We start from the raw sequence: 283,482 nt of genomic DNA, 5'->3' as shown, positions 1-283,482 counted from the left end.
GATGATCAAACACGCCAAAAAGAAAAAAAAAAAAAAAAAAAAGCGTGGAGTTTTACCTTTGGGGTTGTGTTTCCTGCTAAGGCTGTTTTTAAGGTTACAGACTTTTTATATATAAAAGAGTAGCTCTTGCAGTCTGTGTGTCTCTGAATAACTCTCTGCTTCAATACACCAGGTTTTTCAAATACCTAATAGAGGTGTTACAAGCACAAACATGAAAGTGTATGTAACGGTCATTAAAAATTTATTAAAATATTAAGCTGTTTTCCTTACCGTTACCAACATGGTTCAATATAGTTTCACAGGGCACTTCAACACACACCCCTCTATATATGAATATACACATCTATAATGTGCAGTACATTGAAGACAAACTATCTAAATTATCAAAATTCCCTATCACAAATACAGGATTAAATTCTAGATCACTTAGTCAGTTTTATCACTATGAGTTTTGACTACAAACAGCAAAACTTATCCTTGAATTACCATTTCAAAATCATCTCTACGGGCTCCCTGAAATTCCCCCTTTTCTTCTCCTTCCTCACACGGCACTCCTCGACAGTAGCCAAACTGACACATCAGAAGGTGACTAACTCTTGCAAGTTTTCCTCTGTATAACCAACATTTGTATAATTTGGATAGTAGCCAAATTTGACTCTGTATTACAGTCTTTTAATAAAGTCAAAGCAAAGAAATCATAGGACATTAAGAATAAGCTAGTAAAATACTGACACATAAGGCTATCAAACAGATTTGCAACTAAAAATGAGAAAATAGCCATCCTGTCTCTTTACATGAAGAAGACAGACAACAATAAATTAACTAATACAAAGTTTCTTCCCACCCTGTCTTCTATCATCCCATGTCTGTAGTTTTTGCTTGTTTTTAAATGGCATTTAAACTATGGCACTGACTTCACATCATTAATTTAGTCATCCCGGCTCCCCTGGGTCATGCCTGCTGTACAGATCATTACTCTGCCAAAACCCACCAAAACATGATTGCCCCCCCAAATTCAGCTCTAAACCTTTGCTGTGTCCTCTTCCCAGGCATGCCCCAGAGCTATCAACACTGGACTCTCACATATGCCAACTTTTACAACTTGTAAGTTTAGCAGGGAATGAGAACGAAATGGTAAAAACAGTTCACTTATTCACTTGGAGAAGGGGGAGGGGGGAAAAAAATATCAGGCAAGTATTTCTTGTTAATATTCTGATGGCTATAAGGAGTTCATTAAACCCAGATCTGAGGAAAAAAAAAATAGCATTACTTGAGACTCAAGATAAAATTGGGTGCCAATAATACAAAGGTCTATTTTTGTGATAATAGCTACATCTTAGTTCTCCAGGTTCATAAAATGAAAGGCTTCTATAAAAGACAGGATATTTTGTTCTTCATGAAAAGAGTAAGCATGACTCAAAAGATCCTATCCTGGGACCTAGAAATGGCTGCCCAGAGAAATGAGGTTTAAAAATCACAAATTCAAGGCAGTGAGTCCAAGAATATTGAATGGACATGATAATTGTGCTACAATATACTATCACTATTTTTTTTAAACTACTGCACCATTTTCAGTTTTCTAAAGATGCAATTATCATGTTTAAATAAGACTGACAGGTTTATATTTTTATTATACTCAGACCATCAAAAATGGAGTATACTTACATAACTCACACCTCATTAAAATTTTAAAGCTTTACTTTTTTTCCTGTTATCAGGATGGTAACACTGCTCCATGCCACAGTTTTTTCTTGAATCCATGGTTTATCTATGTAATTTCATACACATACTAGAAATGCAGGAAATATCATGCTCCAACTGCCATTTCACCGTCTCAGACTGACTGAGAAACACTGACCCAACAAAGAAAAAAGATTAGACTAGGATTGGAGTGTGCCATTTGATGGTTTTTTTGTTTGGTTGGTTTTGGTTTTTTTTTTTTTTTAGAAAGCACATGTGGTACTTCAAACCACAATAAAATATTTTAGAAACTAAGTCAATGGCTTCAGGAATAGGACTGTAAGTAGCAAGAAAGGTGACTTAAGGTCAACGAAGATAAAGCCACATATATGTTGTTAAAAGACAAGAGCTTGCACAAACTTACCCAGCCATCAATAACCACAGATGTGAATAAACAGACATTAAAACTACTAAGAGGTTTAATTGCTACATACAGTCTGAGGAAGGAAATGAAATTACAGACACAGCATAAATAACAGCAACTCTGTATAGTATATATAACTCCAAAGAAGTGCCAAGACAGAATATATATATATAATTTTTTTTTTTTTTTACACATAGACGAGATAATTAAATACTGTTTTCCATGCATAGGAGTCCTGAACATTTACTGAGAAAAAATACCAGTAATTACCAGGGCGGGGGGGGGGGGGGGGGGGGTTACAACTGCAAAACCAAACAAACAAAAAACAGTGTTGTGGTGAATTTTTGGGACCGGTAAGAGAAAATATATGGAAAAGAAGATCTAGTTAGAAACTGTAAAAGGTCTTTAAAGCAGAACACTACGGTGAAATCCTAGTAGCTTTGACAGGGTATTAAAGCAGAACGGAACAAGACCAACCCATCTAAGCACCTCCTTAAAGCCTGTTCTTACAGCTTTTAATCCTGTGGGCAGGGAAGGAAAGATGAAGGGATAAAGAGCTTTTAGGTCTTGCCTTGTATTAAGTGACATACCCGCAACTGGAAAACAAAACGCTCTTTACATAAAGAGGTGAAAGCAAACTACCAGAGCAGACTCGGTAGCCTGGTCAGAAGTCATGTAGAAGCAGTATTTTTGCTGCTTTCAGAACAGGCTAACACTTCTTATTGCAGATGCTTTACTGTTAATGTTATACTATTTGCTCATCATCAAAAACCCTCTTGCAACATGTAACTGCCCCTGGGAAAACACCTTATTGTCCAATATCACAAACATACCCTAACTTTGTGTTTAGTCCTTGGACCTGTTAATAGTTAAAGGAGAGCACATCTTAAACTTTTTTGACACAAGCCCTTTGTGACCATCTTTAAACAGGGAAGAGAACATGTATACTAATCCGTTTTTCAGCTAAACTGCCATCATTCGGCAATGCACTTCTGTGGAAAAACCTTGAAGCCTTCCCCGTTAAAACTTTTAGTTCACCAAGTACAAGGTCTCTAGACAATAAATTACAAATTCACGTAAACTGGTCACACGTTACATTTCAGCTTATACCCAGAAACACCAGACTGCATAACAACATCTGGGGATGGTACAGAAGGACCGAGCAGCAGTTTCTTTTGTACACTTACTGATAAATTCAGGGCCCCACATGCATCGACAGGCTGTAATAGCTCTGACCAGCCTCCATCCATCTTCCTCTGTAATCCTCCTCTGCAAGCTCTCCCCAGCCCCCCAGAAGTTTAGCTGCAGCTCTGATACAGCACAGCTGTGTGGCCTTGGATCTGGTGGATGAGCCTGATGTGGTACAGCTGCAAGAAGCCACCCTGAGACCTCTGCAGCTGGCTCAAGGTCCCAGCCCTTGCCCCAGCTCCGCTATAGCAGTCAGGGAGTGAGCCAGAGTGGCTGCTCTGCAAAGGAAGGTCAGCCAGGAGCCAGGGGGACAGCAAGGCACCCCAGCAAGGCACAGCATTAAGGGGTGCAAGTCCTACAGTACCTGAGGAAGAAGAGCAGAGCAGGGCTGGTGACAGCAACCAGGGATGGCCCTGGCTGGTGATTGCCGGCCATCTGGAGCGATGAGGCAATCCAAGGTCAAGCGAGGGAGTTAAGCCACCAATGCAAGGTACGAGGCCAGGCACAAGTGTACCTACAACCAAACCCATCGTGTCTCTTCCCTCCTGCAGACTGTCCCTCTTCTACCTTTCCAAACAACTGGTCATCACCTTTATTGCTGCTACCTGTCTTACACACAGGCTTCCTTACTTGCCAAGGCCAAGGGATCCTATGCGTAAGTATTTTTCATATCCCTGGGTGGTCTGTTAGCCTCACATTCCCTCAGGATACTGGTCTAAAGTTAACACAATCTCCAAACAAATCGTTTGGTTTTGCCAAAGTTAAATAATGACTCTCTCATTATTCCATTATCTTGATTGCAGAAAGTATTTTAAAAAACATGGGTCACTCAGGTTACTTAAATTACCTTGGCTTCACAATTCCATGCTTCCTTTAGACAAGACTGATCTCATTCATTTTCAAAGGGCTGATCAGTTCCAGTTCCCATTCAAATCAGAAGGCTCTGCATTCACTTAACACTTCTGAAAGTCAGGCCGCTATTTCAATGTCTATGCTCAGATGGGAGACCTTAGATGCACAGGAAGAGGTTAAAAGTTGATGGAAACAAACAAAAAGAAAAACTTAGAATGGGAATGAGCATACAGATGGCAGTTATAAAGATGCACTTAAAAAGTGGTAGAAAGGAAAACAGAAGCAAATAAAACAAGAAACATGCAGAATATCAAAGGCCATAAGTCTGAACTGTTACTTTTGCATGCAAATTGTTTCAGAGATTAGTCCTAGAATGTCATTTATTATGATGTGAAAATCATTCCATGACTAACTCTTTATCAAGGGTACGACACTATGAAATGCAACTGAGTAAAGAGGCTTTACAGGAGACTTCAGGAGACTAGATCCACATTGATTCAAAGGAAAAAATGCCGTTTCAGGAATAAACTATATTACCCACCATAATCTGACTCACTAGAAGTTGCTCACAGCAATTATTCAAAAAAGGAACACAGCCTAACCAGTACTTATCCGTACTTCGTATAGCTATACGAGCTATACATATATTAACCTTCTCAGACAACTCAAAATCCCCAAGAGGTGTAAAAATGATTTATTAGAAGATCCTTGTATAAGGATCACTCTGTGATCATTCAAAGTAAAAGGAGAAACATATGGATCTTATCCTCTAAGCTTTTAGCCTTCCCCCAAATGTATTCCTTCCAGTTCATGAACATTTCCCAAGGGCCCTTTGGAGTTTTGAGAAGAGTCTGAATTTCCTGGTCACTTTTATTCCCCACCACCTCTATCTCCCACCTCCCCTCCCCTCATCTGCCTACAAGCATCATTTTACCACATTGGGATCTTTCTGCAGGGGATACTTTGCAAGATCGACAACACCATGTTTCAGTTGAATGCCAAGTAATCCTGCTTATGCATTATCACTTTACAGAAACAAGAGATCATTAGAACACAATAACAGAGCAAAGAGCTAACTGAAAAAAAAATACACATATAAAGATTGATCTATCAGAAATTTTCTCTTACTAACAGTAGATATTAGAAGTGATGCTTTACTTAATGAGATATATTTTCCTTTCTGCTGAAGTATTCTTGCTATATTGTATTCCAGAAGGACAGTATGGTGTAGCTTTGTTATTTTTTGTTACCTGTGTATGTAGATAAGCTTTACAATACGTTGAGGGTACTCACAAGATCTTCAAAAGATAGGCATGTCCAGGTACATACTAGGAGTAAAGTGAAATGACAGCAAACTTTCACAAGCATCATACTGTTCTTTTAGACCATCATGCATGATATAAAGTTAATTGTCCTTTCCTGCTATCAAATTTTCAGGCTCACTCCTTCGTATTACTGCCAACTTAAAATGACCATTTGATTTCACAGACATTTTGACTCTAGCAGAAATTAAGAACTAGAATCTTTGGTTCTAACAAATATTTACCTTTACCAAAAAGTTACCTTTACCAAAAGCAACCATTCTTCTGCCACCAATTTCCTAGAGCAATCATTCCAAACATGACATCTAATGTAAAAGAAGTGTTACTGATAAGTTATTTAAATTAAAACACACAGGAACCCTTTTATATGAATGAGGAGTTTAGATAATATGAGAGAGAGAGAACATTGACCTACTGCTTTATTTGGTTTTATATGTAGAGGTCCACAAAGGCGTTACACAAAAATATTAAAAATAGTCCCTCTTCCAAGAAGTATAAACAAAGGTGAAAACAATAGCTCCATAAATAAAGCATGAAGGTAAAAAAAAATTTCCCCAAGACTGTTAATCGCTAAAAAGCAAGCTCAGCTTCATCTTCTCATAAAAGGGGCAACTATCTTTAGATTTTGCATACGAGTTTTCCAGTTCCTCCATTTTTCTGCAGCACAGTGAAATGTTTGTCAGAACACAGGATTATAGCCTGTAAATGGTAGCCCTTTACATATAGTGAACACTGTCTCTTTAGGTGATAGGCCTCCCATTCCTCTGAAACAGGGAAAACATTCAACAATTACTGAAAAATGTTGGTGGGACAAGGTGAGAGCCATCACTGATGTGACACACATAGGAAAGAAGAATACTGGAAAACCCAGAGAACAGTTTGATTACAACCACAAGAAATCAGATATATAAACAGCACTTACAGTTTGGGGGGGGGGGGAATAGAGGGAAAGATAAGAGAAACTCAATGAATTTCAAACAAAAAAGATAATCAAATGCCCCTTAGAGACTTGAGCGCATACTTCTGGAAAAAAGGTTAAAAATTGGAAACTAAGCATGAAACAGGAGACAACTGTATATAAATGAAAAAGACTGGGAAAAACACCAAAGGATATATTTTAGGCCTACTAATTCACTGGCAGTTTTAAGTAAGAATAAAACTAGCTGTAGATGCAGGCATAAAGCTTAGATGCTGTTGCTGAAAATGGAACTCCAGCTTTAATTTTTCTTAGGCATCTGAAGCAGTGGAAATAATATGCAGTTCACCACAGCAACATGTCAAATAATTAGTTTATAGGCAATGAACCACACCAGGAGATAAGTTACTAGAAGAACAATAACCCAGCACTACTATGCCAAAAAATCCAATCTTCAGAAATACTGAAGTAATCGCCAAAGTAAACAACTGCTGTAAAAAATGCAAAATATTCTAAAACATATTAGCAGAAGGTATAGGAAAAAATGTATATGGCTTTTTAGGATCCCGTCTGATATGCTGAATATGTTGCAGGTAACATTTTTCAAAAGCACAATTGTTTGCCCCCCCCAACTTAGTTAACAAAGCTGATGCCAGATCTTAATATTCTCAACTATGGATCCTTGTGAAATGACACTGGAACAGATAATTCTCTTTGCAAAAGTAACTTCCAGGTCATTTACAATACTATCGCCATCAAGAACAGAATACAAAACGTACATTGCAGTATAGTGTTACACTCACCAATCTGGTATGAAAACAAAAGAGCTGTAATAAGGCTGGAAAGCAATAACACATAAAAGGTCTGGATTCATCTTCCCTTTTTAATCCAGTGCTGGTTACTATTCAAATTCTTACATTTGTTGTCAAGACATGGTGCCAATAAACAAGCATTATTCTCTTTTCATTTCATGTTGACGCAAAGGTTTAGCAAATTAATGAGAAAAGATTATGTGGAGGACAGAGAAACCACTGAAAGGTAAGAAGGGGGGGAGGAGAGGGCAACAAGAAGTTGTATTGTATATGCTTTTCTTCTGATTTCTAGTTACGTAAACCGAGATAGTATACAGCCTACTCTGGATCACAGCTAAAAAGAAGCCCTTTAACTTCAGCAGACTTTTGGTCCCCAACTTACTTCTGTTTTCATCATAGAGTGTTCAATGTTCAGTGTTTTAGAACACATTTAGAAAAAGAATCAATGCTAAAGACTTATGGAAAAAAAGACAAATATCTCTTTATTTTAGAAACTACACACAGCTTTCCCTGAATATACCATCAAGACATATGGCACACACATACAGTTGTGACACTCTTAACACAAACAAACAAATTATTTTCTTTTCTGGTGAAGTGACTCACAGACAGAACAGCTAAGGTTTCAGCTATTAAATCTTCATTTGATACTTCAGGAACTAAAAGGAGCTCCATGAAGCTAATACACAGGACTCACAGTTAAACAGTGCAAGTGCTTGACATGTTCATCTAGGCTGAGCCAAAAGGCTTTTAATGTTAAACAAGGGAGTAATTCTACTGACTTCTATAGAAGCAACAACTTTCTCTTAAGATGTGTAGCACTGAGTCATTGAAAAAAAAAATCTGAAGACTGTCAAAGATATTAGCTAAACATAATTTAGTGAAAAGACTAATGACAAAATCAAGTGTTCCATAAATACTGCAGTTCATGATTCTGAATTAATTTTGTTCAGCAAAACCTCCATCCATCAAAATACCTAATTCCACATTAAATGTTCAGCACTACTACTAAATTCAAGTACGTATTTAATTACTTGACTGATGTCTTAGCATGCATACTTCAACCACTTGAAAAAATAGCTCACAATCCATATCAAAATGTTCAACGCCTTCGGTTTCAGTATCAGCCCACCACACTGTGGAGCAAAAAGAACAAGACGACCCTCTCCCAACACACTTGTACATCTTTCTCCTCCCCCAGAGGAAAAACCCTTTGACAAAACCCTTGTATCAACCTTTAACATGCAGTCAAGTGAGATGTGCTGTGATGTTCTCTGGTATATCCAGAAAAAAACCCAGCATACTTCCCAGAAGAAAGGATTTGTATGAGTAACATGTTATTTTGAACACTAAATAAAATGTTATCTCATCATACACATTAGAAGAATCCTGTTTTCATTTATACTTCTGCAACCGTAGAAATACACTATCTTCTTAACAACACATGATAATCCAAATTCACAGAGTAAGAGAGGGCAAGTCTAAGGGGTCAGCTTTTGTTGCAATCCATTCCAAAAATATATAAAAGCATAAACTACTATAGTTTATAGTCTTTTGCATCACTCCTACATGTGCCTTTATGCAAACCTAACCCTCAGGTTGCACATTTGCAACAAACATTCACATAACACTGTTTTGATGCTAATTATGCTGTATAAATAATACGTAGTGGACCAGTACAGAGTGTCAATTGCATATTCATATCATACATATGTACAGTTACTAAAATAGAATTGCATATAAAGATGTTGCGCACTAGGAATACTCATTAGTATTTTACTCACCTATAAGCAGCATGCAAAATAAAGCTTAGGTCTTGCAAATAACGTAATTTCTAAATATTTGTGAATATTCATAAATATTTATAAATAACAGGCAAGTTCTTTTCCTCCTCAGAGCCCCAGTGGAAGAAAGCGAGTTCTATGACAGCACTCAGTGCAAAATGAAGTAAGTTTAGTAGTTTGATGATACAATGACCTTGCTTCTGTGAAGCATTCTCTTCTGACTACCTAGAACTACTGGAACAACCAGGGTTCAGCGTTCAGACAGTTTAAGAAGTATTTTCTGGTACAACCTACCTTTTTCCTCAGTTTTCTTTCGCGTTTGTTCATTCTTCATTCACGTAGCAGACAATCCTGGGAATGGTACACAGAAGCAACATCAGTCATCTGAGGCCAAAGTCACTAGTGTCAGCTGTGTAAGATGATCAATTTAACGACAGTTTGCATGACTGGGGTCTACACTGCATTGTCCCAAACATCATACTGCAGTCACGAAAATTCTAAAGTAAAAATTGCTTTATGAAGTTGATTGTACTTGCTACTACTGAACAACAAATAAAGTTTATAAGAGTTTATGCTCTAGAAAGTTCATATGCAAAGCTGCTGCATCACAGCATCCACAAAGACTGTATTTATACTTTGATACATGCCTTTTTCTTTTAAAAATGTGTTCTGTTTCAAAGATGAACTTTCATACTTGGCATATCTCCAGGATTACAAACTTATTTTTCCAAGCTGGGTGTTTATTTAGCACAAGAGGTTCACTTGAAACATTGTAGAACCATTTTGTGATACAATTTTTCCTCTTCCTACTAAAGCACAACATAATTATTTTATCAGGAGAGATATTTGCAACTCTGTCTTTCAGTGACTCGAGACTGATTTGCTGTTTAATGTAACTGAACAGACGTTTATCTTCTTTTACAGTTTTTCTTTCTTTGGATTTTTAAGAACCACTGGCGAGAATAACTGATACTACATAGCTGCTTCTGCTAATAAGGCTATACAAATGTTACCATCAATAATCTGGGGGCCAATAGTTCAAAATAATGATAAAACCAAGTTTGTCACAAATCATAATTTAATTTGCATTCTCATTGCTTCCTGACACTTTTTAGAGATCTATTAGTCATACTGATTGCAAACGAGGGGCAGCTGAATCTCACAGTGCAAAGTGTCTTCCCCAAGCAGATGAAAGATTCTTTCATGCAATTCCATTTCAATTAAAATATATTGCCCCCCCGAGAAGTCACCCAAATTACAAGCTAAAATCAGCAGTTTACTTCTCAATGAAAATTCTACATAGCCTTATAATGGAACGCAAAATATCCCTTGTTATTACTGGAATAAATTCAGTCCCCAGCAAGAAAACAATGAAAATAGACGGGCCTATGACTCTTACAGCATAAAAACTATCAAGAGTGATTCTGGCACCACAAGAAAAAATAATTAATAAAAACTAAGTGTGGTGACAGTAAAAAGTATCAACCTTACTACTCAAGAACCAGAATGCCTCTATTAACCCAACAATACAAGTCTTCCCACTCTGCCACAGCAGTATGCATCAGCCTGGAGGAATTGCACAAAGCCAAACTGATGACTGTTGTTATGCTACACTGATAGAACATTAGGCAGAAAATAAGATGAGATCAAAGTTCTGAGTCATACCCCTTACCATACCAGTAAGGGGGGTGGGGAAGAAACAGAAAAAAGCCAACATACATGGATTATTGTGAAGTAAAAAATCTGAAGGACGCCAAAAATGTGAAAGGAAAATCCATGGTTAAAATAGCTAAGAAAAACAGCTATGCAAAGGCAATGACCTTTTAAGATATACATCAGCACATAAATGGAATTCTAATACTGAAAAGATGAAGAGGGCAAAATTGCTAAAGTGAGGCAAGAAGCTGTAAGTGTTCAATAAATGTTGCCTATCTGTATTTGATAATGCAGATTACTTTACACTGCATGAGGATAATGAAATACTTCCAATATATTTATGACAAATAGGTAACATCAAGATAGTTATTTTTAGGATTTCGTAAGGAAAAACATAACCACAGGGTCTAGAAAAATGCCCAAGAGAACTGCCTTAGGATATCAGCGGGATCCCAATGTCTATTTCCGATGCATGTGGGAATAACTAGAAAGTTTCTCCAGAATAGGTGTCCCAATATAACAACTAAAAATTGCAGGAGAGTTAGAACACTTTTAATCATGGATTAAATGTAAAAAGGAGGTTAATTAATGAAGTATTAATTCACTTTGTAATAAGAAATAATTAAAAGGAGAACAATATCATTAATGCTAATCAACATGGTTTTATAGAAAAGCTATCCTGGTAAACAAACCCGGGGTTTGTCCTTTGCGTGAGTAATTGCAGTAACAGTAACTATTTCAGCTTTTATAAGGCACTTCACCTGAAATGTGGCATTCTAGACAAAATAAAAATAACACAGGGAAGAACACATTATGTGAATTAAAAATAAGTCAAGTGAAAGACCTCATATTTAGCAATTATGTCAGTACTAGATCTGAAGTAATTTTACGTTGTTCTCAGTGAAGTAAAAATCACAGTACCGTCAGTGCTGGTGGAATGACAAATAATGGTTGCAACAGTGTGATCCGGATCAGTTGGTTCATTGCACTTATTTCTTGAGAACCCATTCTCATGCACATATTAAAAAACAGAATGAGTGTTTGCAGAAAGCACGTATGTAAATACCAGATAAGAGAAAGTTATTTATGCTCAAACTTAAAAAGCTTCATCTTTTTAATCTTTTAAATAAAAAACAGACTTAATTTGATTGCAGTATAAAGTGCATACAAGAGGCCATACTAAAAGGCCTTTTATCTTGAGGATAAAGAAATAAGGACACCAACGTTTAGAAACTAAACTTAAAAAACATACCAAATTTCATATTTGAACTTACCTAAAACTAAAGGTAATAGAATCTGAAACAAATACAGACAATACCCTTATCTCTTGAAGTTTTCAGATTAAAACTATACCCCTCTGTTTTCTTAGGTGCAAATAATGAGACAAGGGTGTGATACATAGGAATTGTAGTACATAAGTGGTCAGGCTATATAAACTAATGGGATCTTCTGTCTCATTTGGATTTTACAACTCAGAAAGACAAATGCTATTCAACTGTCTTCTCAGCAAGGCAACGTTTTAGAGAAATGGGTAAATGTATGGGTTTTTTCCTCTATAAATGTTTCTTCCTTCAGCTTTACTTACCCAAGAGTTAACCCATCCTCACACAAACAGGCATGAGAACAAACAAATATACCCTTCCTCCATATATTTTTACTCCTTGAAGGAGGCTAGCATGCAGTAATTCTTTCTAAAGAATCCAAACCATTCTGTTCTAAATCATGACTCATCAGATGTGGTCAGTCTTGTGTGACACGTACGTAATTTTTAATATGTTAAGATTTTGGCTTGTTTGTTGCAATGGCAGAATGCAAAATTTACCACCCTTTAGGGAAAACACAAAGTTAATTTTATTTACCTCCTCCAAATAACAGCATCCCTGGCTTACTACCAAGAGCTCTATTCCATCAGAACAGCCTTTGTGCTGTTAGCAGGTCTTCAACATTTTTTTTAAAGCAATGGAATGTAGTTCTAGATGTCACAGATATTACAGTGTATTTACTTGCAGCTGAAGTATTTTATTTGCTTCAGTGCGTTTTCTTCAAGCTCCACAGTCTCCTCCACCTGCTTGTCTGCAGAATAACTTCAGCTCTATGCCTATGGCTTAGGTATATGAAATTGAACTTGAATTACACTAGCAAAAATGTCCCGTTCAATGATAAATATCAAACTTGCAGAGAATATAAGATACTTGAGATGTATTATATAACATATGAAATATCCCATTGAATGTGGTACGATTAATAAGTAAGAAGCAACAGAATTCACCATGGCTGGGATTAATCTAGGCTCTTCTCTACTCTTACACCGAGAGACACCAAGCAAGAAAAGAACATCTGAAAAACCTGCTGTACCCTACTTCATGTCAAACCACACCCAGTAGCTGGAAATCATACCCTGGGTCCCAAGTCATCTTTAATTCCACCTCAAATGTTTACTGCTATGTAAAAATCCACTGTTAAACTAAAAACTTCATACTACATCTTTTCAGATAGGCTGTTAATATAATGTGCAGCAAGGCCAATTATCTTTCAAATGAATTTAATCAAAGGCAGCATCTCACCCCTAGCAGATTTAAAGTTATTCTGTTCAATTACTGACAAATGTGTCAAATATGTCCCTTAGAGGTCCTAAGGAAATAAATATTCAGTGCAGGTAATTCTATCAGAGAAAAAAAAAAAAGCGTTACTATCTCCCCAAGAGAATAAAACAATGTCGCAAGAACGGATTTACAATATTGTATAATAAAAAGGCAATTTGCCACAAGACCTTTAACACCCATTTGTTAAAGTAACCCAGAAACTTATTTATTGGAGTGATAGACTAGAAACACACAATCAATTTTTGCAAAGCTTTAATTACTAAGAAAATTGCACTGTGCTTTTTATTCAGATTAAACAAATACTACTAGACAAGCCTGCCTCCAGGATAATAAGGCAAAGAGCAAAAAGTAAGCCACAGCTTTTTCTAATGCAAACAAAGAAAAAGACCTCTTTATGCGAGCTGGAGTTCTACCCTTTCCAGTTTGCCCAGACTTGCCCCTTCCTTCGCTGTATGTTCTACCATGTTATTGACACAGTGCAAGATTTTTTTTTTCCTGAGATACTAACATGAGACAAAGCTCTCTTTCATCAAGTATTCAACTGTGCTCGAACACAGGCTACCAAAAAACCAGCAATACTAGACACGATGCAGCCTTCTATAGTTGGATTACAAACCACTGCTTCTTAGAATAGGAATCACAGTATCTGTAAATTGAATCCTTTACTGGAATATCAATACTAAGAGTCTCCACATAAACCAGCAACGTGAAGTTTTGTTATTACATCAAATCCACTGTGTTTGATACTGTTACTAAACTTGTACCCAACTGGTACTCAAGACGCTGACAAAATGAGAAGGAACTCAACATAATGCCAGAAATAGCAGGTTTCTACCTTGCAGAAGAGTCAAGGTAGTAACGCAGTATTGATGATCAGTGTTTCACTCTAGCTTCCTAGATGGTTTTAAGTTGCAGTTTTAAACGCAAACTCCATTCCCCAATAAACTCAAGCATTTTTTGCAATCGGTCAAATATTAGAAGAGTACTTTTGCTTCCACTCAGCTTGAAATGGCACACACTGAAAAAAAAACCCACAGTTCTCCACAGACTATTCAGCTCTACTCAGACACAGAGCCAGCAAGCTTTACTGAAACGAAGCATTTTGTAGTGATCTGAAAAAAAGATGAACGTTCAGAGCTACACCTTTCTAACTGTGAAGCTATCTGTTATGATTAGAAATAGCTAGAGTAAGCCTTGAAAGCAATGTAAAAAGCCTGGAAGGGAGAGGAGAGGAAAAAAAAAAAAAAAAACAACCAACCACAAGTCAAAAGCAGTTTGAGCAAGTCTTTATTGTTCTACTCCAATAACTAGAAATAACAAGACAAACTAATTCCCCAATTCTTTTTGTCAAAATGTTGGGGCATGATGGAATCCAGCCCTCAAATAAATGCATGCTTTGAAAAAGGAAAAATAAGAGTTAATTTTGTGATTTGTGCCTCGCAGCCAAGCTTGAATGACCCTGAGAGAATTCCGTGCAGACAAATCACTGGGAAGATTTATGTGCAGCTTGTTAGATCTGTTTCCCACCCCCCTTAATGTTATTGCTCTGCAAATTGAGGAATGTTTTAGCAAGTGTTAATCTTGTTTAAAATCCATCATAAAGAGTGCTACAATATTGCTTTTTATTACAAATAGGCGAAACTTCTCTGAAAATATAAATGTGTAAAACAATCAGCTGACTGTACAGTGCATTTACAGTACACAATCCAGAAAGTAACATGCAGTGAAAAGAACCGTTTTATACATTAGCCCTTGGCCACAAAGAACTTGGCAGTACTACTACAACTTTAATGCCTACAGGGTGGAAAGAAAACAATTAAAAAACAAAAATCTCAGTTACATCTAAGTTTACCGTGAGACTGGGATACATACAACATTGTACAAGGAGGAGTAATTTTTAGCTAGAAACCGTCATCATGTTGTAATTCTTGGAAGGGCTGGATCTGCCAATTCTCCACTCCTCCTTACAGCTGGTCCTGCTCTCCACTGGCTTGGTCGCCTTCCCACCAGGCTGGGGACTTTCGTAAAGGACGCAGATAGACCCGTCTTCACCTATGCGATAGGACACTTCGAAAGGGTCGACCCAAAGAGTTAATTCGCTGGGTAAGAGCTGGAAGAGTCTCTCGTGGCTCAGTCCAATCATCCCCGCTGCCTTTCCTATCAAGGGGTCCATCTTATGGTTGATCCGAATGCACCGGTACCCGGAGCCCTTGGAGGGCATCAGGGGGAACCAGTGGTGCTTGTAGTGCTCTGCGGGAGGGAACAAAGAGGAGCTCGACCGCGGCCCCACAGCCCCGCCGGACCCCCCGCGGCCGGGCCGGGGAGCTGTCGTCGTCCCCCCCCTCGCCCGCCGCCCCCGCTCACCGCGCAGCGCCTCCTGCAGGCACTCCCGGAAGCACCGCAGCTGCTCCTCGCCGATACCGCCGGCGGCCCGCAGGAGGCGGGTGACGAACGCCGCCGCCGTGGAGATCTCGGTCCTCATGGCCGCCCCGGCCGGCGCGCACCTCCCCGCCGCTGCCGCCCCGGCCCGCTGCCAGCGCCGCCGCGCCCGCCCCGGCCCCGCCCCCCCCGCGCCTCCAGCCAATGGCGGCGCCGCGCAACAGCCGCATCACACGGCGGCGCCCCGCCCCGGCCCCCCGCAGAGGCGGGCGGGCCTCGGCCCCATTGGCGGCGACGGGCGCGGGGCGGGGCGGCCTCGGCGACCGCCCGCGGCCATTGGGCCGCCGCACGGGCCGGGCCGTGTTTGTTTTGTTGGCGGAGGGGCGGGGCCTGCCCGCCGAGGGGCGGGGCGAGGCACGCCCCGCCCTCCCCCTGCCGCGGGAGGAGGCGGCGAGGTGGGGCCGGGCCGGGCGTCAACGCTCCCGGGCCGCGTTCCTCTTCCCGCCTTGGCCCGGTTTCCTCCTCTTCGGCTCTTACTCACAGTCCAGCAGACCTAACAGGTTACATACGCTTTCCTGCCCGGAATTCCCCATGCTGACCGCGTTGTACTCGCATCCGCCCCATCGCTGACGGTATTCCAGGCAGACAGGACGGTTATCCTGCCTTGCACCCCTTCCACTCTCACTTCTCACGACCCCATTTCAGAAAAATCTGAAGATACCTCGGCATCTCTTCTCAGACCTACACCTCCAAGGCCAAGATGCTCTTACATGGCAAAATGGCAAAGAAGTTTTAACAACATCCCCTCCTTATTTAGCTAAGCACTAAAGCAGTTTTCAGTAAGAGCGATGCAAAAAACTGCAGGTTATCTTCAGGAAAAGAGGTGGTCCAGAAAGGGTCAGTTTTCTTTTGAAAGCCTGTTCACCTGCAAGGGGTTGGGAACACTTTAAGATACACACAAGAATCAAGTAAACTGAATTCAGCTTGGTGCACGAGCTACGTCATTAAATTTGCTGTCAGATGTTATTACAGCAAAAGGATCAGTCTTTGGCCTATATTTAGAGTCCTGGAAAGATTTTGTTGTTAGAAATAAACACAAGCCTAGTGCTTATTTGAGCATAAGAGCCGCCGTACATACATTGCACCACTTATCAAGCTCCCCCTTGGCAAGCCGGTTTGCCCAAGAGCTCCAAACCAGTAATCCTGTCCATAACTCACCAGGCTCACTTCCTCCACACAACTGCCAAGCGTCAGCCAAGTTTCACGACAGTTTCAGGGATGTGGATGCTGACTCAGCTGTGACCTTCCCACCTTCAGTGCAGCGACAATATTCTTCAGCTATTTTAAAGCTTTTAAAAAGTGGCTGTGTTAGGTATAGCCGAGACTCCCCGAGTTTACAAAAAAAGCTTTCTCTCTAGTTCAAAGACTAAAACACAAACTTCCCCCCCCCCCCCCCCAACCTTGAAGTTCTGTTCACAAGCGATTCCTCTAATCACTTTTTTTGTTTCCCCACACAAGAACAATGACTAAGGTCAGGACTTCATCACCAGGACAGCCTGCAGTCATAACTGAATATAATTCTCAAAAAGCACTCTTCTTTGAAAAGTCCATACAATGCCCCAAGCATTTTTTTTCCTCCTTGCCTTGTATTTAAATACATCCCCCCCCTTAAGACCCCTTTTGGGTCTTAAACCCACTTTGGAGAAAAAAAAAAAAAAGTAGTATGTTGATTTCTTTATGCTGTTGGTTAGGTTCTAAGACTTTATATTTTCCTTTGTTAAAACAAAGCTAACCGCTCCTTTATTCTTCTCCGAGGCCTGCCATATGCCAGAGAGCACTAGAGGACCCCTTCTTCAGAGGGATCTCACCTCCGAGGAAACCAAGTAGTATCTTGTTTTCCCAAATGCACATCTTAATCCTTTTCCCCTTTCTTGCCTGTCAGCTTTAAGAACCTCATATCACCTCTAGTTCAGCAGCTGCAAAAGCCACACCCAGGGAATTAAAAGGAGAAAAAAAGCCTTGTCTGCAGACCTTTAAAAACTAGATCCTGTTTTACTACTATTTAGAGATTACCAGACAATATTTATTCACCAATAGAAGAGTGAAGAAAAAACTCAGGCTAGTGCTTTGGTTGTTACTAGCAACCAGTTTAACACAGGCTGAGAATTTACAGGAACTTTCCCCAAACCTCTGTCCCTTTAATCCAAGGGTCAGAAATCATCAAAGCTGTAATAACAGGGGTACAGGAGAACAGCTTGTGACAGAGCCAAACTTCATCCCACACAGGAAGAGTTCCCAGGGGAATGTCCAGTTACCTGCAATAGCAGGACAGACAGTTTGTTCATTAAACCATGAGTGAATTACAGTTCACTCCCAAGAGTTTATTTTTGCTAGATTCTGCCATCTGGTATGTTGAAACAGTCAAATAAAAGCGTCATTCCATTTACAGTTAAAACTTCTTCAGACTCATTCTGTTTGTAGAAAACTACTTCAAGAAAGCAAGTTCTTATCCAATTTGGACAAAATTATTTGTAACAGTATGACAACATCAGAACTCAGGTAGTGCCTCCTTACTTGATGTTACTCAATTAAGATGATTAAGACTTCTTGCCCTCCTTTTCCTTTAATAGCAAGCAACAGGACCAAGACAGAAGGGCCAAGAACCTCAAATGACAAAACTGTAGACACCTGTCCAAAACTCAGATGCTACCACCTAGTTTGACAGTCCCACATCACAGATTAACTAGAGTATAATTCCGTATGCCATTTTGTAGCCTAACCAAAGAGATTTTTTATCAAACAAGGGGGGGAGATAAAAAATTATCTTATTTCACCTTCTTTTCAAGAAATGACAGCAGATTTCTGTGCTTCCTTTTCCTCTTGCTCACAGCTGTTAGCACTAGACTACCTCCTCTCCTCATCAAGTCTCCAGTCTGGATCAAGATGCTATTAGAACAAGTTTTCACTGAAGTCCAGTTTGCATTTCAGTACCCTACACTGTAGAAGTTAAGCTAAAAAAATTAATCTCTGCTGATACCTGGACATATCAGTCATCCAATTACTCCAGTCTTGTTTTATTCAGTATTTTAAGAACCAGAACACAAAACCCAACTCTCCAGCTTTGGAGATTTCACTAGTAAAGCTATCTAGGTACACATGGACTGTATCACCCTATGTTTGATCAGACACAATCGTCACTTGCTAGTTAAGTGAAGGCAAAAAAAAAGTAAGCGTGCATTATTTGTTACTTGGTCTAGACCGTTATTGCTGCACAACAAAATTTTATCATTGCCTTAAGACAAGCTCTGGGTTTATCCTGCATCTTCTGTCAGGTGCTTATCTCTTAACACCTCCCCACCTTATTCACTCCCCTTCCCTTTCATCTGTGAAACACACACTTCCCCTACCATATCTACACTGCATGACTTCAAAGCCTCGAACACCCTGATAGCACGACCACAAATGCAGTAAGACAGATTCATTAAAATAACGGACAAAGAAACAACACTTGCATTGAAGTTATTAAATTCTTACTAGTATTCAGAATAAACATAACATTACTGTCAACAGCACTAAGAACTGTACAAATCCAGACTTAATGCTTAATTATGCTAAAGAGCTTCCACCTTCCAGGCTGCACATGCCCATATGAACATACACACAAATCCCCAATTATATGCAGACTGATTTTACTCTAAGTCAGTCAGACAAGGTTCTGCTAAAGCCAAGACAGATACCAAGGGATCTGGTTTTAGCTCACTTGCAAGAAAACTTCAGTGAAGATCAGAGTAGAAAAGCTTTCTAAGCAAACAAATGAAAGGTAGTTAAAAATACTGCAAGAGTAAAAAGTTAATGTTATAACACTGCTGGCACAGATTAATGCTCAGTAGATTGAGGTCTGGCACCTGGATCCACCAGTCCCAAGTAGAACATTCAATTGAAATAAGATGATAAGAAGGTCTGGCTATAAAAATAAACAGATGCCACAGTTGTCAGGTAATGTTGAAGTCACACTTTGATTTCTTCTATTCTCCTTGTTGAGTTTCACATTTAAGGCTCAATGTAAGCAAACCACAGAAAGACAGACAAAAAAAATCCGTAGATAATAACTCTTTGACTTTCATCTCCCTGCCAGAAAACAGTACCACAGTAGTTTTTAAAACAAACTGGGAAGGGTTCATCAAGAAACTAGTTATTTGTCAATTATTAAGCTAACCATTTATATAAATAGGCTGTTTTAGGGAGTACTGAGGGTTCCAATAACACAGCGCTGGAGATGGTAATTAAACAACAATTTGGAAACACTGTACCAGCACAATTTAGCAGTAGCCACTGAAATATGTTATTTCTCATTAGAAACAAATTTTAAGTACTCATACACAGAAAAAAACTCAAGCTTCTAGGTTTGGTTGCTTTTTCCCCCCCCCCCCCTTTTGCTGGAAGATTTCTATGGCTTTGAGAGTTGAGAAGCCTCATCACACAGACAGCAGAAGCAGGTAAGTTACCACTGCTGTTTAGAATTGTTAGGATTAATAGCCTTGCTTAGCATTAGAAACTAAAGTAGTGGAAGCCTTAGGCTGCAAGAGCTGACCAAGAGTAAACTTTTTGGTAAAGCTAACGTTGCAAATACAAAACTAGCTGAAACCAGCAGATGCAAGCAGAATGAAGAAGGACCAATGAACAATTCCAAGGGAATGAGGTAATTTTAGAACAAGGCCAGCCCAGTGACCAAGAAAACCAATAAGAAATCAAGAGACCACCCACCAGAATTAAGTGATTGGATTTGGGGATTGGGTGATGAGTGGTACATTCTGGGAAATCTGTCTGTAAGGGTGTAATAGGGGTGCACAATCTGCAGTAGGGATCCCTCTTCAGAGGCACCCAGCTCAAGCTGCTTTGCATGTCAGCTAAATAAACCACTTATTTATTCAGCAGACTGGCGACTCGTCGTCTTCAAGCAGGAACCCAAGGCTGAGCCCTGCTGAGGGAGCATCCGCATAATCCACATAATTCCTAACACGGACTATGTGGCAGATACCTATTTCCTGCAACAACTACCATACCTATAACATTTTTTCACAAAGAATTTTTTAGCTCATCAACTCAGACTTACTTTGTTGTTATTCTGTTCATCTACAAGTCATTTCTCTCTACCAGGAACACCTAAAGTAGAGGAAAACAGAGTCAGTATCTTGGTTTATCTTGTTAAAAAGAAAGTATGTGCAAATATTCTACCATTCCATTTTTCCTCAACTTCAGCTAGAGGAAAAGGAGAATGTAAAACTGAAGCTATATAACTTATACAATATATTGTTATTTAAAAGTAGTAATAATAAAAAAATAGTAATGATAGCACAAGCCTATTCACTTATCAAAAAAAAGTTAGCATTAAGACTAAGTAAATTCTCAATCAAGTTCCTTTTAGATTACTTAAATTAAGCTCTCATACATGTCTCTACAAACAGACAGTTGAAACAGAGCACTAGAACCTGAAAGAGGAGGTTTTAAACAAAACAAGCAGTTTTGGTTTTACTCTATCTAGTAGAAGCATCTCTAAACATAATCAAACCAACCCGTTCTTAAAAGCAAGAGCCACCTTTTCTTTATCGCTAGACTACAGAGACAAACATTATGTTACCACTCCCACTACAAAAAATAAAAAAAAAAATATTTCTAAACACAAACAATGGTACCTTCAACAATTTAAGCATCAAATCCCTCCATAATTTCCCCAGTTTAGTACACCTATTAATAAAAGACAACTTCTTAGAGAAACAAGATCTTAAGCCAACACCCCAAAACTAAAGCAATAGAAGTATTATCCCCCTCTGAGACTGCCCCTTTTTTATGCACCTCTACTGACCAGATGCAGCTGCCCTGCCTGCTTAAGTTCAGAGGGATCACCTGCTGTCACTTTAGCAGAGAAGCTGGGATGAGACAGCACAGCTGAGAACACTAACCCTCAGGGCTTTCTTTTGGCCTTACTGGCTGATCACAGGCTACTGCTGCTTATGCTAGAGGGAAATGGAGAAGTGAACAGGAGGCATCAGAATTCTCTGACAGAATCAGAAATATGTCATACTAAGAGCGCAGTGTTTTTCACTTAAAGACCACCAAGTGATTTGTAAACCAATTTATAGCCCTGAAAATTGTTACTAACCCTGTTTTAAAAATGTGCTTCAAGACTACTGTCTAGTCTATGCTTATCAACATAGCTGTGACCTCACACCCACCTAAGTTATACAGAGCCTACATCAGCTGGAAAGTATATTTTTCAATCCACTTTATACAGCTTTTAAAAACAGACTAAGACATGATTACAAAAGCAAGTTAATGCCAGTAAATTAACAGCAAGCTTTTAGTACAGAATTTTTGCAAATATTGCACTTCCCTGACACTATTATCTCTTACTGGTCCCACTTCATTGGAAAAAAAACCCACAAAAATAACCTATTTAAGATCCTATTTTCTTTGCTAAAGCAACTAAGCATTTAACCAGTAAACAATACATTTGCCAATGATTTAGCAGAGCAAGTGAAAAATTACTCTGATTACTACCTTTGCAGCAATACTAATGAGGGCAAATATTACAGGGCAAAGGGTCTTTTTCTAATGGGTTGTTCTATAGACTTAAATATTAGATTAGCACTGCAATTAAAAAAAAATAAAAAGGACAAATTTTGAGGACATAAAACCCCTTTGAGTCTGCAACAGAAAATCAGAGTACGTGCTTTCTGGTCTTCACGAGCATTATGAGTTTGTCAAGTAAAAATAATTTCCTTTCCTTAACAGTCTTGTGTCTCATATTCCCATGGGGTACAAGCAACTGCGTGCCACTGCACATTCGCAGTCTCACGTTCTTCTGCAGCTACCACAGGATGTCCTCACAAAGAAAGGATCAAGAATACAAACGCCCTGCTAGGACAACAGCCGGGATCCGCATTTGTCCAAGTATCTGGATGGTCTCTCTGTGAGCCTGCACCAGCGAGGTAAGAGCACTGTCCCCAAATCTCCAAGAGAGGTGAAGGCAGCAGAGCTGGCCCCGTCCGACGGCTGGCAGTGCCACGACCGTGCACCGGCGCACGCCGGCAGCATGTGGCACTGCCACCCTCCAGCACCTCACCTGGCGCCATCCTGCCACCAAAAAGCCCAGGGCACCGGCGCGGCCACGCCACGGGACAGGCCGGCCGGCACACGGGCCGGCTGCCAGCAGCCCGCCAACCCTGCCCTGCAGGGGCTGTACGCCGTGACATCACCAGGTGCCGCTCATGACATCACATCACAGTGCTGGCACGGCGGCCCTGCGGCAGCCGGCATCTGTGACGCTACGTGAGGCCCGGCCGCCTCGCGTGACGACACCCGCCCAGGTGCCAGCGCCACCGCACCGCCGCCTGGCGCCCGGCCTTCCGTCAGTAGGCCAAGCCCTCACCACGGCGTGCTATGGCATCACCTGCTAACGGTCTGACGTCAGCAGCCCTTCCCCCCCCCCGCCTCCCCGGCCGCCGCCAACAGCCCCGCTCCCGCCTGCCCGCGCGCCGCCGGGCCAATCAGAGAGGCGCTTGCAGCGCGGGTCGCCGCGGCCAATCGCGGGGACGCTTACGGGCGGCCGCTGCGCGCCGGCGCTCGGCTCGATCCGCGGGGGCCGCCGTCGGTCCGGCGGCTGCCCCATTGGTCTGAGGGAAGCCCTGCCCGCCGGTGATTGGTGGGTGGCGCGGCGCGGCGCGCCGGGGGCGTGGCTGGGCCGCGGCCGGCGGCGCGTGGGCCCGGTGGGCGTTCGCCCGCGGGGCCCGCGGCGGTTCCGGTGCGACCCCGGAGGCCGCCAGCGGCCCCCGCCATGGCGGCACAGCCCCCGCTCGGGCCGCGGAAGCGGAGCGGCCCGGCGCCGTGCGCGGCGGGCTGGGCCGGGACCGGGACCGGGACCGGGACCGGGACCGCGACCGCCCCCCGGGCCGCGGCGGGCCGCAGCGGCGGCGCTCCGGAGAACGGCTTCCCGCCCCACAAGCGCCCCAAGAGCTCGGGGGCGGCCGGGCCCGAGGAGGGGCCGGCAGACCCTTTCGGGGACAACGACGACTTCACGGCGGACGACCTGGAGGAGATCGACATCCTGGCTTCGCAGGCGCTGTCGCAGGAGGCAGCCGCCGCCGCCGCCCTCCCGAGACACGCGTGGGCCGCCTTCGGAGCGAGCGGCGCCGAGCGGCGGGCGGCCGCGGGGCAGCCCCGGGGCATCGCCCCCGCCGCGGGGAGGAGGCCGAAAGGTTCGGGGCGGCGGGGCCGGGGAGGGCGGTTGGGCCTCCGGGGCGGCGGCCCGGCTGCTGCCGTCGGCGGGGGTTCGCTGCAGCCCGCGCAGCTCTCGGTCGTTACCCCGGCTGGGAATTGCGTGGGGCTTGTCCCTCCCGGCTCCGGGAACCTGGCGGTGGGATGGCGAGTGCACAGAGGGCTGGTCGAGGCCCGGAGCGCCGAGCTGACGGGAGCGGGAACCGCTCGTTCTCCGGCGGGGCGCCTAAGGTGGGCGACTGCCCCTTCGGCCTGCTCCGTAAAACAGGCTCCGAGTTTCGTCCACTTGCAGCATGCTTTACGTCTTGTTTATAGGATCGTGCATGCTGGCTACCGGATTTTTTTCCTTTTCCTAACCGTTAACTTTCGCCAGTAAATGCATCACACGTCTCATATTAGCGGTTGACTTTCAGGCGTACTTTGAGAAAGCATGCAGGACACGGGGCTTTGCTCGCAGTTAAGTACGGAGGGCTTAAATCCTCTCAGTACGCTTGAGCAATGCTAACATTTGTAATCTCTGCAGGTGAAAAAGTTTCCAGTTAACCCTTACTTGTGGCAGGGTGCAGTAGCTAAAATTATCTTGGAGGAAATGCTTGCGCTTACTGTTTCAAGATGTTAGAAATGCTGGGGGGGGAGGGTTTTCTTCTCCGTTTCAAGGATCGATGCAGGAGCTCTAAAAAAGTTACTGTGGTGATTAGGTGCGTGCAATTTACCTGTTTGTAGTGACAGTATAAATATTAAGATATTCAGACCTATGTAATGGTAAATAACAAAATCTTGATGTTAGGTCATCAGTGATATACATGCATCACCCGTGCTTCAGAACAGATCTTGGCTTTTTTCTGCAGCAGGAAGCAGTACAGAAGATAGTCTGATAAGAGATGCATTCCAGTTTGAAGTACTGCAAACACAGCATGAAGAAATTAAACAGAAGGTTAGCAATATCTTCCCCTCCCCCTTAAGTATCACATTTTTTCACAGGGCTAACTGAAAGGTGGGATAAGTTCGGTTCCAAGTATTTCATTCTAATCAAGTTGATTAGTAATCTTTGAAATCCATAGATCTGTGAAAAGCATCGTACTAGAAACAGCTCTAGTAATATTAAGAGTGAAAGCAATATTTAATTTCTTGGCCATTTCAGATTAGCAAATGCTAGTTTGTCAGTTTTACTTGTTTCCTATCAAATCGATTCTCCTCTGTCCTGTCAGCTAGTCACCAAGAGCCGTTTGGGGCAACTTAAAGATTTAAGAAAGTAAAGTGACATTTGTGCTATGTTACTTTACCTTCTGATGATCCCTTATGGAAAGATACTATGGGGAAGAAATAGGTGTGGGAAAAAAGGTACAAATGCCCATACCAACTCCATCCTTTTTTGGCAGACAGCTTAGGAAGAATATAAGACCTGAGCAAGTTTATGATGATATTTTACCAGAGTCATCTTTTAGCTTCTGGTAAAATTTCAGGTAGGTACTTCCTGATCCAGAAGTATTATACGTGTATTTAATATTCTATAGTGTATTTTTTTAAATGCTTGTGTATTTGGGTTTGGATACCTTTTTAGCATGAAAAAGGTCCGCAGCTTACCAACACAATTGTGTCGGGAAATTTCTTTGATTTTTATTTTGAACTTTGCACCTAGTGATTTTCAGCGGATGGGTCTTGGCTGTTAACGAGAGGCATTAAACAAGGAATAACTTGTGCATGGCACTCACGCCTCCATAGACTTTGGTTTCCTCACAGTTGTGCTTTCTCCCAGGTGGGAGGGTCCTACCCTATTTACTTTTCTCTCCTCACCCTTACCTCTGTTTTCTGAATCTTTTCCAGTTCTTTTATATCCTTCTTTATTGGGGAAGCTCCTACCTGTACACCGCATTCAACGTGAGGGTAAACCATAATTTTACATAGTGGTGTAGAGGTGTCTTTCTGCTTTTTTCCTCCATGCTTGTCTGAGTAACTCATTTATTATATCTCCAAAGTCTTGTCTCCGAGGGTAATGGCTGTTCAGAAAGTATTTGAGACTATATAGAGGTCATGAAGATACTGCCTGGGGGCGGTAGCTTGTCTTAGGACAGCGTGCTTGTTGGCTGCCATGCTAGATGAAATACAGTTAAATTATCATTGTTATCATCTGAACAGTGAATAAATCATTGATGTTTGTGACTCGAATACTTTTCAAAAAAGACCATAATCACAGAGAAGGGGAAAGAGGAGAATGGTCTCTGACAGATACCAGGATGGTATATGAAGACGTGCCTTTGCTGTCATTTTATAATTCTGTTAGAGAAAACCATATCTGAGCCTGATTTAATCAGAAAAAGATGAGAAGCAACGTTGCAGAATTTCTGAACTGGGTTACAGGAGCATTTTTCTCCCTAGAAAGTGTAAATATACCTAATTTTCAACCACATAATGATATAAATACATACTTTTGGTTATATACATCCTTTAATGGAATTCATCTGTTTGCAGCTGAAAGAAATGCAGGATGAAATTCTTAGTAAAAATGGAGAAATTAAAATTTTGCGTGACTCAATGCAGCAGATGGAGTATGCTATGGAGGAACAGAAAAGATCATACATGCTATTGGAACAGCAAAAAACTCAGACCTTAAGTGAAAAAGAAAAAGAGTTCTCCAAAAAGGTTTGTAAATATGTCAATTACCTGCACATCACAAGCAGCAGCTAATTGTATGACTTAATGATGTCACAGACCATCTAGTCAAAGGAAGAACATTTGTGTGAAATTTCCAAATGATGAATGCTTCTATTTTCTTATCTAGAAGAAAGCATTTATAAGAACTTACTGAGGGTTTTCTTCTGCAAAAATAAGAGTAAAATTCAAGTAGTAGAGTTTTTCATTTACTCGTTGCTTTTTTTAAGCAATCCCAAGAACATTGAAATTGGAATGTATTTTAAAGTGGAAAAAAGTGACAGGATATGCTTTATGACTCTGATCAGATTGCTATTCCTGTTGCAGTCATCTTTCTGAAAGCCCTGAAGAGGACAGTGGCTGCTTTTGTCCTGTCTACTCTGCAGTTAACGGCCTCACTGTAGTCATGCTCTGCGTGACACTTGGTCTGTCTTAACAAGTCATATGCTTCTTGCCTGAAGTTGTGGCACTTGGTTCTAAGATAGTATTAATTGGACTAACATACCTAAAAATGGAGATCTTGTGCAGAGTTCACAGTAAGTAGATGGTAATCTTGAAATCTTACGGTAATTCTAGTTGCTCTGCAGTTATAACACCTCTAAATTATTCAGTAACAGTAAAACTGTCTTTTTAATTCCTTTTTCAGTTACTGTCATTACAGTCAGAGTTGCAGTTCAAAGATGCAGAAATGAATGAATTAAGGACACGACTTCAGAACTGTGAAAGAAATAAACATGTTACTCAGACGGTTTTAATGCCAAGGTAGGAGTTTGGGAAAATGAATTTGTGCTCCTTTTTGCAATATGTGTGCTTAAACTATTAAAGAGGTTTTCTTTCTTCATGTAACTCTTAGCTCCGTTGTCTTTAAAAAATACAACCAAAAAAAGTCTGTTGACCTTTATGGAATTTGCTCAAAAAGAGCCTTCCTCGTATCTGTGACAGAAATGCAAAGAGTTTATAGTGAAGTACCTTTAAAACATCAATGTAAAAAGATCCTTGTTTATTGCTTAATAAAATAATTACAAAAGAAATACAGATTCATCTAAGTGTTTGATTTTTATTTTAGCCCTAAAAAGAATCTTGCAATACAAGTGAAATCAGAAGGATGTTCTCCGCAGCCTGGAAAAAGATCTTTTCCTACAAAGGAATCCTTCAGTGCTGAGATGTCCACTAGATCATCGTGTTCTTCAGGAAATTTGATTGCCCCAGCTACTTTGATCAAAGAAGGTAAACCCATATACAATTTGCAACATTTTTAGCTGCATATGAACATTCTGCCTTAGATAAGGATTTTTGTACTATGTGACTGAACAGTTTCAGTAAGTTCACTGTAGAGGAAAAACAAGTATTTGTTTGATTTTGGTTTTGCTTAAATTTCTTTCCATTTTATACCAATTGGCTTTAAATAGCTATGACTCAAATTTGCATCAAGATCGTTTTAATTCACACCTTGGTAATGCCTGTATACCAGATGCCAAGATGTCAATGATGAAGTGGCTATCGGCCGTAATGAAGAACTTTCATTTATTATGTGATGAACTAAAATATCCAAATTGTTAATCTGCCTTTCTCACTGAATAAAGAAGAACAGGAAATAATTTGCCTATTTCTTGAATCACTCTGCTAGTCAGTTAATGCATTTTTGGTATTCTTGTGGTTTTGGCTTTAAAGCTGACCTTTTGGGGGATTTTATTTTAAAGGGTACATATTTAGCCGTATTGAAAGAAGCAACTGAAACAGTATACTCATTTCCTCTTTTATGTGTAGGGCAGTAATTCTCACAACATTGTTATCTTGAAATTCCTTGAGTAAAGCTTAGGAAATGAATATATGCATGTATTTGAAGATTGCTATAATATGAAACAAAAAATGGGGTTTTTTTATAGCAGCTGACTGCCATGTTTCCAATAGGAAATAACAAATGGAAGAAATCTAGATATCATCAACTAATCCTTACAGGAAGAGTCGTGAAAAATCTGAGGTGTTACTGTCAGTTATGGTATTCAATCTGAAACCAAATGGGCAGTATGAACTCCATCAAAAAGAAAAATACAGTAGCCTTAAAGCAGTAGTATGGCTATTCTTTTAGCCTCCTGACTGTTTGTTATAGTAAAAACACTCAATATGCCTATTCATTTGAAAAACACACTTGGTTATTTGTCTTCTGAACCCTGCAAGGCTTTTGGCTTCAGTTTGGCTAGTAACTGTGACATACATAGATGATTGGAAGACTATGAAATGCTCAACTTCGGGGGGGGGGGGGGTGGTTGGTTGGTTTGTTTTAAGAATTTTATGTTGATTTTTAACTAATGTCATGTAAATCTCTGCTACTAGTGGGAATTCAACTTAAGGTATTGTTTTTTTCTAAAAGAAAAGTTGCGAGCAATAGCAGTGAACAACTTGTGGAACATCTGACAGTAAAGGTGAAATTTTATTCACTTTTCTAAATTATTTTGGGGAACAATTCTACTTGCATCACAGCTCTTAACTATTGTTTGACGTATCTGAGTTAGACCAGTAAAAAACATTTGTCTTGTATACAGTCTGTCTACTTAACTATATAACAGCTATGGCTAACTGAATGTGTGTAAAGGATAGGTACATATACATAAGCAATGTAGTTCTCACATTAGACTCATAATTACTGTTTCTTTTAGACAGTAAGATAACCCATCCTGAAGTTTTATCCATGAAGCATGAAGCAATGGGAAAAAACAGTTCCTACAGCTCTGTACCTAAACGAAACGCACGAGGTAACTTAATTCTGTTAATGCAGAAATAGTGAGCATTCCTGAGGAACAGCTTGGATGCCTTTACTAAGCAGTGTCATGCTGAGGAGCCTGCTACGTACAATGCCACTGCACAGAACAGTGGTGTTCAGCTCGTTGCTTTTTGCTTTGAATATTGTGATTTTTGCAGTAAAACATTTCAGATTATATTATTATTTTGTATCATAACAACATTCTTATGTTGTTACTCTATTTAAGAAAAAAGTTTGCCTGGGTTTTGCTTTATGGAGGGGTGTGGATCAAGAAGCATCTTATTACAAGGCTGGCTCTTTCAGTATTAATATATTATGCTTTTTATTGTAAACTGATACAAAAACAGGAAAAATGTACTTTTTTTTTTTTTTAAATTAAGGTAAAACCAATAAAGCAACATTTACCACAGTCAACACCAGGAAGTCTTCAGGGTACTATTTTATTTACAATTCAGAATAGAATTGCATCACGTAATTTTAATGTCTGGACTGGAACATGGAGGGCAAGTCATCAGGATAGTTGGGATATACTATCATTTGGCTTAAGCTGTTTTGCTAATAAGGGATTGTAATTAAAATATCTCTAAATATAATTTGGTTAATATTTAAATCATATCTTAAATCAATTTTTCTGAAAATCATTCTCTTGTAGAGAAAGAAGATTTGTAATGAAAAAATTATTTTGAGGTTGACAGCACTGTAAATAAGGCTAATCTTCTGAAATATTAATTTGTTGTTGATGTTGCAGTTGATGGTAAAGCTACTCCAAAGATAATTATGTATCCTTTTATTAGGTTCTATCTTACTAAATGCACTGATGAAGCAGCCCATTGTGCCTGGGTCATTACTAGGACTCTGCCATCTTCTTAGCAGTAACTCTGAGCCTCCACCTGGAGCTGTATTGCAGCCTAACTATTTGGATACGTAAGTTTTATATTTTTTTGTTAAACTGTATCTGACATGTTCTTAGTATAGTGGCATTCTCTGTACTAAGAAATGCTTATTTGTGTAGGATAGCTCATTCCTTGTGTTAAATGCTGTTTTGGTTAGGCCATTTAATGAAAAATTTGGAACATTCTGCATCTTTGATTATTAATCTTTGATTATCATAGATACTAGACAGCGGAACAACACTAAGAGATAAACTGGGCTAATTATGTATTAGGGGAAGGCACAGAAACAGGTTTTGTAAAACCTGGGAGTGACTGTTAGCAGCTGCTGTTGTTAACCACTTAAGGACATAAAACTTGTATTGCAATGAGGGAAGCATTTAAACATGATCATGAGTTAAGTGGGAAGAAAATCTTGAAAATGTCGTCAAGAGAGCAGTAGGCTTTATATCTTCAAAGTCTAAACTATGTTCAATTTGTAATGTACAGTTTATGTGTAATGTTCCAAGATATATTTATAATGACCGGTAAAGCATTTTAAATATGAATATTTGATATAAATTATAATCAATTTTCACTTTAAAGAATAAGCCTGTAGCTCCTGAAATACCTTTGCTTTCCTGATATGTTATTTTATTAGTAATTCTTGTCTTCTGTGGGTTCATAGCAAGGCTCGTGTCTCATTGCCGTTGCCACTTAGGCAAGTAGAGGTGGTGCGTTTGGCCTTTGTAGCTGTCGTTTGACTAGTTTAAGAGCTGAACTCTCTCATCTCTGGCCAAGAAAACAATTTTTTATTGCTGTTGTAGTCCTTTAAAGGCCCCTACATATTACAGATCAGTAACGTACAGATACCATTCTTCCCAGAAGCTACCAAATAACATCAGGGGAAGATAAGAATATATGATAGGTTATGAAAAGCATGAAATTGGAAAGCCAATGTTTGAAATGTAGTTTCAGACAATGGCTTATAATGAGCTGCTGAAGTTACTCAGCTGTAAGCTCTTGACTACTTTAACAAGGCCTAGGAATGCTTTGAAATTGCTCTTCCATGCAGGTATCAGGGAGTAGGATTTTTTTTTCCCCCCAATTTAGGTTTTATTTTGGGAACAGACATCTCTTATTACTCTAGCCTTTCTATTATTTGATTCAGAATATGGGTAACTCAAATTTCAACTATGTTCTCTTTTCTTCTGAAGTATTTCCCTTCTTTTAATTTTATTTGGATAGGAAGTCCACACAACTACCCAGCAGCAGGACAACTCAAGAAGAAACCGCACCTCTTGTATCCCTGCGAGAAGCTCAAGAACTTGCAATAACAGGACTGAACTTGATTGCTATGGACGAAGGATTATCTGAAGGAAGCCCAACAGAAAGCCGGACAGAGTTCTCACACCTCACACGCTGCAAGATCCGAGGCGCTGTGCATCTCTTGCCCTTGGTAGAACACCATATTGGTGCATACTGTCAAGCAGTACAATTGGCAGTCAAGTCAGTCAATGGTTCTTGTGGAAACCATTCAGCTGTTTCTTCCAGAACCAACACAAATATGGGGTCAAGTAAGGAGGACTTCAGGTTGTCTCTTGAGGAAACTACAGTTATATCACTGGGTATTCTTTATTATTTGGCGTTTTATAGCTGGGATGTTGTCCACACATTGCTATCTACTGAAGTGGAAAAAAGTTCTGCTGCTGGAGATGAACAGGTTTCCAAGATGGACAAAAATGTGCTGTGTGATAATCAGTGTGATAATAAAGAAGATACCAGGACACAAGGAGGGCTGCCTGTAGCTCCACAGGATGCTCCCAATAACAATCGAGCTCAACATTCTTTGTTTAAAAAGCTGCTTCAGGTTTTAGGTTTTTCTGCTGCAAGAGGCTCCCAAACTGATAGTATACTGAACCAAAGCCTAAAAGTTTTGGTGAAATTAGCTGAAAATTCAACAATGGACTTACTAATAAAGTAAGTCAGTAATAGCTTTAAAATTACTTCAGAGTCTGTTGTTTAGCAATTTTCATTCTCCATTGAAACTAATCTGTGCAGATGACAGTAGAAGTTTTGACATGTATGAGGGAATATCACATTTCTCAGATCACCTTTGAGAAGCAGTTGAGGGATCTTTCTACTGCCTCTGCTGCTAATGAATGTGATAATCGCCTCCGATCAGTATCAAGATTTGCTTATGATGTTTATATGAAGCGGATGCTGTTGTCTCATTCCATAGCTGTCACTTGAAAGTGAGAAAACTTCTTAAGGCCATATGCGGTTGATCAGAATATCTATACCATTCATTTTGGGGGTTTTTGTGACTGCTGGGAGATGCATAATTAATGAAAGCACAAGGTCTCATTCTGGTAGGTAAAACGCCACTCTCAGAAATGAGACATTTAGTCTGCTAATGGTCTAATATACACAACCGTAGTATGAATTGCAGACTGACTGCCAAATGTAACGGAATATGTTTTTCAGTATACTTCGTGTTTATGACAGGTAAGTTGAGATCAGATATGTTTTGAATGGCTAAAAAGGCACAAATTACAATGCTGTGTACAAGAAAGAGTGTATTTTCAACTTGTCAGTGCGTTTCCCATTTCTAACTCTGAGTTTTGTTTTGAAGTTTTCAGCACTTACTGAGTAGCCAGATACTGTTCCGTTGTCTGTGTCCAGAGACTCCTTTGCCTGCTGTCCTTTTGACCGTGAGACTGTTGTGTATTCTTGCTCAGCACCACGTGTTAGTTGCTCAACTTTGTTCTCATTCAGGTAAAAGACTGCATAACACAGAGACTGTTATTAGTTGAATGTTAGCATGACTAAAAGTAATGGAAACAGGCCTTGCTCCAAGGTGTTAAAACCCCAAAAGGCAAAAAGCCTACGTTACTTGAAAACTTTTTTAGTGCAGTGTTTCAGTTATTGTTTGAAGAGTATTTTGTCTTGTGGTGTCTGTCTACATACAGTGCTTTTGCTACCCATGTGGATTTTTAAAACTACTTGCCAGATTAATATTTATTTTATTAAAGACTGATGAGGAAAAAAAGGCTTTTGAAGAGATTTTAAGTTTAATTTATCTGTGCTCATGACACTGTTGAGCTTAGGGATTCCAGTACTCTGCATGACAAATAGCCTTTGTCCAGTTCCTTATGAATGAAATAGGACAGTATTACCACAAATGCATATATACAGTTTAGGGATACTAGCTTCTTCAGCACTGCGTAAGATGTCTGAAGTAAAGCAAGAAGTTGAGGCTGTATCATGTGTCCCAGGATAGCGCTCTCTGTATTTTCTGAAATGCTTTCTTGTGTGACAATATTAATTTTTGTCATAAACAATTGACTAGTTGGAAAAAGAACAAAGTCATCTCTGTTTCAGACACCTGCCTTCTTCTTGCACTGTACATGTATATTACATCAAGACCAGATAAATCAGCATCTGAAATGCTTTGGCTTCAGCTGGAACAAGAGGTAACCACAGTTGTTTCTTCATATGCTTTTTCCTGCTATTTCCAGCTGGGGGAGTGGGAGGAGCAGGGCAATGCATAAATTTTCCAAAAGCAAGTTCTTCCTCCAGCTGAAATAGAACACTGAAAGTATTGGCTTGCAGTAAGGGATTACGCTGATTTTAAGAGTAGCTGCTTGAAACTGAATCAGTAACTATTCTTAAAGAGAACATCAGTCATAATAGTCATAGTTAAGTCACTGAAAAAGCAAGAAAGATCCTAGGATGGCTGTAAATGTTCAACATCAAGCTTTATTTTGCTTTTAAATTGATAGAGGAGTAAAAGGAAGCAAGTTCTACGATTCATTTTGATCATATTAATTCTAAACTGTATCATATGAGTTATTACATATAAAAGGCAGTCTGTAGTGACTTAGAATTATATTCATTGTATTCAGTGGAAATGCTAGCTTGCTGTATAATAGTCATGATTATATATAGGAAGAACAGCTTTTGAACTTAATTTGTATTGTTTGTACTGACAGTGGTAACTTGTTTGAGGTTCTACTATTTGCTCCACCTCTGCTCTCATTTGAAAGAATTCTGAACCATTTTCATTATCCCCCTACCTACATTGTTATATTAAGTGTAAACATATTATTTGTATGCAAGGAATTAAGGCTCACTGCATCTTGTTAGCCTTTCTTATCAGAAAGTTTGAAAAGGTTTCTGTGCGAGGCAAATTCTAGGTCTGCAAAGTTTTACAGGGAAAAAACTTTAACAATTTTGGGGGGTCAAAAACATCAACTGTTAAAAAAACCCAGTGTTTGAAACTAGTAATGAAATATCATTTCTGCCTCCCTTTATTTGGAGCTTAATTGTTTGATAATTCTGCAGAACCCTAGCACTCATTATGCAATCTGTGTCGTTTTGTAATAGACAGTTAGACTCCTGACAAGGTGTATGCGGTGTTCCAATCCAGCGGTTTTATTACCTGGTACAGACTGCCAATGTAATCTTGAGGTACGTCACTACAATAGCTGAGTTTAATCTACTGAGAATTTAAAGGTATTCAATGCTGAAATAGCTTTTTGCCCCTTTTTTTAGCTACAATGAAACAGAAGTATACTGTACTTTAAGGGATGCCACCTTCTAGGAAGGCTGCTTTTCCTTGCTAGAAAATATTCTGAAGTTTGGAAGTTTGAAGACATTAATCAGTAAAGTTCATAATGAAATAAGTTTTCCACTACTTTACTTTGTTTGAGGTACTTTTTTTCCTCTTGCAGGTGGTTAAGGCACTAATTATAATGTTACATAGACAGTGGATGAAGATTAGAAGATCTGAGAACAGTTTGTCTGCATATAAGGAACAAATTATTCAGTTTTTACGGGATGCTGTTTTACTCTTACACAGCCTCTCTCAGAAAGATAAACTGTTTCATGAACACTGTTTGGAAGTTCTCCATCAATATGACCAAGCCATGCCGGGCGTAAGAGCCATTCTCAAAAAGACTCAAAAACTGAGTGCCTGTGAAGGTAAAACGAGTCAAATGATAATGTTGGCTTTTTTCCATGCTGTAGAAATAGAAATTCCACTTCTGTCCCTTTCCTCATTTAACAAGTACCATGTACCAAATACCATGGATGTTTGTTGCTCAGACCTCTGAAGGCAGTCCATAATCTAGTGCTTCTCAATCTTCCTTGTACTGAATCACTACTCTACTATTCTTCTTCAATAGTTTTATCTTTTTCTTCTCTCTGTAGAAATATGCCCCTACTATCTGGTGAAACAAAATCCTATATTCCAGCTCTCTTTAGTAGAACAATCTATCTGCACTATGTTACCTTATTTAAAAAAAAAAAAAAAAAAAATCATTATTCCAAGTCTCCAACTAGCATTACACCTTCGCTCTGCAATTGTTACACACTGACCACCCCACATCCCCCTGCATCCTTAACATCTCTCTTCTTCCTCTTCCCTCTTCTACCCCCAACCTTCTTCCATTAGCCCAAAAGCTCCTCTAGCCCATGTCCATCAGGACTTGCCCCTTGCTTTGCACACTTCTGGTGTCCCTTTCCTGGAGAGCACTAATCTCATGAAATTGCTTCTCCTCCTCGTACCTTGATGCCATTTCTTCATTTGCTCATGGCATTATTTACATGCATGTTGTAGAGCTGATGTGAAGATTGTGCTCTTATGTCAGTCTGTGGTTTGCTACAAGGTACCAGACAAGGCATCTGGTCTTATTCAGAGCTGGAGTGATAAATCCTTCATTGTTGGTGTACATATTGCATCAGTAAGGCAGGTCATGCAAGCATGGCACTATTAGTTACAGTGAGTTTTCTGGAGATGCTAAACAGCATGCCATGTATTTGTTCTACTCTGATTGCTTAGAGTGTCCCAAGGTTTTCTAGAACTTTGCCAACACCTTGCCTAGTTATGCTTGGGAATGGACCAAAACAGTGTAACAGCTTGTGATGTTGGGGATGGTGGTGCACACGTGTCCTTGCAAACCTATAGTTAGCTTTCAGGTTCTTCCTTTAAAACACAAAATACCATGCTCTTGTCCTAGTGACTTTTTAAAATTAGTTAACAAAAATGAGGTTTTAAATTTAGTGAGTAGTCAGAACTAGCTGCAAAATAACAAAGTGCCCTTTACTGTTTTTCCACTAATACATAAATTTAATTGACTGCTCAAGATAGTTCTCTCCTTTAATGCCTTTTTAGGCATTAAAAAAAAGATGGGGAGAAGTTTGTATGACAAAACGCATATCTAAAGACCTGTTTGCATGGAACCTTGAAAAAGGATATTTGCTGTAGCCTTCTACAGTCAGTATGTTTTAAAATGCAAACGGATACCAGCTATAATTGTACTCTGTATCAAGTAGAAAAATGATTTTCTGAAACATGATTTTTTGTTGTTGTTGCAGAGCTGATTTTGGATGAATTGTATCCTCCTGAGCCAGAAGCAGAAGACCAAGGAATGGATTCCAGCTAGCTAACATCTAGAATAGATCTCTGTCCTTCCTCATCTAAATCATAATAATCATTGCCAGTGTAAATCTGAAATTTAAATTGTCTATTTTAAGTGATTATATAAAGGTTGCACTCAAATGCAGCACAACTAAGACACATTTCTTTGTTGTGATTTTATTTAAGTGCCATCTAAACGTAGCTGAAAACCAATTTTGATCTAAGAATTATACTGCATGTACTGTTTTGCTGTGCAAAACCACTCAATGACTTATGACTGGTTCTGTTTATGAATTTCATCCTTTATGAAATTGCTGTGAATGGAATGGAAATTTCACTGTGTTCTCCATTTTACTGTGACTGCAGCTGAATTTATGACGCTGAATGTGCTTAGATGTTTGGGATCACTGTGTTCATATGAAAGTGTTTTGAACACATTTGTTTCTTTTGCAGCTGTAACACTTTCTTGCTTGACTTCCAAAATTTTCATGTTGATATTAGTAAACAGTTTACTGTGATTTAAAAACCTTTCTACAAATAACTTATAGTTGGCAGTTCAGTTCTGAGCAAGAAATTCAAAGCTCTGTAATGATCACCTGAGTTCACTCATTTTTCTCAATTTTGTGAATCTGCTGAAAGTTAACTATTGAGATGACAAAACAAAAAATACTAGAACTTACTTTTTAAAAAAGTTACCTTAGAGTAAGATGGTAATGTTGAGGAGAGGATTCTATCTCACTAGGCGAGAGAAGGATATTTAAATGTGTGCAGAATGACTGGGTCTTTTTGGCTGTAGTATCTGGATAGACAGTGCAGTAAAGTTGAATGAGCATCTCATTCCTAGGATACAGCACTGAAGATTGGAGGAAGAACTGTTGCTATACCCTTTCAACTGTGTATGATTATCAGCTGCAGGTATCAGCTGAGCCTTAGACACTAAAAAGGGAAGTGTGAGTGCTACTAAAATGAGCCTACAGGTTTGTAGTTTTAAATAATTTGGAAAGCTTTTTTCATTTTTTGACAGATACTCGATTCAGAACAAGCCTGGCTCCGGGGACCAGGAGGAGGAGGAGAGATAGTACTACAGTGGGAAAGAAGCCCTTGGAAAATTGGGAAACATCCACTTCTCTGGTCGTAACCCAGGGGCTGTGTCCTGCCTTGGTGCATGTGGGCAAAGAGTCCCACTCCAGTCTGCTGAACAAGCTCTTGACTTGGCTTTCACTTTTGAACTTTCCCAGAAACTGCTATGCAGGAATAACCAGTGTAATAATCCAGCATCTCCCTAGGGCCAAAGCTCTTAGGTACAAAGCTTCACTCCTTCCTCCTACAACACAGCCTAGGGCTAAGCCCCCTCCTCGTTGAGCAACAGCTAGCAGAGCTCCACCAGGCATGGCCTGTTCATTTCTATAAAACACAAGCTGCCAACTGCTCCTCTCAGTAACAGGTTTCAAGTCCCTTGTAGCATCTGGAGAACTGCCATTTTCCTGCTTAAATGCAGCAACGAGGGATACACAGGCACATAACACCAAAGCCTTCTGAGTCCATGTATGCTTGCATGGTAACTACCCAAGAACTGCCACCAGAGCACTGGGCAAGACATGCTACAGAAGTTTCAGCATGACACAAAACCATTTGACTTGTCCACTTTAGAAAAAAAAAAAACCCAACCAAACCCAAAACAGCACTTCCTGGCCTTTAGGATTAGAGAGAAGGGCTTGAGAGTGTCAGGTAAAAGCCCCTTCCTTACTCAAAACCAAAATAATCATTAAGGTAATTCTTTAAAAATAGCCCTATGAGCATAAGCAGTAGTAAAGCAGTATCTGGCAGTTAGCCTGCTATGAATGGCAAACTTAGAGCTGTCCTAACAAAGATACAATAGTAGCGGTATCCCAAAATACAATGACCTGCCATCACTTTTCAACTGGTCTAAATTTCTCTAAACATAATTTGAGTTTATAGCACTAAGATGCATTTAAACCCCTTCTTTGGGTGAACAGACCAAATAAATTGTTAAGAGGAATCTGGATGAAAACCAGTTAAGGAATCCCAAATTGTTGAAGCAATCCAGTTTAAAAAAATTTTTATAAAATTCCTGGCCTCATCTAAAGGATGTGTGTATGGCAACTTGGTAAAAGGGAGACGTGTATTACTGCTAAACTTTATATAAACGGAAGTGTTATCTGTGGAAAAAAATGCTGGGAAAATACCCCTAACTGTTCCCTTCTGGCACTGCATCCCCTCCCGTCCACCCACTCTAACAGACAACACCCTAATGTGAACATCTACACTCTTGATTGTTTTCTTCCCACTTTTGACTTTGAAGTGGCATAGCCCAGGCTATATACAAACAAACCAACCCAAAACCCGACACCTTCACTGGCAGAAATTACAGTAACATCATGGTATTATGAAATTAAACTGTAGCTTTTGAAAATAAAGGCATTTTCTGTAAGTTAAAAGTTCACACTCCTAAGGAAAAATGAGGCTGCATTCCTAAAGAGAAAAGGCAGACAGGTATACTTGCAGAACTGCCATAATTAATTTACAGCGACCAATCTTTTGTCAGGATTTTTGCAGATTGTACTGACCTTCAGTAATTCTTCCCTTTATACATTCTCTTGGGATTAAAGAGATCCAATCATGTATGCAACAGCTGATCATCCCCTGAAAAAACCTGAAGCATTTTTACAGATTATGGAGCTAGTTACTATCTTCATGACCTAAAAATAACAGAACTCAGACTGTTCTCATCAGACACTCCCTGAAGAATTCATAGCATAGCAGCTCTTTTTTTCCAAGGCCAGTTTGCATTTTCCCAACATGTTACAGATAAGCTGTGCCTCCATATTAACTGAGAAAAGGAATTTACTCTGGCATCAAGCACAGTCACAGGACTGAATAATGGATCTATTGAGCAACAACAAAAACCACTAGTCATGTTCTATACATGATTACCACATTCCTCAGTCAGCAGCAGCCACCCATCTGTTTTCTTGCCCATGGGGATGGCAGCTAGAGTCTTCCCTTTGCTGAAAGCTGAGGTAAGTATAGCTGGCTTTTTCCTCCTCAATGAACTGTACTGAGCAGACAGGACTAAAGCTAGGCAGGAGCTGGATGAAGAAAGCAATCACCTCTACTAGCTTAGCCATTACTCAGGCAACCTGATGCAAAGAGGAGGATGGTAGCCTTGCTGACTTGTATTTTAAGATCTACTGATGCTACCCCTTGAACAGTCACAGCACAGGAGGTGGCATCATCGCATTGCTAAACATCTTCCTGTGGTGATTCAAGGACCTGAGGTACTGCATGGATTCAAACACAGCAGTTTATTTCTGCTAAAGCTATGTACAGAGATAAATGATGCTTCATTGACTAAAATATTTAGGGAATTTGCACAGGTAACACCTTATTTTCTACAACTCGTAGAATCATTGGCTAGTTGAGGTTGGAAGGGACCTCTGTAGCTCTAGTCCTGCCTCCAATCAAAGCAAACTTCCACAGACAAGACAAACCACTGTTTTGTGTCATGTCAGGCCTCAAAACACATTTTTATAAACCAAGCTGTAAGAGGTGAAGATGGCAAATACAAAAGTACCTCATCATGTAACATGCAACATCTAACCTGAGTTGGTTTTATTCATATTAATCCCACTAGTGTGAACTACTGCTTAAGAAAGTTTAGCCTGTCCTAGACTATTAGAACAGTAAGTTATTTTAACCATTGAATAACATTTTTATGCTACAGTCAGTAGTATTAATTATTTATGGTTATATTAATTGTCAAATGCAGTTCTGATCTGCGTGTGTAAAGACTGTGTATTATCTGCTGTGAATGTAATAGCAAATGCAAACTTACATTTACAGTGTAAATTGTTAAAAATAAAACCTATACATCGTTTATAATTTAGCAGACTGCTAAGAAAAGGTGGTCTGTGAGCTTTTTAAAGACCTGCAAAGCCACTATGGCTCAAGTTTGTCAAAATGCTTCCAAGAGTGAGGGCCGACACGTTCAGTACGAAGTTTAACTGCAAACAGCTAGCAATGTGCTGAGCACCCTGTCCCCGCAGCAGGTACGTATAGTTCACTTTGGACTAATCTTAAAAGTTTTAGTCCTACAGCTTGTAAGTGAAATAGTGCTCTGAATAGCTGCTCAAATGGTGACCTGCTTTTGAAAATATCTAGAGGAAACAGCTAGTGTATTTTCGTATTGGTTATTCTATTCCAACCACGTAACTGCAGAGTCTCCTAACAGATAGCACAGAACAGTAATTTTTTTGTCTATGCATTAGTCATATTGTAGGTTGGTATTTTGAGAACATAGCTGCACAATTTGTTTTGCTAAAGGCCTCCTTTACAGCACAGCTCTGCTGTGACACCTGTCCAACAGTCTGTAAAGCAGATCCTACCTTATTCCAGGGCCAAAGTAACATCGGAGAGTGAACCACAAAAACCAACTGCAGGAGCAAGAAATGTTAGAATGAAAAGTCTCCAGGTAACTGATTTAAAAGTTATTTTGGCTGCAGTAAGGGAAATGGGATATCAGAGGTTAATTTATACATATCTTGAACTGTTCTTCACTCTAGTGAAACAAAAAGTGAAACAGCCACCCAACTTGTCAGTTTGCTGGAGAGGAGGGACAGCACTGAGATAGAAATGGCATCACTTCCAAACCCGCACAGCACGCTGCAGCCCCAGGGGAGCCAGAGAGGCCCCATGCCTCACAGCACCAGGCAGAGCCTCCTCGCTATCCAGTATGGACAAAAGTAGTTAGTTGTGTCTCAAACCTAAAGAAATCACTTTACAACAGAAGGACATCCTTTATAACATGGCTAACTCGCCCTTAGTGGAGACTGCCATAAAAAGGTGAAGCAGAGGAGACTACTCCATCAATACAGATGCCTGAGCTCTTGAAAGGATAAAATAACTCTTCTTCAGCTTTCTCTCACCTCTAACAGGTCTAACTCGGGTACATTTTTTCCTTCCTATATGGCTTAAAAGCTGTAAATCTGACCAGGTTCCTATGACACAGGCTATACTAAGAAGTAGATGAGGTCAAATAGTAACCAGCAGGAAAAAAAATAGGCCCCAAACCACTGGCTAAAGCAAACCTGGCAAGTTATTGTACATGCCTAGATATGATACTAAGTTTCCATACTTGGGGGGGGGGGGGAATTAGGAGAGAATTGCTTGTTTGGCAATAATTGCTAAATTTTTTCCCTGCTTTGTGTCCAGCTCCTCCATGCAACCCTGCCATGGGTTTTAAGATGCATGCCAAGTTTTGTTCTGGAAAAAGTCACACTACCATAAACAACTGCTGATTAAACATTACGAAAACATAACCAGCAGTATTCCTCACCTACCCCCAGGCTCTCAACTTTTTAGTTCAGTGGTTTGCTCTCATATATGACAGTTTGCTGCAATTTTAGAGGGTGAAGGTACCTTTGAAACCCTATGTGCTCGTTAAAGGAAATCTGAAGGTTTTAAACAAAACACTAGCTCGTGTTCCTCAGACCTGTGCACAGAGACAATGAAAGGCACACAGCTTTTCTCTGAACAGAAGCAGGCTTCTCTGCATGTCACTTCTTAAATTCAGCCATATTGCACAGATGCACCTGCTAAAGAGTCATGGGAAAAGAAAAACAGATGAACTAAAAAGTAGTGGCAACAAAAACATGAGAAATAACTCTGCAATTTCCTGGTGTAATTTCTAGCCCAAACAATTATATTTGTTTACTAGATTTACATTTTTAGGAGCATACATTTTGTCTGCTGTCCCCAGTTAAACTAACAGAAATTCCATTGAGAAAATGTGAAATAAAATTGGAAGTGAAATGATCTACATTTCACCTGCAACACATTATCAGCCTGCAGCTGAAACTCCAACAAATTCAAGAAGTAACATTACAAAGCTACCTGATTATTCCATGATAAACTACTCTTTCAGAACAAGTTGGGGTGGTGGTGGATTGTTTGTGGTGTGTTGTACCCCCCTTCACTTTTAAATCCTACATTGGAAACTTAGCTGGCAATTCAAGGTATAATGATTATATACCGAACACCCTCAACCAATTCAGTACTACTTGTGTCTTATGAAAAGCATTGACCTGTTCAAAGAAAATATTTTCAAGTGAAAGACTGAGTCAGGGGCATGAATACAACCTTTCAAAAGCATTTTTTTCACAACTATTGAAAATACAAAAAAATCAGCAAAAATGTTTTCACACAGAGTAGAAAACATCCCTTACCACACATTGAATTGGTCAAGTTGATAAATGAGGCATGATATTTAACACACAAGTCAAAATACATGTTAAGAAGATATTAAACTTTAATCAAATTATAGACTTCTTTGAAGTCTACCACCTTGTCTACACTAGACTTTCCAAATGTCTTGGGATTTGTTAGCTAATACATTCAAACTTCATGCATTTAATTTACTCCTTAGACTAGACAAGGCCTTAGAAGCAATCCTTTTAGATTAGCTTTGAAGCATACTGTCAGAATATCATTCAGGAGCTTATGTTGTCCTTGCTTTATGTTGTGACCTGTAATTTTAATTAGGCTTCAGTCTCCACTGCCAAAAGGGATATTCATGATATGAGGTGACTTAAAGTACACTTGGTAACACTAGCTGTCAAACACAATGAAGTAAAATGTAGCTTTGCAGACACACTCCTAAATAATACTCAAATTGAGGCTAAGAAAACGAAATTGATAGAATATACTTCAAACACTGCATTTATTACAAAGGTGCATAGAGTTTATGCCATTTCTTTTGAATACTTACATTTAAACTAACTTAACAACCAACATACAAAGCTAGGTTACAGTATGTAGTAAAATCAACGATTATCTAGTAAATTCAGTACAACAGAATATTCTACTGTATTTAATTTCACAAAACATTTCTGAAACAAAGGCACTTACAGAATTAAAAAAAAATTAACATATACTCTTTCAACATTTAAAATTTTAATTCCATTCCCCCTCCCCTACAGCACTGTGGATAACTAGTTTGACATGAAGGCAATAGCTACTTGGACTGACACATCAGCAGTGCTTAAACTAAAAGTTCATGGACCAACTTCTCCATCTTTTCTATAACTATCCCATTCTCTTTAACTATACAAAAACAAGTTTCAATGGGTTGCATGGCAACAAGTAAATAAAATTTGGTCCTACATCTTATTGTTAATGATGATTAATACACTAACAATAAGATCTGATTCAGTGCTCCGATTATGAAGTGGACCATTTTCTCTTCTTTCAATGAGTTTTGTAACTGAAGTAGTAATACTACTACTAAAGTAGTTCCTTGTAGACTAATGATTCATCTCTTCACTTGTATATAGTTATCATTAGCGTAAATTTTCAAGGTCCTTAACCCTATCCCTCATCTCCTTCCACCGCTCCACATACAGTGGTGTTCAGGGCAATTTATTTGGTCTGTACAACGTCTACACCAAAACTTCAGATTTGGGGACCTCTGTCATTGTTGCCACTTTACTTTCCTATCTTTTCCTTAGGGATGATGCCAGATAACTGAGCCAACTTCTCATGAAATTGCAGATTTTCCTTCCATAACCAAAACATAACCCTACTAACACTGCCACAAACTGTACGCTTTGTCACACCAGATGGAGGAAAGGAAGGGCGGTACAGAGTAACAACCTCATGAAGCCCAACACTAGAACACTGCACCTGTGCTCTGAGAGCCGTGCTCGCTGACTGCATCTCCCTGGCCAGACTCCATCCAGGCAGCTGGCTAACAAAGGTGCTGGAATAGTCTGCCCTCCTTCTATAAGAACAAACACACAGGAGGAGGATCTATAGCAAGAGAATTATTTCTGCAGTTACTCTGTGCCCTCCCACACGTAAAAATTCCAGATTTCTAGGGAAACATTTAATCCTCCATGCAGGAGAGACTGTCCATTTTTGGTTGTTCTCACATAACTCCTAACAGTGTAATGAAGCATTGCCCAATTTCTCAGCTTACAAGGCAGGAAAGAGGAGGAACACACAGATACGGGGCATGCATGCTCTGTGAGTGCCTCGTGGCACCATTTCATGCCATTAACTTCAACACTTTTAGAGAGGTGTAACAGAGGGGCCTAAGTTGTCATGAATCCCAGTGCTAAAAACTTTCTACAAGTTTCTTCTGAAATGCCCTGAAGACTTTCTTGAAAAAAAGAATAGGAATAACCCAGAAATAGACTCAAAAATCAGGAAGAGAAATAAGGCTGTCTTTGACAGCAGCAGTTTCCATCCATCATATGAGGTAAAACAATGCCACCATCAATGTTTTTCGAACAGTAATATACCCCAAATGTAGAAACACAGGACAAATGGCTTAATGGCCTCTCTAAAAAAGTACAATCAGTGTATGAGATATGTCAAAATTATTTCACTAATTATGTCACAGTGATACATACAACAGACTAGATAGCTCTACTCAGGAATAACAAATTGTATTTCAATGTTAGAAAAGAGAATTGTAGAGGACACTAAAAAAATCATGATTCCTTTGATCAATACAAGGTGTATAGAGTGAAAAGCCTTGCAAACACCAGTAACAGTCATGAGGATGTCTCAAGACATTTCATGACTGCAAGCACTACCATCTTAAAAATACATTACCTCGCTGTGACCAAATCCTACCACTCCTACTTTCCCTGACTTCTCATTCTCGGCTCAGCTTTATGGGAATGTTGAAGACAAAAGGGAGGCTGAATCTCTACTGTGTGTTGGGCTGGGATTTCTTAACGCCCCTGCATATTATTTTCAAGTGCAGACTGAGTTTATAAAGATCTATTATTTCTAGGTTCCTGCCATCTACAGTTTCCACCAGAGACAAGACAGCGACAAACCCTAAGCATTTAAAAACCCCAATCTACTTCTGACATCCCATCTCTCCTGTAAAATAAATTCCTTCCCTACGATGAGGCAGGACTGAACACTGGCAGGTACTTCTGCTTAACATATAATTAAGGTGGTAATTTTTCTTCCAAACTCATCAGCAACATATGACTTAAGTAAGCTTGTCCAATAATACTTGGACAACAAATATTTGTCCAATAATTTTTATGAAGAATTCTCAGGTTTTCAGCTTTTGATCTATTTGTTCTACTAAGTGGCAGAGAATTTGGTTTTGTTGTTAATTTCTAGCTATAAATTAAAATGGCCTGAGAAAACACCCAATGAAGGCTCAGTTTTTAAGCCTTAAAATTGGGAAAGAAAACAAGGAAATTATCAACTCATGCTATTTAGCACAGAAAAATGCAACTAGTCCAAAGACAATTAAACGTGGTTTGCTACCCTTACTGAAGGCAAATGTGTTTCAGAAAAGGAAAATTCCCTTTTGAATGGTAAATGAAATGTATTACATTGTAGCTTACCTAACAATAGTAGCTTCAAAACAGGCAGAACATACATAACATATATCAGGTAGTTTCTCAGAGATTAAGTTTTTATGTTTTCACTGAGCAAAAGATTGCTACAGCTTTGGGTGTTTGATAATGCTGATATTAGGCCATTCCTTTCAAAATTATTGCACAGCAAACGTTATTGTGGTTCTTATTTCTGAAGTACTCCTTCATGCTTTTCTCATTGTACATAGAACAAAATCTCGGTTTGTATTTGCTTGAGGTATAAATTAACAACTTCTGCAAGAAAAATACTCCTTCCTCGTACTCTAAGCATTTAAAAAAAAGATAGTGAATTAACTTTCACTTTACTTAGACAAAAGATTGCTGTCTTCCAGAAAAAATATACTACAGTTGCACGGTGTAAACGGCACAAATTATACTTTAAAAATTTTTGTATGCAGAAGCATAGTAGAAGATCTTTTCAATAGGTGGGCTTCTGAGGATCCACATAAGCAGGGTTGTAAGGGGGCTGGCTGATTGGGTAAGGTGCTCCAGCACCAGCTGCAAAAGCAAAACACAAGAAAAAACAGATTTGTAAAATTTACATTCTGAATTTTGCATCTATAATGGCAACTTCTGTTTTGAGCACACAGTTAGAGATTCAACTTATCTAGTATCTTAACTGGACTTGAGAACAGTTTGTGCTAAGTCATAAAGCATCCACATTTCAAAAGTGAGATCACAAAAACCTTTGTTCTTGTACACTTAAGCATCAAAAAAACCAAACCCACATGTGTATTATGGCAGCCACAAGCACATGGTTAGCCTTCAGGGGAGAACATAGTCTAAAAAAAAAGGAACAGATCAGGTCTAAAAAAACCAGCCAGTGGAAGTCAGAGATGCACAAACAACAGGATATACCTGATAGCATGCCGAGAAGTGAAAATAAACTACTGGGCAAAAGAAAAAGGACTAGAGAAAGCATCTTAGGATTCCTTCAGGGAAAATGCTTTCCTGGTAAGTGTCACAGAGTTAATTAAAATTAAAATAAAAGGGAAAAAAGTATCCCACCGCTACCGAGCACACTAAAGATTTTGACTTATATACTAGATGTATATCATTCGGAAGGTATCCTTATTTTCTGGTATTCTGAGACAAGCTGCTCTCAAGTGGCATCTTCATTTTCGTGTCTGTCAAACAGCACAAGTTAGTTCAAATAACGCAACACCTTATTAGATCCCTGGAACATATAAGTGTGGTTATCTTTTGCTGATCTTGTAAAGTGAGTGGGTTTGGCTCCTGTATGACAGAACAGGTATTCTTCTCCCTTGCATGTGACCTAATTAAGAGACTGCCCCTTGGTTAATAGACAAGAGAAATAAAGAAAAGAGCTCTCATTTTGAGGCATTCTCAGCTGGCAACATGGAAAGTGCCTTGAGATTTTTCCAGAAAAAAAAAATATTTTAAGAACTAACAAACCAGCAGCAGTTTGAGAAACTAGAGAGTAGGAGAAGCAAAATGACTACTTTATTGGCTCCCTCACATGATAAAGATGAAGCCAAAGCACTTTGGGGTAATCCCATAAAACCCACAGCTTCTTCAGAGTTTACAACAGAAAAATAAAGTCAACAGGCCTGCCAAGTCAGTGTTTTCAACAATATGCAAACCAGCCCTGGATGTAATGTGCAACTTCTAACTGGTTTACAAATGCTTCAGACCATGAACAGACATTTTGTATTTGAGTTGTCATGAAAAAGTTACTTTCTGTGGGCATTATCTACTACTCAGGACTATACTTTGCTTGTTACTTAGAAGTATGAACAGTGTGGTTTGTAAGAGGGCTTGAAAATCCTTGGACAGGTAACAGCCTAGTTTTGGCCTCTCTGAACAGCCAGGAGCCAATAGTTCAGAGAACAGCTATTACCAGCAGAAGTGAGAATTAGTAATAGCAACAACAAAGCTGCATGAAAACAATGCTGTGAAAGAAGGAAAGCAGAAGAAAAAAGATTCTGGTATTTCTAACTGCTAGTCCTCAGCAAACTTGTCTGAAATCTATCAGAGACTCAGTATCTATAAACATAGCGATGAACTACTAGAAAATGCCATCTGTGTATAAATTGAAACATCTAGCAAATATTAGATTAGAAAGGGTATGTGGAAACACCCAACTACTATACATTTGTTAATTGGACTTTGATTTTAATACGAAATTTCAACTGAATTAGTAAAACATTCTACTGGATCCACTGACAGTCCCACATATCATCAAACTTTGCCAATAGAGCTCCAGCCACATCTCCTCTCGCAATGCAATACAAATGTTGATAGGGAAATTTCAGCAAGGGTGAATTACAGCATCCACCATAACTTGACTTTTACATAATTTGTTTACATTTACATTTATATAGTCATAGAAAATAATAAATGTAAATAATACAAGATCGGCTCCAAAGCAACTGTCTCTTTAGCTATTTAAGAGATGAAAAAAAACACTCAGCGCTGCCTTACCTGCCACTGTTTCATGATAAGCTGGGGGTCCTGATGGCTGCATGGGGTAAGGGGGAGGATACTGTGCAGGGTATGGTGCTACCGGCATTCCTGGTTGTGGCTGGATAGCCACAGGCTGATATCCTTGATATGGGGCTACTGGGTAGTTGGGTGGCACTCCCTGTTGTTGGGGATAGGGAGCGTGAACCACTGTAGTGGAAGTAGTGGTGGCCACAACAGCTACAAGCAAGCAAAAGGAACATGGTTAGTGCTGGTGGCTCTAAAAGATCACCTGGTACAACCAACAACAGTAATGTAAAAAAAACATTCTTCAAGATCAATTAATTTCTCCCTTCAAAATCTGGGTAATTTAATTTTCAAAGTTCCATGAAAGATTTAGAAATGTATGCCTCTAAATATCCTTCCATTGATCTTGGTGGTAATGAGAGCCTTCACATACTGGGATAGCAGCCAACTTATCTCCTTGTTTCTCAACCACAAAGAACAAAGAATTTTTCTCCTGGACTCTTCAAAAACCAGGAACTCAACCCTGCAGCCAAGTTATCTATCATTTGGTATGAGTCTGGAAAAACTGCTCATTTTTAAATGTTATCTGCTTTTAAGGATTAAGGTGATAAAGATCTCCTTTATTAGGTAAGGAGCTTCCCTACCATGATTGCCCAAATGAGTTTCCTTTTGTATGTCGTCTACACACTAATACATCCATGTGTTAGTACGTCTTTCTCTAAGTAACAGTCAGAAGGGCAAATACACATTAAGTCATCAATTTTTGTAGGAGCTGATGTTGGATCATTGGTTTATATCTCTTACTGGAATAAGGGAGTATTAACTCTTTCTAATAAATTGCAATAATTTGTTTTTGAGATCTCCTTCCTCTTTATGGTACAATTACAGACTTTGCTCAAGATTGTACTGTTGCAGTCCTGGGCCTTTGTGTATTTTTCAGGTACATTTTTAAGAGACTGGGAAAATTATTAAATTTCATCCTATCCCCTGCTTACCTAAACAACAAAAAACAACACACCCCCCCCCCCCCCGCCAAAATCCACACATTGGGGCGGGGGGGGGGGGGGAGAACTTCTACCTGCTTAGAAAATATTCCAAAACATCTCTGCAACTTCACATTGTGAAGCGGCTGAAATGCTTATTTTTAATGTTTAGGTGTTGCAACTTCTGTAGCAGAAAGGTAAGGCAAGATTATTTTCACCTTTTATAGGAACATAACTTTCCGGGGGGGGAGGCTGGGGGGGGAGGGGAAGTCTTGTTCAAAGACATGAAAAAGAAAATAAATATACAGGTACTTACGCCGTGGTCTTCGACATGCTTTATACAAACAGCAACATGAACAGGTGAGGCACAGAATAATAGTAATTATAATCACCGCACAAACAGTAACTCCAATGGCAATAAGGGTTCCAAAACTGCAAAAAAGGTAGGGCCAGAAGCATTAAGTGTCTTTCACACAAACTTGTTATACTTTAACCTAACCTTCTGCAGCCAACACATTGCTCTTCCTCCAATTTGTTACTCTTACTACTTCATGCATTTGAATAACAAACAACTGTCAAATGCAGTGCTACATGAGAAGGCAGCTGCTAAATCAGTGGAGGCTGACCAACTGCTATCAAGGAGAGCGGTCCCCTGTACGTGGAAAGGGCCCAACATGAGTCTTTGGTCCCTACCATTTTAGTGTGACTGCGATTCTTGTTATTTTAGTGCAACTATGTGCCCCTTTATGTATTCCAAAAGGTTACAGCGCTAAGGTTTCAAAATCACTAGTTTGGTGACTTAATTTTCCAAACGTGACATGACTGCTCTGAACACACAGGTAGGCATGCCTGAAAGGAAGCACGCCAGACTTTGGGATGATGGCGAGTTCTTTGTACACTTGTAAGACCTCCCAGGCCCAGTCAGGACAATCTCGGTACTGAGCAGACCCCTCCATGCTGCAGATTCTTGGCAGGTTCCCTGACATTTGTAAATAGTTGTTTTAGAAGCCACATTTCACGTGGTTTGGAAGATTAGAAATTCTGCCACCTTTACTGCAACAGCAAGTATGTTATGCTACGTTATGGGAGGCAGAAACACCGCCTAAACCACCAAAACCTAGTGTGGAAAGACCAAAGATTACACCATCTTTAACCTCTGTGATGAGAACCAAATGACAGAAGCAGGCATAAGGCTTCCAGAGATGACTGTTTATAAATTCTGTTTACCACACAGGGAAGAAAAAGTAACACTGTAAAGCATTAAATGCCCAGTGACAGTTCCCTTTTAAGTGTTAATTCACATGATCTGTGTCCTACTGTCTGTAATCAATAAAGCCCTTCTTCCATAGAAGCCAAAGTCTCCATTATTTCTTAAAAAAAATGCACCATGCATCAGTTTTGGGAACAATTGCAGGAAGTTAGTTTTCATGAACAAGCTCTAAAATAATGAGCAGAGAGCTGGTTTTACATCCATCCTGTTTTTGCTGCTTTGTAGAGATTTTGGCTACAGAACTCCATTTTTTTTCCTGCTCAGTTTCCTGTCAAACAGCTTTAAACAAAATGACACATCTCCAGAACCTCCAGCAATTTTTGCTTGGCTACCAAACAGCCATCAAATGTAAAAACTGTTTTTGAGTATCAATGACACCACACGGTTAAATCACTGACCAAAAAAAAAAAAAAAAATTCAAAGCACTCTATCCCTAGCCCAAATTTGGAAGACCTCACCTCAGTCTTCTAGAGCAACTTAACCCTCAGTAAGCTGGACACTGAACAGAAACATTGACAAATAAAACGGGTTCAATTTAAAATACATTTTTTTCCCCTAAGAGAGGTTCCATCAATTTCACTCTGTTTCTGCAACAGCTAGAAGAAAAAGCTTGGGACAAATCTCTTTCAAGAATCTGAGCAACAATTTTATCTAACTGTAACTGCATCTAACTTGTGCACTGATTTTGTTAAGTACTAAATATAACACTATGGATTTACTCCTCAAATACTAAATCTAACACTGTGGATTGGCTATGGTCACTGCACCTAAGATTTACATGTAGAGCAGGAAGCAGGAACTGCTGCAGCCTCCTGAAGTCACAGAAGCCACGTCAGAAACACTGCCGGGAAAGCAAATAGATGATTGCAACACAGCTGCAAAATGTAAAGATGCATGCATGCTTTGTCACGTTTATTTGCACCTTTACAGAATGTTTTTCATATGCTGACTTTTCATATGCTTACTGAGGGTTAAGTTGCTCTAGAAGACTGAGGTGAGGTCTTCCAAATTTGGGCTAGGGATAGAGTGCTTTGCATTTTTTTTGCACATGCAAATACATTCCTAACCATGCTACTTTTAAGTGCCCTCCCCATCCTCACAAGCATTAGTTTCACTTCAGCACAGTAAGTTCACAGCCAGCTCATCTCCATCCAAAAATGCCATCTTTTTCAAGCCTGGTATAAAAAGGAAGATACAAATGCAATTTCAAAGGAGGCGGGGAGATAATCATGAACAAGATAACACATCCTGAAACACAGGCTGCCTCCTGTCCAACAGCAAACATACATCAAGTTAGTTTGAAAACACAAGCTGAATACTTGTTTATGCAGAAATTGATTAGATTTAAGAGTGACCTGTGGAATTTAGATTAATTATACAGGGTCCTTACTAGATACTCATTATATAAATTCATATACACACTGGAGAAGAAAAAGAGAATTGTGCACAATGGATTCATACATTAAACTTAAGCATCTTGATTGCAACGTTCACAAGAAACAGCATGAAAGCCTGTGACAAACTATGGACACCTCTAGAAACTGCACGACAACAAATGTTGACAACAACTACAATTACTGCTACTTGTGGAGTGCCAACAGCATTTACCTTGTTCTTGTTCCCACTTCTGTTATCAACCCTGAGAAAGCTCTCTCACTAGGGAAAATAACATTTCTATAACACACAATTATTACCAAGCAACATCAGCAGAGACAACAAATTAAAAGAGTCTTCTAGGTTCTTCCTTGGGCTTCTTCCCCAGTACAGAAGTAAAAAACTTTTTGCTAGTGAACTATGCCAAGAAAAGGAATTTTTGTATCAAGGAAAGAGATTAGGCCTGACAAAGACAACTAGAATTCTTTACTTGTACAGACAATGAACTGCTTTCAACTTTAGCAAAGGCTGGGCAAAATCAAACAAATCTAAGAAATGGAGAAAACAGACAAAGTGGAGAAATGTCTACTCATAAATAAACTAGCACAGCAGGAAACTGGCAGAGACCCCTTATCTTTCACAACCGTATTCAGTTCTGATATGACAAGAGAGAAAACAGCACAAGCCCATCTGCAGCCACCAACAGATAAAAACAGTGGTCAGTCTGAAGCATAGGCTCCATTCACTTATTGTAATACAGTTTTCTGCTCACTGAAACACATATCTCATTGCCTATTTACTATCTCTAATAAGGAAAGCGACAAAAGCAAACTTCAGGGGAAAAAAACCACCATATCCTTATTTTCACCAAGTTGTTAGAGACACCCTGTGCATTTTCATCATTTGTCTGTGTCTTTGCTAAAATTACATGAGCACTGCATGACAACATTTTGCATACATCTTTTAAAGAGCTAAATGGAAACACATATTTAAAGTACAGGCGTGTCACGCGTATACACTTTAGAGTGTGGTTCTGTTTGTGTGTGTAAACACTGTGATACAGTTCTACCCACTGAAATACTGTGAGATTACTACAGACCAAAATTACAAGCCTTCAGAAACAGCCCAGTGAGTGAAACAACAAACAGGAGTTAGTTCTTCCCATATTTTTCTAAGGAGTGTTCACAACTGGATTACTGTAGGCGTTTTTATCACCTACTTTATAGCAGAACCATAATTTTCCTGCCAGTGCTTGGGCTCATGCAGACTTATGTCTTGAAACAGCAGAAGGTAGCGTGACACAGAAAACAAAACAGTATGTGCTATCAACTTGCAACTTGCTGTATCAACACTCTCTTTCAACAGCGGAGCTTTTCAACAGTATTTTTTTTTCCTAACAATTTCTATTGATAATCAAAACTAGCAATACTCTTTCGGAATGTCTGAATTGTCAGGCACTACCTTACTGTAATAAAGTCTGTCCTTTTACTGCCCAAGCGGTACTACCCTGAGCACTTCTTCCTGAACATTCAGTAATATCCCACTAGTAAAACTACTGAAAAAACTGCAGGAAGGCTACCAGTAATAGATGATGTTACTCAAGTGAGGCCAGAATGGTGCTCAGCATACTTTACTCAGTGAACTGTCTAAGCTTGAGAGACAAGATATTCCAGATACTGTGTAAATACTCTCTTGCAGTGTACTAACTTCAGAAAGCCTATACTCCTTTCTTAAACAAAACTATTGCTTCATTTAATTGCCTTTACTTGATGAATCTGCCTAAAAGGACTCTGAAAATATTTGGAAAAAAATATACTCACACTAAATGATAATTTAATTACCAACTGTTAGCATTATACATAAATGAAAAAGAATAGACATAAGGGATTGTAGCTTAAAAGGCTCTTCCACTGAATGGTTAACCAAGAAAAAAAAAAATCAAACAAAAACCAAACCAAAAAACACACTTTACCCCCTGCATTCTGCTAACAAACATCAGAGCGCAGAAGTCAGGGTGGCCACAGCACCAGATGAGAACACTCTGCTGGCATCACAGTTTGAACACAGGTTTCCAAACTCCCACATTATATATACCATAGTCTCTAAATAAAGCACACACTGTTATAAACAGCTTGAGCTCATTCACTGCCGTTTCCTGCTTCTTTCTCTTCACATAAAAGCTAACTTTTGCCAATAATTTAATAGAAAACAAAATGGAGAACAAAACCAAACCTAATAGCAGTTTTACTGCAGCAATGATAAATTGCAACTTCTCATAAAATCCATGGGAAAGTAAATATGAAGAGACAACTCCCTGTCCTTTCCTACCACCACCTCTCTCATTCCTTGCCCTACTCCACTTCTAGCCCTATTCCCTCACCTTTGAAAAGCCCTAAATTGCATAGGTAATGAGCATACCTCACAGACTCGCCTTACTTTTAAAGTTTTCTATTTATTCAAAACAGGTACCAGTTCACATAAAGTTATGTGATTAGTGCCTGTTTTACCCCTTTTGGTACTGAATGAGAGGCAATGGACATACTAAAATGGGAGAATCAAACCCAGGATCTAAACAGTACTACTTGTAGAAGTTAATTCTCAAGACAGTTGTTGTTCATATCAGAGATCTTAATCTTAAACACTGTCAAGTGGAAAAAAAATGTAAAACACTTTGAGTGTATTTAAGGCTTTTGAAAATATCTAAGTTTCAATTCCAGTAACATATTTGTAAACCCCCTTAATAGTTTGAATCACTTAAATTGGTGACATCTTACAAGCCCTGCTGTAAAGAAAGTTTTTGCATATCTATGCATTCATGACAATGGGACATACTGCAACTTTTGTCTTTAAAAAAGAAAAAATACCCAAATGAACGAGACCACCTAGTTCTGAAAAATTTGTTTAAGCAGCCTATTTATTTTGCAAGTCTTAATCTATTCCAAGATTTGTTCCATGCTACAAGAAAGATGTTGGCAGAGTCCTTTTCAAAAGCATGGCTGCTTTTACAAACAAACATTTACAAATACTGAGTTATGACTGTAACACGGGGTGGTCTGGAAAGACTTCAGAAGATAATTTAGGCCATTTCTAAAAGTCTAAAAAATTGAGTATACCCATATTATTTTTCACTGCTCCAGAAAAGGATACAGTTCCCAGAAATGTGTCAGAATAGTAAATGTCCAGACTTGTCCTGACTCAGGTATAGGGCATGACCAAACAAGTCCCCAGACTGAGATGCTTTCCTAAGTCCAACATTTTAGTCACAGCCATACAATGCCACATACTGCCTCTAAAGCTTAGCAGGAAAATAAAGGATAAACTTTTTTTGTTAAGAAAAAGTAGTATGACTTCCCAAGAGTCTTTCAGGGGGATTAGTTTTTATAACTTTACAAACAACACACTTCCTCAGTTTAGTATTTTAGCATGAAGACTCAAAACGTAAGAACCACTTTGCTAGAGACTCAAAAAAACTATTTACTATTACGCAGAAAGCAAACTCTTGTGAGGTTAATACTCACAGGAAAACATTAGCATGACTTTAACACTCGATAGACTGACCAGCGTATTTTAGCACAGATGGGTTTTGGGCCACAGGAGCTTCAGCCCATGTGGACAATCAAAATATACACCACAGAGTTAAGTCCAGGTGCATTCACACTAATTGCTAGTGCCGGCCATGGCCTGCACTTTTTACCCATGGGTTACCAGCCATTTTACCCAGGGGCCACCTCCCCAAAATGAGATCTCTACATGATCAAGAAGTGCCTAAGAAACAAGGGCCCAGTGATTCCTGTGGTGGGCAAAAGGCAGCTTAAGACTCGGACTGAACAGCATGGTTTCAAAATTATGAAATCTTGATAGTTTCATAAGGCTGGCAAGTTTGAGTAACTGCTAAGTCATTTTATAAGCTACGCAATGGGAGTGAAGCGTGGACTGGAACTGTGATGTCTGCATTGGTCTTTCAAATGTTAACTCAGGTTAGCACTTGAGAGTGTCCCTCCTAGGGTCCTGCCCGCGTACAGTTCCTTAATGTGAAGAAAAGGGTTTAATCTAATTTTGGCTAGCCCATCAGTACGGTACCAGCTCAAGTCATCGCTAATTGTAAACTGCTAAACTGCTCTAGCATGGACATAGATTAACCGCCACTGAAACCCCTAAAACTTACCACAATTTTCCATAGTTCTTTCTGGGTACCCCCAAAAAGAACAAAAGTTTGCAGCAGGAGCCCCCCAAAACAAGCCCTGGGACACCCCTGCTCACCTGCAGTCTAAATAACTCTGAGCTACACCCCCCAGAGTCAGCAGCTGAGCACAGCCCAGCGACTCTTAGCATCAGCCAAGCCAGCTCTGGCATGAGAGCCAATACTAAAGCAACAACAATAATGCCATCGTAAGCCAAGAAGCCCCACAACTGCAAAAGCGTTACAGAAAAAGAGAATGCAAGAGTCCTTTGAGAAAAAGTTTGCTAAATAAGTATTGAATGGGTCCTTTTTATATTTGTTCAAATAGGAAGCTGATGTGGGTTAAAGCCCAAAATAATAAACTCTAATTTCATACGCAAAGACCTACTGGAAGTAAAGCTAATTACTGCTTTTTTTTTTAAAGACACTGACCTCTCAATTTTTTCAAGTAACATGTAACAGGTTTAGCACAAGTTCTTAAACAGGCTATATGAGAAAGTGGCAGGGAGGCAACTTCCCGGAGTTTGTGGTTTTACTCAGACATCCGACACCCGGATGCAACAGGTTATTATGGAAAATGTATACAAGCATCTCTTCCTGGTCTGTAAACAGTTCACTTGTACTAAATATGTCTATTTACATAAATCCCTTTGTAATGCATACTAAAAATACAATTTTCCAGAGAAGTTTCCCAGGAAATCTACTATTGTACACTCTGTAGACAGTTGAGAATAATTGCTATAGGTAACTGATAAATTGAAAATACGCAATCTGAGGGACTAAAGTCTTTCATCAACAGTGCAAGAATTAGCACTGCGGCTTCATGCAGGTCACAAGACCATTTCAGACAAGTCCATTGGAACCTCAGCATAAAAACTGTCCTTAAACACAATATAAAGCATTTGCTTCTACAGATGATAAATAAATTTAAAATGCTCCTTTAGTGGCAAAAAGAGAATGCAGACCGATTACAGGCACAGATATTTAAGGAAAACAAAGTGAGTCAGTTCCCCTCCTACTGTTAGGATCCCAGTTCAACAATACAGGATGTTACCCCCCACCATAATTAAAATTTGGGACCAACATAAAGGCAGTAGGAGGGATTTTTCTGAAATGGTTAACTGAATAAATAGAACAAGTTTAACTGAAAAAAATTAAGTATTGCAGAAAGTTTTCCCCATGTAAACAACAACTGCAATAGTATGAATTTGCTACTGCCAATACCATACTAACTCTAGAAAGCAGATTTAAGCAACTAGTTAGAAACTAACTTGGCTAAAGGCCTAAAGTTTTAAATAAAATTAAAAAAAAAAAAAATTTAAAGGTTTTTTTTCTGGCAAATTGCAACAGAGTGTATGACTTGCCAAACACACTGAAACTGCAATCAAAGGAAGTTCAGACTAGGTTACACCAACCCGCTTTGCTTTGCCTATAACCCAGCTCTTAGCTGAAACACACCTTTTTCTTTACCCACCATTACTCATGTCATCATATATATAAAAGTTAGAAACACTGTGTTCAGGCAGGAGCAAAGTTTAAATTAGGTAAATTAATTATCCTATACTACTATGAACTGACATGCTGCCTCACCCTCTCTTCAGAAGTATTACTCATCCAGCACAATGAGGATCCTCAAGGAAAATCTAACACTGCACAGATAAGAACAGACTTCTGCAGCAAAGGTCATATCTGGCTGACCACTGCTTCTCCTTGTAAATTGTATTTATCATTAACAGGATGTTCATAAAAAAAAGTCACAAAAGTGACTTTGATGACTGGTTCCTTCCACAACCTAAAAAAATAGAGGTTTTTAAGTTTGCCTCTCAGTGAAATTGAAAACCAGAAATCATTCTAGTAAACAGCAAGGAATATCACATTAAAAATGAATGGTATAAAATGTTTTTAATAAAAATAGACTTTGTCAAAAGACCAATCTTTGCACAATTGCTAATTTCCTGAAATTAAACTAATTTGTTCATTTCACAGAAGACCCTACAACTGCAGTTTTAAAAGGCTAGGCAATTTAAGGACATTCTCCTCCTCCCATAACACATCTACAACACAGTCTATCACAAATACATCTCGCTATACCTCAGGCCATGGCTATTTTATGAAAGTATATGAAATGGCAGAGTTGGAGCTAGCTTTGGAACCCACATGCTCAAACTTTCACAAGTCCTTCTAAATAACAATCATCATCTTTTAGCCATATTTTCAAGGAAGGATTCTCTGTTTCTTGGGCTATAGGACCCTTCTCTGAGGGTTACCCTGCCTGCAGCTGCTTTGACAAGCTCTCTCCAGAGGCAATCTGTATGTTAAAAATCTACAGGTTTCAGAGTTACACTGTGTAGAGCTACAGCAAAGCCCACAGAGTTAGAAGAGGGAACACTCTACCCTAGTAAGTATATACAGTCAATGATGTAGGCATCCACAGAAAAATTAACTCCTGAACATAATTCAAGTGATTAATCTTACTGTGTCTTTGCATGTTTAGGCCAGGTTGTCTTGGTTTTTGCCACGAAACAGCCTTCTGTAGTTAGAAGAGCACACTAACCCAACCGTTCACATCTGCCTCTTGAGCCAGGACAGCGTTTTTCAATCTCTCCTTCCATCTTGGTTTCAGAGTAAATGAACCTGCACGAGCATTAAGCCCACTGCCTGAATCAGGCAGCTGAGAAATCATTAATGGCAACTCACAACTGCTTTGTCAGCTTTAAGTAACTCCTTTACTGAGACTACAGTGAACACAAAACCAAATGCTCTATAATGCAAGTTACAATTACAAATTGTGCAAGCTTGTATTTACTTTTCAGGCTAGTAAAAAGCATAGAACAATTTTTTAAAAAGCTTCAAATCCAAATCTCAGTTGTTTCTACACAAGAAGCTTACATTCCTTGGTGAGATTAGCCGGTGTCTGAATGCAACCCTCACAGAATAGGCTCTGTATGCAGTTTAACTCATTTATTACAAAAAATGTTAAGGACTGGTATGAAAAAGAAATCCTCTGCTCATTAAATAGAGACTGCTTACATTTCTAGAAGTTCTTTTCCAATGAATAATTTTCGTAATTTATTTCCCTATCATTGGCAACCTATTACAGATGATGGAGCATCCAAATACACAGTCAAGTGTAAACTGAAGTCCCTGATAGGGATAGGGGAGGAGGAGGAAAAATGGGATATAGTTCAATATCACACCATTTTTTACCTTGTCTGTGGAGAAAACATATGCTTTAAAACACCTAAATTGAGAGACAGCAAATAAAGATATTCACATCTTCCACAGTTAGAAATCTACTGGTTTTGCCAACTTATGCACATAGCAGGCTATAGCAGATGCTGCATTTCAAAGGCAGGCAGAATGACAAGGATTTTCTCCATTTCACAAAAGGAGAATGAAGTCACAAGACAACGCATTGATCAGCCCATGACAAAACCCAAATGAGCGCATCCCCAGTCTAAAAAGGCTGTTGTGTCTCTGCCAGCTGAGGCTTCCCAGGAAGACTGCCATTCTGCGTCCCTTTTCTCATCACGTAAGGATGAACAGCCTTTTCTCAAGCATTACTGTATCTGTTACACAATCTGCTGTAACTTCAAGGCAAAAATTAATTCAGAAACAGAGTCCAATTAACTGTGTACAATACAATTTGAAGTCTTGTTTCTGTTTAGAAAGACTGGTATCAGCTGCCCCAACTACATTATTTTGTTCTGTAACTCTGATACAGATGTTCTGAATTGCGCCACCTCCTTAAACACTCAAATACTTCACAATTAGTTGAATTGTGGATGTGAGTCATCTAATTTCCTTTTCCAGTAAGGGTCACTATTGGAAAATTGGCATACCAAGGCTAAATAACCATGTTACCGATGCAAATTATGACAACTGCTGTTCAGTGAATCAGTGCTCTGCTTTTTGCACAGTTTCTTAGAGCAATACTACTACATACTGCAGAATGAAAGGGGAAGAACAACTAAATTAACCTTACTACTCATAATCCATCTTTGAAACCAGAGCAAAGCAGAGGAAATTTCAGTAATCTGATTAAAAGGGGGGGAAAAAGTGAAACACCTTCCAGTAGTAAATCCTTGTCCACAATGCATTCACTAGCAGCAGAAATTATAGAAATTGCATATGGTCATCTTGCATGCAAGGAAAAATGGTGGCAAACTTAACAAGTTCAGTGGTACAAAACCTATGCCTACGCTCTGACCTAAAAGTTCTGAATGATCTTTAAGTATTGATCAAAAATTGAAAAAGCCTTAATCTGAGTTAACGATGACTTTTATACTTTTCCTAAAATGTTTACATTTGCTTCCCAATGCAGTGTTCTGGGAAGCAAAATGCTTTCAAGTACTTGAAAGTACATTATTAAGACACTCCAAAGGAATGTAATTTATTGTCTTTAAAATGTCCAAAAGAAGATTACAGGATATGAACTGCTTGTACTGTGAACTACACTTAATAGGGTTGGCCAAAGTGCCTTGAACCCCTGCCTCAACAGCACCTGATACTCAGTATTAAATACTGAAAGATATTAACATTAAAGGATACTAATAAAAAGCAGCCTACTAAAAACTGGTGATTTGCTTGCACTTCTGCAGAAGACCTCAGAATAAACACAGCAAAAAAAGCAAAAGCACAAGCAAATTAAAAACTCCTCAGCTAGACAAGACAAGGAAGAACATACATACCACCTGACCGAACCCTTTCCTAACGTCCTATAGAATTTGAGTGTAATTGTGGCAGATCTTCCAAGCAGGGAGAAGAGACACCCCAGCTCACTCAGCCTAGTGGCAAGTCCACATGCAGTTTGTGACAAGCCCTCAGAGAGGTGAAATTCTCTTAAAAAGCCAGGATTTATGAGCAATGTGCCAGAGTGGTAACTTGATCTAGGAATATGCCCGATGCAAGAATGAGGAACTAAATGCTTTCTGACCCTTTCAATGCCAGGAAACCATCACCTCCTCCTTTTGAAAGGCAGTGTTAAAGGCAGTATTTGCAACTCATGAGAAAGAACAGGGCACTAAAGGAAGTTGCCCTTTGTTGCCTTTCCTCACCTTATAGACTGTTCAAAGACTATGCTCATCTTGCTGGGAGATACAAAGAAATATCTCAACTGACATCAGCCCTCCTCTCCACACAGTAAAGTATTAAATAAACATAGTCATCAAGAAACAATGTAAAACTTGTACTTTAAAAGAAATTGGCATGGAGGGAGAGGGTGGAGTGCACCTTGCAGGCAGAAAGTAGGGTCAGCTCTTCCAGAAGAGATACAGCTTACTGCTTGGTTTTAAAAAAAAAAAAAAAAAAAACAAACCACAAAACAAAACAAACAAAAAAACCCCACAAAAACCAAACCACAAAAACCCCCCCCACACACCACGCAAAAACCTGGGCAAAGTCTGTAATCAAACAGAAGCCTACTTGGTGTCCCACTGACTGCAATCACAGAAAGTCCTACTCACTTTCATTCCCGATGTTGAAACACCCTAAATCAGACATCCAAAGTCATTAGTCACTTTGGAAAGTTCTGGGATGTGGTTTTCCTCTGGAGTCACATCCGGGTGGCTTTTCAAGGGCGGTATTTCTGTGAATAATTACCATCTTTCTATTAAAATTGCCTAACCAGAAAATAAGTTTGATGTTAAGTCTAGGCCTTTGCACAACACATTAATTTTTCAAAGCTATAATGTAATTGAAAGGAAAAAGAGCAAAGAAGCTTGACACAGAGTCACTAATGACCCATTTTCACAAGGTGAGACATCAGTGAGTCTCTCTTTTTAGACAGGCCATAGCTAAAACTAAAGATAATTAAAGCCACTTAGCTGCTACTTCCTAAATGTTTTCTGTCATTTACAAATGCACCTTTGTGGACTGTGGGCCTTGGTTACAATTCCTTTAGCAATTGTGCAGGTTTTTTGGTTTGTTTTGTTTGTTTTTTAAAATACTGCATTCTTTCGTTTTCTGTGCTTTTTAGTAACTATGCTTGTTGGCATGGAAAACGCACATCTATTACATTCTTTATATTTAAGTTTTATTACTCCAGCAGATTCAACATCTCTGCAGCCCCAAAGACGTGGAATTTTTTTTCTACCTTTCCACTAAAAACGCATCAAGAGCGAACACTGATTGCAAGCTGAGGCTCACGCCTGCTGTACCTGAACCATTTGCAGATACGTTAAGACAGGTCCACCAGCCTAGCAGACACGAAGGGGCACCCCTCCTCCAAAACATTTGTCCCATCAGCCCCTTCCTCGGGGAAGACTACTGGCTCCGAGGAGACCAAGGATCCAAGACATTCATCCACCCTCTCCGCCCCGACGCCCTGCCGTATGCCAGGGGCAGCGCTACCACTAGGTGCCTCCAGCGAGGCCTCCCTTCCTACCGCCCACAGGATGCGGAAAGGTATCTCCCCAGCCGATACGACGTGGGGTGCTGCACTCGGCTGTGCCAGAGAACCAGCACGGCCCCCGAGTACCCCCCGCACCACGCCGTTCCCAGGAGGCGGCGGCGGCGATGCCGCTGAGGCGGCCCCGCTCGCTAAAGGCTACCGACTCTCCGGCGGGGAAGGCGGGGGGGGGGGGGGGGGGGCGCCGGGCGCGAGGCACGCTCCTGCCCCGGCTGGCCGGCCTCGCCGCAGCGGCACGGCGAGCCCTCCCCGCAGGCGTCCGACCCCCCCGTCCCGTCCCGTCCCGTCCCGTCCCGTCCCGTCCCGTCCCGCCCGCTTACCCCATGCTCCTCGCCGCCGCCGCCGCTCGCCCCGCGCCCGCCGCCCGGCTCCGCCCCCCGCTGGCGTCACGCCGCTCGCCCCGCCCTTAAAGGGCGCCGCAGCGACGGCCGGAGGCTGCCGCGCACCTTCCGCTGTGCGCCCGCCCCCGCGGAAAGTCCCCCTTTTCTGTGAGCCCCGGAAGAATTAATTATTCAAACTTCTGCAGATATATGGCATATTCATAGCTCAGAATTAACCCCTGTCCTCTCTTTGTCGTCTTCCACGCTATGAAAAACAGAAGCGTTGTACAGCAGGACTCTTGTAATCACCAATTTAATGCATGGCCTTAATTTATTTCCCCTGAGATTGAAATAGTTTTTATCAGTATTTCTTGTTCTAAGCGAAAAAGATGCTAAAAAGCAAGGAAATACCTCAAACAAAAGCAGCTTCTCTTATGGACTTCATCTGCCAGTATCGAAGGGTATAGAGCAAGCGCACTGATGCTTTAGAGGACAACCTCCCGTTCCGTAGTAAGAACACAGACTATTACGTACAGCCATCGTTACGGTCTAAACAGCACGATCTAACCTCTTCTGCGTGTCTCTGCTTCTTCAGATATTCCGACGTGTACACGGAGTTTGAGTGCTCCGCGTTAACACACAAATAAGTATTTCTATTTTCATATTCTACTGGCATGTATTGATTACACAATGAAGAACTTCTAAATAAATACCATTTTAAAAGCTGAGACTTTGCATGGCTTACCTGGGGCCAGAAGAAATGTAATCATCAGGGTCCGAAAAAACATGCATGTAATTTATGTTGCTTGAGTCAGAGGTCCTGTAGTAAGAGAATTCATCTCAAAAATGGAATTTACGACTTATTCAAGTACCTGGCTAACTTCCAAATGATTATGAAAGGTACTGTACGCTACAAAGAGAAAGAGATTAATTTTGTCATGCTCAAAGAAAAAGTGAATAGGGTAAAAGTATTTGAAAACGCTCAAGAAAACACACACCACTTCATGCATCAATTTGTCCACCTCATTGCTCCCATTTTACGGGTAAGTTACATACATTAACACAGATACCCGACAGAGCCAGATACAGAGCTGGAAGGTCCCTTTGTAAGTTTCTAATCATTAAACTGTGTATTTTTGTCATTTGATGATAGAATGATAACCTGCTGTATACATTCAGTTTGCCTCATACCTTTCATCAAGCAGATTACACTGAAATTGTTGTTCTTCATCAAATTTTAAGAACGTGTTAGAGCAACAGTATCGATGCATGCAATCTCCACAGCAGAAGTTGGGACAGGATTTTGCAGGTTGTGCCTTGCCATGACGATCAATATATGCCTGACAATCCTCACCCAAAACTGAAAAAAGTTAAAATCCAATAGTTAGTAACTAAAGAAATAATCATATAAAGTCTCTTTCTCATACTGACCAGCTCACCTAGGTTAACGTTTAAATATGTTCCAAGTATTTTGGTTAGGTCTTACAAATCAATTATTTCCAAATACTTACTCCTTGCACACAGAGTATCCTGTCTTTGTCAAGTAGCTCTTCCCAACTGTTCACACATACGTGAAGGACGAAACTGCATGCAAATATACTTACGAGACGCTCTGTCTGGTGAGACTCTCTTCACTACATCTGCTAGTAGCTACTAAATTACTGTAAAGACTCAAAGAGCAATGTGACTAGCCAGATATGTTAAAAATCCCACACAAGCCCCAAGATCAGCTAGAAGAAAATGTTAAATCTTCCTAGATATTTGACTTGATGCAAAAGACTAGGTAACCAGGTAAAAAAGGTAACACTACCACATTCACTGTAGATTTGCATTTCCATGTGACTTGGTTCTTTCTACCTGTTGCTTTGCTTACTTCATGGAAAATCCTAATCCTGCTAATCCCTGGCATAAAACAGAGATTCCTAGGACTAAAAATCAGTCAAGTGGCATCTTCCCACTGCAAGCATCAACTGGTGTGGCTACAATGGAAAGGAAATGGAGATGTTAATGTACTAGGATGGATCTCTTAGGGGACATCCCATGCTTTTTCAGCATTGCATTGGGCTGATACATTCCTTAACATACTGGCTGTTTTCTCTCTCTTTGCCATCTCAGGCCTGAATAACTGCAACGTAAGAACAGCACATTAAAAGCTTCCAACTGTCACATAAAAATACTTCTCAAAGCTTAAGCAAAAAGCATTTCCATAGAAGAATCTTTAGCAAGAGTATCATTACAGTTTTCAGCAATAAATGCTCCAGTCAGCTGGTTTCTATTCCTCATTTTCCTTCCTATCACATATCACATGAACAAGACATACCCTGACATGTTGCTCCTAAACCACGCTCCATCCGAGAAGCTCAAATTACTTCAGGTGTAGTTGTTCAGAAAAAGCAAACAAAAAGAAGCAAAGACAACAAATCATGTTCCTTCAGAATAAAAATAAGGGGCATTTCCTGGACTATTTAAACTGATTTTGCCATTTGAAAAATCAGTCTTGACTCTCTGGCACCAAGACACACCTGAATATTTCAGCTACATTAAAAAGAAAAAAAAAAATGTTCTAAGGGGTTAAATGTGGAGGTTCATTAAACACAAGCAAAAAGGAACTTCTCCTGTACCAACACCACAGTACTTCTACTAATGTGTTTATGCATGCTTATGCCTGGTTCACCAAATTTTCCCTCTGCAGACAGGTAATGTCACCTGACAACCCTCTCCTTTCTGTATCACCAATAAAGAACTGATAGGTAGCTAAACCGAATCCAAAATACCTTGTGAAATTACAAACAAAAAAAGGCAACCAACAAAATTACTCCCTTCATCTCACAATTGTGCTACTGCAGCACAATAAAGTAACAATGGAAACCAAAGGTCTAGACCAGTTCTCAGGTGGCTGAGCTAAGCCAACAAGCGCCAAGCACACCAAAAGAGAAGAATTTGGCTCCTCTACTTTGTTCCTCTCTTCTTCCATCTGCTGTGGCACCCACGAGACTCTTCCTCAACTGATTCAATTCCCCAGCTGATCAGCAGATTAACTAGGGGCTTGTGGGACCTTTTCTCCAGTTGGTTTTCTGCTGGGTTAACAATTTGAATCACCTCAGAAGAGGCCCAGTGTACACCCAACCCAGCACAACACAAGAGCTAAGCCTGAGGGAGGCAGAAATGACCTCCTGGTTTGGTATGCCTGCTGCTGAGGGGTTCATCCTATCCTGCAAAACAGCAGCCTGATGATTTCACACAATCAGTACCGTAAAAACCCTTTTAACAAACTAATCAAGTTCCACCTCAAGAGCAGAGCTGCTAAACTATTCCCACTGAAAGTCCCCAACCATTTCAATAAGAAAACTTCCAACCCCACACATTCAAGGCCAGCTTGCATACAGTTACTGCTGTAGCACCGTCGTTGTGAGCCAGCTGAAAGAACCCTTTTTCTGGTGCTTGCACTTCAAAGTACTTACAGATAAAACTCTGACCATTTCAGCCATGCTTTAGCTCAGCCCTCAGACAAAGTGTGATCCTTTACTACTCTGACCAAGTTAAATGTCCTCTTGCATATCCACTAAAGATCACGTTCACCTTTCCTGCACGTCTGCACATAATTTGATCCATCAGATGCCACTGATCCATACAATATCAAGACCACTTCTCCTTTTCTGAGACTTCACCTGATAAGTCCTATGATCACATCTGCTTTTTCTCATTACATGACAAAGTTGGGGAAGACCACACGCTCCATCCTTTAAGTGCAATAACAGGATAGTTACAGATAGGGCTGATAAAAACCCCCATTATCAGCGTTAGCATCCGATAGCTGTGTATGAACTCCAGTATCAAATGAGTTTCTATAAGCAGTGCTGTTTATGCAGTATCATCACTTAACATCTAAGTATTTATATTATCTTGCCCTAAAAGTCTAAAATTTACTGTGTTGGGGGTGAAAAGTTGAAAGTTTTCAATGGGATGCGTCAAGAGTGACCGGCAGCCACTTCGTGGCACGTCATTTCTCCCCCAATAGTCTTACCTTAGCTTTACCAGTAGACAGTCCACCCAGTCATTACTGGGGCAACAACTGCTGCTCACAATGCACACCAGTATCAACCCCCCCTCACTTTCAGCACAACTTTTCTCTCAGTGAACCCAATTCGCTCCAAACCCACTGTTCAGGGGTGGATTATCTCCCGCCCGCGCCGGGGCGAGGGCCGACGCTGGGGCCGGGACCCGTGGTTTTGGGGGAGGCCGCTGGGGCCCCAGCGGCCTCCCCCAAAACCACGGGTCCCGGCCCCAGCGTCGGCCCTCGCCCCGGCGCGGGCGGGAGACATCCACCGCCGCTTGGGCAGCCGAGCTGAGGGGTCTCTGCTCGAAGCCAGGGGCTCCCCCATACCGGGAGCTTCGGCAGGGCCTCCCCGGGGGGAGGCAGCCCCGGCCGCGGAGGAAGCCGGCAAGAGCCCCCAAAGCCGCCTCAGAAAGAGACGAAGGAACCCGCCCGCCCTCCTGGAGGGCCGGCTCACCCCCGCTCGCAGCGCCCGGCACCCCCCCTCAGCCGCCGCCCCGCGCTCACCGGCCGCCGGCAGCAGGCAGAGGAGGCCGAAGCCGAGGCCGAGGGCGCCCCGCCACGCCGCCATGAGCACCGCCGCTTCTCCCCGGGGCGGGCCGGGGCTGGCCGATCCGCCGGGACTCCGGCACCCCCGGGGCGCCGCCACGCGTTCGCGGGAGGAGCGGCCGGCGGCCGGAGGGGCGGGGCGGGGCGGCGCAGCGAGCGCCGGGCGGCGCCGCCTCAGGCGCGGGAAACGGCTGTGGCGGCCGGTGGTTCTTCCCGGTGAGGCGGCGCTCCGGGGAGCTGCTATGGGGTGTCGACCTGGGTACAGTGGGGCTGAGCAGTGGGCTGCTGAGTTAGGGCCCACCATGAGGCCCGTGGCCTGGCCTCCCGTGTACGTGTGCTACGTCCTCGCCCGGCGCTCTGTTAGCAGGCTGGCTCCTCAGCTGGAACACCCGCACACTGTCTGAACATTACCAAAGGCCATTCCCCGTTCCCCAGCTCCGGGTCCTGTTCTCCAACGTGATTGCTGCTGCTGCACCAACTGAAGGCTTCCTTCCTGCAGAACAAGCCAAGACATCCCTTTTAAGAGAGACTGCAAACACCTGGTCAGGGACGTACTCCTCAGAGTTGAGGAGAGCCAGAGCAGTACCTGTTACTGAGGGCTTGAGTCCCGTCACGTGCCCTTTAGAGCAAAAAACCCACACGTGCTCTACGGCAAGGTAACAGGGGGCCTGGGAAATGTCAGTCATCCAAAAGGATTTCCCTCCCGTTGGAGACCAGCAAGTACCTTTCTAGTGCAGGAAGGAGAAGAGATTTGGTTGCAGAGTGTGGGATACTTGGAAAGTAATGGGCACATAGTGAACAATCCAGACTCGATGGAATTGATCAATTTGTGAGCCAAGGATGTTTTGTAGGCAGCAGACTTCAAGGATGCTTTGCTTGTGGACACATATTTAGCTAACGGTAGTAAGAGCATTCCTTTAGAAGGCCTTGAACAGAATAAACAAGAAGACAAAAAAAGAAAGATACCAATTAGAAGAACACAGGTGCACATTCCACGATAAAGGGAACTTGGCACAAAGAACCTCAATTCGGCAGCTTATCTTGACCAATTAGACTGAGACAAGTTTCGCGTGTTTTAGTTAATACAACCAATTATGCCTTATGTTTATGCGCGTGTACAGTGTTGATATAACCAATCATTAGGTGTAACTAGGCACGTGGACGGCACATGCTAACCAATCTCTAATTTGCTTATGCCTGAACAGTAACTAGAAGGAACATATAAACCAAGCTATCTTGGCAATAAAGTGGCATCTGCTTGATCATATTGATTGTGTGCAGTGTCCGTGACTTCCGCGTCAACAGCAGAGTGATGGCTGAACAGTTCCGTGGAAGGTGGCGCAGAGCTGGAAGGCTGAATAAAAGAAACATAGAATCATAGAATCCTTTAGGTTGGAAAAGAGCTTCAAGATCATCAAGTCCAACCATCAACCATGCCCACTAAACCATGTCCTGAAGTACCCCATCTACTCACTTTTTGAATACCTCCAGGGATGGTGACTCAACCACTTCCCTGGGCAGCCCATTCCAATGTCTGACAACCCTCTCAGCAAAGAAATGTTTCCTAATATCTAACCTAAATCTCCCTTGCCGCAACTTGAGGCCATTTCCTCTCGTCCTATCTCCAGCCACCTGACAGAAGAGACCAGCACCCACCTCACTACAACCCCCCTTCAGGTAGTTGTAGAGAGCGATAAGGTCTCCCCTCAGCCTCCTTTTCTCCAGACTAATCAGCCCCAGCTCCCTCAGCCGCTCCTCAGAAGACATGTGCTCCAGGCCCCTCACCAGCTTCGTTGCCCTTCTCTGGACACGCTCCAGCACCTCAATGTCTTTCCTGTAGTGAGGGGCCCAAAACTGAACACAGGACTCGAGGTGCGGCCTCACCAGTGCCGAGTACAGGGGAACAATCACCTCCCTGCTCCTGCTGGCCACACTATTTCTGATACAGGCCAGGATGCCGTTGTCCTTCTTGGCCACCTGGGCACACTGCTGGCTCATATTCAGCCGCCTGTCAACCAGCACCCCCAGGTCTTTCTCTGCCGGGCAGCTTTCCAGCCACTCTTCCCCAAGCCTGTAGCACTGCATGGGGTTGTTGTGACCCAAGTGCAGGACCCAGCACTTGGCCTTGTTGAACCTCATACAACTGGCCTTGGCCCATCAATCCAGCCTGTCCAGATCCCTCTGGAGAGCCTCCCTACCCTCAAGGAGATTGACCCTGCCTCCCAACTTGGCGTCGTCTGCGAACTTGCTGAGGGTGCACTCAATCCCCTCATCCAAATCATTGATAAAGATATTAAACAGAACAGGGCCCAGCACCGAGCCCTGAGGAACACCACTTGTGACCCGCCGCCAACTGGATTTCACCCCATTCACCACAACCCTCTGGGCTCGTCCATCCAGTTAGATTTTCACCCAGCAAAGAGTACACTTGTCCAAGCCATGAGACGCCAGCTTCTCAAGGAGTATGCCATGAGAGACAGTGTCAAAGGCCTTGCTGAAGTCAAGGAAGATAACATCCACAGCCTTTCCCTCATCCACTCAGCGGGTCACCTGGTCATAGAAGGAGATCAGGTTGGTCAAGCAGGACCTGCATTTCGTAAACCATGCTGACTGGACCCGATCGCCTGCTTGTCCCGGACTTGCCATGTGAGTGCTCTCAAGACAAACCGTTCCATAATCTCTCCCGGTACCGAGGTCAGGCTGACAGGCCCGTAGTTCCCCAGATCCTCCCTCCGACCCTTCTTGTAAATGGGAGTCACATTGGCAAGCCTCCAGTCCTCTGGGACCTCCCCTGTTGACCAGGATCGCCGATAGATGATAGAGAGTGGCTTGGCAAGGACCTCCGCCAGTTACCTCAGTACTCTTGGATGGATCCCATCGGGTCCCATAGATTTGTGAGTGTCCAGATGGCGTAGTAGGTCACTAACTATTTCCTCCTGGATTAAGGGGGGTATGTTCTGCTCTTCATCCTTACCTTCCAGCTCAAGGGGTGGAGTACCCTGAGGATAACTGGTCTCCCTATTAAAGACTGAGGCAAAGAAGGCATTAAGTACCTCGGCCTTTTCCTCATCTCTGGTGGCTACGTTCCCTCCTGTACCCATTAAACGATAGATATTCTCCTTGGGATTCTTTTTACTGTTAACATATTTGTAAAAACATTTTTTGTTGTCCCTTACAATAGTGGCCAGATTTAGTTCTAGTTGAGCTTTTGCCTTTCTAATTTTCTCTCTGTATGATCTAACAAAAGCCCTGTACTCCTCCCAGGTTGCCCGCCCTTTCTTCCAGAGATGATAAACTCTCCTTTTTTTTCTTGACTCCTAGCAAAAGCTCCCCATTCAGCCAGGCCGGTCGTTTTCCTCAGCGGTTTGACATGCGGCACATGGGAATAGCCTGGTCCTGAGCCATTAAGATTTTCTTCTTAAAGAATGTCCATCGCTCCTGGACCTCTTCGCCCTTCAGGACCATCTCCCAAGGGACTCTCTCAACCAGTGGTCTGAAAAGGCCAAAGATTGCCCTCTGGAAGTCCATAATGGTGGTTTTGCTGACCACCTTCTTGAACTGAATTGAAAGAATTGAAAATTCTATCATTTCATGGTCGCTAAGCACGAGATGGCCTCCGACCATCACACCTCCCACCACTCCTTCCTGGTGTCACGGGTGAATTAGTCAGAGAAGTCATCGCCGTGGGCTTAACTCGGAGGGTTTTATTAACGATGAAGCGATGATCAAGTGGTAATCGATCGATGATCGAATGAAGATCACGTGGTCATCAAGTGGTGATTAAGCGATAACTGAATGGTAATTAGAATCACAGCATCCTTTAGGTTGGAAAAGACCCTTAAGATCATCGAGTCCAACCGTTAACCTAACACTGCCAAGTCCACCGCTAACCCGTGTCCCTAAGCGCCACACCTACACGTCTTTTCGACGCCTCCGGGGATGGCGACTCAACCGCTTCCCTGGGCAGCCCGTTCCAGCGCTTGACAAGCCTCGGCCCATCGATCCAGCCCGTCCAGATCCCTCTGGAGAGCCTTTCCAGCCTCCAACAGATCAACGCTCCCACCCACCACCTCCGAAGCTGCCCCACAGCCACTCGCAGTTTCCTACCCCACCACGGAAAGGCTCACGCTGACTCTGAAAGGCAGTTCCTTGCCACGGAAAAAGGCCATTTCCGCCGTGACTCCCCAGCTTGCGGTCCCACCGCCAGAAAGTGCCGGAGGCAGCACATCGCCGAAGCGCTAAGGAGTCCTCAGGCCCTTGTTGGGCCGCCTTAGACCTTAGGCCCTTGTTGGGCCACCTGCGACTCTGAGGTGCCGCCCTGAGGTCCCGTGCTGTGCCCCGGCCACCCACCGCCTCTGAGCGGATGGCACGTGTGAGCCCAGGCCAGGCTCCAAGGTCGCTCCTGTCCCCTGTGCCGGGGAGCCCGGCACCGGAGGCAGTACTTGCGACGCAGCCTTACCGGCGCGGCGCAGAGGGGAAGGATCACCTTCCCCGACCTGCTGGCAGCGCTCCCCGTGCCGGGGGCAGGAGCACAGAGTTCCCTCGGCCAGGGCTGGAGCCCTGGAGTCGCGCTGCCCCAACAGCACCTTTCGGCCAACAGCGTCCCCCTCGACGGCTGCCCCGGGGGACCCGGCATCGGACTCTGCACTCGCTGCAGGAGCAGCCGCCCCGGTGACGTGGGTGCCGAGGGCTCGGGCCCCCGCCTCGGCACGTCGCAGCCACCCCTGTGAGGCGGTGGCCGCCTCAGAGCGGGCGGCGGGTGGCCGAGGGCGTCCCTGCCCGTAGTTGGGGCGCACGCAGGCCAGCGGTGCTGATGTCACAGTGGCCACCGTGACCCGCGGGGGCAAGCCCACAAAAAGGAGCGCTGGGCACAGGCCGTCCGTCAGTGCGACCTGGCGAGGTGAGGAGAGGGCAGGGGAGGGACGGGGCTTGTGCGGGGCTGCCGAGGGAGGAGGGGGGCCCCAGGCCTCGGGGCGCTGGGCCTGCGCTGCAAGCTCACCCGCCTCTGGCTTCTCCCTCGCCCGCGCCCTGCTTCTCCCTCAGAGTCAGCAGAGGAGCATTTGGAGGAGACGCCCGGCGTTGCTGGGACAGGGACTCTCCAGACGCTCGCCGTTGACGTGCGCCATGTCCGCGAGGAAGCAGAAGGCCCCCGGCTCCATGGAGCAGGGTGAGAGCAAAGTAGCCCTCCCGCAGCGTAGCAGAGGGCTTGTCGGGGCGGTCAGCGTGGGGCCGAGAGCGGTGGCAGGGGGAGGCAGGAGCTCCCCGACGACCACCCCGGGGCAGGGCCCCTCCTGTCCTCAGCCAGCGGGGCCCAGGCTGGGCAGTGGGCACCTGCTGGGACCCCCGTGCCTGCAATGCCCCCTTCCTCTCCAAGGCCTCCAGCCCTGCCCATCAGCCGGCTCGGCAGGGGCAGAGCAGGCCCTTGGGGGCAATCCCTCAGGGACGCTTCCCCCGGCCCCGCAGAGGTGCTCATTCCCAGTGGCGTTTGCTCTCTCCCCTCCAGCATGCCTGCTGTGTCGCCGGGCAGAGGCTGACCCGGCTGTCTGCGGGGCCAAACTGGAGAAGCAAGGGCTCTGTGCCCATGTGTTTTGCCTGGTGAGTTACGCCGGGGCTCCCTCCAGCTTTCCGACAGGCAGTCCCTGCCACGCTCTCCTCAGCAGCTCCTCCTCTTTTCTCTACTGCAGCTTTTTGCCAACGAGCTTTTTCAGCAAGGGGGCAGGGAAGTAGGACTCATGGGATTTCTCCCCGAGGATATTCGACGTGCAGTCGCGCGGGCAGCGCGGAAGGTGAGCACCTGACAAGGCCGGGGAGATCTGTGCCGGGAGAGGTTTGCGGGAGCCTAGCCCAGACCCGAGAGAGAAATCCCAGCCCTTCCAGCCGGCTCTGGGACAGGAGTCTTGCTCCCAGCAGCTCCACAGAGGCTCCAGCACAGGAGCCTCGTCCGACAGGCGCATCTGCGGGGTGTGACCCAGCAGCGGCCACATCCTGCGCCCTGCCCGGAGGCGTGGGGCTGGCCGTGGCGGCCCTGAGGCTGCCGCTGATGGGGGCTGCTCTGCTCTTTCCAGCACTGCTTCGTCTGTGGCGAGAGCGGGGCCGCCATCTCCTGCTGGCAGAGGAGCTGCGACCGCAGCTTCCATCTCCCCTGTGCCGCGGAGGGTGGATGCGTCACCCAGTACGCTCTTCAGTACAGGTACCTCCTCTCCCCTCCTCGCTGCCACCCGGGGAAGGAGCCAGCGCTTCTCACCTCGCCCATCCCTTTCCTCTTGCCCCCAGCGCCTTCTGCTGGCAGCACCGCCCAGAGCAGGCAGTGGAGGCGGCTCCGGAGGAGAACACCACCTGCCTCATCTGCCTGGACCTTGTGGAGGAGAGAAAGTCCTACGGCACCATGGTGTGCCCAGCGTGCAAACACGCCTGGTTCCACAGGGGCTGCATCCAGGCAGGAGCCGTTCCCTCGCCCCCGGGGTTCCCTCGCCCCCGGCGCACGGCAGGCGCTCGGCAGCACCAGGGCCTCGCTCATGCTCCTTATGTTTCTCCTCCTGCAGGGACAGGCTCTGTGCGCCGGCATTTCTTGCTTCCAGTGCCCCCTCTGTAGAGATAAGGAGCTATTTCTCTTGGAAATGCTCACCATGGGGATCCGAATCCCCTCCAGGTCGGTGCCCTTCTGGCCGGCTCACAAGACAGGAGGCTGCAAGCGCTGTGCCGCCCGCGCCAGGGGCTGCCCCAGCAGTCCTTCCTGGCCCTCCGCTGTCCCGCGAGTCTGGGCTTCAGCTTCACGGGGGAGCTGGAAACAGGGCAGGGCAGAGGGGGCGAGCAGGGACGCCCTGCATCTCCCTTATGCCGGGGCAGCAGGGGCTCATCCATTTTCCTTTCTCCATCAGACTGCCATCGTGGGAGAACAGGCGTGCATACGCAGCACTAAGTGAGAGGCACAGCCGCTGCGATGCCAGGGAGTGCCTTTGTCCAGGAGGCAGGGAGCAGGCAGAGGAAGAGGGGTAAGTTGCCAAAGCTGCACCCCGGGGCTCTGTACGGGAAGCCTGTCTCGCCAAGGGCTCGAAGCGCAAGGACTGAGACCGAGAGCTCGGCCGGACAATCCCGTGCTGCGGTCACTTTGTCCTCACAGCCATGAACCCCTTTGCTTCCCCAGGCCCTGGCAACTGCTCCTGTGCTGCTCCTGCGCTGCCGAGGGCACCCACAGACGCTGCTCCGACTTGAGGAGCAGCACGGCCAGCTGGGAGTGCGACGCGTGTGCTGGCCTGGGCACCGGTAAGAGGCAAAGCACCCGCCTGCCCCTGGGCTGGGGCCAGGGGCCAGGCAAGGCCTGGCAGCGGGAGCCCAGGGTGGGCCTGGCAGAGCCTCTCTGCTCTAGGAGGGCTGGGGGCACCGCTCTGGCCTATCCTGCCCCGGGCCTGGGGGCCGTGCCCTTGACCTTCCTGCTTCCCCTTACAGCCTCCAGTGCCAGCTCGGAGCTCGCCGGCCCCAGCACTGCCAGCCAGGCAGGATCGGGGCCTTCCCACGGCTCGCCGGCACCCGACGCCAGCAGCCCCAGCACCGCCAGCCAGCTGCCAGCGGGGTCCTCCTGCGGCTCCCCACCGCCGGAGACCAGCAGCCCCGGCACCGCCAGCCAGGCGGCATCAGGGTTCTCCTGCGGCTCCCCGCCACTTCAGGGCAGCAGCCGCTCCAGCCCCCCTGGGCCCGTGCGGATGCGAGACCGCTCCCGCTTGCAACGCCGGGAGCAACATCCCTACAGCCGGCCCGGAAGACGCCGTGACAGGAGCCGTGCGCCAGCACCAAGTGCCGAGAGCAGCACCCCCAGCCAGGCGGCGCTGGGGCCGTCCCACAGCTCCCCAGCACCCGACGCCAGCAGCCCCAGCACCGCCAGCCAGCTGCCAGCGGGGTCCTCCTGCGGCTCCCCACCGCCGGAAACCAGCAGCCCCAGCACTGGGAGCCAGGCGGCGTTCGGGCCACCCCACGGCTCCCTGGCACCGCAGACCAGCAGCCCCGCCGATGCGGCATCAGGGCCGTCCCAAGGCTCCCCAGTGCTTCAGGGCAGCAGCCGCGCCAGCCCCCCTGGGCCCGACCGCGTGCGAAACAGCTCCCGCTTGCGACGCCGGGCCCAACATCCCTACAGCCGGCCCGGAAGACGCCGTGACAGGAGCCGTGCGCCAGCACCAAGTGCCGAGAGCAGCACCCCCAGCCAGGCGGCGCTGGGGCCGTCCCACAGCTCCCCGGCACCCGAGACCAGCAGCCCCAGCACCGCCAGCCAGCTGCCAGCGGGGTCCTCCTGCGGCTCCCCAGCGCTCGAGAGCAGCAGAAGCTCCAGCCCCCCTGGGCCCGTGCGGATGCGAGACCGCTCCCGCTTGCAACGCCGGGCCCAACATCCCTACAGCCGGCCCGGACGCCGCCGCGGGACCAGCCGTGCGCCATCCCCGAGCGCTGGTCCTGATCCCCCTCCACCCGTACAATAAAGCTGGCCGTTAATCTCTGCGCTGGGACATTCCACGCTCATTCGTCGGCTTCCTCCTCCTCCACCTCTCCCTTTCTTGGGGGGCAGCCTTAGGGGCTGGGCCCAGAGCGTCGTCTTCTCCCTGGCGGTTGGCAGCACCTTCCCCAGACCTCCCTCCTCGCGGGCTGGCCTTGGCCGGCTGCCCCGCGCCATGGCCGTGGGCTTCGGGTCTCTGCCCCCACCCCCGGGAGGGTGGCCCGGCACGGCCCAGTCGGCGCCACCGCCCGTCTCCGGCAACGTGGGCTGTGCCCCCCCCAGCCGGCACGGCCCTCACGGCTCGCCCCCCAAAATCACGCGCCCCGGCCCCAGCGACTTTTGACACGCTTCATCTCTCTCTCCTTCTCGACAAGGCTATAACCCATTTCCCATCCTCGTTGCCCAGGTGAGTGAGAATTGGGGCAAAGTGGCAAAGCTCCTTTTCTTGGAAAGCTGAGGTCGGTGTTGTGAGAGACTGAAAGGGTTAATGTCTCAAACGTTGTGGTGGGGCAAGTTCTGCTTAAAGACAAACCCTGCACAGCAAGGAACCAAGGTGAAAAGCCCATCAGCTCAGACATCAGCAACAGGAGGGGGAGGGCGTGCTGGAGGGTGCGCAGCTCCCTCTTCTGATAAGCTCTTCTGATACAAAGATCAAACAATGGCAGTGTCTGCAGGGAAGGAGAAGTTACTCCACAAACGACCCCCAAGCCCAAAGGCTCACAGCCTGCTCATTAACCTGGCCAGTTCGGGTGCCCGCCCGAAGGAGGGGCAAGGATGATAAAAGGACACAAACTGAAGCCCCGGGTGCGCAAGCCCACCGGGACTGGACCCCTCGGCTGACCGGACCCCTCCGCTGACTGAACCAACGCTGGACGGACCCAGGACCGCTGAAATCTTTCTCTCTTCCTTTTTCTCTCTCTGTCTTCCTCTCTCTTTCCTTTTCCTTTGCCACAATCCCTACACCTCATCCGTTTCAAGATAGAAACCGCTGACCAAGTCAGAGACTAAGAGTAGATGCAGCCGCCCCGGGCCCTTCTCTGAGGAGGAGTCTGGAAAGCAAGGGGGTCTGCTCTGAACCTCCTGACTCAACGGGAGGGATCTCCCTGAATTCACGTATATGGTTACACGGTTTACAGAAGCAGTCTTATGCCAATTCCCGTTGTGAGAAACCCTGCCACCTACTACCACGCCTCCCCAGTTCAGTTGGCTTCTGTCATGAATAAAATCTTTAACCGATCGTTTGGTGTCGTTTCACCTTAATTTAGCCCAAGGGAATTTCGAATTAAACACAACTCCCTGGTCTGTCCAGTCTGGGTCATGACAGGCCCTCACGGCTCGCCCCCCAAAATCACGCGCCCCGGCCCCAGTGACTTTTGACACGCTTCAACTCTCTCTCCTTCTTGACAAGGCTATAACCCATTGCCCATCCTCGTTGCCCAGGTGAGTGAGAATCGGGGCAAAGCGGCAAAGCTCCTTTTCTTGGAAAGCTGAGGTCGGTGTCACGTCTGTCTTTGTGACATGAAGAATTCTGCAGCTCGTGTTTCTACAGTAGCCAAAGGCCACTCCCCGTTCCCCAGCTCCGGGTCCTGTTCTCCAACGTGATTGCTGCTGCTGCACCAACTGAAGGCTTCCTTCCTGCAGAACAAGCCAAGACATCCCTTTTAAGAGAGACTGCAAACACCTGGTCAGGGACGTACTCCTCAGAGTTGAGGAGAGCCAGAGCAGTACCTGTTACTGAGGGCTTGAGTCCCGTCACGTGCCCTTTAGAGCAAAAAACCCACACGTGCTCTACGGCAAGGTAACAGGGGGCCTGGGAAATGTCAGTCATCCAAAAGGATTTCCCTCCCGTTGGAGACCAGCAAGTACCTTTCTAGTGCAGGAAGGAGAAGAGATTTGGTTGCAGAGTGACGGCTGAACAGCTCCGCGGAAGTTGGCGGAGAGCTGGAAGGCTGAATCAAAGAATAACGGTGACCAAAGCGCAAAGAGAATCCCCTGGGCTGGCTGTACAGATGTGAACAACCCTCTGCTCTTCAGGCAAACTACAGCTGGTCTTACGGTGTGTGCATTGAGCGCCTCCCTGACAGGCCTTGACGCAGCATGCGAGTCGATTCACTACAGTAGGGAGCAGCTGTCCTCTCTGAGGAAGGCAGGGGAACCCGGGAGACCCGATGGGCTTTCCTGCCAGCAAAGAGGCAATGAGGAAGGCAAGGAGGTAGAGAGGGTCCAAAAGAGAACTCGGTGGCAGCGCTTTGTCCTTCTGCTCTTGCCTGCCGTGACTGGGAAGACGTGAGGTCTAGACACGGCCGGAGCAGGCAGTGCTCTTCAGGGGGATTGCCATGTGAGCTCCCAGGCAGTCCCGAGCAACGGAGCTCAAAGGGAGCTGCCCCAAGAGCTGTGGTCGTGCACGGCCTCGCTCCGAACCGAGGTGCTTGTTCCCTGGCACCGCTCGCCTCTGTCGGCATCTAGCGAACGGAGCTCCGTAATGCCCTGGCGTCGGAAGGCCGAGCAAAATCTCAGCAAGCCTGCTGAGAAGGAAACCCTGAGGACCGGCGTTTGGCTTGGAATGCGGCTGGCAGAAGAAGGTGGCTGAGGACACTCTAAAAGCAGCAGCTGAAGGAGGCAGCCTGGGAAGCCTCCAGTGCCTCTCAGCAGTGTCAGCCCGCTAGTATCGCAGAAGGGCTTCTGGGGGTTCCGGGTTTCTATCCTCGTCCCGAATTGCATTTCGGACCTGGGTTCTCCAGTCCTGGACTTGGCATTCCTTTTCGCCTGCTCTGGTTGGGCCTGAGACACCCTCTGGTTTTCGTCCTGGTGTCACGGGTGAATTAGTCAGAGAAGTCATCGCCGTGGGCTTAACTCGGAGGGTTTTATTAACGATGAAGCGATGATCAAGTGGTAATCGATCGATGATCGAATGAAGATCACGTGGTCATCAAGTGGTGATTAAGCGATAACTGAATGGTAATTAGAATCACAGCATCCTTTAGGTTGGAAAAGACCCTTAAGATCATCGAGTCCAACCGTTAACCTAACACTGCCAAGTCCACCGCTAACCCGTGTCCCTAAGCGCCACACCTACACGTCTTTTCGACGCCTCCGGGGATGGCGACTCAACCGCTTCCCTGGGCAGCCCGTTCCAGCGCTTGACAAGCCTCGGCCCATCGATCCAGCCCGTCCAGATCCCTCTGGAGAGCCTTTCCAGCCTCCAACAGATCAACGCTCCCACCCACCACCTCCGAAGCTGCCCCACAGCCACTCGCAGTTTCCTACCCCACCACGGAAAGGCTCACGCTGACTCTGAAAGGCAGTTCCTTGCCACGGAAAAAGGCCATTTCCGCCGTGACTCCCCAGCTTGCGGTCCCACCGCCAGAAAGTGCCGGAGGCAGCACATCGCCGAAGCGCTAAGGAGTCCTCAGGCCCTTGTTGGGCCGCCTTAGACCTTAGGCCCTTGTTGGGCCACCTGCGACTCTGAGGTGCCGCCCTGAGGTCCCGTGCTGTGCCCCGGCCACCCACCGCCTCTGAGCGGATGGCACGTGTGAGCCCAGGCCAGGCTCCAAGGTCGCTCCTGTCCCCTGTGCCGGGGAGCCCGGCACCGGAGGCAGTACTTGCGACGCAGCCTTACCGGCGCGGCGCAGAGGGGAAGGATCACCTTCCCCGACCTGCTGGCAGCGCTCCCCGTGCCGGGGGCAGGAGCACAGAGTTCCCTCGGCCAGGGCTGGAGCCCTGGAGTCGCGCTGCCCCAACAGCACCTTTCGGCCAACAGCGTCCCCCTCGACGGCTGCCCCGGGGGACCCGGCATCGGACTCTGCACTCGCTGCAGGAGCAGCCGCCCCGGTGACGTGGGTGCCGAGGGCTCGGGCCCCCGCCTCGGCACGTCGCAGCCACCCCTGTGAGGCGGTGGCCGCCTCAGAGCGGGCGGCGGGTGGCCGAGGGCGTCCCTGCCCGTAGTTGGGGCGCACGCAGGCCAGCGGTGCTGATGTCACAGTGGCCACCGTGACCCGCGGGGGCAAGCCCACAAAAAGGAGCGCTGGGCACAGGCCGTCCGTCAGTGCGACCTGGCGAGGTGAGGAGAGGGCAGGGGAGGGACGGGGCTTGTGCGGGGCTGCCGAGGGAGGAGGGGGGCCCCAGGCCTCGGGGCGCTGGGCCTGCGCTGCAAGCTCACCCGCCTCTGGCTTCTCCCTCGCCCGCGCCCTGCTTCTCCCTCAGAGTCAGCAGAGGAGCATTTGGAGGAGACGCCCGGCGTTGCTGGGACAGGGACTCTCCAGACGCTCGCCGTTGACGTGCGCCATGTCCGCGAGGAAGCAGAAGGCCCCCGGCTCCATGGAGCAGGGTGAGAGCAAAGTAGCCCTCCCGCAGCGTAGCAGAGGGCTTGTCGGGGCGGTCAGCGTGGGGCCGAGAGCGGTGGCAGGGGGAGGCAGGAGCTCCCCGACGACCACCCCGGGGCAGGGCCCCTCCTGTCCTCAGCCAGCGGGGCCCAGGCTGGGCAGTGGGCACCTGCTGGGACCCCCGTGCCTGCAATGCCCCCTTCCTCTCCAAGGCCTCCAGCCCTGCCCATCAGCCGGCTCGGCAGGGGCAGAGCAGGCCCTTGGGGGCAATCCCTCAGGGACGCTTCCCCCGGCCCCGCAGAGGTGCTCATTCCCAGTGGCGTTTGCTCTCTCCCCTCCAGCATGCCTGCTGTGTCGCCGGGCAGAGGCTGACCCGGCTGTCTGCGGGGCCAAACTGGAGAAGCAAGGGCTCTGTGCCCATGTGTTTTGCCTGGTGAGTTACGCCGGGGCTCCCTCCAGCTTTCCGACAGGCAGTCCCTGCCACGCTCTCCTCAGCAGCTCCTCCTCTTTTCTCTACTGCAGCTTTTTGCCAACGAGCTTTTTCAGCAAGGGGGCAGGGAAGTAGGACTCATGGGATTTCTCCCCGAGGATATTCGACGTGCAGTCGCGCGGGCAGCGCGGAAGGTGAGCACCTGACAAGGCCGGGGAGATCTGTGCCGGGAGAGGTTTGCGGGAGCCTAGCCCAGACCCGAGAGAGAAATCCCAGCCCTTCCAGCCGGCTCTGGGACAGGAGTCTTGCTCCCAGCAGCTCCACAGAGGCTCCAGCACAGGAGCCTCGTCCGACAGGCGCATCTGCGGGGTGTGACCCAGCAGCGGCCACATCCTGCGCCCTGCCCGGAGGCGTGGGGCTGGCCGTGGCGGCCCTGAGGCTGCCGCTGATGGGGGCTGCTCTGCTCTTTCCAGCACTGCTTCGTCTGTGGCGAGAGCGGGGCCGCCATCTCCTGCTGGCAGAGGAGCTGCGACCGCAGCTTCCATCTCCCCTGTGCCGCGGAGGGTGGATGCGTCACCCAGTACGCTCTTCAGTACAGGTACCTCCTCTCCCCTCCTCGCTGCCACCCGGGGAAGGAGCCAGCGCTTCTCACCTCGCCCATCCCTTTCCTCTTGCCCCCAGCGCCTTCTGCTGGCAGCACCGCCCAGAGCAGGCAGTGGAGGCGGCTCCGGAGGAGAACACCACCTGCCTCATCTGCCTGGACCTTGTGGAGGAGAGAAAGTCCTACGGCACCATGGTGTGCCCAGCGTGCAAACACGCCTGGTTCCACAGGGGCTGCATCCAGGCAGGAGCCGTTCCCTCGCCCCCGGGGTTCCCTCGCCCCCGGCGCACGGCAGGCGCTCGGCAGCACCAGGGCCTCGCTCATGCTCCTTATGTTTCTCCTCCTGCAGGGACAGGCTCTGTGCGCCGGCATTTCTTGCTTCCAGTGCCCCCTCTGTAGAGATAAGGAGCTATTTCTCTTGGAAATGCTCACCATGGGGATCCGAATCCCCTCCAGGTCGGTGCCCTTCTGGCCGGCTCACAAGACAGGAGGCTGCAAGCGCTGTGCCGCCCGCGCCAGGGGCTGCCCCAGCAGTCCTTCCTGGCCCTCCGCTGTCCCGCGAGTCTGGGCTTCAGCTTCACGGGGGAGCTGGAAACAGGGCAGGGCAGAGGGGGCGAGCAGGGACGCCCTGCATCTCCCTTATGCCGGGGCAGCAGGGGCTCATCCATTTTCCTTTCTCCATCAGACTGCCATCGTGGGAGAACAGGCGTGCATACGCAGCACTAAGTGAGAGGCACAGCCGCTGCGATGCCAGGGAGTGCCTTTGTCCAGGAGGCAGGGAGCAGGCAGAGGAAGAGGGGTAAGTTGCCAAAGCTGCACCCCGGGGCTCTGTACGGGAAGCCTGTCTCGCCAAGGGCTCGAAGCGCAAGGACTGAGACCGAGAGCTCGGCCGGACAATCCCGTGCTGCGGTCACTTTGTCCTCACAGCCATGAACCCCTTTGCTTCCCCAGGCCCTGGCAACTGCTCCTGTGCTGCTCCTGCGCTGCCGAGGGCACCCACAGACGCTGCTCCGACTTGAGGAGCAGCACGGCCAGCTGGGAGTGCGACGCGTGTGCTGGCCTGGGCACCGGTAAGAGGCAAAGCACCCGCCTGCCCCTGGGCTGGGGCCAGGGGCCAGGCAAGGCCTGGCAGCGGGAGCCCAGGGTGGGCCTGGCAGAGCCTCTCTGCTCTAGGAGGGCTGGGGGCACCGCTCTGGCCTATCCTGCCCCGGGCCTGGGGGCCGTGCCCTTGACCTTCCTGCTTCCCCTTACAGCCTCCAGTGCCAGCTCGGAGCTCGCCGGCCCCAGCACTGCCAGCCAGGCAGGATCGGGGCCTTCCCACGGCTCGCCGGCACCCGACGCCAGCAGCCCCAGCACCGCCAGCCAGCTGCCAGCGGGGTCCTCCTGCGGCTCCCCACCGCCGGAGACCAGCAGCCCCGGCACCGCCAGCCAGGCGGCATCAGGGTTCTCCTGCGGCTCCCCGCCACTTCAGGGCAGCAGCCGCTCCAGCCCCCCTGGGCCCGTGCGGATGCGAGACCGCTCCCGCTTGCAACGCCGGGAGCAACATCCCTACAGCCGGCCCGGAAGACGCCGTGACAGGAGCCGTGCGCCAGCACCAAGTGCCGAGAGCAGCACCCCCAGCCAGGCGGCGCTGGGGCCGTCCCACAGCTCCCCAGCACCCGACGCCAGCAGCCCCAGCACCGCCAGCCAGCTGCCAGCGGGGTCCTCCTGCGGCTCCCCACCGCCGGAAACCAGCAGCCCCAGCACTGGGAGCCAGGCGGCGTTCGGGCCACCCCACGGCTCCCTGGCACCGCAGACCAGCAGCCCCGCCGATGCGGCATCAGGGCCGTCCCAAGGCTCCCCAGTGCTTCAGGGCAGCAGCCGCGCCAGCCCCCCTGGGCCCGACCGCGTGCGAAACAGCTCCCGCTTGCGACGCCGGGCCCAACATCCCTACAGCCGGCCCGGAAGACGCCGTGACAGGAGCCGTGCGCCAGCACCAAGTGCCGAGAGCAGCACCCCCAGCCAGGCGGCGCTGGGGCCGTCCCACAGCTCCCCGGCACCCGAGACCAGCAGCCCCAGCACCGCCAGCCAGCTGCCAGCGGGGTCCTCCTGCGGCTCCCCAGCGCTCGAGAGCAGCAGAAGCTCCAGCCCCCCTGGGCCCGTGCGGATGCGAGACCGCTCCCGCTTGCAACGCCGGGCCCAACATCCCTACAGCCGGCCCGGACGCCGCCGCGGGACCAGCCGTGCGCCATCCCCGAGCGCTGGTCCTGATCCCCCTCCACCCGTACAATAAAGCTGGCCGTTAATCTCTGCGCTGGGACATTCCACGCTCATTCGTCGGCTTCCTCCTCCTCCACCTCTCCCTTTCTTGGGGGGCAGCCTTAGGGGCTGGGCCCAGAGCGTCGTCTTCTCCCTGGCGGTTGGCAGCACCTTCCCCAGACCTCCCTCCTCGCGGGCTGGCCTTGGCCGGCTGCCCCGCGCCATGGCCGTGGGCTTCGGGTCTCTGCCCCCACCCCCGGGAGGGTGGCCCGGCACGGCCCAGTCGGCGCCACCGCCCGTCTCCGGCAACGTGGGCTGTGCCCCCCCCAGCCGGCACGGCCCTCACGGCTCGCCCCCCAAAATCACGCGCCCCGGCCCCAGCGACTTTTGACACGCTTCATCTCTCTCTCCTTCTCGACAAGGCTATAACCCATTTCCCATCCTCGTTGCCCAGGTGAGTGAGAATCGGGGCAAAGTGGCAAAGCTCCTTTTCTTGGAAAGCTGAGGTCGGTGTTGTGAGAGACTGAATGTCTCAAACGTTGTGGTGGGGCAAGTTCTGCTTAAAGACAAACCCTGCACAGCAAGGAACCAAGGTGAAAAGCCCATCAGCTCAGACATCAGCAACAGGAGGGGGAGGGCGTGCTGGAGGGTGCGCAGCTCCCTCTTCTGATAAGCTCTTCTGATACAAAGATCAAACAATGGCAGTGTCTGCAGGGAAGGAGAAGTTACTCCACAAACGACCCCCAAGCCCAAAGGCTCACAGCCTGCTCATTAACCTGGCCAGTTCGGGTGCCCGCCCGAAGGAGGGGCAACGATGATAAAAGGACACAAACTGAAGCCCCGGGTGCGCAAGCCCACCACGACTGGACCCCTCGGCTGACCGGACCCCTCCGCTGACTGAACCAACGCTGGACGGACCCAGGACCGCTGAAATCTTTCTCTCTTCCTTTTTCTCTCTCTCTCTTCCTCTCTCTTTCCTTTTCCTTTGCCACAATCCCTACACCTCATCCGTTTCAAGATAGAAACCGCTGACCAAGTCAGAGACTAAGAGTAGATGCAGCCGCCCCGGGCCCTTCTCTGAGGAGGAGTCTGGAAAGCAAGGGGGTCTGCTCTGAACCTCCTGACTCAACGGGAGGGATCTCCCTGAATTCACGTATATGGTTACACGGTTTACAGAAGCAGTCTTATGCCAATTCCCGTTGTGAGAAACCCTGCCACCTACTACCACGCCTCCCCAGTTCAGTTGGCTTCTGTCATGAATAAAATCTTTAACCGATCGTTTGGTGTCGTTTCACCTTAATTTAGCCCAAGGGAATTTCGAATTAAACACAACTCCCTGGTCTGTCCAGTCTGGGTCATGACAGGCCCTCACGGCTCGCCCCCCAAAATCACGCGCCCCGGCCCCAGTGACTTTTGACACGCTTCAACTCTCTCTCCTTCTTGACAAGGCTATAACCCATTGCCCATCCTCGTTGCCCAGGTGAGTGAGAATCGGGGCAAAGCGGCAAAGCTCCTTTTCTTGGAAAGCTGAGGTCGGTGTCACGTCTGTCTTTGTGACATGAAGAATTCTGCAGCTCGTGTTTCTACAGTAGCCAAAGGCCACTCCCCGTTCCCCAGCTCCGGGTCCTGTTCTCCAACGTGATTGCTGCTGCTGCACCAACTGAAGGCTTCCTTCCTGCAGAACAAGCCAAGACATCCCTTTTAAGAGAGACTGCAAACACCTGGTCAGGGACGTACTCCTCAGAGTTGAGGAGAGCCAGAGCAGTACCTGTTACTGAGGGCTTGAGTCCCGTCACGTGCCCTTTAGAGCAAAAAACCCACACGTGCTCTACGGCAAGGTAACAGGGGGCCTGGGAAATGTCAGTCATCCAAAAGGATTTCCCTCCCGTTGGAGACCAGCAAGTACCTTTCTAGTGCAGGAAGGAGAAGAGATTTGGTTGCAGAGTGACGGCTGAACAGCTCCGCGGAAGTTGGCGGAGAGCTGGAAGGCTGAATCAAAGAATAACGGTGACCAAAGCGCAAAGAGAATCCCCTGGGCTGGCTGTACAGATGTGAACAACCCTCTGCTCTTCAGGCAAACTACAGCTGGTCTTACGGTGTGTGCATTGAGCGCCTCCCTGACAGGCCTTGACGCAGCATGCGAGTCGATTCACTACAGTAGGGAGCAGCTGTCCTCTCTGAGGAAGGCAGGGGAACCCGGGAGACCCGATGGGCTTTCCTGCCAGCAAAGAGGCAATGAGGAAGGCAAGGAGGTAGAGAGGGTCCAAAAGAGAACTCGGTGGCAGCGCTTTGTCCTTCTGCTCTTGCCTGCCGTGACTGGGAAGACGTGAGGTCTAGACACGGCCGGAGCAGGCAGTGCTCTTCAGGGGGATTGCCATGTGAGCTCCCAGGCAGTCCCGAGCAACGGAGCTCAAAGGGAGCTGCCCCAAGCGCTGTGGTCGTGCACGGCCTCGCTCCGAACCGAGGTGCTTGTTCCCTGGCACCGCTCGCCTCTGTCGGCATCTAGCGAACGGAGCTCCGTAACGCCCTGGCGTCGGAAGGCCGAGCAAAATCTCAGCAAGCCTGCTGAGAAGGAAACCCTGAGGACCGGCGTTTGGCTTGGAAGGTGGCTGGCAGAAGAAGGTGGCTGAGGACACTCTAAAAGCAGCAGCCGAAGGAGGCAGCCTGGGAAGCCTCCAGTGCCTCTCAGCAGTGTCAGCCCGCTAGTATCGCAGAAGGGCTTCTGGGGGTTCCGGGTTTCTATCCTCGTCCCGAATTGCATTTCGGACCTGGGTTCTCCAGTCCTGGACTTGGCATTCCTTTTCGCCTGCTCTGGTTGGGCCTGAGACACCCTCTGGTTTTCGTCCTGGTGTCACGGGTGAATTAGTCAGAGAAGTCATCGCCGTGGGCTTAACTCGGAGGGTTTTATTAACGATGAAGCGATGATCAAGTGGTAATCGATCGATGATCGAATGAAGATCACGTGGTCATCAAGTGGTGATTAAGCGATAACTGAATGGTAATTAGAATCACAGCATCCTTTAGGTTGGAAAAGACCCTTAAGATCATCGAGTCCAACCGTTAACCTAACACTGCCAAGTCCACCGCTAACCCGTGTCCCTAAGCGCCACACCTACACGTCTTTTCGACGCCTCCGGGGATGGCGACTCAACCGCTTCCCTGGGCAGCCCGTTCCAGCGCTTGACAAGCCTCGGCCCATCGATCCAGCCCGTCCAGATCCCTCTGGAGAGCCTTTCCAGCCTCCAACAGATCAACGCTCCCACCCACCACCTCCGAAGCTGCCCCACAGCCACTCGCAGTTTCCTACCCCACCACGGAAAGGCTCACGCTGACTCTGAAAGGCAGTTCCTTGCCACGGAAAAAGGCCATTTCCGCCGTGACTCCCCAGCTTGCGGTCCCACCGCCAGAAAGTGCCGGAGGCAGCACATCGCCGAAGCGCTAAGGAGTCCTCAGGCCCTTGTTGGGCCGCCTTAGACCTTAGGCCCTTGTTGGGCCACCTGCGACTCTGAGGTGCCGCCCTGAGGTCCCGTGCTGTGCCCCGGCCACCCACCGCCTCTGAGCGGATGGCACGTGTGAGCCCAGGCCAGGCTCCAAGGTCGCTCCTGTCCCCTGTGCCGGGGAGCCCGGCACCGGAGGCAGTACTTGCGACGCAGCCTTACCGGCGCGGCGCAGAGGGGAAGGATCACCTTCCCCGACCTGCTGGCAGCGCTCCCCGTGCCGGGGGCAGGAGCACAGAGTTCCCTCGGCCAGGGCTGGAGCCCTGGAGTCGCGCTGCCCCAACAGCACCTTTCGGCCAACAGCGTCCCCCTCGACGGCTGCCCCGGGGGACCCGGCATCGGACTCTGCACTCGCTGCAGGAGCAGCCGCCCCGGTGACGTGGGTGCCGAGGGCTCGGGCACCCGCCTCGGCACGTCGCAGCCACCCCTGTGAGGCGGTGGCCGCCTCAGAGCGGGCGGCGGGTGGCCGAGGGCGTCCCTGCCCGTAGTTGGGGCGCACGCAGGCCAGCGGTGCTGATGTCACAGTGGCCACCGTGACCCGCGGGGGCAAGCCCACAAAAAGGAGCGCTGGGCACAGGCCGTCCGCCAGTGCGACCTGGCGAGGTGAGGAGAGGGCAGGGGAGGGACGGGGCTTGTGCGGGGCTGCCGAGGGAGGAGGGGGGCCCCAGGCCTCGGGGCGCTGGGCCTGCGCTGCAAGCTCACCCGCCTCTGGCTTCTCCCTCGCCCGCGCCCTGCTTCTCCCTCAGAGTCAGCAGAGGAGCATTTGGAGGAGACGCCCGGCGTTGCTGGGACAGGGACTCTCCAGACGCTCGCCGTTGACGTGCGCCATGTCCGCGAGGAAGCAGAAGGCCCCCGGCTCCATGGAGCAGGGTGAGAGCAAAGTAGCCCTCCCGCAGCGTAGCAGAGGGCTTGTCGGGGCGGTCAGCGTGGGGCCGAGAGCGGTGGCAGGGGGAGGCAGGAGCTCCCCGACGACCACCCCGGGGCAGGGCCCCTCCTGTCCTCAGCCAGCGGGGCCCAGGCTGGGCAGTGGGCACCTGCTGGGACCCCCGTGCCTGCAATGCCCCCTTCCTCTCCAAGGCCTCCAGCCCTGCCCATCAGCCGGCTCGGCAGGGGCAGAGCAGGCCCTTGGGGGCAATCCCTCAGGGACGCTTCCCCCGGCCCCGCAGAGGTGCTCATTCCCAGTGGCGTTTGCTCTCTCCCCTCCAGCATGCCTGCTGTGTCGCCGGGCAGAGGCTGACCCGGCTGTCTGCGGGGCCAAACTGGAGAAGCAAGGGCTCTGTGCCCATGTGTTTTGCCTGGTGAGTTACGCCGGGGCTCCCTCCAGCTTTCCGACAGGCAGTCCCTGCCACGCTCTCCTCAGCAGCTCCTCCTCTTTTCTCTACTGCAGCTTTTTGCCAACGAGCTTTTTCAGCAAGGGGGCAGGGAAGTAGGACTCATGGGATTTCTCCCCGAGGATATTCGACGTGCAGTCGCGCGGGCAGCGCGGAAGGTGAGCACCTGACAAGGCCGGGGAGATCTGTGCCGGGAGAGGTTTGCGGGAGCCTAGCCCAGACCCGAGAGAGAAATCCCAGCCCTTCCAGCCGGCTCTGGGACAGGAGTCTTGCTCCCAGCAGCTCCACAGAGGCTCCAGCACAGGAGCCTCGTCCGACAGGCGCATCTGCGGGGTGTGACCCGGCAGCGGCCACATCCTGCGCCCTGCCCGGAGGCGTGGGGCTGGCCGTGGCGGCCCTGAGGCTGCCGCTGATGGGGGCTGCTCTGCTCTTTCCAGCACTGCTTCGTCTGTGGCGAGAGCGGGGCCGCCATCTCCTGCTGGCAGAGGAGCTGCGACCGCAGCTTCCATCTCCCCTGTGCCGCGGAGGGTGGATGCGTCACCCAGTACGCTCTTCAGTACAGGTACCTCCTCTCCCCTCCTCGCTGCCACCCGGGGAAGGAGCCAGCGCTTCTCACCTCGCCCATCCCTTTCCTCTTGCCCCCAGCGCCTTCTGCTGGCAGCACCGCCCAGAGCAGGCAGTGGAGGCGGCTCCGGAGGAGAACACCACCTGCCTCATCTGCCTGGACCTTGTGGAGGAGAGAAAGTCCTACGGCACCATGGTGTGCCCAGCGTGCAAACACGCCTGGTTCCACAGGGGCTGCATCCAGGCAGGAGCCGTTCCCTCGCCCCCGGGGTTCCCTCGCCCCCGGCGCACGGCAGGCGCTCGGCAGCACCAGGGCCTCGCTCATGCTCCTTATGTTTCTCCTCCTGCAGGGACAGGCTCTGTGCGCCGGCATTTCTTGCTTCCAGTGCCCCCTCTGTAGAGATAAGGAGCTATTTCTCTTGGAAATGCTCACCATGGGGATCCGAATCCCCTCCAGGTCGGTGCCCTTCTGGCCGGCTCACAAGACAGGAGGCTGCAAGCGCTGTGCCGCCCGCGCCAGGGGCTGCCCCAGCAGTCCTTCCTGGCCCTCCGCTGTCCCGCGAGTCTGGGCTTCAGCTTCACGGGGGAGCTGGAAACAGGGCAGGGCAGAGGGGGCGAGCAGGGACGCCCTGCATCTCCCTTATGCCGGGGCAGCAGGGGCTCATCCATTTTCCTTTCTCCATCAGACTGCCATCGTGGGAGAACAGGCGTGCATACGCAGCACTAAGTGAGAGGCACAGCCGCTGCGATGCCAGGGAGTGCCTTTGTCCAGGAGGCAGGGAGCAGGCAGAGGAAGAGGGGTAAGTTGCCAAAGCTGCACCCCGGGGCTCTGTACAGGAAGCCTGTCTCGCCAAGGGCTCGAAGCGCAAGGACTGAGACCGAGAGCTCGGCCGGACAATCCCGTGCTGCGGTCACTTTGTCCTCACAGCCATGAACCCCTTTGCTTCCCCAGGCCCTGGCAACTGCTCCTGTGCTGCTCCTGCGCTGCCGAGGGCACCCACAGACGCTGCTCCGACTTGAGGAGCAGCACGGCCAGCTGGGAGTGCGACGCGTGTGCTGGCCTGGGCACCGGTAAGAGGCAAAGCACCCGCCTGCCCCTGGGCTGGGGCCAGGGGCCAGGCAAGGCCTGGCAGCGGGAGCCCAGGGTGGGCCTGGCAGAGCCTCTCTGCTCTAGGAGGGCTGGGGGCACCGCTCTGGCCTATCCTGCCCCGGGCCTGGGGGCCGTGCCCTTGACCTTCCTGCTTCCCCTTACAGCCTCCAGTGCCAGCTCGGAGCTCGCCGGCCCCAGCACTGCCAGCCAGGCAGGATCGGGGCCTTCCCACGGCTCGCCGGCACCCGACGCCAGCAGCCCCAGCACCGCCAGCCAGCTGCCAGCGGGGTCCTCCTGCGGCTCCCCACCGCCGGAGACCAGCAGCCCCGGCACCGCCAGCCAGGCGGCATCAGGGTTCTCCTGCGGCTCCCCGCCACTTCAGGGCAGCAGCCGCTCCAGCCCCCCTGGGCCCGTGCGGATGCGAGACCGCTCCCGCTTGCAACGCCGGGAGCAACATCCCTACAGCCGGCCCGGAAGACGCCGTGACAGGAGCCGTGCGCCAGCACCAAGTGCCGAGAGCAGCACCCCCAGCCAGGCGGCGCTGGGGCCGTCCCACAGCTCCCCGGCACCCGACGCCAGCAGCCCCAGCACCGCCAGCCAGCTGCCAGCGGGGTCCTCCTGCGGCTCCCCAGCGCTCGAGAGCAGCAGAAGCTCCAGCCCCCCTGGGCCCGTGCGGATGCGAGACCGCTCCCGCTTGCAACGCCGGGCCCAACATCCCTACAGCCGGCCCGGACGCCGCCGCGGGACCAGCCGTGCGCCATCCCCGAGCGCTGGTCCTGATCCCCCTCCACCCGTACAATAAAGCTGGCCGTTAATCTCTGCGCTGGGACATTCCACGCTCATTCGTCGGCTTCCTCCTCCTCCACCTCTCCCTTTCTTGGGGGGCAGCCTTAGGGGCTGGGCCCAGAGCGTCGTCTTCTCCCTGGCGGTTGGCAGCACCTTCCCCAGACCTCCCTCCTCGCGGGCTGGCCTTGGCCGGCTGCCCCGCGCCATGGCCGTGGGCTTCGGGTCTCTGCCCCCACCCCCGGGAGGGTGGCCCGGCACGGCCCAGTCGGCGCCACCGCCCGTCTCCGGCAACGTGGGCTGTGCCCCCCCCAGCCGGCACGGCCCTCACGGCTCGCCCCCCAAAATCACGCGCCCCGGCCCCAGCGACTTTTGACACGCTTCATCTCTCTCTCCTTCTCGACAAGGCTATAACCCATTGCCCATCCTCGTTGCCCAGGTGAGTGAGAATTGGGGCAAAGTGGCAAAGCTCCTTTTCTTGGAAAGCTGAGGTCGGTGTTGTGAGAGACTGAAAGGGTTAATGTCTCAAACGTTGTGGTGGGGCAAGTTCTGCTTAAAGACAAACCCTGCACAGCAAGGAACCAAGGTGAAAAGCCCATCAGCTCAGACATCAGCAACAGGAGGGGGAGGGCGTGCTGGAGGGTGCGCAGCTCCCTCTTCTGATAAGCTCTTCTGATACAAAGATCAAACAATGGCAGTGTCTGCAGGGAAGGAGAAGTTACTCCACAAACGACCCCCAAGCCCAAAGGCTCACAGCCTGCTCATTAACCTGGCCAGTTCGGGTGCCCGCCCGAAGGAGGGGCAACGATGATAAAAGGACACAAACTGAAGCCCCGGGTGCGCAAGCCCACCGGGACTGGACCCCTCGGCTGACCGGACCCCTCCGCTGACTGAACCAACGCTGGACGGACCCAGGACCGCTGAAATCTTTCTCTCTTCCTTTTTTTCTCTCTCTCTTCCTCTCTCTTTCCTTTTCCTTTGCCACAATCCCTACACCTCATCCGTTTCAAGATAGAAACCGCTGACCAAGTCAGAGACTAAGAGTAGATGCAGCCGCCCCGGGCCCTTCTCTGAGGAGGAGTCTGGAAAGCAAGGGGGTCTGCTCTGAACCTCCTGACTCAACGGGAGGGATCTCCCTGAATTCACGTATATGGTTACACGGTTTACAGAAGCAGTCTTATGCCAATTCCCGTTGTGAGAAACCCTGCCACCTACTACCACGCCTCCCCAGTTCAGTTGGCTTCTGTCATGAATAAAATCTTTAACCGATCGTTTGGTGTCGTTTCACCTTAATTTAGCCCAAGGGAATTTCGAATTAAACACAACTCCCTGGTCTGTCCAGTCTGGGTCATGACAGGCCCTCACGGCTCGCCCCCCAAAATCACGCGCCCCGGCCCCAGTGACTTTTGACACGCTTCAACTCTCTCTCCTTCTTGACAAGGCTATAACCCATTGCCCATCCTCGTTGCCCAGGTGAGTGAGAATCGGGGCAAAGTGGCAAAGCTCCTTTTCTTGGAAAGCTGAGGTCGGTGTCACGTCTGTCTTTGTGACATGAAGAATTCTGCAGCTCGTGTTTCTACAGTAGCCAAAGGCCACTCCCCGTTCCCCAGCTCCGGGTCCTGTTCTCCAACGTGATTGCTGCTGCTGCACCAACTGAAGGCTTCCTTCCTGCAGAACAAGCCAAGACATCCTTTTTAAGAGAGACTGCAAACACCTGGTCAGGGACGTACTCCTCAGAGTTGAGGAGAGCCAGAGCAGTACCTGTTACTGAGGGCTTGAGTCCTGTCACGTGCCCTTTAGAGCAAAAAACCCACACGTGCTCTACGGCAAGGTAACAGGGGGCCTGGGAAATGTCAGTCATCCAAAAGGATTTCCCTCCCGTTGGAGACCAGCAAGTACCTTTCTAGTGCAGGAAGGAGAAGAGATTTGGTTGCAGAGTGACGGCTGAACAGCTCCGCGGAAGTTGGCGGAGAGCTGGAAGGCTGAATCAAAGAATAACGGTGACCAAAGCGCAAAGAGAATCCCCTGGGCTGGCTGTACAGATGTGAACAACCCTCTGCTCTTCAGGCAAACTACAGCTGGTCTTACGGTGTGTGCATTGAGCGCCTCCCTGACAGGCCTTGACGCAGCATGCGAGTCGATTCACTACAGTAGGGAGCAGCTGTCCTCTCTGAGGAAGGCAGGGGAACCCGGGAGACCCGATGGGCTTTCCTGCCAGCAAAGAGGCAATGAGGAAGGAAAGGAGGTAGAGAGGGTCCAAAAGAGAACTCGGTGGCAGCGCTTTGTCCTTCTGCTCTTGCCTGCCGTGACTGGGAAGACGTGAGGTCTAGACACGGCCGGAGCAGGCAGTGCTCTTCAGGGGGATTGCCATGTGAGCTCCCAGGCAGTCCCGAGCAATGGAGCTCAAAGGGAGCTGCCCCAAGAGCTGTGGTCGTGCACGGCCTCGCTCCGAACCGAGGTGCTTGTTCCCTGGCACCGCTCGCCTCTGTCGGCATCTAGCGAACGGAGCTCCGTAACGCCCTGGCGTCGGAAGGCCGAGCAAAATCTCAGCAAGCCTGCTGAGAAGGAAACCCTGAGGACCGGCGTTTGGCTTGGAATGCGGCTGGCAGAAGAAGGTGGCTGAGGACACTCTAAAAGCAGCAGCTGAAGGAGGCAGCCTGGGAAGCCTCCAGTGCCTCTCAGCAGTGTCAGCCCGCTAGTATCGCAGAAGGGCTTCTGGGGGTTCCGGGTTTCTATCCTCGTCCCGAATTGCATTTCGGACCTGGGTTCTCCAGTCCTGGACTTGGCATTCCTTTTCGCCTGCTCTGGTTGGGCCTGAGACACCCTCTGGTTTTCGTCCTGGTGTCACGGGTGAATTAGTCAGAGAAGTCATCGCCGTGGGCTTAACTCGGAGGGTTTTATTAACGATGAAGCGATGATCAAGTGGTAATCAATCGATGATCGAATGAAGATCACGTGGTCATCAAGTGGTGATTAAGCGATAACTGAATGGTAATTAGAATCACAGCATCCTTTAGGTTGGAAAAGACCCTTAAGATCATCGAGTCCAACCGTTAACCTAACACTGCCAAGTCCACCGCTAACCCGTGTCCCTAAGCGCCACACCTACACGTCTTTTCGACGCCTCCGGGGATGGCGACTCAACCGCTTCCCTGGGCAGCCCGTTCCAGCGCTTGACAAGCCTCGGCCCATCGATCCAGCCCGTCCAGATCCCTCTGGAGAGCCTTTCCAGCCTCCAACAGATCAACGCTCCCACCCACCACCTCCGAAGCTGCCCCACAGCCACTCGCAGTTTCCTACCCCACCACGGAAAGGCTCACGCTGACTCTGAAAGGCAGTTCCTTGCCACGGAAAAAGGCCATTTCCGCCGTGACTCCCCAGCTTGCGGTCCCACCGCCAGAAAGTGCCGGAGGCAGCACATCGCCGAAGCGCTAAGGAGTCCTCAGGCCCTTGTTGGGCCGCCTTAGACCTTAGGCCCTTGTTGGGCCACCTGCGACTCTGAGGTGCCGCCCTGAGGTCCCGTGCTGTGCCCCGGCCACCCACCGCCTCTGAGCGGATGGCACGTGTGAGCCCAGGCCAGGCTCCAAGGTCGCTCCTGTCCCCTGTGCCGGGGAGCCCGGCACCGGAGGCAGTACTTGCGACGCAGCCTTACCGGCGCGGCGCAGAGGGGAAGGATCACCTTCCCCGACCTGCTGGCAGCGCTCCCCGTGCCGGGGGCAGGAGCACAGAGTTCCCTCGGCCAGGGCTGGAGCCCTGGAGTCGCGCTGCCCCAACAGCACCTTTCGGCCAACAGCGTCCCCCTCGACGGCTGCCCCGGGGGACCCGGCATCGGACTCTGCACTCGCTGCAGGAGCAGCCGCCCCGGTGACGTGGGTGCCGAGGGCTCGGGCCCCCGCCTCGGCACGTCGCAGCCACCCCTGTGAGGCGGTGGCCGCCTCAGAGCGGGCGGCGGGTGGCCGAGGGCGTCCCTGCCCGTAGTTGGGGCGCACGCAGGCCAGCGGTGCTGATGTCACAGTGGCCACCGTGACCCGCGGGGGCAAGCCCACAAAAAGGAGCGCTGGGCACAGGCCGTCCGCCAGTGCGACCTGGCGAGGTGAGGAGAGGGCAGGGGAGGGACGGGGCTTGTGCGGGGCTGCCGAGGGAGGAGGGGGGCCCCAGGCCTCGGGGCGCTGGGCCTGCGCTGCAAGCTCACCCGCCTCTGGCTTCTCCCTCGCCCGCGCCCTGCTTCTCCCTCAGAGTCAGCAGAGGAGCATTTGGAGGAGACGCCCGGCGTTGCTGGGACAGGGACTCTCCAGACGCTCGCCGTTGACGTGCGCCATGTCCGCGAGGAAGCAGAAGGCCCCCGGCTCCATGGAGCAGGGTGAGAGCAAAGTAGCCCTCCCGCAGCGTAGCAGAGGGCTTGTCGGGGCGGTCAGCGTGGGGCCGAGAGCGGTGGCAGGGGGAGGCAGGAGCTCCCCGACGACCACCCCGGGGCAGGGCCCCTCCTGTCCTCAGCCAGCGGGGCCCAGGCTGGGCAGTGGGCACCTGCTGGGACCCCCGTGCCTGCAATGCCCCCTTCCTCTCCAAGGCCTCCAGCCCTGCCCATCAGCCGGCTCGGCAGGGGCAGAGCAGGCCCTTGGGGGCAATCCCTCAGGGACGCTTCCCCCGGCCCCGCAGAGGTGCTCATTCCCAGTGGCGTTTGCTCTCTCCCCTCCAGCATGCCTGCTGTGTCGCCGGGCAGAGGCTGACCCGGCTGTCTGCGGGGCCAAACTGGAGAAGCAAGGGCTCTGTGCCCATGTGTTTTGCCTGGTGAGTTACGCCGGGGCTCCCTCCAGCTTTCCGACAGGCAGTCCCTGCCACGCTCTCCTCAGCAGCTCCTCCTCTTTTCTCTACTGCAGCTTTTTGCCAACGAGCTTTTTCAGCAAGGGGGCAGGGAAGTAGGACTCATGGGATTTCTCCCCGAGGATATTCGACGTGCAGTCGCGCGGGCAGCGCGGAAGGTGAGCACCTGACAAGGCCGGGGAGATCTGTGCCGGGAGAGGTTTGCGGGAGCCTAGCCCAGACCCGAGAGAGAAATCCCAGCCCTTCCAGCCGGCTCTGGGACAGGAGTCTTGCTCCCAGCAGCTCCACAGAGGCTCCAGCACAGGAGCCTCGTCCGACAGGCGCATCTGCGGGGTGTGACCCGGCAGCGGCCACATCCTGCGCCCTGCCCGGAGGCGTGGGGCTGGCCGTGGCGGCCCTGAGGCTGCCGCTGATGGGGGCTGCTCTGCTCTTTCCAGCACTGCTTCGTCTGTGGCGAGAGCGGGGCCGCCATCTCCTGCTGGCAGAGGAGCTGCGACCGCAGCTTCCATCTCCCCTGTGCCGCGGAGGGTGGATGCGTCACCCAGTACGCTCTTCAGTACAGGTACCTCCTCTCCCCTCCTCGCTGCCACCCGGGGAAGGAGCCAGCGCTTCTCACCTCGCCCATCCCTTTCCTCTTGCCCCCAGCGCCTTCTGCTGGCAGCACCGCCCAGAGCAGGCAGTGGAGGCGGCTCCGGAGGAGAACACCACCTGCCTCATCTGCCTGGACCTTGTGGAGGAGAGAAAGTCCTACGGCACCATGGTGTGCCCAGCGTGCAAACACGCCTGGTTCCACAGGGGCTGCATCCAGGCAGGAGCCGTTCCCTCGCCCCCGGGGTTCCCTCGCCCCCGGCGCACGGCAGGCGCTCGGCAGCACCAGGGCCTCGCTCATGCTCCTTATGTTTCTCCTCCTGCAGGGACAGGCTCTGTGCGCCGGCATTTCTTGCTTCCAGTGCCCCCTCTGTAGAGATAAGGAGCTATTTCTCTTGGAAATGCTCACCATGGGGATCCGAATCCCCTCCAGGTCGGTGCCCTTCTGGCCGGCTCACAAGACAGGAGGCTGCAAGCGCTGTGCCGCCCGCGCCAGGGGCTGCCCCAGCAGTCCTTCCTGGCCCTCCGCTGTCCCGCGAGTCTGGGCTTCAGCTTCACGGGGGAGCTGGAAACAGGGCAGGGCAGAGGGGGCGAGCAGGGACGCCCTGCATCTCCCTTATGCCGGGGCAGCAGGGGCTCATCCATTTTCCTTTCTCCATCAGACTGCCATCGTGGGAGAACAGGCGTGCATACGCAGCACTAAGTGAGAGGCACAGCCGCTGCGATGCCAGGGAGTGCCTTTGTCCAGGAGGCAGGGAGCAGGCAGAGGAAGAGGGGTAAGTTGCCAAAGCTGCACCCCGGGGCTCTGTACGGGAAGCCTGTCTCGCCAAGGGCTCGAAGCGCAAGGACTGAGACCGAGAGCTCGGCCGGACAATCCCGTGCTGCGGTCACTTTGTCCTCACAGCCATGAACCCCTTTGCTTCCCCAGGCCCTGGCAACTGCTCCTGTGCTGCTCCTGCGCTGCCGAGGGCACCCACAGACGCTGCTCCGACTTGAGGAGCAGCACGGCCAGCTGGGAGTGCGACGCGTGTGCTGGCCTGGGCACCGGTAAGAGGCAAAGCACCCGCCTGCCCCTGGGCTGGGGCCAGGGGCCAGGCAAGGCCTGGCAGCGGGAGCCCAGGGTGGGCCTGGCAGAGCCTCTCTGCTCTAGGAGGGCTGGGGGCACCGCTCTGGCCTGTCCTGCCCCGGGCCTGGGGGCCGTGCCCTTGACCTTCCTGCTTCCCCTTACAGCCTCCAGTGCCAGCTCGGAGCTCGCCGGCCCCAGCACTGCCAGCCAGGCAGGATCGGGGCCTTCCCACGGCTCGCCGGCACCCGACGCCAGCAGCCCCAGCACCGCCAGCCAGCTGCCAGCGGGGTCCTCCTGCGGCTCCCCACCGCCGGAGACCAGCAGCCCCGGCACCGCCAGCCAGGCGGCATCAGGGTTCTCCTGCGGCTCCCCGCCACTTCAGGGCAGCAGCCGCTCCAGCCCCCCTGGGCCCGTGCGGATGCGAGACCGCTCCCGCTTGCAACGCCGGGAGCAACATCCCTACAGCCGGCCCGGAAGACGCCGTGACAGGAGCCGTGCGCCAGCACCAAGTGCCGAGAGCAGCACCCCCAGCCAGGCGGCGCTGGGGCCGTCCCACAGCTCCCCGGCACCCGACGCCAGCAGCCCCAGCACCGCCAGCCAGCTGCCAGCGGGGTCCTCCTGCGGCTCCCCACCGCCGGAAACCAGCAGCCCCAGCACTGGGAGCCAGGCGGCGTTCGGGCCACCCCACGGCTCCCTGGCACCGCAGACCAGCAGCCCCGCCGATGCGGCATCAGGGCCGTCCCAAGGCTCCCCAGTGCTTCAGGGCAGCAGCCGCGCCAGCCCCCCTGGGCCCGACCGCGTGCGAAACAGCTCCCGCTTGCGACGCCGGGCCCAACATCCCTACAGCCGGCCCGGAAGACGCCGTGACAGGAGCCGTGCGCCAGCACCAAGTGCCGAGAGCAGCACCCCCAGCCAGGCGGCGCTGGGGCCGTCCCACAGCTCCCCGGCACCCGAGACCAGCAGCCCCAGCACCGCCAGCCAGCTGCCAGCGGGGTCCTCCTGCGGCTCCCCAGCGCTCGAGAGCAGCAGAAGCTCCAGCCCCCCTGGGCCCGTGCGGATGCGAGACCGCTCCCGCTTGCAACGCCGGGCCCAACATCCCTACAGCCGGCCCGGACGCCGCCGCGGGACCAGCCGTGCGCCATCCCCGAGCGCTGGTCCTGATCCCCCTCCACCCGTACAATAAAGCTGGCCGTTAATCTCTGCGCTGGGACATTCCACGCTCATTCGTCGGCTTCCTCCTCCTCCACCTCTCCCTTTCTTGGGGGGCAGCCTTAGGGGCTGGGCCCAGAGCGTCGTCTTCTCCCTGGCGGTTGGCAGCACCTTCCCCAGACCTCCCTCCTCGCGGGCTGGCCTTGGCCGGCTGCCCCGCGCCATGGCCGTGGGCTTCGGGTCTCTGCCCCCACCCCCGGGAGGGTGGCCCGGCACGGCCCAGTCGGCGCCACCGCCCGTCTCCGGCAACGTGGGCTGTGCCCCCCCCAGCCGGCACGGCCCTCACGGCTCGCCCCCCAAAATCACGCGCCCCGGCCCCAGCGACTTTTGACACGCTTCATCTCTCTCTCCTTCTCGACAAGGCTATAACCCATTTCCCATCCTCGTTGCCCAGGTGAGTGAGAATCGGGGCAAAGTGGCAAAGCTCCTTTTCTTGGAAAGCTGAGGTCGGTGTTGTGAGAGACTGAATGTCTCAAACGTTGTGGTGGGGCAAGTTCTGCTTAAAGACAAACCCTGCACAGCAAGGAACCAAGGTGAAAAGCCCATCAGCTCAGACATCAGCAACAGGAGGGGGAGGGCGTGCTGGAGGGTGCGCAGCTCCCTCTTCTGATAAGCTCTTCTGATACAAAGATCAAACAATGGCAGTGTCTGCAGGGAAGGAGAAGTTACTCCACAAACGACCCCCAAGCCCAAAGGCTCACAGCCTGCTCATTAACCTGGCCAGTTCGGGTGCCCGCCCGAAGGAGGGGCAACGATGATAAAAGGACACAAACTGAAGCCCCGGGTGCGCAAGCCCACCGGGACTGGACCCCTCGGCTGACCGGACCCCTCCGCTGACTGAACCAACGCTGGACGGACCCAGGACCGCTGAAATCTTTCTCTCTTCCTTTTTCTCTCTCTGTCTTCCTCTCTCTTTCCTTTTCCTTTGCCACAATCCCTACACCTCATCCGTTTCAAGATAGAAACCGCTGACCAAGTCAGAGACTAAGAGTAGATGCAGCCGCCCCGGGCCCTTCTCTGAGGAGGAGTCTGGAAAGCAAGGGGGTCTGCTCTGAACCTCCTGACTCAACGGGAGGGATCTCCCTGAATTCACGTATATGGTTACACGGTTTACAGAAGCAGTCTTATGCCAATTCCCGTTGTGAGAAACCCTGCCACCTACTACCACGCCTCCCCAGTTCAGTTGGCTTCTGTCATGAATAAAATCTTTAACCGATCGTTTGGTGTCGTTTCACCTTAATTTAGCCCAAGGGAATTTCGAATTAAACACAACTCCCTGGTCTGTCCAGTCTGGGTCATGACAGGCCCTCACGGCTCGCCCCCCAAAATCACGCGCCCCGGCCCCAGTGACTTTTGACACGCTTCAACTCTCTCTCCTTCTTGACAAGGCTATAACCCATTGCCCATCCTCGTTGCCCAGGTGAGTGAGAATCGGGGCAAAGCGGCAAAGCTCCTTTTCTTGGAAAGCTGAGGTCGGTGTCACGTCTGTCTTTGTGACATGAAGAATTCTGCAGCTCGTGTTTCTACAGTAGCCAAAGGCCACTCCCCGTTCCCCAGCTCCGGGTCCTGTTCTCCAACGTGATTGCTGCTGCTGCACCAACTGAAGGCTTCCTTCCTGCAGAACAAGCCAAGACATCCCTTTTAAGAGAGACTGCAAACACCTGGTCAGGAACGTACTCCTCAGAGTTGAGGAGAGCCAGAGCAGTACCTGTTACTGAGGGCTTGAGTCCCGTCACGTGCCCTTTAGAGCAAAAAACCCACACGTGCTCTACGGCAAGGTAACAGGGGGCCTGGGAAATGTCAGTCATCCAAAAGGATTTCCCTCCCGTTGGAGACCAGCAAGTACCTTTCTAGTGCAGGAAGGAGAAGAGATTTGGTTGCAGAGTGACGGCTGAACAGCTCCGCGGAAGTTGGCGGAGAGCTGGAAGGCTGAATCAAAGAATAACGGTGACCAAAGCGCAAAGAGAATCCCCTGGGCTGGCTGTACAGATGTGAACAACCCTCTGCTCTTCAGGCAAACTACAGCTGGTCTTACGGTGTGTGCATTGAGCGCCTCCCTGACAGGCCTTGACGCAGCATGCGAGTCGATTCACTACAGTAGGGAGCAGCTGTCCTCTCTGAGGAAGGCAGGGGAACCCGGGAGACCCGATGGGCTTTCCTGCCAGCAAAGAGGCAATGAGGAAGGCAAGGAGGTAGAGAGGGTCCAAAAGAGAACTCGGTGGCAGCGCTTTGTCCTTCTGCTCTTGCCTGCCGTGACTGGGAAGACGTGAGGTCTAGACACGGCCGGAGCAGGCAGTGCTCTTCAGGGGGATTGCCATGTGAGCTCCCAGGCAGTCCCGAGCAACGGAGCTCAAAGGGAGCTGCCCCAAGAGCTGTGGTCGTGCACGGCCTCGCTCCGAACCGAGGTGCTTGTTCCCTGGCACCGCTCGCCTCTGTCGGCATCTAGCGAACGGAGCTCCGTAACGCCCTGGCGTCGGAAGGCCGAGCAAAATCTCAGCAAGCCTGCTGAGAAGGAAACCCTGAGGACCGGCGTTTGGCTTGGAATGCGGCTGGCAGAAGAAGGTGGCTGAGGACACTCTAAAAGCAGCAGCTGAAGGAGGCAGCCTGGGAAGCCTCCAGTGCCTCTCAGCAGTGTCAGCCCGCTAGTATCGCAGAAGGGCTTCTGGGGGTTCCGGGTTTCTATCCTCGTCCCGAATTGCATTTCGGACCTGGGTTCTCCAGTCCTGGACTTGGCATTCCTTTTCGCCTGCTCTGGTTGGGCCTGAGACACCCTCTGGTTTTCGTCCTGGTGTCACGGGTGAATTAGTCAGAGAAGTCATCGCCGTGGGCTTAACTCGGAGGGTTTTATTAACGATGAAGCGATGATCAAGTGGTAATCAATCGATGATCGAATGAAGATCACGTGGTCATCAAGTGGTGATTAAGCGATAACTGAATGGTAATTAGAATCACAGCATCCTTTAGGTTGGAAAAGACCCTTAAGATCATCGAGTCCAACCGTTAACCTAACACTGCCAAGTCCACCGCTAACCCGTGTCCCTAAGCGCCACACCTACACGTCTTTTCGACGCCTCCGGGGATGGCGACTCAACCGCTTCCCTGGGCAGCCCGTTCCAGCGCTTGACAAGCCTCGGCCCATCGATCCAGCCCGTCCAGATCCCTCTGGAGAGCCTTTCCAGCCTCCAACAGATCAACGCTCCCACCCACCACCTCCGAAGCTGCCCCACAGCCACTCGCAGTTTCCTACCCCACCACGGAAAGGCTCACGCTGACTCTGAAAGGCAGTTCCTTGCCACGGAAAAAGGCCATTTCCGCCGTGACTCCCCAGCTTGCGGTCCCACCGCCAGAAAGTGCCGGAGGCAGCACATCGCCGAAGCGCTAAGGAGTCCTCAGGCCCTTGTTGGGCCGCCTTAGACCTTAGGCCCTTGTTGGGCCACCTGCGACTCTGAGGTGCCGCCCTGAGGTCCCGTGCTGTGCCCCGGCCACCCACCGCCTCTGAGCGGATGGCACGTGTGAGCCCAGGCCAGGCTCCAAGGTCGCTCCTGTCCCCTGTGCCGGGGAGCCCGGCACCGGAGGCAGTACTTGCGACGCAGCCTTACCGGCGCGGCGCAGAGGGGAAGGATCACCTTCCCCGACCTGCTGGCAGCGCTCCCCGTGCCGGGGGCAGGAGCACAGAGTTCCCTCGGCCAGGGCTGGAGCCCTGGAGTCGCGCTGCCCCAACAGCACCTTTCGGCCAACAGCGTCCCCCTCGACGGCTGCCCCGGGGGACCCGGCATCGGACTCTGCACTCGCTGCAGGAGCAGCCGCCCCGGTGACGTGGGTGCCGAGGGCTCGGGCCCCCGCCTCGGCACGTCGCAGCCACCCCTGTGAGGCGGTGGCCGCCTCAGAGCGGGCGGCGGGTGGCCGAGGGCGTCCCTGCCCGTAGTTGGGGCGCACGCAGGCCAGCGGTGCTGATGTCACAGTGGCCACCGTGACCCGCGGGGGCAAGCCCACAAAAAGGAGCGCTGGGCACAGGCCGTCCGTCAGTGCGACCTGGCGAGGTGAGGAGAGGGCAGGGGAGGGACGGGGCTTGTGCGGGGCTGCCGAGGGAGGAGGGGGGCCCCAGGCCTCGGGGCGCTGGGCCTGCGCTGCAAGCTCACCCGCCTCTGGCTTCTCCCTCGCCCGCGCCCTGCTTCTCCCTCAGAGTCAGCAGAGGAGCATTTGGAGGAGACGCCCGGCGTTGCTGGGACAGGGACTCTCCAGACGCTCGCCGTTGACGTGCGCCATGTCCGCGAGGAAGCAGAAGGCCCCCGGCTCGATGGAGCAGGGTGAGAGCAAAGTAGCCCTCCCGCAGCGTAGCAGAGGGCTTGTCGGGGCGGTCAGCGTGGGGCCGAGAGCGGTGGCAGGGGGAGGCAGGAGCTCCCCGACGACCACCCCGGGGCAGGGCCCCTCCTGTCCTCAGCCAGCGGGGCCCAGGCTGGGCAGTGGGCACCTGCTGGGACCCCCGTGCCTGCAATGCCCCCTTCCTCTCCAAGGCCTCCAGCCCTGCCCATCAGCCGGCTCGGCAGGGGCAGAGCAGGCCCTTGGGGGCAATCCCTCAGGGACGCTTCCCCCGGCCCCGCAGAGGTGCTCATTCCCAGTGGCGTTTGCTCTCTCCCCTCCAGCATGCCTGCTGTGTCGCCGGGCAGAGGCTGACCCGGCTGTCTGCGGGGCCAAACTGGAGAAGCAAGGGCTCTGTGCCCATGTGTTTTGCCTGGTGAGTTACGCCGGGGCTCCCTCCAGCTTTCCGACAGGCAGTCCCTGCCACGCTCTCCTCAGCAGCTCCTCCTCTTTTCTCTACTGCAGCTTTTTGCCAACGAGCTTTTTCAGCAAGGGGGCAGGGAAGTAGGACTCATGGGATTTCTCCCCGAGGATATTCGACGTGCAGTCGCGCGGGCAGCGCGGAAGGTGAGCACCTGACAAGGCCGGGGAGATCTGTGCCGGGAGAGGTTTGCGGGAGCCTAGCCCAGACCCGAGAGAGAAATCCCAGCCCTTCCAGCCGGCTCTGGGACAGGAGTCTTGCTCCCAGCAGCTCCACAGAGGCTCCAGCACAGGAGCCTCGTCCGACAGGCGCATCTGCGGGGTGTGACCCGGCAGCGGCCACATCCTGCGCCCTGCCCGGAGGCGTGGGGCTGGCCGTGGCGGCCCTGAGGCTGCCGCTGATGGGGGCTGCTCTGCTCTTTCCAGCACTGCTTCGTCTGTGGCGAGAGCGGGGCCGCCATCTCCTGCTGGCAGAGGAGCTGCGACCACAGCTTCCATCTCCCCTGTGCCGCGGAGGGTGGATGCGTCACCCAGTACGCTCTTCAGTACAGGTACCTCCTCTCCCCTCCTCGCTGCCACCCGGGGAAGGAGCCAGCGCTTCTCACCTCGCCCATCCCTTTCCTCTTGCCCCCAGCGCCTTCTGCTGGCAGCACCGCCCAGAGCAGGCAGTGGAGGCGGCTCCGGAGGAGAACACCACCTGCCTCATCTGCCTGGACCTTGTGGAGGAGAGAAAGTCCTACGGCACCATGGTGTGCCCAGCGTGCAAACACGCCTGGTTCCACAGGGGCTGCATCCAGGCAGGAGCCGTTCCCTCGCCCCCGGGGTTCCCTCGCCCCCGGCGCACGGCAGGCGCTCGGCAGCACCAGGGCCTCGCTCATGCTCCTTATGTTTCTCCTCCTGCAGGGACAGGCTCTGTGCGCCGGCATTTCTTGCTTCCAGTGCCCCCTCTGTAGAGATAAGGAGCTATTTCTCTTGGAAATGCTCACCATGGGGATCCGAATCCCCTCCAGGTCGGTGCCCTTCTGGCCGGCTCACAAGACAGGAGGCTGCAAGCGCTGTGCCGCCCGCGCCAGGGGCTGCCCCAGCAGTCCTTCCTGGCCCTCCGCTGTCCCGCGAGTCTGGGCTTCAGCTTCACGGGGGAGCTGGAAACAGGGCAGGGCAGAGGGGGCGAGCAGGGACGCCCTGCATCTCCCTTATGCCGGGGCAGCAGGGGCTCATCCATTTTCCTTTCTCCATCAGACTGCCATCGTGGGAGAACAGGCGTGCATACGCAGCACTAAGTGAGAGGCACAGCCGCTGCGATGCCAGGGAGTGCCTTTGTCCAGGAGGCAGGGAGCAGGCAGAGGAAGAGGGGTAAGTTGCCAAAGCTGCACCCCGGGGCTCTGTACGGGAAGCCTGTCTCGCCAAGGGCTCGAAGCGCAAGGACTGAGACCGAGAGCTCGGCCGGACAATCCCGTGCTGCGGTCACTTTGTCCTCACAGCCATGAACCCCTTTGCTTCCCCAGGCCCTGGCAACTGCTCCTGTGCTGCTCCTGCGCTGCCGAGGGCACCCACAGACGCTGCTCCGACTTGAGGAGCAGCACGGCCAGCTGGGAGTGCGACGCGTGTGCTGGCCTGGGCACCGGTAAGAGGCAAAGCACCCGCCTGCCCCTGGGCTGGGGCCAGGGGCCAGGCAAGGCCTGGCAGCGGGAGCCCAGGGTGGGCCTGGCAGAGCCTCTCTGCTCTAGGAGGGCTGGGGGCACCGCTCTGGCCTATCCTGCCCCGGGCCTGGGGGCCGTGCCCTTGACCTTCCTGCTTCCCCTTACAGCCTCCAGTGCCAGCTCGGAGCTCGCCGGCCCCAGCACTGCCAGCCAGGCAGGATCGGGGCCTTCCCACGGCTCGCCGGCACCCGACGCCAGCAGCCCCAGCACCGCCAGCCAGCTGCCAGCGGGGTCCTCCTGCGGCTCCCCACCGCCGGAGACCAGCAGCCCCGGCACCGCCAGCCAGGCGGCATCAGGGTTCTCCTGCGGCTCCCCGCCACTTCAGGGCAGCAGCCGCTCCAGCCCCCCTGGGCCCGTGCAGATGCGAGACCGCTCCCGCTTGCAACGCCGGGAGCAACATCCCTACAGCCGGCCCGGAAGACGCCGTGACAGGAGCCGCGCGCCAGCACCAAGTGCCGAGAGCAGCACCCCCAGCCAGGCGGCGCTGGGGCCGTCCCACAGCTCCCCGGCACCCGAGACCAGCAGCCCCAGCACCGCCAGCCAGCTGCCAGCGGGGTCCTCCTCTGGCTCCCCAGCGCTCGAGAGCAGCAGAAGCTCCAGACCCCCTGGGCCCGTGCGGATGCGAGACCGCTCCCGCTTGCAACGCCGGGCCCAACATCCCTACAGCCGGCCCGGACGCCGCCGCGGGACCAGCCGTGCGCCATCCCCGAGCGCTGGTCCTGATCCCCCTCCACCTGTACAATAAAGTTGGCCGTTAATCTTTGCGCTGGGACATTCCACGCTCATTCGTCGGCTTCCTCCTCCTCCACCTCTCCCTTTCTTGGCGGCAGCCTTAGGGGCTGGGCCCAGAGCGTCGTCTTCTCCCTGGCGGTTGGCAGCACCTTCCCCAGACCTCCCTCCTCGCGGGCTGGCCTTGGCCGGCTGCCCCGCGCCATGGCCGTGGGCTTCGGGTCTCTGCCCCCACCCCCGGGAGGGTGGCCCGGCACGGCCCAGTCGGCGCCACCGCCCGTCTCCGGCAACGTGGGCTGTGCCCCCCCCAGACGGCACGGCCCTCACGGCTCGCCCCCCAAAATCACGCGCCCCGGCCCCAGCGACTTTTGACACGCTTCATCTCTCTCTCCTTCTCGACAAGGCTATAACCCATTTCCCATCCTCGTTGCCCAGGTGAGTGAGAATTGGGGCAAAGTGGCAAAGCTCCTTTTCTTGGAAAGCTGAGGTCGGTGTTGTGAGAGACTGAAAGGGTTAATGTCTCAAACGTTGTGGTGGGGCAAGTTCGGCTTAAAGACAAACCCTGCACAGCAAGGAACCAAGGTGAAAAGCCCATCAGCTCAGACATCAGCAACAGGAGGGGGAGGGCGTGCTGGAGGGTGCGCAGCTCCCTCTTCTGATAAGCTCTTCTGATACAAAGATCAAACAATGGCAGTGTCTGCAGGGAAGGAGAAGTTACTCCACAAACGACCCCCAAGCCCAAAGGCTCACAGCCTGCTCATTAACCTGGCCAGTTCGGGTGCCCGCCCGAAGGAGGGGCAACGATGATAAAAGGACACAGACTGAAGCCCCGGGTGCGCAAGCCCACCGGGACTGGACCCCTCGGCTGACCGGACCCCTCCGCTGACTGAACCAACGCTGGACGGACCCAGGACCGCTGAAATCTTTCTCTCTTCCTTTTTCTCTCTCTGTCTTCCTCTCTCTTTCCTTTTCCTTTGCCACAATCCCTACACCTCATCCGTTTCAAGATAGAAACCGCTGACCAAGTCAGAGACTAAGAGTAGATGCAGCCGCCCCGGGCCCTTCTCTGAGGAGGAGTCTGGAAAGCAAGGGGGTCTGCTCTGAACCTCCTGACTCAACGGGAGGGATCTCCCTGAATTCACGTATATGGTTACACGGTTTACAGAAGCAGTCTTATGCCAATTCCCGTTGTGAGAAACCCTGCCACCTACTACCACGCCTCCCCAGTTCAGTTGGCTTCTGTCATGAATAAAATCTTTAACCGATCGTTTGGTGTCGTTTCACCTTAATTTAGCCCAAGGGAATTTCGAATTAAACACAACTCCCTGGTCTGTCCAGTCTGGGTCATGACAGGCCCTCACGGCTCGCCCCCCAAAATCACGCGCCCCGGCCCCAGTGACTTTTGACACGCTTCAACTCTCTCTCCTTCTTGACAAGGCTATAACCCATTGCCCATCCTCGTTGCCCAGGTGAGTGAGAATCGGGGCAAAGCGGCAAAGCTCCTTTTCTTGGAAAGCTGAGGTCGGTGTCACGTCTGTCTTTGTGACATGAAGAATTCTGCAGCTCGTGTTTCTACAGTAGCCAAAGGCCACTCCCCGTTCCCCAGCTCCGGGTCCTGTTCTCCAACGTGATTGCTGCTGCTGCACCAACTGAAGGCTTCCTTCCTGCAGAACAAGCCAAGACATCCTTTTTAAGAGAGACTGCAAACACCTGGTCAGGGACGTACTCCTCAGAGTTGAGGAGAGCCAGAGCAGTACCTGTTACTGAGGGCTTGAGTCCCGTCACGTGCCCTTTAGAGCAAAAAACCCACACGTGCTCTACGGCAAGGTAACAGGGGGCCTGGGAAATGTCAGTCATCCAAAAGGATTTCCCTCCCGTTGGAGACCAGCAAGTACCTTTCTAGTGCAGGAAGGAGAAGAGATTTGGTTGCAGAGTGACGGCTGAACAGCTCCGCGGAAGTTGGCGGAGAGCTGGAAGGCTGAATCAAAGAATAACGGTGACCAAAGCGCAAAGAGAATCCCCTGGGCTGGCTGTACAGATGTGAACAACCCTCTGCTCTTCAGGCAAACTACAGCTGGTCTTACGGTGTGTGCATTGAGCGCCTCCCTGACAGGCCTTGACGCAGCATGCGAGTCGATTCACTACAGTAGGGAGCAGCTGTCCTCTCTGAGGAAGGCAGGGGAACCCGGGAGACCCGATGGGCTTTCCTGCCAGCAAAGAGGCAATGAGGAAGGCAAGGAGGTAGAGAGGGTCCAAAAGAGAACTCGGTGGCAGCGCTTTGTCCTTCTGCTCTTGCCTGCCGTGACTGGGAAGACGTGAGGTCTAGGCACGGCCGGAGCAGGCAGTGCTCTTCAGGGGGATTGCCATGTGAGCTCCCAGGCAGTCCCGAGCAACGGAGCTCAAAGGGAGCTGCCCCAAGCGCTGTGGTCGTGCACGGCCTCGCTCCGAACCGAGGTGCTTGTTCCCTGGCACCGCTCGCCTCTGTCGGCATCTAGCGAACGGAGCTCCGTAACGCCCTGGCGTCGGAAGGCCGAGCAAAATCTCAGCAAGCCTGCTGAGAAGGAAACCCTGAGGACCGGCGTTTGGCTTGGAAGGTGGCTGGCAGAAGAAGGTGGCTGAGGACACTCTAAAAGCAGCAGCTGAAGGAGGCAGCCTGGGAAGCCTCCAGTGCCTCTCAGCAGTGTCAGCCCGCTAGTATCGCAGAAGGGCTTCTGGGGGTTCCGGGTTTCTATCCTCGTCCCGAATTGCATTTCGGACCTGGGTTCTCCAGTCCTGGACTTGGCATTCCTTTTCGCCTGCTCTGGTTGGGCCTGAGACACCCTCTGGTTTTCGTCCTGGTGTCACGGGTGAATTAGTCAGAGAAGTCATCGCCGTGGGCTTAACTCGGAGGGTTTTATTAACGATGAAGCGATGATCAAGTGGTAATCAATCGATGATCGAATGAAGATCACGTGGTCATCAAGTGGTGATTAAGCGATAACTGAATGGTAATTAGAATCACAGCATCCTTTAGGTTGGAAAAGACCCTTAAGATCATCGAGTCCAACCGTTAACCTAACACTGCCAAGTCCACCGCTAACCCGTGTCCCTAAGCGCCACACCTACACGTCTTTTCGACGCCTCCGGGGATGGCGACTCAACCGCTTCCCTGGGCAGCCCGTTCCAGCGCTTGACAAGCCTCGGCCCATCGATCCAGCCCGTCCAGATCCCTCTGGAGAGCCTTTCCAGCCTCCAACAGATCAACGCTCCCACCCACCACCTCCGAAGCTGCCCCACAGCCACTCGCAGTTTCCTACCCCACCACGGAAAGGCTCACGCTGACTCTGAAAGGCAGTTCCTTGCCACGGAAAAAGGCCATTTCCGCCGTGACTCCCCAGCTTGCGGTCCCACCGCCAGAAAGTGCCGGAGGCAGCACATCGCCGAAGCGCTAAGGAGTCCTCAGGCCCTTGTTGGGCCGCCTTAGACCTTAGGCCCTTGTTGGGCCACCTGCGACTCTGAGGTGCCGCCCTGAGGTCCCGTGCTGTGCCCCGGCCACCCACCGCCTCTGAGCGGATGGCACGTGTGAGCCCAGGCCAGGCTCCAAGGTCGCTCCTGTCCCCTGTGCCGGGGAGCCCGGCACCGGAGGCAGTACTTGCGACGCAGCCTTACCGGCGCGGCGCAGAGGGGAAGGATCACCTTCCCCGACCTGCTGGCAGCGCTCCCCGTGCCGGGGGCAGGAGCACAGAGTTCCCTCGGCCAGGGCTGGAGCCCTGGAGTCGCGCTGCCCCAACAGCACCTTTCGGCCAACAGCGTCCCCCTCGACGGCTGCCCCGGGGGACCCGGCATCGGACTCTGCACTCGCTGCAGGAGCAGCCGCCCCGGTGACGTGGGTGCCGAGGGCTCGGGCCCCCGCCTCGGCACGTCGCAGCCACCCCTGTGAGGCGGTGGCCGCCTCAGAGCGGGCGGCGGGTGGCCGAGGGCGTCCCTGCCCGTAGTTGGGGCGCACGCAGGCCAGCGGTGCTGATGTCACAGTGGCCACCGTGACCCGCGGGGGCAAGCCCACAAAAAGGAGCGCTGGGCACAGGCCGTCCGTCAGTGCGACCTGGCGAGGTGAGGAGAGGGCAGGGGAGGGACGGGGCTTGTGCGGGGCTGCCGAGGGAGGAGGGGGGCCCCAGGCCTCGGGGCGCTGGGCCTGCGCTGCAAGCTCACCCGCCTCTGGCTTCTCCCTCGCCCGCGCCCTGCTTCTCCCTCAGAGTCAGCAGAGGAGCATTTGGAGGAGACGCCCGGCGTTGCTGGGACAGGGACTCTCCAGACGCTCGCCGTTGACGTGCGCCATGTCCGCGAGGAAGCAGAAGGCCCCCGGCTCGATGGAGCAGGGTGAGAGCAAAGTAGCCCTCCCGCAGCGTAGCAGAGGGCTTGTCGGGGCGGTCAGCGTGGGGCCGAGAGCGGTGGCAGGGGGAGGCAGGAGCTCCCCGACGACCACCCCGGGGCAGGGCCCCTCCTGTCCTCAGCCAGCGGGGCCCAGGCTGGGCAGTGGGCACCTGCTGGGACCCCCGTGCCTGCAATGCCCCCTTCCTCTCCAAGGCCTCCAGCCCTGCCCATCAGCCGGCTCGGCAGGGGCAGAGCAGGCCCTTGGGGGCAATCCCTCAGGGACGCTTCCCCCGGCCCCGCAGAGGTGCTCATTCCCAGTGGCGTTTGCTCTCTCCCCTCCAGCATGCCTGCTGTGTCGCCGGGCAGAGGCTGACCCGGCTGTCTGCGGGGCCAAACTGGAGAAGCAAGGGCTCTGTGCCCATGTGTTTTGCCTGGTGAGTTACGCCGGGGCTCCCTCCAGCTTTCCGACAGGCAGTCCCTGCCACGCTCTCCTCAGCAGCTCCTCCTCTTTTCTCTACTGCAGCTTTTTGCCAACGAGCTTTTTCAGCAAGGGGGCAGGGAAGTAGGACTCATGGGATTTCTCCCCGAGGATATTCGACGTGCAGTCGCGCGGGCAGCGCGGAAGGTGAGCACCTGACAAGGCCGGGGAGATCTGTGCCGGGAGAGGTTTGCGGGAGCCTAGCCCAGACCCGAGAGAGAAATCCCAGCCCTTCCAGCCGGCTCTGGGACAGGAGTCTTGCTCCCAGCAGCTCCACAGAGGCTCCAGCACAGGAGCCTCGTCCGACAGGCGCATCTGCGGGGTGTGACCCGGCAGCGGCCACATCCTGCGCCCTGCCCGGAGGCGTGGGGCTGGCCGTGGCGGCCCTGAGGCTGCCGCTGATGGGGGCTGCTCTGCTCTTTCCAGCACTGCTTCGTCTGTGGCGAGAGCGGGGCCGCCATCTCCTGCTGGCAGAGGAGCTGCGACCGCAGCTTCCATCTCCCCTGTGCCGCGGAGGGTGGATGCGTCACCCAGTACGCTCTTCAGTACAGGTACCTCCTCTCCCCTCCTCGCTGCCACCCGGGGAAGGAGCCAGCGCTTCTCACCTCGCCCATCCCTTTCCTCTTGCCCCCAGCGCCTTCTGCTGGCAGCACCGCCCAGAGCAGGCAGTGGAGGCGGCTCCGGAGGAGAACACCACCTGCCTCATCTGCCTGGACCTTGTGGAGGAGAGAAAGTCCTACGGCACCATGGTGTGCCCAGCGTGCAAACACGCCTGGTTCCACAGGGGCTGCATCCAGGCAGGAGCCGTTCCCTCGCCCCCGGGGTTCCCTCGCCCCCGGCGCACGGCAGGCGCTCGGCAGCACCAGGGCCTCGCTCATGCTCCTTATGTTTCTCCTCCTGCAGGGACAGGCTCTGTGCGCCGGCATTTCTTGCTTCCAGTGCCCCCTCTGTAGAGATAAGGAGCTATTTCTCTTGGAAATGCTCACCATGGGGATCCGAATCCCCTCCAGGTCGGTGCCCTTCTGGCCGGCTCACAAGACAGGAGGCTGCAAGCGCTGTGCCGCCCGCGCCAGGGGCTGCCCCAGCAGTCCTTCCTGGCCCTCCGCTGTCCCGCGAGTCTGGGCTTCAGCTTCACGGGGGAGCTGGAAACAGGGCAGGGCAGAGGGGGCGAGCAGGGACGCCCTGCATCTCCCTTATGCCGGGGCAGCAGGGGCTCATCCATTTTCCTTTCTCCATCAGACTGCCATCGTGGGAGAACAGGCGTGCATACGCAGCACTAAGTGAGAGGCACAGCCGCTGCGATGCCAGGGAGTGCCTTTGTCCAGGAGGCAGGGAGCAGGCAGAGGAAGAGGGGTAAGTTGCCAAAGCTGCACCCCGGGGCTCTGTACGGGAAGCCTGTCTCGCCAAGGGCTCGAAGCGCAAGGACTGAGACCGAGAGCTCGGCCGGACAATCCCGTGCTGCGGTCACTTTGTCCTCACAGCCATGAACCCCTTTGCTTCCCCAGGCCCTGGCAACTGCTCCTGTGCTGCTCCTGCGCTGCCGAGGGCACCCACAGACGCTGCTCCGACTTGAGGAGCAGCACGGCCAGCTGGGAGTGCGACGCGTGTGCTGGCCTGGGCACCGGTAAGAGGCAAAGCACCCGCCTGCCCCTGGGCTGGGGCCAGGGGCCAGGCAAGGCCTGGCAGCGGGAGCCCAGGGTGGGCCTGGCAGAGCCTCTCTGCTCTAGGAGGGCTGGGGGCACCGCTCTGGCCTATCCTGCCCCGGGCCTGGGGGCCGTGCCCTTGACCTTCCTGCTTCCCCTTACAGCCTCCAGTGCCAGCTCGGAGCTCGCCGGCCCCAGCACTGCCAGCCAGGCAGGATCGGGGCCTTCCCACGGCTCGCCGGCACCCGACGCCAGCAGCCCCAGCACCGCCAGCCAGCTGCCAGCGGGGTCCTCCTGCGGCTCCCCACCGCCGGAGACCAGCAGCCCCGGCACCGCCAGCCAGGCGGCATCAGGGTTCTCCTGCGGCTCCCCGCCACTTCAGGGCAGCAGCCGCTCCAGCCCCCCTGGGCCCGTGCGGATGCGAGACCGCTCCCGCTTGCAACGCCGGGAGCAACATCCCTACAGCCGGCCCGGAAGACGCCGTGACAGGAGCCGTGCGCCAGCACCAAGTGCCGAGAGCAGCACCCCCAGCCAGGCGGCGCTGGGGCCGTCCCACAGCTCCCCAGCACCCGACGCCAGCAGCCCCAGCACCGCCAGCCAGCTGCCAGCGGGGTCCTCCTGCGGCTCCCCACCGCCGGAAACCAGCAGCCCCAGCACTGGGAGCCAGGCGGCGTTCGGGCCACCCCACGGCTCCCTGGCACCGCAGACCAGCAGCCCCGCCGATGCGGCATCAGGGCCGTCCCAAGGCTCCCCAGTGCTTCAGGGCAGCAGCCGCGCCAGCCCCCCTGGGCCCGACCGCGTGCGAAACAGCTCCCGCTTGCGACGCCGGGCCCAACATCCCTACAGCCGGCCCGGAAGACGCCGTGACAGGAGCCGTGCGCCAGCACCAAGTGCCGAGAGCAGCACCCCCAGCCAGGCGGCGCTGGGGCCGTCCCACAGCTCCCCGGCACCCGAGACCAGCAGCCCCAGCACCGCCAGCCAGCTGCCAGCGGGGTCCTCCTGCGGCTCCCCAGCGCTCGAGAGCAGCAGAAGCTCCAGCCCCCCTGGGCCCGTGCGGATGCGAGACCGCTCCCGCTTGCAACGCCGGGCCCAACATCCCTACAGCCAGCCCGGACGCCGCCGCGGGACCAGCCGTGCGCCATCCCCGAGCGCTGGTCCTGATCCCCCTCCACCCGTACAATAAAGCTGGCCGTTAATCTCTGCGCTGGGACATTCCACGCTCATTCGTCGGCTTCCTCCTCCTCCACCTCTCCCTTTCTTGGGGGGCAGCCTTAGGGGCTGGGCCCAGAGCGTCGTCTTCTCCCTGGCGGTTGGCAGCACCTTCCCCAGACCTCCCTCCTCGCGGGCTGGCCTTGGCCGGCTGCCCCGCGCCATGGCCGTGGGCTTCGGGTCTCTGCCCCCACCCCCGGGAGGGTGGCCCGGCACGGCCCAGTCGGCGCCACCGCCCGTCTCCGGCAACGTGGGCTGTGCCCCCCCCAGACGGCACGGCCCTCATGGCTCGCCCCCCAAAATCACGCGCCCCGGCCCCAGCGACTTTTGACACGCTTCATCTCTCTCTCCTTCTCGACAAGGCTATAACCCATTTCCCATCCTCGTTGCCCAGGTGAGTGAGAATTGGGGCAAAGTGGCAAAGCTCCTTTTCTTGGAAAGCTGAGGTCGGTGTTGTGAGAGACTGAAAGGGTTAATGTCTCAAACGTTGTGGTGGGGCAAGTTCGGCTTAAAGACAAACCCTGCACAGCAAGGAACCAAGGTGAAAAGCCCATCAGCTCAGACATCAGCAACAGGAGGGGGAGGGCGTGCTGGAGGGTGCGCAGCTCCCTCTTCTGATAAGCTCTTCTGATACAAAGATCAAACAATGGCAGTGTCTGCAGGGAAGGAGAAGTTACTCCACAAACGACCCCCAAGCCCAAAGGCTCACAGCCTGCTCATTAACCTGGCCAGTTCGGGTGCCCGCCCGAAGGAGGGGCAACGATGATAAAAGGACACAAACTGAAGCCCCGGGTGCGCAAGCCCACCGGGACTGGACCCCTCGGCTGACCGGACCCCTCCGCTGACTGAACCAACGCTGGACGGACCCAGGACCGCTGAAATCTTTCTCTCTTCCTTTTTCTCTCTCTCTCTTCCTCTCTCTTTCCTTTTCCTTTGCCACAATCCCTACACCTCATCCGTTTCAAGATAGAAACCGCTGACCAAGTCAGAGACTAAGAGTAGATGCAGCCGCCCCGGGCCCTTCTCTGAGGAGGAGTCTGGAAAGCAAGGGGGTCTGCTCTGAACCTCCTGACTCAACGGGAGGGATCTCCCTGAATTCACGTATATGGTTACACGGTTTACAGAAGCAGTCTTATGCCAATTCCCGTTGTGAGAAACCCTGCCACCTACTACCACGCCTCCCCAGTTCAGTTGGCTTCTGTCATGAATAAAATCTTTAACCGATCGTTTGGTGTCGTTTCACCTTAATTTAGCCCAAGGGAATTTCGAATTAAACACAACTCCCTGGTCTGTCCAGTCTGGGTCATGACAGGCCCTCACGGCTCGCCCCCCAAAATCACGCGCCCCGGCCCCAGTGACTTTTGACACGCTTCAACTCTCTCTCCTTCTTGACAAGGCTATAACCCATTGCCCATCCTCGTTGCCCAGGTGAGTGAGAATCGGGGCAAAGCGGCAAAGCTCCTTTTCTTGGAAAGCTGAGGTCGGTGTCACGTCTGTCTTTGTGACATGAAGAATTCTGCAGCTCGTGTTTCTACAGTAGCCAAAGGCCACTCCCCGTTCCCCAGCTCCGGGTCCTGTTCTCCAACGTGATTGCTGCTGCTGCACCAACTGAAGGCTTCCTTCCTGCAGAACAAGCCAAGACATCCTTTTTAAGAGAGACTGCAAACACCTGGTCAGGGACGTACTCCTCAGAGTTGAGGAGAGCCAGAGCAGTACCTGTTACTGAGGGCTTGAGTCCCGTCACGTGCCCTTTAGAGCAAAAAACCCACACGTGCTCTACGGCAAGGTAACAGGGGGCCTGGGAAATGTCAGTCATCCAAAAGGATTTCCCTCCCGTTGGAGACCAGCAAGTACCTTTCTAGTGCAGGAAGGAGAAGAGATTTGGTTGCAGAGTGACGGCTGAACAGCTCCGCGGAAGTTGGCGGAGAGCTGGAAGGCTGAATCAAAGAATAACGGTGACCAAAGCGCAAAGAGAATCCCCTGGGCTGGCTGTACAGATGTGAACAACCCTCTGCTCTTCAGGCAAACTACAGCTGGTCTTACGGTGTGTGCATTGAGCGCCTCCCTGACAGGCCTTGACGCAGCATGCGAGTCGATTCACTACAGTAGGGAGCAGCTGTCCTCTCTGAGGAAGGCAGGGGAACCCGGGAGACCCGATGGGCTTTCCTGCCAGCAAAGAGGCAATGAGGAAGGAAAGGAGGTAGAGAGGGTCCAAAAGAGAACTCGGTGGCAGCGCTTTGTCCTTCTGCTCTTGCCTGCCGTGACTGGGAAGACGTGAGGTCTAGACACGGCCGGAGCAGGCAGTGCTCTTCAGGGGGATTGCCATGTGAGCTCCCAGGCAGTCCCGAGCAACGGAGCTCAAAGGGAGCTGCCCCAAGCGCTGTGGTCGTGCACGGCCTCGCTCCGAACCGAGGTGCTTGTTCCCTGGCACCGCTCGCCTCTGTCGGCATCTAGCGAACGGAGCTCCGTAACGCCCTGGCGTCGGAAGGCCGAGCAAAATCTCAGAAAGCCTGCTGAGAAGGAAACCCTGAGGACCGGCGTTTGGCTTGGAAGGTGGCTGGCAGAAGAAGGTGGCTGAGGACACTCTAAAAGCAGCAGCTGAAGGAGGCAGCCTGGGAAGCCTCCAGTGCCTCTCAGCAGTGTCAGCCCGCTAGTATCGCAGAAGGGCTTCTGGGGGTTCCGGGTTTCTATCCTCGTCCCGAATTGCATTTCGGACCTGGGTTCTCCAGTCCTGGACTTGGCATTCCTTTTCGCCTGCTTTGGTTGGGCCTGAGACACCCTCTGGTTTTTGTCCTCATAGGTTCAGTAGTGGACTCAGTCATGCTTGGTGGGGAAATGTCCTGCTGCCTGAGCGCTCACCTGCCCAGGTGACTCCTCCTGCCTCTGGATTGAAGCTCGTACTGCAGCACCGTTGCCAAAGATTCCCAGGGACTGATGAAACAGCTCCCTTGGCTGCCCTGTAGCTAGCCCAGGTACAGTAAGTTTCTGAGGGTCAATGGCCTCTGCTCTCTACTTCCCTCGTGTTGCTTTTTTTTCCTCCATGAAACATCCTCGTAGGCCTTCAAGAAAGCAGCTAGCAAGAGAAGGTTTCAGTCTTCCCTACCCTACCTGCTCATTCCTAGACTTTTGCATAATCTTTCCCTCACAGAAGGATGGGAAGCTCAGGTGTGTTAGGAGATGACTGTGAGCACTGGTAGAGGTGAATGGTCAGCAGTGGGGAGGCTTGTGGAAGTCTCTTCTACTGAGAATCACTTGTTTATTTCAGCTAAACCAGCATTTCAATGGCAAGTCAAAGACTGGGGAAATACACCGTTGAGGTAAGAAAGCTGAATGTCTTGTTTTCAGAGGAACAAGTTAGAGGACAGAAGATGAAAATACAAATAGCCAATGTGCTGAGTAGATGAAGAAGAAAAACTGTATTTTTTCTGGAGTTCTGTTCTTTTTGTTTTCTTCTCTATGCCTTCTGAAGTTTGTCTTAGTCATGTTTTCATTTTTTTTTTCTGTCTTTAGAATTCATTGTGGAAGTTTGAAAACATATAAAAAAAATTATTTACTTATTTTAACATATTCTTTTGCAAACATGAAAAGGTAAGTTTATAGGTAACAGGCTTTATCTTTGAAAGCCATGAGGTCAGACTCAATTTGTAAATACCTTGGTGTGTCATGCTGCTTTGTGAAGACCTTAAATTGAACTGGTTTTTGTGGCGCATGATCCTTTCTCTTTCTGATTTCTAGTTTTAATAAATGCCACATTTTGCAGTATACTGCCTTACTACTTCTGCACACTCTGATTTTCTCCTAAGAATTCCTGTAGCATTGATGTTCTAATGCACTGCTTTCCTGTGATCCAGAGCTTCACAACTGTTAACCGCTAGACATAGTGCATTGCAGAGAGATACACGAGACCTAATGACCTACTACTTACAGCAGTATAGAGTTTCAGTCGAGACTAATCTTTCCAGGCCACTTTGATGGGCGTTGAACTAAGAAACAGGTACATCAAAGCCCCAAATTAGCAAAGGAATAAAAGTACTGGGCACCTGCTATCAGCCCTTCTGACTTCCCTAGAGTTTGTACAGCTGCATGTTTCAGCCTGCATGGATTTTCATGTAGGATAGCTGGAGGAGATGAAGGAGCACTAAGCTGTTTACCACAAAAAGGAACATGTTTTTACCAGTTTGCCAGGAGAGAATATATTACGCAGTAGCACATTAGTAGAAAATCCTCTTTCTAGTAAATCTGCACTTACGCATGGATCAGCATTGATGCTTACACAAAATGGCTGACTTGTTTTGCTAACCATCAGTGCTCTCCTGGAATCTAATCACTCAGATTACTGAGGTCCTTGGAATATTTTAAGAATAAAGACTGCTGTATCAAATCCCTTTATTGAACTGATATGACCTGCCAAAGGAATACCTGACTGCCTTTTACAAGATTTTTACGTCTTTGCAAAATTATGACGGTGGCACGTTTTGATGTCTTAAAATTTAGTAGTTTTTTTTCATAATACTGTTTCGCCCATCATATTTGAGGATGCTGCAAACACGAAAGTTTAGTATCTTTGTTCAGTCTGCCCCTTCACCCCCTTTGCCTTTTGACATACCCTTTCTCCCCTCACAAGCCTACGGTTTCCCCCGCGGCGTTTCAAGTCAGACGTTTGGGCTATCACATCTAGTTGAGGTACTGAAAATACGAGAACGTTCCACTGGCAACACCAGGTCTGTCAGCAGCGGCGACAAGCCGGCCGTGCCGTGCCGTGCCGTGCCAGACGAGGATGGAAAGCCTGTCACTCCGCCGGAGCTGTCACGGCTCTGCCTGAGGGTGGCACCCGCGCCACAGGCTTGGGGGGCCGCCGGACGGCGCCGGCCCGAGCCGGCGGGCTGCTGCACGGCGCCGGGCAAGATGGCGGCCGGGAGAAGGGAAGGGAGCGGCCCCGCGACGTGAGGCGCCGCGCCGTTAGCTCTGTCGTTGGCGGGCGTTTTCCCTTCCCGGCGGGGCTGCCGCTGTCGAGCTTTTAGCTTCTGCCGAGCTCTGCGTGGGCTTCTCCGAAGCAGGGAGTTCTCATCACCCGGCGGCTCTGCGGCAGGCACTTCGGGGTAGGCAGTTCTGCGCTGCTGCGGTCTGCTTACACCCTTGTGTAGGTGAAACAACGCGCCTGCCTTTCAGCAACCCGTGTAGTTACTGGGCGTGCATGCGCACGGGGTAATGGGGTAACCCGTTTAGATTGACAGCTGTGGCTTTCTGAACCGGAGTTAGTAGGTATCAGCTGCCTGACCCTGAAAGCATCAGAGCCCGCCATCCGCCCCGCTGTTTATTTGCGCCAGCCGTTCCCCTGACAGCCTGCGGGGTGTGCTTTCAGACCTTGCGCGGGTGTGAAAGATGGTGGCAAAACAAGGAGGAAAAAGGAGAGACCGGTTGCTTCCAGAAGCAAAAACCAGCTCTCTGTTACGCAATAGCTGGCTGTTTTCTTCGCCTCCCGCACCTAATGCAGCTCTTCCATGTGCGTGCTCTCTCCTTCTCTTCCCCAGGCAGCTTTATGCATGAAGCACCTTTGAAAAATGATTTGAGCGGCACAGCATTTTAGGAACAACTGTGGAAGCTGTTGCTGCAGGCAGGTGCTGGTTTAAATCAGCATTTCATTCCTCCAGGTATATTAACATGCATGTTGTATAATCCAAAAATAGCTTGTTCAGCTTGTGAGCGAGGACATTCTCCCTAAAGGTCCTAGGAGCCCAAGGCTACAGCTGCGCTATGTTCAGAAGGCATATCACTAGTTAGCTTTAATCCAGCTGGACCAAGTACAACAGTACTCAAATAGTAACAGAGAGTTCAGCGTGGGCTAGCTAGCCTAACAAGTGTCCAGGCTTCCCAAGAGGCTTCTAAAACTTGAAGCAGTGAAAGCTGGCCCTAGCCTGGCTGCTACAGTCATTTTACTGCACCGTAGCATAGTAATATAACTTTTTGATGTGACTGATAAGTGAGAACACCATTCAAATCATTAGGACATAAATTCTCCAGGGCTTGGTCATGATACTGAGCTACTTAAATTTTTGGCTAGTCAGCACAGTACTGAATTAGTTACTGAATGAAACAGCATGTAGTTTTATTTCCTTAGAAACAGAAAGGTAAAATGCATTAGCATAAGACCCCAGTGAAAACTTGTTTTTAGCCCATGTTTGCTACTGACTAATGGCCTGCTTGCTGTTGGTTAAGACAGAGCAGCTGTTATGTAGCTGTACCTTAATAGTGGTGATGTTGTCCTGTGTCCAAGCCCTAGGTATGTACATTACCTTTGAAAAGACAAAAGTATTATCCAGCTGCTTCTAATGATGTTACTGTATTTAAAAGAACAGATGTTTGTCAGAAGAGATGGTAGTGAGCATGTGCATGTTGTTACCCTGTGTCCAATGCAAGATAAGGTGGTAAATCTTAACCACAAAAGTGGCTTAAGGTAATTCATTTTACATTGCACCATCGGTTTCCATGATTCAGCTGAGAAGTGGTAATTCTGTGTAAGTGGCTAACTTGCTTTCACCCAAGGCAGGTGAAACACTTCAGCAGAGCAGTGCCTTAAAAAAAACCCAAACCACACACACGCTTCTTGTGACGGTGGTTAACAGTTTGCTCTCTGCAAAAACTGCCGGTGCCACAGATTGCACTAAAAAAACAGACTGCAGTTGTCTTACAGGCATTACATTTTCATGTTTTACTTAAGATATTGCTGAGCAAAAATGAAGATTCATTCTTGTTTAATTTGCTTATGCATTAATATATTTAGATTTGATCCATTTGTCCTGGAGAATGGCAGTCTCAGATTCAGATGTAACACAGTCTGATACAAATTCCTAAAAATTCCTGCCGGGAGACTGGGGCTTTATTTTTACTAGCCATCAAGTACTTTCTGAATGCAAATATGCCCAAAATCTCAGTGTAGATAATTGCTATGTAGAAGGTCCTTGTTTTAAACATCTGATTGTGGAAATGGTATCCTCAGCTAGGAGATTACTATGGCAAGGTTAATATATTAAATCTGCATTTGCTCATTATATCCAGAAACTTTTGACGTGTTGGCTAATATGACCAACAGTATTGGGGGGGGGGGGTTGGTTTTTGTTTTGAGAAAAAGTATGAAAGCATAAACTAACAACTAATATGGATGATAAGCAGTAAGCATCTAACTGTAATTGTCAAACTAAGTGCATTTTGTAGCGCATTAGAAGTTTAGGGCAATTACGTAGCGAGAAAGAAGAGCAGCTGATCCGTAGTCCTGCGCGGCAGTTACACAAAGGGCAGGTATGGCCTAGGTCGGTTTTAAAATCTGCTTGCTAGCTAGAATTCAGGCAGAGAGATGAAGATCCAGTTCCCTTTTTTTTTATTTCATTCCCCCTCCTCCCCCCCCGACACTTCGCCTGTAGTAGCCCCAAGGAACCAAACGGGCTCTGAGAGAACCGATGATTTACAACTTCTCGGTGCCCCCCCCCCCCCCCCCCAAAAAAAAAAACCCCAAAACAAAACCGACGTGCGACGGCGTCACCCGCTGGTTAGCGCTGGGATTTGGCTTCCGCAATTCCCTTCCTCCTTCCCGGCCGGTTGTGCCGGGCTCCTTCCCTTCCCCTCGGCTCCCCCCGGCTGCCTTCCCCTCGGGGGTGCGGGGCTGCCGCCGGGGTCGGAACCGCCCCGGGGCTGAGCCAGCTCCGCCGGCAGGTTGAGGGCAGCGTTACGCCGAGGTTAAGCAGGCCAGCACGACTTGCTGGTGGGTACATTGCGCCCCCGATCGATTTCTGAGCAAAGAAGCCGAAGGAGTAGTTTTTATTTGATTGTAATTTTTTCTGCCAGCCAACGATGCCTTCAAAGGAATCTCTGTTCTTTGGCATGGAAAGTTTTGTCACTTCCCAGCCATACTACGTGCCTTCTCCTCTTCCATATATTTGTGGTTTGCATTTTCTGTTAGCAGTTAGGATCCAGCGCATCTGGAGCAGCAGATAATAAACCTTTCATGCACAGCTTTCATCTCTGTAAAGGAACGAGTTGATGCTTTGAGAAGTTTCTCAATATTCGTCAGTATCTTTCCCGTTAAAGTTTAATCTTCCCCATGTTTTTAGGAGCAGTATTTACAGTGTTTGAAACGGCTCTACTGGGAATTACAACTTTTTTCAACATCAGTTTTATTAGAATACGTGTGATTAGAGTATTTCTGCTTTTCGACTCGAGTCCTCATTTCAGATGCATGTATTTTGACGTAACTTGGTTTTGCAAAACGATACTCTTTAAGAAAACTTTGACACCTCCCCGATCTTAATTTTTCTGCCTCCAGAACATATTGTATTTAACTTTCAGAATATTGAAGACAATGCAGTCTGACTTTTGTTCTCTATTTTAATTTTATGCCTTGCAATGTTAAATATAAGTGCCGTATAGCTAACTGAATGATACAGCTGCTTTCCACAATGATGCCCTATAGTATTCATCTTCTATGGAAGATAATCTGTTCCCTCATTGTATAAAACATCATGAAAATGAGAATTCTTTAGAAGGAGAAAGTGGGGCCTGTCCCTTGTAAGTGTTCTTGAGGAATATTGTCAGTTAAAAAAGCAAAGGCATTTTTTTGTGTCATTTTCCTTAAAGAGGGAAGAACAAAGATGTTACAGGCTTGAAAAGGTTCTTATGCTTAAAAAAAAAAAGGGAATACGATGTTAAGACATGCATGAATTGCTTGGTCTCCTTGTTAGAATATATGTCTAGAGCTTGGGTTTGATTAAATTTGGCTTTTTAACCCTGACAGTTATGCCATGTAGTTTTAAAAAAAAAAAAATCTAACAGTGTTTCTTATGCCTTATTTGTTTTAATTTCTGCTTATACATAAATTAAAATATTTTCCCCCTTAGAAGTACATTTTAGCTTCTTTGAGATGAAACTGGCATGTAAGATGCGGTAAGTAATTTGAATTAACTTAAAATCTGTGTATTTTCAAGGAGGATGTTATTGTGGGTTAGTAGGATACTGCTTTAAAGCAAGGTATGTGATAGTTAAGGCAGTTCAGAACACACTGAAGTAAGTCTTTCCTAAAGTTAATGTTTAATTAGGTAGCCTATTTATTTTGTTTGCAGTTTGTACTAAGAAATTATAAACCAGTCTTTTCACAGTGTAAGCTTTAAGGAGTCACAGGCTAAAACAGGCTTTACATTAGAAAGCTCAAAATCGGCAGCGAGGCAGAGACCTCAGCAAGCAGCTGAATGAAGATTGTTCTGCAAAAAGGAATTCTTATGAGGCTAAGAATTGTACTCACCGCCTAGACAGTATATAAAGGGATGGACATACCTGTTGCTGAGACATACTCCTCTGGGTAAAAGTAGACAATAGGCCATAAATACTTTTTGGAAAGGAAGCAAGTTCCTGTTGAGTTAAAGATGACTTTCTTGTTTTTTAAAGGCAGTTGGGGATTAATTTTTATGTGTGAACTTAAGTTGGGCTCTTATTCTCTGGAGGAGATATCCCTTCCTACTTCCCCTCCACCCCTGTCGTGGTTTAACCCCAGCCAGCAGCTAAGCACCACGCAGCCGCTCGCTCACTTCCCCCCCACCGAGTGGGATGGGGGAGAGACTCAGGAAAAAAAAGGTAAAACTCATGGGTTGAGATAAGAACAGTTTAATAAGACAGAAAGGAAGAAACTACTAATTGTAATAGTAACAATAATAAAATGACAATAATAATAAAAGGATTGGAATATACAAAACAAGTGATGCACAATGCAATCGCTCACCACTCGCTGATTGATGCCCAGTTAGTTCCTGAGCAGCAATCTCCACCCCCAGGCCAACTCCCTTCAGTTTATATACTGGGCATGATGTCATATGGTATGGAATACCCCTTTGGCCAGTTTGGGTCAGCTGTCCTGGCTGTGTGCCCTCTCAGCTTCTTGTGCCCCTCCAGCCTTCTTGCTGGCTGGGCATGAGAAGCTGAAAAATCCTTGACTTGGTATAAACACTACTTGGCAACAACTGAAAACATCGGTGTGTTATCAACATTTTTCTCCTACTAAATCCCAAACACAGCACTATACCAGCTACTAGAAAGAAAATTAACTCTATCCCAGCTGAAAGCAGGACAACCCCCAACCACAGGGCTCTTAACCACAACTTAAATGAGAGGGGTGACTGTACTGTTTAATTAAATGATGGTATTGACATGAAAGCAGTTGTGACTTCATTCGTGGCGGTCCTCACAAGAGCAACCACTGTGTGAAGATATTACAGCCCCTATTGCAAAGAAATCAAGGTAAAGTTACTTGTTCAAAAGAGTAGGAAAATAATTGTTAGTACACCTGTCAAAACCAATAACTTCTATATAAAATTCTCATCCAAAACAAATAATCTGAAGAAATATTAATGTGTTTAAATGTAATATTAACAATGCCATCACCCACAGCATTAAATTTTAGGTGGTGGACAAATTACTCTATTATTGTTGAAATAAGATATCACCGGCCTCTGTTCTTCAGTTCCATGTTTATAACTGGATTCTGTCTTCAGAAGTGCCCGAATTTCTTAGGTCATAGGGGAGTTGCTGCAGTGGCCTGTCTGTGCAGCCATGGCCACCTGACTGTGCAGGGAAGCAGCTGAGGCATGTGCCAGCATTCCTTTCTCTGCCTGTCCTCTGGGTGTGGTAAGGAAGCAGAAGGGTTAGATGTAACTGCCTCACTGATTTGCTGTTTGCGTAAGTCACCACCTTCCCATTTTTTTTGATTATTTTTTTTTTTTCATTGGTGGAGTACAAACCATGCTTTATGTACAAACACAACTTCCAAGGAAATAAAATTCTGTTGAATATTTTGCATTAGGCAGAACTACAGAATTCAGCTTACTGGTAACATGTTTGTACATGCAATTATTTATTTTATGGCCATAACAGGTATGTTGCAAAACCCAGATGTGCATATCTTAGAGTTTCCATGTGTAACTGACTCTCATGACCAAGGGCTTGTGACTTCTTAGCCAATTACTTTTTGTAATTGGAGAAGAATTTTCCCATTCACCACAAACCAATCAGGTTTTAGTGTTGGGAGATTTAAGTCCCACTTACTGCTCAAATTTGCATGCAAGGTCTTTCACATTAATGCTGTTTTTGAAGATGACACCTAAAGCTGTAACAATTATACATACCACCGATGGACCTGAATTGATCAGACAACCTTATTAACTTATTCTTTTTAATTATACAAGGAGGATTTTCTCAGTAGTTTGGCCCGTTACTTGGGATCATTCACTTTAATATTACTTTTTTTATGATCAAAGTGTACTGCTGAATCCCATGGCCCGTGCAAGGCTTGCTCAAGCATATTAGTTCTCAGAACATTGTTGTTCGTTTTATTAAGTTTCTGGGTTTTGTTCCAAATTCAATATTGCTCTGCGTTAAAATAGGAGCTGAAGAGGCAGTATGTTAGCATTTCCATTTCATATCTTAAGCAGCAGGTATTTTTGCATCACTTTTCCCTGGGCTAAGGCACACCCTTGATTTCCAATAAAAAGAGTCAATGCTGGGACAGGTGAGATTTTTAGACCCTCAGGTACAGTCTTGTCAGTGCTGATTTTAATACACAGGTCATACAAAAAGGGAAAACTGGTTTTTTAATTAAAAAAACAAACAAACCTTTAAGGGTGTTTTTTAATTGTAAACCCATGGCTTGTTTTCTTTTAGGAGGGAGTTTAATTTACTTTCTGCTTTCAGCTTAGTACCTTTTGAAATTGCCTCACCTTGGTCCCTCTGCTTTCCTTCTTACAATGATCACACAGTTTTAAAAGATTTTTATCAGACAATACACTAGCAGGAATTTGAACCATGTTCTGTTGCTTTGGAAACGAGAACTACTATAACAGAAGTTTGCGTGGCTTCGCATGAACCGTCTACAGGCTGAGGTTTTCTGCCCGTTCGCAGCTTAATTTCAGGGGAGTTGTACGTTCTCAGGCAAACTCATTACTTTTCCTCTTAGCCTGAGAGGGGATGGTCATTGGGAATTCTAATTCAGTGAAGCTTGCCATGCTGCTGTGGTAGTCTGTCGTAACAGGGAGCGGGGCTGATGATCTGTGGTAGGAGCAGGCAGAGTTTGTGTAGCAACAGCTCTCGCAGCCAATCCGCAGAGATGTTAGATACAGTGGAAGCATTTGTAGCACTTCCTCTGCTTTTATTTTTAATACGCTCTTTCCTCATCCCCCTCCTCCACTGCAGGCGTTAAGGTGACATCCTGAAGCTTTCGCTCCAGTTTGTGCAATAGAATTTGGTTTAACCAAGCATTTTTTGTTTAGTCGTTTAGTTGTGACCTATATCTGCCAGGAAAAGGCTCTGTATTTTGTTTTCTTCTGCCTTTCTGTAAACTATTCTGCAGTGCCAGCTGTACAGTGTAGCTAAGTAAAATGTCTGAATTTCTCTGTACAGAGTTTTAAAGAGGACTTAGGAGACCGTGAACAAATTTTATTAGCATTTACTGCAGTTTCTCAACATCCATTTTGATGCACAAGGCTACAGTAAAGGGAGTACTGGAAAGCTACCGCATACAGCACAGCGTAACTCATACCATATTGTGGACTGCTGAATCATAAGCGGTTAACGCTGGTATTACTGAGTTTCCTCTGCTGAGATGGAGGGGGTTGGACAGCTAATGCAGATGATACTGGCAAGTAGCCTTGCACTGTAAGGAAAGGGGAGAGGTTAAGAATTAATGCAAGTTAGAAAAGCTGGTGCTATGGAACTGAACTCTGGTCCCACCTTCCAGGTATTTAAGACAGCTGGAGGCACTGGATAATAGAAATACGGAAGAAGGGGATCTCTGAATCTCCTGTCTGCTACTTTGTGTTTTGGAACAGAGGAAAAGCAGTCTTTTACTTCAGTTAAATTCTTATGTGCTAGGCAAATTGGTAATGGTTCACCCCTCCTTCCATCTCCAGCCCAATTATCAGATTGGTTTGACAATGGGGTAGCAAGCAGTGTCTTTGCTTTGGTAACAAAGTCCAACCTACAATAACAGCAGTCGAGTTGCAGGGAAGATACACATGGTATCTCTTTAAAAGACAGGTTCTTAAACACAGAGGCCCTTTGTGCTGCTGAGTAACTTGACCTGCTGTTTCTGACACGTCCCTGAATTTAGCTTTATGGTATTTCATACCCCATAGTCTTGTTTGCATTTGTTTTTAAAATGCTGTCTTACCCAAAGACAAAAACCAGTACCCTGTTGTTCAGCTGTCAGGCTTGGAGGTAGTTGAGGACACTGGTCTGTGATCACACAACAGAACATGGTATGTTTGGAAATGAGCAGTCCCCTTTCCAAAGAATAAGCTCACTGAAAGATCATGTGTGGTGCCTCCGGCGCTTGTCTGAAGAAAGGTAGAGCCTTTACTTTCTGTTTGAATGCTCAGTATTACATCTGTCCATTGGTAACTCCTTTTTTTTGCTTAAGAATGTGGAGTGTCATCAGTTAAGTTAGCCCTCTGCTCTTCTGATTTTGTAAAAACAAGTGTGCAAAAGTTCGACTTATGTTTCATTTTCATGAGTAGGATATTTGTGGGGTTTTTCACCTGAACGTCCATGCACGTTGCTTTTGTAAGGCTACAGTTTTATCTGTGGTGTGGCAGTTCTCATAAGGCAAGTTAGGAAATGGGCTATATGCTGAGCACTCAGGGAATGATGCTTGTAAAGAATGCTCTGCATTTTCCCCCCGTGGAAAGGCACAGTGTAGTCCATTTTAAAAGAAGTCATCAAGTAGGGAGGTGTAACCACATGTGATACGTGTATGCTGCGTAGGGTACAAGGCCACAGAACATGGCTAGAAAGGAAGCTGTTAGAGGTGCAGGTGCTATAAACCAGTCAGCAGTCTATTAATTAAAAGTGACATTGATATGAAATAGTTCCCACTTCTGGGTGCCACGTAATAACAACTGTACATGAGCGAGTTAGGCAAATTTGCTGTGGTACATTTTCAATAACGTACAGTGAAACTAGCCTCTAAAACTAGCTTTTTGGCCTAGCATCAATACAGAATGCTGTAATATTTCACCAGCGTTTAATTATAGATTTTCTTTTTGGTAGATGTAGTAGGTTCCTGGGTCTGCTCTTCTAACTGGTGTATATTTCATTGACTTCCACATGTATTACTGAGACATGTACACGATTGAAGATGAGACATTTTGCTTTTTAGGAAGTGCAGCTGGTAGCTGGATCTTCAGAAAAGATCATTGACCAATTAGTCATTCCTTCTATCTATTTGTTCTTGGTGAGATGAGAACTTCTGTCAAGAAACTCAGAACTTTAGTGTAACAGGGGGGAGAAATATGACATTGATTCTGTTGCTTTCATTATTGAAAGCAAATAACTGTTCTGCAAATCACCAAAACAAAATTCTGAAAAGGAAGGCATCGTTTTGTAGGTAGACCGTAGTCCATGAGATGTGTGGAGTTAGTGCTCTCCCTGTCTAGTTTCTACTTTCAACTCTTGTGAGGAGATACCAGACAACTCCACAGTGCCCCAGAGAGCAATGCTATACAGTTTAGACCTGCTTGCTGTTTTGACTATTCCTGTCCTTTGCTAATGATCTACCAAGCAAGTGGAGTAAGCCAGCTGAGGTCTAGATGGCCGCTGCAGAAGAAAGTAAGTAGCACATGAACTGTGCTAATTCTTTCCAACAGAGAAGATCAGGAAGGTCAGGATATATTCCTTACATCCTGCTCTGGGCTGTCATATGAAGTCATTCTAACCTGGTAACAACAGTGTCTCAGATGTATTGGAAAACTGACATTGACGGAGGTAGTCTTACAGGCATCATGGGAATACAAATTGGTAATCCCTTAGTGGTCTAAGGCAATAGCAAAAGAGAGTGGAGACTGGTAAATTAAACCATTGTACAGCAGCTTTGATATAAGCTTTGGTAGATCAAGCTTTTAACCTATTTGTTCCTGTTAACCTCTTTCTTTCTCTTCCATACTTGATAGTTCAGCAGAATCTGGGTTTTTTTTTAAATTATTTAATTTCTGCCTCTAATCTGTATTTGAATCACTGTAATGAATTTTCACTGTTCAGTTGTTTACCTCAACTAAGGGATGTGAATTCTACCACTGCAGAGCCAGGATAAATTTTGACAAGCTGCAGCAATTGGATAAGTGGAAGTTTGTTAGCCATCTAAAAATGTCTTGACTGTGTTTCAGTGTCAGCCTTAGATATGGTATGTGTTACTGCTGTATGCCATTTTGTTGTCAGGCAAAAATTAGGAGATCATATGACCTCACCTATCTTGTGTCAAAATTTTATGTCTTTGTATAGTTCCATAAGTGTGTCTTGTAGGATGTTCATAAAACCATATTTTAATTATGCTAATTAAGAATTATTTTGCCTTCCGTGAAGATAACTTATCTTTCCTTTCAATACTGACAAACCTAAGCAGCAGGTAACTACTAATCAGACCTTAATGCAATGGGCTTGCAGACTTTTAAAGCTCTAATGAGATTTTCTGGCTTTTAGGTTTGGGTTGTTTGGGGATTTTGGTTTTTTTGGGGGGGGGGTTGCAATTGAAAGATAGAAAATTTTAGTATGCTTACTTCAGCTGAAAGCTGGAGATCGCTCTGTAATCACTATTTCAAAACCTGGTTCTTTAGAGAGAATGCCACATCTTGAATCATCAATAACTTTTCTTATTCCAAATAAAATTAATTTTTCATTTTATTCAGTGATAAGACAGTTAATGTGGTCTAATAATATAAAGAATTTCCCTATACATCTTAACCCCCCCCCAAAACCAAACCCCCAAACCATAAAAGGCCTAATTTTTATTTCTGAGCGTCTATTGAGAACACTTACGCCCCACTGCAAAGTGCTGAACACTGAGTTCTTTAGCAAATCAGACCACATGTTCACATGCTTAGATGTTCTGAAGTATATGCAAGTCTTTAAGCACTTGCTTTTGAGCACTTTAGCCTACCTGTTAAGAAAAGAAATAGAATATTGCTCAAAATAGTCTTTTCTTTATGATGCAAGCTCTGTGCATACACTTTCACATTTGTGGTTTCTGATTTCATGGTTGCAGAGATGGCTAACTAACAGTTAATTGGGTGTAGGGTGTCACTGCATTTTGCGTTCTTCTGGCAGCGCAGCTGAGACAGCTGCCGAGAAACAAATTCAGAGTCAGGTTCTGTTCACCACTCAGCCCCTTCACGCTCACAATCACTAGCTTCGCAAAACATGTCAAAAGAGAGCTAAAGGAGTGCTGAGCTAATCAGTATCTAGCAGTAGCTAAAGATTTGGTTAATGAGCCTTTTTTTTTACTATTCCAGAAACATAAGCAGACAAGACGAATGACTGTACAGTTTTAGATGTTATCTGACTGTTAAAGCATTTTATTCAAGAAATAAAGTTATCTAGTTTAGGTAGCCATGTATCAGGAGCCAAATGATTCCTGTCCTTGGGTTTGTCACATAGAAGATTTTCTGTGTTTTATGTGGGGTTCCTCTTATGCTTGCTTGTGTGGGCTATTCCCTTGGTTCAGATGCCCACATACCGCACAGTACCTGACAACCTAATATAAGTTTCTGCAGTCTTCTCCCTGCTGGATTCTCCCCTTGAAGGGATTTTTGCCACTCGTGATGCAGTACCTGTTTTACAGTGGTTTTCACAGATACGATCACTCATACTAGACATCCAATATGCAAGATCTCATTTTAGTTCCCCCGCATGTAGTAGAGAGCTATTTATACTAGCTTGGTTTTGTATGTGACACTTAGAGTAATGGGATATAAAACATTACAGCCTTTGAAATTCCTTTTCTTAGGTTGACTCTCATCTGTGCCTTTAATGCAAGTAACAAACTGCAGTCACGGTGGGGAGGAAGAGCATAGGTAGCAGAGAAGCCATTGATCTAAGTATCTTCCTCACAAGCTTCTCAGATGAAGTTATTTTCTCTATGAAATACTAGTCAAAGATGTAGATGTGCAGACTTAGTGCTTTTCTAGCCCATCTTTAGAAAAAGCTTAAATTGGAAGAAAAAATAGCTACAGCCCTTCCAAGGAAGATCTTCTAAGCATAAGTGAAGCTGAATTTGACATGCTGTAGTTTCTTGAAGACAGCTGTGGGGTTTGATTTTTTGCTAGGTTAAAAGCATATGTTTTCTGTTTTAGATTCACATAGATTTTTATCTCCTAGATGCCTTCTGCACACACTCCTCTCATCATGTGTGTGATTTGTAATACTTACTTTGCATAAGCAAACTGACTGATAAATTATGATCCATTTCTGTCAATGCAGATAATTGTGGATGCTTGGATGCTGCCATATTCTACAGTTTAACTAGATTCTAAGTATGCATGATATGCGTTTTGTACTGTCTTTTGTACTGTCAAGAAGAGGAGAGATAGCAAAGCATAAGAAACAAGATGATGTGCAGTCACTTTTTAATTCTAAATGAACAAAAATTTGTGGGGTTGACTTGGCTATTAACATTGATTTTTTAATTTTTTTTTTTGTTATCAGGTTACAGCTGTTGGAGGCAGTGGCAAAAATGTGTTGTCAAAAGGAATAGCCTCGTTTATCTTTGACAAAAGATAGTCTTGATACTGTGAAGGTAATGGTAGGTAGTGAAAACAGAGCTGAATTGTTAGGTTGCTCAACCTGTTGGTACCTACCAAATGTGTCAGTGTTTTACAAAAAAAAAAAAGCCCCTCGACAAAAGACTCCCGTAGTTTCTGTAGGCTAACAAATGTGTGTTTGTTTACATAACCTTATTTGAGCTCTGGGGGATAAAGTACTTTTTAAAAAAAAGTTTCTTCTATATTGGAGTAGTGCTTTAAACTTAAATTTAAAGATAATAGTTATTATATTGTAGAAGAGATGTAATAAAAATAACTTGTAATGAAACAATGTCTAAAGCTCCTAAACTAGTTAGAACTGTAATTTAGCAACAACAGCAACAAAACCTTATATATGATTATTTCCAACCTCCCAGACCACAGTCTGGAAAAGACGAACTGTATGACCCACTACGTACAGCACCAGCAGAACAGCAGCTCACCTTCCTGACAGCGTGGCAGCCCCGTTGCCACTTCTGTATTTGTGCTACTAGGCTCAGTCAGAAGGCGGGTGGGATTTTCTGTTTAAGTCCAGGCCCATATAGTAGGTAAAATGACTCATTCCTGAAAAGTCCAGTGTTGGTTTGGTAGGCTGTTTTAAAGGTGTACTTTATTTTCTTGTTCTAGTAGATAATTAACTGAAACTGTTAACACAGTTTTTAAGGAGTTGGTTTCTTTATCCAATTCCTGAAATGATGATCACTGTATTTGCTCATGTCCTGCTAAACCTCTCAACTGTGGTGAATCTATTATAGGGATCTTTCAGGCATGCCATTCTTGTTTGTAAACCTTTGTAACCTGGGCGAACAACTGAACTGCTGCTGTCAGGTAGCATTTTATGTATCTTGCAGTTGAATTGACAGATACTTTGGAAATTTTTTTATTTTAGATTTTGTAATTTTATTATTTTGGAGAATAATAACATTTTAATTTTATAGATACAAAAATAACTTTGTTGTGATAGTCACAGTGCAAGACCTTTGCCTTTGGTCTTGGGAGAGAAGCAAAGATAAAATGGCAAAGTATACCGTTTTTTAAAAAGTTTTCCCTTTTATTCTTGGAAAGCAATTTGACTTCTCCCCCCCCATTTTCCTGCCCTTCATAAATAACCTTCCAACATATAATTAATAGTTACTGTCCCTCGTCATTTCAAAATCTCTCTGTATCTAACACAGGCATGAGTCTGGAATTCTTTTGTTCTGACCTAAGATAAAAGTCTTAGTTCATGACAGTGGGAAATAAATCAAACAGTTGTTAGAGGGCTATTTTTAGGTTCAATAACTGCACCAGGCACTGTTATTTTAAGCTTCTGATTTTTAACAAAACAACATTCAAGGGAAGAACTGTCAAATGTGGATGTTGGACACAAAGGTGTTTCAGGTGTGAGGGTGGTTAAGTCTGTCTCCTTTGAGCGCTTCAGCTGGTCATTCGAATGTGCTTTGTGTTTATTCAGAGTTAGTTGCCATTAGTGATTTTCTTCTCTTATTGAGGATTCAGGCATGGGAATGCCACTAATAAAGCAGTGCCTTTACCTAGCATGCCAAGTCTTGCAGTACTGCAATTGTATTCGTCTCTGGCTTCTAGTGGCTGCAAACAGGGCAGATCAACACTGTAGCCTTGGCACAGGAGTAATTTTTAAGGATGCAAATAAAAATGAGGCATCTCTCTCCTGCAAGCCGTCAGTGGACTTTGGTGCTTTGCTGCCCTTCTTGGTTTCTCTTTCTTTTTCTTTCTTCTTTTTTTTTTTTTTACTTGGTTCTAATCTCTGCTGTTAAGCAAAAAAAACCCCAACACCAAAAACCTGTTTATATTAATAGCATTTCATATTGTTTAGGTCTAGAAAATAATTATTAGGATTATCTGATCCATCCTCTGCGATCTTAGGTCCCTGATTTCTAGCTTATTCTGCTGCTTTTTTTTTTTTTTATTATCAGATCAGAAAGTGAATATTTTCTTGTACAAGCAGAGAAGGCAGCCTTGGCCTCTGAAAAGATGGTGTGAAGTTTGCCATTTCATTCATTTATCGCAGGTACTGTAACTATTTCATACCAGACCTCCCCTCATTTAAGTTTGGTTTGGTATGAGCTTATTATAAAGACAGGACCCTGAGTCAATTTACTGATTGTCCTACCACCCTAGGTCAGGGTAACAAGCCATTGATAATAGCCTCAGTGACTGACAACAAAACGAGCAAATACTGAAAATGAGCAGATATTTTTGTACGAGCAGGTTGTCGGCCTTCTTACTGAAGTAGCAATCTGAAACAAGAAGGGTTATTCTAGCTGTTTGTTTCACAAATAAATGGACTAAATTTTGATCAGCTGAACCCAATGACTGCTGGCATTTAAGAGGCATTGACATTCAGAACTCATTGAAAATATTTAGAGAGGGTAATCCCTCCTACACAGGTAGATACAAATGCTGTCATAGTACGTTTCAGAGTCCAAGTTCTCTTCTGTGGTATGTGAAAGCTTTAACATGTCCTATAAAGCCTTTGGCTGAAATGTTCATTAGCCACTTATTCCAGATGCTTTCAAGGATTCTGTGGAATACCAGTTGTTCTAGAGCTGGCTCTCTGAACACAGCAAACAGCCATCATTCCCCTGAAATTGTATCTAAAGCCGTATTTCAGATGGTGAAATACAGTACTTGTTGAAATGTTGACTTTTGTTCTGCTGATAAAAGGTAAGATACCCAAATTAAATATCTAACAGCTGCTAGTGATGTCTCGTTTCAGCTGAATTAGGTTATTGGGGAAATCTCCAGTCATATCCTCTTCTGCACTGCACTTTCTTACTTGTTCTTTTACCTGCATATAAACAGTAGAAACAAACTAAGCTGAAGACTTGCCAATGCTAAAAGGAGTACGTGCTCCTTTCGTCTTGCTTGTGCTAGACCTAGTGCTCATCTGACCACATGATCAGCAAGCCAGTCCCAATCTCGTCATCCAGCAGCAGATGTCTTTTTGGTTAATTCTTGTTCTGTGACAATTGATTTGGGTGATGTTGTACTCAGGTGCCACAGTCAACTCAAGAGGTGGAGGAGGAGCGTGTGGCTGGGAGAGGGAGGGAATTAAGACAGAAGTGGGAGAGGAGAGAAAGAAGTTTGCAGTTTTAGCGCTTAACAGAAAGCTTCCAGATATTTGCAAGTGTTTCTTGCTTGTATTTGTTGTACTATAAACCTGGAGTAGTATGTAAGTAGAAAGAGCTGTGCAAAATTATCAACGGTCCTCTGGCATCTTCCCTGCCTCCTGCCCTGAGGCCCCCTACCACTGTATGAGAGCAGATTTGCTTTGTGGTGTTCCCTGAAGGGCAGTAAGCTGACCCTGCATGCTCGTACTTACTCAGAAGCAACTTCTTGTGGAGTTGCACAGTGTGTTACTACTGAGAGAAGTAGGGTTTTGACATAGAATGTCTTTAAAGACACGTATCTATGTACAGTGTGACTATGTTCTTCAGTGATATTCCAAGAATTTTCAATTCACTTTGTCACATCATCTTTGTGGTATGTCATGTATTTTTCTTTCAGATATTTAGAAATCTACATTAAGTCATTTGTATTAGGAAATTTACAGTTAAGAAAGTGGTAGGTTAAGTGTTCCAAGGTGTGATAGTGAGTTTGTTTTGATTACCTGCCTTCACCTGACTGTCCTAGCATGGATTCTGATCTTTGCAGTTTGCTTTGCCCTCATCATTTATGTATCTTTGAATGTGCATTTTGGTAATACTTGGGTTGCCAGTAAGTTCTATGACATTGCAGTGTTTAAAAGTTAAATGTGTGTGTAAAATACTTTTTTTAACGATGATTACTGAAGTATATGACAATAGAAGTTTGGTTTATATGTTAAGCTTGTAAGAGGAAACGCTTTTAGTTAACACATAGTTGGACAAAATAGAAACCAGCTAATTCTGTCCTTTAGCTGCAGAGAAAATGGCAAGAAACTACACACACATGCACACATATGAAATTTAGGAACTACTCTGGTGTGCTAAATCAGTTTTCGTTATTCAGAAGAGTAACTTGGCTTACATAATTAGAAATTGATTGAAGTGCTGCATCTTGGAAACTTTGCCTCTAATGTTACTAAATTCATGTTCTTGTTTGGAGAGAGCATGGACTGGTTCACGATTAATATACAGTGAATTCACCACTGCCAGGGATATACGTGAGGCTGGAATTCCAGATTATGGAAGAATCCGGACAGTACACGTCCTGTGTGTTACAATCCATAGCAATGGGCCTAGCAGCCTCGCTGCGTTTGTGCTGCGTGGATTCCTCACTCCTGGCACGAGGAATGCTGAGCAGCGCGCTGTGGGCACAGCCAGGTGGCTCCGTAAGGCCCACGTAAGGTCCACATCACACACAGCGCAACCAGCGCTGCCCTCAAGCTGGCTGCTCAAAGGCAGTTTGTTGCATCTGTAGTATGCTTCCAGTTTTAAGCCGACAGCGAAGTAACACCTGAGTTGGCTTCTGCTGGGACCCCTCGGCTGTGTTACGCGGTGTTTGTGAGCACAGGTTAGCCACGGAAGCAATAGAGCTGCACGAGCTGCCTGTCTGCAGTCCTGCGTCCAAGCTGCCAAGGCGATCTCTCTGTGACGTGGTTAACTCACAGCCTGGATTAGTTGTTGGTGAATAACCGTCATCTGGAATTTGAACCAGGTCTTGTAAATTATCTCGTTTATATGGTGAAAGGGAAGGGGATCGCATGTCTTTGAACTGTATGGAGCGCATTCATTCCTGATGCATAATAATAAAAATAAACCTTGAAAAATGAGGCAGAATAGATGCTTGCAAACTTCATTGGTTTGGGGGGGCTTTTTTAGGCATTCATCATTACTTTTGCATTATTATTACTATTTTTAGTTAAAATTCAACATTTTGTTTGAATGCAGAGGTATTTGAACAGCTCAGGTAGAATTCACCTTCATTTCTTACCTGCAGAAATGGGTAAATGTGTAGCCCCAAAATATCAACAGAAAAGCACAAAATCTAACACTTTACTATAGTTCTTTATTTCATTTATGGCCTATCAGTTTTTTGAAACAGGCAGATTAATTACCTTTTGTAACAAGCTCAAATTAACATTTTATGCTTCCTTTTTTAATTAAATTAAACTTTATCCCTGAAAATTGGGATGATTGAGTCAGTGGTTGCTGCGGAAATTTTCATTTGATACATAAAGCTGTAATTGGATGTTTGTTTCCCCCTTGTAGCGTCTCCTAATCCTCTCACCCTTGGTAAGTGCTGCCTTTTGCAAGGCATCCAGAAGGATGATGTGAGTGTCCTGTAACCTGCTTCAGGCAAAATGAGCTAGATAAGCTTAATAATTTAAATTGGTGATCTGAGCTAACTTGTCTGAATTTTTGCCTGAATGATAAGATAGTGCTTGCATGAAGTATTCTGCTGACTTTGTGGTGGAGGTGGTAGCACCCTGGCAGAGAGGCAGATGGCAAGCTCAGGTGGTTAATATTGTCTTCTAGTTCAGCTTAACTTTGTGAAGATACACATCCACTTGCTTTAGTGTTTTTAGGACAAGGGCTGTTCTTACATCTCGTTTTACAGAGAATTTATTACCAGGCTTTTATACCTAGCTAAAACATGTTTTATAGTAGTCTAACCCAGACTACATTCTTACCAATGTTTGTTTTAACCATTGATTAGCCTCTGTTCATTGGAGGTGAGGGGGTAGGACAGGACATATTTCAGGTTTTGTGAAGAACTGCACTTCTGGGAACATGTAGGTTTTCATTTTGACAATTGGGACAGTAGGAGGTACAATTTAGGAAGTTGATCTGTATCTGAATGTTTTATACTGACTTTAGCTCACCACAAATTGCTAGTCTCTTTCCTGGTCATCATCAGATGAATGTTTTTTCTTTTTTCTTTTTTTCCCTTTAAGGAAGGAGAACTGTACCTGAGTTGCAGTTTTCCGTTTGAGGTTTTACAGCACAATGGCAGATTCTTGCCTCTTCTGCCTCAGAAACGAATGAAGCAAGTTCAGGTACTTACCTATTCACTGACTGCACGTCCAGTCCATATATTGGAAAGACACTCAAGTTTCATAAAATAGAGATTATGTCTTTTTTAAAAAATCAGCTGATAAAATTAGAAAAACATACTAGTGTCTCCCCATCTCTAACGCCCTCAACCCTTCAAGTCTTAAATAAAATCAGTGCACTTCAAAGTTAAATAAAAGTGGAGATTAAATCCAAGTTGAGTTCAGAGATTTAATTAGGTGTATACCAGTCAGACCATCTCAGGAAGATAGATCAAGCTGGCAAAAAAGGTAGTAAGATGGCCAACTCTAAAGGTGAGCAGAGGAAAGCATAGCCTGTGGAATAAGGACAAGATGGTTTAGGGGGAAAAAAAGTGCATCTTTTAATACAGCGTACAGGTATTTGCAAGAAGCCATCTACTTTAAAAGTTATAGCTGAGTTTGAGTTTTGTCATTCCTGCTGAAATGTGTTTGGAGGATTATGTGCTGATCCGGGTGAAGGGGAGAGGTTCAAGAGAGTGTATGTTCTCGGAGAGAGGCCAAAGTTGGCTTGTAGCAGGGCAGTAGGCCTGTTCTCTGCATTGTGTTTGAAAAAAAAAAATCAAATCCAACAGGCTTAAATCAAATATGCTGTATTCTAAACACATATATATGAGGAACTGGAAGAAGAACTGTGGTTGTAGAAGCTAATAGGTGTGGAAAAGAACTCTGCAAAGAAGTCCTTTTGGTGTCCTGAACACCAGGGATTAGATTAGGTTTGGGGGAAAGAAGTGTCTACACCTTGCTTTAGGAACCAAGCCTACATCTTTGTGGTGAAGACAGGACAAGGACATTCTGAACCACTTATTTTCACTGCAAGAGGAAGCTATCTGCTTGTAAGGAACCTGATCTTTATGGAAGGTTATCCTATCAAGATTTTCTCCTGCTTCATAACTGTTGAGATAAAAATTCAAAGCATTATTTTTTGGTTGTGTGCATAATCTGCTGCATCGATACTTGGGGTGTAAGGTACGTTATTTATGTTGTGATGACTAACGTAAAATCCATGCCTAACCTACTGCGGAGTAGTTCTGATTGTACAATTCCAAGTAAGCAGGAACGCCAAGTAATAGAATGCACTTCATTGCCAGACAATTAAACAGGAGTCTTGTATTAACTGGGATGTGTACTTCAGAAAGACCTTAGTATCACCTTTATCTTGTGAGGCTCTTCGGTTAATTGGCACAATTTTTTCTTAATTGCAGTCTTAACTGACACAGCTGGAAGCTTTTGCATTGAATAGAATTGATAATGTCTAGAAAACCTAGAGATAATCCATATTGAAATAATTTTACAGTCCCAGGGAGTGAAAAGTCTAATTCTGTTTTGTAACATTAAATAATCCTGTTTATGTTCTTGAATAGTAATGTGTGTCATGTAGCTTTGGAGGCTGGTAGTTATCAATTGTTATTCCTTTTGAGTATTAAAATTGGAGCTCTAAGCCAACACCTCATTAAAATACTTAACCAGCTCTTCCAAAGCTGATGGCTTCCAACTGGAAACTTAAATAAGTCTGTGATAAGGGAGAGTCAATAAAGACATTATGAGCAGTGTGTACATGTGTCATAAGGTGTTTGTTTTAAAAGTACAGTAATCGTAAGAACTGTCAAAATGCAATGGAGTTGTTAAACCCCTTGTTCTACTTCTACTTCGCCATAACAGCAATCTTTCTTGATATGAATATTTAGAATTATCAAATCCATGACATAACTGAATGACAGTTATTGACGAGGCATCCTGAGACACCCTGTGTAACTCAGGATGGAATTCAAACGAGCTACTAGTTGTCCACAAATTTTTGATTGTCATTCTATAAAAGCTAATTCTGTCTGTAGTTTGTATTTACCTGCTGACCTGTATAAATATATATATATATATATACACACACCTGTATTTACCTGTAGCAAAGAATTTACCTGCTGGCATATAATTCTGGCCTCAAAAGGCAAATTTTTCTGTAAATTACTAGGCATGAGCCAAACCAAACAAGGTTGTTGTGCACACATTGGAAAGTACGGAAACCAGTGACGTGGAGTTACTGAAGACGTTCATCTACATTGTTTATAATTGTTCAAAAAAAGGTGCAAGTCTGAAGCATGCATTGAACCTAACGTATTACATGGAGTGGGTGGTCTGGGGAGGAGTGCTGGGGATGATAAATGGTCTGTCAGCACAGAAGCTTGAAGAGTCAGTTAACTCTTCCTGGAAGCGTGCCATGTGGTCTGCTGTAGGGAGTCTGTCCTTTTGCAGAATGAAGTTCTTTTTCCTGCTGAGAGAAATCCATTTTTCTGTGGATCTCCTAAAAGTGGATTTGGCCAGACTTCATGAGACAAGGCTGACACAGACAGTGCTGCAGGCTCCTCTAAAGAGTGAGGTAAAGGAGTTACCTGTCTCTCCACTGAAATGGAAGCCATGAAGACAAGATACATACGCTTATACCCAAGTACGTTTTTTGTCATTCCTAGTGTAAGTGCTGAATAATGCAGCAGGGTACTGAACTCTTTTTTTTCCCTAAACCTTCAAAGACTTCAGTGGTACCATGCGGTCTAGTAAAGTTGTATTAAGGCTCCTTGTCATGTAGCTGCCCAAAGAGATACTGTTTTGTACTCACTGGTAGTCTGATACCTTCTACCAACTCTGAAAGATGGAAAAAAAGAACTGTGATGTACTTTTGAAAATTATAAGGAACTACTTATATTGGGGGGGAAATAGATATCCGAGGAGCTTTGATATGGTTTTCTTTGAGAGAGCTCCAATATTTTCTGTATGGGGTGGAGGTTATGGAGCTGTTTTTTTCCTAATGTTAACATATTAGGTTACAGGAATCTTTCCGCTTAATTGAGCAAACACAGGAGAGTATTTATGTAGCTGAAGATCTGCAACTGCCAGTAGAATTAATTAGGAGAGGAATAATTAGGCAAATAGTAGCGTCCAAATGGTCCCGATAGAAAAACGTATTGCAATCCCAATAGAAATCTCATTAATGTTGTCATTGGTGATGAGCTGCACCTTTTGCAGTACCATAAAGGGAGGCAAATGTGGAAGGATCTCAGTGGGGTGTCAGCTTGGGTATGAAGCAGAAACAATATCAAGGTTTTAAGCTGTCTAGTCTCGTTATTGTCACTTAGTCATGGCTGCAGCTCCACGATCTGCTTAAAAGCCTTCCTTGATTGAATGAGCCACTTTATGGTGAAATAGGTACAAAAGAGAAAATTTCAGGTTAGTACTTGTTATAGAATTGTTGCTTCATGTATCAGAAACAGGTTGTCTCTCATGCCGAGCAGATAACTGAGTAAAAACTGAGACAAATTAAGCTTATTTCAAATACTTTTGCTCAAATTCGACAGCTTACTGGTTCAAAGAATGGAAAAGTTAATGAGCATATTATCTAGACTTCCCATTGGAATATTAGTCATACAGTGGAATAAAAGAAAGGCTAATTAATGTGATGTCATATTTATAGTGGCTGTTCTAGGAAGTAGTGTCTGTTTGGTTCCTGGTCTGTAGTAGCAAGGTCTGCCATGTGGTCAGTGAGGGTAAATATCGTAGACATAATTCTCTGGGGGAAGCTGAGGGGGGTGCTGTAATAGAGAAATTGAGTTTTCCCCATTTTCCCCTTGTTTTGTCATCTGATAATTTTTTTTAGCTCTGTTACAAATTACTGTATAGCATTTCTCTCTACAATACTGTACAATACAGAGTTCATTTTCCAAGCATTTTTCAGAGGTGCATTGGAATGGTTTATATGACTAAAATTATTGTACTGTGAGAATATCTTTTATCAAAACCTATCAGTAAACCCAAAGCATTTCACAGATAGTCAGAGATTCCAGCTTGTGAAAGAGGTAAGCGTTACTTCCTCTGAAATAACCTCCTCCTTGCCTTCCATCTGAGGCTTGGAGAGGTTAAGGGAGCTGTTTAAGGGTCACAAATACCATCTGAAGCAACACTAGTAATACAAATTGTCTCACACAACTCCGGTTTCTAACCAAATTGGAATAATGGCCTTCATTCCTCTACCAGTGAGCTACAGTGCTGTCCTCATTTGAACTATCAGGATTTTGTTTTGGTTTTTCATCAAAATGAGCTAACAACTGAGTAGTGCACGATGTAGTAAATTCGTTTTATTTTCAGTGCTGGGTAAATTAATCCACATCAAAATAGTCTAGAGTGACAACTCTGGGAACCTTGTGCCTCTCTGTCATAGTGAAAGTTTACAATAACAGTTGTGTGCATTTTGTATTTAACTATTCCACTTCCCCTATTAGCTATAGTTGCTGATGTCTTTAACTTGGTTTCCTATTATGGTAGCAGCTGTGGATAAGTATCAGTTAAGCAGGCCTTTTATTTATGTGCATTTTTTTTAAATGTGACTATAAAATATTCACTAATTCTAGATTCCTGGGGCCATGTTTAGGGCAACCAAGTTGGTGAGGGGCCTTGAGCACAAGTCTTATGAGGAGCGGCTGAGGGATCTGGGGTTGTTCAGTCTAGAAAAGAGGAGGCTGAGGGGAGACCTTATCGCTCTCTACAACTACCTGAAAGGGGGTTGTAGTGAGGTGGGTGCTGGTCTCTTCTGTCAGGTGTCTGGAGATAGGACAAGAGGAAATGGCCTCAAGTTGAGGCAAGGGAGATTTAGGTTAGATATTAGGAAAAATTTTTTTACTGAGAGCGTTGTCAAACATTGGAATGGGCTGCCCAGGGAAGTGGTTGATTCACCATCCCTGGAGGTATTCAAAAAGCGAGTGGACAGGGTACTCCAGGGCATGGTTTAGGGGGCTGGTTAATGGTTGGACTCGATGATCTTGAAGGTCTTTTCCAACCGAAATGATTCTATGATTCTATGATTCTATGATTCTATGATTCTATGTTCAGACAGATATCTCTCTTCCTCAGTGAAAAGACACAGACATCCAAGTGGCTCTTACCATAGACAGTATGTATGAAAACAGGGTGCAGAGAAGAGATGGAAACAGTCGTCTTATTGTGGGTCTTTGAACATGGTCTAGATGAGAGGCAATGCTCAGTACTTTACTGTCCAGGCCAGAATATCTGAAGACATGGGATTCTGATTTCATCTAATACACCGAATTTGATGCCGTTTATTAGCTAACCATTTGTAGTGTCCATGGCAAAATCTTTCTTTTGACGCTTTCTAAACACAGCCCTTTTGTCCTCTTGCCCAGAATTTCTAGGAGGGCGCACAAAAGAGCTGTGCAATGAATGAGCAGCAAGACTGGTGTCTCTGAAAGGAGTTGGCTGCACTGTACATCCCAGAGCGGTAGTTTAACGCTTGCAACACGTGCGGCAGTTACATCCAATATGTCTGGGGAGCACTGAACACCTGCATTAGGGACACAGCAATGGTGACAGATGTGCAGCAACTCTGATGCATATAAAAAATACCAGTTGCTGTGCAGTTAAAGAAGGGTTGCTTCTCTCCATGGTGTTCTTGGAACAAAACATGCGAATGCGTTGTACTGTGCAAGCGTGACTAAGGCCAGTACTTTCAGAATTGACGAGATTTACTGGCATGAAAGATTTCTTCACAGCCAGCATATATTGAACGTGGACTTTGCATCTCACTTGCACAGAAGGTGCAAGTGAGATAAAGCTGGACAGAGCTGTACTGCTGAACCCTTCAGGGCTACTGGAATCCTAGAAATCTGAGAAAAACACAGAAGAAACCTTAAGCCCATCCACAGAAGCAAACAGAAAACCTTTTTCTTTGTGTGCTTTTTTTCCTTGTCACCAGAAGAAAAACAATTCCTGAAGCATTCAAACATTAGCCCAACCTAAATTGTAATACTTTTTTTCTGGGCAATTTTTTTTCTGATATCCAGAAGTAGTTTTTCAAAGTAGAATCCAGGCTAATGCAAGGACAGGAACTGTGGATTTTGAACAATGGGGAGATTGAAATAATCGAGGACACAATGGGGGTCTGATTCAGAAATAAACAGGCAATAGAAGGCTAGTGCTGGAGAGCACTTCCCAATGCTTCAGGAAAGTTAAACAGCTGAGGTGAAGCATAGGTCTGAATAAGTATAACTCTTCTCTGTTGTGCCCCAGCTGATGAGCATCCTCCCTCTAGCCCTCCTGGGTCTGTGTCCTGCCTTGCTTTTTTCACCACTAAATCAGAGAAGAAAAATCAGGTCCAATTTGTTAAGCCATTTCTACTGTAAGCCTCTCATGCATTTGGCTATCATTTTCTCATAAAATCACAGAAGAAAAAAAAAAGCAAAAGAAAAAAACAAAACAAAACAAAAACCCGAACCAACAACCCAGTGGAGAGGCTAATGGCTGAAAAAGCAAAAAGGGGAAAAGAAGTGAAGATGAGAAAGTGAAAAACATGCAGGTTACATCAGGAGGAGGCTGTGAAGGAAGGTGTTCAAAGGGCAACACTGGTCAGCAGTAGTAGGAGTGAGTTACAAAAACCCCCACCCTCCCAACCATTAACAAATCTAGTCATATTCATGTGAGGGCAGAGGCGGTGAGTCAGGAGGTTAACTGGTGTATATGACTTCGCTCTTCTTACACGTTGTATATAAAACAGTGCACCTTGGCATGGATCCCTCCTGTTAGGACTTTAATTCAACTGCAGCAGCGAGAGCAGCAGTTTCTAAACCCTGGTGCTGTTCATCCCAGTTCCAAGGCGACTGAACTTCATCGGGCTCATGTCTCCAGTGGTTAAATGCTGAGGCCCTGCTTCTTGGGGAATTGTTGTGCTGGAGGGACTCTTGGAAAAGTGTCGTCTTTACGTATCTCACGAAACGAAAGCTTGGGAGCGTGGTTTTAGCAAGCTCAGGGCTGCTCTGCCGTACGCTGGCTCCCCCGTCCACCTTTTACAGCCCAGACAATTCATTCACAATTTACACCAGTCAAATTAGTAATGAAAACCGTAATGACTGAAAAATGTAACTCTGCCTGAGGTAGCTGGAGGACTGCTGGCTCACCGTGGCTCATCGTTTCCAGCCCGGACATAAAAAGAAAGGGGTCTGGCTGTGAAAGGAGAGGGGGTGCTGGGGGGCTGCTTGCAGGGGATCTCCAAGGCGGCCAGGCTGGGGAAGGAAGCTTACACTGTAGCTTCTATTAACTTCAAAAGTCACTGAAAGCCAAACGTCCTCCTAGTTCTGATTAGAAGCTTCCCCCCCCCCCCCCCCCGGAACTTAATTGTTTCTTGCTCGTGTTTAACTGACTGAAGTTGTACTTTAACAGAAGTTAAAGTACTGGTGATACTTCCCCCCCTCCCTTTTCCTTTTTCCAAGCAGTAAAGGCTTGAGGCTGTGGGTCAGCATCCTCTGTCAGGGGACAGAGTTGCAGCCCTCCTGGGGAAGCAAATTGCTCACCCTTTCTCCCCCCCCCCCCCCCCCCCCTTAGCCATGCTGGGTCCTAGTAGCCTCCCTGCTGCCCATGTTCTCTCATCTCAGTTTAGTGTCTCTTAAAACTCTTCAAAACAGCTTAGGAAACACCGGTCCAGTAAATAAAAAGCAGGTCATCTCTCAGAATCATGTGCAAATCCCACGCAAGCCGTTTTCTAAAATTAAAGGCTGTGTGAGTCTTTTATTTGCATTACAGAGGTGTTATTGCCCTAAGTAAGAATCGATTCTAACCTGAAATTGAGTTATAATACATGCAGTCACCACTGTGACTAGCTAGGTATTTGCTCTGTGAGGCTGGCATTTACAGGTGAACAAAACCTGCACCTGGCAAATGTTGCCATCTGTGTCCTAAAGCTTTACTTCTCTGCATTCAGCAATGGGTATCATGCAGACCTAAAATTGGAGAAGTGTTTGTAACAGTTTTGTTCCACTCCCTCTTCTCCTTCCCCTTCCCAGATAATGCGAACTGTTGTGCATTTAAGGTATATTTTGGAAAGCTTGTATCTTCAGCTTGTCTTGGGTTTGGCCACTTTATTTATGAAGGCAAAGCAGAGCAGTAGTTTAAAGATAAATAGGGTTAGAGATGAATTGTCTCTACTCCAAAAATTGATTTGCAGAGATCTCTGCTGTAATTCTAACTAGTATTACTATGTACTAGATAGGCCATCACAAACGAATATGAATGCAAATTTGCTATTCTGATAGATTGTATTAGAAATGAAGAAGCTGGTTTATGCAAGGATTTTGGTTCAAAGAAGTTTTTCAGAGGAGCATAGTGTTGGCTTAGCAGGTTTACTGAGCCACTGAAAGTAATTAAATATAGATATCTCACTCTCCTTTCCTTTCCTGTTACACTACTTCACAATTAAGCTCTTACTTTTGTCAGTTTTTATATTTCCTGAATATGGGAGCAAGGATATTATATAATGAAAAATATGTTGAAGTAGAAACTGAGGGGTTCGGAATGTAATGAAAGTATGGATTTATTTTTAAAAAGAGAAAAAAAAACAATTGGCAGAAGTTAGTTGTATATTCTTTGAAAAACTAGTACTCTGCACTCCCGTTTGTTTCCACAGCCTTCAAAAGCCACCAGGCTGTGATTGACAGACCCGATGTCAGGGCAGACCAAGGCTGTGCAACATCTCACCTAGTCAATCCGTGCTTCCTGATCCCCTTCAAAAACCCAGAGAATTTTGGAGGACTAAATGCAGAGGACGGAAAGCTGTAGGCGTACAGGGACAAACTCAGTCCTGACAAGTGTAGGCACAGCTCCTGCTGGCTTTGCTAGGACCTGCGTTCAAGTCAAAGCTGAATTAGGTCCAAAGTGTTGGTGTAAGGCTGCAGTAGCACTAGTGTAGACCTGCCTTGCATAAGGTTAGGCTGCAAGTGCTAAAGCTTTGCTATCCTAAATAACTGTGGGAAAATGGGTAATAGTTAAGTGGCCTTAGAATAGCTCCATATTTTTGACAATTGTTAAATGTTTATCGTGCTTCCTGTATGAAATATCTGGTGTGCTAAATCCCAAAACAGTGGAACAACGAGGGGGCATAAATTTAAACTAGTTAAAAGAAAGTACTTTACACACAGACTCTATTCCTTGTCCCAGTAAGAGTGTGTAGGGGCAGATTGTATCAGTTGGTCTAATCAGGTATGAGACAAATTTGTGACGACAGATTGATAAACTAGTGGGAACGGTGAGCACAACAACAGTAGATGTTGGGGGAGTAAGAGGGGAACAAATAGCAGAAAGCAGGCAAAGGTGTGCTTTCCTCTGGAGGACAACTCCTATTGCTGCTCTTGGACATCAAATACTGAGCTGGATGGACCATTGGTCTGATGAATAATGTGTTCCTAGTGTTCTTAAGCTTTGCTATCTTGTGATTTATTTTTTTTAATTGAAAATGGCAAGTTCCTGTTACTGCTGAGGTCAGCAAGTTGATCATCCTATCCAAGCAATGTGAAAGTGAAGCAGTTTCTTGTTATGATGACCACCATCTCTTACAGCCCTGCTGAGACCAAGCTCTGGTGTGTAGAAACTGTAAGGAGAACAAAACAATGAAAGATGTGGAGGAAAGGGGAGAAACGGGGGATCTTTAGGAACAGAAGGGGAACAGGGGTAAAGGAGAAAGTTGGAGCAGGAGGATACTAAAGCAAATGGACTAAAATGAACACAAGGAATGAGTTCCAGAAAATAGAGCTACGAGGAATCCCTTCTGATCACTAGTGAGAAGGCTTGCTTCCACTGTTTAAGGCTGGGTTTGTATCCCCAAAATGCCACACGTTTAGAAGCCTGGCAGTTTTCCCTTGAAGGCTATAAACTCCTGAAGGGGCATGGGGGGAGTTTCTCCTCCAAGCTTCCTCCTCAAATGAAACCCAAAATAATCAATGAATATAAAATCAGTAATAAAAGCAAATCTTACAATTTTGGGAGTGTCCAACTCAAGCTTCGGGTTTTGTTTGGTTTTTTTTTAAATAGAATTTTGTGTTGATATACTGGATACTAGCCTATAAAAGAATCAGCATACACACCGACACTTGCATTGTTTGACTGGAAAGGGTAGAGTAAATCTGTGGCCTTGCCTTTTCCTAGCCCTTTAGGAGCAACTTTCCTCATGAAAGTTTTAGCAAAGAAATAATCCGTGCGTGCTTATTGCTTCTTTCAAGCTTCTATGCTTTTTAATGGCAATTAAACAGTACATGTCTTAGATCCAAAGGCAAACCAGATTCTAGTGTGCCTGACTCATTTTTCCTCTCTGAACAAAAAGGGGAAGCATCAAACCTATACGTGAGGCTGTCTAATGTTCTGGAAAGCTAGTACCTTTACCACTGCACCTCTTATGTAGATATCCAATACTTTCCAATTTTTGCAGTAATTGGTTACAGGAGGGGAAAAAATGCGTTCTCCTGTGCACAGAGAATTTCTTGATGATCTGAAATGTGTAACAGGGCTTTTCTTATCTGTAAGACGGATTGTAGCAGGTCTTGAAACATGAGAAGATTTGCCTTTTCTTGTAACATGGGTTAGTTAAATAGGGATGCTGAAAAACTGAACTAAGGAGCAATCGGAATAAAAGGACGTCTTTTAATCCAGTAATTCCTTGGTATTTGTGAGACCTACTAAAATTTTTCTTTACTTGTGTGTGTGTGCACACATGTGCAGCTTCTCTGGTACTGAGTGCTGGTATAGATGGATCAGGACTAAACAACGATATAAACCAGGTAATAAACAGGTTAGCAGTTGCATAACTCACATTGATGCAATGTGTATATATATTATACTGAGAGGAAAGTGAGAAAGTTCCTACCTCTGAAACTTAGTAACTGGTAGCGGTCAATGTTGATGTCAATGGTTAAGAATAAACAGCCTGTTGGGATGTGTGCATTTTGGGTCTTTTTCCCCTTTGGAAAACATTTGCGGGAGCAACATAAGCTCAGGTAGGATCCCAAACTCAATGTTTATAATCACCACAATGCTGTTTACAATCATCACAATAATCGTTGTCGTGCTCTATGCAGTTGTATACATAATCAGATGGTAACATTTTCAGTTTAAATATTAAAGCTATTAAAATATGGTTTAATATTGGTCATAGATGCATACCACCCTACTTTTCTGAAAAGCGTGAATAAGCTAAATTCTTCCATAATCTGTTTACAAAATAGCATGAATACTAACATTGTATTAACATACAGTTTTCAGTAAGGATAGCACCTTTTTGCGTGTGCTTGTAAAGCTTAACACTGGAAGTACTTTAATACAAGCTACAGAATAATGACATTTGTTCAAGTGTTTTGAAATGTTATTATTTTTCTTTTCTTTTCTAGCTTTGTCTCTTAAGGATCATGTTGTTGCACGTGTCCTGTTATCTGTCCCTTATAATAGTTTCTAGAGCCAAGAGGGATGTAGACATCTCAAAGGTAGAACACACCAATCGTTTCTGTTCTGAAGAGGGGAAAAATACACAGACAGACTGATGCGTATTGAAGCATGCAATATGAACTCAACCTGTGGATCAAAGAATCCACAAAAGAAAGCCCCAGATTTAGCTCTCAGTTAAAATTTCTCTTCTATGTCAGTTTTCAGACAGTCATCAGTAAGGGATAAACTCGTGATGCAGAACTGTGATAAAAACGTTGCAAATAATTCAGTCGGCAACCAGGCATAAGCCTACTGGAAAACTGGCTTCAATAGTCTTGCTGTTTAAAATGATGAATTTTAGCTGGAACTATGATATGCACTGCATTTCTTCCAGAAGATGAGATTGTAGTGATATGACTGTAATACGACAGGAAAACGTCACTGTCCCTCGTCCCCTCTCCCCTAGGCTTGTCAAATCATTATAAAACAGTTTTTTCTGTCTATACTGTATATTAATAAGGAGTACCAGAGAGTAGTTGTGATCTTATTTTTCTTTCTGCTTTTCTTCACATTTGGGAGCAAGTACTTTTTGTTTGTTTACAAATTGATGAATTTAGGTTTACATTGTTACATAAAAATTGGTAAATCTAACTTGACATCTACATTCAATTAACCACAAGAAGTTTTTCACCTGGCAAACTTTGCAACATTTGAAATATTCCCTCCTTCCTGATACTGAAGCAAAATTTTCTCTGTGTTAAATTACATTCAGTTGCATTTTCTTTAGAGACATCTTGTTGGCAGCTGTTACAGTAAAAAGGGGAAACATTGAATTCATTGCAGTTGATCTATGGTAAAATTAATTTACAAGCCAAATAACTTTTGGTTACAATGAGGTAATCTCAGTTATATAAGACAACCTGCTGGGTGCAAGTCATTCTCAAGTACAAGTCACCTGTAGTTTTACAAGACAAAATGCGAAGACTTACTTAAGTTTTTAGATAAGCAATTTTTAGACAGTATCAGTGACTCATATAGACAAACTGATTAGAAAGTCTGCAAGAGGAGATGTAACCTTTGCAGTAATTCTTTGCAGGTCACAGGGTTGATCAGTTTGAGAAACAGATGATTAGGCTAGAAGTCTTTGGTTCAAAAAAAAGACAACTTGGGATGTGACAGAGGTTGCAAAATCATTAGTGAGATTAGATAAAGACCAGCTGTTCAGCACCTCTTCTAATACAAGAACTTTGGAGACACCGCAGAAGCCTAACAGAATCAGGACATGTACTTGATTCAATACATGGCAGACTCGTGAAGCTTATTTCCAAAGGATATTAAAGGTCTACTTGTGTTGAGCAAGTGAAGTGGTATATGGAATAGAAATATGCTGAGGACTGCTAAATATAGGGAGCCACATCTGACTCGGAAGGTTCCCTGAGATGAAAATAGTCACAGTTTGGAATAGCATTTGGAGAAAGTGTTGTGTATTTGTAACTTGTGCCTTGCCCTTCCTCTTTCGTACAGTCTTATATGGCAATGTTGAAGACAGTATGCTAGTCCTGCTTTTGGTCTGATTTGATTGAACTGATCTCAATTTTTATGTCATGTCCTGATTTGGTAAATAAGAAAGGATGTGACCTTGAAGTAGATTTTGAATATGATTTTGTTGATTTTGCCATGCAGATAGACTGTTTGAACCGCAGTAAACACAGTAAGACTTAAAGTAGGTGTCACGTAGCTAGGTTGTAACCATCTTCTACCTACATCTAGGTTGTCTTCGTGCTTCTACTGACGGATTCCATGATCAAGAATGTGGGTGCTGTGGATAGGCAGAGGATCGCTGCATTGTGCGTGACAGGTACGCAGCAGAATCCTTCACTGATCTGGTAAAAAGACTTAAGTAATGGGCTTAAGTCACTTCTTTGTAGAAGTGACCCTGCTCCATCCAAGTCTGTATTGAGAATCCTGTGGAAACAAATTGTATAAATGCAGGAGGCAAAGAATTTTCTCTCCACTGTCTCCCAAAATGGGAAGGGGGCATACTACTCTAGAAATGGCACAAGAGGTGTTCAGAAAGGGCATGGAAGCAGGTCTAGATTTGGAAGCAGCACAGCTTCGTCTGCATGGTTGCTGCTTGTTGGGCTAATTAGGGACAGGAACTGAATGACAGAGTTCATTTGTGGAGAGAAAAGGGGCTGAGCAAGATAATTAAGAAATGCTGGCCTGGGCAGGTCTCTGTGATAGTAACAAAGAGGAAAAACGCTACTTTGCCCTTAACTTGGCAGCAGATAGCACTGCTGCACTGACTTAGTTGTTATGGATAGATGACTATTAATTTTTTTACCACTGACTTGACTCTTGCAAGAAACCTTGAAATAGCAAAATTAGCATATTTCCATGATGTTTTGGGGCCTCCTACTCTTATTGAAGCAAAGATCATTGACTCAGTTTCCAGCTGGACTGGACTCTCAAGTGGAGTGCATAGGGATACTGGTAGGACAGTACTTCTGTAGTACGTTCCTGTTTGTTTGAAACTTCTTAACCTGACTGAGATGCTCGGGCATGCCAGGAGGAGGCTTTTTTTTTCTAGGCAGAAGTTGCTGGCTTATGTTTAAAAGAACTATTCTGGAGCTTGGAATTTTAATTATTTTGAATCAACTTTTGGTTAAATTGTTGCTATTAAATAAAGTATTCATCTTCTGGAAAAGACATTTAACTGGCTGGGCATAATCGTGCTAGACAGTGTATTTATTTATTTCAGTTTAAATCTGCTGCTGCTAGGCTTTGGGTTGCTTTTCCTAAAGAAACACTAGGAGGAGGGGTACATAAATCAAAATTTTATTCTGAACTAATTGCCTTGTTCTGAATTGCATAAAACATTTGATCTTTTTCACTACAAAATTTCATGACAGAAGGATCATTAATATTAAAGATAATATGAAATGCAAAAGTATTTGTTGCACTTTAGATGGAAGCTTCTCTTTGCATGATGTTTTACTTTTCTTGTTTCACAGCTAAAACTAGCGTGTTGTAGCTGGATATGATGTAGTAGCAATATGGCCATAAGTGATGGTAAGCTGCACCCCAGTTTGACTGAAGAAATAGAGAATGAAAGTAGCTTCAGTCCCACCATCTCAAATAAATGTTACTCATACCTGTTCTTTACTTTGAATTTCCACAGGCCTTTTCACTTCAGCCTAGCTCTGTTTTTGCTTCTCAGGATGGAAAGCCTGTATGCAGGCTTGGAAGGAACTGTCTGAATTAGGTGCAGTGCCTTGAAACCATAGGCTCCTCTGTAGGAGAAACTGTCAAGGAGGATTCCCCAGGACTTGTACTTTGTATTTAATTTCCTGCAAGCCACAAAACTCTCCATTACCTTAAAACAATATATGACGGTTTGTACAAAAGAACTAAATTACCAAAGTCTGCAGTGTGCGACAGGAAGGGCATTGCCATGTCTCCACTTCCTTCAAGAGCTAGGAATGTGCTTGTGGTGCAGTACATCATGATTTTTTTCACTAAAGAAGCACTACAGTTTACAGTATTATTTCTAGTCCTACCCAGAACGTGAAGTAAGTGTAGCTCCCCAAATCCTCGTAGCATTTGTGTCTAGGTTCTGGACTTCTCTCCCTGTTTTTCTAGAAGTATATTTTCATGTCTTAAATCTGATGTTCTTAACTGAGTTGAGAACATTATTCAGTATAATCCTTTTGTTACGGTCTTTGAGGCACTAGGAAGATCTCCTGAAAGTGACTTTCTTTAGGGCTGGATGACTGGTGAGTCTAAGGTGTGGTTTGCAGTTGGGATTCTTTCTTTTTTATTTTCCTTCTTTGGAATCTGCTGAGGCTTCTTATGCAAAAACTTTATATTTCACTTTTACTGTAGATATTGAGCCTGAGCAAGGAAAAATATTTTCAGAGGCTGCGTAGAAAGGTGGAATACAGTATAATCATCTCGTGCACACTAACGTAACTAAATGCATGTGGAAAGTGATAGGTGAAGTACAAAGGGAAGGAGAAAGGAGCTGACTTGAAGGTAAAAATGGTCAGAATTGGTAAATCTGTCAAAGTAGCACTGTATAGGTAACCATTTTGCTTGTAAATTACTGTTTTTCTAACTTCTTATATTTATTTTGGTGTGTGTGTAAAAACAACTCAAAGATCAGAAAGTCACAGAAGTAGCTCAATAAATGACGAAGATACTGTATCAGATATTGAAGGAAAATTGCCTCCTCTCCTAAAATGTCACCTGTTGGGTGATGTGAAAGTACTGCAGTGTTTACGAAACTGTATATATGTTTTCAAGACAAGTTTGTGGGTGTTTTTTCTGCATGGTGAAAAAGGATCTCCTGATCCAGTGAAAATAAAATAGGCCGTCAGTTCTTGTCTTGAAAAGAATACAAGGGCTAAGAAAAATTAACCAGAGACAGTTGAATGTCATTGAAACATAAGACAGCAAAATGGTCACTCATATTACAGCAGATAGTTAATAAATTCCTTTTTATCACCCCACCTTTGAATTGAACATCCTCAGATCCATTACAAATGCATTGTTGGAAATAAGGGGCGACTGGGCGACAATTTTCTTCCAATCATAATTAATTTTTTCTAGTGAATGTGATTGAAAGCCTTCCCTGTATTGTGCAGCATCACCTGTTCCTCAATAAAAAGTAGTGCTTCTGCCTTGCTGGAAATTTCAAACAGTTATGCAGCCATACAAACTGCTTATCTACATGCTTAACAGAATGTGCTGCAATTTTAATAATGCATAATAAAAGGGAAATTATGCCTCCTTCATAATATTACCAAGCCCTTTTTCTCCAGGTAAGTTTACCAAATCCTAAGTCATCCTGTGCACAGACTGGCCATAAAAATAAATTACACAAGTTACAACAGAATCCCTTGTGTTGTGTCAGCGTAGCCTCTCTATAGCTTAGGCCTTAGTCTTTCCTCCCCTTTGCCTTGAACTTCCAAGTAGTTCATATGTATTTTATAAAAGACTTCCAACTATACTCCTAACAAAAAATCAGTGATTTAAGGACTTGATATGTAAGGTTCTGTTAATAAAATTTGTTTAAGTTTGTAAAGCTCACCTGTATGAAAAGTGTGGCTCTAAAAGAAAAATCCTATTCTGGTGAAGCTATTTAAAAATGAAAATAAGGTGGAAATATTTCTAAAAATGTTGCTGTTTTTACAAGCATAATGTTTTATCATGTCCATACAACAGTTACGGTGTGACTCATAGCACAGGCATATGTTTCCCTACTGATAACACTTCTCATCTATCTCTCCTTCTACAAATGTTATGTGTTCAATGTGTCATTGTACTATTATCTGATAGATTACGATGACAATCAAACCAATAACTTATCAAAGCAAAATGTAGGCTCTAAGGATTCAAAATATGAAATAGATTGGGTCCAAAGATATCCTTGATCAGCTTGAGAACTATTCCTGTGGTTTTGTGATCTGCCTCACCACCTGTGTGTATGAATCAGATTTGAGACAGTGGCACAAGAAATACTTAGAAGCCAATGATGCACATATAAAACTTGCCATTGTAAAGTTGGAGAAGATGAGCAAGTTTGTTGGCCAGTGGGTTGATCAGTGATCTTCTGAAGTAAGAGCTTTTTGTTTCTCTTCTCAGCTTTGATGTTGACTGACTTTGTTATGTTTTGAATTTCAGCTTTGTAAAGTGCTTTCAAACTTAATAGTAAGGTGCTATTTGTGGTTGCATCCATTACGAGGCAGGTACTTTCCAAACACTTAAGAAATTCGTAATTCAAGTGATAAAGGAAGGAAAGAGAAAAAAATTTACGATTAAGCCAGATCTAAGTAATGGAAGTAACACACCAAGAAAAGGTCTTTAAGAGAATTGGGGCTTGCTGACGAGACGAGGGTAACTACGCAAGTGTGCAGTAAGAAGGTGAATATGAGGGCATGGAGATGAAGGGCAACATGTGAGAGTTCCTCGCTGAAAGTGTTGGTATCAGCTTTGCTTGGTGTGTGGCCAAACACATCTACGTTTTGGCTCTGTACTGACTCAAAGGAGAAAGGGGGAATCCCATTTGTGTCATCTTTCTTTCCCTCCTTCTTCCATGACTGATGAACAGACTCAAGTGGTGTCCGATGCTCCTGTCCAAGACAGGGCGCTGCAGTCCGAATTGGTGGCCAGAGCTGCGAGAAGTCAATGGAGAAGGACACTCAGGGAGGAGGGGGAAGGCTAGGTGCCATAACGTACATCTAGGGCTTCAAGGCGAACAGATCGCTCATGGCAAATCACTCTGCCTAGAACTTAGGGCTCACTTTCCAAATGCAAGGTATCACTGTAATTCTGTCAGGCAGTATGTGACCTGTAATTATGTCCCTGTGCTCTTCTATTAATTTACACTCCTGTTTTGCTTTACTTGTGTTCAAGCAGATCCATATTATGATGCAAATTTCCCAGCAGTACTACAGAGCGAAGGCCCAGTTCCAAGTAAGTGTTCATAAGTGAGTTTTTGTCATACCTGTTTGAATAGCAAGTCAGGAAAAAAAAAATATGCATTCAAACCATTAATTTAACATGTTACTACAGATCTAGATTCATTCATAAAATACAAGCTTGCTGAAAACCAAATCTTTGGAGTTTTTCTGGGTGCAAACTTAGGTTTCATTTACCTGTATGAGAGGTTTATCCCTGTACCTTTCTTCTAGAATGGCTTCCCACCAAGTAAAATTCCCGATATAGGCATGCTTCTAATACAAACCTGCTGCTGCCAGTAAGAGCTATGTTTTGCATCTAACAAATTGACGATACTGCCAGAAGTTTCTGTGTATAGACCATATGGCTATTTCCAAATAAAATAAACATGATGTTAGTCTTAATGTGTTCAGCAGCTTTGTTTCCTGGGAAAGGTGAAGAAAATGGTGTCTTTGGACATTGTATTTCATAGGATTGCAACTGAGCTACTAGAAATCTTAAATATTTTGCCTTAAAATACGGTTTCCTTTGTAAGGATAATGATTAACTCCTGTCTCTGTGTCTGTAATTGCAAGGGGCATTATCTGCAAATCAGCATCACACCCTACATTTATTCTTCTGACATATGAGTGCAGACGTACTCCAATTTCACAGGCGTGCACTAGAGGACGGGCAGCAACTTTCCCAACTCTACAACCTTCCTACACCATGTCTTTACGGGGTGGAAAGCACAAGATGTGTGACAGTCCTCGGGGAAAAGGAGCCACATTGAAAAACGATTCAAAAAGACGACTGTGCAGCTTCCAGGGGTCCTATAGCTATGCTGTAATTGGGGTTCAGAGGGTGAGAAAGGCCTTAGGTGAGACCTGTGGCTCAGCCAGCCCTGCGTGTTGTCTCCAGCAGTGCTGGCAGGCACAGGCTGGGCTGTGTGGGGACAGCCAGCACCCCTGAGCACCCACTTCCACAGTCCCCTCTATATTGTTACTCCCCCAGTATGGACTATTGGTGCTCTGTCTGTTTGTGGCCAGGTCATCACTAGTTTATCTAATCCTGTTTCAGACCAGTTGATACAATTTGCCCCTATCTTCTCCTGTGGCAACAAGTCGCAGGAACGCGTTACCTGTTGTGTAAAGTACTTTAACCGCATCAAGCCAATCATCTCCTGCTAAGCTTGAATTTATGCCTCCTAGTTCTACTCTTTAGGGATTTGGTGAGGTTTATGTTTACCTTATCCGCTCCCTTTGTGGTAGGTGTAAAACAGAAAGCTTAAGCCCAATCGTCTCCGGAGAACTTGGTTCAGCTGGTAGGCATCTGCATTTTTCGGTGTGCAGAGGCCCTTTAAATCTCTTTCTAGACATTTCTCCCTCTCCTGTAGTTGGTAAAATAGGAATAAAACCCTGCTGTCATAAATATAAGGCAGCCATGAAAACGCTTCCATTACAGTAGGAAAACGGCACAGCGGTGCAATCAGCAGCTCATGCCCAAAGTGCCACTTGGCTCTGATTGCATTCCTTTGAAGGAGGGCAATGATAAATAGCAGCAGAATCGATGCCTTCGTGTTTACCTTCACCACCATGCATGCACCGAGTGTCTCCCCTGCCCGGGGGGGGCTGCAGGGAGCTGAGCCGTGCTGGCATGGGGGGGGGGGCAGGCAGAGCTTGCCCACCACCTGGGCTCCTGGACCGCTTGGAATTGTTTGTTTTCATGGTGCCGTTTCCCTCCTGCCACCCCCCCGGAGCATATAAAGGGCCATTTTCCCCGCATTGGCTTTCTTCCTTGGCTGCCCTCCGCTTGCAGCCATCATCAAACGACTTTTCCGTAGGAAACTAGAAACAGGGGTGAGAGCCAGGAACGCATGGAACTTTTCCGCGACAGTTTTGCACGTAAGAAGCCACCCCGGTCCGTCTCTGCTCCCCCCCCCCCCCCCCGTCACTCACTGTCCCCTCCCTCCCAGTCTCACCAGCGCCCCCCCGGGGGGGGGGGGATGGGACACAGCGGTTGCCCCGGCAGCCCCCCCCCCCCCCAGCCCCTGCCCAACAAAGCGCATTCCGTTCCGAGCTCGCCTTCAGAAAAGTTCGCTTTATTTCCAAGGGAGGTGCGGGGGGTTTCCCCCCATTTACACACACACACATTTATAAAATTAGCCAAGCCCCCCTGACAAAAACGCAAAGGGGTGGCTGAGAAATAAATAAACCTCTCCCACACCCCCCCCGAGGCAGAAAGGCTTCGCGGCCAGCAGGCTTTTTCTCTGCTCCCCCCCCCCGCCCCCAAAGCGGCCAGTGAAAGCCGGAGCAGCGCGTCCGTGCCAGCGCCTGTTGGGGGGGAGGTTGCTCAGGCGATCCTGCTGCAGAACTCGTCGAAGTCCCTCTCCATGAAGAGCTCGCTCTCGATCACATCGTCCTCGGAGGGGAAGTACTGCTGGCTCTCCTCCTGCGGGGGGCCCGCGGCCGCACCGCCCCCGGCGCCGCGGTGGGCTGGGGGGGAGCGGGCGGCGGGGCCGGCTTCCCCGGCGCACTCCATCAGCGCCCCGCGGGCGTTCTCCAGCACCCCCAGGTAGGAGTCCATGTCCAGCGGGTCCATCTCGCAGTCCGACCCGCCGCTCTCGGTACCCACCGAGTCCGAGCGCAGGTGCATGAGCTGGTACTTCTCCCTCATCAGGAACTGGTTGGTGTTGCGGGGGGCCCGCATACCCGGCGCCCGCCGGCCCAGGACGTTGACGGGCCGCAGGGAGAGCAGCACCCGCGGCCGCGCCGGCCGGTGGCACCGGCGGAAAGCGCGGCAGCGCTGCTGCTGCTGCTGCTGGGAGTGCTGGTAATGGCTGTGCGTGCGGCTGCCCAGCAGCTTCCGCGACACGCCGGGGTGTCTCCCCCGCCGCCCGGGGGGCCAGCGCGACCGGCTGCCGCCCCGCCGGGGCTCGCCGCCCTTCAGCGGCGGCGGGAACGCGCCTCCCGGCACCCCTTCGCCGCGGGCGGGCTCCCAGCGGGGCCGCCGCGCTCCCCCGCCGCACGCCATCAGCTCGGCGCGTCGCAGCATCGCGGCCCCGGCGCTCTCACATGCTCCTCGCCGCCGGGACACCCCCGCCGAGCAAGTCCAGCGCCGTCGCCTCCCCCGCTGCGCCTTCTCCCCCTCGTCCCCTGCGCCGAGCTGCCGGTTCCCAAAGAGCCCTGGCGGCGTCCCCGGGCGCCTCTACCTTTTCACGATCCGCTCTGTTTTTTTCTTGAGCGGAGCCCGTTTACAGCGCATAGCCTGGCTGAAGGGCTGCGGGCTGGGGGGCAGCTTGACCGGCTCCAAACCGCCGCCTCGGAGAGATGGTCTCGCCTACTCCCCGGCCGGCCGTCTAACCGGGCTGTCAGCGCTCCGCCAGAGGGACGGCGGGCCGGGCCGAGGCCCACGAGGCCGGGCGGGGAAGCGAGCGAGGGAAAGGCGCTGAGGCCGCAGGCACCGCACACCACCCGCACCGCCACCGCCCGCCGCCCCGCGCCGACTGGCGGCGCGCACCCACACACCCCCTACTTATAGAGCCCGGCGCAGTCCAACTGCCGCCGCGCCGCGGGCGGGGGGGGGGGGAAGACAGCCGCTCCTGAGAAAGCCTGTCCTCGCCAAACCTTCCCCTCCGTGCCCGGCGAGCGCGGGCGCTCCGCGCCGCGACGAGCCCCGCCGGGCCGCGCGCTCGTGGCTCCCGGCTTAATCCCGGGATCTTTCCCCCCCGTCCGGCGCGTTTTGGTTTGGCCCAACGCTGCGGGAGCGTTATTTTGTTCATCCCCTATTCACGAACACCGTTTGCGCCCGGTGCCCCGCGCAAGCGCGGCTGCCCCTCTCTCCGTTGCAGTGGCAGTACGTAAACTGCTTAAGCCGCCCGTGAGGCGCGGAGCGGCGTTGGAGTTGGGCGGGCGTAATGGCTGCGGGCAGCGCCGGTGCTCGGCGAGGGTGCGGGGGCAAAAAGCAGCGCCCCGGGCCGTCGGCGCCGCTGGCAGCGGCCTGGGGCCCGTGACCGAGCGCTGGAAAGCCGCGGCGCTCTGTACCAGCGCTTGCTGTCCCCCTTCCCCCGTAACTCCCGACGGGGGCCGGCGCCCCCCCCCCCCCCCCCGGGGAAGGGCGGTCTTCCCGCTCGTAGCGCACAAAATGGTGCCCGTGCCTGAGCGAGGGGTGACCGCGCCTTCCCCCCTCGACGCGCGGGGAGAGGAGGTTTCCCCCGCCGTGTCGGCGAGAACAGGCCCGGCGGGCCGCCTCGGGGCCGGGGAAGGAGACGCGCTCCGGTGGGGTTTCTCTCCGGTCTGCCCCGCTCCGGGGACGGCGGAGGGGGGAGGCATCGCTTGCCCGGCGACGACAACCGGCACAAGCCCAGCGGAGGGGCGGCGAGGCCCGCTCCCCACCCCGCGGCAGCGCGGGCGGCGGTGAGGCCTGGCCGAGGCCCAGGCATGGCCCGGACCGGGGAGAGGAGCCGGGGTGTGAGGAGGTTTGAGCTGGCATTTAGCTGGAGGGGAGAAGGAGGGGAGTCTCCTCTTGAGGCTTTCTGGGGTTTTCTTTCTTCCCTTTAACCTTTCCGGATGAATCGGTGCTTTTTAAACGGCGTTTTGTGAAAAATTAGAGCAGAGACGTTCATTCTTCTGGTTCGGGGGCTGTCCCAGTTACTCGTGCTGGGCCTTGATCCCTCTGCTGCAGATTTCCCCTGGTTTTCAAATCCGTTTTGTTCTTTTTTGGCTACTGCACCACTAAATCTGGCAGTGACTTCCCTCTTCACACCTTTTTCTGGTCATTTCGTATATGAAAAACGAACTCAGTGTTGTGGCCCAAATGGTTTCAATTAAAGGCCATCAACGTATAAGGACAGTAGACTTTAATGTAGATAACAGTTTATTATTACTTACTAGTGAAGGGCAAAGAAGTACAAAATACACGGGGGAACAAGGTGAAAATCTGGATGTGTGGTAACTGCAGAGTCAATCAACATTGTCAACAACAAATTGTCAACATTTGTCCGTATTTCATTGCTTAAGAGTACATATTTTTAAGCAGTGTGTTAAATTCCATTCAGAAATCACATGGTATTCCATTTTAAAGTGAACTGGCCTTATCACCTATATGTTTTACAAACTAAAGTCCAACATTGAAGGAGTTGGCACAAGTTATAGTTGTCTAAAAAAATGCAACCTCTGTAATCTGAAGGAATGTGAAAACACGGAGGCTGCAGTGCTTTCATATTTGATAAAAGTGTATGTTTATAAAGAAAGAGCTCATGATGTGGTCTGAACCCGTTTGGGATTTTTCTCAAGTAAGCTTAGACTACGGTGGGGGGAAAAAAGTTCAAACTAAATTAACAGAAGCCACTGTTAAATTAAATTCAGGGCTTCCTGAAAGTAATACCCATCTGTCTGCATAGTGAAGAAAGCTTTGTGGGTATAGAAAATGTCCAGAATTGTAAGATGAGTAAAATCTCTGAATTAGTTATTCTTTCCTGCGTTTTATTCCTCTCTTACCTACCTGTCTTCAATCATACTTACTAGATTTTCTTTTAAAAAACAGCAATGGAAACTGCAAAACATGACAGAATAAAATGCTCACTTAAAACGCTGCATCAGGTGGTAGAATCCAAGTCCTCCTCCTTTCAGTTCTGAGTTATCACAGGCTTTGTCATAGCTTTTGGATGCATTAGAAAGCAATATGGGTGAAACAGATTTCTGCCACTTCCAACTTCCCTCCTGGATACAGAACATCCCGGATCCACACAGGCAGGAATCTGCATCATGTTTATACTGGAGACTCTCTTCTGGCAAGCACAGGCATCCAGTCTCTCCCTGTCCTGTTGGTCAGTCCTGCTTAGTCTGGCCTCAGTTCACATTTTCTGTGTTGTTTCTCCGAGCTGGACGCAGATTGAGTTCCCCTCTTAGCTATCCGAGAGTGACGTATGAAATTCTGTGTAGAGAATAGTCTTGTGCTGCTTTGTGCAGGTGAGAATTCCGTTTGATGTGACACACTTTGCATCTGTGTCCCCCATCTGCAGACTGAGACACTGCCCTGTATGGACCAGTGAGCTGATCTTGTACCTACTCCTGAAAATCAAAATCACAAGCTAGCTTCTGTTGATTACCTACATTTCTATTAGTATACAAGTTTTAAAGAGTAATGGAAAATTGTTACATGGAGACAGCTGAGGCAGTTGAACTGTTCAGACCGTTACTGATCTGAACTTCATCCCCCACGATCTGTTTTGGTTAAGGGTTCAGGTGTGCAGATGTGCAGCCCAGAAAAAGTACCTGTCTCCCTCCATCACCTCCCTGGACTCTCTTACGTTTTTCACTGTCAAGAGCCTTTCCACAGCTGTTTTCAGCGCTTTCTATTGGTGGAAGGAAATGTTTTGTAATTTCACAGTGCTATGGTTGGCAGCCAGTAATAATACTTTTTCAAATAATTCCTAAGTTTCCTTTGACATATGGGGACCCATTTACAAGTTCATTTTTGTTCTAGTTGGAGTGCAGTGGTAGAGGGGGGGACTTCTGTTGTATTTACAGCCTTAAGAATCGGTATCTCGACATATTTAAGAGTATTCCTTTAATGGAGACAAGGTCAAGCTTCCAAGATGTGTGTTTGGCGGAGTCTCTCAAGATGCACTTGGTATCCAGGTGTCGTGGTTTAACCCCAGCCAGCAACTAAACACCACGCAGCTGCTCACTCACTCCCCCCCACCCAGTGGGATGGGGGAGAAAATCGGGAAAAGAAGCAAAATCCGTGGGTTGAGATAAGAACAATTTAATAGAACAGAAAAGAAGAAACTAATAATGATAATGATAACACTAATAAAATGACAACAGTAATAATGAAAGGATCGGAATGTACAAATGATGCGCAGTGCAATTGCTCACCACCCGCTGACCGACACCCTGCCAGTCCCCCGAGCGGCGATTCCCCCGCGCCCACTTCCCAGTTCCTATACTGGATGGGACGTCCCATGGTATGGAATACCCCGTTGGCCAGTTTGGGTCAGGTGCCCTGGCTGTGTCCTGTGCCAGCTTCTTGTGCCCCTCCAGCTTTCTCGCTGGCTGGGCATGAGAAGCTGAAAAATCCTTGACTTTAGTCTAAACACTACTGAGCAACAACTGAAAACATCAGTGTTATCAACATTCTTCACATACTGAACTCAAAACATAGCACTGTACCAGCTACTAGGAAGACAGTTAACTCTATCCCAGCTGAAACCGGGACACCAGGTGTTGAAGGAATCCCAGCAAAACTGCCTGGGGTTTCACTCTAAGCAGAGGCCTTGGGCCAGGGGCATGCTGCTGGAAGCCCCTCCTGAACACCAAAGTTCAAGTTTATTTAACTTTTAGGATCTTAGAGGTTTTTCTTTTTTGCGTGGGTGAGGGGAAATCCTGCGGCCGAGGGAGAACGTTTACACTTTCTGGGTTCCAAATCCAGAAATACCACAGCGGGTCATCGCCTGCGGTGCTCCAAACAGAGGTTCCTTCCCCTCAGCCGGCAGCCGCCTCAGCCGACGGCCCTGCCCTCCCTCTGCGCAAACGCAGCGATGGCAGCCGCCGGGCGTTCGAAAAAGCCATTTTCGTTTGTGAAAGAAACGTTTTGCCCCAAGGACCGGAGCAGGAGGGACCCTCCCCGCCTCCTCACCGCACCCCCGGGCGGGCAGCGGCCGCCACCGCCTCAGGGCGGGGGAGCTCCACCCCCTTCACCGCCCCTCCCGCGCGGAGGCCCCGCCCCCCGCCCTGTCCTGCCCAATGAGCAGGCGCGGGGTGTGGAGGGCGGGAAGGGTTTCCCGGTCTGCCCCGCGCCGCCGTGACCTGGCGTTTCCAGGAGAGCGGCCGTGCCCAATGGGAGGCCGCCTTATTGCACCCTGAGTGTGCCGCGCGCTGACTGGCCGCCGCCGCCGGGTGTGCCCGCCGGTGCTTCCTGTCATGCTTTCCCGGGCGCGGTTGCATCATTGCGGGACGGGCGGCGTTGAGGTGAGCGGCGGTGGCGGGACCCGGCCCGGCCCGGCCCTCGGGGCTGTTCTCCCGAGCCCCCCGCCCCCCTCGTCCGCCCCCCGCCGGCCCAGGGGCAGTGTCAGCGAGGCGGGGGTCGCGCTCAGAGGCCTGAGGGAGGGCCGGCGCCGGGTTTTCGGGGACGCTTCGCGCGGGCGCCGGGGCCGGGCGGCGATTTTTAGGGTGTCGCAGGAAACCGGCGGCTCGTCCCGGTGCCGCTGGCTGGCTGCCTGCCCTGCTCTCGCCCCGCGGCGGGTCGGCCGGCGCGGTTTGTGGCCCGGCTGGTGCCTCTCCGGTCACCGCCCGGAGCTCTGCAGCGCGTTAACGTCCAGCTCTGCGGGAAAGCGGCCGGGCTGGCTGCTTCACTGCTCGGTGTTGAGGTTATCGGCGCCTTCTCAGGCGTTGGGTCTAATGTATTCCGTATCTACAACGTTATGTTTAAGATATTTTACTCTTAGGCTTCCCTGGGTGCTATACGCATTCTTTGCGTTTTCTGGAATTTAGTGACTACTTAAAATAGGTACTTACTAAAGGTTAACCAGTCTCCTCGCAGAGTGCAATAGCTATCAAGGCTTAATTTCACTAATTAGTTGAACGAAGAATCTAAGGTGCTTTGCAATGCGTAATATGTCTTAAGCATTCCAATTCAGCATCCTTTTAATAGAGGAGAAATTTTTGAGGAAGGCACGCTTTTGATTACTGTAGCTGTGATGGTTTTGATATTTCTATCTTCAGCAAATGTTGGCTCCCCCCTGCGACCTGGGAGCCTTCTGGAAACTGAAGAAAGCATATTTTTTCAGTTTGTTGGTGACGTGCTTAGGAAGCGACTGTCAGGTAATAGCAGAATTTAGTTAGCACGTAAAGCAGTGTCTGCTAATTCACCTGACAGTAGTTTCTGATTTTTTTAAAATACATAGTTCAAAGTTATTTCAAAATAACCTTTTTTTTTTTTTTGGTACAATGACAAATTTTACGCTTATAATCAAGGTAGTGTGAAGACAACAGAAAAATTTGCTGAAGACATCATAAGATATAGGGTAAAACTGAGTTCTTGTGTATTATGAAATAAATTTGTGTGTAAACATAGTATTAATTTATCAGTCTGCTCACTGTTTTAGCAATCTTTTTTTTAATTGGCTTTTCAGCACAAAAAGAGATACTCCTTGCTGGGGGACGGATGGGCTATAGTCCATTTCGGGTAGTGTTTCATCTTGAATGATATGTTGAGATGAACTAATCTTGATACACTTTCCCTAACCCATCCTTAAGTATCAAGCTCAGCTTGAGTAGATTTCATTCACCTGTTTAGAAATTAGAAACCATCACTTCCTAGTTTCCAAGTTTAGTTTTCTGATCTGCTTACTTTGGGGCATATTTTTCAGTAAGAAAAGTCAGTAACTCCTCAGTTTTGTGACCCGTCAAATAGAACAGTGGAATAATCAGGCCATTATCAGTCTGCTGTGAATAAGGTGTAAATACAAATTTTCTATGTTACTATCAACCCCCAAACTTTTGTGAAGAAAACCATGTTTTTAGTTCTTTCCTGAAGTAATTACACTTCTAAATTACAGTGTTAGGGAGACTGACCATGAGGGTGGCAGCTGTATGTCCTTTTGGAGAAGAAAACTGTTCAATTTTTAATTTTTTTTTTTTCCTAAGTTTATTCTTGCATTTCCAACTATTTCGTGGTTTATATAAAGTGCTAGTTAGAGTAGGACGAGATTATTCAGTTTAAAAAGAGGTTTTAAAGATAGGTGTGCATGATTGGTTTGTTTTTTTTCTCACCCATTCTCAGGTCTTTGATTAGTGTTGCAGTTTTATTCCCTGTGTAAGGCATTGGCACAAGATTTTCAGAAGCAATGTTTGTTCTGTAGCTTAGTATTCTGTTCCCATCCATCCTTCCTTTTATTTTAAACTTGGTTGTTTCCATCCATTCTAGAAACGGATGTTTTTGATTATCAGATGAACAGTTTAGAATATTGTTAACCCAGAAATTGCCTTGCCTCAAAGCTCAGTACCTAAAAAGGCAGAAATGGGGAGCCTAGTTCTGTGTGTATGTAAAATAGCTCATTGTTTAACTTTGGGGAAGGCATCTGTAGATGGAGAAGGGAGGCTCCTCCTCATCTCTGGAGGGAAGTTTGTGCATAGGTCGGTCTCTGTATAGAATAGTTTGTGGGAAAAGGTGACTGGAACAAGGATAGGAGAGACTGATCATAAGCCCCTTGAAATTAGGAGAGTTTTTGTATACTTTTAGTTTGTGCTGGTTCTTTTCCATTTCTTGGTTAACAAAATGAGTAATTGAAAACCACTTTCTTTTAATCATCTATCTGTATGTGATGTATGTTAAGTCCAATGAACTTCTAAAATATTAGTTCCTTTCATTCATAGTGGCATTTCTATTGAATTTTTGTTGAAAAATTAAGTACTGACTTTTAAAAAAAATCTTAACATTGAAAAAAGCACATTCTAACTTCCTTTTATGTTTTTAATGCTCGTTTATTTTTTTTCTTCTAGATAAGAAGCCCAACATAAGTTTGAGACTGCTGTAGTACAATCTACAAACTTTGACACCTTTCCTATTGAATGTTATTATCTTTTAGAAAAAGTGAGTGTACTTAAAAAAAACAAACAAAAAACGTTGTTTCCCAGTGGTGCATTGTCTTAAACTTTAACACTTTTTGTCAGCATAAAATGTATGGAGAAAAAAGAAAACAAAAATCCCTTCTGTTTACTAATCTGTATGTAAATTTGGAGTGTTGTCCAAAAGTGTTGTTTTGAGATGCATTTGTATAACAATTTCTGTAACATTGTTTGTGTTGTTTTCACTCAGTCTGTGTTCAAAGTAATGAGTTGTCCTTGATTTTTTTCTGATTTAAAATACCTAGATTGCTTATAGTAATGAGCTTTTTTTGCTGTAGGTATATGGAATTATTCATATCTCTGTCTATAAACTGATGATGCTTTTCCTGAACACAGAAGTCATTGCTTTTTTGCTCAACTGAGGTTGAGCCATAGATAGATTTTAAATGTGGTTTGTCTTTTAAGTCAATCTGTTTAAAATTCTGTTTTGTAACTTGAAAAAACTGACCTGTAGTGACTGTTACATGTTAATTCTCATCAGTAATTTTTTTTCCTAATTCTGACATAATAAACTTCTCTTGTAATATTGATGAGAGTGTGTATGAATTTGTGCCCTGTGGTTACTGGACACTGGTTTGTGCATACAGTGCTTCAGTTGGTAGAAATGGGCCAAAAGTGATACTGTGATTTATGCATGGAGTCTGTGATACGTGAGCAGCTTCCATAGCCCGGTCACAGTTACAGGCCAAACCTTGAACGTATATTTAATTTATTAGATTATAGGGACTTGACAGCTGGGCCAGTTGCCAAAACCTTTGTAGTTATGACTAAATTGAGAAGGCTGAGCTTAATCTTAAGTAAAATGTGCAGATCCTTAGTCCTCAAGTCAACAGGCTTGTAGGAAATAAGCTTTAAGGCTGAATTCTTCTATCATCTCCATTGTCTCTGTGATCTTGGGGCTGTGATCAAATTACTGAGAAATGGCAGGGCCTAATTAGTGCTTTGTGGAGTGCTTTGAGGTACAATGATGAAAACTCTTGTACAAGTTGTGTACACCTTAACTTACTGTGCTAAGTAAGACTGGTTATTACCTTTTTAAGAATATATCCAGGCCATGTCCACGTGTTCCTTGTCAGCTCATGATTTCCCCTCCAGCTGCTGTGTTGCCTGTGTACCATGTCGTGGGTTTCTCAATTAATTTCTTGTCTTATTTGATAATTTGGGTTTATTAGTAGGGAGAATGATTTGTCATTAATACAAAAAGTATGAATGGTGGAATTTGTCAATAGGTTTCATTTGGGGGCACGTTTTTTCATATGGGTTCAAGCATTGAGCTAGCGATTTCTGTGGTGGTGTGGGTTTCATTTAAGTAACTATTTTGGAACTTTGGCGCTACCAAGCAGCATGTCAACTGTAACTTGAAGTATTGTCTTCATGTGTTTGCATTGTTGCTGCTTATGGTTACTATTTGACAAACCTGAGTGAATCAGAAGACTCAGTTCTTGTGCCATTGCTTGTAATTCCGTGATGCTAAGCAAAACTTAAGGCTGTCGTAGTGCTCAGCTCATTCTGGTGTAAGTGCTAAGGAGCAGCAGCACTAAAGTTAGAGGTGGGAGAGCCTGTTTCTTCTCTGCATTCATCTGTTGCAACCTTTGTAACCAGTTTTCTTCTGCTATGGAACTCCTGTCTTAAAAATCTTTATTCTGCAGAGCTTTTGCTTAGTGTGCTTGCTGTAGCATTTTCTAGAAATCTGATCCCTGTGATTCTTGTAGCAGGTCTGGAACACCAGCCAGCTCTGTTGTGTGTTTCTAATGATGTTGAGAATTCTCTTCCCTGGGTTGCCGGTACATAATTTTGCTTGGAGCGATTTTCGTTGACTTACCCAGAATTGAAGAATGGCTTTGGGCTCTTGTGGCCAAAACCCACCAAATAAAAAAAGACCTTCAGGAAATGGCCAGCAATAAGTAGTCCCTTGTGGCTTAGTTCTGATATACTTGTAAAACTGAAGAAAAAAAAAAAGGGACTAGAAAGAGACTAGTAGTGTTATGCCAGTACTCTGGAATTTAGAGGTTTTCAAGATTCACAGCTGAAGTCTTTGAGCTTTTTCCTTATCTGTTTGTTTGAATTCTTCCCACATGTTCATCTTTCATTGTAATGTGTTTCAACTATGCTATCCGAAGTCGAGCTGCTTTTAGGAGCATCTGAGAATGATGGCCTAGCTAGATGGAAAAATGCTGTTTTAAAACTTTAAATGGTAGGAGTAGATGTACAGTCAAGAGGAGTCTCTTCTTCACTAGTTTTAGTTCCTGCACTTCAAGTAAGTCTCACTAGTTCATAAACTGATGCTGAAAGGTCAGTTTGAACTTGGAAACTTTTCCTAAAGAAAAAACCTCAAACTTGTAACCAAAAAATAATTTGCCCTTGGACTGTTTTCTATAGGAAACTAAAATGAAAGCATAATAAAAAAGAACCACCATAGCTGAATGAATGGGGAATCCTCTTCTTGTTACAAAACTCTGATTCTAGTCTGTCAAAATTGTTAGGCTTTTTTTAGAATATAGTGCTTGCTTTCATGTCTACACTGAATCAAGCTCTTTGAAAAACTGAGAGGTAGTTTGGTCATATGGATTTGTAAGACAATAAATTATATTTGTGAAGTCATTTTTTTTCTCACTTCTGTTCAATATGTGTTTTCTTTTCTCTGCTTGGTCATTGCTGGGAAAGAATGGTTCAACAAGTTCCAGAAAACATAACTTTTCCAAATGAGGAAGAGAAGATATTGGAGCTCTGGAAAAACCTTGATTGTTTCCGGGAATGCCTAAAGCAATCAAAGAATAGACCTAGGTAAGAATCTGCTAAAAGCCGTAGCAACTGCGTGTGACAGTGCAAGGTTGGCTTAGCTGTAATTACTTTTTTTTTTTTTTTAACCTTGGTTCTGTTAACAACAGCTGCTCCCTTTGCAGATAGCAGTCTTGGCTAATGTTGCTGTCGTGTCAGTTACCATTTATATTTCAATTTGTGAAGAATCAACTGTGTTCAAACAGTAGTAATAAACCTGTAATTTCCTGCTTGGTGGGTTTATAAAAGAAATCTGCAGGTAAGCAAGGACAACCCTTTCCCATGTCTGCCAGCTGTGGAGCAGCTTGCTGGTATTTTCACTAGTAATCTTGGTAGAACTGGCATTCAGTAGGAACTGAATGAGTTGAAATGTTCCAGTTGGCAGTGGGACTAACATGATACCTGTGCTGACTGGTAATAGAAGAGGAAGAAATTGATGTTGTCCTAGTAAGACATAAGAAGCATAAGTGTACAGGTAAACTTATCCTGTTTGAAGATTTGACGCTCAGTTTTTGATTTAATTAAGAATATTGTCTTGTGTTGTAGGTTTAACTTCTATGATGGCCCTCCATTTGCTACTGGGCTTCCACACTATGGCCATATTCTTGCAGGAACTATTAAAGACATAGTAACCAGATTTGCTCATCAGAGTGGTTTTCATGTTGACAGAAGATTTGGCTGGGATTGCCATGGCTTACCTGTGGTACGTGTAATAAATCTGGCTACAGATACTTCTGTTGGTTCCTCTTTCCATGTTATTGCCTGCTTAGCAATCGCGTTTCTACTGCTTTTATGCCTGGATTTGTTGCTGAAAGAGAAATAGAGTTCTTTGTCCAGTGTGTTGCTCTGGCTTTTACATGTGTGGTGATTTCAGGTGCTTCCTACTGGTCACCTGCCCTTCTCCAGGCACTCTGTTCATTACTAGAAAGATGTATTTATTTGGTATGTATCTCAGAAATTTTTTTTTTTTCTTTTTCTAAAGATTGTAAAGAAACAATCACACCAGGGTTATCCTTTGAAATATCTGCTTAGTTCAGGTGCAATACTCATGAAATGTCAAAAGGATAAAGGAGGCCCTTTAGCCTCATTAGACTGCATAGAACATAAATAAACTATCCAGAGAAATCCTGAAAGCTTTTGATGACAGCGTGGGTTTTTTGTCTGGTTGCTTTCAATGCTCTCAGGAATATGAGATTGACAAGACCTTAGGCATTAAAGGGCCAGAGGACGTGGCGAAGATGGGGATTGAAGAATACAACAACCAGTGCAGAGGAATTGTGATGAGATACTCGAAGGAATGGGAGGTAAGCAAAGACTCGGTACGTGTTCTGCTGTATGTTTCAAATTGTATGTGTAGAGAAGTTTTTCAGCTGGGATGAACTTCATCCTTCCATTTGACTACGTGCATAAATCTCCTGTCTTTATCTGCCGTGTTTCTCAGAGGTGATCCTGAAAGGGGAGCAAAAAGAACACCATTGTGGCTCAGAACAGGGAGACTGCTGTGATGTCAAGAGAAGGTTACTTTAAGGTAACCTGGAGCTCAAAGTGTCTAACTAGATATATTGAACAAATGATAGATACATTGAACATCTAATAGATATATTGAACAAGTTATCTCTTTCTTTGTGTCTTTTCTTGTATGGAAAAGTCAAAGTAAGATCTGACTTTGGTTTTCAAATGGAATCAATAAAGGAAATGCACATCAACTCCATGCTTTTTTGCTCCCTGCCCCCCCCCCCCCCCCCCCCCCCTTTTCAGTCTTTTCATTGCTAGAGTGTAGGACCATAGCTTGTATTTTTGGAACAGCAGGAGTTCCAGCATCTGATTTTGTGTCAGAATAGGTGTGGGTAAACCCTCAGTCTTCCAAGAGAATATTGGTCTAAACTTTGCATCCCGTAAATAAAGTGATAGAGAGAGCATTGGTCTATGCAGACTCTTGAGGTTGGAGAGTTGTTCCAAGTAGATGGGTTAGGTGTTTTCTCAAGAGATGCACAGGTTTTTTTCTAGCTCTGAATAATATTCATCCTGTGCATAGCACCTAATGCTCCTTATTTTTGTCTTTAGCAGTGTGGCTGGAATAAAGTACATCTAGCCCATTATTTTATTTGGTGTCAGTCTGATATGTCTGTGAAGTGATGACTCTTTTCTGTGGCTTTCTGGAGCTAAGGAGTTGCCCAGGTGCTTTCCTAGTTGTGCCACTATATTACAGTGAGAGCATGCAATAGCAAGTGCCAAAGGAAGAATGGAAGAACAGCCCATATTTTTTCAGCTTTTGTGGCACAAAGCCTTCCTAGGCCAAAGAGTTTAAAATTTTTTCTCCCTAGTTTATAAACCCTAACAGATTTTTTCCCTCATGCATTTATCTAGCTACATTTTGAATCTAGGTATACTGATGGCCTCTAAACAGTCTGTATCAAGGCATTCCTATATGCAGTCTGAAGAACTGTAGTTCTATAATATGGTTTCCAGTAAATCTTGATCTTCACCATCATTTGTTTCTTTTTCTAGGCAGAATAGTCATAATTCTTTAGTTTTTCCTCATGCAGAAGCTGTTCTACCTCATCACAATCCTCTGTATGTTCTCTAGTCCTGCTATATTCCTTTTGATTGAAATAGCAATTTCTTATTTGAGTATCACTTGCCTCTTGCTCTTGGGAGTGTTTTGAAGTTATGGCCAGTATCTGAAGAAACTACAGCTGCCTTTGTTAGAATAGCTGTGGCCTAAATCTAAGCGAGTGGCTGGATGAAAAGCACAGAGTTTGTTTTTTCAAATACACAATCATTCATCAGTACTCTGAAATTTTGTATTTCAAAAACATCATCAATGATTCTTCGTTGCTTTTAGAAATAAAAGTAAAAACGTTTATTCTGGTTCATGTTTTGTTTTCCATAGTTGTTCCTTTTAACTTGCTGCGTCTTCAGCAACTGGTATTTTTGCAGTGCTGATTAGTCCAAATACTTAGTCTCTTGGATGATAAATGGATTTTGTATTTTGTTTTGTGCATAAACTTGTGCATGTACGTGTGTGTATTTCCACACACAGACATATATTTTAGATTATTAAGAAAATCAATGAAATTTGTTTAAATATCTTGTTTGTGATTTGGCTGGTAATAAATTCAAATATTTTGGGATGGTGCTAGGAGAGGAATTCCGAACATTCCTATTGGAGATAGTGTTTATTTTCTGTCTGTAGTGGCTAGCAATTGTTTGAACCTTACGAAAAAATGTAAAAGTTTCCTTGGATGTATAAGATCCTTCAGTGTTGAGACCAAATATAATACTCCAACTTCATGGATCCTTGTACTAATCAGTCCTAGGCTTTGGATCTTAATAGTGGAATGTCAGAGTGGCTTAAAGGTCAGAATCAAAACATATATTTCAGGAGCTCCAGTGTTATATGAAAATATAGAGGTGAGAGAATTAATTTGCTTTGTTTTCACTTTACTAGTTTGACATTCAGTACGGTCTGTGTCTAACAGTATCAGGACAGGTGTCTTGGGCTTGGTTATTTCCAGAGCTAAGGCTTCCGATAGCTGTGAAATTAGCAAGAGAGTACCACTTGTCCAAGTGAATCCCATAGCTAGCTTATTCCTCCTTAGTTTTCATATCCTGTGCCAATGGACGTGACCATAATCTGTCCTGAGACAGGGACTAACACCTGTCAGTCTTGTGGTCTTTGGTAGCCCTGTCATAGCTTTGGGAAGTCAAAGAAGGCAGTTGGCCTGAAATAGTTTTGCTAACTTCTTGTGACATATCAATTTCTTTCAGCATTTCTTTGTCTTCGAATTACATCATGTTTTCATATAACTGAAAGCTGATAGACTATGTGTTCTGGATTTTGACTATCTCTGCAATGAGTAGTTTTAAAAATAGAAGCAAAAGACTGTAATCAAAAGCAATTTTCAGGCATTTGAACCTTGGCTGAACCTTGAATGATCCACCACTTCTATTTGGTGAATGATCCAAGTGACCCACCATATCTGTTTAGTAGTGTTGAACACGTTTGCTTGTTGTGTGACCTTGGTTCTAAACAATTATGTTTATGATTTCTTTTTTTGCCTATTTTTGCCTGTTTAAATACACTGTTTGGAACTCTTGTCAGGCTAAAATATTTCATAGATGTGTTTCATTGATATGGGACAAACACTACACTTAAAAACCAAGCTGTTTCACAGAATAAATACTGGAAATGTATCATGATCTTTAATGTTAAGATGCCTTTCAATCTGTGTGTTTCTTAACAGTTCAGTGTTACCAGATTAGGACGCTGGATTGATTTTGAAAATGACTATAAAACTCTTTATCCTGAGTTCATGGAGTCTGTGTGGTAAGTTAACTTCTATACATTGCATGTATGCTTTCTGAATTTGAAATGTTAAGAAGGCGTCAATTGTTGTAAACTTGTGTTGGTCCATATATCACTAGAACTGTTTTGAAACATGCCAAATTCAGATAAACAGCGGGCAAAGCAATTAAGGTGATGTGAAATCTCTTGATGTCGAAGTGAGGGAATTAATTGACCTACTTTTTTCTTCTTCAGGATAGTACGCTTTTCAAAATAAAATACAACAGTACTGCTTTTAGCAAGCCCTGAAATCTTACTGCTCCATGGCAACTTAAAAGCAATTCTGAAGATTTACTAGTATGTTCCTTGCTTGGTTTAGGAAATTGCATTATATCTCTACATTCTTGATGTTCTTCACACTGTCAGCTGCAAATGGGCAAACTAACCAAACTCAGTTTAGTTCTAAACCTCTTCTTCAAGCCTGAATTGAGAGGCTGGGAATCTGCTGCTATCTTTTTCTTGGCAGCGTAAGTTGACAACTGTCTTGGACTCCTGGTGCAGAGCTAAGTAAAGTTTGTATATTTTGGCAATGTATTCAGGGTGACTGTTGAAATTCCAGAAGACAAGATGACCTTATAGGTCAATCAAATTGACCTAACACAGTGAAGAAGTAGCAATGTTGAGTCCTTCAGGTGATAGAATTACAAGGTGAATTGCAGGGAGAGGTTTAACAGAGTATGTGCTGACAAAAAGCCATTGAAAAGCAAATGATATTCATACTAACATATCGATGTTCTTTAATATTAATTTTACTAGTAACCTTTCATTGTATAGTTAGTTACATATAGTTATGACAAAAGATTGACAGAATTTCTAGATGTGTCTGAAGCTGTTTTATAGGGCTGAAGTGCCAGTGAGTTTTTGATGAGCATTGAAAAGATGGTGGGAAGGGAGCAGATGTTTAACTAGCTTAGCTGAAGAAACCCTGCATGATAATAAAGCTAAGACTGACAAGAAACCTTCCTTTTATACGTTATAAAAATACTTAGTGGCACCTTAAATCCTGTTTAACTAGCATCTTCCAAGGACCATTTAAAAACCAAACTTGACTTGAACTAGCTGCAGGGTCTCTCTCAACAGTCCAAGCCTTTTTTGGTGGGTTGTTTGTTGTTTTGGGGGGGTTTTTTTGGACTCTCTTTGGTGTTGTTGGGCTTTTTTTGTTTGGTTGGCTTTGTGGTTTTTTCCGCCTTTGAAAGAAAATTTCTAGTCTTTCACCTGGTTTACAGAGGTTACTGTCTCTGATGCTTACTTTGGATACAGACTCTAAAATAGAAACTTGGGATCTGAAATCTTTGTGGTATGAGATTTCAGGAAGTATAAAGGCAGTCAACCCCTTAATTTTGTACTCTTTTGCTTCCTGGTGCTATCAACTTTCTGTGTAATCATGTAATGAAATACATTTTAAGAAGTCTGTTTTTAAAAACTGGGTTTTCTGAAGTCTTCTAAGTCTTGGAGGGGCATGTTGCAATGCCATTGCCAGCTTGCTCTCACAGTAGAAGAGGAGGTGGAACCACCAGTGTTTGCATAGAGTGGATGGAGGAGGGGAATGGAAAAGGAATGCCTGTTTCAAGGTTAAGGGAGATAATTCTTAGAGAGCACTGTAACTGTAGTCACAGTAGTGCTTTTGACAGGATAATGTACAATTTTCTAAAAAAATCAGATCGTTACCTAGGAGATCATCAAACTGAAAATCTGTGTTACTGAAGCTATTTTACGTCCATTAGGAGTGTTTATTTGAACAATAGATTCTAGGGTGGTTCTCTTCGTATTGACTGGATTTTTTTTTAATATGAGTTCCTTCTTAAATAAATAAAAAAAAATAATTTAAAACTTTAGTGTCCAGCTAAGTACAAAAGAGAAACTGCAGATAAATTTCTGCATTGACTGTAACCTGGTGACAATATTGGCCTGTCCAGTGTTTTTATCTTTTTTTTTTTTCTTGCCTGTGGGAGTAGAACGCTGCTCTTAGGCCCAGAAAAAAACATCGATAATAATAATGGTAGTGAGCATGGCAACCATGAATTTTGACGTTAAAATATGGTAAGGACTTTGTCTCTAGTCTTTTAATCAGCTAAACCTGTCTGTTTAGGTGTGTTGTGTTGTGGGTTTTTTTTTGTTTTTTGTTTGTTTGTTTTTTATCTTACTCTCTATCTATCTTACTCTATTTATCTTACTCTTTATCTCTTACTAAGGCTTGCAGTTCTGGAGTGGTCTCAACTGGAATGTCTAGCTTTCTATGAAACACGATGTTTTCATCCATGATGTTTATGTTGAGTTCAGTGAGCTAATGTAATACTTGTGATAAATGTTGTTTCCAGTGGTGGCTGATTTTATCCAAATTATTTAGACTTGAAATAGTTTAGGACTCGGACACCAAATATATCTTTTATTAATATCTTGTTTTGTAGAGATGCTGTACAAGCTCAGGATGCTAGAGAGCTTTCTTTTTCATATTTTGTAATGGGTTTGTTGGAAACGGCTGCTTTGTAAGCATTTTGGTGCTGTGCCATATGGTTGTTGACAGAGTAGAATGAATTTTCAGCTTGCTAAATTTTGACTTAAAACTTCATCCAATGATAAAATTGTGGCATTGTAGCAGAATTTTTCAGGGGAACATTGAATGTTGGTGGTGTTAAGAGGTGATACTGCAACGGTTTCTCATGTGAAGGTATAGTCAGCTCTTCATGTCTGAAATAAGTTAAATAGAACTTCTAAGTTCTAATTCTGTAGAACTTGTATATCCATGTTGCAGCCAGCTTGAATCTCAATGAAAACGTATCTTTCACTGGAAACAGTACAATGAGAATGATGTTCTTGAGCTAGTGTGGAACAAAAACGCAATATATTCTTGCTTTTTCTTTTTTACAGCTCACGAGATGGGTGCAGTGAAATTGAGAGCAGTGTGATGTGATCATAAACTTTTTACTGATCTACAGTTGGTCTGAAAGAAGTATATGAGCTTTGGAAAAAAAACCCCTACTAGTAAATTATTGTCTTCACTACTGGCTTATTACATTGTTCTCAGGCCAGCTGCGAGTTTGCACCTCAAGAACAGTTTTGGCTGGCCACCGAGGAAAAAAAGCCTGTGAAGTGCTGAGGAGAGGGGGGGAATAGCTCTGCGGTCAGAGCTGGGGCATGCTTCTGGGTCTGATGACTAGGGATTTTCATTTCCTCCTTTGCGCAACGTTAGGGTTAGTTAAACAGATTTCCATCACCATCTAGTGGCTAAATTTAGCAATTGCGGTCTGAGCATAATTCAGTTTTCAAGACAGTTGAAAGCTTCGTGTATCTTTTGAAAGACTTGCTTGTATAGTGGGAAACCACAGCGTGCTTACGTAGCACTGGTAGCGGAAACACATCTTAGCTACTTCTGTACCCTAAGAAGATACTCTTGAGTTCTTTTGTGATGACACTAGATACTGAGTGAGGAGAGAAAGAAAAACATTCCCAGTTTTGGTAGAAAATTGGTACTTTACATGTTTGAGATCATTGCTGTATCCTGAAAACTGCTCTGTTTACTGTGGAAATGCAGTATGGAGCTCCCTTTGGTAATGGGGCTTTTTGTCCATTTCTGCCTTCCCTCTACCAGACCCATCTCAGTTGCTCCAGCTTCAGATTTCCTTTTAGGATTGTTATTGAGGGGGGATCTCTCTTTCCTTCCTTACCAGGTATGGCCTTGCAGCCCTGCCCTTCGATGTTCTGTAGAAGCATCAGGCTTGGGGTGCCATTGCACTACTTCTACGCTGCAGCCGAAGAGGCTGTAGGTAGCTACTGGAACATTTGCCTTAAGTTGCCTGACTCCGTATGTGTAGCTTTGCTTTCATTTTGGCATGATGTTTTTTTCGTACTCTTTATTTTCAAGATGAACTCTGTCACCAAATGTCAGTGTACAGCTGCCTTGGCCCTTCTCAGTGAGAAGCTGAATGGGGACTTCCCATTGAAAGGAGGACTGGTTTGTTGTAAAGACCAAAGCAACTGGATTGTTACGTTGTTTTTTTTCTCTTCTGTGTAAGCAGTAGAAGTTGTTTTCTGACTTCATTTTTTTTTTTCTGCATGTGGAGTTTATCGTTTATCCAGCATTAAACCAGAATGACTTCAGAACAACTGTTCCCTGGGTCCTAATAGGAATCACTATGCATTTTGTGTATTCCATGATTCTTTAATGATTTTCTAGAGAGATACCGTTCATAAGAAATTTGTTTTGTCCATTTTTGTACTAGCTATCTGCATTTTTTCTCGTATTTTTATTTCTTTTGCACATTTATTGCTCTGTTCCCCTTGTTCCCTTCTTACCAAGGACTGGAAAGTCCTTGTTATTTTATTTCCTTCCCTGTATTTTGAAGGAGGAATACGCTTGGATGACCTTTGGGGTAAGTCTAGTATCAGTTTTAGATATTTGTATTTCCTGCTGTACAGGTATTTTGCACTTGTGGCTTGATCCAGAATCATTTAACACACTGATCCAAAGATAACATCAGGAAATGCCCTCATTCTTGCTAGTTGAGCGCTTGGAGGGTAGACCTGGAGCAGAATGATCTCTATATGCTGGGATTTTAGAGCTTTCACTGGTAGTTGAGCATAAGACTTGACAACTTCTGTACTGACGATTCCTAGGCCCCAGAACAAATGTTTTTCCTTTCTTTAAGAAGGTGTCTTTCAAACATGCTATTCTAAAGGCAGGCTGTCTGTGTTTGTTACTGGACTTAATGTTCCTCTTACGTTTATGCTTTTTTTTTTTTGATTCACATCCAGTGTTGAGTACTTTTTTTTCTAGTTTTTGTCCCCATGCATCTGTTTTTGATCGTTGCTTTCTTTTTGATTTCATCTTGTCTTTCAAGTGTTGTTCATGAGTCACGGGAGAACTTTTTCCTCAAATCCTTGTTGCTTATGGTGCTGTTTGGATGCAGTCTGCTTGCTGAACTGTGTAGGTGACAGGACTTTTCTTACATAGTGTGGTGTTTGTATGTGGTTTTCTAGGGTTTTGTTTTTTTTTTTTTTTAGTCTACAGAGGCTGGTAAATTGTCATTTTATCTTGACATGAACCTATACTAGGGCATACAGCAATAATTTTGTTTATCTGTACTACCATGAATATGTTGAAATCATACACTTCTAGATCCTGCAGTTGTAATATTTTGCCCATCTTACTTTTAGCCTTTGTCGGTAACTGGGTTTACAATTCCTGTTTGTTGTTTTTTTCTTTTTTTCTTTAAAAATAAAAAAAAAGGGGAAAAGCACTTTACATGAGCTGGAAAATAATTTCTCAATATCAGTAATAAGTACTTTCATTTTTCTGGAAGGCTAGTTTTCAGACCTTTAGAAAAGCATTAGATACTGAGTTATTGTAAACAGAACCACTTGATCACTTGAAATCACTTGATACCCCAAAGAAATGGCACTAAGAACTTCAGAAGCTCTAAGGTCAAATTCTTTTCTTCAATATGAAATGAATGTATGTGTTTGAAGAGGGCAACTTGATTTTGCATCTGCTAGAGGATACTGTGGGATATTGGATTTTGTGTGCGATGCCAAGGGTATTTTGAGTATTGCATTGACTGATTCAGTATCTTTTGGAAGCAGAAACTCCCTTTGTCAGTGTGGTGTTTGCATGGTGTGTATGTGACTTGGATCAATGAATGTTGTAGCAAAGTTCTAATTTCTTGGAAGTTATGCCTATGAAAGTAACTCAGTCTTGGTTACTGACAGGGCTTGAACCAGTTGTATCATCCCTTCATGACACTTTAGGAACAACAAACGTGTGTTTTCAGTTTGTGTCATGCTTTTTAGAAGTTAAAGCTACCTTGCATCTTTAGGGACAAGATTCTATGTTAAAAAGTAGCTGAAATATGCATCTTGAGTTCACATTTTCCCTAACCTCATTTTTCTTCAGTAAAGGAGTATGTAAGTGCTGCTGCCATAGCTGAGAGGATGCAACTAAGTTTATTTATATTTGAGGAGAAACAGCAGAATTTAGGTAACAGGGTTTAATTTCTAACTTCTGTGAATGAACTTTTTCTGATTATCAGTAGAAAGGAGCTCTGTGGTTTTGTTCGTGTATTTCTTTCAGAAAGGACTGCAGTTTCAATTTTGGCTGACAAACCCAGAGCCTCTTTCTTGCAAATTGTCAACATTTTGCAAACAAAAGAGTTAAAACACTGTTTGATATGTTATTGTCTAAAATATAATGTGTTGAATTTTTAAACAAAACATGATATCCACCTCTAAGTGACACTTACTGTTAGACCTAGGTTCATCTTTGGCAGTTGCTTTGTTTTAGGTGGGCAGTGCTGCTAGCAGGAAGCTCTTTGAGTCATCTCCTGTGCATTTCTGATGGTCACACAAGAACTGTTCTCAGAAGCTTTCTTGCTAAGGAAACCAATTAGGTGTTTTTCAGGATAGCAGAACAGCCTTTTGTAGTGATAAGAGGGCTGTTGCATCAAGCAGCAATCTCGACTCAATCACAATTCTACTTATGTTGGAATGGTTGTCTGAGAGAAGTGGTTATGATAAACTACAAATGAGTGGTCGTTATGAACTGTTACGAGAGCTTTGAAGAATGATGTGGTTTGAAAGCCTGTCTTGTTCAGCAGTGAAACAGCTAGGGAGCACTTGGTTTGCAATAGGGTAGAATTACCACAAGAGGGAGATGCTGGCTTGGATTTTGAACTTGGCAGCTCCATCTAGTGTTCACCTTTCCTGAAGTTTACAGTTATATTTACAGCTGAATTAAATATTCAGTGTTTCTCTGAGTAGTTTTCTTCTATGCTGTTAGTAGGCAGTGTTCTTTAGAAAGTAGAGATGAAGTGGAGCTTTTTTCTATAGATATTTTAGTTAACTGTTTTTGAAAAGCAAGTAGAACACCTTCAGTATAAGTGCTGTCACTTGTCACAGTCTGCATTAATTATGCTCTGAGGTGATAAGCATACATTTAAATTTTTTTTTTAACTTGCACAAAAACTTCTGCAATTAGCCAGCTCAAATGTATATGCTGAAAGCTGATGAAGCTAGGTTCACAAATCATTTTTATAAAAGACTGATTTATATTTGTGCAAGTTTAAGTTGACACAGTCTCTGTTGTAAAACAGATGCACTCACTGCTATCTTTTGAATCTGGGTTAGGGGTCAGGCAGCCACAACTTGCCTGAATGTGGATGACGTTTATTACTTTTACTTTTGAGTTGTATGTGTAAGGTAAGGCACCTTTGGAGTGCATAGCTCTGAAAGACTTCTGGGTTTGGTTCCTCTGTGGCAGAACTTGATGCTGCTGAGGGTCTCTTAGCCTTTATCCATGTTAGAGTTCGGATTATTTAATTTTTCTCATGTTAGTGACCACTCAGGAAATTTTGGACTTGTACTAGAGGCCCATGGATGAATCTGAGTGAACTGCATGTCTTCTCCATATGACAGTCTGTATTTTCTCCAACTGTCTAATCTGCAGGATAATAAGTATTCTGATTAAGATACTGTATGACTTTCATGACAAGCCAGTGCATATCTTTTGATGTTCTTGTTTCAGGCTGCAGATAGAAATCAGTGTAGTAATCTAGTTGCGTTTTGTCTTGAAGATTAGGATTTCAAACATAGAAGGCAAGACACTGGCTTAAATACGGGTCCAGATTCTCAAGCACAAAATGACAGCCTGCAGAAGAAAGTGCTGCTTGCCAGGATGGGGTTGGTTGCTTAGCAATGAGCTATTTATCTGGAAAGGGACCCAGAAAAGTGATCAGGATGGTTTGAAAGGTAGTTTGAGTAGACGAGTTTTTAAAGTCAGCAGTGTTGAACAATTTGTATGTGGAATTTGAAGTGACCAGACTCTGCAGAAACTCTGATTTTTCAGTTGAATTTGGCATGATTATTTAAGGCTTGCCCTCTCCTGCAGTAGCCAACCTGCAGACTATACCACTAAGCGTGCAAGTCAGTGAGACCTGATAAGCTGATAAATGTTGATGATCCTTTAGTAAACCCTGCAGTTTTCAGGTAGCGAAACGAAGGCTTTTGTCCATCACATAGACACTTGATGAGTTGCTATGTGAAGTATATTTCTCTTCCAGCTTCCGTTCATCTTGAGCATTGACTCAGTTTGTCATATTGTAATATCATGTGCTGTCTTGATTATTTCAAGAAGATGTAAGAATCCAAATATGCTACAGGCTGTATTGAAGATTTTTATAAGCAGAGTTAAAGCTTGATGTGAGACTGTGATCTTGGACAGGAGCTGAGTCCAGGGTGAGATGAGCTAATAAAAGAGAACATTAATGTAAATTGTGGGACCATAAAACTGAGTTCATTACTTTGCATGGTTCGCTGTGCCCTCTTGTGAAAAATGCTCTTCAGATCGTCAGGATTTATTCAGGGTGGGTTGCGGGTATTTCTGACCTGTATCTGTCTGTCTTCTGTAGCACTGGTTGCTTAAGTAGGTGCTTAAGATCATGTGGTAAGTGAGCAGCCACGTCACTATATGTCTTCTCTCTAAATTATGACTGACTCCAGCCTTGTTAATAGTTAAAATTTCGGGTGGTCTGTATTCAAGAAATTTGAGAGAGATTAAACAGCGGTACGGATTTGTTTCATTTATATACTGTGTGCTGTGCAGTCAGTGCATGGAAAACCAAGCTGGTGGAATCGGCTAAAGCTAAAAATCAGCCAGAAATACAGTTGCAATCAATTTACCTCTTTTCTTTTGACTTGCAAATATTGTGTTTAGTTGATGATTGATTGTTTAAAAAAAAGGTGTAATTCAGAACGGCACTCCAGCTAGAGCAGAACCCCATTTTGCAGTTGATTGACTACATTTGAAATACCAAGTGCTATTCCATATTCCTTGTTTACTTCCAGGTGGGTTTTCAAGCAACTGTATGACAAAGGACTGGTGTATAGAGGTGTTAAGGTCATGCCTTTTTCAACTGCATGCAACACCCCACTGTCAAACTTTGAGTCCCACCAGAATTACAAGGTAAGTCAGTATATGTGTACGTTATGTTGCAATCAGATTTCTCTATTGTCTTCAGTTTGGATTTGGAAAGCTTTAGTATTTTTTGCTTGGTGGTACGTAAGCATATTATTACACTCCAAATTGATAGTAAAAATTTAGGTAAATGGGTTAATTTTTATTATATTTTGCTGTATTTGTTTGGATCACTTGATCTTAGCTGCCTTCCCTCTTCTTAGTTACTGCTTATAGACACATAAAGTACATACTTTGTTTTAGTCTGGTAAATTACTTTCACTTTCTCTCTGGGGTCTCAAGATGAGTATTGCACTGTGTTGAGTTTTTGTGGTAAATACTTAGATAAGAGCTGCAACTGTGCCTGTCTGTGCAGATCTGAAAAGAGGAAGGTCCTTGGCAGAGTTGAAATCTTCTGTGAGGGGATTAATAAGAATTGTCAAAGACTGCATTTGGTTGTAGAGCAGTAGGATAATAGTTCTTCTAAGAATCGTTAATTTAGATGGAGAAATTACAGGAAATGTTTTACCTAATGCATGGTATACTATGTTTTATAAGATGTTCCTTTGAAAATGAATGATTAGATATAGTAGGTGCAGCTTCTCATTTGCAACAAACTCACGTTCACATATGTGCAGGCAGAACTTGTGTCCCAGTTTTCCAAATTTCATGTTAGTTTGTGGACAGAGGTTTTGTATCCTTTCCAATCCCCACCCAGGCTTCCATATTTTTATATCGTAAATCTTTCACATACATTGTTACAGCAGAGAGCTGGCACAAATTGTACAGCTGGTCTTTTTTACATTTTGCCTAAAAAAGGCCAATTTGCTGGCCAAAAATAGTGTTTTTAAAACAAATGTTTAAATATAGACTTCTAGTATAATGCAGTCCACAGATACTAAAGCTTTCAATATTGTTGAGGGTTATTTGACCATACTGAAGAATAAAGGTTTTGTGACTTAAGAAAGTGAGACCTGCAAAGATATCTTGATGTTTGACTCTGTGACAACTGAAATAATTACTTCGCTTGTACTTATTAACTGACATTTCATATAGGCTCAGATTAATGTGCTTTCTTTAGAACAAAGACTATTCTGGTGGGTTTTTGTGTGTGTGTGTGTGTGCCCCTTTTCCATAGAGCAAAGCTGTTTTCTCTTCTTGAGTCTTAGTGAAATATTTAGATGCTATTTCTTACTCTAGAACCAGTAGAGTGTGTCTGTGGGGTGTGCTGCTCTGCCACTTCATACAAAAATTATCTTTTTTGTCTGCTAGAGGTGGTATTTTGAAGACTGAAATGTTGAGGGTCCATAAGCTGACATGATTTATTCTTGGCGAGACCAGTCATTTCTGGGTGTAAGGCAGCTGTTATCTTTTCCACTGTGGAAAGCAGGCTTTGGCTTCTGTTTATTGATCCTGTGAGAATCAGGACACAAATCGTGAGAAATAGGACATAAGAAGCATGTTCAGAAACTGAGTTAGGTGTCTAATGTATACTTGAGTAAACTATGTCAACAGCTTGTATTACATTTAACTGAAGAAGTGTTGTCTTCAAATGAAAGCAGGCATAATTTTGTGAACAGATAAAACATAACACAATGCCATTACTTGGCAGCCTGGATGTTATTTTTTTTATGGCTTGCCCGTTGTTTTTATCTACTTGGTCAACTTTAGTGCTTCAGAAAATGAAGTGAATAGCCTACAGCGTTGTTTAACAATTGGTGGAGACAGAACTGTAGTGATAGCTCAATCTTTGCTTGGTATTGAGCGTGGTTCGAGAGTTATGTAATATTTATGTTTTACTGTTGACTGCACCAGATGTTCACAGAAAATTCCCTCTGGAGCAGCCCTTAGCTCAGACATAAATAGCTGCCTGTCCCATGATGCCGTTAACTGTTCCATGATGCTAGACAGAAACCAGAGAGCCTTGCACTAGACATGATCTATGATTCTATGATGAGGGGATAGGACTTATTCATGTGTTTAGGGTCTGTGCGCATAGCACCCATTTTTGTTTGGCATTTAAAATTAAATAGTGATAATTTCACATTTGCAAGATGAGACTTGCTTTTTCAATCTGCTTTTTGTAATATGTGAAATGTGAAGTGACTGAATAGCATTGTACTTGTCTGAAGGAAAAACTTGTTTTCAGGGGATTCTTTTGACTCATTTGAAGGCAAAGTTTTATAGGGTAGCTGACAAAGGTCTCCTTTCCTGAGATCTTTTTACTCTTAAATATTGACATACTCCTATTTTTAAGTACCCCAAACTTTTTTCCCCTTGTTAACAACAGTTTCCTAATAAGAGATTTCATCTTCTTAAGTGATGGCTATTCTTCCTGCTCCCTGACTCTAGAGGAAAAGGTGGGAGAAGGCTTTGTGTAGCAGTATCTGAGAAACTGCTGATTTTCTTGACAGTTGAGATTGATTATAAACTTTTAAAATGGGATTAAAAGAGGTACTTGAGGGAACTGGCACTCAGCTCTCTTTGGTGTTTTGGCAGCTAATTCCCAAAATCTCACCGCTAATCTGAATTTTTAACCTTGTGGCCTTGTTGGACTGACAGTTTGCACTGGTGTAGTAGAGCAACATTGTGACTGGTGTTCTCTTCAAACTTTCTTATGCTACCACTTTACCTTCTAACACTACAGTGATGAACTAGGCAAGTTGCAATATAGGTTTTGGTGGATGGCAATAATAGTTACTACTTCTTAGATCTGTGTTTTGTCACTAATACATTCAGTAAACCTTTTTTCTCCCCCTCTCTTTTTCCCCCTTTGACTTTATCTTGTTTTTAAGGACGTTCAAGATCCTTCAGTGACTGTGAGCTTCCCACTGGATGAAGATGCAAGTGTTTCTCTTGTTGCTTGGACAACTACTCCTTGGACCTTGCCTAGTAATTTGGCCCTTTGCGTTAATCCAGAGTTGCAATATGTAAAATTGAGAGGCAAGTGTTAACTGAAAGTGACATCTAATGAACGCTTCTTTTTTCAGTGCCTGTGAATACGTACTTATATTTTGTATGATAGACTGTTTTATGCTACATTTATAGCACTTTGCTGGGTTGGATCAGTGTTATTTTGAAGGATGACATTTAATTCCTATGTGGCTGATGACTTCTGACTGCTGTGCTATTTTTATTTACGTGCATTGTGAGGACTGTTCCCTAAAAAATATTGATAGACAAAATAAAGAACAAGAGCAAATATTTTATCTGTCTTCTTAAAGTCACACTATATTTGAGAGACAGGGAAGTGTGACTGCATGTCCCAGCTTTTTTGATTCCCTCCTCTCTTCAGGCTCAGACTCATGAACGAGTTACTGCTATATGACTGCTAAGTTGCAGTAACTGAACGTCTCTGTACTCTTAACCCGTAGCAGATGCAAGGTGTCACATGCTAGTCTCAACCTGACTGAAGTGTGGTTTTTAGCACAAATGTAAGACAAGGTATGTACTGTGGTTTCCAATGTTAGAGTACATTTGACCAAGTGCTTTGGCTTGCTTACTCATGCACCAGTTGGCTGCACCTGGCTAAACAAGTTCTGTACTCTATAAGGTAATCTCTTTCATGAGAGCACCCAGCACTTCAGGAATTGTATGCAACAGACCATGTAGGGTGCTTAAACAATCTAGGCTGTTGCTTTTCTCATTACTGCTTCAAGTAGTTTTCCAGGGTTTGCAGTTCCATTTTTTTCAGTTGGCAATGGAGTATGTTAGGATGTGTCTTCCTTTTCACTTGGGCAAGGAATTTATTTTATCCTTGAAATGCAGTTGTCTTTAATTATATCTTCATTTACAAAACCCTTTTTTTAAAAAATTTTAAATAAAATAGTAAGCAGGGATTTGGATGAAGGTACTTTTTGCATTGCTGTTTTCAGGTTCTCCCAAATTGCTTACCTTTTCTGACTTATCAGTGTATGTTTAAACAAAGAAAAAAAGAGATATTCAAGTTAATGATGGCATTTAATATGGAGTAAAAATATGCCAAAGATATAATTTCCAGTTCCAACAACCACATGAATCTAATGTGTGCCTAAGGTGTTAAACATGAAAAGTTGCAGAGGCTTTTACAGTGAACTCCATGTGTTTGGGTTTTCTTTGTTTTAAGAGAGAACTAAGTATGTTTCAGTTTTCAAAGATTTTAACATAAATTTGGTCATCTCAAAAAGAGTTACTGAGTACTTTCAGAAATAACACCTACACCTGCCTGAGATGCTGAGTTACTGGGCTTGGATGTCTTTGGCCTACAGTCTGTTGGTACAATAGTGATGCTGACTAAGTTGGTAGGGTAGTAGTCTGAATAAAATTTGTAACTGAATTTAAGAGATGAGGGTTGTTTGGGGGGAGAAAATGGGTTTCCTTCATAACGTTTCGCTTTGTATTTACTTACTTTAAAAAGAAATCCAAGCATAAAATTGATTGGAATAGTAAATCTCAGAAAGGCAGCATAAAGTGCAATCGTAACCCCTAATGTCAACTTAGTAATATTGATTTTATGTAGTAATTGTCCATCTTCCAATTGTTTTCCTCTGTTTCATATACTGAAACTTTCAATTAAGCAATTGAAATTGAAAAGCAAATTTTCTTTGCCACAATGATAATAGACAAGGTAGGGTATTTCTGCTGCTCAGAAAAAAAAACCCCAAAACAAAACCCAGACTGAAAATCAGTGGACTGGGTTTTGTGGTTTCTGTTTAAACTTAACTTTTGGAAAGTGTTCATTAAGTGGCTGTGTGGGGAAGAAGTAGCTGGAAACTAGTGGTCGATCAGCAGGATTATTCTGGGCAGTTTTATAGCTAATATGATACTATCTTGCATAAATTGAGAGGTTTCATAATGGTGCAAATAAGGGTATTAAATTGAGATTTATGTAATTTATTGTTTTATTTTATATTCTAGATAATGCCACAGGAAAGATTTACATTTTGATGGAATCTAGGCTGATAGCACTGTACAAATCTGACAGTGAATATGAGATACTTGACAGGCAAGTACATAAATTATTACACACTTGTTAACTTCCAGTATTTTTATAGATCAGAAGTTAAATGTTTCAAGAAGTTGGATTTTGCAGTTACCTAAAGATGGGTTTCCCTGCATGTGTGTATATCTTGCAAAAATCTATAAAAGAGATTGAAATTTACTAGAACAAATTGGTCTTGATGTGAAGTTACAAATAGAATAAAAGTTTCATTGGGTCATTGTATTATGGTGGGGAAAGTTACTTAGTCCTTCCTTTTCCTATGTGTTTTCTTAGAAAGACATTAATTTAAAAGTCTCAAAAAAACCCTGGAGATTGTTCAAATGCTGAACATATTCTAAACTTTATGTAACTATTTAAAGGGAAACGGGCAAAAGCAAAACCATTGTCTTTAGCAAGCAAATACTGCTTCCGTAGGATGGTCTATGTAAGTTATGTAGTTAGTGGCAGTTAATGCTTTCTGAAGACTGCTTATTCATCTTGGTTCCGTGGAAAAATACAAATTATTTAATAAGTCAGACTGGGTAGGGGACATAGGTATTAAATTCTGTAGCTCTCTTAAGCAAAATATGTGGCTTGGCTTCTCTTAAATCTTTTATATAAAACATTAACCTGTTAAAGAGGTAAAATACAACAAATATTTATTTGCTTACTTTATTCAGTCCTGTGCAGTGGGTAAAAAACCAAACAAACCCAACACACAAACAAAAAACCCCAGCAAAAACTCACACAATACAAAACCACAATAAAACAAAACAAAACAAAAAGACTAGAAATTTTTTTGAGAATAACAACCCTTCTTCCCTGGCATCAGGTTTTTGTGGTGTGGTTTTTTTGTTTTTTTTTTTTTAACCAAGCAGTTGAAAGCTTTACACATAAAAAACATTTACAAAAAGGATACGTCTTATTTCAGCTAAGCAGTTGCATGTAGTCATTGAATTAGGGGAATATAGAGCTGGAATGTTTGCTTAAGATGTTGTCTACCATGATGCCTCATACTGTGACAACTGAGTAGTTCTTATTTTGTATTTGCATTGATTTGTCCCCCCCCCCCCCCCCAACTGAGTTCTCTTCATCTATCACTTACTCTGTAGCAATTTAAGTCAGTACTCAATTTATAAAGATGATATTCAGTGGTCTCACTCTTCAGGGTTGACAGAAGTTTTGATCTCCAGATTTTTTTCCTCCTTTCAGAGTCATCAGTAAAAACATTGAATAGTGTCAGCGTTATGATAGTCTCTGCCAGGATACCACTGGAAATTTTCTTTCAGTCTAATACTGAATTAACAATAACTTTTTTTTTTCTCAAAGTGGTTGTGTGTCCATGTAAACATACAGTCACCCAGTTAAAATATTTGTGTGTGTCAGAATGGTATGTCAAAGTGTCAAAAGTCTTACTAACCTTAAGACTTAAATCTATCTGCTTGCTTGCTATCTAAGCTAGTTGGTCTGCCTAAAAAGAAGTAATTTGGCTTGGTGTGACTTATTCTTGACAAATTCATATTGTATGTTTTTAGCACTTTGCTTTTTAAAAACTATTCAATCACTTAAGTTGAATCAAGTTGTTATGCTAGTCTGACTGGTTTTTAGGTCCATCAGTACTCCATTTCTCTCTTGAAGTATAGGTACTGTGTTCCTTTCCAGTCTTTTGAAACCTCTTCAGTGTCTAAAAACTAAGCCTTCTACGAAAAGATCTCTATTTTCTTAAAAATTTCTGAATGCATTTCCTTTAGACTTAAAAAAAAAAAAAAAGCAAGGTAGGTGTATTAAACTTATTATCTATTGTCTTTTGGTTCCAAATCCTTCTTTTAATGGAATACTACAAATTCTGTATCCAGGAATGCACTGAACGTTTCAGCCTTTTTTGGTGTGGTGTGTTGATCACAATTGTGAAGTACCTGTTCTTTAAGACAATCATACACAGCTTTCAGTTGTCATTGCTTATGTCCCTGGCTAGTTGTATTTCTAATTTCTGCCCCCGATCTTTGATCCTGCCCCGTACCTATGCATAAGGGTGCTAGCAATTTTTTTTCTCCTTGCAGAGCAGTATATTTTTCTTCTTTCTGTATTAGTGCTACAGTCTTCTCAAGATGGGTTTTTTTTGGTCATGCTCCAATTTTCATGTTATGTAATAAATTACTTCTCTCAAATGTGAGATGTGAGACAATGAAGAGGTAGCTGGTAGTTGAATGGATCTTTTAAAGATTTAGATCTATGAGTGTATAAGTTCATGGAAATGAACTTTCCCATTTCTACTCTTAACTTTTTTCTTTCTTCAGCTCACTTCTAAATTCTCAGGCAGTTAGGCCCTTGAGGGAGAAATTCATGACACTTGCTCTATACCAGGTGGCAGGCTGAGGTCAAGGAGTGATCTTATAGAAAATTTTCTGTATCTGAAGTCATCTGAACTTCCTGAGTACTCTCAGCCTTCCCACCCTCCCTCAAACCTGACTTTTCTCTCCCTTTTCTTCCCAGATGCAGATGGTAGGTTTTTGTGCGAGAGCAAATGGGAATACTTACTTGTTTCACTGATGAGATGGCTACCATCTTTATCAGAATACTTTCGGCTGCTTTGCACAAATGGATTGCTCTTGATATATTACCCCACTTTTGGCCATTGAGTGGCTTGTTGTTTTATTCAGCAGTGGTAGATATGAAATGATTGATGAGCATTTTCCTTCCTTTGTGTTACATTTCAGTCTATTTGCATATTAAACACTTAATTTCTTTAAACTATTTTCCACTGTTGTCTCTAGATTCTAGAGAATCAAAAAAAGGATTTCTGATCTCTTAAGAGTGAAGGTTTACTATAGTGATTTTAAGTGAGTCTGTTATTACTATAACTTAGGTCACAAGAAGGCAGCACTGTATAAATTTTCAGCTTGAAGTTCAGGACTTTGTTTATCAAAGTATTTCAGATCTCAAAAGAGAAAATCAGGAATGCGATCCGCAACCCTTGCCTTTCACTGACTTACATTAAATAAGAATTTAACTTTTTTTTTAAGGCCAGTTCTAGTGCTTCACATTCTGTGTCGGAGCATTCCCACATCTGTGTGGCTGAGCACTGGGATGCTTTTCTCTCATCTGATCCTGATTAAGCACCTCAAACATTCCTAAGGCTGTATGTAATATAAAATATATAAACTGTCCATGAAGCTGTGGCTTAAAATAGAAATCTCTCCTTTTCCTAGTGGATATTATGTATGCTGAGCTGAGGAGTCATGCTCTTTAACTTAGCATTAAAAACTGCTTGAGTTCCTTTCTGTGCAATGAAACAGCTTTGAAGAGTTCCTCACTTTGAAGTAGTCAAGTGTTTTATGGTTTGACCATTGTTTTGGAAGATGTGGATCAAGGATAGTATAGGCAAAGACCACAGCTGTGACACATTCAGAGAGCTATCCCATCTATTAGATGAAGCTGTGTTTTAACTAGACTTTTTCCTGAAATGGATGATTTAAGCACTTTCAGTAGAGTTCTGAGCGGTGAATCCCAACCCAATCACTGTCTTTTGTCAACTGTTGTCGGAAGTCTGAAGAGAGCGAGATCTACAGGCTCTGTCTCTGTCTTGCATTTCTTGTCTGGCTCAGCTGGTTCCTCAGTCAGTCCTGTCTGGATCTTTCCCTGAGACACCCGTGGAGAGTTTGGATGCCTAGTTTTAGAATAAGGAATGAGCCATCCAAGCTTTAAATGCTCCAGTACCCTGTATCACAATCTTCTGTGCATGTAACTTTTAGGTTTTTTGGATCAGTGCTTATTTAGTTCTGTTGAACATGCTGAGCTATAGGGCTATGTTATGAATGTTAAATTGAAATTGCATTTTATCCAGAAGCTCCTTGCCCAGCTTTACCAGACAGTGATTGTTATTAATGTTTAATTCCTACATTAATTTACAATGATTGCTTGATTGAAAGACCATCAGGTACAAGTGTACTTGTTGACTGTAGCGGAGATGCATTAAGACATGTTGCAGTTTTTGTCCAAGTCCAAATTGCCAAAGAGTTGTAAAAATGAGAAGCAAGCTATTGAGGAAATACTTTTTTCTTCACCTTATCAAGTCAAATTCTGTTAGAGATGGGGAAAAAGGAAATTGGAAAAAATAGCATTCCTACCAGTTGACTAAGCAATTTTCAAGTTGTTAATCTGTGTTCATGTAAATCCTTCTCCTTAGGTTTCCTGGCATTGCTCTTAAAGGCAAGAAATATAAACCACTCTTTGAATATTTTATTCAGGTAAGATGAACAAGTTTGGTGTTTGATACAGGATACAAAGACAAAAATAAAAAACATTCTCAGTATTCCTTGTTTATATTATAAAAATCTTGTGTTCTAGTAACAAACCCCAGGTTGTATTAAAGTAGTTCAAAATCCTAGTGAAAGGTTGAAAAACAGAAAGTTTACTTTTTTCTGTATTTTTGTCCCTTAAGTTTTAAATACACCCAGAGTAAGAATTCAGTGATAAATAGTAGTTCAATTTCAGATTGTGGAGAAACTTCCAATAAACATTAATAAATAGGCTGTATTCTCTCAACTTTTCATCTGGTGAGCTTCTGTTGCCTGCCTATTAAGTCCACAAATTTTGTATTCACAAGAGAATGACTTTGTGGATAACAGTTGCAGACATATAGTGTTTTTCACTGAAGAGTTAAAAGCCTTTGATAACTACTGATATATCTGTTTTTTATGGATGTCCTGTGCAGCATTTAAGCACTGCGTAAGTCTAGTGTAGTTAATAGCATCACAGATGATAATAGAATATGTAGCAATAAGAGAGCGGGTTATATATTAAAAAAAAAAATTCTGATTAAAAATGGATTAAATTTTTCAAAGAGTTTAAGTGGGTTACAGTACTGCTGGACAAGCAGCTGTTAACTCATATAAGGGATTTGGCCATTTGTGACTACCATCTGTTCTGAAGCATGTGCTGAAGTCAGCAAAGGTGAGAAAACCTCTGTAGGGAGCAGGACCTGTTATTTCTAGAGAAAGGTCAAACACCAAGCTGAATCTGAAAAATGGGACTGCAGGTGTAAAGGTTTGGAATGGATAAATTTTTTGAGTCCCGCTGTACTTTAAGGAACAGATGGGCATCTGCTTTTTTTTTTTTTTTTTTGAATGGATGTCTTATCTCAAAATATCCCTCTTCAGAGCAAGCCAAACCTAATACTTTGTAACATATTTGGTTCAGCTGTGACTGCAGTGATTTTTTTTTTTAATACTTTTGTATTAAGGAATAGAAAATAGCTCTTTATTTTTCATTATCTACATACTGAACACACTGAAAATTGTCAGATCTTTTCTTGGCAATTTTTTCTTTTTTTTTTATTTTTACTTACCACTTTCTCATTCTCTGGCAGAAATAAAATATATGACTGTACAAGCAAACTTCTTTAAAATTAGGAGGTACAGTGGACACATAAAAATGCAAGGAGACTTCTGTATATAGAATCCCTGTAGCTTTCTTGTTTGTATCCTCACTTAGAGAAGTGTATTGTTTTGTAGTCTGTTAAGCACACAACTGTGTGAAGATCTGTGGCTTGAAGAGAATTGACTACGAGGCCTTCTGGAGAGGTCTTAGCTTTAATCACATTTGACACTGTTTAAATGAAGTATACAGCCTGGGTGTCTTAGCTATGAGAAATGATTCAATAATGTTAGGAATGTCACATTTCACTGTGTCACTTATTTTTGATGCAGTTCTTTACTCTTGCAGGTGGCTAGTGGCTCCTCCATGTTCTTAAGAATTCTGCATTGCTATATATATATGTATACATACGTATTTTGTGTTACAGTGCAAAGATAAAGGTGCCTTTGCTGTGGTAGTAGACAGTTACGTGAAGGAGGAGGAAGGCACAGGTGTTGTACATCAGGCCCCCTATTTTGGTGCTGTGAGTATGAACCATGTATCTGTAATGTTAATTTTGTTCCAACACACATTGCTTGGCTTCCCAGCTACTGGGTGACTATGATATTAAACAGTGCTCCCATTTGCTACTTAAAAATGTACAAATGCAATGCTACATTGTATTCTAATGAGTTCGTGCACTCACTAGTGCCCTTTGTGTGCTAGACTGGAGATTTTAGGTGTCCCTTGATTTCGTTTTTGTTGTGGTATGTGAAGTGAACTCGCCACTGTATCTTCTGAGTGTCATTGATCTTAGCTTTTCTCAAAGTCTAAATTTACAGCTTTGAGAAGAAATGATCTGTTGCACTGATGGTCAAAACTGGCTTTGCTAAGTGGTAATTTTGGATGGTAACAGCAGTTCTGCTCAGCACAGTGCCCCTCTTCAGCATTTCAATTTCATTACTCATTGGGCTTTTAGAGAATGGGAAAAATGCTTTGACTGCTTTTGTCTGAGACTTTATCCCTTGGTGTGAAAGGATTTTGTTGCACTCCATTCTTTTTTTCTGTTTTTATTGTCCTTTCCCTCAGTCTATTCTTCTGAAGGTCAAGAGGGATAATTTTTCATGGATTTAATCATTTCAGTTTTTAGACGCATTAATTAAATGCACTAGTTTAGACTCATTGTCCTTTTTGTATAGTGTCCTGTCTTCAGCCATTATCCAAAGATGCCCTCAAAAAAATTGCAATAGAGCTGCCAATGCCTAGCAATTAGCAATCCCTGGACCATGAGTTCTACCATCATTTTCAGAAACTGTTGGCATTAGTAATAGGCCTCTTTGTATTCATGTGTCCCATCCTTTTCTGTATTTTTTTTCTGCGTTTTTCTCAAGGGTGCATCCATTGTGGTGGTGTTTCCCTTGTCAAGATGAACATTGACATGAAAAGTTGTCCTAGCTTAATGCAGCTGTGAATAAAGAAAATTAGACTGGGCTGTATGTTATTAGTTAATAAAGAAATTAATGGTGACTGGTAAAGGTGTCTTAAGAAGTCTAAAGCCTGTCACAGTACTTGCACCTCAGACACTCCCCTATAGCTAAATCTTGCAAGGACATGACTGAGGGGTGAGGGAGCAGACTTGATTTTGATTGAGGAGCTTTTTCTGTAGGAGATGGAGTAAAGGAAGAGAATAGGGAGCTAATAGAGAAGGAGCTCTGGAAGAAACTTTCCCTTGGCTGCTGTATTGTTTTGTTGTGTATTTGCACAATACAGTTTAGTTGCTGGAAACAGCTTGTTGGAAAGCCTGACTGGCCAGTTAGAGCAAGGATTATCTGCCTTCTTTTATTTGATTTTGTTGTAAGCCTGCAGAGATTTGTATAAACACAGAGGAAAAAAAATCTTGTCTCTCTCTCCTGGGAAGTCAGCAATTATCTTTAAAACCATTCTTTTTAAAAACATGAGTATCAGTTAAATGCATTGCAAAGCAAAAAAACGCATAAAATGTTTGTGTGAGGAAGAAGAGCGCTAACATCACAAAAAAACCTTTGCACTCGGTAGCTGAGGAGCAGCTTGACTTTATAATGCGTGATGCATAGACCCGAGTCAACTGGCTGTACTACCTTTAGAAGGAAATTGCATAGCACGCTATGTTGCACTTAGTGCTGCTACCTTTTTCTTTCGGGATGCATGTTGTTCAGTTTTGATAGCCCACTGATTATTTTTGTTCAGAAAGGCTCACAAAGGGTTCTGGTTTAAGTTCGGGAATTTATCATTGTACACTAGGCTCTGTATAGAATACTGAGTGTTACATGTGTTGCTGTGGCGGGTTGACCCTGGCTGAATGCCAGGTGCCCCCTAAAGCCATTCTATCACTCCCCCCCCCCCCCAGCTGGACAGGGGAGAGAAAATATAACAAAGGGCTTGTGGGTCAAGATAAGGATAGGAAAGATCACTCACCAATTACTGTCACGGGCAAAACAGACTCAACTTGGGGAAAATTAACTCAATTTATTACCAATCAACCAGAGCAGGGTAATGAGAAATAAAACCAAATCTCAAAACACCTTCCCACCACCCCTCCCTTCTTCCCAGGCACAAATTCACTCCTGGATTCTCTACCTAGCCCCCCCCACTCCCCCCAGTGGCGCAGGGGGACGGGGAATGGGGTTTATGGTCAGTTCATCACACGTTATCTCTGCCGCTTCATCCTCCTCAGGGGCAGGACTCCTCACACTCTTCCCCTGCTCCAGCGTGGGGTCCCTCCCACGGGAGACAGTCCTCCACAAACTTCTCCAACATGGGTCCTTCCCACGGGCTGCAGTTCTTCACGAACTGCTCCAGCGTGTGTCCCTTCCACAGCGTGCAGTCCTTCAGGCACAGACTGCTCCAGCGCGGGTCCCCCACAGGGTCACAAGTCCTGCCAGAAAACCTGCTCCGTGGGCTCCTCTCTCCACAGATCCGCAGGTCCTGCCAGGAGCCTGCTCCAGCGCGGGGTTCCCACGGGGTCACAGCCTCCTTCGGGAACCCACCTGCTCCGGCATGGGGTCCTCCCCGGGCTGCAGGTGGAGATCTGCTCCACCGTGGACCTCCCTGGGCTGCAGGGGGACAGCCTGCCTCACCATGGTCTTCATCACCACGGGCTGCAGGGGAATCTCTGCTCCGGCACCTGGAGCATCTCCTCCCCTTCCTTCTTCACTGACCTGGGGCTCTGCAGGGTTGTTTCTCTCACATGTTCTCACTCCTCTCTCCGGCTGCAGCTTCTGTGCCCCAGCAACTTTTTTTCCTTCTTAAATATGTTATCACAGAGGCACTACCACCATCGCTGATGGGCTCGGTCTTGGCCAGCGGTGGGTCCATCTTGGAGCCAGCTGGCATTGGCTCTGTCGGACACAGGGGAAGCTTCCAGCAGCTTCTCACAGAAGCCACCCCTGTAACCCCCCAGCTACCAAAACCTTGCCACCCAAAGCCAGTACAGTTGGCATTAAATATTTGCCTTTAGACAAGCTTAGATGAAAGAAGGGAGATAACTCATGATTGTAGGCAGGACTGTCTTCCTAATTAATTCCCTTCTCTGCAACTTCCTATACTGTTGTGTTGAAGGTGAATAGGAAAGGCGTAAATGGAGCAGGAGGCAAGGGTCAGAGGAGAAGAAGTAGAGCACAGTCCTTCACAGGAGGTGTCATATCTTGTCTCTAACCCTTCCCCTCAACATAAGTAAGTCCCTTTGATAAATAGGGTTAGAAAGTAAGGGTTTTTTTAATCCTACTTACTGATACATATTCTGTATTGCTGATAGCTTAGAAATGTCTCCTTCTCCAACAAAATTTAAAGTAAAATTTCACCTTCATTTAGTTCCAGGATATGTAGTTTCATTGTCTTGTGTGATGCTTTTGCCAAATACAATCTGCCACACAATATCAGAGCACTCTATTTCAGTTCAAAAGATATCAAAATTAAAGCTCACAGAACAAGACGAACCTGTATTAAAAACTCTGTAAACTCATTGTATCTCCAGATTAACATGACACTAAAATTCAGCTGCTCAGGCATCTCATCATATGTAGATGCATCTACAGTCAACTTAAAAAGCTTTACTAACATTTCAATTTGCATACAAGCCCTATACTTCTAGTGCCTGCTCAAACTGAGTCACAGAAGTTTCACAGATATATTACTGTTACACTTTCTTTTCAGTAGATTGCAAAAGTATACTTGATTTTTGTTAAGAGGTGCTGAAGGTGAACCTTTTGACTTCATGTTTTTGTTGCTTTTGTTTGTTGTTTTTTTAATTTCAGATAGAAAAGCTTTGAGTTCTGATCAATGAGCTGTTTAATAGCTTCTGCTTCATTCATTTTGTTTATTACAACTTTTATTTGTAATCTTTTGAGAGATTTAATTGTGGCAGGGGTACAAAAGTGAACACTATGACTTGTATCCTGGAAAGAATTGAAATTTGTCTTAGCTTTCCAGTGGAGCTTAGCATTTGTGGATTTCTGTATGTGGCTGAAAATATTCTTGGATTGTGGTTACTGAAGCAAATCTTCATTAAATCAAATGGCAGGTCAGTCAGGAAAGCTTCTACATTCAAGTTTGAGTTCTTCAAAAGAAAGGAACTAACTGTAGAAAACCAAAATAGCAAAGCCCTTTATATATCATTGGCTGCATCAGCGATGCAAATCGAACTGAACCACCTCTTGACCTAGGTCCTGCGAAGTGGAAGGTTTGTTATTATGTTTTAGCTAGGTTGTGAGCGTGCCAAGCTTTGTAGTCTTTGCTGGCTGCTTCTTCAAAGCCTTTTACAATTCACTGCCAAATCAGGGTTGACGTTAGTTATGTCATCTGGCCTACATTTTAAACACTGCAGTCTGCTTGCTATATCTCAGGAATAATAGCTGATGAAAGGTCAACTGAGAATGGGCTTATCTCAATTAATCTATTGACTGAAGAAGCTGGTTGACCAAGTGGAGGTTGAATATTTGTGATGGCTGTCTGCAGCTGCTGGAGAGTGGAAAGAGACTATGGTCTGGAGTAAATGAGTGCTGTAGCTGAAGTGGTTTTTCGTTTCTACCTGTAATGCCTTGGTACATGAAGTAGCCAACTTCACTATTGCTATGGATTATTTTCATCACTGTAAAATATACTGTGCATCAACAGGCAACATCTGCCAGATCTGGCTTGAGGGAGCTGGTAACTACAGGGGCTAGGGGGTAGGCCTGAAGGTACAGGATGAGGACCACAAAGGATCTGGAAACCCTGCTCTGTCGCTCTACAAGTTGGCTCACCTGTGTTGGTTATATCTAGGAAAGGAGAATTCAGCTAGCTATGGAGCGCTTGCTTATTTAACGTTTATTTATACGCTTGCTTCTGGTGTGGTCTCCTTGATCAAGGTGGACAAATTGCTTTAGAGTGCAACTCCTATGAAATAGTTACTGCATTTTACAAAAGGTAAATGAGCTCTAAGCATTGTGGAGGGTGACAGTTCAACGGCTGCCAGCTTTGGCAGGCGGGGTCACTGCAGGTTCTGTTTCACGCTACACAAAACTTCAGTTTTTGTCCCTGAAGCCTGTGGTTTCCCCCATTTTGTCGGAGCAGCAATACAGAAACCTCTAAGTCTTAAAAAAGCAACCTGACTTGATACAGGCTTAGACAGGGCCTTTTTTTTTGAGGAAAAGGAAGCAATTCTGTGAATGTGCTGAGAGTGACTGATCTGCAGCTGTCCCCTTCTCCTTCCCCTTCCCACCCCCAGTAGCCTTCAGGCAAGAAAGTGGGTAATCTGGAGTGATAATTGGTTAAGGTATGGATTTATTCCCCTAATAATTTTGTTTAAATCTTTTCTAAGATACCATTGTTGTTCAGTTATGTTCAGGAAAGCCTGAAGTGACCCTCTTTTTCTTAATTTTTTTTTTTTCTTACTGCTACAGGAAATTAAAAATTTAAGTGGAGGCTGGCCAGGAAAATAAACTGTGATGTTGTCCATGTGTGGTTCTTGGTCAGTTAGATTTGCCTACGGGCCAACAAAGATTGAGAAATACAGATTTAAAGGCTTTGGATCATTAAGACATTCAGAAAATGGGATTTCTTATGTGGAGTTCCAGAATTTGATTGATTAAAACAACCTGCCTTCTGAAAAATGCCATGCAGGCTTGTGTGCTAAACAGACACAAGTCTCTGGCGGGTACAAGGACATGGCACAGTGGTTGTCGGTTCATTTGCCATGCAGTAGTAGCCTGCAGGTGTTGACTACATGTATGTATGTGTGTACGCACACATATAAAATATGTGTGTATATACATGAACGTATATCTATATGCACAGAAGCACATGCACATATCCTCTCTACTAGCTGAGAGAAAACACATATATTCTGAAGAAGTCATCATTTCTCTGATGAATAAAACTACAATGCTGTAAAATACATATTTTCCTCTGCATATTTGGTATTAGTGAAGGCTGAGATTTTGCTATTCTTGTCTAGTCATCACATTTTCTATTTAATATTTAATTTCTTCTTCCGGGGATGGATATTTTAACCAGTATTTTGTTTTTCTATAACTTGGCACTTGTCTCTCTTTGTAGGATGATTACAGAGTCTGCATGGATTTTAATATCATTCAGAAAGATTCTGTGCCCGTTTGTCCCGTTGATGCATCAGGCTGCTTCACAGCAGAAGTGACTGACTTTGCTGGACAGTATGTGAAGGTTAGTGGTCTTGGAGAAAGTAAATGACTACTTTATTCAAGATAAATTTTATATATGGTAGAAGTGTTCTTTTCTTTCCCTAAGCGGCTTTTTCTTCAATGTGTCTTTGGTATCTGGATAAATCAAAATGTGTTTTAACATTTGCAACAATGTTGCAATTGTTTATTACAATATCTGAAGAATAACGAATTTTGAAATGTTAATACTGTGTATCTAGTACCAAAAGGGAAGAAGAGTATCCCCTGTTTGCATCTACTGCAGAAAGAGTCTCACTTTTCCCTTGTTTCTTACGGAAATGTTACACATGCAGTCTCTAGGCAAGTGTGCAGAGGCCTCCCTTACCTCTGGATGACTTCTGAATTCACAGATATCATCAATTTTATACCAGCCAGTTAGTGTAACACGACTTGTTAGAGGAGAGAAATCCAGTCATTTTCCCCACTTGTGGGACGTGTTGCAATGTGAATTTACTTGCCAATAGATGCAAGAGAATCCATGTAAAAGGAACCCATAGGAACTCCAGATTGCTACAGACGCAAATCCATAGAAAGCAGTCCCTCTTTAATTCTATGTGCTAAGAAAACAAATTGTTTTCAGTCGGTTTCCTGCTGCTACAGTTTGATAGTGAAGCATGTTCCTGTAAGTGCCATTTACTTGAAAAAGACTTAAAAAACTTATATTGCATTTGAACTCAAACAGCTGTCATTGCTTCCTGCTATATATTAGGTCAAATAAGAACACTGGAGACTACACGTTTAGCTTCTTGCTGGTAGGAATCTGAACTTAAAGCTCTTGGAAAATACTCTTATGATGCTGAATTATTATGCTTATGAATATTGCTGTATCATAAATCTTTGTATTTTTATTACTTTCTTAATGTCATGTTGACACTTGTTTGTTCAGTAGATTGTCTTTGATTATCAATATACAACTTTCACTTCCAGTTTAGAATGTAAATCCTGTTTAGTTAGTAAGGTATTACAAAAGATGCTTCAACTTCTGTAACTGTAGTCACATTAGAGGAATGTGTTGTAGTGAAATCTAAGTATTAGGTAAGAAGCACTATGTGACTTCCTGACACAAAATCAGGAGACTCAATAAAAGATTTAAGGTATTAAATAATATGAGTTCTGGCTTGTATTAGGGCTGCAGAAAATCTGAATTTTGTACGCAGTTGTGTGTATGAGAAACAGAGTTAAGGGCAAAAAAGGACTGATGCTGTATACCAGGATTTGTAGAGCCAGTAACTTTCCAAATGTAGTGATTTACAGTGCCTCTGCAGTAAATGCATAAATTGTATAGAAACTTTTTGGAATTTTTGTGTGTGTAAATGCTGGATTATTTGTAGGGATTTTCTTAATCTGGGTACTGGAGACAAATCCTATAGTAGCTTATTGAAATAGTGAAATTTGTATTCCAAGGACAATTTTTTGTTCTGTCTTTTTAGGATGCAGATAAGAACATCATTAAAGTACTGAAAGAGAAAGGCAGACTGGTTCACAGCAGTAGTTTTAAGCACAGCTATCCTTTCTGCTGGAGGTAAGGAGAGAAGTGCATATGGCTTTAAGACTGAGGGTTCTAACTGAGTAGTTCTTCAGGTTTGTCTCATTTTTCCCCTCCCTTGACCTACTTTAATTTTTTTTTTTTTTAAACAAGACTAAAAGTAACAGGAATCAAGAATATTGAATTAGGAGAGCTCCAATTTTGGTTTAGTAATCAAGTAAATTAATTTTTTTTGGCCATAAATCTAATGAATTTAAGTGTAGTGCTGATTTTTTTTCTATTATGATTTTACAGGTGTGTTTTTGTAGTTTGAACTTCTCATTCTTCAGTGTTGCACGTAGTATTGCTAACTACCCTTTGAAGATGGCTATAATAAGTCTAAAAAGCTTATTTTCTAAGCAGCTAAGTACTGAATGGTGGAAGAGGACACTTTTGTACCCTTTGAATTGTATCCAAATAAGTAGATCGCAGAATGTCTTCAAATGTTTGTGTTCAAACTTTCCATATTTCGGATGAAATGGCTATATTATAGCTGTAAACATAGTTAACTTCTTTTTAACCTTGTAAAATTACTTCTTTGGAGTCTGGTAGAGCCCAGTTGCTTATAATGTGGAAGCGTCTGTATTGTTGATTAAAATCAAAGTTAGCATTTATCCACTGCAGTTGGTAGTAAGTGTAATACATAAATATGTTTTTCTGCTCATTCCTCAATGGAGTTCACAAACAATGGTTATGTCTCTGATCAGAAATAGCAGTTGACATGTTTATAATGTCTGTGGGGACTTCTTAGAAATGTTTGGTTTTGTCAACTAGAAATTCAAGATTAGCTCTGGAATGTCACATAGGTGGTTCAGCACAGTGGCCTGTCACGAGTCTTCCTTGTTAGACTGGGAATTCTGCAGAGGTTGAAGGAGGACTCCACGTGCAAGTCTCCATGGGCCTTCCGTATAGGAAGCTAACATAAGCAGTTTTGGTTATGAGAAATACAGGCTAGACAAATTTAATCTAGAAATGAAGCATGTTTTTATTTGTGTCCTGTCTGGTTTTAAACATATACGATTGCTATTGCAAAATTGAGAAAAACACTGAACAATGTCAAATTTAAAAAGAGAAACTTCAGTAAACTTTTAGTAGGAATATTGTATTAAATTGTTTTATTGCAAGTAAAGACACACTTCAAAAAATACCTAATTTCATATCTGAAATGACTTGAACATTTTAAGTCAATCTGATGCATACAGCACCTGTACTGAAATAACTGTGATAAAAGCTTTTCTCTTTGTCTAGCTTTAATGCTACTAGATGAAGCGTTTTAGCAGTGTGCATTTATCTTTGATCTATAGCAAGAATAACCTTCACTTGCTCTTGAATAAAGTGATTGGTTTGTTTCTAACAGCTACCTAGAGGAAGAAGGGGAATTACTCTGCAAGTGTTAACGTCCTTGATGATTTGGGACAGTTTTGGAAAAATGGCAGCCCCAAACCAAGCAATACTGGTGTTTTTCCTATGTAGCAATTCAAATGTACAGTCATGGCCTTCTGAGACAAGCTAGTAATGTAGAAATGCTGATTCTGTAGAACATACTTAATCCTGCCACTCTGTTGACATTTTTGTTGATTGATGATAAGTTGCAGGCAGCACCTAGCAGCAAATTATCTGGTGGGAAGAACAGAATAATGGATCCTACTTGAAAAGCTCATTTCACTGCCATCACAAATCAAACCATAATTAGAATATGCTAAAAGTAGAAGAGTAGTTCTTAACTTCAAACATAGTTGTAAGTTATTTTGATTAATGGACAAAAACTTTGAAATCGGTCTCTTCTACTTAATGTACTGTTGTTCATGCTTTTCCCTGAAACCAGGCAGTTGTTGAATCCTCAGTATGTTGAGATGTTTTCCCTCTTTTTACCTATCATGAAATTAGGGTCCTTCTCTACGTTTTCTTGTTATTGTGATATGTAGTAATTTTCTGTCAACTAAACTTTAAAATCTGAGAGAGGAACAGTAACAACTTGGTAAGTACACAGCAGATAGTTTTCAGTTCGAATTCCCCTTCATTGGAATTGCTGAAGATGGAGATCATTGGTCTAAACTGCTTTATGTACATGTGAGATCTTGAGAGTCTATATGGTCTAGGTAGCAGTTTAACAACTGAAATAGCAAAGGTAACTAGCATGACAGCTGAAGTGTCCACTGCAGCTACTGCGTGCCATTCTATTAGGAAGCAATATTGGGAAGCTCTATCATTGACAGATACAGATCTTTGTCTTTTTCAAGCCAGTGAAAGCAAAGCTAAGAAGCATCTTTCATAGCGCGTGGTCAGTTATCTATCATTTGTTTTCTAAATTAAGAGAAAATGGAATGGGAATAAGATCACAATAACTTATTTTAAACAGCCGTGCAGTCCAAAACAGATATGAGAAAACTATTGGGAGTGTGTAGTGTCCACAGAGAATGATCTTGCTCTTTTCAAGTATAAAGATTGTGTTTCAGAGAATGCTAATTATTGTGGCACTGCTAGGGAACAGGCAATTTGCTCAGGTGCTTTGATTCCTCTGATACAATTCTAAAGGATGTATTTATAAGGGGAACAAAACATCGTTCAGTTCAGACAGAGAGAAATGTTTAGGCAGGAATTTTGTAAGCTTCAGTCTCTGATTTGAGGTCTGCCTGGGTGGTTTTTCCCTTGTCTTCTATTGATGGAAAACAAACCAGTAATGGGTATTTCTCATTTGATTCTACAGCAAAGAATTGAATCTGATTTCCTCAACCTTCTCACCACTCACGAGGGGCAGAAATGTGTAAGATGTCACTGGTTGGGCAGATTTTCAGTATATTGTTCTTTTTGTCTCCTGCTGAGGCACTGCTTGGCACTACAGCTAGAAGAAAGAAAATGTTCAGGGAAACCGTGCCATCTCCCCTTACTACCTTAGTGTAGGTGGAAACAGTGCTCTGTGGGTGCTTTGGAATAGTTATCAAGTGTTATAAACTTACAGTGTTGGGTTGAAAGCCTGGGAAATGGTTAGGGCTTCATCTGCTTCTCTTTCATGGATACCTTCTGTCTGAAGCTACTTTTGCACTAAAGCTTGTCTTCAGTCAGCCCCACCTGTCAGCTGCTTACTCCTGATAGAGGTTGGGTACCAGTTTATTGTCCCAGCATTCTCTTTGCAATATGTTAAGACCATGTGAGAAACTGTTATTACCAGGTTTTATTCTTCTTGTTTCCAGTAACTCAGTATCTTGTATGCGATGGCAATTCATCATTCTTCAGCACATGTGAAACAAGATGCTCAGTGAAACTTTTTTATGTGATCTTGCTGCTGTGTGAGGAGTTAACTGTTCCCTTTGTTTAGGTGTTAGGACTTAAATTTCAGAAGCAGAACATCCTAGCTTAGTATGTTTGCATTTAATAGATAGAAAACTACTACATTATTATTACTACTTTGAGCTCTCACCATTTCCTGTAAGGTTATAGATACTTTAACTCTTAAAAGATACAGATTGAAATGTATTGCTTATAGTTAAAAGGAAATACCTTTTGAAATACAGTATTAAGAGAAGCAATGTGTTTTTTATTATTGGGCTTTATGCAATGTGAGTGCAGTTTTTTTAAGGTTTGAGCAACCTTTGCTGTTTTTTTTTGTTTTTTTGTTTGTTTGTTTGTTTTTTTATTCTGTTCGTTAGGCAGGTGTAACTTTAGGAAGTGCTTCCACAGTAGCAATTTTAATTTACTTCATAATCTCCAATAGTCTGTGCACTTCAAATGAGTCCTTGCTATGGATATAAATAAAATGAATTAAACTTTTAAGATGGGTTGTTTACAGTAACAACTGTATGTAGGAGGTAACAGTAGTTTCTCAGGGTCTTTGCTTGCAAATTATTATTGAGCAAGCGTATTTCCAAGTTCTGAGGCAGAGCAACTTAAACAAAAGGAATATTTTAAGAAACATTTTGTGGGGTGGATTGATACTAAGGGAGAATGAGCTTCTTGTCCCAGTGTTGTTGAAGCTGCTCTGTACCTGTAGACAGATTCCATCCCCTAGGGCTCAGTCTCCCTTTTAAAGTTGGAATAATAGGGTGGATGTGAAGGATTAGAAATGTCTGAACTCTCCTATAATGACTTTTACACACTATTTCATCACTGGATCCTTTAGAAGGATGTATGCTACATGAACAATCTATCAAGACCTTAAGCAGTTGTATTATGGAACTGACAAATAAGAGATCAGGTTGAGTCACAATGCAGTCAGATGCTTGGAGGTACTAATATTACTAGGTAATTTAGGGAGTTTATCAGTCTGTACACTCTGCCCTATAGTGCTACCATTTCTAAGCAATCCCAAGTTCTGAAACTGCCCCCAACCCATATGGCTTTTGTTTCATTGAATGTTGAAGTAAGGAATATATTAAGATGTCTCTATAACTTCTTACTTTTATATACTTACCTGAATCTCTTTCTTTCTTTCTTCTGGAATGGGACATTCTTATAGTTAACCCTGGGTACTATTACTTCATCTTTATGGTTTATTATTATTCTTTTAAATGCAAATAATAAAAACATAGCGTAATTTTTTCTAGTTTTTCAGGTTGATATACACATAAAAAAAGATACAGAATGAGCTTACATGGAAGACTTGAATATGACTCATTTTAATAGTTACTGAAGTTCATATTGTACTATGTAGGAACATAAATTCCAAATTCAAATATCGTTTATATGTTCTCTTGATTTCTCTTGCTATACAAATTCCTTAAATTGCTGGGTTTGAAGGCTTTCCAAAAAAATTTTTTTAAGATTTGACTTTAAAATAGTAGCTCACATAAGTGTAACAGTTTGTGTAATATAAAAAACAAAACAAAACCCAACCTTTGTAACTGTGATAATATTTCAGGAACAATGAATTCAATCTGTGGAAAGGGGACTGTCGTGTGCAAAAATACATTTTTAAAGAGTACTTTATAAATAATGTAGCACTGAAAATGTTTTTGTTTGTTTTGCTCCCTTCCCATCACCTTCCCTCTACAGGTCAGACACTCCGTTGATCTACAAAGCTGTGCCAAGCTGGTTTGTAAGAGTGGAGCACATGGTGGAGAAGCTACTGGAGAATAATGCACAATGCTACTGGTAATGTCTCCTGCATTTTTTTTTTTTTTTCTTTGCCCAGGGTTGGGGGGGGGGGGGTGTGTGTGTGGGCTTGTGTGTATGTATGCTGGAACTCCACAAAGCTCTATTTCACTGTTAGTGTGCTCACTTAACTTCATGTTTTCATTCTGTCTTTCTGAACCAACGTTACTGGAATGGGGCTAGTAACCAGGTTTAAGTAGTGTTTTATCTCAGGTTTCACAAGTGTGCCTCAAACTGGTAGAGCAATGGGATAGTCTTCCTGGCATAAACAGATAAAACCTGCTTATTTGCATATCAGCCTAGTGCTTGAACATGTTTGTGTACTATTCCTTTCTTGTGTTGAGAAGGCATTCTTTGCTTGTGTAAAATCCCAGAAATACATTTTAGGGGGTGTAAGTAAGATTGAATACGTACTAATAATTTACAGTGAAAAACATTACTGGATCATTAAAAGTATTCTGAAATTGTGTTATACAATCTTAAGCAATTCAGCATGAAAGAAACCGCAAAGGAAAGTCAATCTGCGGAAACATGGAAGTGCACAGTTAAGCCTCCCAAAAGGGTCCACTAGAGAGAAGAATTTAGGCAGCTAAACTCTGGGTATATATTGTTCTAAATTAAACTAAGTTTTAGATGATGATAAGTTGTTTTTTTTTTTTTTTTCCTTTTCATCTAGTTACTACAGATAAGGTTGATTACTTTGTCATAGGTTTATTTGAACAAAAAAAACCCAACACCCCCACCCTGACCCACCTTCCCCCCAAAACACCCACAAAACTCCCAACCCAGCTGCCCTAGCTTGTGTAATACTTGTAAGTAAACTCAGTTTCAGAGGTTGAAATAAAAATTCTCTACAAATGGCAAAAATTAAATCTTTAAATGTGTATAGGGAATGTGAAAAATATTTGTGTGAAATTTATGTAGAAAACAACAGATAAGTTTTAGATAATTTAAATGCACTATTAAATTAGCAGAAAGAGGGAACTGTTGGTGACGGTAGCCATTTTGAGAGTCAATTGTGGGTTTACGGTGTGTTAGTAACGAAAGGACCCCATCTTCTCCACCTCCCTAACCTTTATTTTTGTTCCCTTTCCTCCCATAAAAAAACCTGAGAAGTTGAGACCAGGTGGGGAAAATGTGGAGGTTACAGCCTCATTCAGTTGTACTGTGTGCCGTTTCAGTTGTCATTCAGTCCTTCCGTATGAGGACTGTAGGAGAGTTGGGATTCTACCACTGTGTGCCTCTGCTCAGCAACTGAAATGATTTTAAAGAAGGTGACTCAGTTTTCAGTGAACAATTACAGCTTATGCTGTGTTTTTTCATGGACAGTAGTTAGCAATTAAATTCTCCATGAGCAGATTTTGCATAACTGCTTACGTGGTACAAGCACTGTAAATATTGAAATATGTGGGAAAAGTTAGTGATCCATGATACAGACTGTCCAAAAATGCTGCAGCGTTGGCTTGCTAATCAGCACATGCCCAGTCTGGATATGTAAGAAGATTTTATAGATTAGTAAGTGTTGCTTTCTGTTTTCCATAACAGAACATACTGTGATCCTTCTTTTGGGGAAAATAAGCTGGAGAGGGGGTGAAAGTGTTTGTTCTTAGCTTTAATTAGCTTTCTCAAGATGCTTTTACTGTTTTGATGACTGACAGTAGACCTGCATACTTAATTTTCACACGAACGTAAGAAAAATGTAATGATCCTATTAAGGAAGTGTTTGAATGTTTGAGATAGTTTCTTCTTGAAGCTTTGCTTCTGGAAAAGCAAAACTAAGTGACCTCCACTCATCCAGGAAACATTAGTAAGAATGAATAAACAGTTTGAACCCTACTTCGTCTACATATTTGTGTTTTAAGTGGTGTTTTTTCTAAGTGTTGAATAGTGGGGATACAAGTAGAACCAAATGTAAGAGCAAAGGTTGCAAAGGTTGGGTGGAAAGACTAGGCAAATGTATGAATTGGCAATATTCAACACGCCTTGGAATTAAAGAAACCATTTGTCCTTTAGGTAATTCTTGAGTCTCAACAGAATTCCTCAGGATGTTTCTCAAAACAGTATGGCCTTAGAGATTTTAAGAATCTTTTTGTAGGGAATATGGCTACAAGTAGAGATGTATTATCACCAAATGATTAGTAAAATAATATTAATACATATTTCCAGTATGTGATTTCATAATTACTAGTTTGAATACTTGATGGCTTCTGTTACATAAAGATGGCTTTTAAAATCTAGCTTTTTAAAAGAAAAAGGCATTGCTTTTAAGGTTTTCTTCCTATGTTCTCCACTGATGTCAGTTTTGTTTGGGGTGTAACTTCTTAAGCTGGTTTAGAGAATGCTAACCTTCTTCAGTATTCATTTATTTAAATTTTGGGAACTCCATCCTTCACAAAACCTACTTTTTTTGCTTTTGAAGAGACTTGGTCTCTGAAAGTGTCACAGGAATAATACCTAGCTTTTTAAAAATTTATTTTTGGACTCTCTGGGGCTTCAGCATGTCCTGAAAATGAGAAAATTTGGGATAAATGCTTTTCAGACTATATTAACCTTTGCAAAATGAGTTTGACTGTATTGCTTTTTTTATTCCTATAAATGACTGATAGGTATATTGTCCCTTAAGAATAGCTGCACTCTTTATAGATACCCTTTTTGATGAAATAGATTAAACATAGTTGGACAAACTTTGCAACCTGATTGCATTTCTAATTAGTTTTTTAATGAATTAGCCTACCGATAAAGCCATAGTTATTCAAAATTATTAAAGCGAGCAACTGTATCTTCATTTTTCAAAATGAACTTAACTATAGCTTTCAAGAATGATTACATGAGTAATGTCCCAGCATTTTTGTAAAATCAGAAACCAAAAAAAATCCTCTTCTTTCTCCCAACCTTATTCTGATCAGAGTGGAAAGTAACTTGTGCTGGATGTTGCTGAAAATGAAGAATTGGAACAGTATTCTTAAGAGGCTGTGTTTCAGTCTTTAATCCAAGATCCCTTACTGAATGTTAATGTACTCTACCACACCACTGGCAGAAGAGATTATTTAAAAAAAAAAATTAAATTTAAAAAAAAGAAAAAAGGGGGTATCTCTTATTTTGTACTCAGACAACCTAATACTGTGGTACTTGAGATAAGAGGGGCAAATTCAGCTGTTGTACCATTCAGACCTTGGTTTCCTGTTATGTTGATATGGAGAGTTAGATACAGCACCAAAGCTGGGTCCCTGGTGTAAGTGGTCTGGATGTCAGTCTTAATTGTTGTAACTCTTGTCTTATAGAATGATTTGTTGAAAGAGCATTTCCTACATAACCACAGACAAGCAACTAAACCATGCCACCTTAGATTCCATTGTATAATATAGCACTAATTCCTATCATCACAGAGTTCAAAGTTGGTATAAATTAAAAATTTATAAGTTATTGTAAGGAGTATATTAGTGCAATTTATACTTACGTTTCTAAACTATTGTAGCTTACAGTTCTAGCCATGTATGTATTATTTTTATACTTGCAGGCCGATAGAAAAGGTTCTGTAGACTGTGTAGTTTGTATTTAAATACCAGCTTTGAACTCTATTTTTTTTACTTTTAGTTTTTAAAAACTTCCTTCACTTAAAGTTCTCCTTCAGCAGCTCCTGAAAGATTTACCTCAAACTGTTGACAAGTTTCTAGTGTTAGAGACTATTGCACAGTTCTGACATTATTTACATAAGATATACAGCACTTGGTATAGTGGAAGAATGAGCATCAGTGGAAGGAAAGCAGTGACGAAAGACAGTAAGGGACTTCAAAGAAGCCAAGTCTTTTGTTCTTGCATCTTCTTGGCATTGAAAAATGCAAGCATTGTAATAAAGAGCTTGATGTATAGGTCCATAGTTGAAGGTATCCTTTTTTTAACTCTCATCACTTAAACTGTTAGTTCTTATTTGAAAATACAACACAGAACACATCCAATAGGCCTTTTTGCTAGAAGTGAATTTCCTGGTTTACAAAGTGTGAATTTTGCACACATTTCCTGCTGTTCCTGTATGAGCACTCAGACCCAGTGTCTTCACATGCGTCAAACACGTTAATCTTTTGAGAAGCTTTTGATCTTGGTCTTTCTAATCTTCTTCGACCAGCCGCCATCTTCGCTGAACAGCAAACTGTCTCCCACCTTTTGAAAGGTGTGATTTGATCACAAATGAAGCCTATCTTGTATCATAAACCCTAAGGCTGCTAGGGTGTGCAGAAGATGGGCTGTAGAGCCCATCTGCAATGGAAAGCTTAACGCTTGTTGTACTAAACTTGTCATTTTTGTGCAGATGAGAAATCCCAGTCTGTAGCAGGGGCAACAGAATTGTAAGTCATAACAGAATTGTAGCATAATGGAAGAAAATCAGTTACTGAGACCTTTGTTTTCCTCCTTTTACTTTTTTTTTTTTTTTTAGAATGTCTCATAGGATATTTTCTTTCCTAGTTTGTTAGCATTAATAAATACATTTCATCTGAACAGTTTTAAATGCATCTTGTGTGTGTGTGGATTTCCACCCACCCCCCACCCTTTTTTTTTTTTCTTTAATATGACTATGCAATTGTAACTCTTCTTTTTGAATCATCGATCGCACTTTCCTTACTCGGGAAACGTGAATACAAATTAGGTCTTCTGTCTAGTAGCTATTATGAAGTGTATAGCAACGGGCAGTCACTAGATGGCAACATTTCCCGAGGAAGAATTCGAACTAGTGTCATTGCCTACAGTAGGAGGTGGAAAAAAAAATTGCTGCAGGGTTAGCTTTGTGTTTGTCTAATTTAAAGCAGCGCAAGTGAGAAGATTTTATTACTAGCTCTTATCAGACATAGTTGAGGATTAGAAGTGAATTTTGAGGCTTGTTCCAGTTGATTTTGATGGCTTGTGTTCTACTGTGTCCTAATCTTGCTGTTTCCTCTCAAAGCCTTTTGAGCAGAGATTGCCAGTTATGTCATGAATACAGCAGGTATCTTTTCAGTCCCAGTGAATGGTCATCAAAAGCTTGTTGTTTGGTTCAAGTAATACCTTACTAAATAAAGACTCCAAATGTCAGTTCACTAAGCAGTTATCGTACCATGTTCTTAGGCAGAATCTAGCTGCATGTGGAGTATGTTGAATGCCTGCCACTGTTACTGGAATGCAGACATATTTATACATATAAATTGAAATGAATCCGAAGTGGTGATGCTGTATAAAAGTACTTTGTAACTATAAATGTTAGAATATGCTGAAGGAAACTATGCTGAAAGAAGAAAAGTGAAAGCTTCATTTCTCACTGGCTTCAGGACACAGGGGTTTTTGCTGTCATTGGTAAGATTAAGAATTTTAATAGCAATTAGCATGGTGTCTGGGTCATACAAATAAAATATATCAGGATTTTTTTAATATGAGTGTAACAAAGAATTGGAGGTTACGGCTTCACTTAATCTTGACTTGTCAAGCAGCTGTGCACTGCTGACGACAGGGTTATGATGCAGACTGCAGCAGCATTGCAGTCTCACGCTAAAGTGTTTGTTGCTATGGGAACCAGGATAAAAGAGTGAAGAAAAACATTGCTATATCAACATGATTGAAAGCACTATTCATTTAGCAAATGTAAGCTGCATATAAGCAGAAAATTCTCCTGCACTGGTGGAGGCAACCTGAACTTGTGTGGGGTACGTGGTTGTGCACCATTCTAATAAGGTTTCCTGAATTGAGGAGGAGAGAGTCTGCTGCAGTGGAAATTCTGCGTGCTTTGCAAACAGCTGACCTTTCCTCTCTCTTCCCCTTTTGTCCCTCCCGCCTTCCCCGATGTTTAATTAGGTCCATGATATAGATTGGCACTAATTAAAGTGTCAAAAGGGCATGAGTAGTTGCTTATTTTATCTCCTTGAATTAAAAACCATTAAAAATCAATTTGAGGGCACGTTGAAGGAGGCTTGTTATTAGAGTAAATTAACATAATGGAATTTAAGACTTTGTCTTCTAAGGATTGGTTAATGTTTAAGAAGAAAAGCAAATTCTACACCTAAAACAAAAAAACCCCAACTGTTATGCTATGAATTTAAATAAATCCCTACATATTTAGTTAAATTACATGGGATAACTACTTAATCAGCTTTGGTTTTGCTGTTACAACTCAGCTATCTTCTGGAAGAATGACTTCTTCCTTTCCAGGCAGATAAGTGATTCCTGCTTTCAGGTGTCACTTAAAAAGTTACCAGCTCGCTAAATGAAAGGATAGAACTGGGACTATCTTCTCAGAACCAAACATATCAGATGCTGTGTGCTAATCTGGTATTAGATTTCTCAATTCACACTATTTAAGCTAGTGGTTTGTTTATCAACTTCATAGTCTAACTCATGGGACTTTTTCAAACAATTCATAAGCTAAAAGCTTCCTTCAGTTAGTAATTATGAAGTAAATCTTACCCAATACATAAAGCCTCTGCTTTTTCAAAGAATGTAATGAATAAAATTAGCTGATGAGAAGAATGATGAAGAGTGAGAAAGGATTAGTATATCTTTATGTAATGTCTTAAACAGCGTTTAATGTTAAATTGATGATAAAATGTATGAGGCTTCTGCTGTGGCAGTTTTTGACAGCTGTGTATTTCAGCAGTGATGTTTGTGTTTACAGAAAAGAGGGACAGTACTGCTTTGAGACAGAATTCCCATATCCTGTGACTAGGGCAAGGTGAGCCAACACAGAGTCATGCAGAGCACATCTGAGCTTTGAAATGGAATAATAAGTTGAATTCAGTGTTTGCAATTGTGTTATGATCACAAGAGAGAGACTTCAAAATATATGTACAGAAAAGGAACAGATGTCTTAATCCTTTTAATAAGTTTCCTTCTGGATTATGTAATAATTTCAATTTTTTTTTTTTTCAGTCAGAAAGCAAATACACTGATTTTAATTGGTGCTGTTCCTTGGGTATTAATTGGTGATGAGAAGTCACTAGCTCAGCAGATAACTTACTGTTACTGCACCCATTCATGCTCTGTGATTGAAGATGGTCACTAATTTGCTATTTTCAAATCCACGCCCACTTTGCTTGTGTGACTTGGATGCTGAGTGGTACATAGACTTTGAAGGCAAAGATGACAGTTTCTGTTGTGATAAGCTAATAAATGTTGTTAAAGTACTGCATTTTGTTTTGTTCTTCATGGGTTTTTTTGCTTCTCAAATGGAATTTTTATTTTAGACGCTAAGAAAATGAGTAGCTACTAAGAAAGGATGTGGGAGTTCACTGTGCAGAGGACTTAGCAATGCATAAATTTAGCAAAACCCCAAATCTGCATCAAAAAATAGGAATAAACAGTCAAAAATGGACATACAAATTTGGAGCGAATTAATAACTTTCATCATTTCTAACTTGTTACGATGGACTTTTGATGTTGGGAGAATAAGATAGAAATTAGCATTCAAACGGGTTGAAACTGCTGTACTTCCATTCAAAATCTTCCTAATTTATGATTTGACAAATCAATATTTATTCCTTTGTGTTGTGAAGTTCAGTTCCCTGAACTTTTCAACTGCTGAAATGTCTGCATCCTGAGGTTTATTTAGCACACTATCCTGGGTGCCAAGAAAGTAGAAATAGCTATTATCCCACACTATTCTACACACATGAATCAAGAGCTTCATAACCTGCTGAGATAGCAGCCTCCTTAACCTTGCTAAATGTTTGAGAAAGAAGTATGATATCCTATCTGTGTCATTTTGCAGAGAAATTTGAAGGTCAAAACCAACACAAATTGTAGGCCAGTTGAGAAATAAAAAAACCTGTTCCTAACAGCAGAGTTTTAGGAATAACAGCACAGTTTTAGGAGCTGCAGCAGGATTGCATTAGGAGAGAAGTTGCTGCTTTGATTTCACTTGCAACCTTGTGGAACTATTTGATGCTGGAGCTTGACCTTTGCTGAGATCTGAATCCATTCAGTGCTATTAGCAGTGGGTTGCTCTAAACGGGCTGTAGCACTAGTCACCTTGCTTGTCACACCCAACTGCAAATTCAGTAGTCACCAGCATAAAACTGAAATTTGTGCTTTCAAGCTGAAGGGGGTTTGTGATAGAGACCTAATTAAACATGAAAAGCATGTGTATTGGCATGTGGGAAAGGGCTTTTTTTCATATATCTTTGTGTTGTAAAATAGGAATATTTATGTGGGTGGCCTTGCTTTTGTTTTTGTCTCTTTATTCTTTTTAAAGCTTCTAAATATCCTTGCTGTGAGGACAGTTTTGATGCACAGAGGTCAGTGTTTGGCAAATTGTTCAGCCATTAACTTTCAGGGGACTGTCAGCTTTTGGGTTTAGGCAAGCGGTGTTTAACACAGCCCAAAATTTTCTGAAAGCTAAGGACCAGCGTCAATAGTGATTCATAGTTTTGTCACAGTCTTATCAAAGTCACAATTCTGTTTGCAATGTACCTGGATATACAGATGGGAAAATTAACTGGGAATTATGAGGAAGACTGTGGGCTGATAGATTAAACACAGTATAGTGTAGTCTTAGGGTGAGGCCAAGTTTCTTCAGTTACTGCATGGGAGAAAAGGGATCAGAATTCACCGGAGGGCAGCATTCCTCAGGCTGTCCTCACTCTCCTTAATTGCATAAACCAAACTATTTTTATGCAAATTTAAGAAATCATTGCTTTGTGTAGATGGAAGAGTAAAAAATGCTTCCTTAACTAATAATATATACCTGGGGCAGGATGTTATCTTTATTGAAATTTAACCAGAGAAGTATACCAAGGAAATATCTTAAGAGAAGAGGATTAAAAAGAAATGGAAAAAAACCCTATAGAAACACTAACCTGGAGTTGGTGTAACATAATGATCAGGTGTTGGTAACAACGTTGTTGAGTGTACTCTGTTCTGTCTTCCCAGCCTAGTGAAATATTTAAATAGAAGGTGCTTATAAGGCACCTTTTTTTTTTTTTTCTTATGATACGTAGGTAAGTCAGAAGTGTCAGACTGAGATATCTGTAGCTAAATTAGTGAGACTAAATAAAAGAAACAGGCTCCAGCCTTGAACTGTGTGACTGGCAAGGCTGTTCTCTGCTGCAGATACCTCCTCTAGCTTGTTCCCAGTTGGAGGCTGTATCTGCTGTTCGGTATCTGGGTAGCATCTATGGGCAGCATCTGTGTGGTGGTAAGAACCGATTGTTTTAAGTAACACTTTCTTTGAGTGATGGGCTCAAAATGTGTTTGAGATACAGGCTCTTTTTATTTTATTTGATGGCTGTGTCAGTGTTATTTCTGTATTGTACCTCTAAAGAGCCATAAATCATTGTTGCAGATGTGGTTCATAGTAGATGAAGTGGTTTGTGTTTTATGTTCCATTAAAAACTGACAGCAGGGTCAGACAATTTTACCGGAAGAGGTAAATGATATGCTTTCTTAGTTCAGAGAGAGAGAGATCACACCACATACATTTTTGTGGTTAATGTCCACGTTGGGGATAAAATTAATTTTTCATGCATGTTTTGAGGAGGCAGTCGAAACTCTTAGCATTTTAATGTCATTGGGGGATTGTTTCAGCCTCCAGCTATGTTAAATGGGACTAATAATTTCAGCTAATCAGTGTCTAACAACTTCTGAAAAATGGAAACTTGTTTAGGAGTGATGTAAAGAGAAGTTTTCCACATTAGTGGAATGTTAGGCAAATGCTAATGATCTTTGTACAGTTTCCACTTGTGTTTGGAGACAGGGTCTCTTAAGGTCACCACAAAAAGTTAATAGTAATGAGTCCCACTCTAAAACAAATTGCAAAAGCCTGCATACATTTCTAAATTTCAAAGCAGGGATACAGAAGTCATGCGAAACATTAGTCATTGAGTTTGTTTAAAGTATTTTTTTATATTAAATTTTTGTTTAAGAAATGTTACAGAAGATAACTTTGCAGCTGAAAGTAAATCTGGAAGTAACTAGTGAAGCTGTGAAACTTCGAGCTGATATTTAGTGAGTCTTTTAATGGTAGTTTTAGCCACCTGAGACATTGGCATCAAGAAGCCTTCAGATCTCCACGTGTCGTCATCATGGGTAAAGCTTTTAAAAGACAGTAGCTTTCATTTTCATCAGTAGATTTTTGAGGGATGGTCACACTTACTTCATAAATCTCCCTCTGCAGGGCCAAGTCCTACCCTTAGTCTGTCATGTGAATCGATTCCTTTAATTTTTGCTCTAAAGGATTCTTTTATCTTTGTTGCTCTTGGGGCTGATCTGTGATTAAAAATGGACCAAGAGCTTCAAAAAGAAAAGGTAGAAGAGACCATATGTTTTCTGTAGTTTGGCTGCTCCTCCTTTAGAAACTCTGGGTTTCTAAATCCAGCTCAAACTTTGGGAAGGGCCCTTCTAGTTACACTGGAAAAACAAACCCAGAAAAACTTGCCGTGGCTTGCTCAATAACTCAATTCTAGAGTTAATTTGTATTATTGTTAGCTGTTCATTCACAGCTTCTGTGCATCTATGACACTGTCTTAAGGTTATTCTTCCTGTGAGTTTCATTTGAGGTTGGGCTTTTTTAATGCACATTTAGGCATGATGGGAGTCTACTGTTGACCTCAAAACCCATTGCTTTTCCTCACCTGCCATATAATCCTTGTATAAATAGTTAATTATTTGTTTACATCATAGGAGAAAACAATTGGTTCCTAATCAGCCATCAGGCCATTGAGCATATCTAGGAAACTTGCTAGGTATCAGATTCTGATGTTAGCCTTGGAGCTCTAAGACACTTCCATATGATGAAGATTTGTCTTTAACATCCCTCAGATCCCATTAGTGCTCAGAATGAGTTTTTAGCAAGCATTGATGTGGTTTTGTGTTTGGGGGTGTGTGTGTTTTGTTTTTTAATGGGAGAATTAAAAGTGGAGGTGATAAATAGCATGAAAAGGCTTTTTTGTAGGAGGTATCAACTTGAGATTTCTTTATTCTGAAAGTCTAAAAGTAATGTGCAGATACCTGGATGCTCATGCATAATGCAAGGTGCCTTTTGATGCTATTACTGCAGGCTTTTGAAACTTTGTAATTTCATTCAGCACCCAAATCAGTAACTGGTGTTTTTTTTCTTTATGTAAAATAAAATATGTTATCCACCCTTAGCCATAATCCTACAGTGTTGGACTATCCTGAGGATTTTTGGCCATTGTTTCATCCTTAATGAATCTATTGTATGTTGCACATATTTTTACTGAGTTATTTTAGAGTAAAATAAACATGGTATTTTTCACTTCTATAGCTTACCTGAAGATCAAAGAAAGGCAGAAGAAATGGTGTTATGTCTTTGGCAGCAAGTCTGTAGGCTTTGCAGTAGCCAGTGCTGAATGTGCTCCAATTCATGCAATATGCTGAAATCAACTTGTTTTGTGGATGAATTCAAATATAAGCGTTCTTACTAGCTTTCTTGTAAGTGGAATGTAGTGATAAAAGAATGCTTTTTGTATTTTTGGAACAGGGTTCCAGATTTTGTGAGGGAAAAACGTTTTGGGAACTGGCTTAAAGATGCACGAGATTGGGCTATATCTAGAAACCGGTACTGGGGAACACCCATCCCTTTGTGGGTCAGTGACGACTTTGAAGAGGTGAGTAAGAAAACAAAACTTTTCAGTTGACAGAAAAGCCTGTCTGTATATGTTGTTTGCTTATTTTGATAGACTGTTATATCTTTGGCTGCTGCAGTCTGAAGTTCTATTAATACGTCTTGACATTATATGTATATCTATAATAGGTTATAGATATATGCATATGTATGCATGCATTTGTGTGCCCATACTTGCTTTCTTTGCTTTTACTTGAAAACTGCAAGCAATTTTTCTTGTTTTTTATATTAGAATTAATCTTATCTTTCCTGGAAGAATTTGCAGTGATGGTAAATCTAATCGAAGTAACAAATGCAGGGAGAAAATGGCAAGGAAGAGATTTTTTTACTCGGTCCTTTTTGTCTGCTTTTGAAATTCTGATGCTTGGTTACTTCAAGCCAAATGAATTGCTGAAGGTGTAAAAGCAAGCCCACCATAGTAGAACAGTGAAAGTATATATTTGTAGTGCTACAAATGTGAATGTAACAGACTGTAAATATATGAATCTAGTGGAATTATGAAAGTGTATAATAGGAATACTAGAAATGAGGTTTTTGAAGTTGCAAGGTACCCTGCAGTTGGTAGCATAAAGCTAACTGCACAAGTGAATACTTCACACAGTTTTGATGACTGCTGTTTTCTAAGTGTCAAACACCAAGTTTTAAAACTGTTTCTGAAGATAAAATTGGGGTTGTTAGGGATTTGTTTTGTTTTGTTCTTTGTTTTTTTTTCCTGTGTGGGTTAGTTCCATTAGACTTGTATGATAAGTCTTCCTCATGCTGGAAATAGGAAATGGTAATCAATGGCAGGATGTCCATGGAAGGTAAATACTGATGGCAACACCCCAAGCCTTTATTTTTATCTCCCTTGATTTGAAAAAGTTTACTTTTCATTTTAGATGTGGAAGACTTCAACTAGGAGAAAACGTGTGTTAGAAAAGTATTTTATTGTCTTAAACTGCACTATTGGTTAGATGTGCACCATAAAGCATTTTTTATTTCCTCTTCATTGGAAATCTTGCTGATAGGCAGGGAGATATTGGGGGAGGGAGGGAGATACTCCTTGCAATTATAATTTAAATATCTAAGAAAGCCTTGGCATTTTAATTCTATGTATGCTATGAGCATGTTTGTAAATTACTGGCAAACCAACTGCTTCTGTCTCTCAGAACAGTTAAAGTTTAGTTTAAAGACTGATAGTTTATACCTAAAAATTTTGAATGGATGTTAAAAATTAAGTCCCTTGTTTGGTATAACAGGTTTTTAGATGGAGAAAAGGCTTTCAGTTTTGTGCTAAAGTATTTCAAGACTTCATTCTACAGCTGAAAAAGATTGTGTAAAGGTTACATTACTCCCACTCCTTGCCTCTAATAACATTTCATTTTCTGTTCGGTTTCCCCATGTCTGTATTCCTGGATGTACAGATTTTTTTGTGGTTTTTTTTAGGTTTGATTTGTTTGTTTTTAATAACAATATGATGTCTAGCTTGGAAGATTGACCTTTCGTTTGAAATTAGCTGCAAATATTCCTCAGGGCTTGGTGTTCTGAATAATGATAGAAATACCAACAGATCTATTATTTTTATCAGTAGATGTTATACACTTCTGTTTACTCTAGAGCCTGAATGTCATGCTTCAATAGTTGAGTATGGCTTCTGGACCATGCTAAATTTCAGTTAGGGTTGTTTTTTGTTTTTTTTTTTTAATATTCACTCTCTCTTTATGCACATGGGATATAGCTTGAAAATTAAATACCATTGGAACTGATGTGGAACGTAAGGCCCAAGTGACATCTGCTCTCATATAGAAATAATACTCACTCAAAATTTCCTTCAGTTTTACTGCAGCCTAGTGCCATGTGAAATTGCAAAGCCTCCTCTTCATGTCTTGCTCTCAAAAGAACGCTTTGTCGCGTGCAATTATGCTATGCATATTAAATCCTGGAGAAGTAATAACAGTTCCTTATTTAATACACAGTAAGGTGAATTAATTGGTATTAAAGTGAATTTTATTACAAATCAATATCTGGTTTCCCACAGCTTTATTTTAGCTTTTATTTTAGTTTTATTTTAGCATAATTATCAGGTAGAGACACATAATGGCAGTCAAATTTTGAAGCTTGTGTTTATTGCCATATTTTTGCAGAGAGTTTATCATTTTAAGCTCTCAAATCTCAATGATTTCCTCAGTGGAAGAACACATCTCATTTGGATTAGATAATAACGTTTTTTAATAGAGCACCCAAGTTGATAAAGCGGACATAGGCTAATTTTACAGGACTTGCATACAGATTTATAGTAGTAAATATTCAGTGATGTTACAGAAATTCTCCGATTGTTTCATTGCTTGTCACTCACGTAAACTGTTAACCCTCTGCTTGTTTTGGTGCACTCGGTCTGGCCTAACAGATTTGGAATAAGAGGACTCTGGCTGTGCTCTCCTGAAGGGTGAGGGAACTTCTCTAGGTCTGTGTCTGGTCTGCTTTAAGTCTGCATTAAGAATGCTACTTTTAGCTGACCTTAGCAGTCATTTCTTTTACTAATTACTATTCAGAAGATGTTTTTTAAAGATCCCAGAATGTCGTGCTGATATATTGATACACTACATGGACTTCTTTCTTCCTATGAACACTCCTTACTCTTTCGTTATAAGTACTTAACAGAGCTGAAATGACAAACCAATATATGCAAACATTTTTATTAATAGGGACTGCAGGACTATATCACAGGAACATTGAGGTCCATGAATACTGCCGGATGGCTTTATTCTTCCTATTTACGTGGATAATCCTGGACATAATACTAATGTTCATTTTGTTAGAAGTATTTAACCTTGATCTCTGATTTCACATTAGGTCTCAGTCATGCTGAAACAGGGTTGAACAGCCCCCAGTCCCAGCCTATTTATTTCAGTCTCTACTGTCTGCTACTAAATGTTGATATAGCTGGTTTTGTAGTTGATGTGGCTGAAAAAATAAAATGGAGGAGGAACAAGTGACTGGTAGGGAAAGGGGCCAGGCTACTAAAGTAGACACCACTATTGAAGAAATGTATCCAAAGCAATAGCTTTAATTTGAGAGCATACACCAGTTTGTTCCTTGCAGAAACAAGTGGGTGCGGCCTAATGAGGGATCAGATTTGATTAGCATCTACTTGCTGTATTGTTCTCTTGCCTTCAAGTATCTAATGAGCTACCCTTGGGACTGAGTAGCTCCATCCTTCTGACTTGGACAGAGGCAGTCTTATTCAGTATGGTGATATCTAGCATTCCTCTGCTGGTTGTTGGATTTTTCATGTGGACTTGGGGTTATTTCTTCTCGCTGCAGTGCTGCAGATGCATCCAGTACTTGGAATTTTACTTAATTATTGAAATGCTTGGTTCAAAAAGCAACAACTAATGGGCAGCTTTTAACCCAGAGCATAGTGTGAAAGTCTGTTCAAATATTAAGGTTAGCGAAGATGAAGTAATCAGTGTATCCAAGGGTATTTTTTACCCATGCTGCTATTAAAACCTTTTCTTCTGCCAGCAGTGCTGAACGAAGCACCTGCTGCCTGCTCACTTGAGCTTGTACGATTGCATATGGGGCCACACGGTGAATGAAGAACAGATCTGGGTTAAAAATAGTTTGTTGATAAAGGCATTATTTTTATCTGGGATCAATCCCCCAGTGTGGTTTGCTATGTGAACTGCACCCTGTTGTACTTAACTACCATAGTCATTGTAATGCTTTACTTCCTATAGAAAAATAAGACAAATAGATAAGTAATGAAAAAGTTACATTTCAAAAGTACTTTTAACAATAAAAGATGGTGATTAGTAATACAGATCAGCAGTTGAATCGGACTAGGAAAATCATGGCTTAGAAACTCAGTCTGATTTGGTTTTTATCTTCTCTGTAATTCATGACAGTTTTTCAGAATTAGATACACCAAAACCTTTTTGTTAGTTACAATTTCTCTGTGTATACATATGCATATATTTAAGACTAGCTATAGGAATTGAGCGGTACTCTGACTTTATTATATCCTAAGAGCAACTTAGAAAGTTATCTTATGTGAAAAATGTCTAGCCTACTTACAGCTTCTTTATGTTGGTACATTTAACTCCTTCCCTGTCAGATCTTGCAAAACCCAGTTTTTTCCATGGCAATTTGAAATTGGACTGATAGCATGTGGGACTGGATCTCTAAAATCCAGACTTGTACTGCAGCTCGTGGCTCCTGAATCCTCCCAGATGAGAGAGGGCCACAGGGCTATGGGAGGGTAAAACTTGATTAAAATGTAAAGCAAAGAAAGCTTTGCTTTTCTCCTTCTCTCCTACATACAGCTTTTCAGAATAATTTGTTTCATGAACATTTCATGACGTCGATGCAAGGCTGTTGCTGAAACTTTTGGTTTTATTGCATCCACATGCTAAGAAAAAAGCAAAGAAAAGTCTGTACCTTTCTTAACAACCTGTTGTTAGCTGTGACACATTTTTTCACTTTAAATAAGATGCCATTAATATGAACAGTTTAGTGTACCTGGGATGGAACTCTTATACTCAATTATGAGCAATTTAGTTGCTTACCTTAGCTTCAGAAGAGGAACCTGGGATCTGAAACTCCTATCTATGTGAAAGTCAGGATCACTGAATTTTCGGAGGTGATTCTGTTGTGGGTTGTTTGAAAAAAACCCAAACAACAAAACCCCACCTTTTTTGATATCTGACAACATGCTTGGTCTTCAAAGTCTCCGCTTATTCTGACATGAATTGTATTAAATCAGGCCAGTGGTCTCTAACATAATTTGCTGCTTTGTTAGACTGAAGAAGGGAACCTTGTACAAAATTTTTTTTGGTTTTTCAGCTACTTTGGACGATACTGACTGACCTACAAATCTCCTGTCTAATGTTAAAAATTGCTACTGTGTGCAAATAACTGACTAAACTTCTTGAGTGTCACTTACAGGTAGTTTGTATTGGTTCAATGGCAGAATTGGAAGAACTGTCTGGAGTGAAAGTCACTGATCTCCATCGAGAAAGGTCAGTTACAGAGTCTGTTAACTAGTTATTAAAAATAGTTGAGCAGACATTAAAAATACTGGGGTTTTTTTGCCCAAACCTAGGGAAACTGATTTAGGGAAAATAGAAAAGTAGTAAGAGGACTTGTGATTAACATGTATAAATTTTCCTTTCTTCTGTCTTGGGTGCTGTTAATACAAATAAATCTCTAAAACAGCTTTAAGTGATAAAAATTGTCAAAGGAAATGCTGAACTTTTTTGAAGAATCATTAAAATTAAAACCAAAACTCCTGTCATAACTAATGTGCAAGCATAACATTAACTTTTTGTGCGAATTCTTGTTGTTTAGAATTTGTCAATCTTTTTCTTTCCCATAGTATTGATCATCTAACTATCCCTTCACGTTGTGGCAAGGGCTTACTGCACCGGGTCCCTGAAGTTTTTGATTGCTGGTTTGAGAGCGGAAGCATGCCTTATGCACAAGTCCATTATCCATTTGAAAACAAAAAAGAACTTGAAGATGCTTTCCCTGCTGACTTCATTGCTGAAGGCATTGACCAAACCCGAGGATGGTAATTTTCTGCCACTTTATTATATGATATTACTGCCCTGCGTCTAACACTATTACATCTGGATGATCCTTTAATGTTGTATAGATAAGCGTATGATGTCTTTTTTTCAGTAAAATGCAAAGTATTCTAAAGCTTGGTGACAAAATGTTGCAGAAAGACGACATGTTAGCAAGCAATATTCCTGGCTTTTGTGGAAAACATCATTAGGTAATAGGGCAGATCTTTGGCCTGGTGAGGAAGAATCTCAGGAATTCAATCTCAGAATTCAGCAGCTGAATTATCATAGAACTTAAGTTCTCTATTAGAAACAGAACAGCAATTGAGTCAGGTGAAATGGAAGTCAATTTTTTGAGGATTTCAAGCCAATGTATAAGCTAGTAATTTTTGCTCCCTAGATTAAATTAGAATTTTGGGTTTATATGAGTGGGGAAAAAACAAATTAAGTCAAACCTTCTATTGTTAAGATCTTATAGTTTACAAAAATGAAATTTTCTAACTGCAAACTTCATCTGCTTATTTGGTTCTTCTCTGGATAAATGCTTTTCAATCATTGATGAAAATTTTTCTCTAAGATTTTCTCTGGGTAATGTTCTCATACATACATGCATGCATACATACAGTTTTAATTTTGGCATTTTTAAGTGTTTATTCTATTTTTGAAGTTTGAGATCGGCTGTGAAAACTGACAGATTTTTGAGATGAATTTGCAGTACATTTGACTGTGTACAAGTAGAACTCTTCCATCCAGTAACTTGAGTTATTAGAGTTAAATAAACTAAATTCCTCTGGAGCATAGTTGGCACCTCCCTTTGCCCACTCCTCTATTTCCCCAACGAAACAACCAACCAGCCCAAACAAAGCAGTAAGAGGTCAGCTTTTGCGTGTTTGTGAAGTTGAGATCAAGGTTTATACAGACTCTCAAAACCAGGAGGCTTAAGCAAGGAAACATTTGAGGCATGATGCTAAATAAAAACAAGTTTCATGAATATAGCGAAAAGTGTCTTTACTTTGCAACCCCTTACTTGTGATGCAAAAAAATTATCTAGGTCCTCAAAACAGAAGTTATATTTGCAAGTTTGCCAGTTAGGGAGGGACCACTTAAGTCTCACTTAGTGTAACATGGACTCCTCATGGCATATTAAATAGTTTTCAGAATATACCTGCGCCTTACCTAGTTAGTGCTATGCATAATATTTGTAATGGGTCCACAAAGCATAGGTTAGAATTAGGGCAACCTGATGAACTTGGTTAAAACTGACCTCTTTACATGTATAGTGATTTTTTTTTTTTTCCCCTCCCCCACCCCCCCGTGCCGAAAGTAGTCTTTGTTTTGCCATCTGTTTGTGTTGATCTTTAACTTTGTGCTCTCCACAGTTGTGTATTACAGCTTGTTAGTCATGGTGCTTTTCAGTGTTAGTATGCAACTAAGTAGAGTAGCATGAAACCCAGCAGTAGAGGGGCATACTGATCTCATTTGCAGGTCACTATTTTGTTCTTGCTGCTCTTCAAGCAGGGTTGGATCCAGTACGTACAGTGAACCCGATGTTTCCTCATTTACTTTTTCTTCACTGTTGCATGTGGATACAGCACTGTTAATTTGACAAAAGCTAATTTAGGAAATATTAACTACAAAATGGAATGTTATATACTATATTTAAATAATACCTGTTTTATCTTGAAGCAAGTGATACGTTTTGTTTATCTGGGAGAAAAACTGCTTACTCTGCAGCAGCTGGGGGAGGCTAGTACTGTGTTAGAACAAAGAAGGAATGGAGAAAAACAGCTTGAAAAGTTGTAACACTAGTGATTCCATGTCTTGGTCTTTCTGCAACATTGTTCATTATGCTCACGAAAGGAGAATTAAAAACTTAGTTTTCCCTCTTTTTTTTATTCTTTCTTTCTATCTGAAAAAAAATTGGAAAATTGTGCCTTTTTTTTTTTTATAAGAAAAGAGACAAATAAAAGAACACACGATAAAGATATTAAATGCATGCAAAAGGCATGGTCAAACTGATTTTCTCCCTGCTACATTTTATAAAGATAAAAGGGCATTTATTGTAATTTAGATGCCAAAAAATGAAAACAAACTAAAAACATTGAACAACATATAGTCATTCTTACACTGTGCAAGGGAGCTACTGAATTATAAAAGTTAAACAGAATTAAAAGTGGTTTTGGATTTTTATGTGGATACAAAATCTATTCCTGGTAGTTACAGTTCCCGTAAAAATGTAGGAGGAATGAATGATTTTAGGTTTCAGGGTTTAGCTATTTGAGATTGGGATGTCACAGTGGATTAGTATGTGTCACACACACTTACTGCAGTGTTTCTTTTAGTGCTATCCTTTGAAGCATGTGTGGGAGACATGACAGATGAAAAGATAAGTCTGATCTCATATGCATCCAGTGAAGCTCTCTAGTGCCATTAAAGAATGCATTTGTAATTTTTACACAAGTTGGCCTTTTTATAGTATGATATTAATCTAAACTTGAGTGCAGTGCAACATCCAGATCTGCTATCATGTTTCTGCTTTATAATGTTCTTCTCTTTTTTAAATAGTAAATGTAACCTCTGGATAAGCAGCTTCTTTCCCTTTCCTTAGTAGGCCGAACTGAATCATCTCACTAATTCAACTGAAGATTGGCTTTGGAAAAATAACAAGAGAAGTCCAAGCTGATGCTAATGCCAGCGGTGACTCTGTGGTTGTAGACATATACCTGCTGTGCTTCAGTCTGAGCCCACACACTTGTGTTGTGTACTGTAGGCAATGTGCAAATGGAGACTTTCACATTACAATCTCGAGTAGATTGCTTTTTGTTTTTAACATCAGCATAAGAGTTACTGTAAGTCTTCGCCATACCCAAGTCAGTCTCATCTGTTTGTGGGTGGAATATCGAAACACTTGCCTCAATACATGATGCTTATACCTTTCCCATGGTGCTTATGCCTGTTAATGAGCTGGGGCTTTGATAACAGCTACTGTTCTGTGATTTGCAAAAGAGCGCTTCTGTTTTGTGAAAGAAAAAAGGAATTAAGATGTGAGGTGGTAGGTTTTTTTGGTAAAAGGTAAAGCTATCTCAGGCTGTTCTTAAGAAGGGTTCTTATACTAAAACTGTTAGGCTTTTAGTTACCTTTCCCAAGTCTTGGAAAAAATGAGGATATTTTGAAATGAAGACACATCCATTTTTCCACTAGTATGACAGCACTATATCATGATAGGCCTAAGTGAACAACAAGCTGGTGAGTGAGTTCTGAAGTGTTAAGAGCATAGTATGTGATTTTTATTTGAAGCATTCTGTATAGAGTTTTAAGATTCAGAATGGAGATAGGTCTTGTGTCAGGGTGGAGACTGCAGCTGACGTGAAGTGAGGACTGGTAGGTGGTAAAAGGCTTGGGGTGGAAATCTGGTGGCTTCTGTTTGACTCAATAGAGAAGGGGAGAAAGTCAAGGGAGACAAGGGGAAAATTAATGTGACTAAGGTGATGAGCTAGGAGAGTGATCTTTTTTATGACTTTCTGTGTGGATATGAGAAAGAGCTGAATTATATTTGTTGAGGCTGGAAGGAAAAAATGTTACAGTAGTTGGGTTGCAAGACTGGCAGTCCAGACAGATTGGCAGGAAAAGCTCTATCTCTGATTGTATATAGGGAGATGCAACAAGATTTATAGTCATGGTCAGAATGTGGTGGCCAACAGGGAATTCACAGCTGAAGGTTTTTGGCATGAACCACAGGATTATGGATTTGCCCACAATTGTTCAAGAAGGGAGAAAACAGGCGAGGGAACACTTTCTCCCTTTTGGGGGGAGTGGAAGAGGAGGGAAGAAGAGCAAAGTAGACTTCTGTCTCTGTGGTGTTAGGGGGTTTTTTACTATTGTTTTGGCTGACAGCTATCTATCTGCAAGGACATAACTAGAAGCAGACTTGAGATTTGGTGAATGGAAGATGAAGCAGCATAGGAGCAGAAGTTGTCAAACAAATGTGTCTGTGGACAAGGTATTTAAAAAATAAGGTGCATAGAGACACTCCTTTAAAACATTCAGAGTGAATGAGGTGAATTTTTTAAAAAGGATAATTTGAAAAAGAATGAGAAGAGTTGTCAGAATGGTGTGTAAACCAGTGGATCACAGGATCTCAAAGACGGTCTTGTAACTGTCATCAACTAAGGTGCCTCATTGCTGAGGCTCATCGGGTTTGACAATGCAAATAACTTAATTTGTGAAGAGTTCTTGGATGTATTTTTCCAGTGCCCATGGTCCATCTGTACAATTTTCCTAATACAAACAGCACTGAAATATCTTCTAGTTGGTTCTGCTTTGTTCTTTTTAATTGCAAATGCACCTGCTCTAATACGAGAATTTGCGACTAATTTGCAGAAAGTGGTGGGAGTTTGTCAATGAGGTACCTTCATACTAAATACTAAAGAAGTAGTACTGCTGTGTTTGTATTGAACTGTCAGTGCTGTAGGCTTGAGGTGTCAATCATCTGAGTAAATGCTCAGATGTTTGTGTTTAGGGCTTTTCTTAAGAAGGTTAAAAATTAAGACAGGTATTTTGAGTGCATGTGTTTGTGTGCAGGTAGAGGAGTGTTGGTTAAAATTCATGAGACTACAATGCAATTTAATAAAGAGAATTTGTATCCTGTAGTGTGAATTGAGGTGATTTTGAGAGTTAAAAGCCTGTCTGAGAGATAAGCATCAGAGTTATCAGGTAAGCCAGTTAATAAATGCGGTAATGCACACAGCAACCTCTACAGAGCTTTGGACCCTCAAGCATCAGAATAATGCTTTCACAATTACAGGCAGCTTTTTGATAAAAACTACTTTGTAATATGCAGATGGACTTTTTTTTTCCCCCCACTAAAGTGTTTCTCCACTAAATCTTCATGCAATTGCATAGTTCTGAGGCATAACCTCCTGTGCCTTATTCTAAATCAATTAGCTTTTTAATAATCGTCTGCTGTTTTAAGGTTGCTAAGCAATCGTCAGTGTGATACTAATTTTTAACCAGGAAAGCTGTGGCCCACCCTCCAGTTATTTTCTTAAAAGTGATTACCAGCAGGGCAGTTACAGAAGCTCATAGATATCTCCTTTGGTGAAGGTTCTGACTCCTGAGTATGAAATTATCGCATTATCTTGCACTTCCACTTAATTTCTCAGATATAATCATATATCAACATATTGAACAATAGGTGCCTGTGCTTGCTCCAACACTGATTTCTTAAGTGTCCTAGATAGTTTATAGAGTTATTGTAAGCACATCAAATGGTGGGGGGAACCCTCTACTGCCCTTTGTTGTGGGGAATGCCTACATTCTCATATTTTTCTAGTGATGACTAATTGAACCAGCTAAGTTTATTTGATTGGAAGGAGGCCCTGCTCAGTTTTGCTAACTTGCTTTTGTGTTCCCAGCAGTAACGGTTCTGTTGTCTGCTAGGTCGAAGAATACACACGTTGACATACACACCAAAAAAGTGTGCCAGTCCTGTCTGCTGTGTTTGTTCCTGACTGATTCTGTGTTCAGAGGTTTACAGTGAGCAAATAGGGAGCTCGTTCAGGGACAGGGTTCTCTTTTCTGTATTGTAAAGAGGAAAATGCTACAATTTTCGTCTTCACAACTTTCCTAATGCTTACTATTACAATTTTTCAGCCTTCTTGGACTAGTAGATCACAGCTGAGCAAACAGCACAATACGCTACAAAGAGGAAAGAGGTCTACTTACAATAAGCTCCTCTTCTGGGATTTTGCCACATAAATGTTCCACATACTTAAAATTTAACTTTGCTAGAGTAAAACACCATAATGAAAATTTTCTTTTGTAATGGAGGACATGCAGACTTTAGCTTGGCGTATTTAGAAAGTCATGTTTATGTTGTCTCTTGTTTCAGGTTCTACACTTTGCTGGTGCTGTCCACTGCTCTTTTTGGAAGGCCTCCTTTCAAGAATGTAATTGTGAATGGCCTTGTTCTTGCCAGGTTGGTATGTTAGTCAGTTCTCCTCTGGACAGATTTTTAGTCAAAGAATATTTCAGATAAGTCCCTGCAAATTGTAAATTAAATCTGAAATGGACTTTGGAGCCGTTAAGACTTGTCAGGGAGATATCGATGTTGCAGGAGGTAAGAGGCACCTGAGAGTGTGAGGTTTATACATCCCAGCAATCTGTTGCACTAGGTTCTTTCCAGCAGGATTAGTCCTTCCTAGAGAGAAAGAGAAAATGAGTAACAAGTCAGAATAGGAAAGAATAGAAAATAAATGATACTTGTTATGGAGAGTAAAAGGGATTATAAATGTAGCTCTAGATGTAATTTTAAATAAGTTAATTATATTTGTTTCCCTTTATTTTCTAATAAAGCTTTGCCAGTGGGCTGGATTCAAAACAAGTGCATCTTCCCTCAGCTTTGGTAGGAAAGACAGATTTCCTGCTTAGATTTGTAACTTGGGAGCCTCTTGGGTTGGGTTTTGGGTTTTGGTGGGTTTTTTTGTTTGTTTGGTTGGTTTTTGGTTTTTTGTTTAGTTGCTCTCATGGGTTCAACAGTCATACTGAAATGATGTGCTAATATATAATCATGTCTATGCTACTAAGAACATAATAGGACAGGAAAATTAAACTGAATTTGAAATGCCTTTTTTCTTTATCCACGTATTACAAGAATTTTGGGAATTTATGGTTACATTCTGATATTTTCTAGTGATGGCCAAAAAATGAGCAAAAGGAAGAAGAATTATCCTGATCCAATGAGTATTGTAAATAGTTACGGAGCTGATGCACTAAGGTAGGATTTCTTCAATTAATGTACAATCTGATATGTTAGCTTTCTGTTCATAGCAGACATATACCAGGAGGGCTGCTTACGGGTTTTTGACAATTAGCAGTAGGAAGAAAGTTAATTTTAGAAACTTCTAGACCACTATGGCAGCCAAATAGCTGAAAGAGTGGATGACTCAAAAGACCTGGCAATAGTTACAGTGCCTGGCCTTTCTATACCCTTGTCTTATCTCCCTCAAGGCTGGTACAACCAAAGCTGACATCCACTCGAACCAGCACTGTCTGCTCTTGCAGCTAATAGTCTGAGTTGACCCAGTGAAAATTTGAATAAAATCTTTGAGAGCCATACTATTAGTTTACTGTTAAATTGTTATTTTAGGGAAAGATTACTGTGTAATACACAGAAATTTTTGTTTGCTGCTTATACTCCACATTTGCTAAAGAGAAGGCATAAGAATACAGTATGTACCTAGTAGTAGTGAAACGAGAAAAGCAAAAGTGGAGCAGCCTAATGTGTATATATAAATTGTCCTGGTCAGAGATTAAACACAGTTCAAGTGTTTCACTAAAATTATACTGATGTATAAATGTAATTATGCAGTTGCCTGGTACTTTGGCTAGATGCATTAACTACATGCACCAAGTGATACCTTGAGGTAAAGGTACAATAAAGACATTTTAATAACTGCGGGAGTACACTACTTACGCATTTCTCAAGAGCCCTGTAATTCTTGCTATATATAAGAAAACCTTAAACTCTCACACACATTGAATTGTATGTTACAACTACACATGGTAACGATTGGGCTGAATGAAAGCTTAGTGTACCGTGGGTTGTTTATCTGAGAAAGACGGTTGTTGCTTGTTCTATATAATTTTAAAAAAATAGATGTGAAGTTCCTTATTGTTTCAAGCTTTAGCATTTAAAAGACCTAGTAAATTATCTTCTCATATAAGTTTACAATGGGCAGTTGGGTGGATTTCTTAAATTTAATCAAGATTGTTCTGTACAAATAATCAAGGTGTATTAGCAGAATACCAGTGAATTGGTAGCTGGAACAATATGAGTGAAAAGGGTTGGAGTTACTCATATTGGAGATTTTTAAATTGCGGGTGATGTTGAAAAAAACCAAACACCTGCCTTCTTTATAAAACAAAGCAAAAAATGTAAACCACCAGAAGTTACATTTCAATTATTCAGCTTTTTTTTATCTCTGAAAAGCTAATTCATTTTTCTGCCTGTGTACTCATTCTTTAATGTCACATTTATTTATACATACACCCACATAGAGAGTAAAAAGCATTGCAGACTAGGTTCGTTTATGGAAGGAGCTCTGCGATTCAGTTGTCTCTGCTTATTCGCTGAAGCATTTGATGTGTTCTGTTTATAGAAAAAGCTACAACTGAGTTTTTCTCCTTGGCACTGGTTCCCTGCAGAGTTACTTTAGCTTTTGCAGTATGTACATATATATATATTTTTTTTTTTTTTAACTACACCTTTGAAGTATTCTCAGCAGTATCTTGATAAATAGATCAGCAGAAAACATACATGTAAGTTGTTTAAATGAATATGGAATTGAATGGAAAGGGCAAACAGAAGAAATAACAGCACAGTAAACTTAACAATCCAACTTCAGACTTCCTGAAACTTGAATCCTGTGTGAAATCTGCAAGAATTGTCAAAAACATTTATATTTTAATATTCCTAAGACCTATGACTTGGGTTGGGTAGCTGTCAAAGTTGAAGTATGTCAGAAAGAGATCTGCTGGCCATAGTATTTACAAGATGTTTGATTTCATGTATCCTGAGGTAAGTGTTGCTGTTAGAAGTGATGTGTTACATTCTCTTCTCAATTTGTTCTTAAAATGTAGAAGAAATAACATAATGCCACAGACTACTGTTTTAGAGAGATGGAAAGGAGGTTACTTTATTGTTTCTCATAGTGTTAGAAAACTTGATAATACTGGTTTGATTTGAGGAAGGTTTTATTTTCTGCCCAATGGGTAATATCACTAGGTGTAACTAAATTGATGGAACTATCCCTTTATCAGGTGCCTTATTTCTCTTTCCGTATGATAGATGTAAGATAGATTCCAATCTTTGCATTGGAATAATTTGGGAAATTACTATTCTTTTAACATTTACATATGGTAAGGCATTGTAGGGCTGCTATGTTAAAAAACAAAACAAAACAAAAAAAACCCCAACCCCAAAACTGTAGCCTGAGAGCTACATTTGCTTCATTTTCTCATGCTAAGGGCTGTTTTAACAAGACTTCTTACAGATTCTGCAGCAAGTGCTGCTGAGGTGGGTGCGGAGGAGCAATTTAACGGATCCTTCATAGTTCTGATTAGCTTGCATTGCTACCTCCTCAGGAGGAAAACAGTGGAGGCAATTTGAAGTGGTCATTATTCTAGGTAAGTCCTAAACTGGTGAAAGGCCTGGAGTATCCTGGTGTGCCCTAGGGCCAGACCAGCTCTCGTATTCAGAGCAAAGTTACATTTGACTTCTGAAATAAATTAATGAGTAATAAGCACATAAATAATTGTGACAGGAGGTTTGTTTTAAATATATACTTATAAATTCTAGTTTCATTTAAGGACTTACTAGTTCATTATCATGCTTAATTCTTCTGTACTTTTGTAAATTTATAATTTGAATTCAGATATCATGTTTAAAAATACTTTTTTTTTTTTTTTTTTACTTCCCAATACAGTAGTGGAGATGCCCATTTCTGTGCTGCATTACTGTCTGTTTACTCTTGCAGCTCTATTTTTATGTATTCATCTTATGCAACAAGCCGTCTCCTGAAGAATTTATGGGCTGGTATTCTTGAATGTGCTGTGTCAAACCCCATTAAGATTTTAAAGCCTCCTAAAGGAAGTGCCTATAAAGTTATATTAGTTTAGAATCATGATTTTAAAAGTTGATAAAATGTGAGAAAATGAGTTGATAAATTCTGTTGAGAAATGCCACAATATTTAAAATAAATATTTGATTTGTTTTTCATGTGTGGAAAATTAAATTAAGTGTATCTAAATCAAGTTTGTATTCACGGTTTTTTTGATACCTGAGTAACATCTGGTTTCTTTTTGAGTTAACTTGATAGATACCAGTTTGTCTCTGTAGACAGAATATTTGTTTAGGGAAGAAGATGGGATAAAGTATAAAGATGATTTTTTGTGAACTTGCAGCCAGCAAGGAGGCTGGGGGACATGTCTTTCTGTCTGAAATGAGGAACCGTTAGCTTGAGAGAGACTGACCAGAGGAGGATCTCCCTAGACAGGGTGGATATTCATGTATAGATGAACCCTCTTGGCTGAGGTGGGCATGATTCCGTGAGGGGCTACTTCTGATAGAAGTAGTCAGCATCACCTGAATCCTCCCCTTTGCTCTTTCAGAGCTGTTTCTGGAGCTGAGGCACATTTGTATCGGTAGGAGGTACATCCTTTGTCCTGTTTTGGGGCTGTTTTTCTTGAAAATGTTAATTTCTGCTCTTTTACTTTGATTTGCCTGTTTTGCCTTGCTCCGTAGTCTTATGTTTGCAATGGGCCCAAAGGTTTTTATAATTGAGAAAATTAACTAGACTGAGTAGAAAGGTAATGTGTCATTGTTAAGGAATTCAAAATATTACCTAAACAATAGGTCCCATTCTGAAGATGAATACTAATTCCACGTATCCACTGCTTGTTTTATACTGTGATAGCATCTGAGCATGTGTTATCACTTCAGTTAACTATTAAAATTATTCTAGAGTAAAAAAAATTTGAATTCCAATTCCATATGCAGTATCATAAAAATAATCCTGTAGCACTAGGAAGTAAATTGTCATATGTTCAATATGTTACATGCTTACAATACTGTCTTCCTTAGAGTCCTTAGTGTGAAACTACTCCCTTGGGTATCTTTCTCTTGCTATGCATCTCTCTAGGGTTTACTGTATGTTTAAGTGCATTTCTATCAGTGTATGCATTTTTAAGCTTTTAAGTATTGTGTTCTTATTTTGCAGGTTATACCTGATCAATTCTCCCGTGGTAAGAGCAGAAAACCTGAGATTTAAGGAGGAAGGAGTAAGGGATATACTGAAGGATGTCTTCCTGCCCTGGTACAATGCATATCGCTTTCTTGTTCAGAATGTTCAGATCCTGCAACATCAGGTACAGATCTCTCGAGCGTGGAAAAGCAAAGTGGAAGGGGCTTTGTGCTTTTTCCACTGTTATAGTGAATTAGCATTGTAGAGAAATTTAGTCTGGAAGGGAGGTCTGGACTCTGGAGGTCATCTGATCTTTACTTCCTTGTTCAAAGCAAGGCTGACTTCAAAGTTAGATCAGGTTGTATATACTTACTGTTAATTTCTGTGTTATTTGCTGTTTGTACCCTGTTTTATAAAGCTATAATCACCTGCATCTTTCTCTTCTTGACCAAGCTTATTATTATATCGAAAGGAGGAGTGGAAGGTAGGGGACTGTCAAGACGTAACAGCTATCATTTCTCAGGTTAGGGTGCTCTTGATTCCCTTTTATTTGAGATAAATGGGGTGCTATTGCGTTCATACTCTTGAAATTAGAGAACAAGATAGGGACTTTGAGTTTGTGGGGTTAATACATACTAAGTGATTATCTGCTGCTAGTCACCTTGCTGGGAACACCAGTTAAAAGCCATGTACCATATGTGCTTGAGGGAATCAGTCTGAAATGTCCATACAAAGCCTTGTTGGTTTTCTAGTAATTGTCTTATCAGTGTTTGTGTAGTAGCTTGGAGGCAGTAGGTGTCACTAATACTGCCTTGAGTGCTGCTGCGGCTTTTTCTTTGCTGTTACCCTACGTCATGTAGTCAGGCATGGCTACATCGCAGGAAAGATGCTGTCGGAGGATGGCATCTGGACTGCAAATATCGCTGCACTGAGAACATTGCTTAATAGCATACAGATTTAACACAAATAGAACTGCAAATAAGTAATGAAGAGAAAGTTATTTTCAGTAGCAGCTGCTGTGACAATTTCTTGAGCTAACTCATTTACTGTAAGTTTAGTTATGAATCTGCATAAAAATGTTTAACTTGGGAATACTCAATACTGAATACATTAGCCACAGCAAGAAAATTGCCTTCTGTAACATGACAGTTAATTTTTTAAAAGTTAAATTTAAATACAACTTAGAAAAAAAAATGAAGAAATGGAATGGAAAGAAAGGTAAACCATCATAAAAGCAATAATGCTTTAGACTTGTAGATTACATTTGAAGTTGACTAAAAAATGCTGGATGAGTGACATGAGTTTCTATACTTTCAGAATGAAAGCAAGATTAAAATTCCTTTCTTATAGTAATTTTTCATTTAAACTGAAGATTTTATGTGTATATTTGTATAGTTTTTGTTGAAAGCAATTTTAATCTTTCAGCTGAGATTAATGATAGAAGGCTACCACTTGTTAATGCAGACTTTTATGGGAGAGTGGGAACTAAGCAAAAAAGTTCAAACCTTGTACTACACATGGAATTACAGTAGCAGCCTAATCACTGTGGAGAGCTGCCATTTGAAGCAATAAAGGCAGCTGACTTCAATAAATAGTACAGTAAATAGCTGACTTTAAAAAGAGAAAACTACTTATTTACAACGCCTTTTGGGAAGAAAGTCTGGTAACTTCAGATCCTAATATTTAACAAATCTTTTCTTAGGATCCCTAGACAGCATTCATCAAACTTACACATTGCCCCAAAAATATACCTCAATTTTTCCTGTTTGACCTTTGACTTATCTAAAGTGTGCTTTGCAGCTTTTTGCTGTGATCCCATTAAATCTTGCAAGATCAGCCAAATTGGGGATGGAAGACCCCAGTGGAAAATCCAGGTGCTTAGGCAGATAGTTTTGGTAATTCAGCAGATGTCATTTTTCTTTCTAAATAGATAGTGAAACCATTCCTATGCACCATATTAGGCAAAAGAATGTGCTATTGGAGGCGATAGTGCTTAAATTAGATTTCATGCACAGGCTTAAACAACTTTTTCATTGTATTCTGCCTCCTGCAAGAGAAAAACTATAATCCCAGTGTCCTGGATGAAATATAATAATAATTTTTATGCTTACTGTAATTACCACAGTAACTGTAGTTGGTAAAATGATTGCTGACCTCACACTGGGACTGCTGCACTTCTGGGTATGCAGATGCATTTCCTTCCTGAGTATCTTCTCCTTTATACTATGGAAGTGGATGCATAATTATGGGGTTGAATAATCCAAACAGATTTTTTTCATCTGGACTCTGAGGGAAGGGAAAGTCCAAAGACTCTTAAACCCAGATATTAAATACTGTTTGTAGATCTGAAAAAAAAAAAAACCCAACCCCCCTGTTTTCAACCAGTTATAAGAACATTCACATGGTAAAGAGTCAGACTGTAGACTCCGACAAGTGTGCTTATGTGGTGGGTTGACACCTGGCTGGATGCCAAGTGCCCCCAAAGCTGCTCTATCACTCCCCTCCTCAGCTGGACAGGGGAGAGAAAATACAATGAAAGTCTCGTGGGTTGAGATAAGGACAGGGAGAGATCACTCACCAGTTACCGTCATGGGGAAAACAGACTCAACTTGGGGAAAATTAACTTAATTTATTGCCAATCAAACCAGAGTAGAATAATGAGAAGTAAAAGCAAATCCTAAAACACCTTCCCCCCACTCCTCCCTCCTTCCCAGGCTCAACTCCACTCCTGGTTTTCTCCACCTCCTCCCCCCAGCAGTGCAGGGGGACGGGGATGGGGTTTACGGTCAGTTCATCACACGTTATTTTCTGCCGCTTCATCCTCCTCAGGGGCAGGACTCCTCACACTCTTCCCCTGCTCCAGCGTGGGGTCCCTCCCACGAGAGACAGTCCTCCATGAACTTCTCCGATGTGGGTCCCTCCCACGGGCTGCAGTTCTTCACGAACTGCTCCAGCATGGGTCCCTTCCACGGGGTGCAGTCCTTCAGGCACAGACTGCTCCAGCGCGGGCTCCTCTCTCCATGGGGCCACAGGTCCTGCCAGGAGCATGCTCCAGCGTGGGGTTCCCATGGGGTCACAGCCTCCTTTGGGCACCCACCTGCTCCGGCATGGGGTCCTCCCCGGGCTGCAGATGGAGATCTGCTCCACCGTGGACCTCCCTGGGCTGCAGGGGGACAGCCTGCCTCACCACGGTCTTCATCACCACGGGCTGCAGGGGAATCTCTGCTCCGGCACCTGGAGCATCTCCTCCCCTTCCTTCTTCACTGGCCTGGGGCTCTGCAGGGTTGTTTCTCTCACATGTTCTCACTCCTCTCTCCGGCTGCAGCTTCTGTGCCCCAGCAACTTTTTTTCCTTCTTAAATATGTTATCACAGAGGCACTACCACCATCGCTGATGGGCTCGGTCTTGGCCAGCGGTGGGTCCATCTTGGAGCCGGCTGGCATTGGCTCTGTCGGACACAGGGGAAGCTTCCAGCAGCTTCTCACAGAAGCCACCCCTGTAGCCCCCCAGCTACCAAAACCTTGCCACACAAAGCCAATACAGCTTACTTGTGGTCTTGCTTGCAATGCTCTACAGAGTCAGCAAAGTGTTATGAAATGTTTCAGACGGGTGCAAACATCAGTATGTTGGAAGGCAACAAAATCCACTATAGGCATGTTGGATGCCTAAAAATTCCACCTGTTTTTTCAGGTTGTTAGGTTCTTCTATGTTTTAATCTGTTGAAATTGTTACATGCTCTTAAAAAATAATTATATTGTTTATATACACGTTCCCCCAATAGAATTCATCTTCATAGTGCATTTCTTGTAAATGCTTCAGATCCTCCTAGATGAAGGATTTATGTAAATTCAAGAGTCCTACCCTGTGTCTGGAAGCTATGACTTAGACTGCAAACAGGGAAAGAACGACTGCATACCATTGTGTGCTGTACTACTTTTTATCTGGTTTACCAGATCCAAATAACTGGCCTCCTTTGTAGTTGAAGGTGTGGTGAAATCAGCAGCAGTGGGAGTCAGGTTTTCCTTAGCTATTTCTCTTACATACTTGTTTGTGGAATTTAATATTCTCTCTTAGGAAACCAGTGTAACACAGTGAAGGTGACAAAATATTAGTGGCTGACAGGTGATTCGATACAGAGATTTGAATATATACTCTTATGACTTGAAAATGTGTTTTGTGTTTTTATGTTGATGATAGGATGAGGGAAGAGAATTCCTTTACAATGAGAACACAGTTAAGGAGAGCAATAACATCATGGATAAATGGATTCTTTCTTTTACCCAATCACTCATTCAGTTCTTCAAAGCTGAAATGGCAGGTATGCACATGTTTGGTTGGGTGTGTGTATGGGTGTTTAATTTTTGATTAGAGAACTAGCCATTTCATCCAGAGATTTCCAGATTCCACGAGACTTACAGTTCAGATAAAAGGAAGGAAATCTTCAACCAGCTACCATAATACATGGAATGCTGCTTTCATGGGTGTTAATACAGATTTTGCTATGCTTGTTCAAGAGTTTTCAAAAAGTGATGAGGTTTTTTCGTCACGGCTAATCCTATGAGCTCAGTGACATAGCTTGTTGCTGTAACAACATCTGCAGTGCTTGGAGCAATTAATAATATTATAATAGTAACTGAAAGACAGCAGTGAAAAGGAGGCCAAATAGAATTTGGGGATGCTGTAAAAAAAGGATAAAATGGGCAGTGCTCAAGTCAGCTAAATAAAATAATTTTGAGAGGTACATGAGCATGGGGAATAAATTTTCCCCTGCATAGTTCCATGGAGAGGATTGCTTTGTGATCATACTGGGAGTGTGTGCAGCAGGATGGAATAGCATTAGGATATCACATAGCTGTAAGAAGATACTCTCCTTGTTTTTCTTCCTGCATGTTGTCTTTTTCATCATCCCATACCTCTCAATGCTCACACTATATTAAGACAATATTAATTGCAAAGAGAAGGTGCTGCAAGAGCCCCCTGAAGTAACTGGTGCGATCCAGTAAGCTTACAAACTTACAGATAAAGTCACAATGGGATTTGGTGCCTTGAAGGGCGCTAGAAACCTAGGTATTGGAAAGAAGGTGGCTTTTGCTGTTGTAGTTCCTGTTTATGAATAAACTAACAACCCCCCCCATGTCCTCGGAAGAATTTTTAGAAGCTTTCCGCAGGTGTGCTTGAGCTAGGGGAAGGAAGGTATTAGTGGGATAATAGATAATGAGGAAACAGCCAAATGCCAGATCTGAGTTTATGAGGACACAGGACAGTCCTCCTCTGCTTCAGTCGTCTCTTGTATCTCAGTCTCCCTCTTAGACTGGCATGAAGTTCACTCTCACTAAGACCAGTAAGGTGAGTTTACCTTGCTACAGTAGATAAAGCAGGTCGTTTTGGTAATAACAAAATTCAGGTGAGGTCATCGAATAACATTTCATTAAAGGAAGAAAGAATCCTCAAACTACCAAAACCAAAAACATGATAAAAGATGGCTGTTGTTAATGAAAATGTGGCTGCTTCATAGAAGTTTTGTCCTTGAAATTTGATGGTGGTGTGTGAGTTTCACGTGTTGCCAAACAGAAATAGGCAGAGCCTATGCAAGTTTACACGCTGCATGTAAAAAGGAAAATACTTTGAGGGATAGTGGAAAATTCTTTTGTGAATGTGTACCTGGGATCTTGGATTACTGCATGGTTTAAACAGAAATAATATTTGCAGGAAGGTGAGTATGGGGGTAGAAATTTGAATTTGCTGCTCTGGATTTCTCAGAGGAAGATGAAGCTAATAAAAAGGCATGTGTCAGCTGACTTCTTTAAAAAGCAAGAAGATCCTTCCAAGCAGGAGAAGAAAATTCCTGTTGGAAAATGACAATGTAAAGACTTTCAAGACTGTAGTGTTGGTATTAAACGCTATTGTCTTGTGTTAGATAAAGATAACATGATGTGCTCGTCAAATGAGTGACACATCTCATTTGGAAGTGATTAATAAACATGATTTTTCAATTTATTTTTCTGCATAAACTCTGAATTCAGTCAGACATATTAATGAGATGCAGTAAATTTGTGTACTGCAACATGATACTCTTGTGCTAATCTCTTAAACTAGTTTGGGATTTTTTTTAAAAGATTTTCTACTTCATATGACTTGAAGTAGGAAAAATGTCAGGAAGAGGCAAAGGAAGATTATAATGGTGACTGATAATCTCAAATGCTAGGTAAAGGAGATAAATACACTACACAAGCTTCATTTTAGAACCCAAGATTTTGAAAATCATAATAATGAAAAAATAATAAACAAATGCAGAAGCTGTTGTAGATGTGGCATGATGTGAGCAAAAAGAAATGATTGTGTTCGCCAACTAATGCCATACAACTCTGTTACCTGCAAGATGTGTAAAAAAAAAAAAAAAAAAAAAAAAAAAAATTGTTGCTTCTGCCATGTCTAAAGCATAGCTGAGGCAGTGGTGCTGATGTGATACTTGGGCACTATCTGTCAAAGAAATGGCACAGTCTGCACTGTGACGTGCTGTTCCTGCAGCTGTGACCCTGTGTAAGAACATACAGGCTTGAAACTCTAAATGGCAAGGAGACACCACTAACCAGAAAAATGTTGCAATTGAGTTTAGCTTCTTCCATTTAATCAAGTGTATTTTATAGCAGAGCTAAATTTTACACCAATTGCCTGCCTCTAGAAAAATGTTTCCATTAAGTAAAACTTATGTTAATTCTGCCCCAGTTTCTACTAGTAGCTTGAATAGCCAGCAGTATTTCAGCCTAAAGGGAGTCCCTGTCAGTTTAGTATTGACCTCACTTGACTAGACTGAGGGTGGGAAGGGGAACATACCTGTGCACACTCCAACTTTGGGATGCTTTAGGGAACCTAGGAAAACTTCAGAAAGGCATTAACAACCCTCTGCTAATCCTGGCCTGGGGAGAGCTTTTGACTTCCTAGAACGTATGCGATTGGAGCAAAAGGAGACAACACATATCAGAAAGCAGCATCGTTTCAATTATTCATGGAAAATTGGCAATAGTTAAATGTGTTGAAACCATACACATGTCTGTTTGTAAGAGGGTTTTTGCTGTTGTGTGTTATCTCTGGTTTATTAGGTGCCCAAAACTGGAGCTGTAGACACTGTCTTCCGAAGTGCTGCAGGTTAGGTAGATGTGTGCCAATAACCTCTTCAGCAGCAGCTGGTACAGCTAACTTAGCTTCACTTTGATAATAATGCACTTATCCAAATGAATTATTAGCTACTGAATAGTAGTATAGTTTCGCCACTAAACCTCATCTTTTATGATGGAAGCTTCTGGGGTTTGGACCCTTTGGTAAATAGGGCAAGTAATAAGATATTGGGAAGATATTATGGAAAGTAATAGGGCAAACAATCCTTTGTGCGTAAGGGGGGTTAGAATGCTGTATTTAAAAACAGTAAGCCTTATTACGCTTTTTTTCTTAAGTGCCCAATACAAGAAATTATTTTACAAAACAACTTTTCTCCTGATGACTGAAATTGAAAGAAGAGTATGTGTGTCTCTGTGCATGTGTGTGGCCATGTATATGCATGCCTTTTTCTTGAGACATGAAAAAGTAAGATTTCATGATTCGGTTTATGAACTGGGATTACAGCATTGAGGGGAGAAATGCATGTTTCCAGGCTAACTTGAATCTCTTGTTAAAGATATACTATCCCTGAAGGGTGTTCTTTTTAATTTGTTTTTAACCAGTCTCCTAACTAGATAGTGAATAGCTAGAAGAGAGCTGGGAATTTTTTAGGAATACAAATTCCCACAGAAATGTCTTCCCCATCATGGCATGAATCTTCTGAGCATTTGCTTTTTAGGTTTAAATACCAGTGTTCTGCCTTTAAAAACACTTCCATTTTAGAAAATGTAATGAAAAGCATGGTGGAGCTTTTAAACCAAAGATCTGTTTTATTAGATAGCTGCCTGATTAATGAAACTGATTCAGAATAGAGATCAAAAAGCTCTTTGCTTTTAGAGAAGTTATATACAAGTTTTTCCTTAGAAAACTGGGTCCTATTTAAGGTCCATCCCCACGCCCCCAATTCTCTCACGAACAACTGAAATTTGTTTTCCCAGTTGCATAGTGATGCTTGTGATGACCTTCTTTTTTCTGTTGGCAGTCCTCCATGCTTTTAAGTTACACAGAACTTGAAAATACAGCTATGTTTATCTTCTTACCTTGTCAGGCTTGCTATTACTTTACTTTCTTTTAGCCTTCTGTGTTACTTAGAAAAAATAATAAAAAATTGCAATTAATTCAGGGAGAATTGATTGAAATAAGTGTCTCATTTTAAATCTGGCGAACAAAAAAGAAGATACGGGCCGTAACTAATAAAATTTTATTGTATGATTCTGCAATAATTTCTGTTAAACTTCGAGTGACTTGGCTGTATTTACAGCATGTGCAAATCTAGGATTTGCCAAATCCTTTGCGATTAATAGTCTTTTATCCACTATCCTCTTTACGAGTCAGATAAAAGCATAAGGCTTCCATAATGTATGTTTGTGTAGGATTAGGGAAGCAATTTGGTGGTAGATGTGTTTGTCTTGAAGCATGAGAATTGATGACATGTGCAATTTCAAAATATGGTTTTAACATAATAGTATGTCTAGTCACCTTTTTGATCTTACTAACACACGTGCTTCTGCTCCAGTTTTATGTTTAACACCAGAGCTACAAATGATAATGTATTTCTTTAAGCGAGGAGCTTGATGCAGAGGGTGAATGTTAACTACAGTAAACATTTTTCCTTCTAGCTTACAGGCTGTACACTGTAGTCCCTCGATTAGTGAAGTTTGTTGATATTCTGACCAACTGGTATGTTAGAATGAATCGCAGAAGACTAAAGGTAGGTATCTGCTTCTGCAGTCTTGTACTGTAAACAAAATCCTAGTAGTCTATGTTAATTTAATGCATAGCAGCTTCATGGTGTTACACAAAATCTTTATGCTGCATTTTAAATTATATCACTTTGTACCTGATAGTGGGAATGAGAAGTTAACGTTTTTTCCCTCCTCTTTGCTTTGTGAGGAAAAACAACCAAACAAAATGCCTGGTAATTCTGTTTCATTTGCTGGATGGGATTGAGCAAAATGAATACAGTTTGGAAAACCAGTTTATTGTATTAACGTAGGAAATTTTTGAAGTTTATTGAAGTGCACTTACTGATCCTAATATTGCAGTTGTTGGTTTTTTCTTGGTGATTTTTTCAAATAGGGTGAGAATGGAACTGAAGACTGCATTATGGCCTTGGAAACCTTGTTTAGTGTTTTGTTCTCCATGTGCAGACTTATGGTAAGGGAATTACAGCCCACTATAACTGTTTGACATTTTTAACATAGTTAATCTGAAAGCATGCATCTTTGTGTCTAAGTTGACCATAGAAACTAGGGATACACAAACTGAACACACGGGGAGAAAAAACATACTGCTACTGATTTGTGTAGCACAGTTCATTTTCCACTTACCCCTTTAGTTGCTTATCTGCCCCATGGTACTATTAAGGTATCAAATACCACCTGTCTGATAAAGAGACATGATTTCTTATCTGATGCCTGAAAGTAACATGTAAATATCAGGAAGGGGGTGAATAAATAGTAGCAATTTAGTAATTTATTTCAGTCTGCATTTTGAATAACATCCCAGTTCTGCATTGAAGACACTGTATAAGCATTGGTTTTGCTGAACTGTCCTTATGCAATTCATAAGTATTACTGATTCATAATATACAAACAATAAAGAAAAGATGATGATTGAATGCAACATTACAGGCACCATATACTCCGTTTATCACTGAGCTGATGTACCAGAATCTGAAGACACTTATTGATCCGGCGTCAGTTCAGGAGAAGAATACTGAAAGCATCCACTACCTCATGCTTCCCCAAGTGAGGTAAGAGACAGCTGTTATGTGGCAAAATGGGGTTTTGGTTTGGTTGGGTTTTGGTTGGTTGTTGTTGGTTTGGCTGGTTTTTTTTTTTCCTTTCACAGAACAGTGCTCCTTCACTTACTTGTGTTTTAAACTGTTTTACATAACAAGAAAACAAGCTGCTTTAATAACGTGAATATTCCTTTGCCTCAGGGAGAATTTTAGTATGATAACATATTCTTTTCCATAAGCAAAAAATGTTTTAAGTTTTGATTAAGCTCTGATTAACGTTACTCTCTTTGCTGTAGGAGAACATTTCACTAGCAGTATGCTTCACACCCCACTCTCAATGTTAGCTGGGAATTTTCTTTTCCTTCCACATTTATGCAGTAGACTTGTGCTAGGTTAAAGGATTGTAGATAGGAAGGAAAACAATTAGGGAGAATGCATGTTCCCAACTCATAATGTTTTTTTTCTCATGGTGGGCAAGGAATATCCTTTTTATTCTTCAAAATGTGCACTGACTAGAAGCTATAATGCCTACCTGTGAAGGGCCCAAAAGGATTATAAAACTTTCTTGTGGACCCTACATTTGCAAGAATGTGTGCATCCCCCCATCTCTAGGCCTTTTGTAGTGAATGCTGATGCCAGACCCATGTGGTCTGGAATTATTGTTTTGTATGGATCACATAAGGAGCCAGCAGAGGGAGTTCTTTTGGCTTCAGATCAAGAATTTAGACCATTGGCGAGAGATTGCCACTTCCTTATAAGGGGGGGTACATCGTATGAGAGAGAGTTTGCCAGACAGATAGTTTCTTTGGATGCTGATGGGTGAGGGTTTTTCTGTAAGTGCCAGTGTGTCTCAAAAAGGTTTGGGTCCATGATGGTTGGTTGTACTGGACATACACTCTGGGTTATCCATAGTATCAAATTAACCCAGGTAGAACTTGACAACTGAAGTTGTTTTGTTTTGGGTTTTGTGGTTGTTTGTTTTTTTTTTTTTTTTCCCCCCCAGCCCAGGGAGACACTAGTATTACAGTAATCAGTTGCTCGTTAGTGCCTTGGTGCTATGTTAGTGGATTAAGTATTAAGTTAGCACCTGCATTGCAGTCTGCTGTTAGTCACTGAATGTAAGAGAAGGAAACTTTCCTTTTGCATTGCAGCTCAATTTGAAAACCCTCAAGGACCAGGGAGCTGACCTTGATACTTTACGTGCCAGTTTAAAAATTTAAATCTTCTAGTAATGGTGTTTCTTTTATGGATACTATATCCTTTGAGGAAGGTGTGTGTTCTTTCTGATAGCTTTAATAGTGAGAGTTACTGCAACAAGGAGTTTGAGATTGACATAATGATGGTGCTGATTTTCTCTTCCCTGGGAAAGTGCTGTAAAGAATAGTAATCAAAGAATGCAGAACTCCTCAGTGAGCTATCAGAAATGGTTCTGAGCTCCTGTAGAATGGAGTAATGGAAGGATAGTGAGCTATTTGCAGGAACTCAGTTCAGGCATGGACTTAGCATCAGCGTTTAATAGTGGCTTAGTCACTTTTTATTCCTGTTAGTGCTAACTGACTTGCTGCTGCATCACGCAAACATATATGATGTGTTTGAGTGGCTTGCACGGCTTTCCTCTTTGTCTTGTACTTTGTTTGGATTTTTGTCTGCTACTAGTTTGTCTAATTTACTGGATCCCCTATGTATAAATTGTTCCCTTTGTCAGATAAAAAGACATGTTTTCAGAACTAAATTATTGTTGAAGTTTTAGTTTTACCTTGAGTTGCTAAGCACATCATTGCATTTTTCTTTGAATATTTTTCTGATGACTGCATAAGGACAATATTGTCAGTTAATAATAAGAGACATTTTTTTTGATGCATTTACAGAAAATACTACTTTAACAATATGACGGGTATGTACAGATAAAGCTAAGTGACTTGGCTGCTTTCACAGCTGAACTTGACTCAATACCTGTGTTACAAGCCACACTGAGGTGTTATTTGGTTGCTTAGTGTCTGAACAGATTGGTTGCATTAAATTTTGTAGATGTGCGTGCAGCCTATGAAGACTATTCTTATTTCGTGGCTCCACAATGTTGTTAAGTAATGGCAAGTAATATTGAAATACTGCCACATTATAATATATGAACCTTTCAGGGAGAAAAATTTTCTATCTCACAATTTACGTGTTTCCAAGTTTTTGGAGGACCATCCTGGAGACTGGCTTTTGGAAGAACAAAAGCTTCAAGAAGGGTAGTAACATCTTAATTAAAGCCTTAGTGCAGAAGATGGGGATACTTCAGTTTTACGTTTTGCTTTACCAGTTCTGTTTTTCTGGACAATCCTTATTGGATGCATGGTTTACACCCCAGTACTTTTGCTACTTACATTACAGCAAGCAACTTCGTTCATTTTACTCACAGTTGTCTTTTGAACCAGTACCTCTGCTCTTCATATGACACTTCTGCAGTTTTAAAGGAGCTGCTCAATTTATGCAGCTACTCAAGAAATCAAGAAAACCACTTTTTCAGAACCGTTGGCTGCTAGTACATTTGCAACAAGATGTGAATGTCAGCTTGCTCAAAAAAAACCCCCCAAACAACCCAACCCCCTCCCCAAAAAGGCACCCCCCCCCCCCAACCCTGCCTTGCCTCAAAATGGAAGGGTGTTAAAATGATGAAGACAGGCAAAATGATGAAGCCAGGAAAGATGACAAGACTGTCTAAAACATCAAGCTAAAATATCTAGAATTCCTGGAAAAGATTATAAATTGAGATCCAGTGAGCTTGTTACATTATAGGCATTTCATTGTCATTTTAAGTATTCTGTTTGTAATATCTTTTTGCATCTTCTTATGATATTATTAATGTAAATCTTACTTTTTATTGAATATTAATAGAATAGGTAGTATGACTCAATCCATCATCTCCATCTTGTGAGAGGTGCTAACAAAAGATGATTTAAAAATAGCTCTGTTTTTTGTTTTCAGCAAGTTATTTCCTCATCATATTCTCCACAAAGAGAGGAAAAAACCCTCTTTGTTCATTTTTCAAATTGCCCGAAACAGGGCATAACTGGGTCTCTTGTAGGAAATTTCAGAGAAGGGGGTAAAATGTTTTCAATGTGCTCAAACAGATACAGTGAAAATGAAGCAATGTAATGTTTCCTTTTTAATCTAGGGAGCATCTCATCGACAAAAAAATTGAAAGTGCCGTTTCTTGTTTGCAGTCTGTTATTGAGCTTGGACGAGTAATCAGAGACAGAAAAACCATTCCAGTAAAGGTTAGAACTCTTAACATCTCTTATCAATACCTTGGGATGTGCAATAGCTTTGTAACTTTGGGATAAGCCTGGAGAAATTGAATAATGAGGTTTGGAATAGCAAACAGAGTTCAACAATAAAATACTTCAAATGATAAATAATAATTTCTGAAGTTCTTTATTTTCAGTTGGAAGGACAAAAGTTTCTGTTTTTTTTTCTTCCTTCTCCCCAGTATCCTTTGAAAGAAGTAGTTGTTATCCATCAGGATCCAGAGGCTCTGGAAAACGTCAAATCTTTAGAGAAGTACGTACTTGAGGTAAGAACATCACGAACGTGATGCTTAACTGGATTGTGTATGTCAGTTACCTAAACAAACAAAACCCTAACCTTCCCTGTTGATGATATTAATAACTCACTAGGTAAAATTAATTAAAGAGAATTGCAATGAAAGGGGTTATCAATGGGTACTGTGTACAGAAATGAAGGTAAATGGGTGATGATCCTTAGTCAGTTGTAGTATTGAGAAATACTTAAATCACTCAAACTGACCACACAGTACTAAGAGGCTATTAGAAATGTTCTTGTTCTTGATCAGTGAAAGGAAAAAAACGAAAACGTTTTCTGAATGAAAATAAAACAATAGTCAACTACATGTTGTCAAAGAGATGGATCGCAAAATTTGTGATCTCCTTCAGTTAAAGGGCATTAAAAACAGTTTGACAGTAAGTAGAAGTGTTGATGGAGAGGAGGAGTTCCATGTAAGGGAGAATAGGGGACCAGTCCAGATTTTTGCAAGATGTTGTTTAGGAAATAAAATGTCAAATAAATAAGATGTTAGTCTATACAATTTCTTACACTCATCTGCTCCTGTATGCCACTGCAATACTCTTTTAATGTGTGTCCATTAGAGAAATGCAGCCTGCCCTACTTCTAAATCTTTGTTTGGATAAAAGCCCCGTTGTTCAAAAGAAAAGTAAGCCTTCTTGGTTTTTTGAGCTTAACTTTCTGAAATTTGCTGCACTTTCTGCTTTTAGTCAGTCATGTAAAAATCTATAGCATTTTAAGAAGTGAAATAAAAAAGGAGTTTGTTAATAAATGAAGTTTATTTATATATGTATTTATACTATAAATATATCTTTTAAACTTCAGTACTCCATTTCAGAAGCTGTAGTGCAGGCACAAAGCCTATTACTTTTCATTGCTTAAAAGACTGTAGAGTTGGCTTTTTTTAGTCTTTATGTTCAAGTAAATTTCATTACAAATAGACCATATTCATCTTTTCACATCTGTGATGTACAACTAAAATCAAACAGTAAGAGGCAATAGTGAGAAGGAAGAGTGTTTCAGCTACAGGGATGAATTTCGATGAGCCATGTTTTTTTTTTATTTAAAAGGAAAAGCTGGCGGGGGTGGGGGGAAGGTACTATGCCAGTATGCTTTTGAACGTTTTTCTAGGTGTTGGGGCCTTCAAAACGTCTTGCAGACCAATGGTTTTTACTACTTAAACCTCCCATGATCATGCATTTGGTATACATGAGCTATGCTGTGCGTAATTTCTCAGTGTTAGCAGCCTAGGGGCTTTATAATTGCTTTGCTGAACAGGGAGTTAGAGGTAATATTATCTCCATTGTAAGACTGGAGACCTTTCAGAACCACTCTGGAAGGCAACGAGGGAAGAAGGAAGACTGGTTAAGCAATGCTATTGTTTCTGAGCAGTCTTTATTTCCTCTTGCTGCAGTTGTTTCTCTTTGGGATAGATGATCACTTTTCACCCAGATGTTTCACTGTGTTCCTTGAGGAGATAAGCCAGACTTCATCTTTGTGTTTTGGGGAGGAAAGAACTGCATTTCGAATAGTGGCTCTTTGCTAAGAAAGCAGAATTCTAAAGGAGCTGATTTGGTGTTGATGTTGGGCAGAATGCATGCATTAGACTTGAATATAAATTGGGGATTACTTCATGACAATAATTTCTGTGTATTAATCTGTCTGGATTTTCACTTGAATCCTTCCCTTATGCAATCTTGTTGTATTTGTGTGTAGCTCTTAATTCAACGAGGCAGAATACATGCCAGCTTTTCTCTCGGATGAGAACTGAAGGAGTGGTCTTGCAAAACAAAAACACCTAGGTAGTTGTTCAGATGATCTTCCCCATTCAAGACCTCCTAATAAAAATGTTTCTGAGGAAGGGATACTAGCCTCAATGCAAGGTCCTTGTTAGAGAAGTTACGTACAATGTAATACAAAAACTAACCGCCCCCCCGCCCCCAAATATCAACTCCTTAACTGTTACAAGAGATTTCATGTAGAAGTCTTAATACAGTTTCTGAATGCCTGTGAACTGCAAGCTTAGCCTTCTCATGTCTTGCCCTCTCAAATCTACTTGTTTGAAACAATCTCTGTTTAAATGAGCAGAAACTAGAAGGAAAAAAAAAAATTTTGAACAGCAATGTAGTTGTACATCTGAACAGTTTATGAAAGACTTCCTTCCCTTCCTTCCCCTGATAACTTCACATCTGGAAAGGTGAGCCATAGAGTATACTTTTCATTATCCTCTGAAGTCTGCCCTCTTCCTGTATTTTAAGTGCCTGTAGCCTATATACTAAAAAGAGATTACTGTTTTAACTTAATTCTTTGTCCTATTTTACCTTCAGTGTACTTCTCAGCTACTGTCATATTAGTGTATGGTTTCTAGGCGTCCAAGTAGAGTAATCAGGTGGGAAATGTAGGGATTCTCCACAGTTCAGAGTGGTTCCTTTCCTTCAGCTCCGTCCACAGCACTGAAGCTTTGAATCTGACACTGCAGAGGAACTTACTGTCTCATTTCTGTCTTCAGGAAATTCTTTCCTTGTATCACCTTAGGACCTCTATACTTCTTAAGAGCTGATGTAATATAGGACTGATGGGTTCAGCAATCTGTCTTTAGGTTGTGTGTCTGTTTAATGGTCTCTAGATTATTAAATAAAATTTATTTCTACTAATAACTGACCTTTGACCTTCCTATCATCTTTCATTTGTCACAATCTATCACTTTTCAGATCATTTTGTATACGTTCATGACAGTCAGTTCCAATGGCTGTACTAAGGCATGCTGGTAGTATGTGAAGCATAAGGTTATGATGCTTTCCATGTAATAGATTTTTTTCTTTTTTCTTCCGTAAGTGTTTGTAACATTTTGCTTTCTCTAAAGTCAGTGAAACAGCTCTTCAAAGAGAAGTGAGATGTAAGGTCTTTTTCTATTATAATAACCACTGGCAGTACAGTATCTAAGGATTTTCTCCCTTGTCCAGAAATGGCATGGCCCTTGTCATATGCCTCTCCTTGGTAGGTTAAGGATTCTTTCTTCCTTTCAATAAGGTCTCTTCAGAGGGTTCTGTAACAGAAGATCTAGTCACATGCTTCAAAAAATGTTGGAACTTTTTTAGTTCAAGTTGTCATTGTCAAGATCAGCTGCTTTGCCTTGACAAAGAGAACAAAAATCTGCATCTACCCAAGCAAGATCAACTCAACCTCATTTGTCTTGGTGAGAACACCCATGTTAGTCAAGGAATTCAAGAGATGACTGAAGCAGCTGTGTATTACTCCAGCAATACTGTCTTTCCCCAAGCCGAAACATACAGCTAAGGAAGGCTGCTAAAAATTCTGCTGGGGGCAACTTAAGAGCACTGGCGAAGGCAGTCATGGCTCAGTGTACAAGACTTCTAGAGCAGTGTTGTACGCTTCTTGCTTTTAGTTATTGCTTTTAGTTACTTGCTTTTAGTTTAGTTTTATGGGACTTAAATTCTTCAGAATTGTGCACTAAAGGAATTTTAATTAAAAAAATTGTAATTCATTTGCAAGTGGGATTGTAAGGCTTTTCTGTTATGTTAACTTACTGATTATTTCTCTTAGACTTGGCAGTTATGATGCTTCATTTCAGAGTTGCTATTATTATTAATCATTTCAATACATGGATCTTTTCAATAGCAGAATTTTGTGAAATTTAGGTTAGTGTCTATCACGTTTGCTTGATCTGAAAAATGGATTTGTGGATTTTACATAATCCAATTTTAAGGGAGATGAGGTTTGCTTGCTCAAATTAGTTCCAAAAAGATAGCCGACAAAATTTGCTGTCAACTTCTACAGCTAGTAAAAGGTAACAAAGGAACCTAACATTTTGATAAATTATTACATAATTGGATTGTACAAAAGTATATCTTAATTTATGTTCATTTGCTACTGCAAACAAAGTTAAGGTATGTCTCATGGGTAGATGAGTTACAAGAAACTCAAATACCTTTATGGAAGCACAAATACAAAATACTGTCTATTGTCCTATTTTTATTACGTATCTTAAAATTCAACAAGTTGATGCTGAAGCTTAGTATGTGTTTTATTGTATTGTATAGCAATCAATTTAGTTGTTTACTAGGATGGTTCAGAGCTAAAGAGGTCAATGAATACAGGCAGACTGGGTAGTATTACTTAGGCTGTATTTGCAGCTTTGTTCATCAACCTCCTACATATTCAGACCTTTAGAACCTTTAGTTATTGCCAGAAGTGTGTTTTTAGTAAATTTGCAGGTGCCAGAGGTAATCTGTAAGAAAAATTACACCATTTAATTTCATGCTGTTGCTGACGAAAGAATTTGAGAAATACACTTGTCAATCCTTAGAAAATTTCATTCATTGCTTTTTCAGAAGTAGCTGTAGTCTTTGATCTGCAGTCTTACTCTCTCATCATCAGAACATAGCAAATCATTTAAACAAATGGATTTTAATATTGGAACTGTCCAGAGTATAGAGTTGTCATGCAGAAATGGCCAAGCTCACAAAATGAAAAAAAAACCAGAAGGCTTTTAGCAACTGAACACAGTTGCATTTTATTCATTAGTATTTGAGGGCTTTTACAAGCCTAGTTCAGGACTTCTTTTCCTAACTGCTTCCAGGGAAAGGTTTTTATGTGAGTAAATTTTATTCTATGCACAATCAGAATCTTGTTTGCATCTGACTTTTGTATACCCTTCAACCCCCACCCCTATGTATGGTTATGATAAAACAGAGAAAATTGACTTTTTCATCAAATCCAAGGTCTACCAGTATTTCATAATGTTAATGGTGTTACAGTAATGTAGTAGACTGAGTCCATTGTCCCAGTTTCGGCTGGGATAGAGTTAATTTTCTTTCTAGTAGCTGGTATAGTGCTGTGTTTTGGATTTAGCATGAGAAGAATGTTGATAACACACCGATGTTTTCAGTTGTTGCTGAGTAGCGTTTAGACTAAGTCAAGGATTTTTGAGCTTCTCATGCCCAGCCAGCAAGAGGGCTGGAGGGGCACAAGAAGCTGGGAGGGGACACAGCCAGGGCAGCTGACCCAAACTGGCCAAAGGGGTATTCCATACCATGTGACATCATGCCCAGTATATAAACTGGGGGGAGTTGGTCTGGGGGTGCTGATGGCTGCTCGGGAACTAACTGGGCATCAATCAGCGAGTGGTGCATTGTGCATCACTTGTTTCGTATATCCCAATTCTTTTTTAATTACTATTGTCATTTTATTGTTGTTGTTGTTATCATCATCATTATTATTATTTTCTTCCTTTCTGTCCTATTAAACTGTTTTTACCTCAACCCATGAGTTTTACTTTTTTTCCCCAATTCTCTCCCCCATCCCACTGAGGGGGGGAAGTGACCGAGCGGCTGCGTGGTACTTAGTTGCTGGCTGGGGTTAAACCATGACATCCATGAATGGGCTGAATTAACTGATGCATGAACTGTGGTAGTTGTATGGTCCTTCAGTATTTTGTTTCTTACAGTATTACATAATCAATATTTGTTTTCTTTTTTAGGATGTTTGCTTAGAGAGCGTAGACCAGCTGAAGCACAGCACTGGCATTTCTCTTTCTCTGTTCTGAGAACTGGGTGTAGTTGGGCTGCTGGTCGATCTGATCATGGCTGGCACATGGCACCAACAAAAAGCCCTTGTACATAGGAATGCCTGAATCTACAGGTCTTCTAACTGGCAATGGGAAGGACTGGTTGCCTCAGTTTGTGTGTATGAGACTTGAAAGATGTGTTAAGGAGCTAATTTTGATTTATTGGGCAGATAAGAACTATTTTAAGTCAAAGCACTGTATTGAGACAGATGTAAACAGACCTAAGATACAGGCTTACTTTTTTTTTTGAAGAGTCACTCTGTTTTTTTACTTGATAATGTATACAGAAGAACGGTTTCCTAATCTAATTAGCATAGAAAACTTGTCCTGGTGGAGTTGGCTTGTATGCAATTTATCTAACCAGGCCTAAAGTCATCTTTCAGTTGGTGCTATTTTTTTGGTTATTATCTGTTTTTCCCCACGAGGTTGTCATTTACCACTTGTGGGCTCATTTCCAACAGCACCCCATTAAAGCTGAATTTCTGAAGTACATAATTTTCATTAGATTTCCTAAAAGATGTATTAAATAAAATTAGATTGAGTATTCTTGGCTCCTCATGTCAGTAGCACTTCCTAGGCAATTAAGCTGTAGCTCAGAGGTTGTATTTAAGCATTACTTCTCAGTCTAAATGTTTGGCTACTTGCTAGTCCTGTCATGCTGATGCTACCATTTACTTCTGCTTCCTAAATGACTTGGAGTAGCTTGCTTGCCAAATGTACTTGGTGATTCTGTATCATGTTGATGTGAACTCTTAACAACCTTCTAGTGGAGATTTAAACACAAAATGCTTCAAGTATTGGGCAGCCTGACAGACAAAACCTGCTGAATTATAGTGAAACGTGCTCCTGATATGTGCAGGTTTGTACCTGTAGTAGAGTTGCATGTCAGCAATTAAAACTTTCCAAGATCTGTCGCTGGTACGTTACACCAAGAATAGAGAGTGAGACTGTGAAACTGGGAATTTAGGTATCAAATCCTGCCTTGTGTGTGTTTCTTACCTGGCTTTACAAAGCAGGAAAAAAACAGGCTCTCTTGAAGACACAAAGTAACACTGGGATACAGTGCTCTCATTTACAGGAGGTATACCAAGACATTTTTCTTGGTGTTATTAATAACATGTGTAATGCATTTGTTCATTGGACAGAATTAAGTGGAGAGTGGAGAGGTTTGCTGTGTATTTTCAAATTTGGCATTGTATGATGGTCAGGGTGTGTAATAAGGTTTGTGGGGTTTTTTTAATAGTGATTTTTAATGTCTTTATGTGATGAGGGAAATATTTGTACTTAAGAATGTAAGAAATTACTTAGTGGTTTAGACTCACGGCTCATCTTAGCACATCGTGCTTTCTCCTGCAATGGTGGAGTCCTTTTAGAGAAAGCACAAGCATCTGGCCACTTCTTGCAGTAGGCTCCTGTCGCGGTCACCATCTGCAGCTAGTGTATTAAAGATACTCAAGGGCACGTGCCTGCCTGTTCCCTTTAACATCTTTTCATGTGCCTACTGTTATGAGCTTAATTCCTTTTGGAACTTGGTGGTACACTCCTGCTTACCTCCTCTTGTGGCATTAAGTTCCAAGTGTTAACTACTTGTATATCTCTTTTAAACCAATCTCCTACTATTTCCATTGCATGCTCCCTTACTTGAGGGGTGGTTTGGGTTTTGGTGAATAACAGTTTTACATTCCTTACCCACCTTTTCCATAGTTTTTTAAACCTCAATCATATTCCCCTTCAGCTTTCTTCTTTCCAAAGAGTTCTAGCCTTGGTCTTACCTCAAATGGTAGCAAAGATCTCTTCTTAATCAGTAGTTCTGTAAAACTTTCCACAGCACTACTATATTCCCCTTCAGATATGGGGACAAAAACTGCACCCATTACTTAGAAACTCGGGCGTGCCCACGTTTTACGTAGTGGCAAAATAATATCCTTGGTCTGGGGCCCCTCCTGAAGTTGATGCAAGTTTTATAAGCCTTTTCTGTCTGCTCCAGCACACTGATCTTGTGCTGCAGGGCACAGACAGAAGTTTTTATGAGCAAGGTGGTTTTTTGAACAGTAAGGACCTAGAATAAACAGATAAGGAAAGCGACAAAACGAGGCAGTAGCATTTGTACAACCTAAACCATAAAATTGTCGGTTATAGTTTTCTGGCTAAATGCACACTGAAAGGACTATTTCAGCAAAATTGTTGTTCTTGAATTTTGCCAGGCCATTTTCTAATGCCATCACACACAAAGGTAATACTTTTATCTCTTCAGGCAGTTGTTACGGTAAAATAAAAAAGGCTGTTGAATAGGGATCTGATTTGAGTTAAGAGCTGACTGGTGTCTATTAATAACACAGAAATGTCTACCTAAAGGCTGAAGCAGAGGATAGGATCTTCTGCTGAAGGGTAGTTTCAGTATTGGTTGGGTTTGTTTGCTCTTGCAGTGTTGACAAATGACTTAGTTCATAGCGACAGCCATATAAAAAATTTGCAGCTTGAGACTTAAGACTTCCCTACTACTGTGGCCCCTGGTTTTGTACCCTTTCCGCAGCTGTCAGAGATGGCTGTTCTTTATCTTCTTTTTTTTTTTTCTCTTGGTGTATTTATGTAGGAACTTAATGTACGTCAAGTGACACTATCTACTAATAAAGATAAATATGGAGTCCGGCTGAGAGCAGAACCGGATCACATGGTGCTTGGGAAGCGTTTGAAAGGTGCATTTAAGCTTGTCATGGCTGCAATCAAAGAGCTGAAGAGTGAGCAGCTGGAAGAATTCCAGGCGACAGGTGTGTAGTGGTACAAACCACTAAACGATGGCAATGTTGGCCAAAAAAAAGATCCAAAATCCTTTGGCTCATCAGAAAAAAAATCAAGCAATCGCACTTGATTTGTGTGTATTAATTGAGCATTTGCAGGAACAGATGCAAAAGTATCCTTCTGTGGGCTTAGGGAACTTAAGGCCTACTTCCCTGTTGTTATCCCTATTAAATTTTATGCTAATGAGAATAGGAGAAAAGTTGGTTTTGTTGTTTTGCTGACAGATTAGAAGTGGCTGTGTAGACTAATCTTACACTGTTCTCCTGTTTAAGTGCTATGGTAAGGCCAAAATGAAGTAGAGACTAAGCTGTTCCATAAGACCGAATCAGATTTGAACGAGTATATGTGCAATAGTTTTTATTCTAAAAGCATTGCTTCAATTACAGATTTACAAGTGGGTGTGAATTTTCCAGCTATATCTGTTTAACTGCTGAAATGTAAATTTTGATTTAGTTGAATATACAGGTTATTTTTAAGTTTTATTCTATTTCATTCAAACAGTACACAAACAGTTGCAGAAGTGTCTGCATTTGAGTGAGTTCTGCTGCCTGTAGAAGTGCTTGTGTGAAAAATCTGAATGTGGGGTAGTTCAGTGTTTCTTACAGTGCTTAACTGCTGTTTAACTGTGTCACAAATATACTGCATTTCATCTATTTGCAGTCTGATACTTATTTAAAGCTTTTTTGAATTTAAAAGAATTTTTTTTTACTCTGATTGTAAGAGATGCTCTTCATCTGCCAATTCTGCAGGCACCATTATTGTAGAAGGACACGAACTCCATGGGGAAGATCTTCGTCTCATGTATACCTTTGATCAGGTTGCGGGAGGATCTGCCCAGTTTGAGGCACATTCCGATGCTCAGGTACTTTGTTGGTTATTTCTTCTTTTTTTTGATTAAGGGAAGAGTTCCTCTAGAAGTAATATGAAAATAGTGAGGTGAAAGCTGGGGTGGCTTTGTTTGTTCAGATAGGCTCCTGGAACTTGTTGAACTAACTTCTGAATTTTGGAGATGTTAAAGTACTCTCTTCAACATGATATTTTGTAAGTGAGGAGCTCTAAAAGTGTACCTGAGCTTCTGAGTGAGTTAATACTAGCTTGTTTCAAGTTTGTCACCTATTCAACTGTCTTCTGTGCATTACCTCAGGTTTTAGTTCTGCTAGATGTTACCCCAGACCAGTCCATGGTGGATGAAGGAGTTGCCCGGGAAGTGATTAATCGCATCCAGAAGCTTCGTAAAAAGGTTAGGAAGCAATGGTTTGGAACAAGACATTTTAATTTACTTTTAAGCAATCTTTGGGCAATATGCAGCAGAAACTGACCTTTTTAATTAAACATGAAGCCCTGTATCATTTATTGCTCATATATAGCTTTCTGATTGGACATAAATAATTGCAAATCATTATTTTCATTTTGAATTCCCATATTCCTAAGTAACTCGAGTTGAACAATGAGCTTGCTATACATCATCCATAGTGAATTAACTAATTTATTTATTTTACTGAGGCCCTCTTGTTTTCTATCTTCAGCCACGTAGCAGTGGTTCAGTCCCAGTTAAGCAGCTCTCAGGCCTGCCTGCCTCCTGCCTAGAATTATGTTCTGTTCCGTGTCGGTTCCGGTGTGTTACGTCAGCTGGGCTGGTGAGAGCCAAGACATCTGAGCCTAGGACTGCTAAAAGAAACAAACTCGTGTCTTAGCAAATTGCAGGAGGCACTTCGGGCACCGATTTGTATACCTACATTAATGATTCCACTCTGGATTGTTCTCATCATACATACAAATGATGCCGTCTGACCTTGATGTTAAAGCACTTTGAACCAATGTAACTTCCTTCTCTCTACAATACTAATCCAGAAAGAGCTGCACTCGCTATCTCCATTTTGTGCCAAGGAAGCGTGGCCACTGTGGAGGTGATGACAAGTCTAAAAAGCCTTTCATCTGGAGAGGACATTAAGTAATATTGAACTTGGTACAAAGAATTCTAAAGGTTTCAGAACCCGCAAGTTTAAAAAAAACAGCACGCAAACCAATACAATCCCCTGTCCCCTCATGCACATACACATTGCAGACGTGGAACGTGTTGTTCTATGATATATGTAGGGTTTTCCTACTTGACTAACTTGGTCGCAATGTGCTGGAATTTGTGTCTTTTTCAGACTTAGGCCTGAAGAAATCTTGCAAGAGCTCTAAATGATGTGTAGAGAAAATTTTCATGGGACATGTTTTTGGGAAAAGATATCTGTACAGTTAAGACTGCATGAATCTTCAATATAAGACTGAAAAATGACAATTTTGTACCAAAATAGTTACGTGTATATATGTAATATATATTAAAACACCTATGTAGATTAATTTCTGTGTAAAATAAAACCAGAAAGGAATATAGCCATGAAAAGAAAACTCTCTCATAAGTTACTGGATGATTTAAATTTACTTTTGTAATGACATAAAGCCATAATTTATTCTCACTTAAATGAATATCAAAATACTTACTCTTGCCTAATAAACATGATGCTAATGTGCATTTATTCTGTCATTCTTTCATTCCCACTCCTGTTATAAAAGTGTACACGTAATAAAAATACAGATTCCAGATCCACAGTAACTATTACTGGCATGAGGGCAGTTCTTTTTAGCAGATTTTAGAAATAAAGTTTTCTTGGTGCTGCTGTTGTTTTCCTTGAAACCATTTTCTTACTGAAGCAGAATTTTGCTCTAATTCAACTTTAATAAGCGTACCGTTCAAATTAATTGTTCTTTTCCTGAAGTATATGTTAGTATGCGAGCTGTGACAGAACTAGCGTGAAAACTCAGAAGTCTGGTCACCACCTTCCAAAATAATACTAAAATGGCTTGGAGACTGTTGGGTGTTAAGAAAATGTCACTGATTGAGCAACTGTTCAATAAAGAACCAAAGGCTTAATTTTAGGCTAACAGGATGTGTAACTGCTAGTAAAATTCTCGTGCATCAAGAAAAGCTTTTTAATAAATTTCATAGGCTTTCAGCTCACTAAGGGGGTGAGCTGGTAAATGAATTTGGAAGTGAGACATTTTGAGTAAGGTACACTGTTTGGTCATTACCTTTTGAAGAAAAACTTACCATGTTTCAAGCCTCTTTCTTGCCCTTCTGACAAAAGAATCGTTTTATTCTAAATCTTTTGTGGAAACTTTTAACAAATGTCTGGTAAATATCTTTCTAAGATATTTTTTTCTTTAACTTAACAAGTATTCTTCTTTTAGTTTGTATATGTGAAAGTCATTCTTGCTGTCACTAATAGTATATTTGGTGTATCCCACAGCGAAATCTGGTTCCTACAGATGAGATTACTGTTTACTACAGATCACATCCAGAAGGTGACTACCTGGATACTGTTATTAAGGAACATAAGGATTTCATTTTTGCAACTGTAAAGGCTGCCCTGAAGCCTTACCCGGTGCCTACCTCAAAAGAAGTTCTCATCCAGGAAACAACCCAGGTAAGAAGGAAAAAGCATTGACTGCATAGTTCATTTTGTTATCTGCTTTTAATGGAACAAAGTGCTTCAATTACAGAAAAATTGTACGCCAATATTTATTTGTGGGATATAGTGGATATTGTTTCATATTTATAAATTTCCATATTAGTCTTTCTGGTTTAAAAAAGAAAATAGTTGGGTTCTGTATGTGTAGTATTTTTGAAAATGAAGCCGCTTGGGTACCAAAATAAATATCTTAAGTAGTTGTTTGTGTAAGCTTAATACACACAGTTATTTGTACTTGGATTAGTGCATTGTTTAGACAGCAAAAATATTGTTGCTCTGATTTCTTTAAGTTAATAGGCTTTCATATTAGAACTGTTCTCCTTCGAGGCTAAATTTTGCCTTTTGGCTTAAGACCAACTTCAGTTATTAATGTTTGAGGACGCTTGTTTTTTCTCCCCCGTGTTGCTAAAGTTCAGTCTTTTGTAACAACACAGTTTCGCAGATGGTTTATTCTTTCAGCAGCAGATTTGAACTATTTCCTTTGTTTTCTTTGATTGTTTCTTCTGACATGTTTTGAGAATATTTTTGCCATGGTTTTATTCAAACTTACTATATTCAAAAGGCATTCCTAGCAGCATTGTGGATGAAGTATTCTTCAATCTAAATGTCACGCTAGACCAGAAAGACAAGAACTTAGGATATATCAAACTTAAATTTTGATTTACGGAATGGCTTGTGGGTCTGAGAATAGCAGAAAGGAAAGCGCATATTTTATCCATTGTAATAACAGTATGTGTAAAGGAAGTGTTTTATACTTACTAGTTACACTTCTAAAGTTGTACAGATTTTAAACAAAGCTCTGTTTGGCCTTTTTCAAAACTATTAGTTTAATTAGTGACAAACATAGGGAAAAACACTACATAAAAGTGGAAAATATTGTGGTTGAGAAATCGGTGAAAATATTTTGCTATTTCTTCTAAGTCCTTGTTTGATTGGGATGCTGCTGATGGACAGTTTGACGTTAAGTCAACATCAAATCTGAATTAGAATGTAAAAGCAGCTGGAAAAAAACGTGTAGTGCTGGGAAACACTTGTCTGAATGCGTGCCTCTGAAATTGCCTAGTACATGGGCTTTAATGTTGGTCGCTGTGTCCTTCCATGAAAGCTTACATGCCTGTGCAAGTATAGTCCGTCGTCCCGTCCCCCCCTATTATTTTTCTGTTTTCTAAACCTTAATTTAGCAGATTCTAGTGAAGAAAAACATTGTGGAAAGATGAAAGATGAGTCTATTGGATTAGTTTTACATAATGCTGTCTACGTAAAGATGAAATCTTGTCCTGACAGAAGGTGCTGGTTATTATGGATGTAATTGACAGCTGTTGTCTGGAGGTCAGCAAAGACCAGACATGCGTTTGGTTTTGGAAATGATGAGCTAGTATGTAAACCAGAGATAGGAGGTTTGTGGATCAGGCTATGCATTTGCACAAACGTTACATATCAGACTGGGAAAACCTAAAAAATTTTAACTGGAATAACACTATACACAACAGACGGTTCTGTGTGACTGTTGCAATTGATGATGAAGTTCATAGAAATGCAGTCATCTTGTAAAGTCATACAGCTGAGAGTGCCTACCTGTCAGCTTAAAATCTTGGGTGTGGAAGTTTTTTCAAACAAAACCGTTAGCAGGGAGTTATTGCGAGTTCTGTGTACTGAAGCTATATAGATTATGTGTGGTAAATGGAGGCAAAGAAAAACTTTTTAAGTAAATGCAGAGTTGATGGTTATTATTTTACTTGAAGGAGCCTCGATCACTACAAAGTACCTCCCTATGGAGTCAATCTGTGGTCTTTGCCGCCTGGGTTGCCTTCTGCATATTTAGATGGTTACTGTGCTTACGGACTTGATGTGCCTCTGAATTGTTAGTCACATACTTAGACTTTGAAACAGAGGTTGCAGAGAGAAACAGATGACTGAGATTTTAGTACAACTGTAAAGTCTTCCTTGGAAGTCTCGCTTCCTGGGACTGCAGAGATGGATTGCTTAGGGCGGATGTTTGACTCTGTGTTCTGCTGCAACTAGCTTGTCACATTAAGAGCAGTGAATAAAAATACCTGAAATGAAAAAGCCCTTCTTCAGAAATCTTTTCAGTGTAGAAGTTTGGCCCTTTGCAGAGAGTGGAGGACAGCTGCAGCTGTGTGCAATGAATTTGTAGTTTGGTGCATCAGACATGGCTATGGTTAGTAGTCTTTATTAGTCATAACTGCATTGCATTTTGTACTAGCACTTTCAGGCATAAAGACTATGAAGATGTGAATTCAGATTGAATTGTGCATCAGCTGTCTTCTGTTGGTGGGGGCTGATAAGCAGCATTGACATGGAAAATGCTTTAGTGACCATTACACACTTTCAGATATAAAAGCAGATGCAAGTTAAAAGAACAAAGTGTGTAATTCCACACCTGAGTGCATAAGTTGTCAACTGCAACAGGATCATTGCACCAAAGTTCTGGAAGTTATTAAAAGGAGTAACAGAAGTCTGCGTGATGTTGGATATATGTGAAGACTGGGGCCAAAACGCAATGCAGTCTGTCTTTTCTACAAGTATTTTGATTATCTTTGGGATCATTATTTCTGTGAAATTATCCTGGACCAATTTTTGATACAAGGCCTTAATTATGAACTCCTCTCCCAAAGACTTGCTCTGAGAGTCAACAAAAAAAATCAGCGGTTGCTCAGAAAATACTGGGATGGAAAAGCAGCTACTTGAAGAATGTATTTTTAATTGCTGGTAGAATGGATAAACACAAAATGAGATTAGCTGCTCCAGGTGTCTCTCCCTACTTTGTAATAGGAGCTCAGTAAAGAGTGGCACTTCCAGGTTTGTCTGTTCACCCTTCGGACTGTGACTCTTACCAAAGACTGTCTCTAAATGTACAAAAAAATTGGCTAAAATGGCCACATAGTACCAGTTGTTCGTATAAGTGATTTCTGGATGATGCTTGTTTAATCAAAAATTTTAATTAAGAGATCTTTTAAGGTGTGCTTCTCATGAAAATTGGTGTAGGTGCAGGAGTAATTCTAGCCTGTACTTAGCTCAGGAAAAGACCCGTGCTTAGAAAAACCGTAGTCTTAAAGCTGCGGTTTCAGGCCTCTACAAAATAAGTCTGTTTCTGTAGTATTGCTGCAGATTCTCAAGCCTCTTCATCCTGTGTCTCATCTGCGCATTAAGATACATGTTCTGTTTCTGGATGGAGTGTTTCAAGTTTTAATTGATTCACTAAGAGGTACTGGGGTGATAGTCACAAAGGCTGACTTGATATCAAGGCAACTGCTGCCCCTGGTTGTTCTCGGTAGCCGCTTGGAGACAGATGAAGGCTTCTCCAGACAGTGACTGAGAGCAGGGTCCCGCCTTCAGATACCCTGAATTACCTCTGGAAGAGTGTTCCTCTCAAGTATATTCACTTTTGGATTATATTTTGGGAGGCTGTCATCACTGCTCATCACTTGTGCAAATTAGGCTGTTTATTACACTCTGTTTTTCTTATGTGTTAAATACTGCTATATCTTTAACATATATTTGTGGTGGGTTGACCCTGGCTGGATGCCAGGTGCCCACCAAAGCTGTTCTATCACTCCCCTTCCTCAGCTGGACAGGGGAGAGAAAATATAACGAAGGGATCCTGGGTCGAGATAAGGACAGGAGAGATCACTCACCAATTACCATCAAGGGGAAAACAGACTCAGCTTGGGGAAAATTAACTCAATTTATTACAAATCAACCAGAGTAGGGTAATGAGAAAAAAAACCAAATCTCAGAACACCTTCCCTCCACCCCTCCCTTCTTCCCAGGCACAACTTCACTCCCGGATTCTCTACCAACCCCCCCAGCGGCACAGGGGGATGGGGATGGGGTTTACGGTCAGTTCATCACATGTTATTTTCTGCCGCTTCATCCTCCTCAGGGGCAGGACTCCTCACACTCTTCCCCTGCTCCAGCGTGGGGTCCCTCCCACGGGAGACAGTTCTCCATGAACTTCTCCGATGTGGGTCCCTCCCACGGGCTGCAGTTCTTCACGAACTGCTCCAGCATGGGTCCCTTCCACAGCGTGCAGTCCTTCAGGAGCACACTGCTCCAGCGTGGGTCCCCCACGGGGTCACAAGTCCTGCCGGAAAACCTGCTCCGTGGGCTCCTCTCTCCACAGATCCACAGGTCCTGCCAGGAGCCTGCTCCAGCGCGGGCTTCCCGCGGGGTCACAGCCTCCTTCGGGCACCCACCTGCTCCGGCATGGGGTCCTCCCCGGGCTGCAGGTGGAGATCTGCTCCACCGTGGACCTCCCTGGGCTGCAGGGGGACAGCCTGCCTCACCATGGTCTTCATCACCACGGGCTGCAGGGGAATCTCTGCTCCGGCGCCTGGAGCATCTCCTCCCCCTCCTTCTTCACTAGCCTGGGGCTCTGCAGGGTTGTCTCTCTCACATGTTCTCACTCCTCTCTCTGGCTGCCGTTTCCATCTGTCCCAACTTTTTTTTCCCTTCTTAAAAATGTTATCACAGCGGCGCTACCACTATCGCTGATTGGCTCGGCCGTGGCTGGTGGTGGGTCCGTCTTAGAGCTGGCTGGTATGGGCTCTGTCGGACACAGGGGAAGCTTCCAGCAGCTTCTCACAGAAGCCACCCCTGTAACCCCCCAGCTACCAAAACCTTGCCACACAAAGCCAATACAATATTAAAGGCAAATTCATGTTTGAAGCACTCTGAAGGAAGATCTCGCAAGAGTTGCTTTTTTAATTGTAAGTCATGTTTAAGATAATAAGACACAATCTTAATGTTATTTATTGAAGGAAAATACTTTGTTGTGTTTGTTTAATAAAACCATATTAAAATAATCATCATAATCCTCTTTCTTCAGCTGAAGGGATCAGAGCTAGAAATTACACTCGTCCGAGGTGGTTTGTGTCAGTGCGTTGGTCCAGCCTGTGCCTACGTCAACCTCAAAGTTTGTGTTAATGGGACAGAGCAAGGTAGGAATGTACCAGGTTTGATTTGTCAGTGGTGGTGTTAAAAGATTGTTTGGAAAAGAGTGTGATGAATGTTGGAGCCACAAATTTGTTGGAAAGATGGTGCAAACTCCCTGCCAATAGTAGCTTTAAATAATTCTTGAAAATAAGTTTATTAAGAGCAAAACCACGTGTTGTCTGTGATGTCTTCTGATGTGGACCTGAAGTAAATACATGTGAATTATTTATATTCTGCAGAAGGGTTTGCACATGAATATCTATGCACTCTGTATTTGTGTGTGTATGTTCACCCACTCTCCAAGTGTGTACCTTGAGAATTTTTAATTCTTGATGTAGTAAATCTGTACTGTACATGTACACCTACTGTACTGTACACCTACGTTGTAGTAAATCTGTACTGTACACCTACATTACACTACTGTAAATGTAGGTGATGCCTTTCTGTGGAGGAGATGCTCTTTTTGACAAACTTAGATATTAAGCATAGAGCTGAAAAGAATACTTAAAACCAGAGAATATAATGACTGTGTCTTGGATAATGAAAAGATGAGTGCAGTGATATTGTTAAAAGTATTACAAGGTTGAGTTATATATTAAAAGGAGAGAAAACTAAATGCACTCTCTGGAACTTTTTTTTCCAACGCGTTTACAGTTTATGTGTCAAAGTAGGTGTGTGCCTTGTTTAACATGATTACAAAGTTGCTTACTGAATAATAATGAATGTAACTATGTAAGCTGGTGAACATCTCAGAGGGCACGCAGTCTGTCAGTTTTTAATCACTACAATACTGGATTATAATTCAGTGACATAAAAATTTGGCTGCTTGGTTAATAAAAACAAATATAACTTCCATACTCTAAATCTGAAGTACATTTGAGTCCATTTCCCTGTTTTCTTTCTTCTTTCCCTTTCTTACTAAAAATTTCTAGAAGATGCAGTGTTCCCAGTTTTAAGTTAGCTTAGAAACTCACTGGAAGTAATTAGAAGACGACATTAGAAGATCATTGAAACTTGGATGTTGCTTCCAAACTACATTTTAATTTCTTAATTTCGGTTTTAGATGGTGTGTTGCTGCTGGAAAATCCGAAAGGAGATAATACCTTAAGCTTCACTGGACTTGTAGATGCTGTCTCCTGCATTTTTGGTCTTAAAAATTCAAAACTGACAATTTTTAATGGAAAAACAGGTAAATGGAGTATGACAAGGAAAACTGAAACTCTTTCTAGCAGCAGCTAGGAGTTACTTACTGTATAATTATTAGCTGTATAATTTTTCTATATATATACAAAATTTTCAAGAAAATGCATAAGGAAATATTCTATTTTATAGTACTTAGGTTATGAGACTGTGTTTATAGTCATATCAAAATGTTTCCAAAAGCTGCTGCTAAATGATGCTTATCTCTTCTGTTATTTCCATTGCAGTTCTCATCAGGACAAAATCTGACTTATTTCAGAATGTGTTTCCATGGGGTCCAGGCTGTGGTATATATTTGACGGCAAGCTGCCATCAGCTTCTGCATGCTTTTTTTCCCCTAATGCCTCAGTAGGCAGGGTGAGAACTTAAATGGAATGCAAACTGTTATTTGTAGAGGAAAAAAAATGTTGCTTTTTCACCCTAGAGAAACTTGAGAATCTCTGCATTTTTTTCTTTTTAGAAAAATCTATCGAGCATTTTTGCAGCTTGAACTTTGCCTCTGTTAAGGCACGAGAATGTAAAGTATCTTCTATAGATTATACAAAGACTTACAGGCTATATCATAGTTTGGCTCATTACAAAGATAATATAGCTGAAACAGAAGAAAAATGTTATGAAAGATGTTGCGATTAGTGACTGTGAGACCATACCAGCAAACTGGCATTCTCTCCCGTGAGATGAAGACGCTGTTTTATTATTACATTACGTATAATATTTTAATACATCAGAAAAAGTTACAACTTAAAAATCAGCACACTGAGAACAAGATTACACTAATAACCAAATGCTTTAGTGAAGAAATACAGGAAGTAGAGTACTTAACAGTGGCCATGCCGTGATATGACTTTAGAGATGTTTCAACAGTAATAGTAAACTCTTTGTGTGTTCTTGGTGTTATTTACAGGCACATCTTGAAGTTCAAACTTTGTTTCCACACCATTCATATTAAGTCTAAAATGAGTGACAAAGTGTCATGGGGGGATTTAAAAAATGAGAGAGGGGGGTTCGGATCGCTTAAAGAATCACGTCCAATTGTATTAGCAATAGGAAAATGATGTAATAGAAATTTGTATAAAAGTGTGACTTCACAGAATTCGATGGCAAGGTTCACTCTATTACTTAATACACGGATGAAATGCACACAGGAAAATTAAATCAGAATCAAACTAAACTTATGTATATAGGGACCAAAAACATAACAGGGTAAAAGGGAGTGTGGGAAAGGGTAAGGGAGACCCTCCTGTTGAGTCAGGAGGTTCAGAGAAGACCCCCTTGCTTTCTAAACTTCTTTCGGAGTCTAGGTGCGGCTGGATCGACTCCTAGTCCCAGACTTGGTCAATGGTTTATATCTAAAGGGGTTATGAGTATAATAGCAGCCTAAAATTCATTCACAGTTGAATAAAAAATCATGACAGTAATTTAAGTATGAATTTGAAAGTATTATATCTTATAATCTACTTGCTATAACTTACTTATTATACACTATTCAGGTTAGTACACGTGTGTGCATAAAGATACTAAGAGAAATACATATAAGACATAGGAGAGAGAAAAAGAGGTATACCTGTTAGAAATACCCCTTGAGGTCAGTGAAAATATTCACGTCAAATGTTTCAGCATTCGTCTCCACGGGCGAAGGGTCGAGCCTCAAGGAGCAGAGAGACTCAGCGCAGGCCATGTTGGCTTTCGGCGGCAAACCTCCAATTTTTGCAAATAGGAAAGTTTGCAAGCTCTGAGAGGCGTCCTGCTCGGAGGGACATGCTGGTCGCAGCCCGCTGCGGTCCAGGAGAGCTCAAAGGGCCTCCCTTAGCACCGCTCTTTATAGGTTCGGGAGATGATTGACTTTTGTCATCAACGAATTGCTAGAATCCCAGCTGCGCTGGAAAATTCTGAGACTGTTTGAGAATAACTCAAAACACAGACACGGGATGCTCCTAGATTGTCAGGGGAGGACTGTAATGTCTCAAGGTTGTTATGAGAAAGAACTGGGTGCCAGTTGTTATGAGAACTGGCTATCTCTACTCCTGTCCCCCCACCTTCGCCGGGCAGCAGGAGTCCTTGAGACGCACAGCATATCTCCCTGTCTTAGTTAGCTGCGTAAGACTTCACGGCACAGTCAAGGGTCGTTTAACTGCCTGACTCGTTACACTTATGCTAAGGCTTAGCGAGCCTTCCCAAGTTCTTAAATCAGCCTGGAGAGGAGGAAAGAAATGTACCACTACACAAAGAAATTATAAAATACTGCAAAAATGGTAATTGGACAGCTACAGAAACTTTTGCTAGTGTGTTTCGTAGAAATATTACTGAAGCAACATCTAAGGGGGAGATAGTTTAATTGGCTGTTGTGAAAGGCTGTTTTGGGGTGCCCACAGGGCTGCGAAGGATCACCGGTTTATGTCTACCTATGACATCAGTAGGGGAATAGTCTTACTTGTGTCTGTAATGTCACTGTTACCATCTCTGTCTTTAGTTTTCTTACTTGTCTTTTCCTGAAAGTATTTCTAGAAGAATGTTTTGGGGGTTTTCATATCTGATGTAATCCATTATGTCACTGTGATAAAACCTCTTTCCGAGTTGTGTTCAGCTGAACTGAATAGTTCTATCATACAAAATGATTATTCTTTCCTTTCAGTTATAGGTGATTTATAGGAAATTTTGGATCCCTCAGTATCTTCCTCAGGTTTCAGTTATGTTTTAAAGGAGGAAATAGTTTTTTTTTAAATCCTTTTCCAAATAGTAGTGATATACTTCATAGCAGTGCGGTATGTGCCTACAGAGGTGGGTATGTACTAGTACAATTCATTACCATCACAGATATAAAGACATGACCCGCAAAAGGCTAGGAAGAGTCGGGAAACTCATCTCATTAAGATTATAAGCAGTCTTACTCCTTCTTTGGTTTGTTTTCTGCCACTAACAGGACAAAAGGATGCAGCATAAATCTATTAATGCTGAATTCCTAAAGGAATTGGTAAAGAAAATCTAAACCTTGCCTCTTCCTCAAAGGTTCTTTTCTGCTGTAGTAACAAAGACTTTATTTCTTTCCTTTCCGCGTTGCTTTTGCTCTGTAGGTATCATTTTGGGACTTCCCATCTTGGCGTGCTGATTTTAAACTTTCACTCTTTGTTAAGTGGTCTGGGCGGACCAGGTTTTTTTCCTGCCCACTGATTAACAACATGGAAATTCCCTTGGAAAGACTAGATTAACAAATGCACTTCTGTTACTGTTTGACAGAGATCTCAAATAAGTATTGGTCAGCAGCAGATATGGCTCCCTGAGGAGTCGGGGTTGAAAGCATGTACAAAGAAAACAGCTCTTAAAGATGTTAGAGAATAGAACTGAAATTCTTGATGTTTGGTTTGGGTACAATCCCTTTGCTTTATCTGCCCAACCTTTGCATGGGTAATGTTAGGTGAGGCCGAATGGTGATTCCAGGGTTTCTTTAGGTAAGGGAAGGGATTGGTATCAGCCCCTCTGAGAGGAATTGCAAAGAAAGGTCGTGCACTCCGGACAAATTGTTGCTGAATTGTTCCCATGGGTGTTAATAAAATTATGACCCAGTAAAACCATATTTCTGGCTCCTTATTTTCCTTCCTGTGGTTTATAGGGCTGTCCCCTTTACTCGCAGTAATTTATTATCTTGCTTTCTAATTGTAATGAAGATATACTTAGGGTTGCACAATGGCACAAAATCAGGCAGTACTTGTATTAAGGCAGGCTACAATATGTCATGTCCCTGTTTTTCAGTGCAACATTGAAATAATGGGATAAACATTTCCTCCCCAACAGTGTATTGAAGTATTTTGAGTAACTGCACAAATACTGAGCAAGGCTCTGGGATTTGTACTGACCTTCAGAAACTGAGAATAGAATTTGTCTCTTTTTACATTAAAAAAAAATAATCATTTAAAGGAAAGAGGCTGGGCTCAAGTCAGATGGTCAAAACAGTTGCCTGTGACTTTTTTTGCTCTAGACTGCTGAAAAGCTGAAAACTTTCTGAACTTCTTACTGGGAATGTTTTTTGACTTGCACTCGGCTTTCGTGGAAGCAGCCCATATTGAAAAAGACCTATTAAAAAAAAATTAAATTTGTTTATGGGAATAAATGAAGCTGTAAATCATGTAGGGATGTAGGGCTTAAAAAGTGGGGGGGTGGTAGTGGTGAGGCAAAAATCCTCCTACAAACTTCTTAGTCCATGTCTTATTTCATCTTTATGATTTTCAGACGGTTAATTTATTTTTTTAATTCTATTCTTAGCACTGTTTTCTGAACAAGAGTACAAAAAGTTTTTTTTTTTAATCTTTAATTTTTAAAAGGCCATGAGGCTGTAAGGCACCTTAGGAGAGCATTACCACTTCAATCTCAGCTGCGGGGAGAACTGACTTTAAAAGTGATTTTAATATTGATGAGCACTTGTAATATCTGCTTGTTTTTGAGTCTATTGTTATATATGAAAAAATGATCCACTTTTTCTTGCTCTTATTAGAGGGTTATATGAACTGACTCCATTGACAGCACTGTACATGAGCTCTTCCTTGTGAAAATGTCAGCGGTCCTGTAATGCAAAATGCTAGATTTGTTAAATATGCAAATCACCATTCCTGTAGCTCATGCTCTGTTGCCCTGCATAGATCTGCACAGATTCCGGCAACTGGGTAATGTCAAACTCGAAGTTACTTGAGCCGTGTGTTTCTTGCTCTATAAAGCACCCTGCTCACTAGTGCTGTCTCCTACCCAGGAACTGTATGTAAATGGCAGGCAGTGCTGCTTTAAGGTTACGTGAGGAAAAACCTGCTGCTAGCTCCCTTTCCCTATGATGCACTCTTGTTAATTCCTCTCCACTTGTTAATTTAGTTATTTTCTTGCTTTCCTTGAAGTAAAACCAAACCAAAGACCCCTCTTGTGCTTAAGCATCGTGTGCCTTGCACCTCAAACGTACCAAAAAAGTGTTTGCGTAGCTAGCGGGTTCTTCATTCTTGAAAACTGAATTTTATAAGCAGCAATGAAGTTTTGCCTTTTTCTTTAAAGATAGATACATAGATAGATAGCTAGAAATTGATTTTTTTTAAAGCATTTTAGAATCTTAGATGCAGTCTGGGGTCTTCATCCTTCCTTAGGGCAGTCTCATAAGCCTTCCACAGTGCCTCGCGCTTTGATGTTCTGTGGCAGTTGGCAAAATTTTGAGACCTTCCAGTCTGTGGTTACTTTTCACCTTTTGGAGGTTTGTTTTGGGTTTTGGGCATTTTTGGGGGTGTTTTTTTTTTTGTTTGTTAGTTGGTTTGGGGGTTTTTTCATTTTTGAGTTGATAAACATCCCTGGAAAAAGGAGTGCCACTTCTGCTGCTTTTGAAATTCATTCAGATGAACTGATGGAGAATAAGCTTTATAAAGCTCAGGCTCCATGACATGCGACTAGGGCTGATACGCAATGAAAACCTGTTGGAAAGAGATGACAGATGTGCCTGTTCTGTAGGCAACACACACTTCTTACAAGAAATTAAATGTCTTAATTCTTACTAGTTTGGCCTTTGGAGTTCTTTTGTAGCTGCAAAAGCTTTGTAACAGAAAGTGATGTTATTTCTCTGTATCTTTAATGTTGTGGCTATCAGCAGCTTTTTTTTTTTAACCTCTGACAGACAGGCTCATGTAGGTAGTGCAGAATGCAGCCCTACGTATTTCATTTGTATTACAGAAACCTCATTAGCGTCTCATCTGAGTGCTTTCAGGGTGCTGGTATTACTTCTAAACCCCTTTGAGACATGGGTCCTATTTTGGGTCTGATTGTCCACCATTTTCTGAATATGCATGGCTGGAGTCATCTGCTGAATCATCAGCTATTGTTGACGTTAAACACAAATATTAATGCAGAGGGCATTATTCATGAGCTAACCAGCCACTGATTTTGCATTTATTGTCCTCTGGAGTTGAATGAGGGAAATGTCCTGATGTTGCATACTGACACATATCCAGTGCCGTTTCAGCTAGGAAAGTCAGGGTATAGGCAAAGATCATAGGTCTTAATTTAATGAGATAGAAATGGTTGGCTTAAGTGAATAATTTCTTGCTTGTTTGAAGCTATTGAACTATTTTTATTGCATAAGTAATCATGTTGTATATTTATGTGCATAAGAAATGTTACATAGGAGCTAATTTCCACAGCAGATGAAGTATTCTGTGTTGTTAAGACAACAAAATATTTCTGCACAAACTCCTTTTTTCAAAATGGAGAAATGCTCTTTCTCGAGGAAGGATTGCAGAGAGGGAAACGCTTCCACAGTGGAATCAGTAGTTAGACTCATTGTCAGCTAAACGAGCGAGAACTGGACCTCAGCTTCCCTGTAATGGCCTGACTGGTCTCATTTTCTTTTTCAGAACTGATAAACAAAACTGACTTACTGAGTCTCAGTGGAAAGACTCTACATGTCACAACAGGGTCAGCGCCTGCTCTGATCAACTCTCCTGATGCTCTGCTCTGCCAGTATATCAACTTGCAGTTAATGAATGCAAAACCACAAGGTATGTAGGATACTGATCTCTCCTCATTTACAGGCCAAGCTTTTTGAGATACGAGTTTTGGACACCATTGCTTACTGATAAAGATAAATACGCATGTTTTCACTGGCAGATGGTGATGTTGTTTATTTTTTTCCTAGTATTTGCTTTCTAATAAACACAATGTTTATATTTAGCTTTTCTCTGTCTTTTCATAAAAGAAAAAGGAGAGCCAGTTTGAGATAAGGGACAGCATTTAAATGGAGCCCTTCAGCATTGTTTTCCTATTTCTAACCATCAGCTCACCTGCGCAGCTTATTTTAAAAGGCTGAGTCTAAAACTGACCGAAAAGGAAGGAGGAGCCAGCTCTTTACCAAGACATTGTAAACAGCCTGTGAAACATTTCTTAGAGCTATTTAGAAGCCACATGAATTGTATTATTAATCTGATCTGGAGTACAGATGTGTGTATGTAATTCTGTTTCACAGCTGCTAATCTTCTAATTTCTACTCTGAAACGTCACGTTGGAACAGCTGTGTTGTTAGTAACTTGCTCTTAATCTCTGCCCTGGTATGAGTCCTTTCTGGACTGTCCATGTGGAATCTTATTGACACTACTGGGAACCTACTTGGACCAAAAATGTGTTTTTAACTGGGGATTTGATGAACAGAAGGTGCTTTGTGAGCTTCTGTAGTTCTTAGTGGTTTGTGTGTCCTGTTGAAATATTTAATGTTTCCCAGTCTCTAGGTTATCCTGCTGACCCATGTAAAGAATTCTGCAAAGTTTTCTTTTGTTTGTCAGGCTGTTAATAATCACTTATACTTCTGATTCTATAATTCATGAACTTATTTACTGAATATCTCTAAGTAGGTCAGTATTGGTAATTACTCAGCACTATGGAGAAATAGAGATGAAATGGAAGAAGAAATCCTAAATTTCAATTTACCAAGATAAATGAAATAATATCATTCCTCACCAATAGTGATTCAACTGTTTATCTTGTTCAGAATGTCAGAAAGGAACAGTGGGAACTCTTCTAATGGAAAACCCTGTTGGTCAGAATGGATTAACATACCAAGGTCTTCTACATGAAACGGCAAAAGTTTTTGGGCTCAGAAGCCGGAGGCTAAAATTGTTCCTGGATGAAGCGCAAACTCAGGGTAAGCACAAACTTTTGGTTTGCTTGTCCAAGGATACTTGGAAGTTTCTGTTGAGGAGCACCTAATGTGACCTGAGCTCTAGTTTAATTACTAAATGCACACTATTTACACATTGTTTTCTAATTTTGCCCAGTAATTCAATATTTACTCAGTAAAATCCTTTAAGCACACGTATACATTTAGAAATTCAAAGCTCTAATGCATTCCTTTCATGAAATCGCCAAGACAAATTCTGTAAAAGTTTCTTCCTTTTGAATTAGAAAGGTCAGTCAGCAATGTAAATGGTAGTTACATATTGCTGTGACTAAGCAGAGTGAATCTCTTCCTTAGAAGTGAGTGAGTCTGAAGTGTGAGTATTTAAGAACCTGTTCAAATTGTTCCTGTAACATTCATGTTGTTGCAGATGATATTTTTTTTTTCCTTCCTTCCTTTTGGAGAATGGGAGTGGGTGGAAAAGAGTATTGAATCTATTTTAGAGTTGTATGAGTAGGTCAGACTTGGTAGGGTACGGCAGCTGCAATTCATTCAGAATACCTGGGAAGTAGGAAGCTTTATCACATAGTCACATATCTGAAATGTTAAAAGAATCTTCCAAAACCACAGACAGATGGTGAGGCTTAGAAACAAAAATCTCTGATTCATGACAAAGATAAGACTAAAGACGTAGCCTCCTGTAGTGCTAAGAAGTCAGACCTGAGAAAGATTTGGGACTTCATTTGAGAGGAAGAATGGACTAGAAACTACACGGTAAAAAAACCAACAGGTATTTCTGTGTATTCAGGAAAATTCAGCTCTTCAAATGAAACGATACAAAGGATTCTCTCTCCAGTTTATCATAGTGGCATGATTTACAAGCTCTTTGGGAGGGGTACATGATACTTTACCTTGACTTATCACATGTTAGGTTACCTGTCCAGAAGTTAGACATCTTGTTTAAACTAGTTATCTAATCCTAGGATGGGGTGAATTTCCTTAGGAGGTGCCTGTCAGCTGATGAGGGAAGGAAGAGTGTAGCTTTCTAGTGTAGCTGGCTAAAACTGGGGTCACTTAGCCGCCCCCCTGGGCTGAAGGGATTCGGGTAGGATAGATTAGAATCAGGGCAAGGAAGGTGTGGGGATTTTGTTGTGGATTTTTTGTTGTTTTTTTTATTTCATGTGACCTGAACTCTGTTTATTCGAAAGCCATTTTTCTAAGTAAAATGGATCTCAAACGTTGATGAGACTTTCTAGTGATAGTTTGAGCTAATGCTAAAAATAACGTGCTGAATGGTGTTAACAAACAGAGAGAACCGGAGACTGTAGCGTTTAGAAACAGCACAAGGTGTAAGAACCAAGTATATCAACCACACTTCATTTGCATAAACAAAAAATGTATTCATGTGCGAAACCTTGCTGACTAGGAATTTAGCCATTCTGGAGCAATTGATGTTATACATATTTCTTTTTTTGTTTCTATCATTCTTACAGGGCAAAAGGGGTTCACAGCAGCATATGGTTTAGTTAAGATACTAAAATAACTATTGTAGAAAACTTTTGAGCTTTGAAGGAGGGAAGTAACTGACAAAACAGGAAAATATATAGCCCTTAAGTCTCAGTTTAAGTAAGGATTTTTATAATGCCTTTACCTATATGAAATCAGTTGAATCACTGTAACATATTTGTGGTATGAATTCTCCAGAACTGTTTAAACTTCAAATGAAGTGTATAAAGTGACAAATCACGATGATGTGAAAGATAAGATTTCATAACTCTTCAAAGGCTAAAATAACTGATTTGGTCTTTCTTAGAGTCAGAATGTAGAGAACTTGGTCCTGGAGGTTTATTTGTGTAGCAAACACATGCTTATGCTATATAGCTATGCGTCTGCTATCTCAGGTTTAATTCTCACTATGCAGCTCTCTTTATAACAGTTTTTGAATTGTACAAACACTTAAAAGGTTGTACTTTATCTTCAGATCTCTCTGTGTGATAAATAAGTGCTGCATATAAAACAAATAGTTTGATGCCTGTGGAAAAATATTAGGTCAATTAATGTTAATGTGTGTTGTTGCAACTTTGTAATCCTCTGTTCATCTTTTTATCTATATATTTCAAGGTCCTACCTTCAAAACAAAAAAAAGTTCAGTCTCTTCAGTAGCTTTTTCATAGTTTATTCTAAAAATAAAAAATTATTTGCTGTTAACCATTTGAACCATTTGATGAAAGTAACCCATGAATTGGAAGGTTGATGCCTGTTTTATAAAAAGAAAAAAAAAATCACTTAGTGGGAAATGAGTTATCTGTTTTGCAAACATTATTTTTATAAATGTTGTCAGGTACAGGCAGTTGGGCATCTGCTGTCTATTGCACAAAAGCTTGCCAACTTTTCATTAAAAAATGTGGTTTTCACCCCCCCTTTGTAGTACTGGAAAAACATTCTATAAATAGATGTCAAAGTGGTGAGTGTTGCTTATTCATGAGATTTAAACACGAGTTACAGGTAGCCGATTCAAAGACACATTCGGGATGAAGGCAATACTTGTTAATGTGATAACTTCAAAGCCTGCCTTTGGAGGAACTGGCACAGAAAGGAGGATGTCCTTACATTTTGTTGATAAATCAAGTTTCCAATTTCTAAAAGTAATTATTGTGTTAAACACTGTTGAAAATAGTACCTTCGTGTAGTTCCTCATTTTTCAGGATTTTAAAAATAAATAATTAAAAAAAAAGACTTTGAGACCAAGTTCGTAGTTTGTTTGGCTGCTTCTGCAGACCAAAATAACTTTTTTACATACTGATGTAACATTTTCATGGGGAGGGAAGGAAGGTTAATGAGGGAATAAAGCCCTAATTGCTGAATTGGATTATTCCTCCACACTTTTAGCTCTGTAGATGGGTATTCAGCTGCTTAAAGCAGAAGCACTACACTGGAAGAGAACTCCTTAAAAACAGTACCATCATGATCCGTAAGGGCTTTTTAATTCTTTAATTAATAGATGGCTTTTAAACTTCAATGCAGACTATATCTGCTCAGTCTAAAAATGAAATATTTTTCAAAGAAAGATAGGGGCCTTCATGTTAGAAGGAGCGTGCATACTGTTACATGGAAACAAAACTCCTTGCTGCCATTTCTAGAATCAGTTTTCACTTGGACATCATGTTACGGAAAACTAAGCGGCTTTTACATTATCTCCATGGATGCACTTCACAGACTTGCCTCCCCCCACCACACACATGCTGCCTCGGTCTCTCTCAGCTGGAGGTGAGCCCAAGTTAGAGCAGTGTGAATATCAGACGTCAGTTCTGTGATACGCTGCAGTACACTACAAAATGGTTTCTACTGAAAAAAACACCCAGGCATTCTAAATGTTATTAATCTGTCATTTGTGGTAACACTAGTGCCAAAATTTAAAATTATCTTTTATTTGCTTGGGTTGTGTATAGGGATTCTAGTGTGCAGAGTAAACACTGTAACCCCCAATATTCTTTTGCTTTGGTTTCAGTGGATGTATTTGTGGTTACCACTTTGAAGTTTCTTACCACTTTGAAGTTTCTTAGTAAAGAGACCACTGGTATCTTTGTTATTCAGATTACTTTTGTTCCAAAGCTCTACCTCCCAGTATTCAAAACAATCTGCTCTGTTAATGGGGTAGTTTGCTACAGCTGACGGCTGCTGGGAAGCATTGAGCTAGGAAGCACCTAACTTCTTGGGAAAAATGCTCTGTAAGGTGGCAAGAATAGTGAAAGAGATTTCCAGTTCCTACCAACTTTGCAGCCACAAAGTACAATTATTCTGTGTTTGTGTTTCATAAATAATTATAAAGCCTGAATCAGCCTGTTGGAAGTATGCTGTATCCTTAGAAGACATTTCTGGGGAGACTTTATCCTATTACTGTTCCAAACAATGTGCGTATAGCTATGAAAAGACTTAAGGAATTTATCTGGTGTGGTATGAAATTCTTCATGCATGCTTGACAAGATTGCAACATTAGTTTTTTCAGCAGATACTACTACAATCCTTGCTTTACATATAAAACTCAAGTTAATGTTTGCATGTTCTTAGTCTTGCACTCTTTCACATGTACATTGTTTTATATTCTGTCAGAGATGGGATACTAGAGGAGATGGATCTCTGTATGGCCATTCTTACATAATGTTTATAAGGGATTCTGATTTTCAGTGCATTGTGGCGTATTGTTAATATTGACTTCATATCATTGCGTTATGAAATAGTTTTCTGAACCAGAGATAATTCTGTATGGATGTGAAGCTGGGAGCTGTGGGCTGACATAGGCTTCCAAAAAAATCTACTTTGTAGCCTAGAACAGTACCTTCAACTCTTGCAGTGGCAATCCTGAGGAGTGGTGACCCTTCCTTTAATGCACCATGCTTAAACAGGAGGGAGTTTTGAGCTGAGCAGTTTCTGTCCTAGTCCCATTTTGATTGAACCAGCAGAACTGTCTGAATAAATGAAAAAAAAAAAAAAAAGGTTTACCTGTAAGCAAGAGCACTAACTGTGTTCTGTTTCTCTCTTGTTTTCTTGGTTCAGAGATCACAAAGGACATCTCCATGAAGAACTTGAACATGAAGACTGTGTATGTTTGTGTTATACCCACCACAGCTGAATGTTGAGAATTCCATTTTTATGAATAAAACCATGTAGACTTTTTTTCCACAAAAAATGACGTCAAATTAAATTAGTATGCTTTTAGATTAACATCCAAGTTGTGTATGGTACTCTTAACATCTCAAATTGCACACAGGATGTTTTCTACCAGTGCATGTCTAATATGCTGCTCTTTGGTTTCGAATACAGTGTATTTTCATTATGTTATCTTACGATACTGTAAAAGCTGTTCAGAAAAATTTCAGAACTCCTTAACCTTAGATATCTATGCAGTAATTTGCCTGAAAGAAATGGGACTAGTACCTCAGTGATGCTGTTCTCTGCCTGCCCTTTATGCAGAGGGCATCTTTGATTTTCTAAACCATGGGTTACCTACAAGGCTCTATGATATATATACCATGTTACAATAGCTTTGAAACTTATTTAAGGGTTACCTGGATTTGTTCATTCATACTAGCTGGATTTTCACGAAGTGTGTGGCTGTTGATTTAAAATACTCCCTAATTTCAACACTTGGAACAATAAATTTGCTTCATCTCCAAACTCTTGTTTCCCTGAGTTCAGAGTACTTTGCTTCCTTACATTTTCTAAAGAAGATAACGCTTAGCACACTGTATAGATCAGGAAAACCTAGAGAAACTTAAAATCTGAAAACGTCCACGCTGAATGCCAGTGACTGTTTGGGTTGTGATACTGACAGGTTTTGGGGATTTTGTTTGGTTAGGGTTTTTGGGGAGGGTTGTTGGCTTTGATTTCAGATTTAAAAACAGTTTTAGATTGAAATTAGTGTTGGGTTTTTAGTTTTCATAATAATCGATATAACTTGCCAAATGTTTTAATGGTAACTTTTGTGTCTGTAGGCAAGTGAAATAACAGGCAACCTTTTTTCAGTTTGAGGATGTTTTTTGACTAGTTATCTTAAACTAGAAACTTAAGCACACTTAAGTTTCACTGCATTTCAATAGTGTTGTTAATCAGCGTTGAAACTTGCTATTGTACAGCATACTGAACTTCAGAAGGTATACGTGCATGCAGCTGCCTTCACTGCTGTGCCTTTATTATTAGCTTCCTGAGAACAAGATTACATACATTGCGAACAAGAGTATTAATGGAGAGTAATATTTTGTAAGAATAACAAAGTCTTGCTTAGCATGTTTTTCCATTGCTCTGTTTTTCATCTTTACACTATGAATATAAACCAAAGCTTTTTTGTGATAACACTGTGTTAGTGGGAATAACTATAACTGTGTTTCTGTGTAACTACTGTGCTCTAGTGGACCATACCAAAATTGTAAATACTCGTTTGAAGTAAATCAAGTCTCTGGCATTCAGCTTACATAAAATTATTTTTATCAGTATTAAAAATGTCAGTGTCTGAACCTGCTGAAACACTGGCTTGTTCAGTTTAATGAATATTGGACATTACTCTCTACCATTCCCTGTAAGTCAGCTTGCTTATCTTTTTATTGACGTCGTGACATGGAAATCAAATTTGTATTGTTTGGGGGGGGTTTCTGTCACATTAAAAATGTCCAGGTTATGTCTTCTGCAAAGGTAAGACTGCTGTTCCTAAGCTGAATAACTTTGCTTTATTATGGAGGATAAATGAAGATGGCAAATGACTGCAATCTAACCTCATTCTTGATGAGACAATCTAAGGGGACAACATTACTTGCTTTTTTAAAGATTGACTTGGGATTTAGCATTTTGTGTATGTGTATTTTTTTTATTTCTAAGGATGTTGGCTGGCCAAGTTCTTCCGTGTAAGGACCAGATTATATTATTTTTATATATATATATATATATTTTATGTATATATATATACACACACACACACATATATATATATGTTTTCCAGTGAATTAAAAGCCCAGCCAAGACTTATGAATTCACTCTGAGTTACAAACAGAAAAAGATAATCTTCAACAGATTTTTTTTTTCTTTCTCAAATATATTTATAGCTCCTTAATGTAAAAAATAATCTGCCCTTAAGAGAAGAAATACTTCTTGTGACCTTAGTCCAATAATCTCATACCTCATATGAGGTATAATTGAATTGGGTTTACTGGATTTTCTTTAAGTAAATGACTGCTTTATACTGAGAATGAAAACTGGCCTTTCCCTTGACTTTATACATGAGCTTTCTCTGTGAAGATGTTCTACAGAATAGCACTGCCTGTCACGCAGTGTTAAAATAGATGCAGGCATGCTGATAAAACTTACAGTCAGAGATAAAGGATTTAAATTACAGGAAAGGGGTGAAGGAAAAATATTCCTAATAATTCTGTGTGTCCCTTAGTTCTTCAAGACCTATGCAAAGGCAGTAGGCTTTAAGACAAAGTTAGCGAAGACAGCAGTTTATTTTTGTAGACCTGAAATGAGTCTGGTTAGTTTGTGCATGAGGCTGCATGAAGGTTGCTGTATTGGCATAACTACCCATTACCTGCTTCTCAGAGAGTGTTTATGGAATAATAGAGTTTATACTGTACTCTGAAGAGCAACCTAAAAACCAAAGGGAGACAAGCCATTATTTCAAGAAAAGGAGATGATGATAGACTACAAACTAGATGTGAGGCGTGTGTTTGTTTGTTTGGTTTTTAATCCTGTTTCACCACAACTTCATGTGCAAACAGGAGGCTGAAAGAATGCTTTCCTGTGGGTTTCTAGTCTTACCACAAAAATTGAGACGAAGTATGGCCAAAAAGATAGTGGAATGTTGAACTGCTTTTGCAGTGTCTCCACAGTGTAGGTACAGAGTGCACCTGTAATGTAACACTTGTATTCAGACACAGCCTTAATGGAGGGATGCTGCCTACCTGGCGCTTGATATTTGCATAGGTATGGATGTCTCCTAGATTTGTCTTAATGATAATTAGCTGCAGTTCTTTCATTTGAGTAAAATACAGATATATATTCATATTGCTTGAGCTGGAAGTAAACGGTACCACACTTGGAACAGCATGAGAAAGTACTTCTACTCGCTCTCAGTATGCGAACAGGGAATGCTGAAAGTCTCGTTCCGAGTGGCAGTGTAGCACAAAGGATTACCTTTCAAAGAAAGGAGTATGTTCAGCTAGCCCTAAATCTGTCTTTAGAGAAGTTGACCCAAGAAATCCTTCAGTAAGATCTGTTTTTCTTTTCCAAATGAGACTTGAGCTTAAAAATTAGAGGACGAGCTTTTCAAGTAGCTGTACTCTGTAGGGCATGCAGTGTAAACAATGGAGTTAAAGCTGTTGTCTCTTCACGTAGTTGATTGTGCTTTTTTCCTGAGGTACCGATTCTTTAAAGTGAAATGGGTGTTGTATGGGCACAAAGTTAAACTACCTGTTTCTTTCCAGGGTTATGGACTTAATTTCCAGGGTCAGAAATCGTGTGTGGTGCCCGTTGGTGCTTCCCTTGCTCTGTTTCACCTCAGTCTCCTTTCCTCACTGCACAGACTTTTAATTCTTCCTTTTTCCTTCTTCCTTTTCCTTTCTCTGGGGTTTTTTTTTTGTTTTGTTTTTGGTTGGTTGGTTCATTTGGGTTGGGTTTTTTTTACCTTGTTGCTTGTAGTTTCTCAGCTGTTGCTTTCTGTCCACATCCACATACTCCTCATGGGTTGTGATGACTGAAACAGAAATCAAAGTGTGCCCTTGCACTCTCCAGTCTGATCATATCACAAGGATGGAAATGCCCATAAATGCTATTTCTGTCTTTGGTAGGATCAGTAAAAGCTGGCAGAAGGGAAAATTCAATATGCTTAGAACAGGTAATGGAAGAATGAGACCAGAGTTTATCAGAGGACGCTGCTGAAAATGCTGCTGGGTCAGTTAACTTTACATCAACCTTTTACATACAGAGTATATAATTAAAAAAATAAATTTGTTGCAGAATTATAGTTTAATTTTACTTTCGGCTGCCACTTTATTAGTTGGCTATGATCTCTTATCTCCAAAACATACTGACAGTGAATGTTAGGAACAAGTTGTGACCCATTTGGGTGAACTTGTGCTTTTTCTGCCTTCCTTCTCCACATCCATTTTTAGTGTTCTTTTTTCATTATTCTGGAAGATATCTAATCATTGCTTGAGAGAATTTGTCTTATGGGATCTTGAAGTGGGGAATGTTTCCTACTAATTTTTTTATTGAGTTTTTTTAATGCACATCTATAACCTCATCTAGGTTGGGGTAATAATAGTATCTTGGCTTGATGTGATACTCTTCAGGATTTATATACTTCAATTAGCTTCCCTCTTAAATAGCTTGTTACACAAATTAGGTCCCAGACCACTATTGCCTCTCTCTGCATAGAGAAAAACACTACCTAGGCAATCACAGAACTGTGTTCCACCATTTATTGTACTCTGTAGGAGTTCGTATCCTTGAATTCTGATGCAGTCTGCTGACCTTCTGCTGTTGCCTTTCACCTGATAGCAATACAGCACTCAAACTCATTGAGATGTGTGCAGCATCCAGCGATCTGCAAGAGCTGGACTCTGCTGAACCAGCTTTTTGCTGTCAGGGAGCTGTAGGCACTGGTACAAAATAGATCTGTTGTTAGAGCTGTATCCAGAAATCATGGTGCTGTGGCTTAAAAAAACAAAAATGGAGACATCTTCCCACCCCCCCGTCCTATTTCCCCTCCTTGTCTCAAACAACAGCCCCTTGAATCTATGGAGGCTGGTTCGGGCTCAAAGTGATTTGCTATCTGTCCCGTTTCTACCAGAGAGGAATTCAGTAGCTGATCTGAATTGGCACCCTTGACAGCGTATTTAGCAAAAGGGCCTGGCATTGACCAAGACTGGTGACAGGATGACATCCTCGTCAGGCTTAGCCAAGATACACCAGCAAAGCTGTGTGGACAGTACAGCAACTGGGCTGTTTGCTCCCTGTCAGTCCAGTTTCAATCTTTCCTCAGAATAAATCAATGTAATGGTGGGTCAGGCTAGCTATATACCATAGGAATTGTATTTTCTTTTTCAGTTGAATGTACAACAGTCAAAAACTTGCATTTCTGTTTTGCTTTCATGCAGTAAAAAAGTAGGGACTATTGGTATCCTTCTGCAAGTAACTTCCTTCCAGAGAGGTTTTAAGGAGAGAAAAATAAATCGGTTTCTTCTCATCCTGTTGTAAGTTGAATAGCAGTTGATCAGCTGTATGGCCCTCTTGCAACTCAATCTCTCCATTTTTCTGTCAGCAAAGGTAGAGTCTAGGTATATTACTGGTTAAGCACAAAGCAATTATTCAGTATGTCAAGTCATTTTTTTCTCTTTATCTGATTTCTTCTGGGATAAACTCTTGACACTGATTAAACAGATTGAAAACATAGTGTATGCAACTGCATAACAAAAGGTGAACTACAAAATAGTCTCAAATAGTTTCCTTTAACATTTTTCTTTCAAAGATGGAATGAAATAGTGAGCAGCACAGTGTCATCCATGCACAGAAGCAGCTTTACAGTATGAACGCTATTTGCTGAGTTAATTTTACTCTTGCTATGCTGTGAGTGGTGGTTAACTGGGGTTGGGGGGAGGCTGTGTCTTCAATTATCTAATATTTTCCCCAGTTAAAATGTTTATGTAACAAATATAATTATAGCTTTTATGTAATTGGGGGGGATCCTATTTCAGTATGTCTGGGTATCTCAGTTAATTTCCAGTCATCTGTCTGTACAAAGTTCTAATTAGGGGTCACAAAGCTCCTCAGAAGACTTCTAAAGTTCCTTGTAGATGAAATTAGAATAAAATTGCCCCTAAAGATATTTAAATTTTTTTAAGAGACTTTCTTGGGCCAGAGATAAGGGAGTTCTGTATACATTATCCTAATTTTGCAATTTGTTCCAGTTCTCTTTAGTGTTCAAAATAGTTCAAATAGTCCCAAATAAGCAAAATGCACCCTGGCACTTAATGTTTGCTGTATTTGATCAAGTATGACAGCTGGACAGCTGCACATAAGGTACTTCCATGGAATACCACTTGTAGTATACCTGAAGGACAAATTTACTTTTCAAGTCGGCAATTTTGCAAAGGTGAAGACTATAAAAATTTAGAGATAGGGCATGTGTTCTGTGATTAATAGTGCTGGCAAACCCCAAAATTATGGAATCTTTGGGACTTAAGTTGTTTATGGATATCATAGGCCAGGCATTGCAAGAAGGAGGAGGGGAAGATAGAAGCAGCATGGCAAATTTAATTTAGGAGATCTTATACTGCAGATCTTACTTATGGACATGATATAATCTAAACAAGGATGAAGGATCCTGAATATTCCTGAAGGTAAGTGAATGTTTGTAAGATGAAAAAGAAAAGTTACCTACTGGGTCAGCTGAACAAGCCAAAAAATAGGCTTATGCTCTTGGAAACCAAGAGCTTTCCAGTAGAGGGAGTTGCAATGGATTAGTAATTAAACAAGAACTAATAATTTCATACTCTTGCCAAACAACACAAATACCAAAAAAAGCGAGCACTGGGTTGTATAAACAAGTCTATTTGTAAGATGATGAAGTAATGTTTCCACTCAAGTACTGATAAGGCTCCTACTGCAGCACTGTGTCCAATTTCGGGAACCACGCTATGAGGAGGATGTTGACCACTTGGAGGGAAGCCAATGAGGGGAAGCAGGAATAAGATCTGGGAAACCTGACCTGTGGGGAAAGACTGGAA

The 283,482-nt window shown here is 43.5% G+C and overlaps 10 protein-coding genes, 3 long non-coding RNA genes and 1 other non-coding gene across 26 annotated transcripts; 11 read left to right on the top strand and 3 right to left on the bottom strand.

Moving 5' to 3' along the window:
- Positions 1 to 14,501: 14,501 nt before the first annotated feature.
- Positions 14,502 to 15,783, bottom strand: LOC128137826 (protein BTG1-like). The gene is made up of 2 exons (XM_052779038.1): positions 15,602 to 15,783; positions 14,502 to 15,487 (listed from the first exon to the last, which is right to left on the bottom strand). The coding sequence occupies exons 1-2, from the start codon at positions 15,717 to 15,719 to the stop codon at positions 15,135 to 15,137; spliced, it is 471 nt and encodes a 156-aa protein (XP_052634998.1). The 5' UTR covers positions 15,720 to 15,783; the 3' UTR covers positions 14,502 to 15,134.
- A 1,543-nt stretch (positions 15,784 to 17,326) lies between these two features.
- LOC128137827 (uncharacterized) lies at positions 17,327 to 22,474 on the bottom strand. Of its 4 annotated transcripts, none has more exons than XR_008233861.1 (3): positions 21,310 to 22,474; positions 20,730 to 20,779; positions 17,327 to 17,931 (listed from the first exon to the last, which is right to left on the bottom strand). It is a non-coding gene; the product is annotated as an uncharacterized LOC128137827 (long non-coding RNA). The 4 variants fall into 4 exon arrangements; XR_008233862.1 differs by lacking the exon at positions 17,327 to 17,931 and adding an exon at positions 18,436 to 19,672; XR_008233863.1 differs by lacking the exon at positions 17,327 to 17,931 and adding an exon at positions 18,436 to 19,649.
- Positions 22,475 to 23,435: 961 nt separating this feature from the next.
- ATRIP (ATR interacting protein) lies at positions 23,436 to 36,750 on the top strand. Of its 4 annotated transcripts, none has more exons than XM_052779018.1 (13): positions 23,436 to 23,871; positions 24,742 to 24,824; positions 26,360 to 26,530; positions 27,186 to 27,301; positions 27,606 to 27,766; positions 29,197 to 29,292; positions 30,095 to 30,224; positions 31,418 to 32,149; positions 32,805 to 32,947; positions 33,554 to 33,645; positions 34,559 to 34,642; positions 34,906 to 35,155; positions 36,551 to 36,750. In XM_052779018.1, the coding sequence occupies exons 1-13, from the start codon at positions 23,451 to 23,453 to the stop codon at positions 36,616 to 36,618; spliced, it is 2,547 nt and encodes an 848-aa protein (XP_052634978.1). In that variant the 5' UTR covers positions 23,436 to 23,450; the 3' UTR covers positions 36,619 to 36,750. The 4 variants fall into 4 exon arrangements, with proteins under 4 accessions (XP_052634978.1, XP_052634977.1, XP_052634980.1 ...); XM_052779017.1 differs by having other exon boundaries at positions 24,739 to 24,824; XM_052779020.1 differs by lacking the exon at positions 31,418 to 32,149 and having other exon boundaries at positions 24,739 to 24,824.
- A 4,258-nt stretch (positions 36,751 to 41,008) lies between these two features.
- LOC128137829 (uncharacterized) lies at positions 41,009 to 41,754 on the top strand. The gene is made up of 2 exons (XR_008233864.1): positions 41,009 to 41,085; positions 41,177 to 41,754. It is a non-coding gene; the product is annotated as an uncharacterized LOC128137829 (long non-coding RNA).
- A 2,314-nt stretch (positions 41,755 to 44,068) lies between these two features.
- On the bottom strand, positions 44,069 to 67,708 carry SHISA5 (shisa family member 5). 3 transcript variants are annotated; one of them, XM_052779035.1, is made up of 6 exons: positions 67,570 to 67,708; positions 64,200 to 64,368; positions 63,754 to 63,828; positions 49,772 to 49,887; positions 48,467 to 48,685; positions 44,069 to 46,519 (listed from the first exon to the last, which is right to left on the bottom strand). In XM_052779035.1, exons 1-6 carry the CDS (start codon positions 67,631 to 67,633, stop codon positions 46,440 to 46,442), a joined length of 723 nt encoding a protein of 240 aa, XP_052634995.1. In that variant the 5' UTR covers positions 67,634 to 67,708; the 3' UTR covers positions 44,069 to 46,439. The 3 variants fall into 3 exon arrangements, with proteins under 3 accessions (XP_052634995.1, XP_052634996.1, XP_052634997.1); XM_052779036.1 differs by lacking the exon at positions 67,570 to 67,708 and having other exon boundaries at positions 63,754 to 63,918; positions 64,200 to 64,360; XM_052779037.1 differs by lacking the exons at positions 63,754 to 63,828; positions 64,200 to 64,368; positions 67,570 to 67,708 and adding an exon at positions 63,009 to 63,029.
- Positions 67,709 to 72,735: 5,027 nt separating this feature from the next.
- Positions 72,736 to 76,076, top strand: LOC128137866 (PHD finger protein 7-like). Its single transcript, XM_052779100.1, has 10 exons — positions 72,736 to 72,778; positions 73,115 to 73,206; positions 73,296 to 73,397; positions 73,677 to 73,801; positions 73,885 to 74,047; positions 74,154 to 74,260; positions 74,490 to 74,603; positions 74,756 to 74,874; positions 75,058 to 75,143; positions 75,657 to 76,076. Exons 1-10 carry the CDS (start codon positions 72,736 to 72,738, stop codon positions 76,074 to 76,076), a joined length of 1,371 nt encoding a protein of 456 aa, XP_052635060.1.
- Positions 76,077 to 80,374: 4,298 nt separating this feature from the next.
- Positions 80,375 to 83,715, top strand: LOC128137865 (PHD finger protein 7-like). The gene is made up of 10 exons (XM_052779099.1): positions 80,375 to 80,417; positions 80,754 to 80,845; positions 80,935 to 81,036; positions 81,316 to 81,440; positions 81,524 to 81,686; positions 81,793 to 81,899; positions 82,129 to 82,242; positions 82,395 to 82,513; positions 82,697 to 82,782; positions 83,296 to 83,715. The coding sequence occupies exons 1-10, from the start codon at positions 80,375 to 80,377 to the stop codon at positions 83,713 to 83,715; spliced, it is 1,371 nt and encodes a 456-aa protein (XP_052635059.1).
- A 4,290-nt stretch (positions 83,716 to 88,005) lies between these two features.
- Positions 88,006 to 90,965, top strand: LOC128137863 (PHD finger protein 7-like). The gene is made up of 10 exons (XM_052779098.1): positions 88,006 to 88,048; positions 88,385 to 88,476; positions 88,566 to 88,667; positions 88,947 to 89,071; positions 89,155 to 89,317; positions 89,424 to 89,530; positions 89,760 to 89,873; positions 90,026 to 90,144; positions 90,328 to 90,374; positions 90,507 to 90,965. Exons 1-10 carry the CDS (start codon positions 88,006 to 88,008, stop codon positions 90,963 to 90,965), a joined length of 1,371 nt encoding a protein of 456 aa, XP_052635058.1.
- Positions 90,966 to 95,263: 4,298 nt separating this feature from the next.
- LOC128137861 (PHD finger protein 7-like) lies at positions 95,264 to 98,604 on the top strand. The gene is made up of 10 exons (XM_052779097.1): positions 95,264 to 95,306; positions 95,643 to 95,734; positions 95,824 to 95,925; positions 96,205 to 96,329; positions 96,413 to 96,575; positions 96,682 to 96,788; positions 97,018 to 97,131; positions 97,284 to 97,402; positions 97,586 to 97,671; positions 98,185 to 98,604. The coding sequence occupies exons 1-10, from the start codon at positions 95,264 to 95,266 to the stop codon at positions 98,602 to 98,604; spliced, it is 1,371 nt and encodes a 456-aa protein (XP_052635057.1).
- A 4,290-nt stretch (positions 98,605 to 102,894) lies between these two features.
- Positions 102,895 to 105,854, top strand: LOC128137860 (PHD finger protein 7-like). The gene is made up of 10 exons (XM_052779096.1): positions 102,895 to 102,937; positions 103,211 to 103,365; positions 103,455 to 103,556; positions 103,836 to 103,960; positions 104,044 to 104,206; positions 104,313 to 104,419; positions 104,649 to 104,762; positions 104,915 to 105,033; positions 105,217 to 105,263; positions 105,396 to 105,854. The coding sequence occupies exons 1-10, from the start codon at positions 102,895 to 102,897 to the stop codon at positions 105,852 to 105,854; spliced, it is 1,434 nt and encodes a 477-aa protein (XP_052635056.1).
- A 4,297-nt stretch (positions 105,855 to 110,151) lies between these two features.
- On the top strand, positions 110,152 to 113,492 carry LOC128137859 (PHD finger protein 7-like). Its single transcript, XM_052779095.1, has 10 exons — positions 110,152 to 110,194; positions 110,468 to 110,622; positions 110,712 to 110,813; positions 111,093 to 111,217; positions 111,301 to 111,463; positions 111,570 to 111,676; positions 111,906 to 112,019; positions 112,172 to 112,290; positions 112,474 to 112,559; positions 113,073 to 113,492. Exons 1-10 carry the CDS (start codon positions 110,152 to 110,154, stop codon positions 113,490 to 113,492), a joined length of 1,434 nt encoding a protein of 477 aa, XP_052635055.1.
- Positions 113,493 to 134,217: 20,725 nt separating this feature from the next.
- LOC128137331 (uncharacterized) lies at positions 134,218 to 151,396 on the top strand. Its single transcript, XR_008233668.1, has 3 exons — positions 134,218 to 137,119; positions 139,403 to 139,595; positions 148,357 to 151,396. It is a non-coding gene; the product is annotated as an uncharacterized LOC128137331 (long non-coding RNA).
- An 11,305-nt stretch (positions 151,397 to 162,701) lies between these two features.
- Positions 162,702 to 277,384, top strand: IARS1 (isoleucyl-tRNA synthetase 1). Of its 5 annotated transcripts, none has more exons than XM_052776156.1 (35): positions 162,702 to 162,804; positions 165,337 to 165,427; positions 168,127 to 168,246; positions 168,787 to 168,943; positions 169,425 to 169,544; positions 172,488 to 172,570; positions 181,424 to 181,541; positions 184,328 to 184,475; positions 186,429 to 186,516; positions 190,679 to 190,739; positions 192,296 to 192,391; positions 198,421 to 198,543; positions 199,991 to 200,082; positions 205,075 to 205,173; positions 216,629 to 216,755; positions 221,699 to 221,772; positions 222,129 to 222,323; positions 228,209 to 228,295; positions 229,010 to 229,093; positions 233,097 to 233,244; positions 237,258 to 237,378; positions 241,835 to 241,926; positions 242,295 to 242,372; positions 242,849 to 242,970; positions 246,119 to 246,221; positions 246,434 to 246,517; positions 254,706 to 254,880; positions 255,661 to 255,773; positions 256,056 to 256,151; positions 258,208 to 258,384; positions 263,279 to 263,390; positions 264,449 to 264,574; positions 270,957 to 271,100; positions 272,084 to 272,236; positions 276,764 to 277,384. In XM_052776156.1, the coding sequence occupies exons 3-35, from the start codon at positions 168,128 to 168,130 to the stop codon at positions 276,844 to 276,846; spliced, it is 3,798 nt and encodes a 1,265-aa protein (XP_052632116.1). In that variant the 5' UTR covers positions 162,702 to 162,804; positions 165,337 to 165,427; position 168,127; the 3' UTR covers positions 276,847 to 277,384. The 5 variants fall into 5 exon arrangements, with proteins under 5 accessions (XP_052632116.1, XP_052632120.1, XP_052632119.1 ...); XM_052776157.1 differs by lacking the exon at positions 162,702 to 162,804 and adding an exon at positions 163,126 to 163,656; XM_052776158.1 differs by lacking the exon at positions 162,702 to 162,804 and adding an exon at positions 163,778 to 163,859.
- LOC128137931 (small nucleolar RNA SNORA84) lies at positions 166,014 to 166,148 on the top strand. Its single transcript, XR_008233917.1, has one exon. It is a non-coding gene; the product is annotated as a small nucleolar RNA SNORA84 (small nucleolar RNA).
- Positions 277,385 to 283,482: the final 6,098 nt, after the last annotated feature.

Source organism: Harpia harpyja, chromosome Z, assembly GCF_026419915.1.
Source record: "Harpia harpyja isolate bHarHar1 chromosome Z, bHarHar1 primary haplotype, whole genome shotgun sequence".
Classification (NCBI taxonomy): Eukaryota; Metazoa; Chordata; class Aves; order Accipitriformes; family Accipitridae; genus Harpia; species Harpia harpyja.
The sequence above is the reverse complement of the archived record's forward strand: the minus strand, read 5'-3'. Positions and strand labels throughout refer to the sequence as shown.

Coding starts and splice junctions, on each gene's coding strand:
- LOC128137826 (XM_052779038.1), bottom strand. CDS start 15,719: ATGAGGACCGAGATCTCCACGGCGGCGGCGTTCGTCACCCGCCTCCTG. Junction 15,488..15,601: donor CCTGCAGGAGGCGCTGCGCG/GTGAGCGGGGGC, acceptor TCCCTCCCGCAG/AGCACTACAAGCACCACTGG.
- ATRIP (XM_052779017.1), top strand. CDS start 23,451: ATGGCGGCACAGCCCCCGCTCGGGCCGCGGAAGCGGAGCGGCCCGGCG. Junction 27,767..29,196: donor AGCTACTTTGATCAAAGAAG/GTAAACCCATAT, acceptor TGTTTCTTTTAG/ACAGTAAGATAACCCATCCT. Junction 33,646..34,558: donor GGCTTCAGCTGGAACAAGAG/GTAACCACAGTT, acceptor GTTTTGTAATAG/ACAGTTAGACTCCTGACAAG.
- SHISA5 (XM_052779035.1), bottom strand. CDS start 67,633: ATGGCGGCGTGGCGGGGCGCCCTCGGCCTCGGCTTCGGCCTCCTCTGC. Junction 64,369..67,569: donor CTGCCTGCTGCCGGCGGCCG/GTGAGCGCGGGG, acceptor AACTTTTTTCAG/TTTTGGGTGAGGATTGTCAG. Junction 46,520..48,466: donor TTATCATGAAACAGTGGCAG/GTAAGGCAGCGC, acceptor TTGCTTTTGCAG/CTGGTGCTGGAGCACCTTAC.
- LOC128137866 (XM_052779100.1), top strand. CDS start 72,736: ATGTCCGCGAGGAAGCAGAAGGCCCCCGGCTCCATGGAGCAGG. Junction 72,779..73,114: donor CCCCGGCTCCATGGAGCAGG/GTGAGAGCAAAG, acceptor TCTCCCCTCCAG/CATGCCTGCTGTGTCGCCGG. Junction 73,207..73,295: donor GTGCCCATGTGTTTTGCCTG/GTGAGTTACGCC, acceptor TCTCTACTGCAG/CTTTTTGCCAACGAGCTTTT.
- LOC128137865 (XM_052779099.1), top strand. CDS start 80,375: ATGTCCGCGAGGAAGCAGAAGGCCCCCGGCTCCATGGAGCAGG. Junction 80,846..80,934: donor GTGCCCATGTGTTTTGCCTG/GTGAGTTACGCC, acceptor TCTCTACTGCAG/CTTTTTGCCAACGAGCTTTT. Junction 81,687..81,792: donor TCCACAGGGGCTGCATCCAG/GCAGGAGCCGTT, acceptor CTCCTCCTGCAG/GGACAGGCTCTGTGCGCCGG.
- LOC128137863 (XM_052779098.1), top strand. CDS start 88,006: ATGTCCGCGAGGAAGCAGAAGGCCCCCGGCTCCATGGAGCAGG. Junction 88,477..88,565: donor GTGCCCATGTGTTTTGCCTG/GTGAGTTACGCC, acceptor TCTCTACTGCAG/CTTTTTGCCAACGAGCTTTT. Junction 89,874..90,025: donor GAGCAGGCAGAGGAAGAGGG/GTAAGTTGCCAA, acceptor TTGCTTCCCCAG/GCCCTGGCAACTGCTCCTGT.
- LOC128137861 (XM_052779097.1), top strand. CDS start 95,264: ATGTCCGCGAGGAAGCAGAAGGCCCCCGGCTCCATGGAGCAGG. Junction 95,307..95,642: donor CCCCGGCTCCATGGAGCAGG/GTGAGAGCAAAG, acceptor TCTCCCCTCCAG/CATGCCTGCTGTGTCGCCGG. Junction 95,735..95,823: donor GTGCCCATGTGTTTTGCCTG/GTGAGTTACGCC, acceptor TCTCTACTGCAG/CTTTTTGCCAACGAGCTTTT.
- LOC128137860 (XM_052779096.1), top strand. CDS start 102,895: ATGTCCGCGAGGAAGCAGAAGGCCCCCGGCTCGATGGAGCAGG. Junction 103,961..104,043: donor CAGTACGCTCTTCAGTACAG/GTACCTCCTCTC, acceptor TCTTGCCCCCAG/CGCCTTCTGCTGGCAGCACC. Junction 104,207..104,312: donor TCCACAGGGGCTGCATCCAG/GCAGGAGCCGTT, acceptor CTCCTCCTGCAG/GGACAGGCTCTGTGCGCCGG.
- LOC128137859 (XM_052779095.1), top strand. CDS start 110,152: ATGTCCGCGAGGAAGCAGAAGGCCCCCGGCTCGATGGAGCAGG. Junction 110,623..110,711: donor GTGCCCATGTGTTTTGCCTG/GTGAGTTACGCC, acceptor TCTCTACTGCAG/CTTTTTGCCAACGAGCTTTT. Junction 112,020..112,171: donor GAGCAGGCAGAGGAAGAGGG/GTAAGTTGCCAA, acceptor TTGCTTCCCCAG/GCCCTGGCAACTGCTCCTGT.
- IARS1 (XM_052776156.1), top strand. CDS start 168,128: ATGGTTCAACAAGTTCCAGAAAACATAACTTTTCCAAATGAGGAAGAG. Junction 169,545..172,487: donor GATACTCGAAGGAATGGGAG/GTAAGCAAAGAC, acceptor GTTTCTTAACAG/TTCAGTGTTACCAGATTAGG. Junction 254,881..255,660: donor GGAAGAATTCCAGGCGACAG/GTGTGTAGTGGT, acceptor CCAATTCTGCAG/GCACCATTATTGTAGAAGGA.